This window comes from Oryza brachyantha, chromosome 5, assembly GCF_000231095.2.
Source record: "Oryza brachyantha chromosome 5, ObraRS2, whole genome shotgun sequence".
Classification (NCBI taxonomy): domain Eukaryota; kingdom Viridiplantae; phylum Streptophyta; class Magnoliopsida; order Poales; family Poaceae; genus Oryza; species Oryza brachyantha.
Genome location: NC_023167.2, coordinates 15,805,130 through 16,039,850, shown reverse-complemented (window position 1 = coordinate 16,039,850; position 234,721 = coordinate 15,805,130). Strand labels below are relative to the sequence as shown.

General features: G+C 40.1%; 34 protein-coding genes, 1 non-coding gene and 1 pseudogene across 53 annotated transcripts; 26 read left to right on the top strand and 10 right to left on the bottom strand.

The window, feature by feature from the left end:
* The first annotated feature begins 3,765 nt into the window (after positions 1–3,765).
* On the top strand, positions 3,766–4,791 carry LOC121054548 (alanine and glycine-rich protein-like). The gene has a single exon (XM_040524587.1). The coding sequence runs from the start codon at positions 3,905–3,907 to the stop codon at positions 4,496–4,498; it is 594 nt and encodes a 197-aa protein (XP_040380521.1). The 5' UTR covers positions 3,766–3,904; the 3' UTR covers positions 4,499–4,791.
* Positions 4,792–16,781: 11,990 nt separating this feature from the next.
* On the top strand, positions 16,782–21,000 carry LOC102710983 (myb family transcription factor PHL7-like). Its single transcript, XM_006654517.3, has 7 exons — positions 16,782–17,083; positions 18,734–18,945; positions 19,489–19,565; positions 19,649–19,691; positions 19,811–19,868; positions 19,989–20,058; positions 20,300–21,000. Exons 2-7 carry the CDS (start codon positions 18,741–18,743, stop codon positions 20,621–20,623), a joined length of 777 nt encoding a protein of 258 aa, XP_006654580.1. The 5' UTR covers positions 16,782–17,083; positions 18,734–18,740; the 3' UTR covers positions 20,624–21,000.
* A 1,649-nt stretch (positions 21,001–22,649) lies between these two features.
* On the top strand, positions 22,650–24,608 carry LOC102707877 (leucine-rich repeat protein 1-like). The gene is made up of 5 exons (XM_006655375.2): positions 22,650–22,892; positions 23,288–23,437; positions 23,567–23,638; positions 23,900–23,971; positions 24,185–24,608. Exons 1-5 carry the CDS (start codon positions 22,666–22,668, stop codon positions 24,249–24,251), a joined length of 588 nt encoding a protein of 195 aa, XP_006655438.2. The 5' UTR covers positions 22,650–22,665; the 3' UTR covers positions 24,252–24,608.
* Positions 24,609–31,761: 7,153 nt separating this feature from the next.
* Positions 31,762–34,925, top strand: LOC102707592 (SNF1-related protein kinase regulatory subunit beta-1-like). The gene is made up of 4 exons (XM_006655374.3): positions 31,762–32,195; positions 33,751–33,935; positions 34,033–34,195; positions 34,371–34,925. The coding sequence occupies exons 1-4, from the start codon at positions 32,022–32,024 to the stop codon at positions 34,686–34,688; spliced, it is 840 nt and encodes a 279-aa protein (XP_006655437.3). The 5' UTR covers positions 31,762–32,021; the 3' UTR covers positions 34,689–34,925.
* Positions 34,926–38,913: 3,988 nt separating this feature from the next.
* On the top strand, positions 38,914–41,492 carry LOC102710699 (calmodulin-2). The gene is made up of 2 exons (XM_006654516.2): positions 38,914–39,106; positions 40,834–41,492. The coding sequence occupies exons 1-2, from the start codon at positions 39,031–39,033 to the stop codon at positions 41,205–41,207; spliced, it is 450 nt and encodes a 149-aa protein (XP_006654579.1). The 5' UTR covers positions 38,914–39,030; the 3' UTR covers positions 41,208–41,492.
* A 696-nt stretch (positions 41,493–42,188) lies between these two features.
* Positions 42,189–44,347, top strand: LOC102707316 (probable calcium-binding protein CML9). Of its 3 annotated transcripts, XM_040524334.1 has the most exons (4): positions 42,189–42,238; positions 42,642–42,925; positions 43,012–43,399; positions 43,827–44,347. In XM_040524334.1, the coding sequence occupies exons 2-4, from the start codon at positions 42,850–42,852 to the stop codon at positions 43,831–43,833; spliced, it is 471 nt and encodes a 156-aa protein (XP_040380268.1). In that variant the 5' UTR covers positions 42,189–42,238; positions 42,642–42,849; the 3' UTR covers positions 43,834–44,347. The 3 variants fall into 3 exon arrangements, with proteins under 3 accessions (XP_040380268.1, XP_006655436.2, XP_040380269.1); XM_006655373.3 differs by lacking the exon at positions 42,189–42,238 and having other exon boundaries at positions 42,505–42,925; XM_040524335.1 differs by lacking the exons at positions 42,189–42,238; positions 43,827–44,347 and having other exon boundaries at positions 42,505–42,925; positions 43,012–43,809.
* Positions 44,348–45,321: 974 nt separating this feature from the next.
* On the top strand, positions 45,322–46,908 carry LOC121054430. The gene is made up of 4 exons (XM_040523947.1): positions 45,322–45,826; positions 45,921–46,037; positions 46,138–46,224; positions 46,502–46,908. The coding sequence occupies exons 1-3, from the start codon at positions 45,467–45,469 to the stop codon at positions 46,213–46,215; spliced, it is 555 nt and encodes a 184-aa protein (XP_040379881.1). The 5' UTR covers positions 45,322–45,466; the 3' UTR covers positions 46,216–46,224; positions 46,502–46,908.
* Positions 46,909–47,685: 777 nt separating this feature from the next.
* LOC102710407 (proteasome subunit alpha type-3-like) lies at positions 47,686–51,645 on the top strand. Its single transcript, XM_006654515.3, has 11 exons — positions 47,686–47,790; positions 48,566–48,716; positions 48,801–48,840; positions 48,929–49,012; positions 49,249–49,322; positions 49,394–49,480; positions 49,558–49,642; positions 49,866–49,912; positions 50,553–50,618; positions 51,094–51,184; positions 51,297–51,645. Exons 2-11 carry the CDS (start codon positions 48,613–48,615, stop codon positions 51,366–51,368), a joined length of 750 nt encoding a protein of 249 aa, XP_006654578.1. The 5' UTR covers positions 47,686–47,790; positions 48,566–48,612; the 3' UTR covers positions 51,369–51,645.
* Positions 51,646–53,784: 2,139 nt separating this feature from the next.
* On the top strand, positions 53,785–58,923 carry LOC102710125 (histone-lysine N-methyltransferase, H3 lysine-9 specific SUVH1-like). The gene is made up of 3 exons (XM_006654514.3): positions 53,785–54,004; positions 55,951–58,049; positions 58,490–58,923. The coding sequence occupies exon 2, from the start codon at positions 55,970–55,972 to the stop codon at positions 57,995–57,997; it is 2,028 nt and encodes a 675-aa protein (XP_006654577.1). The 5' UTR covers positions 53,785–54,004; positions 55,951–55,969; the 3' UTR covers positions 57,998–58,049; positions 58,490–58,923.
* Positions 58,924–59,608: 685 nt separating this feature from the next.
* On the top strand, positions 59,609–63,376 carry LOC102707037 (transcription factor GAMYB-like). Of its 4 annotated transcripts, none has more exons than XM_040524121.1 (6): positions 59,609–59,885; positions 60,474–60,852; positions 61,533–61,920; positions 62,024–62,493; positions 62,577–62,622; positions 62,881–63,376. In XM_040524121.1, exons 2-5 carry the CDS (start codon positions 60,475–60,477, stop codon positions 62,592–62,594), a joined length of 1,254 nt encoding a protein of 417 aa, XP_040380055.1. In that variant the 5' UTR covers positions 59,609–59,885; position 60,474; the 3' UTR covers positions 62,595–62,622; positions 62,881–63,376. The 4 variants fall into 4 exon arrangements, with proteins under 4 accessions (XP_040380055.1, XP_040380053.1, XP_040380052.1 ...); XM_040524119.1 differs by having other exon boundaries at positions 62,024–62,503; XM_040524118.1 differs by having other exon boundaries at positions 62,024–62,503; positions 62,577–62,766.
* A 1,485-nt stretch (positions 63,377–64,861) lies between these two features.
* LOC102709845 lies at positions 64,862–67,785 on the top strand. The gene is made up of 6 exons (XM_040524223.1): positions 64,862–65,020; positions 65,120–65,326; positions 65,439–65,601; positions 66,242–66,441; positions 66,801–67,037; positions 67,149–67,785. The coding sequence occupies exons 1-6, from the start codon at positions 64,877–64,879 to the stop codon at positions 67,260–67,262; spliced, it is 1,065 nt and encodes a 354-aa protein (XP_040380157.1). The 5' UTR covers positions 64,862–64,876; the 3' UTR covers positions 67,263–67,785.
* A 1,027-nt stretch (positions 67,786–68,812) lies between these two features.
* On the top strand, positions 68,813–71,837 carry LOC102709565. The gene is made up of 2 exons (XM_015837337.2): positions 68,813–69,350; positions 69,689–71,837. The coding sequence occupies exon 2, from the start codon at positions 69,721–69,723 to the stop codon at positions 71,353–71,355; it is 1,635 nt and encodes a 544-aa protein (XP_015692823.1). The 5' UTR covers positions 68,813–69,350; positions 69,689–69,720; the 3' UTR covers positions 71,356–71,837.
* A 9,069-nt stretch (positions 71,838–80,906) lies between these two features.
* Positions 80,907–82,858, top strand: LOC102709280 (F-box protein At4g18380-like). The gene is made up of 2 exons (XM_006654511.3): positions 80,907–81,255; positions 81,424–82,858. Exon 2 carries the CDS (start codon positions 81,615–81,617, stop codon positions 82,671–82,673), a length of 1,059 nt encoding a protein of 352 aa, XP_006654574.1. The 5' UTR covers positions 80,907–81,255; positions 81,424–81,614; the 3' UTR covers positions 82,674–82,858.
* A 3,170-nt stretch (positions 82,859–86,028) lies between these two features.
* On the top strand, positions 86,029–91,856 carry LOC107304247. The gene is made up of 6 exons (XM_015837476.2): positions 86,029–86,391; positions 86,489–86,661; positions 89,003–89,305; positions 89,385–89,490; positions 89,566–90,110; positions 91,321–91,856. Exons 1-6 carry the CDS (start codon positions 86,181–86,183, stop codon positions 91,378–91,380), a joined length of 1,398 nt encoding a protein of 465 aa, XP_015692962.2. The 5' UTR covers positions 86,029–86,180; the 3' UTR covers positions 91,381–91,856.
* Positions 91,857–92,686: 830 nt separating this feature from the next.
* Positions 92,687–97,775, bottom strand: LOC102708998 (endoplasmic reticulum-Golgi intermediate compartment protein 3-like). The gene is made up of 13 exons (XM_006654510.3): positions 97,433–97,775; positions 96,490–96,563; positions 96,240–96,323; positions 96,076–96,156; positions 95,678–95,758; positions 95,463–95,555; positions 94,808–94,984; positions 94,660–94,727; positions 94,487–94,538; positions 94,328–94,381; positions 94,159–94,248; positions 93,441–93,507; positions 92,687–93,201 (listed from the first exon to the last, which is right to left on the bottom strand). Exons 1-13 carry the CDS (start codon positions 97,572–97,574, stop codon positions 93,110–93,112), a joined length of 1,155 nt encoding a protein of 384 aa, XP_006654573.1. The 5' UTR covers positions 97,575–97,775; the 3' UTR covers positions 92,687–93,109.
* A 3,160-nt stretch (positions 97,776–100,935) lies between these two features.
* On the bottom strand, positions 100,936–103,176 carry LOC102708719 (60S ribosomal protein L30-like). Its single transcript, XM_006654509.1, has 5 exons — positions 103,076–103,176; positions 102,861–102,966; positions 101,464–101,565; positions 101,266–101,334; positions 100,936–101,188 (listed from the first exon to the last, which is right to left on the bottom strand). Exons 1-5 carry the CDS (start codon positions 103,097–103,099, stop codon positions 101,148–101,150), a joined length of 342 nt encoding a protein of 113 aa, XP_006654572.1. The 5' UTR covers positions 103,100–103,176; the 3' UTR covers positions 100,936–101,147.
* Positions 103,177–103,446: 270 nt separating this feature from the next.
* Positions 103,447–110,093, top strand: LOC102706759 (protein kri1). The gene is made up of 6 exons (XM_015837156.2): positions 103,447–105,126; positions 106,597–106,882; positions 107,238–107,292; positions 108,961–109,168; positions 109,340–109,399; positions 109,558–110,093. The coding sequence occupies exons 1-6, from the start codon at positions 103,447–103,449 to the stop codon at positions 109,741–109,743; spliced, it is 2,475 nt and encodes an 824-aa protein (XP_015692642.1). The 3' UTR covers positions 109,744–110,093.
* Positions 110,094–111,301: 1,208 nt separating this feature from the next.
* LOC102708156 (histone H3-5-like) lies at positions 111,302–114,293 on the top strand. Its single transcript, XM_015837342.2, has 7 exons — positions 111,302–111,488; positions 111,627–111,649; positions 111,744–111,780; positions 112,418–112,551; positions 112,647–112,721; positions 113,356–113,431; positions 113,877–114,293. The coding sequence occupies exons 1-7, from the start codon at positions 111,389–111,391 to the stop codon at positions 113,927–113,929; spliced, it is 498 nt and encodes a 165-aa protein (XP_015692828.1). The 5' UTR covers positions 111,302–111,388; the 3' UTR covers positions 113,930–114,293.
* Positions 114,294–117,293: 3,000 nt separating this feature from the next.
* Positions 117,294–120,507, bottom strand: LOC102707873 (ABSCISIC ACID-INSENSITIVE 5-like protein 2). The gene is made up of 4 exons (XM_006654506.3): positions 120,316–120,507; positions 119,114–120,107; positions 118,755–118,826; positions 117,294–117,662 (listed from the first exon to the last, which is right to left on the bottom strand). Exons 2-4 carry the CDS (start codon positions 119,957–119,959, stop codon positions 117,582–117,584), a joined length of 999 nt encoding a protein of 332 aa, XP_006654569.1. The 5' UTR covers positions 119,960–120,107; positions 120,316–120,507; the 3' UTR covers positions 117,294–117,581.
* Positions 120,508–124,270: 3,763 nt separating this feature from the next.
* LOC102707589 (ADP-ribosylation factor 2) lies at positions 124,271–127,587 on the top strand. 2 transcript variants are annotated; one of them, XM_006654505.2, is made up of 7 exons: positions 124,271–124,434; positions 124,944–125,104; positions 125,719–125,789; positions 126,112–126,231; positions 126,588–126,706; positions 127,048–127,129; positions 127,272–127,587. In XM_006654505.2, the coding sequence occupies exons 2-7, from the start codon at positions 124,957–124,959 to the stop codon at positions 127,275–127,277; spliced, it is 546 nt and encodes a 181-aa protein (XP_006654568.1). In that variant the 5' UTR covers positions 124,271–124,434; positions 124,944–124,956; the 3' UTR covers positions 127,278–127,587. The 2 variants fall into 2 exon arrangements, with proteins under 2 accessions (XP_006654568.1, XP_015692748.1); XM_015837262.1 differs by having other exon boundaries at positions 124,271–124,438.
* Positions 127,588–132,568: 4,981 nt separating this feature from the next.
* Positions 132,569–135,091, top strand: LOC102706479 (non-specific lipid transfer protein GPI-anchored 12-like). The gene is made up of 3 exons (XM_040524328.1): positions 132,569–133,201; positions 133,359–133,445; positions 134,737–135,091. Exons 1-3 carry the CDS (start codon positions 132,802–132,804, stop codon positions 134,865–134,867), a joined length of 618 nt encoding a protein of 205 aa, XP_040380262.1. The 5' UTR covers positions 132,569–132,801; the 3' UTR covers positions 134,868–135,091.
* An 883-nt stretch (positions 135,092–135,974) lies between these two features.
* LOC107304295 lies at positions 135,975–143,574 on the top strand. 4 transcript variants are annotated; one of them, XM_015837616.2, is made up of 5 exons: positions 135,975–136,119; positions 136,211–136,292; positions 142,311–142,385; positions 143,070–143,100; positions 143,210–143,574. In XM_015837616.2, the coding sequence occupies exons 1-5, from the start codon at positions 136,010–136,012 to the stop codon at positions 143,215–143,217; spliced, it is 306 nt and encodes a 101-aa protein (XP_015693102.1). In that variant the 5' UTR covers positions 135,975–136,009; the 3' UTR covers positions 143,218–143,574. The 4 variants fall into 4 exon arrangements, 3 of the variants coding, with proteins under 3 accessions (XP_015693102.1, XP_015693101.1, XP_015693100.1); XM_015837615.2 differs by lacking the exon at positions 143,070–143,100; XM_015837614.2 differs by having other exon boundaries at positions 143,070–143,574.
* LOC102707313 (probable prolyl 4-hydroxylase 4) lies at positions 136,426–139,185 on the bottom strand. The gene is made up of 7 exons (XM_006654504.3): positions 138,775–139,185; positions 138,593–138,650; positions 138,333–138,437; positions 137,953–138,010; positions 137,491–137,666; positions 137,253–137,322; positions 136,426–137,145 (listed from the first exon to the last, which is right to left on the bottom strand). Exons 1-7 carry the CDS (start codon positions 138,966–138,968, stop codon positions 136,850–136,852), a joined length of 957 nt encoding a protein of 318 aa, XP_006654567.2. The 5' UTR covers positions 138,969–139,185; the 3' UTR covers positions 136,426–136,849.
* A 700-nt stretch (positions 143,575–144,274) lies between the features above and the next one.
* On the bottom strand, positions 144,275–152,540 carry LOC102707033 (type I inositol polyphosphate 5-phosphatase 10-like). Of its 3 annotated transcripts, XM_040524349.1 has the most exons (13): positions 152,428–152,540; positions 152,293–152,341; positions 148,687–148,768; positions 148,401–148,476; positions 147,951–148,010; positions 147,771–147,840; positions 147,569–147,673; positions 146,687–147,314; positions 146,258–146,448; positions 146,063–146,171; positions 145,696–145,844; positions 144,848–145,074; positions 144,275–144,747 (listed from the first exon to the last, which is right to left on the bottom strand). In XM_040524349.1, the coding sequence occupies exons 3-13, from the start codon at positions 148,714–148,716 to the stop codon at positions 144,734–144,736; spliced, it is 1,659 nt and encodes a 552-aa protein (XP_040380283.1). In that variant the 5' UTR covers positions 148,717–148,768; positions 152,293–152,341; positions 152,428–152,540; the 3' UTR covers positions 144,275–144,733. The 3 variants fall into 3 exon arrangements, with proteins under 3 accessions (XP_040380283.1, XP_040380284.1, XP_006654566.1); XM_040524350.1 differs by having other exon boundaries at positions 147,771–147,837; positions 152,293–152,539; XM_006654503.3 differs by lacking the exons at positions 152,293–152,341; positions 152,428–152,540 and adding an exon at positions 149,211–149,856.
* A 36-nt stretch (positions 152,541–152,576) lies between these two features.
* On the bottom strand, positions 152,577–155,757 carry LOC102706199 (annotated as a pseudogene).
* A 1,473-nt stretch (positions 155,758–157,230) lies between these two features.
* LOC102706754 (E3 ubiquitin-protein ligase SIRP1) lies at positions 157,231–160,219 on the top strand. The gene is made up of 2 exons (XM_006654502.3): positions 157,231–157,512; positions 158,269–160,219. The coding sequence occupies exon 2, from the start codon at positions 158,313–158,315 to the stop codon at positions 159,297–159,299; it is 987 nt and encodes a 328-aa protein (XP_006654565.1). The 5' UTR covers positions 157,231–157,512; positions 158,269–158,312; the 3' UTR covers positions 159,300–160,219.
* A 5,289-nt stretch (positions 160,220–165,508) lies between these two features.
* On the top strand, positions 165,509–168,140 carry LOC102706285 (myb-related protein 2-like). Of its 2 annotated transcripts, none has more exons than XM_006654500.3 (7): positions 165,509–165,626; positions 165,699–165,906; positions 165,978–166,054; positions 166,136–166,193; positions 166,269–166,359; positions 166,439–166,508; positions 167,111–168,140. In XM_006654500.3, exons 2-7 carry the CDS (start codon positions 165,702–165,704, stop codon positions 167,849–167,851), a joined length of 1,242 nt encoding a protein of 413 aa, XP_006654563.1. In that variant the 5' UTR covers positions 165,509–165,626; positions 165,699–165,701; the 3' UTR covers positions 167,852–168,140. The 2 variants fall into 2 exon arrangements, with proteins under 2 accessions (XP_006654563.1, XP_006654564.1); XM_006654501.3 differs by having other exon boundaries at positions 165,702–165,906; positions 167,111–168,139.
* Positions 168,141–168,569: 429 nt separating this feature from the next.
* LOC121054400 (uncharacterized protein At5g19025-like) lies at positions 168,570–169,803 on the bottom strand. The gene has a single exon (XM_040523848.1). It carries the CDS (start codon positions 169,757–169,759, stop codon positions 169,064–169,066), a length of 696 nt encoding a protein of 231 aa, XP_040379782.1. The 5' UTR covers positions 169,760–169,803; the 3' UTR covers positions 168,570–169,063.
* An 8,346-nt stretch (positions 169,804–178,149) lies between these two features.
* Positions 178,150–179,495, bottom strand: LOC102706006. The gene is made up of 3 exons (XM_006654499.3): positions 179,296–179,495; positions 179,118–179,176; positions 178,150–178,483 (listed from the first exon to the last, which is right to left on the bottom strand). The coding sequence occupies exons 1-3, from the start codon at positions 179,405–179,407 to the stop codon at positions 178,358–178,360; spliced, it is 297 nt and encodes a 98-aa protein (XP_006654562.1). The 5' UTR covers positions 179,408–179,495; the 3' UTR covers positions 178,150–178,357.
* Positions 179,496–192,108: 12,613 nt separating this feature from the next.
* On the bottom strand, positions 192,109–192,728 carry LOC102705720. The gene is made up of 3 exons (XM_006654498.1): positions 192,626–192,728; positions 192,441–192,499; positions 192,109–192,237 (listed from the first exon to the last, which is right to left on the bottom strand). The coding sequence occupies exons 1-3, from the start codon at positions 192,726–192,728 to the stop codon at positions 192,109–192,111; spliced, it is 291 nt and encodes a 96-aa protein (XP_006654561.1).
* A 1,586-nt stretch (positions 192,729–194,314) lies between these two features.
* Positions 194,315–197,269, top strand: LOC102705254 (60S ribosomal protein L24-like). Of its 2 annotated transcripts, none has more exons than XM_006654496.2 (6): positions 194,315–194,384; positions 195,216–195,257; positions 195,416–195,491; positions 195,572–195,673; positions 196,370–196,518; positions 196,924–197,269. In XM_006654496.2, exons 2-6 carry the CDS (start codon positions 195,247–195,249, stop codon positions 197,069–197,071), a joined length of 486 nt encoding a protein of 161 aa, XP_006654559.1. In that variant the 5' UTR covers positions 194,315–194,384; positions 195,216–195,246; the 3' UTR covers positions 197,072–197,269. The 2 variants fall into 2 exon arrangements, with proteins under 2 accessions (XP_006654559.1, XP_006654560.1); XM_006654497.2 differs by having other exon boundaries at positions 194,320–194,384; positions 195,220–195,257.
* A 4,002-nt stretch (positions 197,270–201,271) lies between these two features.
* LOC102705916 (protein BREAST CANCER SUSCEPTIBILITY 1 homolog) lies at positions 201,272–205,035 on the top strand. The gene is made up of 11 exons (XM_015837154.1): positions 201,272–201,382; positions 201,645–201,902; positions 201,981–202,081; positions 202,479–202,665; positions 202,758–202,864; positions 202,977–203,069; positions 203,173–203,259; positions 203,370–203,502; positions 203,679–203,844; positions 204,032–204,156; positions 204,461–205,035. The coding sequence occupies exons 1-11, from the start codon at positions 201,272–201,274 to the stop codon at positions 204,824–204,826; spliced, it is 1,734 nt and encodes a 577-aa protein (XP_015692640.1). The 3' UTR covers positions 204,827–205,035.
* A 210-nt stretch (positions 205,036–205,245) lies between these two features.
* On the bottom strand, positions 205,246–214,777 carry LOC102704979 (probable NOT transcription complex subunit VIP2). 6 transcript variants are annotated; one of them, XM_015837636.2, is made up of 20 exons: positions 214,621–214,777; positions 214,037–214,285; positions 213,834–213,964; positions 210,821–210,917; positions 210,496–210,706; positions 209,220–209,325; positions 208,956–209,077; positions 208,803–208,872; positions 208,518–208,712; positions 207,647–207,841; positions 207,466–207,564; positions 207,301–207,368; positions 207,145–207,219; positions 206,478–206,909; positions 206,318–206,370; positions 206,214–206,255; positions 205,975–206,119; positions 205,796–205,890; positions 205,652–205,720; positions 205,246–205,554 (listed from the first exon to the last, which is right to left on the bottom strand). In XM_015837636.2, the coding sequence occupies exons 5-18, from the start codon at positions 210,529–210,531 to the stop codon at positions 205,807–205,809; spliced, it is 1,722 nt and encodes a 573-aa protein (XP_015693122.1). In that variant the 5' UTR covers positions 210,532–210,706; positions 210,821–210,917; positions 213,834–213,964; positions 214,037–214,285; positions 214,621–214,777; the 3' UTR covers positions 205,246–205,554; positions 205,652–205,720; positions 205,796–205,806. The 6 variants fall into 6 exon arrangements, with proteins under 6 accessions (XP_015693122.1, XP_015693121.1, XP_015693120.1 ...); XM_015837635.2 differs by having other exon boundaries at positions 213,834–213,977; positions 214,068–214,285; XM_015837634.2 differs by having other exon boundaries at positions 213,834–213,977; positions 214,074–214,285.
* Positions 209,220–209,297, top strand: LOC121054594. Its single transcript, XR_005811982.1, has one exon. It is a non-coding gene; the product is annotated as a small nucleolar RNA snoR35 (small nucleolar RNA).
* Positions 214,778–216,168: 1,391 nt separating the features above from the next.
* On the top strand, positions 216,169–218,869 carry LOC102704703 (protein KRTCAP2 homolog). Its single transcript, XM_006654495.3, has 5 exons — positions 216,169–216,328; positions 216,426–216,581; positions 217,501–217,552; positions 217,630–217,696; positions 218,569–218,869. The coding sequence occupies exons 2-5, from the start codon at positions 216,426–216,428 to the stop codon at positions 218,657–218,659; spliced, it is 366 nt and encodes a 121-aa protein (XP_006654558.1). The 5' UTR covers positions 216,169–216,328; the 3' UTR covers positions 218,660–218,869.
* A 4,649-nt stretch (positions 218,870–223,518) lies between these two features.
* Positions 223,519–229,795, top strand: LOC102705632 (leucine-rich repeat receptor protein kinase HPCA1-like). Its single transcript, XM_006655368.3, has 18 exons — positions 223,519–223,785; positions 223,963–224,080; positions 224,175–224,246; positions 224,902–224,976; positions 225,073–225,144; positions 225,229–225,390; positions 225,498–225,569; positions 225,649–225,720; positions 225,815–225,886; positions 225,961–226,029; positions 226,111–226,185; positions 226,274–226,345; positions 226,435–226,566; positions 226,672–227,153; positions 227,682–227,840; positions 228,007–228,366; positions 228,499–228,731; positions 229,114–229,795. Exons 1-18 carry the CDS (start codon positions 223,683–223,685, stop codon positions 229,639–229,641), a joined length of 2,928 nt encoding a protein of 975 aa, XP_006655431.2. The 5' UTR covers positions 223,519–223,682; the 3' UTR covers positions 229,642–229,795.
* The last annotated feature ends 4,926 nt before the right edge of the window (positions 229,796–234,721 follow it).

The following is a 234,721-nucleotide window of genomic DNA, read 5'->3' as shown; positions in this document are numbered from 1 at the left end:
GTGTATCTTTTGCAAAAATTTTCTATAGAAAAGTTGTTTTAAAAAATCATATTAATCTATTTTATATTTTTTAATAATTAATAATTAATTAATCATGTACTAATCTATTACTACGTTTTCCGCGTCAGGGTAAGTTAACTTACCGGGGCTCCGACGAACACGGTACTACTAAGGAACTGTAAAATTACTCAAACTTTATATATAAAGCAAATTTATCATCCTTGAGGAGGTATCATGAGATACCATTATTTTCTATTAAAAATTTGGTACCTCTAGATACATAAAGTACCAAATTTTATATAGAAAACAGTGATATCTTTTGGTAACTTCTTAAGGATGGTAAAATTATTGTTATATATATGAGCTTTTTTACCATCCTTCTAAAGTACCTCAAGATACCAAGATTTTTAATACAAATTTTTGGTACATCAAGGTATAATGCACCTCAAGATACCACACATTTTACTAAAAAATATGGTATATTGAGGTACTTTTTAAAGATGATAAAAAGCTATACATATATTTAAAAAACACAACAATATATATATATTAGAGAAGAATTTATAGTGATGTTTGGTGAAAGAAACAGTGAAAAAACAAATTTAAATGGAGGAACAAAGTGAAAATAAAAAATGGCCAAGAAAAAGAAAAATGCACCGTGCAAAGACGGCCCAACAAGGCCTAACCATGCTAATCGTTGTTTCTATGGCCAAAGCCACACGGTTTGACATGGTAACCGCTGTTTGTAGGAGCCAGCGTTGGCACCTTAATGGTGCAGTTACCGCCCCCTGAAGCGTGATAATCGCCCAATATTTGGTGTTTTTTTTCGTAAAGATGATGGTTTTGTAGTTTCTGCTTTATGTATTTAAAATGTATCTAAAGGCTTTAGGTATTTGAATGCTTTGAGTATGTAATTGATATGTTGACATTTTATAATAATTGTTTGTAGACAGATGGCTAATTTCTAGTCTAGCTATCATGGTATAATAGTGTTTGAATTATCAATTAATATATATGTCCAGATTCACCGGTGTTTATATAACTAAGAAAAACTAAAGCATTTTATAACCAAAGGGAATACTGATTTGTCTAACATCAACGTACCTTTTTGGGACGAAGAAAGTATACAGACGTAAGCAAAAAGAATATAGCATCATATTTCACGTGTGCCAGAGTGATTAATCTGATCTATTGCCTGGAACTCTGACGGTGAACGTTACCTACTAATTCCTTCCATCTAAAATATAATTATTTTCCTTATTTAACAGTCTCATCTTTTTACTTTTGTATGCTTATAAGTTAAAATTTAAATTTACAATCTTAAATTTAAAGTTAACTTTATAATTTTATTTATCATAGTTTATTTTTCAATCTTTACTTTTATATCGCTAAGAATATGTACATACAAATTTTACTCTTAAATTATTTTTCATTTACAGATATGATTTTTTTTCTTTTTCCTCAAAAAACCAAACAATGAGCAATAAATATTATACCAAAATATAAGTATTTCTAATATTATTCACGGTATTACTTATATGTCCCATCAATCACTTGTAATTAAAAATTCTTTTTATTTTACCCCCACCTGCCCTCGCACTCCCGGTTCATTATTTACCCATAATATTTTATTCTTAATTTTAGTTTATACTATAACCTATAAACGTAACATTGGATTACCTCTCATGCAGACGCCGTTTGCACCACTAATCTGCTTCCAGTTCCAGGCCATCTCACTCACCCAAAGGAGCAAGGTCCCCACCAGTCAGCCACTTGTTAAAGCGGGTGCGACCGTGCAGTCGCGTGGGAAAGCGGCAACACCAAAACGAGCCCCCGGCCCCGCCCCCGCGCAGGCTGCCACGTGGCATCATCCGACGGCCCCTCCGTGCCCACCTCTCACCATCGGACGGCCCAGGACGGCGTCCCCTCCACTCCACCCCCAACCCTTGGCAACCCCGCACGGGCCGCATCCGCGAGATCCCGAACGCGCGAGCGCGAGGCGGTGGGGCCCACCACCCTCCTCCAGCGAGGCGGCCCCACGCCGTCAGTCTCGCACGCGTGGACGCGGCGGCAGCGGGTAAGGGATGGTGGGCGGTGAGAAAAAGCCCCCGGGAGGGGGGGGGGTGGCGCCCAAATTGGTTGTACTTTGGGCGTCAGTGTGGGCCCCCAACGCTGACGGGAAGCGCGCCTATGGGGGCGAGCCACGTGTCACCTGATTTTTCGCGAACGAGATCGATTACGCCTGGGCCCTGATGCGCAACGCCTTTTAGGCCCCCTGCTGTGTGTTAACTTGCTGCCCGTATCGGATTCCAAAGGACGATTGTTGCCCCCTTGGCACAACCACAAACCCCCTCAAGTGCTAGATTCACCCGGCGATTTACTTATCGTTTTCTCCTCTCGACCGATTGAACGAGGGAGAAACGGTAAACGTGATGATCATAAAAAAATCGTATAAATTTGAGTTAAAATATTTTTAAAAGATCGTTGCGGTTTAGGCGGTCAAACTAGACGATATTGAGCAATATCTGTGCGATATTGTGGTGATTTTGGCGGTAACAATACTCGTAGCATCTGGAATGATAACCGTGACGTTTTTTGGGATATCAATAATCACAGTTTTGTATGTGTCACGGTTATCACCATATATCTCCATGAATTTTTTTCATGTTTTCTTTCCAAAATTTTGAATTCTCGCGATATTTGACGAACAAAACCGTATCATGTCCTTATGGGTTAGGAAATTATCATCATGATTATCGTGATATGTGAAACTCTAGATTCACCCGTGCATTGTGCACACCCTTGATGTAGTTTTTTTTTTTGCACAATGTTTTTTTTCTTTGCCTCTTATTCTAACCCCTGAAAGTTTGAAATATGAACATTTGATGTCATATTCTATGGTCGATGTAATCTTTCAGTAATTTAGTGAGAACATGTATTATTCTAGAGTGCTACCATCACGAATTTACCAACACAGTTTTTACATTGCCAACTTATATAACTCTAAATGCATCAGTAGTTGACATACGCTATAGAGCAACAAACAAGAAAAGGATGAAACAAGTACAACTTATGACATGTTATTTTGAAATTTAATTAATATATGGTTCAATAACCAACTTAAAATCACACCTACTAGTTAGTTGAAAGAAGGAAGGGAATTAATAACAACATGAAAATATTTGCATACATGGAGTAAAAATGCTCTATTAATTCGTACGATGACGTCTACAAAATTGCGAAATATCCACTAGTTACTAGTTACAAACTAAAGAAGATTACGGTACTATGGTTACGGAGAAAAGCTTTCGCGCAATTATATCATCACCGAGCTATCTATCACCACGCCGGCTTCAAATAATTAACCATGCGTTATAAACGATGTACCATGTTGGACTAATTTTCACCACTTTCTTGGGCTGACAATTGTTGGGTAGACCTAACAAATTGCCTCCACCACCCATTATCCATGGCAGTGGCACTCTTCCCCCAACATCATGTACACCAACCTTTTTTTTTCTTTTTTGATTACATTGATCGAGAGGGATACAGTTACAGATTCCACTTGCATTTGCCTCCTAATCTCTCATCCAGAGAAGCATAATTCCACAAAAAAAAAAAATCCACCGCAGTCGCTGTACGTACTGTAACTTTTGCTCTCCATGGTTTCGTTTTCTTGGGTGTACTAAAACTGGAAATGGTAGCCGGCCTTCTTATAGCCTCCTTTCCACAACTGTGACCCTCCGGCTTTCATTGGCCAGTGCACTCGCCTGAGCTCCCAATTAAGGCAATAGTTAGCTGGAGCTAGCAGCACACAGCTCCTCTCTCCTCCTCCATCGATCGATCGAGATCGATCTGTAGCGAGCGAGGTAGCTGCTAGGTGACGGTTTGCTGGAGGGCGGCCATGGACAAGAAGCAGTACGGTTCGAAGGGCGGCGGCGGCAATGCTCGCCGGAGCGCGACGGCCGGCGTCTCGGGGAAGCTGCGTCATAAGGGGAAGCTGCAGGGCGGAGGAGGAGGAGGAGGAAGCAATAATAGGAGGACTAGGAGGGAGATCAAGGTGGTGTACATCTCCAACCCGATGCGGGTGACCACCAGCGAGGAGGGCTTCCGCGCGCTCGTGCAGGAGCTCACCGGCCGCCACGCCGCCGACCCGTCCAAGTACCGCGGCGGTGGCGGCGGTGGCGCCAGCGGGGCGGACGCCGGGGCCGCGAGCGGGAGCGGCGGCGGCGGCGGCAGCCCGTGCGCCGAGATGCTCCTGCAGGACGCGGCGGCGATGGCGCCCAGCCCCGGTGCCAGCACGGTGGAGTCGTCGACGTCGACGGATCACGGCGACGCCTCCGCCGCCGGCGGCCAGGCCCAGGCGGCGGCGTGGGGCGAGGACGACGAGAACAGCTTCGCGCCGGAGCTGATCGACAACAGGTACTCCGTCTGCTTCTCGCCGCCGACGTTCCTCTACGGCTCGCACAGCTACGTCGACGACGACTACGGTGTGTAGAATTTCTGCAGCATTAATATACGGTGATTAATCCCAATAATTCGAGAAGAGATCGATTTTATATTAACTAACTAACGAGCTGGGCGTGTGCATGTATGTACTGCTCTTGTACGAGGATTATTTGTATAGTATGTGCATGTATATATATACGTGCTTGATGGATCGGAAAAAATCGAAATAATATGTAAATCGATCTAATTAAATGAAAATTATGTATGCCTCCAAAAATTAGTGGTGTATAGTACTATGACGGCAAATGCATGTTTGTCGTTCTTGTGTGAGTTGTCTGGTTGTGGGCTCCACATGATTAATTTGCACGAATGTTAAAGCTGTTAATTTCATGATTTGCATAGACCAAAAGTGCCCTGGCTTTGTGCTGAAAACCTTTGCAGTGCAGACGACAGGAGTTTTCTTCTGTTGTTGATTAAGAAGTGTTCGTGGATTTAGTTAGTGATTCATTTAATATTAATTAATCTTCATATTGAACCAACTAGAATCAGATTCTTTTTTTCTTTTTTTGTTCAGTACATGCATGTTTTTTATTAGTTTGTCAAGCTAGCTAGAACAATTAATTGATGTGAGTTCAGATATTAGACGGAGGTAGCGTATAAGAAGAACAATTATATAGAGTTTGGGGTGCTTTATGGCAAGGTACATACGGTTGTCCGTACAAAGAAATGCGCAGAGAACATATCAACGCGTAGCCCCTCTGATTCCATAATCGTTGACGTTTTAGACCAGATTAAAGTTAAAATATTGAAACTTTTAACTATCAATATATTTTAAAATTTAGTTTGAAGACACTAAAACATGATTCATAGATTAGTCTTAAAAAGTACCCCATCCATACAACAATATAAGGATAATTGGGATTTTCTTTGGAAAAATTAATGTTGATGAGCGTTGTGATGGGTGGAGATAGTAAAGTTGATAGTAAAATTAAATGATGCATGATTGTGATTGCTTGAGATAACATATGAAAATATGCTTACATTGTTGGACAAAATCAAAACACCAATTTTTTTTTGTTTGACGATGCGAGTACTTTCGGTGAATTTAATATTTACTTTTTACATAGCATAATAACAAATTATATTCAAATATGTTTTTAAAGACCGTATAGTCGTTCAAAATTATGAAACTATGAGAGTAGATATAAGGATACAACTAATTCAGAATTAGTGATGCACATACCATGTCCAAACATATTTCCCAAGTTCCCAAAACCATCCATTAACTGCTCATCGCGTTATTTTCTTCACTTCTCCTTCACATATACAAACATTTACAGGATCCAATTATCATTCCACAAATTAAAATTTCTAGTATTATCTATAGTCGCTTTTTTGTGTTCACTTCTCATTCAAATTTTATTTCATTCTATCTCCCCACCTAACATCTCATGTTCATTCATTCCACATTTATTAAGTGGCAAAAAGTTTAATTTCTTAATTTTTAATATCTACTAATCAACATAAAAAATACACATATTTTGGAACAAACGAATACAAATGTATTCACAATATATATGTGAGTGTTGTTCATATCTAAAGGAACAACTAAGCATATATTTAGTCTTTACAGATTTTAATATTTAACTAAATATATAGGTCAAGTTTGAGGGTAAACAAAAATTTAAAACCATGACAGTACTTACGTAATTTGGTCAATTATTGATTAGCCCTACCTATATGTAACTTCATGCCCCGTTTGAATCAAATGATTGATGATTCGTGAAGGGATTTAGTAGGATTCAAATCTTATATGAAACTTTCCTATATGACCATTTAAAACAAAGAATTGGAGTTTCCCATGCCCTATGAAATTCCTAAAAATTGGCTCAATGCATGTAGATTTTAGAGATCAAACCTATTGGAAATTTTCTTCGAGCCTCATTCTCTCATCCGATTAATGTATTTTTCATGTGGTCTATTTAAATGATCATTTGTGTATTTTTTTTGTGTTTGATAATACACTCTTTTGTTCTTGCATTTCTGTCGGAATCTTGTGGTTTTTCTATACCCTTGTTTTTTAATATTATATTTCAAAGTAGCCCTCAGTCTTCCATTCATTCCATATTTATTGAAAAAAACCAAAATATTTGTCTTCTTAACCATAGTATCTATTTAAGTAACGTATAAATGTTGGAATAGATGAAATACCAAAGAGACCGGTGGAACCCAATATTAATCAACAGCACTCATAAACATATAGATTCTGGTTTTCTTTAATCGTCAATAAAATAAAGCTGACCAAGGGTGAATTTGAGAGAGAGGAAAGAAGTAGAAGATCATGTAATGTATTAGCTATTGTAAAGTTGTAATTTAGATTAGTATGATTTTTAAAATAATTTTTAGATAAACAGTTTGCATGATAAACGTGCTTATGAGAAATAAGAGGAGTTTTTTTCTCTCTTTCACTTGCAAACGAACTCAGCCTAACATTTCAAATCAACCATCCATCGGCATAACTACAATAACCCAGCACAACATACTTGCCACATACAGTAGTCTCTCTATCCTAGATTTTAGCTACTTATAGCATTTAAATTTTATCCTATAATATATTGCTACTTCCCCACCTACATCCTCCTCTAAACCATTCATAACCATATCTCATTTCATTGTCTCACACGGTTTCTCATTTCAACCAATCACACACAAATCTCATTTAACATCACCCAATTTCTTAATTAATCTCTTGAAGAGGTGCTAAAACTGTGAGGAGCACAACGAAAGCTAGAGAAGGATGCGAACAACATTTTTGTCTGGAAGTTGAAAACAGTTATTAACGGATGCATCCTTAGTACTAGCCCACAAATGGTACCGGTACAAAAGGACAGCTCAACTTTCTCCTTTTGCCCTCCTAGATTTGTCGCCTATCCTAAAATCACACTCGCAGATCAAGGGGAAGTATATTTACAAACAAAATATATTTTATATACATATTGATCTAAAATTTAAGACTGAAAAATAAATTTCAATAAAAAATCTAAAATTAGTTTTAAATTTAAAATATTTATTTTAGCTTATAAGCCAAAACAAAAAGGTTGAGTGGAGTATGCAATCAGCAGCAGCATCGCATGGGACAGCGCGGGCCGGCCGGCAGAAGCCGCTATTTCTGGGCCATTTTTTTTCCATCTCGCTGGAACGGGCCGCGAAGTTGAGGTGACGCGAAACAAACGTAGCAACACGAGGAGCAGCCCACGAGGCCTGGCGCTCGCGCGCGGTAGATCTCCCCTTTTTGGAATAAGTTCGCTTTGACTCCCTAAAAAATGGTCCGAATCTAATATATGACCCTAAGCTATAAAATCGGATATTTCAACCCCCGGACTGTTAAAACCGGTGCAATTTGACTCCCTTGATGGTTTTAGAGGGTGGTTTCGCTGACATGGCGCTTATTGGCAAGTGGGGCCCACATGTCATACTCTATCTTCCTTCTTCTTCCTCCCTTATCTCTTTCTCCCCCTTCGGTGGAGGCGCAGCTCGCCATGCATGCCATTGCCGGCGAGCCCCAACAGACCGCAGCCTTCGGCGGTGGCAGCGGCGAGGAGTCGTCGGAGAGGGTACGTGTCAATGTGGCCATCGCAGACTCATCGGCATCGCATCGGTCCCAGGAGGTGAGCATTAGGGTGGTGGTGCGCGCCGAGTGCGACGTGTTGAAGCTCGTCGTCGCCGTGCTCTCGCGGCTAAGTCGGATGGGCTGCTTCGGCATGGTGCCCGTTGACGCGAGGCAAAGGAACAACTCGCTTGCACAAGCACAAGCCAATCTTACGCTGCGTGTCACAACCATCACATCTCGTCTCCTTTTGGAACACATGAAATTTTATATTCCGTACAATTTTTGTACTTGAAAAGGTTCTCTTTTAAATCTAAGGTGGGAGAAATAGAAAAAGGGAGAAGGGAGAAAAAAGAAATAGAGATTATGACATGTGGATCCCACTTGTCAGTAGGTCCTGTAATATATTTTTGTGTGTGAATGATAGATATGCCCCAATGATATTTTGTTAATTCTAATGCCTCGTAATCGCCACGTGGGATCAAGACTAGGCCAACACCGCCACGTCAGCAAAGCCACCTTTCAAAGCTGTCAAGGGAGTCAAATTACACTGGTTTTAATAGTTCGAGGGTTGAAATATCCGGTTTTACGGCTTAGGGTCATGTATTAGATTCAGACCACTTTTGAGGAAGTCAAAGTGGACTTATTCCCTCCTTTTTCTTTTTTCTCTCGGCGAATCCACGACGGCCAAGAGACGGTATAGGGTTTCACTTGCCGATATGCGATAACGGTTTAGGGTGGTTCCGTTTCAGAAATTAGTCCGAAAAAGTTTGTGATGACATACTGCACGGTTTTCAGACCAAATTCACAATTCACAATTATCAATATAACGAAAACTACCACGAGATGTCGTGATTATTGTTAATACCAAACATACCACGATGGTCATGTGATATCGTACTATAATTGCACAATATTACATAGTTTGACCCAGGGCCATCCAAGGCCATGAGCTACCGCTTAGGGTCCCTGAAGTTAGTCTATTTTTTTTACTTTTGTTTATGCCCTAATATAAATTTTAATTTTTAACTTTAAGAACATGTATATAAAGTTTGGGGTATAATGCAGTTTATTTTTTAGCCTACGATTTTAGATCGTTGAGAACACATATAAACTTTTTATTCATAAATTATTTTTCATTTGTAATTATGCCATGCCAAATGATAAGGACCAGTCCTACTAAGATTCAACCCATCCAATAGGTGACAACTGTAACGCCGCTTCTCAGCGGTTGATCCAACATCCACCCGTTCCATTGTACCGTTGTGTATCTCATCTCCATTTGTATTTTAGGGCCTTAATTCGTATTTTGCTCATGGGCCTCTAATTTCTAGAGACGGTTCTGGTTGAACCACACACCATGACAATTACAATGTAAATATTTTTAATTTAAATTTATGTGATCTCTTCACTATTATTGGTAATAATCGTCTCACCGTCGTCAGGTGGTTTCAGCAGCTTGAACAGCAAGTAAAACCATGGTACTAATTGTTCCCTCGGTTCATTTTTTTAATTTTAACTAGATTAATCTATATATGAATATACATGTATATAAATTTATTGATACATATACTAAATTTAGATAGGAATCAAAAGTATTCGGACCTGAAACGGATGGAATGTGGTAGCACTGTACGTGGCTGGAGCGGTTGCGAGCCTATGTTCATCTTTCCGGGGTTCTTGGACCCCGGATAACAAGGACCCCAGATAAATTATTCAATTCTTACTAAATTATATTATATTGATTAGTATATAAATAAAAAATTAAATAATTAATACAAATTAAACTCCGGTAATTAGTGTTCCGCGTTCGCCGCTGGCGGGCAGGACGGGCGCAGCAGCACCGCACCGTCCGTCCCTGGCTGCCGCAAGCCCGCGACTTGTCCTCGTGACCGGTTTTCGCTTTCCCCTGGGAGTGCTTGGCTGTGGCGTTTGCGTCGCGTGCTGGCATCATTTCATACCAGCGCGGTGCCTGCCTCAACCTCAACATCAACCTGAACCGGGGACGGACGGACGCGACGGGCCTTCTGCGCTTCCTCGGGCGTAGCGCCACTGCCGCGGATGGGACGACTCGCACAATCGTAAAGCTGCCCATCCTCTGCCACGAGAAATAAACGAAACCACGAATACTCGCTCCGTTTTTAAAAATACAAACTTTGAGCGTCCGATTGTCTATCTTATTTAAATTTTTTTAAAAAATTAAATAAATTAGTCCTATACAAAGTACTAAATATGATTTATCATCTAATAAAAATAAAAATGTTAATCGTAAACTTTAAAATAAGACAGAGAGTCAAACGTTATAAATAAAAAGTAAAAGATTGATTTATTTTGGAACGGAGAGAGTATTTGATAACGAAAAACAATCTACAAATAAAAACTTTTATATTTTTGTTCTTAGCATCTAAAAATTAATAGTGAAAATATGGTAAAAAATCTTAAAATTAAATGTAAACTTAATATCGAAAATTTAAATTTTCACTTTTAAATATAAGTATTAAAAAAAACTAGCCGTGAAATACTACTACTGGGAAGTTTTCAACGGGACGACGCATCCGGACTACATAAACAGCAAAGCAGCTGCAGCGCACGCGGTTCACCTCCTGGCATCCGAGACCGAGAGGAGAGCGCACGCACTTTAGATCGAAAAAATTTTTGGCAGAAGTGACACGTTAAATATTTGATCGGATGTCGGAGGGGGTTTTCGAAAACAAATGAAAAAACAAATTTCACGGCTAAACTAGAAACCACGAGACGAATCTTTTGATCCTAATTAATCCGTTATTAGCATATGTTGGTTACTGTAGCACTTATGGCTTATGGCTGATCATGGGCTAATTAGACTTAAAAGATTCGTCTCAAGATTTCTTTCATAACTGTGCAATTAGTTTTTTTAATCTATACTTAATGCTTTATTTAGGTATCAAAAAATTCGATATAATATTTTTAAAAGAAAAAATTAGAAACTAAACGAGGCCAAAGCAACAGAAGTGGGTGGCTAGAAGCAACACCGACCTGATTCGATGCTCCCCCTTCGTAACGAACGTCGAACAAGAGACAAACGTGCGACCCTTTTCTTCTCTTCCTTCTTCGTTTTATGCGTTTGAGAATTGAGACGGCGTACACAACAAAACTTGCCAGGCCCAGACGTTCCACTTCCATTTGTTTTTTTTTTTTACTTTTTTACGTCAAGTGTGCACTATTTTACCCCTGCAAAGTGGTGATTAGCCCTGCAAGTGTCCATTTGTTATTCTTATTATCTTATAGCAAACAAAATGCCGAGATGAGCTGGGCAAATCTGTTGCTATCTGTCACTAACACTACTCGCTGCCTCACTAACATCGTGCATGTCCAGTGGCCTTGGAAGCTCCAAAATGATCGTAAGCTTTATTATCGCGCACATGCATACGAGTTACTTCCTCTGTTCTAAAACAATCTTATTTTCGTCCGCATATATCTCTATTAATTAATTACAGAGTTGTCCGTCCTCTTCCACACTACACGCCACGTAAAAATCATCGCTCGATCTGTATCCCACGTCACCTAAAAACAACTGTTTCCATAAAAACCAAAGAATTAAGTGCTTTCTAAAAAAATATTTTTTGTCTATGTATTTTTGCACTTCTAAAGTTCATCATCAATTATATAGTTATGTTGTAATACTAGTTGATGAAAATATTTTTAACATCCTGCGCTTGTTAAATTCCAATACAATTATTTTTTTGCTTTATCTAGTTCCAATATATTTGCTACTAGTTTACATAAACTTTAATTAATAAAATAAATTTATTTTAGAACAGATAAACAATCTTATTTGAGGACAAATGGATGACTAAGGGTGTGCTCTTTTGATGATGAAATATGAAGGATTATTTAATTTTTCATAAGTATTTAATAATTAAATTAACTACTCTACTATTAAAAACATGAGACGATAAACTCTCATATATATATATATATATATATATATATATATATATATACACACATATTAGTATTTTATAAAAATTATAAAAACGTACGCATAAAAATCAATGAAAAACTTGAAATAATCTAATGATAAGAAGGCAGCATAACTGCCACGGTGCCACCCACATGCGTGGTCTCTTTGTGCTCGCCTGCGCCTCGTCGTTTATCATAACCTCGTTTTGCTCATTTCATTAGCAAGTTGGAACAAGCGTTCGGTTCGGCGAGTCGGCGCTACACGGATGAAGACATTCTCTTTTGTCTGCAGCGCCAGCCTTGCACGAGGTGGTGAACTCCGATCAAAACAAAACGAGGATGATGAGGAGAGGATCCTCCTGGTACGCTCTCGCATACTGGTTGGCCACGTAATATACCTGAGGGTTCCATTGGAATGCATGGAGGAATTCCAAAGGAAAAAGGATGGGCTGTTGTGCAGAAAAAAATAAAGTCGGCATTTCCCCACCTGTTCTCTCTTTAAGAAATGATGAAATGTGTGTCTTGAGCTTCAGTCCAAAGGATCTAGTATTGCTACTTTTGATTTTTGTTTATCTAACACAGTCGAACGCTCGGTAATTTATCTTATCAAAAAAATTATATACTGTCCCCGTCTTAAAAAGAGTTCAGTTTTGGATCACATTCTTTGTCTCACATAGATTTGTTTTTGAAGAATCGTTATATTGAGATTTTAAAAGTTATGGGACAAATACATTAAGAGTTAAAAAAAGTAATGGGTACTATAATCTTTATATAGGTATATATACGAGAACCGCTAAAAACAAGTCTTTTGGAACGGAAGGATTAATTGTTTATTATTTTATCATCATATTTTATTGTTATAAAGTCTCGCGGCATGCCGATGTGAATAGTCACATATTGGTTGTGAAGGTACAATAGACCTAGGATATAAGCGGGGGAGCCCCCTCACCTCAATGACTAGCTTTTGAGGTGAGAAAGTCACTTTACGATCCTATAAGTGGTATCAGAGCCTGGCTAGTTTAACATCTCTGGCCCGATGGACACAGTATGTGAAGGCCTGATGGATCAGGGGGTATGTGAGACCTGTATACCTGATGGACCGTGGGCTGGTGATCGCCTAGATACGGTGAAGGACCGAGAGACACCAATGTGTGAAGGGAGAGATTGTTGAATAGTCTCACATTAATTGTGGAGGGGCAATGGACCTACGATATAAGTGGAGATACCCGCTCACCTCAATAACGCTTTTGAGATGGAAAAGTCATTTTATGATCCTACAGCCGGGCCAATCCAGTGTCAACCAGTTTGCGATCGCATTGGCGAGTCCAGGTGCTTGCGTTGCATCCTCTTCGCTGCATCGGACGAGTTACCAGCCAGTACGCACGCGCACGCCCTCTCGTTTGGCCGTTGCGTTTGCCCCTGCGGAGTGCGACGCCAAAAAGAAGCAGGTGTGGGCGCTGCTGCGTGCAGACGGGAGAATCCACGGTTTTTCTCTCGCTTTGCGCTGCTCTTTCGCAACCGGTAGCGTCGCCGTCGCGTCCGGACCGGTCGGGATCCCCAGCGCGCCCGGGGCCCCCACCCCTCCCCTCCCCTCGCATGATGAGCTCCTACTACTACCACGTTAGTACGAAAACTCTGACGCCAACGCAGCAGCACACTGCACACACGGACACGGGCAGTGTACTCTGCTTTGCAGCACAGAAAAAAATCAACACGGTTTAGGTAAAAACAAAATCCAACTGCAAATCTCATGTCAAGTAGGCCGTGTTCAGCTAATGGTTGTTTACAAAATTACAAAATTATTTTATAAAAAACATTATTTAACGGTTCGAAAAACGCGCGTGCGAAAAAACATAAAATTAGGTTGATAACAGAGGAGAGCGAACAGGGGCCGTTTGGATCGTAGGATTGGAAAAAAAATAGCAACAGAAACTTTTCGTAAAAATATCACATTGAATTTTTGGACACTTGAATAAAACATTAAATATACAGGAACATTAAAACTAATTACATAGTTATGTGAAAAATCATGAGACGAATCTTTTAAGCCTAATTAGGATGTGATTAGTTATAAGTACTACAATAACTAACATGTACTAATGACGGATTAATTAGACTCAAAAGATTCGTCTCATGGTTTCAGACGAAATCTGAAATTTATTTTGTAATTATAGTACGTTTAATACTTTGAATGATTGTCAAAAACTTAATTTGATGTTTATACAAAAGCTTTTTGTAAACTAAACAAGCCCGTAGGTTCTTGATATGAACGTAGGTATATAAAAGGGGTTTGAGAAATATATCAGCAGTTGTTCCATCAAATTATAAGAAAACATATGAGTTTAAGAAGTGACATAGACTCGAAAGGAATGGGTCCTACAACTCCCGTGAGCTTAGGTCTCACGCTAAAATTAAAGTTTTCCATAGTAAATTTATAGGATTCAATCATTTGTTTCAAGTCAAATGAATATATCAAGATCAAGAAAAAAGCCATATAGGATTGAAATCATATAAAATTTATATGATTTTTTGTCGAATCAAACGCGGCCTAAAATTGCTCTCTTCCGATAGCCTCGACATTTTCGACAGGAGGACACAGAGCGAAGGGGGATCATTGTCGAGCGAGCTTTTTCTGCAGCTTTGTGTGTGTGTTCGTGGGCTCTGCTCTGCCTCGCTGCCGCCTCCAAATTCCAAATCCTTGTGCCCCCTTTGATCATGGCACTTCCGCTTTGTGAGATAACGGAATCTCATGGGCCTGCATGGCTGCACTGCACCCCTTGCTTTCTTTCTCTTTCGATCCTTTTCTTCTCCCCCAGAGTCGCAGTCCATGATTGTCGCGAGATAGCTTGCGTTGCTCACACTTCTTATGGTTAGGCATGCTCACTTTTATCATGCCTAAAATCCGTATACCAGTAGTATAAATTGTAGACTTTTCACCGTGATCATGAGCAGAGACAGTAGTTACACTCCACAACGAGAGTCGATCTATGTACCAAATTCGCAAGTTAGTGTGTACAGAGAGAGAGAGTGTGTACAGAGAAAGAGAGAGAGAGAGATGAGAGATTTTAGACTTTAGTGATGAAAAGCAGTGTAATTAAATGGAGAGAGGTCGTGACGGGTTAAGAAGGAAAAGCGGGCGAAAAATTTAGTGATGGAAATTAATGAAAAGAAAATATTGATATAAATATTGATATATTTTGAGATATATCTGAACATCCTCACTCTATGGTTTAATAATAAGGATTTTGATTATGCGTTTTGGGATGGAAATAATACTTATATTTCAAAAGATACCTATTTTCAACTGCTCATTACGTTCTAAAAGATTTTATTTTTAGTTTGTTACAAATATATACTACCTCACCCTTAAAATGAGATCATTTGTATCATTCTAGTTTGTCCAAAAATAAATTCATTCTTAAGCAATAATTTAATTTGATTCAATCAAATCAAAGAATAAATGTATTGAAATTAGATAAGGTGATATATTGAAACACTAAAATGTTCATTTTCAAACCCCAATAGCTTTCTTTCATACTTTCAAATCCCAATAAATTTATCTTCAATTTGTGAAAATCTAATACAATAATTATTTAGAGATGAAGTCTTATTAGAAAGGATAAGAGAAGTTAAAAAAAATGAATTTCGCTAGTAATATGAACTTAGTACTCCTACATCGCAATATAATTATTTTTTAGATTTGTGCCATCGTAATGTAAACATTTATAACCTGATTCTTACCATTTCAATCATTGCAGTGATTACAGAACTAGTCAGATGCTTTGAAAGAGAATCTCATCAATTCAAAATACGACAACTGAATTAGTTAAGTTTTATTTATTACTCCATCCGTTTCATAATGAAAGATTTTTTAGCTTTATCTAAATTTATATATACATATATAATATATATATATATAATATACCTTTATTAATTGATGAATTTAGACTATTACAATATAAAACAGAGGTGGTATATCTTTTTTATTTTATACTAAATAAATTAAAAATACGTATATTTTGAAACAGCCGTATCAGAAGATCAGCATTTTAGAACAGCATGGCTATTTTTTGGTTAAAAGGAAGATGAAACCGACCTTGCGAACAAATTTGCAGGGGAACCTCTGCCCCCTCTGGCCCTCCGTGCCTCTGTGTCACCTGCTCCTTCAGACTTTCAGGGGTGTTTATTTGGTGAAATAAAAAATTTTGTATATCACATCAGACGTTTGATCGGATATCGGAAGGTGTTTTTGGACATAAATGAAAAAACGAATTTCACGGCTGGTGTGGAAACCGCGAGACGAATCTTTTAAGCATAATTAGTCCGTCATTAGCATATGTTGGTTACTGTAGCACTTATGGCTAATCATACACTAATTAGGCTCAAAAGATTCGTCTCACGATTTCTCACGTAACTGTGTAATTAATTTTTTATTTTATCCATATTTAATACTTTATTTAGATGTCAAAAATTTGATGTGACGTTTTCCAGCGAAAATTTTTGAGAACTAAAAGCCCTCAGTTCACTTCCCCCAGTCAGCAGTCAGCTCTCCACCTCACCCTCTGCACTGCTCCATTGCACATTCACACCACCACCACCACCACCACCACGCCACTCGCTGACAGGATCCGGGCCCACCACCTGACGCCCCTCCTCCCCACATCGCCACGCTGGGCCCCACACCAGCCGGTGGACCCGGTCCACCGTGCACTCCCTCCCCCTCCCCCTCCCGCGCGAAACCCTAACCACCCGAGACGAGACGACTCGTCGAGAGTGTGTGAAGCGAGGCGAGGAAAAGGGAGAAGGAAAAAAAGAAAATCCCCCAAATCCCAAGGCCTCTCTCGCTCGCTCGCCGCGGGTCGCTTTCGCCGGACACCACCGCCCCCGCCGCTTTCCCCTCCACCCCACTGCGCTCCTCCGCTCCTTTGGCACGCCCCCACCCCGCCCCAATTCCCCACCGGGAATCGCACAACCGGTGGCGGCGGCGGAAGCAGAGCATCTGCCATCTGCTTCCCCCCCTGCCGTGTCCCCGCGCGGGGGGAGGCGGGCCCGCTTGCGGCGGCGGATCGCTGCCTCGCCTCGCCGGTAAACCCTCTCGCCATCGACCCGTGCTTGCGTGCTTGTTTCGTTTGTTTGTTCTGGCTCGCCTCTGGTCGGTGGCGTGCGGCCGGGGGTGGCGTTTGTGGCGGTGAGATCCTGGGAGGCGGAATTCGGAGTGGTCGGAGTGGGATTTCGGGTGCCTGGGCATGGCACGAGCTTGGTGCTTTTTGCTTGTTGCAACTTTTGTGGTGCTGTGCTTTGTAGTTAGGATGCGACCTTTTACTTTGAGCTTAGGCGAGCTTCTGAATTGGATTTTCTTTTGTTTGGTGCGTGCGTGTGTGTGCGGGAATCATGGTGCTTGGAAGCTGAACTAGGTGTGGATTGGTGAAAGGATTGCGTTTTGTCTGCGGCCGAGACGCGATCTGTTTGCTCTGCGTGTGAACTTGAGGGCGATTAGATTTTTGTACTGATCATGGTATTTGCTTGAGGCTAGTGCACCATGGTTCGGTCCAGTTTGTGTTTGATGAAGAACACTTCAGTGATAGTTGCTTGTTTGGAACGATGGATGGGCTTTGGCATCCTCTGATGTTTAGATGGTGCTCTTGGCTTCTCCGGTGGTCAACATGATTTGTTTACATAGCTGGAGAATCTCCGATGCTGTTGTTCACTTGTTTGTTTACTTGGTCAAATTTACAGAGTTTCTGCTTCTGGATAGTAGCAGATTCTGACTGTTCTTTTCTGCTATCTCCGCTCATGAATGGTAGCTGAGCATGTTTGCCTGCAGTCGTTGATTGCAAAAATTGTGTGTGCCTACCATGTGGGAATTCAGATGATTTTTCTTTTGATACAGAGGTTTTCAATGTTTATGTACACAGTAATGACCTTTGAGTTAAACCACTGGCTATTGAGATTAACATTAATAGTGTTGTTTGATAACACGCAACAGTTCTTCGATTATATGTGTCAACATCGTCTTTCTTGCATGATTTTTCCTCATATAGTTTTCTTTTAATTAGCGTTGATTTTTTTCTTAATGCAAACAGCATTGTTTTTGTATTTTCTTAGGCCAGTAATTAGACAAAATATGCGCTTCAGTAATGGTTTTAGTGTTTGGGTTTAGTTTTTCCTATGTTAATATATTTTATATGTTTTATTTTTTAATCATTTTAGAAAAAATAAGGAGTGGAGACCCCTGTTGAGCAACTCTACTAGTATCATTCTCTTATGCTAGATTGCTAGTTATAGAACAGATTGTGTGTGTTCGTTATGTACACATACTTTATATAATGAAAGACATAAATCTGGAGTATGTTTTGACACTTAACTATTAGCTCGATATGCCATGTTATGCACATTTTAGGCACTTGACTCTGCACTTTCCCCATGATAAAATTTGGTATTACCTCCGTCCCATAATAACCTCAATTTTCGTTTTTCCGTGTCCAACGTTTGATCATTCGTCTTATTTGAAAAATTTATAAAAAACTTAAAAAAATTAGTCACGTATAAAGTACTATTCATATTTTATCATCTAGTAACAATAAAAATATTAATCGCAAAAAAATTTCAAATAAGATGAATGATCAAACGTTGGACACAAAAAAACGAAAAATGAGGTTATTATGAGAGAGAGGTAGTATCTACTTAGCTCTATTCATATTTATGTGTCTCCTTACAAAATTACAATTGTTGCAGCATTCTCATGATGTACCATGCAAACAAGTTCTCTGTACCCTTTGGACCGCAGAGTGTGCAGAGTGATCATATGAGCGATATTGGAGCTTTCGGTGGGTCAAACATGAGAGGCGCTGCTAATCCTGCAGGGAATGGGAAACAACGTCTACGTTGGACCTCAGATCTCCATAACCGCTTTGTGGATGCCATCGCTCAGCTTGGCGGACCTGATAGTGGGTATTCTCTGTTGAGTGTTAGTCATTGTGGTTGAACTTAATACAATGTTTAAGATGCAATCTTTCATTCACTTATCAATTTCCTTTCTTAACGTCTCACGAACCTTCCATCAACAAACGCTTGCAAATTAATATTATGCTTAGCAAGCTGGAAATCTGAAATTTTTAGTATCAGATTACAACACATATATGGGATTATTAACAAATTTGTCAGATTAAAACTGGAAAGCGTGAGAGGATAGCATACACATATGTCAGATAATTCATGTTATTTTTTATATATATCTTGCTTTAGGAGTAGCCGTGTTTCTTCAATCACATCGGGAAATGTTCATGCCTTGAAACTTCAAACCATGTCAATAATTGGAAACCGCATTGAGTATTGCGTGGCACACATGTGTCTGGCTCTATTACATGCTAACTTGTCTAGTGGTAAGCTAGCATGGTAGCACTATGCAATTGATCAGTTTATTTTTTTAAAGTACCCCAAGTACAATGTATCTAACACGCCTTTCTGCATTGCTATTATCATTGCTTCAGGAGCAACACCTAAAGGGGTTCTCACTGTAATGGGTGTGCCTGGGATCACAATTTATCATGTGAAGAGCCATTTGCAGGTGAATTCTCTTTAATGAAACAGATTTCAAAAGTTCCTTTGTAGGCTTGTAGCTCATATGGTATTTCTTTTGTGCTTGTGTAGAAATATCGCCTTGCAAAGTACATACCAGAATCTCCTGCTGAAGGTACACATCTTCTATGCTTTACTTATCTCTAACGTACCTACTTCCACCTTGCCACACGCCCACACCTGGAATTAGATGACTATTTTGGTTTTGAATGTTACTGTTGATATCTCATACAGGATCGAAGGACGAAAAGAAGGACTCTAGTGATTCACTCTCTAACACAGATTCTGCACCGTAAGTGATATTTCTCAGTGGCTTGTACGCAAACTCGTATCCAGCATAATCGTGTATGTTGGTTGGTATAAAGCTCTTGGGTTTACAGAGTTGACATAAATATTATTGCTTGTTTTTCAGAGGAATGCAAATCAATGAAGCTCTGAAGATGCAGATGGAGGTCCAGAAGCGACTCCATGAACAACTTGAGGTATGCTGTTATAAGATGTTAACTCGTGTCGCCGTGGGTTTCTTTCTTATATCATTTAGTTTACCTACGAATCCAAAATTTTAATTTACAAGTTACATCTTTTGGCTATTTTTTTTATTCTATCATCTAGCAAAGCTACATCTTCAGTGTATTAACATACAAATGTTCTCTTTCTGGTTTTCTGTTTCTTTTCCCTGTCAAGATTAAGTTAAGATGAGAACCATTGTATTTTCATTTTAAGGTGCAAAGGCAGCTGCAGCTGAGAATTGAAGCACAAGGGAAGTACTTGCAGATGATAATAGAGGAGCAGCAAAAGCTTGGTGGATCACTTAAAGCTTGTGACCAGAATCTATCTCATTCACCACCAAGATTAGATGACTACCCAGATAGCTTGCAGCCATCTCCAAAGAAACCCAAGATGGACAGCCTGTCGCCAGATTCAGTACGAGATGTGGCACAATCAGATTTTGAATCCCATTTGATCGGTCCATGGGATCAAAACATATGCGATGCCACGCTCCAAGTGGATGAATTCAAAGCTGACCCTGGTCTGAACAAGTCATAAAACAAAGCCTCCCTAGTTGGAAGTTCTTCCAAGATGTTAACCTCTACTGCGGGCCGATCGCATGTGAATATATATCCTCTTTAACAACAGAGCCAACACTGTAAGGGTCTTTGGATCCACATCTGATCCCATCATCGCCACGGCCAGGTGGTGTTGTCACTGTAGTATTCATCATCATCATACAGCTCTTGTAATTATCAGGATGTCCCTAAAGCCCTAGCAAGCATTTCCTTCTTTTGAAGGAAACTGCCCTGAGTTGAATCATGTAGCCAGAAAGAGTACACGTTTACACGCAATACATTTGCTGTGAAGAGGGTGCCTCCCTGAGGTTTATATGTGAATGATTTGTGCTAGATTCATAACTAGGATTTGGCTTTTCTTTTCTACTGCCAAGTGCTGCTCAGAATCGGGAAACAACAGTAAATAATAAAATAAATGGGAGGTTTATTTTTTTGTGTTACATTTGGCATCTGGGGATCACCCCAAGGAATTAAGGGTTTGTTCGGTTTACGTCCAGTTTAGAGCTTATCAAAATGTGCGTAATCTGGGGCATTGCCAAAATTATGGTGACAGGTGAAGTAGAGTTAATAGTTTGCTGCCAAAAATTTGCCAGTGTTGTTTGGACTATCGTTCGGTTTGAAGACCACAACCAAAATTTCGTAGCAAACTAAATGGTAGTCAAATTTGTTGGTGCTATCAAAATTTTAGTGTGGCTGATTTGGGCATCAAGCCATCAATGCAAACAAACCCCCAAAAAACCATCAATTCACTGTACATCAAGCGTCGTGGACGTGGTCATTGCAGTACCATTTCTTGACTTCGTTTGGGGTAAATTTTGTGGTACATGGAACAATGTCATAGCAATGGGTTTGTCTTTATCGACTCAGTCGAAAGAGTTGCTGCAATTGGTTTTTCGACAAAGATAGTGTTACTACCAGCATCTACATTGCTTAAGTGATGGTTAAGAAAGTATAATGTAACAAAAAGTGCATGGGGCCTACAGCTGTGAATTGGACTTTGGAGTGCCAATTTGCAGAAAAAACTTGCTTACTAACAATCACATTAACGGGTCATTGAGCAATTTGCATCCCCTTTATAAGCATATGCTTTATATTCTAAAATTCCAACAATCTAGCACCGTAGTAGGAATATTAAGATGTATCATAAGTGTTTATTTTTGAGACGATAAATTTAAATGAGTCTCTAACATTTAAATATTTTTAAGAGGTGTCAAAAATCACAAAGATGTGGTTCATAACATTTAAATATTTTTTAGAGACGTGTTACTCTACATACATCCTTTGTAACTGAAAATAACTTTTATTTACAGCGATTCTAATTCTAATCAAACCAACACATATTTTTAGCCATAATCAATCGTAATCAATCGTCATGGATGACGACTAAAATATACTGTAACCCGGTTATAGCCATGGTTAGGTTTGCCATTTCCACTTTGAGCTGAGACTCATAGAGTCATAGTCCCAATAGGCCAACACCCCTTGGTATTCAAGATTAGCAGACAAAAACACAATGCATGTACCAAAAAAAATCCATAAGGCCAACACCCTTGGTAATGTAGTGGAACTATTGAGGGGCATGAGGCGTTTCATACAATCAAATACTGTCTACATGCAATTAAACTTTCAACAATAATTAAATACTTTATTTAGCTTTGAAAATGATACAATAAAATATTGCACTGTGAGTAGTGGTGTTTCATACATCGTTTCATGAAGTTAGGTGTTTTAAAAACTGCATAGCAAAATTAGGCATTGAGACTGACCTAACAATACCACGGTCACCGGAAGTCCCAGCTCCACCAAAGCAAGAACCTCTAGGGAGTGGCCCACTGTCAGTGACTCAGGTAAAAAAACCATATGACTTCAGTAATTCTCCCGGGTACGCGTAGCGTTTCTGCTTAGCGGTAACCGAAGCCCACTGGTATAAAAGCGCGCCAAAACCTCACGCTCCAGCAGAGCACACGCACTCCACGTCTCCACCGCACTACCGCAGCGAGGAAGCGGTTTGCGCCGACGACCATGGCGCCCATGGCGGCCGGGAACCTAGTAGCCGTAGCCATGTCCGCCGCCGTGCTGCTGCTGCTGGCGGCGGCAGCGGCGGCGAACCAGGAGGGCGAAGCGCTGACGGCGTTCAGGAAAGGGCTGCGCGACCCCAACGGCGCGCTGGCGAGCTGGGACCCCAACCTGGTGAACCCCTGCACCTGGGGGCGCCTCACCTGCGACGACGACAACCGCGTCACCGGCATGTGAGCCGCTCGCTCCTCTTCCTCCTCCTCCTGGTTGCACCCCATTGCAGCCTCGCTTGCAGCAGCAAGCTAGCTCGCCGTCGCCGGCCTGGCGGCCTCGCATCGCATCGCATTGCTGCAGTGCTGGGGTGTTGCCTCCACGGCGGGACCGGGACCCCGACCTCCCATGGCGGTGAGCGCGAGGAATCGAGAGGAGGAAGACGAAAGAGCGCGCGGGTATTGACTGGCGTGAATCTCGGAGCAGATCCATCGGCCAGAAAATCGTGGGCCCGTTGGCTGGGCCCTTCTGGGCCCAGTCCTATAACTCTCTTGGGCTGGGCCTTGTCGGCCCAAATGGCTCTTGTGGTTGAATTGGATTTAAATCTCATCTGGTTTTCTTAATTTTTCGGAGGCAGAATAAGCTTGGACCTGTACAACAACATTGAAGGATCAATCCCCCCAGAGTTTGGTAATCTGGAGAATTTGATTAGCTTGGACCTGTACAACAACAACATTTCTGGGCCGATACCTCCATCGCTTGGGAAGCTGAAGTCCTTGGGATACATGTAAGTTCTTGGTCTTCCAATCTTACCCATCACCATAACCTTCTCCACACAAGTAATTACTGCTCAGATTATTAATTAAATGCGGTTTATATTTATCTCTTGTACTTTTTTTTCTTTTTGCTTTGGCAGGCGAATGGATCACAATCGTTTAACTGGGCAAATCCCTAACGAACTGGTTGGACTGTCCAACTTGATGGTTCTGTAAGCACAACTGAGCTCGATCCAACTTTGATGCCATCATTTACATGAGTTTTTTTCTTATCCTTAAAAAGTAGCTCAAGGTACCAAAAATTTTAAATTTTTGGTACCTCAAAGCATGACATCTTAAAATACTTTTTTTAAGGATAAAAAAAAAGCTCTATTTATATTTACATCTACATTATTTACATTCTCCTTCCTTCCTGCACTCTCTCTCCCTGATCATGATACTAGCATTCTTCTCATTGCTGCTACTCTTTCCAGAAATCTCTCCAACAATGATCTGTGTGGAACAATTCCGACGTCTGGGCCGTTCGAGCGCTTCCTTCCCAGCAGGTAGGTGTCATCGCCGTTAGGGTTTGAAATTTCGGTATACACTTTTATAACCGGGGACCGAAATTCCTGTTATCGCTAATCTCAGAGTTTCTTATGAAAATTTTCAAATTCAAATGCTAATAACAATCGTTTTCTCACCAAATTACACGAATTTTGAAATTTGTGCTCATCTTCGCTAAATAAGCGGATGCTGATCATGTTTGCCTCCTGAAGCTTTGCAAACAACCCGCGGCTGAGGGTTCCCCAGATGGGCTTGCACGACGGCGACGACGGCTGCTAGATCATGCAAGGCGCTGGTAGCATCAATAAGAACGAGCAGGGCGGCGGCGGCAGGGTTTCTTCTTCGCCGGAAGCAACTTGGTCGTCGGCGTCGGCGGCGGCGGCGGCGGCGTCGGTCGGTGCAGATCGTGTGTGTGTGTCCAGGAGCTGCGCATTGCTACAAGTTTGGCCTGTGTTTGTGTCGTTGCGTCGGGGAATTAATTAATACCGCGGAATGGTTTTTTCTCTGTTGCAAGTGCTACAAAAAAAATTAAGCCGGTGTCATGAATAGTGTTAGTGTAATGAAAGCGATCGTCTCGGTTGATCAGTGTTCTGCCTAGCCTGATTGCATGGTTATCGTAAATCCGGTGTTTTTTCTCGTTCCCGTGTCTTAATTGTCTTTTAAATCTAAATATGTATTTTCATAGTATATTAAAAATTATTTAAAATTTGGGTAAGATATATTTACCAATTCATCTATTTTAACATGATATATGACATATATTTATCACAATATTATATGTTCTAGTTTCAGTTTAATCTCTATAAAATTTTTATTACACATGTAACCGATCAGATCCGTTAGATCTAAAGCAACAGATTACTTGTGATTATTCGATACATCTATACTCCTTTAAAGGTAAGTAACTATGGTAAATCTATCACCTATGTCACCACCAACTCACTCATATACTTTTTAGAAAAAAAATAACTAAAACCATAGTCCATATATCTAATCATTTTTATTAGCTCTATTTTAATAACATGTTAATGATATTCTTTGGTAAAATCTTCTTATAACGGATGGTCAATATGCTAATATGCTAATACGCTAGTCTTAAATAACAACCTTTATGATGAGACTGATAAGGAAATTGTTATGCGCACGACTAAACCATCCGACTTACGTACGATTCAATTGATCCACGGCTACAGTATCACTCATTTGATTCTTTTATCTAATCCATAGTCATAATACTTTAATCATACGTATATAATATAATTGGGTCGTTCCTATGGCAGCGGGACTGAGTGATAATTCGCCGTTTATCGCCTCTCGACGAGTGAGAGAGAGAGAGAGAGAGAGAGAGAGAGAGAGGAGGATAAGCACGGCATGAACGAGAGAGAGCCGTAGGTGGGTGCCTGGGTGGTGGTGTGTCATCAACTCGTCATGACTCCAACCCTCTGCTCGTCTCTATCAACAGCTCGTCGCCCTCATCGGAAGTCCACCTTATCCACGCACACACTGTTCCGTTGCATCGTAATATCGCATGCCTCGTCTTCCCGTGCTCCTGCCTAAAGTAGAAAGAAAGGCGTCTACCTTATTATTGGAAGTACGTATAAGCGAGACGAATTATTAATATTTTATAAATATTTTATTAGTAATTTTTTTATATGTGCTTTTAGGGATTAAAAAAGATTAAAAAATAAACAATGATGAGAAAAAAATTAAAATTAACTCAAAATTTAAAATTAGGCTTGCAAGTATAAGCTTAATAAAAAAATTGGGGATGATATTTATTATGGGACAAAGCGCATGGTATATGAGAAAATAAAACACCTGCGGGCATATACACAGCTACACACTCAACCTTGTCAAAGGAAAATAAAACAAACAAACGTTCAACAGGAAAATCTACCCATCTAATTAATCTAGGACAGCAGTGCCTTTCTTCCATAAATACGGTGGTGTTTGTTTACGGGAACTAAACTTTAGTCTCTTGTCACATCGGATATTTCGATATTTATTATAAATAGTAAACACAACGCAGATCATTAATAAAATTCATCCATAATTTTGAACTAATTTCCAAGACGAATCTAATGGTCTAATTAATTTATGATTAGCCTATATGATGCTACGGTAAACATACGCTAATTAAAGATTAATTAGGCTCAAAAAATTTATCACACGAATTAGCTCTTATTTTTTAAATAGTTTTATAATTGATCTATATTTAATATTTATAATAAATATCGCACAGTCGGTATGACTTAGGCTTAAAAAAAATTTAGCCCATCTAAAGCACCGGCAATACTATGCACTTTATAACGTGTGCAGCAGTACTGCTTGTCAAGGGAAAGCGTCACAGACTCACAGGCCATATATGATCATTATTTATTGATCTCTGGCGACGTGGTACAGTACCACTGACCATCCTGTGGCTGCTTGCTAGTAGTAGTATTTCCAACGGAAAATGTCGCTTCCGATGCAAGTTAATACCTCCGTTTTATATTACATAAGATGTTTAATTTTTTATTATGATATTAGATTATTTGTCTTATTTAAATATTTAGTATAAATATAAAAAATAATTAGATCGTGCTTAAAGTTCTTTTGATAATAAAGTAAGTCACAAGCAAACTAAATAATATTTTTATAATTTTTTAAATAAGACAAATAGTCAAACATTACAAGTAAAAAAATTAAACATGGTACGTTACTATTACGAAGTACTACTTAACAATAAAACAAATGATTTTCTAGTCCTCTCGTCCGTCATGCGGATCATAACGCAAAGGAGAAGCTTTTCGGCCTTTTTTTTTTTTCAAAAACTGTCTCTCAGCCGTGGTTATTGTCATAACCGTTATTATCTCGGCGACAACCCATCCAAAAACATAATAATTACTTCGTCTGTTTCGTAACGTAAGAATATAATTTTAATCATTCGTCTTATTTAAATATTATAAAAATATTATTTATTTTATGCGTGGTTTACTTTATTATAAAAAAACTTTAAACACAACTTGATATTTTTTATATTTGTATTAAATTTTTAAATAAAATGAATAATCAAACGTTGAAAAAAATTAAGCATATTATATTATGAAACAGAGGTCAGTACGTGAGCCCTACTTTTCACCAACTTATGGGTTGCGCTCACATATTTGACGTGGTCAGATTTTGATCATCAAAATTGTTTGAGCATGATCAACATTCGCCCAAAAAGTTTAAACATAAAATTCTCTAATCGGGTTATTACTTGTGGGACGTGTTTCTTTTTTCCAAGTGATAACTAAAAATTAACTCTCAACAAAAAAAAAGTGGAGAGGGAGAATAGCTGGAATACGGTTCTAACTTTTTGGCAGCTTTCTAGGGAAAATGGAGCCTAATCTTCATAAAACCTAAATATTTAGAACTGAAAGTCATGTTAGGTTTATGTTGGTGATGCTATGAGGGGTCCAAATGTAATTATGGCTCTCAAACCAAAATGGTTAGAATAAAAAAAACAGTCACAGCCCTAAAAAAAATATTCCAACCAGACTCGTACCCCTCCGTAATGAGAGCAAATTTATTGATGGTAGCTTTCTATTCCATCTTTAACCCAAATTTACAAATCAAGCCAGATAATATGATCGTACTCATTTTAACGACGCCAGCTATTTAGGGGTTGATTTCCATTGTAATTTTGGCCTTCGAACAAGGAGCAACGCTATTCTGGCCGGTTTTCTATTTCATTTTTAAAGCAGATTGGTAAAAAAAAAAAGCCAATTCCTTATTCCGATGACACGAGCACCACATCTTTTCTGCTTAATTTAGGAGTCGATTTTGGTTTTTTTTCGTCAAATTTTATTTTTCGATATATATATATATATATAAACTTTCACTTCCAATTAATACGGTGATAAGGCCATTCCTACTCTGAATTGTGACCCATGTTTGAAATAATATAAAATTTCGTTGTTCCTAAGAAAGTTAAACTGTTTACTGCATAATTTTTCTAGGTTCTAAGGACTGCTCTGAATGGTGGTGCGTGTCCTTTTTTAAGAGTAAATTCCCTATATAGTTCTAATAATTTATTCAATCTCTTCGGTACCCTAAATTTCACCTCACCCTTCTATATGCTCATTCCTTTAGTTGATAACCAGTTGACCTTCCTTTTGAAATGGCTAATTGACCCCCTCTCGTATTTATATGATGCATACCCCCATAAATCTCAATGTGAAAAAAAATTAACCTATAATAAAATAAACGTGATACAATTGACAAACTATATATTTGAGGTTACCAGATTTATTGCAAAATGGTAGATTTAAGGTGGAGTATTAAAAATTTACATACTTTGTAAGAAAGTTATCACAAAACTATATGTTTTAAGTTTTGTAGTTTCATGTCAAAATCAATGTTAAATATCGTAGTATGGCTTAAATAAGTAATTTCATGATAAATTGATGCCAGCTATGTTGTTTTAAGGTAAACCAAAATTTATAGTTTTACGATAGTTTAGTCAAATCATAAATATTGCTCTATTTGTCCCAAGATATTATGATTTATGTGTTGTCTAACAAAGATTAAGTTTTAAAATAAAATATTACGATACCCTTAAAAAACGAGGGATACATGAGTGTAAGTTGGCAGTAAGACATAAGATGAGATTTGTTTAATAAGATATGGCCGATGAGATAAGTAGGATGGTAAATAATGCCAAAACTCTTTATGCTTTCAAATAAAATTCAAATTCTAAAATGTTCTTTATAATATGGAAGTAAGAAAGTAGTTTTATAAAAATTATTGGAAGGCGAATATTAATCATTTCAAAATCTATAAATCTAGTACCATCAATCTATAAAATCGATAAACATTGTTCATACAATATATCTTATCACCCTATCCACCAACACTATTCTTCTGTTAATGAGAAGCACTTTTGACTTCTGTCAGGACTTCTCCAGACGGTACGAGTTAGGTGATGTTTGGGACAAGTACAGTGTCCTATTTCATGTTTGGACGTTTATTATAAATATTAAATACTGTCCCATTAAATGTTTGGACGCTTATTATAAATATTAAATGTAGATTATTAATAAAATCTTTTTATAATTTTGTACTAATTGCGAGACGAATCTATTGAGCCTAATTAATCTATGATTAGCATGCTATAGTAAACATGCTCTAATTATGGATTAATAGGCTTAAAAATTCGTCTTGCGGATTACCACTCACTTATGAAATTAGTTTTTTTATTAGTTTATATTTAATACTTTAAATTAGTGTCCAAATATCTGATATGACATGGGAAAAAAATTTAGCCCCATCTAAATAACCCCTTAATAATTTAATTTTAAGATAGGGGAGGATAGGCACAGCACACACGCTGAACAGCACAGAGAATCCGGTGTCACTGTGTCAGCCAGCGCGAAGAGAGCAGCAGTGCAAAAGGTGGATAAGCATGGGCCTACCCTACCCTATCCAATCCGTCCTCCTCCTGTCCCCTCCGCTTATTATCATCGTCGTCCTTTCTTACCGCTAAGAAAAAGTATAATAGCTGGCTAAATATTTAGAAGGAGAAGAACGTGGATGAAAACGATGTAAACGGGTTGTAAGGTCATAGCCTGCTGGGGCAGGAGAACTAAAAAAAGTCTACGAGGGTGATATGTGGGTTCTGTATTAATAATAATGAAGAACTAACTAGTAAGTGAGCTCATAGAAGTCTATAAGAAGTCTTATAGACAGCTTGTTGCCTACTCACTCCGTTTTATAATGTAAGATATTTTAGTTATGCTTAGATTCATCTATTAACCAATGTATATTGTTTATATATATTTATTGATATCTATATGAGTTTAAGATATGCTAAAACGTCTTATATTATTATTAAACGGAGGAGGTAGTATATTATTAGCCTCTCTCTAATATTGGTCTCCAAACTGCCCCAATTTTTTATTTCTCTCCCCCTCTGGTTCGCCCGCCTTTTTTTCTGCTTCTGACTATATATTTAACTAAAATTCAATTTTTAAATTTAAAGCTTGATTTTAGGATTATTTTGCATCGTGATTTATTTTTTAATGTTTGATTTTAAATCGCTAAGAATACATATATAAAAATTTAATTTATAAATTATTTTTTATTTATAAATATATTATTTGACTTAATGTCAGATAATCACCCCCTCGTTTTCCGGCCCAAAGCACAAGGTTTTCAAATCTTAGTTTGGGTTAATGTTTGATGTTGATGTCCTCTCCAGGATATGGAGATTACTGTTATGCCCTTGTTTGTGAGAAACTGTGGCCTGTGGGAGCTTTCTGGCACTTCCCTTGCTCATGAAGTTTCCATTATGGGTGAATCATTATCTTGGTAGATCCGCTGTCTTCAAAGGATTAGTAGCTTGGTAATTTATGGAGTAGTAATTGATACAAACTATGGTGATTTATTTTATTTTTTAGCGTCAAGGCATGTAATTTTTTATCAGATACACAATTTAAATATTATTTTTGAAATATGCATGCTGGTTTTATTGAGATAGCAATGGTTTTACCAAAATGGTTAAAAACACTTTCAACAGACTATGGTGGGACAATATTGTCACACCAGCCAGGGGATGATACGGCCGAATAGCGCATATTTTGAAAAATAAGATTTAAGATGATTTATTCTTAACAATAAATACTAGAATTGTACATCTGATAAAAAAGTTCCAAGAGATGGCCTCAAGTGCTCATTTTCGCAGTGAACGAGAAGTTGCGAGCCTAGTAATTTAGCACACAGTTTTCAGTAGGTGACACCATCACATAAGCACACAACAAATTCTCATAAAATTTAGAGGAACTGAACCAATTTATATATAAATCTAGTAAATTTTCCATGTTCTAACTAAATCCAAGAAATAAACCACCAAACTGACCACGCCATATAACTGTCTAATTAGTAATAAAATTCTCCTCTATAATATTTCCCTTGTTCAGCTCCACGTAATTTTGAAAATCTCTTTCATCTTCGTCTTTAGGTCAATCAATATTCATTTTGGTCATGTCATCCATTTTTAAGAATATTATTTTAGTTATATTAAAATTCACATCTCTAAGTGCACCATGTCCCGCAACCTAAGGACGGAACCAAGTTTTTTTTTCAAGCCTAATACACAACTAGTGTTTTTTTTTTATGATTTTGTGTTTATCATGATATCATCTATGTTTTGAGTTGGTTCAGCGGATATGTAGGCTTGGCAGAGGTTGCAGTGTTTCTTTTTCACATTTTAAATATTTATTTTTTAAAATAAACTGTCTTAAAACTTATCTTTAAATCTATTTCATCTTACCTCATTTTTTTGTTTCTTAAGAAAAAAAATCCCCTTTTCCGACCAACAATAAAGAACATTCACACTTGTGCTACGTTTCTACACGATCTCTCTACGGAGAAAAAAAAAAGGCAAACGCTATCTAGAAGCAAAATCTAAATTAATGCAAAATTCCAATATCTATAAGTTACTATTATTTTCTCGTCGTCGCTATCCAAATCTTCAAGAAGAAGAAAAAAAGAAATTCTCACCACAAGCCAAAAATTTGACTTATTATTCGATGCTCTAATAACCCTACACTAACCCCAAACACACCAACCAAACGCAGCATCCTAATCCCATCATTCGCCACGGCGGACACGTGGACGGCCAAGATCGTCCGGCCGGGTCGATCCGACGGCGGGAGAAATTCGCGGGAAATGGAGAGCGGGGGGCGGGGTGAGGCGCGCGCGCGCGTGCGTGGCACGTGACTCACGTGCCTAACTGCCCCCCGCTTATATCGTGCGCCTCTCTCTCTCCTCTGCCTCCGGCGAAGGGGCCGCCGGCTTCGGCTTTGGTTAGTTGGCTGCGAGAGATTTCGTGGCGGTGGCGGCTTCCCCGGGGCGGCGCCGCGGTGGCATTCTGGCTTGCTGGGTTGAGCAGAGCTGAGCCGCGGGCGCGCGCGCGCTGGTTCCTCTTGCTTGAGCTGCGGTTGGGAGCTGGGGGGAGGTGGATGCACCGCGGCTTGGTCGATTGGCGGAGGAGGGAGGCGTAGCTGTGGGGTCTAGCCGGCGGGCATGGGGAACGCGGCCGGCAAGGAGGGGGAGAACGGCCACGTGGCGGCGGGGGAGACGCCACCCGCCGCCGGAGTGGCCAGCTCGGCGGGGGCAGCAGCGCCCCGGCCGCCGCCGCCGCCGGACGCCGTGATGCGGGAGCTTCCTCCCCCCGTCCCCTACATCTTCACGCCGCAGGTGATTAATTTCCATCGATAATGGGGAAAAAAGGGATAACTTTTTTTTTTGGGGTGTCCGTGTGTTCTTGGTGGTTTTGGCGTGGTAAAAATGTCTCCTTGATTGTCTCTTGCTCCAGTCTTTTGGTTGAGGTTTCTTGATTAGATTAACATCTGCTGTGATTTTTCTGTTAATCCTCTTCACTTAGCTTTCACTAATCAGAATTCAGAAAGATCCATCCAGTGTTCTGTGTTCATAAATATGAAATGGCAGCCTAGTTTGCTTCAACTGTAGGGGAAGTGGGTAGCAGAAAGCTGAAGCTTACAGATCTAAAACTAATCTGCAACTTGTAGGCCTTTCCGATATTCTCAAAGAGTGTGTTCTTGACTCCTTCAGGATATAGCTATAAAAATTTCACTGCAATAAAAAGCCTTGTCACGAACTGTTGATAGATTTGGTGGCACCTGGATTCTCTGCAAACGGATTGGGCAGCTCTGAATCTTGGATTAGTTCCAGACAGTGTAGTGGGCAGGTTGCCCCCCTTTTCACCAGAGGGCACATATACTTTTTAATCCATATGATAGATATTGAAATGTGGCGGCTATAAATTACTACATAATTTTGGTGCTGTTTATTCTTTCATTTCCCTTTGTTAATTACACAGCATGGAGACCATGATCTAGTTTTGAAGGCTTTTCTTACTGATAAGATTTTACTGTGTGCTAAGGCCTACAAGTTTTTAATGCTTCCATGTAGAGCGCGTTGTTTACTCCGGTTCCGGGACAGCCCACGAAATTAGCAGAGGTGGCATTGTAATCAGTTGGTTCCTGGTTGTCCTGTTAACCTACAATTCACAAAGGTCAAATGGTTGGCTGTTGAAGCATGTGTATGCGGGTTAGCTACCCCTGGCAGGATCTTAAATTGGTTAATAAATAGCTTCCATGAGTTGATAAAGTAGATGAAACAACAAACAAGATAAAATTGATTTCTTATGCAGCATAGATAAACATGAACATTATATCTGATGAAGCGGTAGTTTGTAATCCTAAAAGTTTTGTTGTTGCTCATTGATCTATTTCTTATTTGGCACTGAAATATGTTTGCCACTAATATCGCACTGACTATTTGCCCTGGATTCACATGTAGAGAGACAATGAGTTGAAAGTAAGTTAACAGGGAATATTTGTAGAAATTTATAGTAACCTTTTGGTCTCACTAATTACAAATATTGTAGAACTTCAGTTATTGTATGTTGCTATAAGTGCCGGTTAAAATTGCTTTGTTCTCCCTGTCAAATGAAGTCACAGTCCAGTCTCCACACACTCATCACCTGTTTCGTTTTGACCACACGCCATTAACCCTTTCAGATCTTGTAATACTGGGAGATGTGTGCATGGGTGCTCATGCTTCAATTACTCGAAGGCTCTGTGCCATGACAAGTTGAAAACTATTACCTTTGGTCATCTTTCATAAGAAGGATGTTGCTCAATTGTTAATTTGGGAGTGAGGACAGCTCACATATGTTTCAGTATTATTGCTGGTCCTGGTTGAACTGACAGGCAAGTGCACATTGCAGGTTCCAGTAGTCCCACTACATAGACCTACTGAATTTTCTCCTGTTTTCAACAAAACATGGATAAATGAATCGGATGAATCCACAAACAACCACCCCCAGGAGAAGGGAATTCCAATATTGATTACGTGGAGTCAAGGGGGAAAAGAGGTGTTTGTCCAAGGATCATGGGATAATTGGACATCAAGGTAATATGCTATTTAATAACAAAATTTTCAGGTTCAGATTTTTTCCATGTTTCAGAAGCAAGATGTTAGAATATGAAACTTGGGATTTTATTATCAGGAGGGTTTTGGAGAAGTCCGGGAAAGACCATACCATCTTGTTGGTTCTGCCATCCGGACTATACCATTACAGAATCATCGTTGATGGGGAACCGAAGTACGTCCCTGAGCTACCTCATGTGGCTGATGAGGGAGGGCAGGTTGCCAATCTCCTCGATGTCCATGTCAGTAAGGATATACCAATTATTAATTTATCAATCAAATTTGCATAAACCTAAAATAATAAAGGCAAAACATATAATTGTGGGCAATTTGCTCTATGCTGATGTCAAAAGGTGCTCCAGACTTTCTGGAAACTATTGCCTTTGGTTTATCTGAAGACATTTTTGTTTTGAATAGGATTATATCCCAGAAAGCCTCGATAGTGTGGCAGAATTCAATGCGCCCCCGTCGCCTGAGCACAGCTATGAACTCCAGCTCCCAGGCGATGAGGAATTCGCCAAGGAGCCACCCACATTGCCACCTCAGCTGATCATGTCTGTACTTGGTGGCACTGATAACTCTGAAGAACACAAGCCAAAGCCAAAGCATGTTGTCCTCAACCATCTGTACATTGAGAAAGGATGGGGATCACAGTCACTGCTCGCTCTCGGAGTCACTCACCGGTTTCAATCCAAGTATGTAAGCTTCGTGCTCTACAAACCGCTGCGAAGTTGAGCCATGGTGAACTAAACAAGGAATGGTGGCTACTGGCTAGACTCCATGATAACTGACAATGTACAGAAGGGAAATGCAGGAGCTCTTGTTCTTTGATGCTGCTCAAAAAGCACTCATCTTTTTTTTTTCTTGAACTCTTTCTTCTTTCTTTCTCTAATAAGCTGTCGTTGTAGCATGATGTTTTTAGCAGACTGAACCCTTTGAGAAGATGAGTGAAGAGAGGGTTGGAAAAGAATATCCCTCCATGCTTGCCCAATGTTAGTTAGTGTGCAAATTTTTATGTTCTGACTGAAAGTAGTGATGCATGGAAAAGCCATTGAGTTTGTGCAAAATATATCTATTCTCTTTTTCCTGTGATGCGGAGAAAATGCTGAGGCAAGAAGTCAGATATTTCCTCTGGATAAAGTTGGAGAATTGTTTGGATAACCAAGACAAGAAAGTAAGGAAAGGAGAAAGGAAGGATGATCCATGCATCTGATGTGGATGTTGACACCTTGACAGAAAAAGGAGAGCAGATTTAACATCTTGCTATCACAAGCTACCTGCATTTGTCAAAAGGCTCAACAGCGACATAGGGAACAATGGTCGGGCTATATCTAACGCAAAAGCCATGGCGATGAATGATTGATCGGATGAACAGCACTTTGCTTGTCTTTTGTGCTCACAGGATCAGCTGGAGCTACAAGTGTAGCTGAACAAAACCAAATCAAAATCACAAGTTCTGCCGTAATTTGCATTCGAGCGTATCTCGTTGAAATCCGAAATACGGGATGTCAAAAATACCTGGTTACTCCAGTTGACGACGCGGTTGACGTAGACGTGCCGCCGGCGGCGGCAAGGACGCCAACGGGAAAGATATATTTTTTATATGTTTTAAACTTTTTAATAAATAATTTTAACATTAAATCTCTTATATAAATATTTTTATCATTTAAACCTTTTACCCATGTCGTCTCATTTGGTGTGGTAAGACAACGCTATTAGTTTACGTGACACGAGGACTTTATGTCACGTAGGTGATGGTGGTGTGCTAACCAGACAGAAATAAAAAAAGATTCAGACGATAAAAATATTGCTAGGTTTAGTAATAAAAATATTTGTTAGCAAAGTTTTTTAAAAAATGTGGCAACCGTTTCCCCAGCGTCATCTCCCCGGACTCCGGCCGGCTCGCAGTGGCGAGCTCGCCGTCAGACCACTGAGCACAATGAGGGCAGCAACTGCCGAGCACCGGATTCTGCCATGGATCTCAGCCCCCATGGGCTCCCCGACCACCGACTCAGGCAGTCCGGAGCCTGCCTGGTACAGCCCAGCCCAGCAGATGAGGCGACGCCAGAAATCGGCAGATCGCTGACGCCGGGGTGGATCATGGATGGCCTCGGGCGTCCCGAGCTTTCGATCGATCCCACCCGATCTCCTTGCCGTCGTCGCCGCCGCCGCCGCCGCGTTCGAGGATGTACACGTAGAGCTACTCCGATCACACGCGTGCGGCGGCGGGAGGAGCAGCGCCGTCGCGCGTACGCAGCCGTGGCGTATGCCGGCGGCTTCACCTTACTTAACCTGAGACTTATCGGGGTGATTATTTGACAAACGACATATTTAAAATAAAAAATCTATAAATAAAAAATTTATATATGAGTGTTTTTTATCTAGAAGTTAAAGGATACAAAATAAATTACGATAAAAAACCTCTAAATTTAGGATTTAAAATTTGGCTTATAAACATAAATAGAAATAAAAAGATGTGATTTATCGTTTCCCTGCTGCTTATACTTATAGACCAAAATTTAAATTTTTAATATTAAATTTTAAGCTTATTTATGATTTTCTTTAGTAGACATTTCAATCTCATTTCAAACGAGACTCACCAAGATATATGTACATGTTTGTGGTTGGGTTTTAGTCGGAAACAAAGCTTAGACTTGGCTGTTACTGTTGTGGAAGACCAGCAATGTCGGAGTGGTCACTGGTGAATAATTTACTAATTGCATTGATTCAGCAACTAGGGCTGCTAACTGGGAGAGTTGTTTTGTTTTTTTTTCTAAATAAGTCACAAATACAACCCACACGCACATGCATCTTACCGTTAACTAATACGTTGTATTGAATAATTAATTAGTCGTAAGCATGGGTAGTATTGTGTTTAACTGAAAAAAAAAGTGTTTCACCATTCAACAATACACCTAACTAGGCTTACTTTATAGTGTGAGAGTTGCTATTACTTAGTATTATTAAAGATCAGTTATAAACAGTGGCTGTGCTTCATAGGACCAATCATAAGTGGTAGGTAAGTATCGCTTATGAATAGTTTAGCAGGGGTTATTATTCACTGTTAATAATGTTCCGACCAATATATACGGATCATGATTAATTTAACAATGTTAACACAAGTTTTCTTTTCTTCCCCTCCTAATAGTTGCCCTAAAACAATGACAGCTATTAACAGTTTACCCAGATCCGCTTCTTCTTTCCACTGCTATAGAACTGGAGAGTGAGAAACTAAAAACACACATATGTTTTTTTTCCCATAGTAATCACACCGTAGAGACAAAGAGATAAAGTTAAAATATCTCGAGCTCTATGATTCTTGACGTTTTGGATAAGAGGGTGATCAAAATTTTAAAACTTTAATTATTAATAATTTTTAAAATATTTAGCTTGAAAACACTAAAAAAATATGTATAGATAAGTCATAAAGAGTGCTTTAATAAAAATAAATATTTATTATATATATGTTAAGTGAAAATTACAATCAAAATTTATTATATAAATTACAATCAAAGATGACCTTTTTATTTGAAGACTTTAAGTGCATGAAATCTAAATAATCCCTGATTTAGACCCTAACAATTATTGTCGGGTGGAATAAACATTAAGTGTACAATCGAAACATATAGATTTCACATGTGTGAGAAAAAAATTATGGTCCCATACATCTATTGAGTGACATGAGCAGAATTAGCGCACAATCATTTTTTCTTTCGAATTCATGTGATCGCATGTGATTTACTTACCGCATATATTGCAATGATAATTCATGCCATAACCCTAGGTCACAATAATAAATACATTTTCCATAGTCCTGACCTAGGTTGATTTGGCCATTTTCATGAACCCTCTTTACAAAAGCTGGGGCATGCATTTCATTCCTCGACGTCAAGTACTGTTTATGTATGACATGTGTACTCTTCTTTACTTAAAACTATACATGAGTTAAAAAAAGGCAATAATAAACACATCTTGCCAACTATCTCATCCATTATTGCTATATATCTTCATATCTTAACATTGCTTGGCACATGTAGCATTCTTGCTCTGCAGAGGCACAGAACATTTCGTTGTACATTTGTTCAGATTTTTAGCCCTTATCTTTTGTACTCTCCGTAATTCCTCCTAGGATGAAAACCGTTAGAAACGGTACCATTTTATTGTTCTTATGGAAATGATTGAAAAAGAAAATCATATTTATGAATTTAAGTATTTAGGGACACTTCAATAAGGCGTTGACGATTAAAAAATAAAATAAAAATGGAAATAGTTACAAAATATTGTTTTCATATTAGTTTTTTTACAAATGTTTAATATTAGTTTTTGGAAACCATATCGATGCGATTGAAACTTTTTCATACCATTTACACCCCTAGTTCACCTGTATTGTCTCTGGGAATATCGAATAATCATAACCTTCTCAGTAAACTAAAATTACAGTGCTTAAACCAGAGTTATACCATGCCTTGTAATCCGTGCGCCAAAACAAAAAGGACCGTTAGAATATAATTAATTATGTATTATCTTCATAAAAAAGATTTTATTTCTAATTTCTCATGTTTGTCACACAAATACTATATTTTAAGCAATTATTGTATGAGAATTTGGTAAAACATAGAACAAACATATTGAGATTGAAAAGATAAAGTATGAGACAAATGTACTCGGGTTTGAAAAATTAAGTGTATTCTAATAGATGAGTTAAATTAAAGATAAAGACCTTTTAAGATACTTTGCATTACCAAAGAAAAAAGAATAAACTATTACTACCACTCTGCACTCAACCTAAAAGCTCAAAAAGAGCACAGAACAGAACATGGATAAAGATTGCCAAAAGGCAAAGTAATTAAAAGAGTGAGGGAAAGAAAATATCAATCAATCTCAAAAGAGAAAAAAAAAAGGTCAAGAGAATGGGATACATTAACCCGTCCACCCAGCGATCCCCCCCTCTCGTCGTGGGGTCGCCCCCTATAAAATCCCGACCACGCTCATCTTCCACCCCCCAACACCTCGCCCCGTCGATCCCCTCTCGCGGAACCTTCTCGAAGCATCCCCACACCTCCACCTCCCCCCATCCATGGCGGACCAGCTCACCGACGAGCAGATCGCCGAGTTCAAGGAGGCCTTCAGCCTCTTCGACAAGGACGGCGACGGTAACGCGCCACTCCCTCTCTCTCTCTCTCTCTCTCTCTCTCTCTCTCTCTCTCTCTCTCTCTCTCTCTCTCTCTCCTTCCGTTCCCACGTTGGGGGGGGGGGGGGGCATGTGGCGGGCGGATCGAGATCCCGCGCGCCCCGATCCGGCCGAATTGTGGTGTTGCGGGAGGGTTCCGCGTGGCTAGGGCTCTAGATCCGGCTGTTCCTGTGGTGGGATGGGGTTGGGATTTGTGGCTGGCGGGAGTGTATCGGTGGTGGTGTTTTTTTTTTGCTCGTGGGGCGGGATCGCTCGCCTCGTTTAGCTGTTTTCTGCACAGGGGATGTGTTCCGTAGACGTGATTTTTAGTGAAATCTGTGTTTCGGTGTATGATCTGTTTAGGATATTGCTATGCTTTCGAGGAAGGAGCGTTTTGGGATCAGCAATTATGTGCTTGAGCTAGGGGCTTGGAGCGGCGACGGGTTGTTGATTTGAAAAAGGAAGATCCACATAAATAAAAGTTTGTGAATCAGGCATTTTTTAAAATTTAGCTTGGTCTAGACGGTTTACGTGATCTACAGCGGAGTACTGGGAAAATCTCTATGTGCAGTTGGTGGAGTTGGGTCAATGATTGTGTGGTTTTGAAATTAGTGTGTGGAATATGCCAAACTATATGTAGAGTTGAGGTGTGAATCTGGTATTGCAATGGCAGTATGATGTCAACAGGTAGTTTTTTCTAGGGAAAAATTCTAGCGTTTCGGTTGAATTTTGTCTTTGTACAACTGTAGTGTTGAAAGAACTGTGTCTGTACAACAGTAGTGTTGAAAGAAGTGATGGATGGCTTTTAGTTTTGTGTCGTTGTGTGCCATCATTAGGAGGAAAATGGAGACATCAATGCAGTTATTAGACCAACACTTCAGATGTAAAGTGCACTTTTCTGACCATACTTTATTAAAACCTATATCTTGAATTCGTCAGTGGCCTATTGAATAGTATTTGTTTCTGTGGCGTATGAGAAGTTCAATTTAGCAAGTCTTAGATGCAAGCTGGGCAGGCCTGTGATTTGTGCCATATCTAGTATACGTAATTATTGTTGATGTAGGTTTATAAGTTGATCATATTTTATTGCAGTGGCGGGATGCTACCTAAGTGGCTGTTAAACCTAGGCATCACCTTGATCTTATAAGTTGATTTATGATGTCTCTTATAGCATGTAGCATATGGCGCTGTGTGATTTTATTCTATGTTCAATTATTCTACCCAGTGCTCATGATCATTCTGTAAATTAGTTTTATAAATTGACTGCCAAACTTAGATACTATGGTGGTAACACTAAGAAATCAACTGTTGTTTCTTTGTCATGCTGATTATCTTCATATTAGTATTTTAGCTGGTCTGCCTATGATTTTTATCCATATTCCCATGCTGAATGCTGTGATTGTTTAGGTAAATTTCAGTCAATCATTTTTTACCTATTTGCCCATCACTTAAGTTCTTATAATCCCAATTCCCATAGTCCCAAAGTGCATGAAAGTTCAGGATATTTTGTGATGTGTACTCTGTTGTCAGTACTCTGGTCAACAATGATTGCTTGGTCTTAAAATGGTAATTTTGTGGGCATAAAACAATATTACAATATTACACCACTAATAGACCAGGCTGTTTTAATTTTATGAGCCCTAGATGAGATAATCACATGCTCCATATACTCCCTATTCCCTAATGCTGATCTTTGAGTTCATTTTGCAGGTTGCATCACTACTAAGGAGCTTGGAACTGTGATGCGATCCCTTGGTCAGAACCCAACTGAGGCGGAGCTCCAGGACATGATCAACGAGGTTGATGCTGATGGCAATGGGACCATTGACTTCCCGGAGTTCCTGAACCTGATGGCGAAGAAGATGAAGGATACTGACTCTGAGGAGGAGCTCAAGGAAGCCTTCCGTGTGTTTGACAAGGACCAGAACGGTTTCATCTCAGCTGCTGAGCTCCGCCATGTCATGACCAACCTTGGGGAGAAGCTGACTGACGAGGAAGTTGATGAGATGATCCGTGAGGCTGATGTTGATGGTGATGGCCAGATCAACTACGAGGAGTTTGTTAAGGTCATGATGGCCAAGTGAGGAGGGGCTCCCATTAAATAAGTTTTATCTGAAGTGAACTAAAACTGTCGGTCGTACAAACTGTACTTTGTGATGTTCCTTTAAGTACCTATCTTGATGGTGTTAATGTTCAGTAGCGATCGGGTTAGGTGGTCTAGTCATGCGAAACAACATCAGATACCTGGTTTCTTTGATTGTGATGTTTATTATCTTGCGCCTGCTGGAGCATAGGATTTGTTGGGGTTCATCATTATTCTGGATTTTGGATCTTTGTGCAGATATGCATTACCTGGTTCCTTTCTATTATCATCCGTGCATTGTGCAGTGAATTGAATGGTTGCAAATTGGTTTTGTTGTGCATTGTGCAGTGAATTTGATGGTAGCAGATTGGTTTTATTGAGCCCCATTACATGCTGAGTTTAGCCAAGTGTCCTTTTTTTCATGACACTGATTGAATTTTGGGTGAATTTTGATTGATTTGTGGTCCTGTTTTTTGAGGCGTGATTCTCACATATGGAAACCCAGGGGATGTCGAGGTGCATAAACGAACGCCTGAATACATGATGCATGCAGCTCCGATGCACGAGCTGGAATTTTTTTAATTTTATTTTTTTTAATAAATAATTTTATTATTAAACCTCAAAAGAAAGTATTTTTTTACTGTATTAACTTTTTGTTCATGTCACCGGCAAGACAATGTAACACTGGTCGATAAAAATATCTTTGTAAGAGATTTAGTAATTGTATTATTTACTAAAAAGTTTTAAAAAGTTAAACGAAAAAATCTGTACGAGCAGAATGTGTCGGCCTCTCCTTCGATGATCAGGACAAGTTCAGTAATGCAAGCAACTCTTTGATCAAGCCTTGTCTAGGCTGGAACCGAACGAGGCACTGAAAAGTACACCGTGACAGCGAACACCTTTCATTGCTGGAATCTCATCGATCACGGACACAAACAACACACTGGTATCGGTCCAGGCTGTTGAGCCAAGCTGGATCAGGATCCAGGATTAGTTTGCTGGTTTGGTCTGTTGGCTTTGCTACCACTTCAGGTGATGAGCATCAGGCTAGGAGATTTTATGTCACACCGTTTAGTTTGATGTCAATTTTCTTAATTCGATCCTGTTTTCAAAAGTGAATTGTAGGCACGGAGTCCTATCTTTTTCTCATTATTTCTTGAAGTGAGTGTACCGAAATAAGATAGGACAACAACAAAACGGTGTGACGAATCATTTAGACCTACCTATCTATCTTTACAGCTAAACTGAATCGAACCAAAGTTGGACGAAACGTCGCTGTATGCCAATTGAAGCACTATAATATGACCATGAGGTCCATGACAACTAACTAGATGACCCCCTCGTTGGATTCTTTTTTTTTTTTCTCTCTTTTGCATTGTTCAACCTGTCCAAGTCCCTTGTTTCAATCATAGCTCACTGATTTGTTATTTTTCAGACCAAGAAATTAGAAGTGGTTTGCAAACTAGGAAATTAAAGTAAGTTTGTTGCGCTCTTTTGACCTGTCAAAAGAAAAGGTTTTTAATCTGCTAAAATTCCATTTCCTCCAGAAATCTTCCATTGCAGTTTGCTTTGCTATTAGTTGGCACTTGCAAGAGAGCAATTAGGCAAAGTCATTAGAATCTCTCCCTCTCTCTACCTCATCCATGGCGGCCAAGCTAACCCAAGAACAGGTCGACGAGTGCAGAGAAATCTTCGACCTGTTCGACGGCGACGAGGACGGTAAGAAAGACGCCACCAAGATCGCACCTTTCCCCCGCCGGCGAGCTGGCCACCGATCGATGTTTGATTAATTTCCTCCTCCGCAGGTCGCATCGCCACCGGCGAGCTCGTGACGGTGCTCCGCTCGCTGGGCCAGAACGTCGACGAGGCCGAGGCGCGGCGGTTCCTGGCCGACGCGGGCGTCGCCGACGCCGAGGACGGCGCGGGGGGAGTCGACTTCGCGGCGTTCCTGGCCGTCGCGGCGCGCAAGATGGTGGGGGGCGGCGTGTCGGAGGAGGAGCTCGCGGCGTGCCTCGACGTGTTCGACGACGCGCGGAGCGGGGTGATCCCGGGGGAGCAGCTCCGGCAGGCGATGGTGTCCCACGGCGACAGGCTGACGGAGGAGGAGGCCCACGAGATGATGCGCAAGGCCGACCCCCGCGGCGAGGGCCGTGTCGACTGCAAGGAGTTCGTCAAGGTTTTGATGAACAAGAAGTAAGAGAGTGCTAGTTTTTTTTTTTTTTTGGCTCTCGTCTTAATTTGTTTGCTAAAAAAAGTCCAATGGTTAATCAAGTTTGGTAATGGATGTGAAGTATACGTGAATTACTAATCACTGTCAGCGCATACTTCTGGTCATTATGCACGCGATAAATGTTCATATGAAAAGTTTTAAAATGAAAGTTGTTTTAGATCAAAATTTCCCGATGAAAGTTTTTAGTTGAAGGCTTTCGTACGAAAGTTTTACCTATAAAAGTTAATGTGAGTCTACGACTTAGGGTTTGAAATTTTATTTTGGGTTAAAAATAGTCCAGCAAGATGACCTGCTCCTTAGGCGCGACATTAATTTCCACTCTGTTTGCCCCTTATACACCCACGATTCTAAGAGAACGACTGTGTGTTTGCTAAACAGCTCTAGTTTCAGGTCCTGACAGTCGCAGGATGGGCTTTCATATCTCCCCCTAGGGGCGTCTATCTTCAAGACTGGTGACCTTCATCGAGAGCTCTCCTTCCGAAGCATCTGAAGGCCAGCTTTGACTCCCTTATCCTCCTCATCTCTTGGCAGCTCTGGTTGAAACGCAATCGTCGGGTTTTTGATCATGAGCTTTCTTCCCTCCAGGATGTGCTCAAAGCCATCCGTTCAGAGGGCCTGATGTGGTCCTCCGCTGGGGTATCACCCCTTGGCGCCATGTTAGGAGATTAGCGTAGCGTGCTAGCGTGTGTGTTTTTCCTCTCTTTTTTTGGTTTTTCTGTTGGAAGATTAGCTCTTAGCGCCTGGACTCTCTCCCTTGGGTTGTTTCTCTTGGGGTCTCTGCTGGAGGCCGGTCTGACCGTATATGTTGTGTGTCAACTCTTCTTTTCTTCTAATATATTGACGTGCAATTCTTTTGCGCGTTCGAGAAAAAAAGTCTAGCAAGATGACATGTTTTATAAACTTTTGTGAAATTCGACGTAAAACAAGGGTATTTACTTTTACTTATAAGCTTCTGGATTATGCGGACTAATTTCTTCAAAGGAAACTCGTAGTAAATTAGATAACATGGTCTAGGTTATTAATTATGTTTATAATGTAAAATATTGTAAATACTTAACTCCTAAATGCATATCATAATCTACGCTAAGTTCTTTGGGATATCTGAATTTAGGGCGACAAAATCTGACGAAATTCAAATGATATTCGAGCGTAGTTGACAACACAGCAACACTCCCGTTGCAATTTGGAAAGTACTAATTCATTGCAACAGAGAATGGAATTCGGAATTCCGGTGTGCATAACTAACGCTGCTGAATTCGGCCCAGCCCAAAAAAAAGCCCAACAAAGAACCAACGCGAGGTGGAATAAATTCACTTAGGATCCCTCGACTTATCGTCTAGTCTGTTTTTCATCCTTAAATCGCAAAATCTGATACAACCGATCCCTAAACTATCAAATCAACGTAAAAGAGATCCCTTGGCGGTTTTAAAGGCGGGTTTAGCTGACTTGACGCCTACATGGCTAGTTTGATTAGGCTCCGTCCCACGTGGCATGCTTACGTGACAATTATATATCAGAAAAATAGTAGGTCCACCTGTCAGCTGGGAGGCGAGAAGGAATGACACGTGGGCCCACCATATTTATTTGTTTTGGTTAGCTGACTATGGGCCCACGCAGGCCTGCTATTTTTAAAGTATTTTTTGTGTGCAGCTGATAGGTGGGTCCACCGTTTTTCTGATATATAATTGCCACGTAAGCACCATGTCAGTGTCACGTGGGACGAAGACCGAGTCAAAATAGCCATGTAGGCGCCAAGTCAGCCAAAACCGTCTTTAAACCCGCCGAGGGACCTCTTTTACACCGGTTTTGATAGTTAGGGACCAGTTTTATTCGGTTTTACGGTGTAAGGATGAAAAACAGACTGGACATGAGTCGAGGACCTCAAGTGGACTTATTCCACGCGAGGTGTGGTGGTGGTGGTGGCGGCCTGGTGGGAACCCCCGCGCCGGGCGCACGCCACCCGCGCCCTATCCATTTCCACCGCGCAGCAGCACGACGAGCTCGCGTCGCGCGGCCACTGCCAACCAGCCATGCCGGCGGCGGCGGCGGCGGCGAGCGTCTCGCGGTGCGTCTGCCTGGGGCGTCCTCCTCGAGCGCGCGTCGGCTCGGCTGTCGAGGTCCTCTGGGATCGGAGGAGGAGGACGACGACGGCGGCCTGTACTAGACGGCGGCGGGGACTGGTGGCCGTGGCGGCGACGGAGGGGTCGGCCAAGCCGTCGGGCGAGGCGGACGAGCAGGTGCCCTCGTGGGCGCGCCCGGGCTCCGACGAGCCGCCGCCCTGGGCCCGCGGCGAAGGCGGCGGCAGCGGCGGCGCGCAGCAGGAGCCCGGCGCCGTCCAGGTCCCCTTCTACGCCTACCTGCTCGCCTCCGCCATCACCGCCATCGCCGCCGTACGCTCCTCAACCCCCCCCCCCCCCCCCACCGACCTCTCCTCTCCTCTTCTCTTCCTCCTCATTCTGACGCCCACGCGACGCGCTCGTGCAGATCGGCTCCATCTTCGAGTACGCCAACCAGCGGCCGGTGTTCGGCGTGTTGAGCTCCGACAGCGCCCTGTACGCGCCGCTCCTCGGGTTCTTCGTCTTCACCGGGATACCCACCTCCGTGCGCCACGCTCACCCACCCACCCACCCCCACCTGCATGCATTGCCAAGAACTCAAATTTCCATGGATTCGATTGCGTCTTTTTTTGTTTTGTTTGCAGGGATTCCTGTGGTTCAAGGCCGTGCAGACGGCCAACAGGGAGGCGGAGGAGCAGGACCGCAAGGACGGCTTCTCGTGACCTCTCCAGGTGCTTATTTTCTAGTCTTGCCTATATTTATATGAACAATAATAAATCTATATATATATAAATATATTTATCAATTGATGAATTTAGACAATACTATAAAGTTTTATAATATGAAATGGAGGTAGTATAGTGTAGCTGCGCGTGTGTTCGAATTGGTGAAAATGTGTTTAAGTTCTTGTGAATCACTTGTGATTTTTTTTGAATTGGTGATGAAGCCGAGAAAGATGCATGCCAATGATATCGCAGTCATTGATACGTGAGTCTCGTTCTTTTGTAGGTTTATATGTCAGGGAGTATAATGTCACTCTTGTAAAGACAAGATATGAATCCACCTGGATATTGACACCTTGAGAAGATGAACCGGCGAGGATTAATCGAGGGGAGCCAAGCTAATACGAGTGGAGTGGATGCGCGAATTGTAGACTCTGCCTTAAGTTTCTTTTTTTTTCGTTTTCTTGACTGAATATAGTGATTATTGAGTGTTGCAATGGAGTGCAATTGCGAATGGACAATGCTTTACGCTCGCGTCGATGTTTAGTGATTTCGTCGATATTTTAGTAATTTCATTATTTAGCTTTAGTTTAACGGTGAAATCAATCCGATTTCAAGATGCCTAACATCAAATCAATCCATGGTGAGAGCCAACGACGCATGTGGCAGCAACAGACCTAGCACTACCCTTTTTCTGATCTGGATTTACGAAAAAACGCTCCTAGGGAATAACATAGAAAGAAAAAAAAACACCATTTGAAATTTTATAATGTGATCTAACTACGTTCAAAGTTGAACCAGTTTACAAATTGGATCGTTTGTACGGGCAGTATATGTTGCTGGAATATTGTACCGTAAAAAGTTCTTTTTTAGTTATATAGACAATTGTAAATTTACTACTTGTTTAAATCATAATGGTAAAATTACCCCACCATAAGACTACAAAAATACTACCACAACTATCATTCATTTGTCATCCTTACAAAATAGAAAAACTAATGAAAAATTTACAAATGTCCCTTTATTTTATATATATCATGATTTGACCTTACACCTGGCCATTTCCCCCATTTTCATTATGATATATATGCTAGTACAACACCATTGATGTGGATGCGGCGTATAATTCCACCTATTATGGTTCAAATAATAAAAACGATTTTGCGTGCCCCTAGTTTGTGCAAAGGATAAAAGTTATATTTCCATTGCCAAAAAAAAAATCGCCAGACCAAAATTTGCAAAATTCCTTTGACCTTGAAACTAGGCACTCTCCTACTCCTAATCCAGCCCAGTAGAAAAGCCCATCGTTCCCTCTTCCGGCCCAAACAAAAACACCTCAGCCCACCAGCGCACTCGACCGGCCACTGGTTCGAGCCCGGCCCACCTACCCGGCCCCACCCGGTTCGACCCGGTTCGAGGTCGACACGGGCCGCCTCCTCCCGCTTAACCGCAGCACGACTCGTCTCCTCCAAACACACAAACACTTCCCTCACCTTCTTGCGCCACAAGGCGAAGCCGGAAATCCCCGACGAGACGGCCGCGCCCGCCGCCGGCGACGTCGCCTCGCCGGTATCAGTAAGCTTCTCCGCCTCCTCTCCCCAGACTTGTACTCCCTACCGTGTTGTTGCACTCCCCCCTCTGGCTCCCTCAGTGGTTTTCCTTCCGTCAACTCGAGGGGAAGTTGTGCCGGGGGGATCTAGGTAAGCGCCGGCGGCCTCGCATTGCTGTCTCGCGCGCGGGGCGGCGCTGCCTGGATGGGGGGAAACCGAGCACTTGTTGCCGGTATATTCGCTGCTAGTTAGTTAGCGCGCGAGGGTTCCTGGCGTTGAGGGCGGGATCGGGCCGGGCGGTCCGCCGCCACCGTCTCCTTCTGATTTGGTTTGGGTTGCTGAGCGGCTGTTACCTGCTCACAGCTCACCTTCGGTGGATTGCTTGCTTCCCGAATGTCTCGGCTCACAGCGGTCTTGTTCTGGTTGGTTCCTGTTGGATCTTACAATTCGGAGGTGCCAGTACTAGTGTGCAGCTCAATTTCTGAATTAGCATCGAAACAATCCCTTTTTGCAATTTTTTAGGACCCATCCGTGTTTCGTGCCATTAACATTTGCACCTCATTACCAAGCATCATAGAATTTATGAAAGGAAATATCATTGGGGTAGGCAGCTCCAGTTGTAAATCAACAGCTCAAATCTGCACGCAAGATGTTATGTTAGACGTTTAGTAAACTGATTATTACGTGATTCGTCTATATCGGTTACTCAGTGTATCTGGAAGAGGAATTTATGTAACTGCATGTTCCATGGAATTATACTAATTATTCTGAGAAAAGGTTTCTTCCATCCTTATTTTCAGGAGAAAACATCTGTTAAAAACAGCTAGGAGGTTGAAACAACTTCACAATGAGTAGCATTGGGACTGGTTATGATCTCTCTGTCACCACCTTCTCCCCAGATGGCCGTGTTTTCCAGGTTGAGTATGCTGGAAAGGCCGTCGACAACAGCGGGTTCGACTTAGATTCACCCTCCCCTCCATTTTGGTACCTTTTTGCGCTGTTCAACTTATGTGAAATTCTGATGTTTCTTTGCAGGACTGTTGTTGGTATCAAATGCAAAGATGGGATTGTCCTTGTAAGTGGTTATTGCTGGATTTACTTGTTCTCGAAAGTAGTGATACTTTGTGAGTTTTCTTGATAACCTTTATGGCTTTGGTTTGTAGGGTGTGGAGAAGCTGGTGACATCGAAGATGATATTGAAGGGATCGAATCGGAGACTCCACTCTGTACACCGACACTCTGGCTTGGTAATTTGTTTTGCACCTCATTGTTTCTTCAGATGAGCAACCAATCATAACCAATGATTTATCTCCAGGATTGTACAGGGACATAGAACCTTTAATGGAATGTTTTTGGTATTGTCACTTAGTAATGGATTTATGTGATAAAGCTTGGATTTTGTAAAGTCATCCTTTTCTTTTGTTTTGTTCCTTTTTGCCATCACTGTTCAATTTTTTTTGGCTTCTTATGTCTTCATTTTCAGGCTGTTGCTGGTTTAGCAGCAGACGGTAGGCAGATAGTCTCTAGAGCAAAGTCAGAGGCAGCCAGTTATGAAAAGTGAGAATTCTTGAAATTTTCCCCAGAGATACTTTCTTTTAGGTGTTTTGTCTAATACTGTACTGCACCAGGGTGTATGGAGAACCCATGCCTGTAAAGGAATTGGCTGATCGTGTAGCTAGCTATGTACATTTATGTACCCTCTACTGGTGGCTCAGGTAAGACAGTCAGCATTTTCTTCAATTCAACCCCTCCTTTAAGATGTTTAATGCAATTTGTACTCCTCGAATGTCAGGCCTTTTGGCTGTGGAGTTATTCTTGGAGGTTATGATAGGGATGGTCCACAACTCTACATGATCGAACCTTCAGGGCTCTCTTATGTGAGTTTTTACCCTACGACACACTTCCATCATACCTTTATTTGTTGACCATGTGTACATACTTGTATCTCATGATAGTGGCTTGGCTCATCCACTCATGTAATGAATTAATTTGCATTTTTCATGGTAGATACTGTGTATCTTGCTTAGTGTCACGTGCATTGTTAGTTTGAGAAGCACTTGTTAATGTGGAATAGTGACTTTGTGAATCGATTTTTGACAGAAATACTTCGGTGCTGCACTAGGGAAAGGAAGACAGGCTGCAAAAACGTAAGCTATTGGAGTTTTGATACTTTTTATTGTATGATTTCTGCAATAGTGCTTAGCTAGTTAGCTTCATGTGTGTTGCAAATAACAAGGATACAGATAGCATTGGCACATTCATCACATGTTAAATTTGATTACAATCATCTTTAGGTCTTAGCATATTGTTTGTATTTTTACCGTATACTGGTATACATAAAGATATCTCTTCACATCTTTCATATATAGTTCTTATGTAGTATACCATGTTTAATTGTGGAAAGTGTTCTTGTAATCTTTGTTTCTTATTGCTAATTTTGGCAGCAGGACTACTAGCAAATGCCTTAGTTCAACCTATGTACGAGTTTTAGTCTGCAGTTCGTGCACTCCTGTCACCTCTTGGATATATTAACTAGACAATAGCCTCATAATATCCTACACAGGTATTCTAGAATTGGTGTTGGTTTTTGAACGACTGCAAGGGAAAAACTGACCCTAACTCTGTAGATTATAAGGAATGGTTGGCAATCATCAGATGTCTTTATCATAGTTTATGGAAAGATCTTTCAGCTTTTGAATATGTTGGCTGTCTTGCCTGTCTATTTGCCATGATTCAATGAACGATGGTTCTGAATTCCGATTCATCTATTTGAATGTTGGTTTACAGGGAGATAGAGAAGCTGAAGCTCTCTGAGCTAACATGCAGGGAAGGCATTGTTGAGGTTGCAAAGATGTATGTCCTGAATCTTTTACTATAACCTGCAAAGTCTCTCTTAGAGCTCCCACCTTAAAATTTGTGTAAGAATGCCTAGAAAATTTGCTTGCCAATGTCATTCTTATGATGGATTCCCCCCTCTAAAACAAACAAAAATATATTTGATAATTTAATCATAGAAGGTATTTCTTGTTCACACGAATAATCATTCGTATCATGATCTTACTGCTATGTATGAGCACTAGTTGTGGTAGCATTCTACTACAGCTTGACAATAATATATAGCTTTGAGGGTTCCTTTTTTCAGTATTGTATGTTAAGGTGTATAGAATTGTCTTGTGAGGGGGGCTGTTGATAGTCATGACTCAGGATAGACCCACCTGCCATGTAAATTGATAAACTAACATATTAAGCTCAATAAGGAAATTGTCCAACAATATAATGAAGATTTGCATTCTTCTGCTCTCCTGTGACCTTTATTTGTACAATGCAGAATCTATGGAGTACATGACGAAGCGAAAGACAAGGACTTTGAACTGGAGCTGAGCTGGGTATGTGATGAATCAAACCGCCAGCACGAGAAGGTAATAGATTATCATACAAGGGATAAACGAGCCCTCACCCTCAAAATTTCCTCAACGAAATAGATCCTCATATTCTGTGAAATATGAACTCAGTTGCTGGTGTGCCATACAGGTTCCAGACGACCTCGTGGAGCAGGCGAAGGCAGCCGCCCAGGCAGCGCTGGAGGAGATGGACGCAGACTAGCAACCGTAGATCATCACCAATTCACCATTGCTCTAGAATCATATCTACATTATTTGATGCTAGAACGATTATCTATACCATATGGCAACATTGCGTAGTAGACTCCGGCAGCTCGTCAGTTTCATTTCGACGAGAAAGCACCTTAAGAAGAAAATGTTGTACTATACAGCTCGATCGCTGTCGCATATTGTTTGCTCCTGATTTCTGACAAACCACAAGCTCGCTGTTTGCTCAACCGTTGAAACTTGATATAGATGATTAGATGATTACCACCGTTCTTCAAATTGTTTGTGGGCGTTGATTATTACCTTATCGTATTTAGTTACCAGTTCTTTTACTGGTTAAATTATGATGAATGAAATTCAACTATAAATCTTATTAGAGCAAGTTTTATCATAAAGGTGGTCACAACCTTTAATTTTATCTATATAAAGGGTCATCTATTGGTTCTGGGTTTGGGCTATGATCCAAATTTTAAATTTTTAGCCGTAAATTTAGAATTGATTTTGAGATTTTTTTACCGAAGTTTATTTTTTAGTTTTGACTATTAGGTCTCTATGAATACGCATACGAAAGTTTTATTTATAAATTATTTTTCGTTTATGAATATGTCGTTTGTCTTTTTTATAAATACCCTAAAGATGACCGTGATAATCTCTACATCAATTATAAAAGATGGCATGTACCCTCTTCTTCCAAAATACAAGGCGTAGTTACTCTTTTCTTTGTAATGTAATATGAGGTGTGCATGTAAGTATGCATTAAGCTAGCACATCACTCCTATAAATTTGATTGTGTTATATTTTTCACCATCAAAACACTTAACCATATTGCGTGCATATATGCATCGCACCAAGAGAATCTAAACCTAATTGTTTGGTTTTTATGTTAGCAGTAGTTGTGTGTTTTGAACAAAGAGAGTACAGTATATTTGTCAACACCATTATATTTGTGTTCTCTCTTACTAATCATTGTATTGTATTTTTCTTGGAGTTTGTGCAAGAGTTGCCTCTTGCTAGAGTGGTTTATACTCTCTAATCACTTCTCTTCTTCACCTCATCACCAAACCCTACGAGTGGCACTTTTAGAGGCAACATATATGGATTTATAATACTTGTTCTTAGTTCTTAGGTGATTAGATCTAAGGGACTACCGTCGTCACCCTCATCTTTTTATTTCTGCTCATATTTATAAGCCAAAATTTGTATTTTCTCCAAATCTAACGAGTCTTTACTTTTATACTTTGTAGCAATGACTAGTAACATTGAAGTGTATTTACACTTCCATCATATATATAATCACCTTTTTTGGAGTGGACTATGCCACAATTTTATTTATTGTGAGTTTTAAGAGAGCATGTAGAAAAACAAATAAAAAATATATATGTCTAAATATATATGTCGCATGCACCTTCCCACGGTCCACTACGTATATACTCCCCGTTTTTTATTTGACGTGTTGATTTTGAAATCTACGTTTGACTAATCGTTTTATTTAAATTTTTTATCTAAATATATAAATTATAATTCATGCTTAAATTTATTGTAATAATAAATCAAATAAAAAATAATTATAAATTATTTAATAAGAAGATCAAACACAATAGATATAAAAGTCAATTGCAACAAATAAAAAATTCTAAAGGAACATACAATTAATACTACCTCCGTCCTATAATAATTTTATTTTTCGATTTATGTGTCCAATATTTGACCATTCGTCTTAATTAAAATATTTATTAAAAAACTTAAAAAATTAGTCACTCATAAAGTAATATTCATGTTTTATTTATGTTTGATCATCTCGTAACAATAAAAATATTAATTATAAAAAAATTTCAAATAAGATGAAGAGTTAAAATATTGTATCTAAAAACTGAAAAATAAACGTATCTTAGGATGAAGACAGTAGTAAGCATAGTTTGAGGAAAATCACCGAGGAAGCACCGAAGACTCCTACTATCTCCGTCCCGAAATAAGATTATTTTTTGTTTTTCCGTGTCCAATGTTTGACCATTCGTATTATTTGAAAAAATTGTATAAAAATTTAAAAAAATTAGTCACGCATAAAATACTATTTATGTTTTATCATCTAGTAAGAACAAAAATATTAATCACAAAATTTTTTTCAAATAAGACGAATGGTCAAACATTAGATACGGAAAAACGAAAAATAATCCTATCTATTTCGGAATGGAGGTAATACAGATTTAACCAATCTCGAGGTGTGTTTGATCGGAGCGACGAAATGGACCGGGTTGGGTCGAACCTGACCCGATATTCGGGATGGACTTGTCCAAAAGAAAGAAAATGAAGAAGAACAGTGACGGACGGCCGTCACGGGCCCCGCCTCGTTTCGCGCACGCGGTCTCAAGCGGCTCGAGCGCGACTCCATTTCTCTTCACCGAGCGTCTCGTTTCGTCTCGTCGCCTCTCCGTCCGTTCGCCAGGCGACCTCCCCCATCCTCTCTCTCTCTCTCTCTCTCTGTCGCTCCCCTCTCGCCGTCGCATCCGCGAGGCAGCATCAGGAGCAGCAGCAGCAGCAGCAGGAGGTCGCCAGTGCCGGGATCTCTTCCCCGTTCCATTATCTCCCGTCGGACAGCTGCACCTCGTCCTTGCATCATCCTCCGTCGCCAAGGTCAGGGAAACCCGAAACCCTAGCCCTGGGTTTTTCTTTCTGTTTGCCAGATCTGTTCGATTTTACGATTTAATATGTGATGAAGTAGTAATAGATATGAGCAAGAGCTTATTTGTGATGTGGGAAAGTTATTTCTGACGAGATGATTTGTTCAAGCCTATGACGTGGCAACGATTAATTTTTTTTTTCTTCTGGAATTTGTATGAACCCTAGGTTCTCTTCTGGATCTCGCTTCATTTGCCTTAGTAATATTAAGGGAGATTAATACTTCCTTAACTTTTTTTATTTGACTTTTTTATTTGACGCAGTTGACTTTTGTAACTAAGTTCGTCTTATTGAAAAACCCGTAGAGAATAAAGATTTTTTTTGTTCCCAAAAAGTTTGGGGGTTCAAGTGAACCCGCATGTCCCATATTTGATCCGTCCCTGGTTCTGTGTTAGATCCGTTTATCTGCTGTAATACTATTTCGATGTTTAAGCATCAGCTTCATGTCAAATGTGATCCTGCAGCGAATGAAAAATGTTTATTACGAGTTTATGATCCTGCATGTGTGCTACATACCTTGCATTGCCGCTACCATTTGTGAGGTGAATATTTCCGGTGGAGCTGCATCAAAATGCAGTCCATTATGAGAGGTTCGGAACTTCCCTGGTCTGCCCTCCTTGTTGTCTGTTGCAATTGGTGGAATGTTGTCTGTTGCAATTGGTGAAATGAGCAGGATGGCTTTGGATGGTGGAATGAATGCATGCATGATAGAGCAATCAGCGACAAGGGATTTATCTTCCATCCTATGTTTGCGTATCAATCTGGTTTTCATGGTTGTCTCGGTATTGACCATATAGTGGATAATGAATAAGTAGCATATATAGCTGAAACCGTTATACCAATTCAGACAGTTTTGGTGTGAAAGGCTGATTCATGTGAAGTTTTGCTACTCCATCCATTGAATTAGTTGCCGTTTTGGGGCCAAACACACATGCCATGGTGATGTTTAATTCCAATTACTTGATACTACCCTTAATTAATATACACTATTTCTGGTTAATGAGCTGTCCACATTACTTGCCAGTTTGCCCCTTGTTCAATTTTATCACAGGGGTGCATGATGCGTGCAGAACAGGATTGTGCTAGTGGTTCGAATAGAGATGTTACAGCCAAGCTCTTGATGAAATATGCAGTGTGGATGGATATAAATGTGTTGATTGGAGCATATCATCAATATCTACTTTTAATAGGGGTAATTTTGGGAATATAGTACCTACAAAATGTGAAATGATGGCTAGTTTAAAACAGAACCAATACCCAAAAATGGCATCTAAAGAGAATGGAGGAATACTTCTTTTATGAATCTTGCCTCGGTAATCAAGGAACTTGATATTTATTTATTTTACGCGAGAAACAAATTTTTTAGTCTGACTGTATGATTTATATGGCCCCCATTGCCAATAATGATAAGATGGTACCGTCACATGCATCTGCTATACCTGGTACCGATGAACCTTTTTTAGTTGCCATGTTTTTCGTTGCATGGCAGCAAGCGATTTACTGACCCCCCCACCCCCCCACCTCCACCCCCCCCAAAAAAAGTAAAACGTCTAGCCTGACTTTGGTAATAGAAAGGAGCTGCAGGTTTTTAATATAATTGTGGTAACCACGATTTGAAATTGTGGCCTTATTCAGTGCAGCCCAATGGGGGCAGTACATATGGTATACACAGTAAGCCAACTATGTTGAATGCAATTCAGGTGTCATAGAAATTAGAGAATGATAGTTCACTTTATCTCTTGGTAGGATTATGCTACTTTTGATTTATTTTGTTTGTGGAAAGAGTAAAAATGAACTAATCTTGCATTCCATCCCTCTCTGTTCTTAAGGTTTTACCAAGCTTTGCTTTCTCTAGGTTTTCCTCTACCAAGTACACACTAAGACTCTGCTTTCTTCTGCAGGAATTTGAATACATTTGAGATGGATAGGGCATCAAATTTCACTCCTGGTCCTTATCAAGAACTCCTAGATGCCAAACCACTAAGATCGTTAGCTCCTATGTTCCCTGCACCCATGGGAGTCAATGTTAATCAGTCAAGCACCCCGCCGTTGGTATGTGTCACTCCGGTTGGCCAATTTCCTCTCGGTTTTGGTGCTGGAAACCTTCCTGCCTTTGGATCAACTGTCACCTTCACTACCATTGCAAATGGGGTTTCTCGTGCAGGCACCAGTGCTAATGGACCCATTGATGCCACCCCTATCTCGGCATATAAGACCAGAGCAGGCATTGTATCACTTGACGATGAAGACGATTACTCGGGTAACCCTGGTTCAGGATCGGGACGGAAGTCCAAGAGATCATCTGGTTCGGCTGCTGATGGTTCAAATGGAGTTAAGATCAAGCGCCCTAAGCCAGTCTACAAAAATTTTGTTGCTGGCAAGGAGCTTGCCTTTTTACCGCCTTCATCCAGTGATCCCAGGGAGGTTGTGGAAGCAGTCCACATGACCTTTGAAGCACTTAGGCGTAGACATCTGCAATTGGATGAAATACAAGAGACTAGCAAACGTGCAGACCTGAAGGCTGGTGCCATCATGATGGCAAGTAGTATTAGGGCTAATGTGGGAAAGAGGGTAGGAGTTGTTCCTGGAGTTGAAATAGGTGATATTTTCTATTTCAGGATGGAACTTTGTATCATTGGGTTGCATGCTCCTAGCATGGGTGGCATTGATTATATGAGTGCTAAATTTGGAATCGATGAGGATTCTGTGGCAATATGTATTGTTGCAGCAGGCGGCTATGAGAATGAGGATGATGACACAGATACGCTGGTATACAGTGGTTCAGGGGGTAATAGTAGGAACACTGAGGAGAGGCATGACCAAAAGCTTGAGAGGGGTAACCTTGCTCTGGAGAGGAGCCTGCACAGGAAGAACGAGATAAGGGTTGTGCGGGGCTTCAGGGATCCATTTTGCCTGACTGGAAAAATCTACATATATGATGGCCTCTATAAGATTCAGGAGTCCTGGAAGGAGAGAACAAAGTCTGGTATCAATTGCTTTAAGTACAAGCTGCTGCGTGAGCCTGGACAGCGTGATGGGGCTGCATTATGGAAGCTGACTCAAGGATGGATAGACAATCCAACAAGCAGAGGCAGGGTTATACTACCTGACCTATCATCTGGTGCTGAAGCTCTCCCAGTTTGTCTTGTCAATGAGGTAGACCATGAGAAAGGACCTGGACATTTCACCTATGCCAGCCAAATCAAATACTTGAGGCCCCTGAGCTCTATGAAACCCTTACAGGGTTGCGGATGCCAGAGTGTTTGCCTGCCTGGTGATCCTGGTTGTGCTTGTGGACAACATAACGGAGGTGACTTACCTTACAGCTCATCGGGACTTTTGGTGTGCCGCAAGCCGATAATTTATGAATGCAGTGAAGCTTGCCATTGCTCTTTAAATTGCCGGAACAGAGTGACCCAAAAAGGGGTCAGATTCCACTTTGAGGTCTTCCGGACTGCAAGTCGAGGCTGGGGTCTTCGCTGCTGGGATCCCATTCGTGCTGGTGCATTTATTTGTGAGTATACTGGTGAGGTCATTGATGAGCTCAAAGTTAATTTGGATGACAGTGAAGATGATTACATTTTTCAGACTGTATGTCCTGGTGAGAAGACATTAAAATGGAACTTTGGTGCTGAATTGATTGGTGAGGAGAGCACATATATATCGGCGGATGAATTTGAGCCACTGCCAATCAAGATTAGTGCAAAAAAGATGGGAAATGTTTCGCGTTTCATGAACCATAGTTGTTCTCCAAATGTTTTCTGGCAGCCAGTTCAGTATGATCATGGAGATGACAGCCATCCACATATTATGTTCTTCGCACTGAAGCATATTCCTCCCATGACAGAGCTGACTTATGACTATGGTGTTGCTGGATCTGAATCCTCAGGTTCTCGTAGAACTAAGAACTGCTTCTGTGGATCATCAAACTGTCGGGGAGTATTTTAATTGACAGATGTATCTCTGTTGTGTTGGATCAACACACAAACCTACCTGCTAGGTAAATTTATTTGAAAAAATGGTTCTCTCTATATGGTCAAACTGCACTATTTTAGGTGACTAATGACAACTTATATCCATTACACTTTTATGGGTTTATATCATAGAATTGTGCACGTACATCTCCTAGTATCAGCATGCCTTTCGTAATGTACTTCTGGACCACAAATGTTGTGCAATGACAAGTTTATGAGCAAGTGTTGTGGGATGACAAGGTTAAGTGCAGTACTTTTGTTAATCTAGTGGAAAGGAGCAAATATGTTCATCTCCCAGCACCATAATGCAGTTATGTAGCCAGAAAGGCTTCACTTTCTGCATACGCAGTAGTGCACATATATGCTGTTAGAATCTGCGTCATAGCATCATGGTTTTTTTGAACTCTTTGTTTTGTGTTCTTGGGATATCTGCTTGACATATTTATTTGTGTTGCTATATCTGCAGAACTTCCTGCCTGTGCCCAGATTTGAGCTCTGGCATTATTCCCTAAGAATGACAAGAGACGAAGATGGGTTTCAACATGAACTGTGAAGACAGTAAATTACCATCGATTTGAACTGCATAGACAGTAAATTATGGCCAATGTTTCTTTCTTGTATTGATGTCGCACTTGGTAGCTTGGTGGTCTCTGCACCACCTTTTGTCTGATATTTTGTGGGGGGCATGTATTGATGTTGCTGCTGCAAATCTTCTGTATCGATTTGCACTCATCCTGTGTAGACTAGCGTCAGTTTTAACTGGAACTCTAGCAATTAGGTTGTGACCTGTCAGATGCAGTCATGTACAATGCGTTGGTTTAGGATCATCTTGCATCTTCCGCTCGACTTCATTTCCTCTTATGGTAGAATGCTGTTCGTTGATCTATGGGCTGTTTAGATCATAGATGGATCAATCTCTTCTGATAAAGGTAGATCATGGATTCAATCTATTCAGGTACAGATAAGTTTCTCTCTTCACATCAGGAAAGGTCTAGTTTTGGCCGAGATGTGAAGCTAATGAGTGCATGAGTCTGACGTGTGGGTTCTTTTAATTGGATCTAGGGGTTTAGAATTTTAGAATTTGAGCTTTAATTTGTGAAAAAAAAAGTTGAAATCATGCTCAACAATTTAGGAATATTTTCCAAGGCAACCATAGGCAGAACTCGTGGGGTGATGGAACGAACAAAGTATCTAATCGATATCTGCATATATCTAACCTTGAGAAGTCTCGTAACAAGTAGAGATCCTGGAATACATTTTTTTAAATAATCTTTTAACTTTGTAATATTTAATTTGTTTGTTAGTAACCTTAAGTAGTATCCCACCCTAGCTTCTAGAAGGCGAGCATATACGTAGGATTTATTTGCAGCGAATGAACCAATCAAATCGTTCTACAAATTACACTTATTTTAATATAAAAACAAACCCTCTCAACCGTTACTAATACATATATAAAAGTTTTCTCCATAAACTACGTTTAATTACTTTGCTCGTTTGCTACACGTCATTAGCCATAGCTCATTCAATCTGAGAGTATTTACCGTACGATCCACACAATTATTTACATAGAAAAGACAAAAGAAAACCAAAAAAAAAAGAATAAAGAAAAAAAGGAAAAAGAAAAATATTTTTGGACTAAGATGGACTGAGATACGAGTCGTCTTCTCTCTCCGCTCCACGCATATAGCTGCCTCCTCGCGCGGCGATTCACCGGCTCCCGCTCCACGCTTCCGCCATTGCCGGGGTGGGGGGAGGCGGCGGCGGCGGTCTCCACCTCGCGCCATCTTCGCGATTCCCATCGCCCTCGGCAGCCAGGCCAGGCGCTTTGGTGAACTCCCAGCACCTTTGCTTTGGGTGATCAGGTATTAGCTTTTTAGGTCGCCGAGATGCGATTCGATGCGTTGCTTTTCTTGTTTTGTTTTTTTTTTATCGCACCTGTTTAGCTGTTTTGATCTGTGAATTGCTGGGGACCTATGGATGAGATCGAGCGGCTTATTCTGCGATATATTTTGTGATCTGAGCTCGTTTCAATCTGTGAACTCTCCGATGCCTCGGTTGAGATTGGAGTTATGTAAAAAGTATATCTTGTTGATTAGTGGATCGCTGGTGATCTATGGACTGAGCAGATTCTTTCTGCGATATATTATGTGATCTGGGCCAGTTTCAATCTACTTTCTCAACTTGCCGATACCTCGGTTGAGATCGGAATTGTGTGCGTGTATCTCCCCTATTTTACAAAAGAAAACGCCACCCCATTTCTTAATTTCAGATGATTTCTATCTCCGTGGTCAATGACTTCATAATTTTCATGCACATGCCTCTAATTTTCATGCACATGCCTATCTTTTTTTGGTTTTCGATAATTCTACGGATGACATAAAAAACAAGAGGACATCTTCTGAAGAAGTAAAAGAAAGACTTTCATATAGTTCAGCTTCTGATTGTAACAGGATGCAGGGGAGCGAGAGCGATGGCGTTTCCGACAAGATGAACCAGTTCAAAAGTGACAGCGACGACGAGTCATTTGTGGATAAAGATAGCAGCATGGGCATCGCTCCTACTAGAGCAGTAGCAACGTTCAAGAAAGGTCCCTGGACACCATCGGAGGATGCCATCTTAGAGGCATATGTCAAGAAGAATGGCCAGAGAAACTGGAAGAAATTGCAGAATGATACCGGCCTTTTGCGGTGCGGCAAGAGCTGCCGCCTCCGGTGGATGAACCATCTCAGGCCCACTCTGAAGAAGGGGGCTTTCACCAAGGAAGAGGAGAATAAAATCATTAGGCTCCATTACAAACTGGGGAATAAGTGGGCTCAGATGGCTACTTGTGTAAGTTCATATTATGGTTCAAATTTCTCTTATGCACTACTAAATATTTGTCTCTTGAAACTATTATTTTTCAAATAAAGTATTGTTCTTGGACAGTCATGGACAATCTTTGCATTAAAAGTATGTCTGTGACATAAGAGTCCATAGGGATTATTAATATTTGGAAGTACAACCATAGCCCAAATTATTTGATTTAAATCGAATAGTTCTTTCTTTGAATTAAACGAATGCTGTCCATTTCATTACGTTGAAAGAGTTATCTTTGTCCTAAAATATGGTTATTACAATAAATAATATCAACACTTGATTACAATAAATAATGCCGCTCTGAATATAGCGCTGAAGCTGCTCCTCGGGGATAGCCACCAATCCATCAGGTTGAGCTGGCCATCTTCCGGCAGAGCTGAAGTATATGTATCATATTTCCTTGTAAACATTAGGAATTGCTATTTAAAAGTAATCTGCCAGCATCTTTGCAAATTGCAATTGCAATCATCGGTTTATCATAATTCTATTGAACACCATGAGCCATGGGCTAGTCTTATAGTCTGAATTTTTAAAGTGAAACTTAGTTCTAGCTTCATGCATCTTAGTAGTTGTCCCAAAACATTGTCAATTTGTCACTTTTATAGCCGTCACTATCCATTATCATTGCTGTTGACTTGACCACTTGCTCTCAGTTGCCAGGGCGTACTGATAATGAAATAAAGAACTACTGGAATACTCGAAGAAAGAAATGCAAGAATGTCCATTCCCTTCTGTATCCAGATGATGTATGCCAAGAGGACTTGAATGAAGATCAAAATGAGTCTACTGACTTCAGTTTTGGGGAGAAGCTGTCCAATGATCCGTTATATGTTCCTGGTTTTACTGATCGCCTAGAAGATACTAGTATATATCATGCACCCCAGCTTTCAGATGCATCCATCAATAATATACTTGGTCAGAAATTTGTATCAAAAGATTATGACTCCACAGAAGATCAAAGAAACCGAATAGAGGTTGCTACAGGATTTGAGATCCCACTTCCTATGCTGAATTCAACCAAAAACCATACATTTGCACCAGGTCAGCCATTTGGCCATTCCTGAACTATGCAGAGAATTTCTTTTCGTATTAACTATCACTGCATGACTAACTCTAGTGACAAGACTAATGTCATCTTCCACAGCTGCTTTGTTTGCCAGCCATGGGTTTTCAAGTGGCCACTTCTCTGCTTCTAGATCCATAGCAGCTCCTTCGAAGTTGGAGCTCCCTTCAATCCAATTTGACGAATTTCATCCAAACAACCAGTCCATGTACTCGAGGACTTCTGCGGTGCAACCTACCAACCTTGCTAATGACTACATGAATTCCACAATGTTGCCAACAACATCTGAGCACATGGCATCAAGGAACAATGATCAATCTGAAGAGCTACTTCATAAATCTCATGCATCAAACTGTGTGGTGAAAGAAGAGCTTTCTGCTATGAGTTTGAGTTCCACTGTTAGCATGCCATGTGATGCTATGACAGAATCTAGAGAGCTTGATCTATGTGAGGAATATCAGGAACAAGATCCTGATTACTCTCCTCTTGGTGATAGTTTTTGCGACTCATCTCTTTTTCCAGCATCGCTAGAAGAGCTCCAGAATTCTGAAGTATATTCCGGTTGGTTTAGTTTATTTATTTCATCTTTTTCTTATATTTGTTTAGATATTGACTTGTTAACATTCATTTGCAGCACATACCTCCTCTATGACTGGCTACAATGAACAAGTAGTTCCATGGTATGAACGGGATGTTTCACCAATCCAAGAAGGTTTCATGCTAGATACACAGTTCTATTTGGATGATATCAATCCATCCATCGTTGACTACCCTCCCCCAAGTGAATATATGATACATGAAACTAGAGCCTCCATCTTCCCCAAGTGATACATTTGGCTCCTTATACTTAAGTTTCATAGAACATTAATTAGCTGCTTATGTTTCATATTGTCCTTCTCAATCTCATTCTTGCTAAAATTTCTGTTGACGATTTTCAGGTGACATCATGATCGGCCTATTGTATGAACATTCCATGATAAAGCTCATGGCCATCAGTTCTGTCGTTCTCGACATGAAAACTTTGCCATCTCTCATATTGGGATTTCTAGTTTGGATATCGAGGGTGCTTGTTCTTCATATCAAATTTACCGGCCTGTTGATTAATGATTATTTGAGCGTGCTACGTTGAGTTTCCTCCGTTGTTATCCGTTCCCCTATCGAATTCAAGGAGTTTAAAAGAGTTTGTATCACTGCAATGTTCTACGAGCGAATTCAGAGGCAATCTCGCTTCATGTTTAGGCATGGTTGGTTCATGGTTGTATTGCAGTCACTTGGGTGACAGTTGTGTTGTGTGACGTGTGTCTCTGGTATTGATAAAAGTACTTCCTCGTTTTTTTATATGTTTGACGTAGTTGATTTTTAGATTTACGTTTAATTATTCGATGTATTCGAAAAAATTAATTAATATTAATTTTGCTGTGATATATTTTATTATTAAAGGAACTATAAGCATGACTTTGTAAAAAGTTACGTAAGACGAGTAATCAAATGTGGAACATGAAAATTAGACGAAGTAATGTAAATTAGTAACAGACAACGCATATTCTCCATTCTAAAAAAAAGGGGGGGGGAGGAAGGGATCGGGCCCGAAGGCGAGTCGGTTGGACGAGCGCTGGGAAGGTCGGGGCACCCTTGACCCCCTCGGCGTCCTAGGCGGGACCCACCGTAACAGGGTGATTTTGGGACCCAACCACCGTATTTAAAGCGATGGAAGGGTGCCTGGTGCACCGCGCCGCTCTCATGATGGGTGTCGGCGTACGACCCTGTTTGCTTTCCCCCGCATAAAAAGATGGGGGAAGACAGGTCGTCCTGATATCACTGTGACATCTTTGTTATGGCGTAGGGATGGCATGTCCCCCTCCATCGCCGTCGCATTGAATGCGACAGACAACTGCCAGGAGGCGAGGCGGTGCCACTGTTTGGACCATTGAGTTTCGAGGAGCGCCGCCCACGTCACCTACCCATTGACCGATGGGATCGGGACAATTTAGCTGAATGATGACCTGTGCAAGAGCTGTTGGTAGGGGTCATGGTCGTTGTTGTATCTCCTTGCTAGTATAAAAGGAGGTCCTGGTCAACGGCAAAAAGGAGGGACATTCAGACATGAGCTTGTAACACATTTGCTCACATAGTGCTTAAGCAATAGAAGTAGAGTATTATGCCTCACATCGATCTGAACCTGTCTATATTTTCTCTGTTCATCGGGGAGCCCGACCCCTGAATCTACTTCGCATTTACTCTTCGCTCTCAACAAGGCTTTTGAGCCCCGACGTTGCACCCCTGGGTCGAATCCAAAAGGAGGGTCTCACCGACTTCCGCTTGAGGAGCCCACGCTCCGATAATAACTGTCTTGCTACGTGACCAAAAGTTTCATACGGTGATACTCCCTCTATATTTTTATATGATGCCGTTGACTTTTAGGCCCACGTTTGACCATTCGTTTTATTAAAAAAATTATACAATTATTAATTATTTTGTTATAATATGATTTATTATTATAGGAACTTTAAGTATGCATTATAATTTTGCATATTTGGATATAAATTTTGAATAAGACGAATGATCAAACGTAATCCTAAAAGTCAACGGTGTCATACATAAAAATATGGAGGGAGTAATATTTTTATTTCAGATTCAGTAATAAATAATTATTAAAAATGTTTGAAAAATAAAAAAAATTCCGGCGGTGCTGCCACGCCGGAGTTATTGTCCTGGATTGCGGTCGCTCCACCTGGCGCCGTCGTGGACTGAAGCCGACCAAACTGACAGCAACGCCGTCGACGGGAGGGAGACAAAACCGCGCACCACCCACCCCAACCGGCTTGCTTGCTTCCGCGCCCCGCAACGTAGATTCGATTCGATCGCTCCCTCGCCGCCGCCGCCGCCGCCGCCGGGTGGGCTTATGGAGGCCGCGGCTCGCCTGCGGCCGCCGCGATGAGTCCCGACGCGGTCGGGGCCGTGGGGGCGTCGCCGGAGCTCCGGGGCCAGCTCGCCCGCGTCGGGTGCCTCGGCGAGAGGCTGGTGACCGCGGACGAGGCCCGCGCGGCCCTCGCCCGCCGCCTCCACGCCGCCCTCCAGGTGCGTGCGTGCGTGCTCGCCCGCCCCTCCCCCACACCTATGGTCGTGGATTGATCTGAACCGATCGCCACTCGGTGCGGTTGGGGCTTCCGCTTTCAGGGGAGGGAGGAGTCACGGCGGCAGGGCGCGGCGCTGGACGAGATGAGGCGCCGGGTGGAGCTCCGGCGGGCGCGGGTGGAGGAGGTGCTGGTCTCCAGGAGGGTCGCGCTCCAGGGCGCCGAGCACCGGAAGGAGCAGCTCCAGGTGCAGATCGACCGTGCGATGCAGCTCTCCCGTGCAGTCGGTGCCGCCAGCCGGCAATTGCAGGTAATCTTCGAACAAGCGATCCGTCTGCGCGCTCGCGAAATGCCACCACGAGATTGGATTGGAGTAGAACTGATTTCCTACGTTTACAAGGAGAGGTGTGTGTTCATTGCAGGAAGCAAAGGAAGTGCTATCTGTAGAGAAGGCACGGCTTGGGGATTTGCAGAGGTTGCTCAGGATGAGGCAACAGAGTATGATTGGCCAGGTTGCTGCACTGTACCCTGTGAAGGTCTTCCATGGTCTGCCACATGAGCAAAATCTCGATGCTGATGCTAATGGTGAGAAGCCAGTACTCATTGCTTATATCTCTTGAACAATAACATTTGAAGGATATGTATTGGTTCTAATAGATATATTTGTGCTCTAGGAATATAGGATAGGTTGGATTGCCATATCCTGTTTCTTTAATGGCTTCATTTGTAGCAGTTTGGTAAAGACTATAAGAGAGCAAGTAGTGAGTGTGTGTGGTTATTTTTTGTGTTTAGATATATGACATTGTTTTATATGTTTACTCAAGCTAATGTTGGATCTACCCATCTCTGTACTTATTGCTCAGCACTCATCCTTATGGCCTGCATTATCTATCTCTAATGTGGAGAAGTATTCCAAATGTTAGTCTGTTTGGAAACACAACTTTCTGCAAACAGGGAGAGTTTGGAGTCTACTGATTGAAAGTCTTTTGAGCATAGAAATAGTACATTGCATACAGCATATCAGTGAATTAAGAATCACTGGTTAACCCGTCAGATAATGCATATTTTCTGCTACTTAAAATCTTTCAGCATTAGAAATAGTACGCATACATACCAGTGACTTGAATATCTGGTTAACCTGTCAGATAGTGCACATTTCTCTAATGAGGAACATTGGCACAATTTCGTTCCTGATTCATTTCCTCAAACTACAAAACACTTTCAGGGGCGCATGAGACACTTTACGAAGAAAATGGAACACTTCCAGAAGAGAATGGAATACATGTACTCAATGTTCTCAAATTTCCACAACTACACGCTTTGACATTTTTTGGTTGGCAAATCGGTAAGCATAGAAGAAAGCAGAAGGATTTCAGTGAGAGGGATCTTCAGCGATCTGCGACTGTCCTCGGATATGCAGCACATGTAAGTCCCAGCACCTGTACTATACAAAAACATCAATACTTATGTAGCATCGACCTTTAAAAAATTACTTATGGAATGAATGATGCAGGCATGCAGCCTTGCTGTGCTCATTTTCATTCTCAAAGTAGGCAATTAACATTTTAGATGGCCTTAAGATGCATCTTTCTATTATGTTAGGAACACAAAAATAATAAGCCAAAAAGCACACTTTTTTAAAAAAAATGGTTATTACGCTGTTGAACATTTGTAAGGCATTAATGATGGCAGAAGTTCAAATTCATCTCCCTGCATGCACATACTGGATTTTTTTTTCACAAGGGTTAGAGTTACTAGTTGCCTATTTTTATCTTTTTTTGTAGGCAGTTTTGCTCATAGCCTCCTATCTTCATGTTCCCCTCCGATATCCTGTGCACTTTGGAGGATCACGATCTTATGCAAGTGATTGTTTGCCTTCAGCTGAAACAGTATCAATTGCTTCAGCAGAGCGCAGTTGTATCAACATGACCAACCCAAGACTGACAGCATACCCCCTTTTCGTGGAATGTCAAGAAGACGACTCCACTAAGGCATCCTATGCAATTTACTTATTGCGCAAGGTGTGTGTTCCCCCACTTAATAACTGCCATTTGCTGTTGCAATGTTTGTTTGATCTATTTACCTGCATAAAACTAAGGTCCTTGTGATCATTTCCTTGCTGGGTGGGTTAGGATACTGAGCAGCTTTTGAACTATATTGGAGCTGAGAGCTCTGGAAGGCGCGTATTTGATAATCTGCAAGAGCTTATTAGGATTATACAATCGGATGAGTATGTATACATGTGACGTATTCTGCGACAACCTGGTTCTTGGAGTGTTTATGATATAGAGATGGTGTTCATACAGATGTATATAGGTGTTTTTTTCTGTTCTTTTGTTGTGATTCTTACCTTCTTTCGGTGTGCAAGTTTTTGTATGCACAGGAAAGAGGTGCATTGGGTTTTTCTTTGGCTAGTTGAAAATGAATGAAATGATATTTACATCTGTGATATGAAGTTTCTTCTTGGTGCCACCCTTTGAAGTTAATCAGATCCCAGATGTGTTGATGGAAAAAAAAATCCATCTCTCCCCCAAGCAAATGTGTCACCTGCAGGGTTTTACTTACCGTGCAAGTCACGAAAACCACGGTGCCGCGCACCATTGGATCCCACGTGGATACCGCAAAAACCACGACAAATTTGAATATTAAAATCTTCGGTTACCGTACAGTTTCGGGTCAAAACTGCGTGGTTTCAACCGAAAACTGCGGCGAGTGTAATTCGACAATTAGGTGTAAATTAATTTTGAAAAAACTATATAAAAAAAGAAAACTAGTACGTAGCTATATTCGTGACATTTACGGCATGCTATATGGGAAAAAGAAAAATTTTAACATGACTTTTTCTAAATTCTTGATAAGTTTTGGTATCACAAGTATACTTACAATTAAATATTACGTATAAAACTAACACATGTTTACAAACATGTGAGTATGTGACTACATCACTACATATATAATTTACCTTAGTTTGAGTACTAGAAATTAATTAAAAAACATACAACAAAATATTACCAGCTATCTACATCACAAATAGCTAACACAGTAAAAAAATATGTCTCATGTATCAACTAAGGGATGCAAACATTTAAATATGTGTTTTATGTATCAAATACATACTTAACTAGGTGCTATGAAGTGTGAACAATACCGTTTTTTATTTTAACCAACCATTTTTCAGTATTGGATTTTTATTCATTCGTAAATTTAGTTTTCTCATCAATTTTTTTCGCCAAACATCATTACAAATCAATCTCCACGTCATATATTTTTTCCACAAATTTTCTTACTTTTGAAATTTATCTTAAATTTGCGGATGGTTACCGTGCGTAACCGAAATTGAGCCCCGCGGAGAGGCCGGTAACTGCGGTTCCGTCGCGGTTTTCGTTGGGATCGTGAACCGTGGTCACCTGTGACAAATGAATTAAATTCTCATCTGCTAGTAGATTTAGGTCTTGTTTGTCGTAACTCCAAATCTAACGTAGATCCAGGTCCCATATATATGTCGGATTTGGAGTTTGAAACTTAAGTGGTTTTTATTTTATTTTATAAAAAATATATAAAAAAATTCATATTTTATCTATAATCATGGATCTAGGAATAATCAGCTCCATACAGAATTCTCCATCCAAACCTGTATCACTGTCACATAGAGGGTCTTACTTCCTTGACTGATCTATTACCAATCTTGTTATCATCGTGTGAAAAATGTGAACTATCTCCTAAGAAAAGAAAAACATCAATTTTTGGAGTTACTAAACTCGGTTGCCCCTTTAGCATCTCTGATCTGTATTAACCATCATCATCAGCAGCAGCACTGCATTGACGGAGAACCGCACAGAAAGCGAGAAAAAGCCAGCCTTTTTCGGCACCGTCCATGATCCATCCCGCATTCCTGCCCCCCCAAAACAAAATCAAAAGAGATCAGAAAGAAAGAAAGAAAGAAAGAAAGAGAGAGAGAGAGAGATCCCACCAACCCACGAGACGAGAGACCAAACACGCGGGAAAACGCGCCGCGGCGCGCCAACCTGTCCTCGCGCCCGGCGGCGGCACGTGCCACCGGCGTCCAGCCGGACCGACGACGACGCTGACCGCCCGGGCCCCACCCCCACCACCACCATCGTGCTCGCCTCCTTCCTTGTCTCGCTTTACTGAGCGAGCTGATCTTGATCTGGTGGTCCTGCCTCGCTGTGTGTGAATCTTTCTCCCTGCTGCGACCTTGCCCTTGGTCATCTCGGCGGCGGCGACGGCGACGACGGCCGCCATTGCCCGCGGCGGCTGAAGAAAGAAGCCTCCAAGAGCTCGATCGCCTTCAGATCGCCGGCTGCTGCCTAAAGGTACGATCTTTTGTGCTGCCATCAATCAATTAAGCAATAATCACAGCTTTAATGTCGTAACAAATGGCAGATGAAGTAGTACTAGCTTACGCGAGATTTGCTAACATTCTCTGAATCACATCTTTGATTCTTTGTGTTCTTGATGTTTTGAGCTACTGAAGTGCTACTACTGCCTGAATTAGTTAAGCTTCGTATAGCCTGCAGTTCCTCCAGCAATATATATGGCCTGGAATTATTCGTCAGAAATTTATGGAACCGAACATTCTTTCGCTTGGCTTCATTTATTGCTAGCTCCTTATTTGCTGAACTGTTGGTGTTTTTTCTCTGTTCTCTGCCAGATTTGTGTTGGCAAATTGATATAGGATACACCATGGGCGCTGAGGAGAATAGTGACACGCCATGCATAAAGACGATCTTGAGGTGTTCAATCAGAATGAGCTACAGATATGCTGCTGAACACTGGATTCTCCTCTTTCCAATCCTACTGCTCTACCTGCTATTTAGATCTTCGCCGGGTTTCTTCACTTTCCTTCTGTCCCATTCTCCTGTAATTATATGTGCTGCTCTTATCCTTGGTGTACTGATAAGTCATGGGAACACAAACTTTCCGGAGACCGATGAAGAGCGGAAAACTGTCACTGATATTTCAGCTCCCAAGTTTGCAGATTTTTCCAGAGATATTCATTTTGAAGCAAACAAGAGACCTTCAGTGCCTTCATTTAAAGAGAAGGCAGTAAGCTTAAAGGATGGTGAAAGTGAAACCAAAGATGCTCTTCTGAAGGGAGTTAATCAAGAAAATGAGAAAGCTGATGCATTTGATAGAGCTGATGAGAATCAGACGTCATTTGGCTTGTATTCTTCCAGAGAAAATGCTATGGAAAATATTGAGATGTTGGGAAAGACAAATCATGATAGAGGATCAACGGATTCACAAAGTGATGAGGTAAGAGTAGTTTCAGAAGATAAACCAGCAGGTACATGTAAATGGGGACGTGCCTTTTCTGTTCGTCGCAGGAAGAAGCTTTCTGATATAAAGGTAGAGCCTATCAATGCTTCTGTGGACAGCCCATTAAACTCATCTTTAGATTCATCATTTGGTAGAGTTGGCAGCAATGATGGTTCACCAGATTTTGATCCTGATCAGGCGGAGAGTACCACTCCTGATACTCCTACAAATCACATTGCTCGTGCCCTTAACGAGATTGGCCCTCTTTTGAGTGCTGACTCCCGCCATCTTGATCCCATCCAAAATGTTGATTCATACAACCATTTCGGCATGTTCTTTCAGAATTCTAAAACTGACAGTGAAAATAATGATGAAGCTAACAAGATCAAGGCCAACGAAAACGATGACAAGAATGTTGGTACTAATCCTGCCTTTCTTAGAACAGTAGATGACGATAACAATGCCATGGATCTTGGATATTCTGAGATGGAAAGGCATCGTAGGTTAGAGATCTTGATGGTTAAGAGAAGGTCAAGGAAGAACATAATATTTGATCCTGACAGTAACTTGATAGACAATGATAAAGATCAGGTTTGCAATAGAAACCCATTTGATATTCTTTCTTGTTCTGATCAGTCAGAATTTCCTGGCTCAGCTCCATCCATTCTGCATCCACGAGGGAATCCGTTTGATCACCCTTTTGATCAATCAGACGAAAGTCATCTACATGAAAGTGTGCCAGTACCCCACCAGGACATGTTCTTCACAAGGCATGAAAGCTTCAGCGTTGGCAGCCAGGGGAGACATCCCTCTATATTTAAACCATCTTTTGTCCTTGACGTGATGGACATTGAGGAGCCAAGTGCAAGCGATTTCGAGAGACAGTTCAGTTACAAAAGTGTGTCTACACTGGGTACTGTTACTGAATCTGATATCATTTCTTCAGTTGCAGATCAAGAGGACATAAGTGACAGCATACAAAATGATTCTAGTAGACAGTATGAATCACCAGAGTTACCTACAAGGGGATCTGATATTATATGTGTTGGAGGCACATAATCAGATGGGATCAATTTTTTGAACAATGAAACTCTGAATGCTATCACCAATGGAGCTATTACAGAATCATGTAACACTAAGTCTGTTTTGGCAAGTCCGTGATGCATCCATGAAGCATTCAAGAATCTCTCTGATGCCACTGCCAAGAATGTATGATGTCGCGGATAGCAGTCATACTGAAGCCTCTGTCAATTTGGGATAGCGAAGAGTTTGCCATGAAAGAGCAGAGGAACCTGTAAAACCTTTGCTCGTGATGCAAACGTTTTCTTTCTTCTAGCTTTTATCTGATGAAGGATTTGCATTCTTCAGATAAATTTGCATAGTTCAAAACACAGGTTTTGCTATGCGTTATTGTGTATGTAACATGTAACACTATTACAGTGTGTACAATTCTTGAATATAAATCTTCAATGTAAGTATGAAAGACGTATTCCATTTCCATCCAGAGGTTTAGAATTTGAGCACTTGGGAAACATCTGAATTCCAGCAATTGATTCCTCATTGTTTGTATCTCATTTTCTCAACTCTGTTGCAATCTGAACTCTGAAGTCACAAATCTGGAACTGTGACCAGCTACGACAAGGGAGTTGGGACTTGAGAATCATTGTCCTGTGCCAAGATTCTTCTCCTCAGCTGGAAGCGTAGCATATACTATCATGGAGTATCAACAAAAACACTAGCCTTCCAGCCCCTACTGCCATGTGATCTGCCACAGTATACTGTACACTACACTTGCTTCAACAATGGCATCACATCTCCCCTCTCTGGGTCACACAATTCAAGGAGAAACAGAACAAAGTCCCCCCACAATCATGCATATGCATGCAGAATTTCAGATAAATGTTGCTTGTGCAATCTGCTACCACTAGGTCCAAATGAACTCCATGCTTGTATGCCTGATTGATCAGATTCTTCTGAACTTTCTTCCATCAGAAGCTCACCGTCCATAAAATGTGTGTCTTCTCACGTCTTATCAGGTTGTTGATGCCACATCCTCCCAAAGACATATTCTTGATTTCTCTACAAGCAACTTTGTACAAAAGTGGCCTGATTGGATGATCACGAAATAAGGTTGCAGAAAAATATTCTATAGTGCACCGATTACTGTTTGAGATTGATCATCTTTCTGGTCCAATCGCTAACACAGATCTGACTTCTCAAGAGCCCATAAGGTATGTCTCGTTTAGTCGGAATCATTGGGTTCTATGCATCAACCAAATCATTAGAGCTTAACTACTATACACTTTAAAATGGATATGGAGATGGAGGGTACCTGCTACCAACATTAGCTTTTTCTCTGGAAAGAAAAACATTGGCTTTCCGAGACTACATTGTCAAAATTCCTTTTAGTTAGGATGGTAAGAGTTATGTAGTTGTCCTACAATTTATGCCATCAAATTTTGAATATCAATATGTTTAAACCTACATAGGTTGGTTGTATGGAAAATTATTTCATTAGATTTATCGTTGAAACTTTCATTATATTGTAGTTTTGCTGAAATATCTTGACGCGAATTATAAAATGTAAATGTCGAATCTGTATATCGGACAAAATGAAAAAACAGACGTAAAATGAGAAATGAAAAAAAAGAACAGAGCAAGAATTTTATCCTTTCATTTAAGACTTAAATTCCTTTAAATCCAGGCAATATATCCTTTTTTTTTCTTCCTTCTGCTATTATCTCATTCAAGAAAGTTGCTGGCAATTCTGACCTAGTTCTCTATATATCTGATAAGAACAAAGCATGATGTGCAGATGTGTGCTTGGGTTAGGACAGGGTCGGCGTCAGGGCTTGTCCATACTTACGAAGAAACGAACGAAACTGCACATTGATGGACGATTGGATCTATCATCTATATGCCTACGCGTGATTGGTTATACAGTTTATGAAATCCATACGAATATTAATGGCCCTCATAATCTCATGCTTATAATAATTTGGTGTTCAGATAGCCATCGTTAGTAAAAAAAAGCGTCATGTGAATATGTTATCTCTCCACTGATAAATTGGAGGTCTTAAAAGGAAAAAAAGAAGGGGGGATAAATTGGAGAGAGAGAGAGATGTATCCGTTGATCCAATAGTCAATTTTGTTTACTACAAGTGAGCAAACTTTAGAAAGCCTCACCTTTTATGGTCAGAGTTATATGAAACTAGGTATAATGACCTCTGGTATATAATCATAAACATTATGGTTTTGGTATATAGTTCTAATGTTTTACCTAACCATGCTTCTGTTTTAGAGTTTGCATAAATATGAAGCATATATGAAACCTTTAACTATCGATTTGTTGATTAAGGTGACAGGTTAAACTCTTTGCTCCTTTAAACAATATTGTTCTAGTCATGCTAACATTTTTTTTTTCAAAGTTCTTGGGAAACCATCAAGCATCAAACTATGTGCAATTGCCAGATGGGTAGGGATCACTGTGCCAGGAATTAGATAAGACTGGATCATTCAGTCAAGGCTCAATGTCAGTATTCAGAAACTGACACAGCACATAAACCATCACATCCCTGATATGTCTCTGGCCAAATGTGCAGATGCTTAAGGGCATTGCTAACGAGAATCTTATGAGCAAAACACACATGCTGTCACCTTTGGTCCAAGAAACATGCCCACTGGGTAGAGCAGAGAGGATGATGGTAGCATGTGACAGCAGTCAGGTCCTGTCTCTGTAATGGCTGCATCATGTGAATCATGGTGTCGTTGTACAAGAATTATTTACCATTTACCAATAGTCTCAAACTAGTAGAATACGTGTAGTCACACCTCAAAATATATAATGATTATTAGATTAAAATATTAGGATTTAATATGTGAAAACCATATTAGTAAATCTGTCATAAAAATAATTTTATATAGTTATTGTCATCGACTAGTTAATCAATAATAGTTTTGAATATATCAAGGGTTATTTGTGTAAAGGCAAGAATTAGTAGATTCTCATACGTGCACAGAGATTTTATACAGGATCTCTCTTAGCATAAAAACTTTATATCATACTCCCTCGTTCAAGGAATGTCCTTAAATGTAAGAGATTCAAGAATCTGGATTGACACTTGTCCAGATTCATCTATAGGAAACTTCATAGACAGAGGGAGTATTAAGTTTTGTACAAGATCGTTCTTACAAGTAATATACTCCCTCCCGTCATTATTATTTGATGTTTCGGACAATAAAATTACACTAAATCATTCACTAGTTTGATGTCCTAAACGTCATTTAAAAGTGACCGGAGGAAGTATTAAGTTGTAACTATCAATATGTTTTATTACATCTAAGGTTTTTTTTTCTTTGAGCTACTTAGCTGATATTTTTCCTCTTTCTCACGAGTATAATTTTCAAACTACTAAATAGTATATTTCGCGCAAAAGTTTTCTCTATATTAGTTTCTTTTAAGAAATAAGATAAATTCGTATTCAAGTTTATAATAATTTATACTTGATTAATCATGTTATCATGGCTTACCTTGTTTTACATGCCATAAAAAATCTCAACCCAACCCGTGTTCCGGGTGTAGCCTAAGGTTGATATCAATGACTCCTCTAGGAACAAGGTTTGATCAACAAGAGCAACTATGGTTTGCATATTGCTAGGGCTTTTTTTTAAGACAATATAATTTGTTATGGCATTTACTTCAAACGAACTATAGCCAATGGTTACATAGGTTGCATAACAAATGACTGTGACTTACAAAACAATAGCTTGACTAAAAACAATAAATTACTTAGAAAACCACTGTAAAGATAGAGATAAAACTTATATATATGATTTGCGAGAATCTGTTTAACTGTTATCTCTTCTCAATGGCTTAAAATATACCCCTTGTATTCCTCAAACCAAAAGGCAGAATACCCAAAATCTATGACCATTCATTTTGTCGATTGAATTCACTTACATCACCATTGGTGACTAACTTTTGACCAAAGCGGAAGATAACATCAAAGAGTAACTGAGTTATTAATCAATCATGCGCCTAGATGTTGCCACCATCAAAGCCAATTTGGTAGAGACACGACCACCAAGGAACTTGTCAATGGCCCATTCTAAGGATAGGAACTTCAAAATAAGGTGTCCACAGAGAAAATGACATCCAAGATGCAACCACTGTCCGATCTATTAGATCTAGGTTTTCACCCTGAAGTCTTGTTGATGAAGCACCTTCATGACGCCTTCTAGAAAAGGAACAATGCTAGATAGCATTGTCGTTGTATAGCTTTCACCCAAATCCCTACATCCTGCTACAAGTGCCAGCACAATCATTGACAACGAGAATCACTAGGCAAACCAGATTTAGCCATCGTCGTGCCACCACCAAACTACGTTAGGACTAGGCACTGAGGGAGGCCAAATTTGCGCCGGTGCCATTTGTTCTATGTTGTGCATCATCACCTCCCCATAGCAATGATATGGCTTGCTACATAAGAGAGGTGATTGTTGTGCCGCCCTTGTTGGCCTCACGTCGTCTTGGTCATGTCGAATCTAGGTTCTTGACCCAACCTTAGCCCCACTGTCACCATCCTAGGTCACCGCATGGCTTCTGGAAGCTCACTTTGATGGCACCGAGGTGGAGGAGGGAAGATCACCATCCTAGGTCACCGCATGGCTTCTGGAAGCTCACTTTGATGGCACCGAGGTGGAGGAGGGAAGAGTGACAGTGGCACCTAGGGTTCGATGACACCCTACCAAGAGAAATGGAATTTCTCATGTTGCCAGGGCTTATCAATTTGAACGTTATTGTTGGGTTTGAGTTGTCTTGATGTGGCCTTGAGGCCTATGTATTTATCGAGAGATTTGAGATTTTTGTTGTGAGATATCTCAAGCCTCATGATGACTTACAATCTCATATTTTCTCTTTTACTTATACTTATAAGCTAAAATTTAAATTTTTAACCTTAAATTTGGAGTTGATTTTGAGGTTTTTTATTATAGTTTATTTTTCAGCCTCAACTTTTATATCGCTGAGAACATGTATATAAAAGTTTTATTCACAGATAATTTTTCGTTTGTAATATGGAAAAAGACAAATGATCACTCCCTTAGGCTCTGTTCTTTCTCCAAATTATTCTAAGTTTGTTATCTTAGTTTTTCACGCACATTTCTCAAACCGATAAAAATGGTGCATTTTAAAAAAAAGTTTCTATACAGAAATTCACTACCTTATCTTTTTAAGTAGAATTTCAATTTTATAGCAGTTAATTTTATCGTTTACACTATTAAAATGGTTATCATAAAAATCAAATATTTTTTATCTTTCGTCTTCGACCAGAAACGAATAAAACCTTAGAGATTTGATGGTATTGGTGTACCTGAGATTTTTTTAACTTCCAAGTTCATAGTAAAAGCCCGTTCTTTTTTAACTTGACAGATCGGGCAAATGACTTCCATCAATGCCACATCAAATACACAACAACTACCCCATGGTGGGCCCTCAATGTCAGCTACAATGCGCACAAATATCTACTACAACCAAAGGGCCCACATTCCAGAGCAAAGCCTGCACACCCCATGTACAAATTGCTGCCACAGGCCCTACTGTGGCAGCCATTTCCATGTAAAAATATCCATGTGACCTCTCATCTTCTCACCAGACTTTCACTGCAACAGTGAAATCTTCAGCCATCCAGGCTCCAGAAAAGACACATATGCTGCTCATCTCTGCATGGCAAAAATTGAAGCTGCATAATTGCGCTGCATATTTGCAGGCACCAAACATGGTAACATGCACAAGATGAGCTCAGCTCAGTGACACAAGTCACATGCTCACATAAACCCAGAATCTATAAGCATTTCTAGAGTTTTTTTATAAAGATTAATTCGATATTTAGATATGTGAAGTTAAATAAGAGATGGTTATAACTGATTTAGGTAGAGAAGTTAAATAATAAATTAGGTATTTGTATGTTTCGCCCTACGGGTAATCATTGACCGAATCTAGCTCAACTTAAATAAACTAAATTTAACTTTTAACACCAACTTAGTTCATTAAGTTAATTTAGACTGTATCTATCCCTAATTGTAATTGGTTAAAATAATAGAGTAGAAAGAGAAGTGAGTAAACAAAATTTAAACACTAAAGTAACTATATACCCGGGGACCAAGAGAGTACATAGATACTTGTAGTATAAACACACACGCTCTCTCTGAATTCTGAACCACAGTACTACCTGTTTGAGTTTGATGCAGCTCACAAAAACTGTGCCGACATTGAAAATTCCCCACAAACTCCCCAATTCTGTACGAAGGGTGACGCCAGGCAATGCAGTTTATTCTTTGGTTATCACTCATGCAAGCGTGTCTTAATCTTCCAAGATTAGATTAGCCTAACTGCAGATTACTACTTGTCCCACACACACACACTTAGTAGCTGTGATGCATTAGCTAGGTTTGGTGGTACTACTAAGCTGCAGAAAAAACAGTAACCAGTTGTTGTGGGCACACTAGAGGTTCAGAAAAAAGTCTGCGTCAGGTGGCCGTTTCTTGGCAGATTCTGATATGGCCATTTGCAGCGTGGGGAAAAATCCGTGTGCTCTGCTCTGCTCATCCTCAATTCTGCAGCAGGTTTTGCAGCTTGATGGTTAGTTAGTGGGTGAGACATGTGTTTTGTCATGGTTTTAACTGAATTTTGTTGGTGAAAGTTGAGACCTTTCGCAATCGTTTTTTTAAAAAAATTTAAGAACTTAGCCTAGGTAGAGAATTTAGGTCTCATCAAATAACCAAATCTAAAATCCATGCTCCTATGAAGATTTAAACCTAGTATCTTGGGTGTTACCCAGATCATTGTAGCCACTGGTAGGCTACATGCCCTTTCATTAGGGGCGTGCTCATACTATATTGTGTCGTCAAACTTGCTATTTATTCTCATTTGCGTGTCCATTTCAATCCTACAGTATAATGTGCCACTTGAGCGGATTCTCCATTTTTCAGTACACATCACAAGATTCACATTCTGATATGGTTAAGTGCATAAGTGAAAAGGTTACCCAAATAATCTTATCCATGATGCTATTGGGGGTGGGGCGGGGCTATTCAATCCAGAATCTACATATAAAATAGGTGAATTGACGAGTACGTACAGTTCGTAATCCTATGGCCATATATTTTCTATGAATACATACAAGATTTGCGTATCTTTATATTAAGATTGATGGGTAAACTTTATAGCGACACAAGAAAAGCAAAACAAAGGGACAAAGAGCGAAAGAAAGGAACAGTTGTGATATGTTTAAGGCTGCGTTCGAAGCAGAACGTTGCAAAAGCTGATTAGCAACACATAAAACAATAAACGTAATTAGTATATGATTAATTAAGTATTACTTATTAAAAATTTAAAAATAAATTTATTTAATCTTCTAAAATAATTTTTATATAAAAATTTTTGCATAAAATATGTAGTTTGAAAAGTGTGTTAACGGAAACCGAGAAAAAATTTAGCTGGCTAGGCCGAAAAGGAACGCAGCCTTAAACAAGTTTTTTTTTAATATGGTTTCTCTGTTTTGCCAATGGGCTTATATCCGTAGTATTGTTTTCATTGCCCAATTACTTATATTGCAAATAAGCTTGTAGTTCATATTAGATGTCCACAAGAAATAAATCGACGAGTGACGGGTGATCCTCATTGAGACACGGATGGTTTAAATCAGATGGCACTTTTAAGGCTCTTTCGAACAAAGGAGCTTTAGATGAATTTTGAAGTACTAGATTCCTGTGAAAAAATTACTATATGGTCTTTTGGATTGCATCTTCCAAACTACATTGAAATTCCTTAAAGGATATCTCAAAACATTGGAATTCTGGACGATTTTTTTAACATGAGGTTTAAACTCTTGAAAAAACTCCTTTGTCTATTCCTCTTCTAATTTCCGTATTTTTCCCGTACTCGATTTAAATGGTTATTTCTATAATCTTTCTATGTTTCTCTAATCCATATTTATTATATGTTTCGAGAATCCTTACGTTCCAAAATAATCGTTGAAGTTTATATCCCTTTCTCTCTTTTATTTTTCTTTTTTTCCTTTTTGCAAGGTAGATATCTCTAGTTCTCCACGCTAGATTTGTTGATGGGCGCGAAAAAAAAAAGCCCCAATGGAAAATGACGCGATTGAGACGACACGTCGGTTAGTGTACGTAGCCGTTCACGTCGGCCTCAATCAGTATGAACACACAATTATGCCACGTACTAAATAGTAATTAAGATCCTAATCCATCTCGCAATTGTCATTATCATTAACAAAACAATTACGTACTAAAAGCAGTACACCTACCTCTTGTTTCTTTCAATCTCGTGCCAGAATTGTCTAGTGCTGATCCATTCATCTCTCGCCATTTTTGACCAGAGGCCATGGATTTTTTTTTCTCATTGGTATTATTTGGTGAGGACTTGACGTCAGCGTGAATTGCTGTGTTCATGTTCGTGTTGTCCAGAGTAGTTATTTAACTTCTTTTTGTTATCGATGGTGGTATATTTGTAAATAAAAAAATATAAATAAAACTTTTATATACATATTTTTGATAATATAAAAGTCAAGATTGAAAAATAAACTTTAATAAAAAAATCTTAAAATCATCTCTAAATTTAAGGTTGAAAATTTAAATTTTGACTAATAAACATAAACAGAAATGGAAAAATAATTGTAACTATTACCTTCCCCTCCAATGAATTTGGTGTGCAAAATCAAATTTGTGTAAGAGATAATAAGATAATTTGTTAGTACAATTCAATGTGACCTGTTAATTTGTTTCATTGGTAAGATGTTTAATTGTTACTAAAACATTTTTTTAGATGCAAACTCAAGGAAATGGTATCTATTTTTGACCAGTGGCGATGGTTCCTATCTCATCCAATGCGATAGATTAATTGCATTAATAATTAGCAACAGCATGTCACTTTAATAGCTATTTAGCTGACGTGGCCACCATGTCACCCTCCTTTTGCCACATCACCCAAATTCATTACTAAAATCTTGTCCCTTTTCTCATTAGTACTAACACATAAGTGATGTCCGGATTAGGTCGCATAAGTCGGAGTACAACCCAGTTTAAAATATATTACTGAGTGGATTGTTGCTGTAGATTATGTACTTCATTATAGTGATATGCTAAAGAAGTGGACTAATTAATACAGTAGAATATTTTTTTAAAAAACATATTTTTACATGCATGAAGTAAATAATCCGGTACTATAATCTGACTAATTAGTTGAAGAAAAAGCATAACATAAATTGTAACCATGTTGCTCCAGGATTAAAACACAGAAGTAGAGAAAAATACGCATTAATTTTCAGTAGTAAAAATACTCTGTTTCATATTTGGAAAATCCTAATAACCTAAGCGCATCAATCGCACGGTACTACTTGTTCATTAATACTACATGCGTTAATCGCAAAAATCCCAAAAAGGACAGAATTTTTTTACCATCCATTTCTACTGCTGACGTGGAATACACGGCGTGGAGCCGTTATACCTAACGGCGGCAGCGTCAGCACCGTCAGGGAGGGAGACGATATTAAAGGCGAGCCGCGTCGTGTGGTGTGAGGCGAAGGAAGAGAGAAAAAACTGTTTCTTTGCGAAGGAGGAGGAGGAAGAGGGGGGAGAGGAGGAGTAAGAACACCCCCAATTTCTCTCGCCCTAAACCCTAATCCAGTTCGATTCGCTCCCGCGGCCTCCAAGATCGACGCTTCCGGGCGCTCCGCCGGTCGGAGGAGCTGCGCGGGGCTCGATTCCGTGGCGAAAGCCACGGGCTTTTTTTTGGGGAGGCTAGGAAACAGCCTGTCCGGTTGCTCGCCGGCGTCGGATCCGGCCGTGCGGCGGCGAAAGGTTGGCTCTCGGGGAGGGTTTGGTTCGGCCTCCTCGCGGCCGGTTTTGTTCTGCTTGAGTTGGGTGGCGGTGACTGAGCCGGTGCGTGCCTGCCTCTCTTTCTCGCTTCTTGATTTGAGCTCCCCCTGTTGTTCGCAATTTTTGCCGGTGATTTTAAATGCATGGTGTTCGTCATTCAATTTCTCCCGTATTTTCGCCTGATTTGTGCTCTTATTTCTCACTGCCGTGGTGGTTCTTGTTCTGTTTCAGTCAGACGGTTGCGTCGGGCTGCTTCTGCTGCTGCCATTTGCGTGAGCCATTCGGAGAGGCTGAGGAGGAGGAGGAGCAGCAGCAGCTTGGCATTTTCTGTTGCGAGGTAGCGCCCCATTTGCCCGGGCAATCTTGCGGGGCGTTCGATCCGCTGGGGGTGGCGCAAAGGGCGTGACATTTCGGTTTGTTCGATGCATCCCAAGGCCCGAATCCACGCCGACCCGCTGCTGGAGGTCGACCAGTTCGACCGGCTGCCGGATTCGCTCGTCCTGGTGATCCTCAACAATGTCGAGGACGTGCGGTCGCTTGGTCGGTGCTCCGCCGTGTCGAAGCGGTTCTACGGGCTGGTCCCCCTCGTCCATGATGTGTATGTCAAGATCGACCGCGTCGTCACGGTCGATGGAGACGCCGAGGACATGCTCAACCTGTCGGCGCCGAAGCCCCGGAACATCCTCTCGCACTTCCTGAAGATGATGCTGTTCACGATCATCAAGCCGTTCCACGGCATGCGCGGCCCCAACGGCGCCGGGCGGCCGCTCTTCCCGCAGCTCGCGCAGCACTCGCCGGCGCAGGTGCTGCACAACTTCACGCACATCCGGAGCCTTCGGATCGAGCTACCCTCGGGGGATGTGGGGACGGAGGACGGTGTTCTGCTGAAATGGCGCGCGGAGTATGGGAGTACGCTTCAGAATTGTGTGATTCTTGGGGGTACTCAGGTCGACCGCAAGCCTGTTGGTGCAGAGCATGAGCTATATTCAGAAGACAATGGAAGCATGCCAGAATCCTTCTATACCAATGGTGGTTTGAAACTCCGTGTCGTGTGGACAATCAGCTCTCTGATTGCGGCATCGACGAGACATTACCTTCTCCGGTCAATTATCAAGGATCACCCTACTCTTACAAGCTTGGTACTGACAGATGCTGATGGCCAGGGCACATTGAGCATGGGAGCAGAGCAGCTTAAGGAATTTAGAGAAAACCAGTTGTCCGCCTCGGCATGTTCTAACAGGACTCAGGTCCCAGCATGCAACATGAAGCTCAAATACGCTCCGTATCTCGAACTTCCTGGCGGCATTGCATTGCAAGGTGCCACATTGGTTGCTATCAAGCCCTCAACCAGCAACGGCACTCATACTAGCCGTAAGGAATCAGACGCATTCATCTCTGGAGCATTTGATGGACCGTTCAAGTTCGCTGTGAAGGCGCTGATGAAGAGGCGAACTTACCTTTTGGAGATGAACGGCTTCTAGATATCTTGTGTTATTACTGGGCACCTAGTTTGTTGGTTCAGGCAGTCATCTAGTTACTTAAACCTGTGGTCTGTGTAATAGGTTGTGCTTGCTGTCTGTTGTGTTAGCTCTTTGTACAGTGGTGACATTCTGTTGGTTATATGGAAATCATATCAAGTTAGTGCATCTTTCTCATTGTTCTCCCAGTCCCATGTGATAATGTTATGGAACTATCATCATGCAAACTGATTGTTTAGTATTCTTTTTGTCCCTCTACCACTGGTCTTTATTTTACTTCTACAGAGGATGATGTCTGAAATGGCAATGCTTAACTATTACAATAAAACCTATACATATCATTTCTATTTTTCTGTTGGTGTCCTCTTGCCATTGAGATAAAGTTGGTGTTTCCTTGCATCTGCATGTTGAGACTGAGAGTCGTATTGCATTCAAACTGTTGCGCGCGTATGTTCCTACCACTCTAATGCGTGTATGTTCCTACCACTCTAATCATGGATAAGATAAATTAATTCATGTACAACTTATTCTTGCTTTGCCAGGGAAATGGTTGGAAGAAGTTCCATACACAGAGGTTGCTGTTAGCCTTGAAAAAGAGATGGCCAGATTCTCCTTCTAGGTACATGACATTCATTTTGGGATTGTGAAATGAAAACGACCAATCTGATGCTGACAATTTGTGCAGGATAACAGCTGCCATTTTATTTTGATTAGCGTAATCATTTTGCTCGTTTTAATATATGCTGATTCCTGTTACAGATGTGAGGTTGCTTTTCTGAAGTTGACTTTGCTAGTTGATTAGCACTCCACTTAGTTCTACACTTATCTCTTTAGGCTTCTCTCATACATTTATCTTTCTGCCTTGTCAAATATACTACAGTTCAGTATAATCCTTGATGTTAATGGCAAGATACAGATTCAGTCCTACCTCCATGAGATTTGGGCTGTGATCAGGTTCTTGTAAACTTGAAACACAGAAAAAAAAAAACTGGTTCTTGCAAGAATGCTTCAGAAGATGTCAACTTGGGACATCCATTATTAGGCACAGCATCAACAGCTTGATCATTGTTGCTATTAATAATTAAGATGTTTTAAAGACTCAGATCTTTCATGGGTCACTCATAAGGTGGGGCTCTAAAGTAATTCCTTGGACATTTATTGCACTTGAACTTAGCTGGCATTAGTACTTCCGATTACTAAGCTAAAAACGATTGGGAGTATGGAGAATCTTTGGATAATGTACATGTTTGCTGTCTCAACTCTAGAGCGTGTATTCCTTTAATTAAATTGCACATTTGCGCGTTAACATCTTATACAATTAGTGCAGATCAAGTTGCAAATATTTTGTCTCATGGGTTATTAAATTGGTAATAGTGATTTCCATGTCTAGGTCAATGGATTGAGAGGTCCTTCGAAAATAAAACAGATAGCTGGTATATGATCGTTCTTCTATGCTCAGTTTGATTTAGTTTATGCAGATCAACGGTGAAGTATACGTCAACTTGAGCTTTGGAAAAGGAGAGAACTTTTCCATGTAATTCCTCACTGCTGAGTGCTGACCATAGAGAACTTGGGAGGTGCATGTATTGCCCATCTTTGACCTGCAATGGTTAGTTCAATTATAAAGTAAATCTGAAGTTCATAATAATTTAAGAATAAACAAACTATCTACCTCATTGCCATTACATTTCTTACTAAAACAACCGAGATGCACACGCAGAAGTTAGTGCTGTTATGCTGAAAGTTCCTAAATTTCAGTTTTCAGAGAAATCCCCATCTAGTTATAGCTGAAAGTTCTTGAATCAAATCAAAGAATGGTGTCCTTTTAGGTTGTAGTTCACCATTTTCCCTCTTGTTCCTTACATGATTTTCCTTTAATTGAAGTTGGGCATAAAAGAAGCAAATTATTGAATTACTTTTTGTGTAAGTATCATTTGAAACAAATAGTACATGTAAAAGGCAGAAGGCATGAACTTCTAGAAAAGAAAATCTTAAACAATGTTCTTTATGCAAATCTATGAGCTTCCAGAAGCTGCTTACCAGCATAAAACAGCAGAAGGTTGGTTCAAACAGCCTAGAATGGTGCCATTTTGTAGGGTAACCCACCCCAGGAAAGGGCTCCCAAAACAATAAAGGTTCATCTTAGGACTGAACTGGTGAGTGGTGACTTCCTGAAGAACTAACCTAAAAAACAAAACTCACATCACTCTACAATTGTTCTGTTGCCCCTGTTTGATTATGAGACTCTTCTTATTAACACAGTGATGATTTTTTTTTAACAGGCACTTGTTCTTGGTAGATTAAGTTGGTTTTACTCTCCTGTGTATCAGCAGCAAGCTGCAGTTCCATGAAGAAAGCTGGAGATTATAGGAGAAGCTTCTCCTATGGATAAAAACTGTTAAAGGTTCACCACTTGCAGTGAAATCTTTATATATGATACTATGCTGTTATCTCGTTGCCACGCAATCTCCATTGACCATATCTCTGATGAAGGTTCATGTGCAGATCAGTCGATGCAAGCTCTACACATCTGACAGATGGGAGAGCGGAACTGCACGTTGACGTGCTCCGTTTCTGAAGCTCTGATTCGTTCTTAGCCATCCAGCTCCAGAAATTTAGAGTATGTGTATGACCTGATCAGAGTACAAGATGAGTCAGATTAATGATAATTTAATCGTAACATACTCTTTTAATTTTTTTTTTCTTCTTGCTTAAACTAAGAACATGATGCTTAAACTAATCGTGATGTATCTGATTAAGACTGTACTTTAACAGGAACTTAGTCAACTCCCTCGCTCATTAGAGAAACAAATCCTCTTCTTATATTAAACAATTTGGTAAATAGCAATAGTTTCTTCTGTGTAAAATTGTTTTATGTATACTAATGCCCACAGAGAAACAAAACTAATATTTCTAGTTCTTCCGAATAAACTTGAGGCATGATAAAATTGACAGTGAACCTGGCCGGCACCACGCATCTGAAAACGAAAGGAATTTTTTTTATTAAATAAACCTTTTTAGCAATCGGGCAAAATTTTTCTAAAACAGAACCTTTTGGCCACGCCAGCGTTGGTCACGTGGCAAGCCACGCAGCTTAGTCGGCGTAGCATGTCGTGGCAAGCTATTTCATCACGCTAATGTTGATGGCGTGGCCAAAAGGTTTATACGGTGAAAATATTTTAAAAAATTATTTATTAAAAAAGTTTAAAAAATAAAAAAAATCAAACGAAAGTGGCAGACACGTGGACCTGCTTGGCGCTCGGCCTGGAGGCTTGGCGCGGCCGGCCCACTCACTCGGGCAAGCGCGGGCTGGAGACGCGCGCGTGCAGCCTGCGGACGTGGGTGCGGCTAGATTTATTTGTAGTAGAGATTAGATTTTGAACTGCGCCCCAAGAAATCCCGGCCGAGCCGAAGGACGCGTGTGCCCTAGCTAGGTCAGCGACGGAGAACTACTTACTGCGAAGAGGAATTCGAGGAAGAAGAAGAAGAAGAAGCTCTCCGACGACCACCATGTCCTTCCGGGCCGCCATCGGTTCCCTTCTCGCCCGTGGGATGAGGTTCTCGCCACGCCGGATCCTCCGCCTCCGCGCGCAGGCGGATCCGTCGTTGACGCGGAGGGATCTCGCCATTGTCGGCGGTGCTGCATCCGTAGCCACGGCCGCGCTGCTCGGATTCGCCACGTTCGTGTGTTCCAACAAGAAGTACACGCTGGGTCCACTAGGTATGAATTATTGGGAGAATCCGCTTCAGATCGATCCTTCCTCCTTGTTCGATCTGGACCTAACCTAATTAACCCATGCCATGCCCTATACCTGCAGCTCCCTTCGAGGTGGAGGAATTTGGTAAGGAGGCCAGGTTTGAGGGCTGGGCGCAGCGGAGACCTGGAATTCCGTGCATCCGTAATGGAGAGATTGAGATTCTGGAACCTCGTCACCTCGACACTTCGCCTGGTACATACATTTTCAATGGAGGTGTCACTGACGACGAGGCTGTAATATAATTTTCCCTAACTCGATCGATCTCTGCCAAAAGTATTGATGGTCCTTGAATCGCTGACTGGAAACCTAATCTTGTTTCGGACACTGGTAGATCAGATTGTGTTATACTGTTTTAATTTATTCCATCGTTCTACTTTAGAAATTGCTGATTACTCAATTCAATTTTCGATTGATGATAGATGCTGAATACCCAAACTAGTAGCAGTTGCACCATAGAGGCACTGAACGCAGAACTGCTGATTAGTGATTAATGTTAAGAACAATATGCGTGTTTCTTCAGTCTAACTTTCAAGCAAGTGCAGCCAAATAAATAAATAGTCATTCAATTTCCACCAAGTGATTAGCTGCTGTATTGGTCATTGATGATGCAGCTAATACGTCATTGCTCTTTGCAATTTGTAGATAGCTATATCGGTAATTGTTCCGCACAATAACTTTTTGTTATATATGCACTGACTGGATAGTTGTGTTAGAACATAATGTCTCTATCACATGATGTGCTTTTTTTGGCAACAAAATAACCTTTGGTCAGTTCATCTTACATGCATTTTTTCCTGTTCTGAATGTTTTGTATCTTTTAGCATCTTTGGATGAGAACACTGTAGGCAGTGAGCTCAGAACAGATGATTAATTGCTGTTAACTCGAACAAAAATTGCTTGTTTCTGCAAACGTAGCCAAAAGTCATTCAATTTCCACCAAGTGCTTTGCTGGTGTGTCGGTCATTCATGAAGCAGCTAATATTTCCACCATGTAATTTGTATCTTGCTATCTCGATGATTGGTTCGCGCACTAATTAGTGCTCTTTAATTTCATGAAATATGCACTAATTGGAGAATTGTGTTAGAACACAATGCCTGTCACATATTGTGTGTGTGTGTTTTGCAACAAAATAAGCTTGGTCGTTTCCTCTTATGTCGTTTTCTGGTTTTAGCTGCACATGCATTTTTCTTTTCTCTTTCGAAAGTGTTGTAACTTTTAGCATCTTTGGATGAGAACAGAAGAACAGGGAGCTAGCTGCGAAGCGTGCAGGAGGAAAGCCTTGAAGCAGCCAGCAGCTAGACGGTGAAGATGAGACGAGGAGGCAGGCGCTGGATCTGATGCCCGGCCTACTATGGTCTAAAAAATAATATTTATTAGTATTATGGACTTATTAGTATTAGTTTAGTACTATAATGTTTTTATATTGTGGCCATATAATAATAGATATATTGGTTTATTTATACATATTTTATCAATTTATGATGATCTATATTAAAAAAAATAAATGTTATGTGTATCGCATCTCTTAAAAAAATTTAAATGTTATGAGCATACATCTTTGTGATTTTTGACACCTTAGAGACTCATTTAACTTTATCTATACTCCTATAAAGAACTTTATCTATACTCCTATAAAGATGAGTAGTTGCGATGCTGGGTCGTGGTGAATCTATCATCTGCCCCGCCACCAACCCTCCTATTTTTAATAAATAACTAATATATATATATATATATATATATTATTTTTATTAACTCTAATTTAATAACATGTTGATGATATTTTTTAAATAAAATTTTATTGCAACGCATGGTCGATATGCTTTCCTATGAAAAATAAGCGCTTATTATACATTTGTTGATGTAAAATTCGCATAACACGCAAAGGTCTAGGAGATAGGCTTAAATCCAGTGCAAATCCTAAACAATCGGATTCAGGCTTGCTAGTTGATTTGACATCGAAAGACAAAAAGAATTAAATCAAACAACCGATCAACAAGCTGATTATCCTATGAGCAATCGACAATGAGTGCGAACTTGTAAGGTCATCTATTACAACCAACTAATAATCAATTGAGATATATAAAATATCTAACATAGCTCACCATGAGTAATCTTGATAGGTCGCGTTGTCCAAACCAATGAAGCATCAGATTACAATATATAAAATATCTAACCTAGCTCACCATGAGTAATCTTAAGGCTAGTCTTAATGTTTGGTTTCACTATATGGTTTCTAAAACAGCTAACTTGATGAAATGATGCATGAAACAACTACTCACAGTGCAACGTTTTATTGTACTATTTATAAATCTAAATAAAGCATTTAATTACTGCTAAAAGTTTGATTGCATGCAGAGAGTGTCTGATTAATATGAAATGCGTTACCGATGACTTGGTAACTGTGCCTAAAGATTTTATGGCCATAAAACTAATTCACTCTCTCTTTATAATTTCATGCAAATATTCTCTTTTGTATTGATGTATCACTTAATTAACGTGCATGGCCTAACAGCCATAGGTCGGCCCGAACCGCAGAATTGATGACCAATGAGGAACCGATTAGTGGCCCACAGCCACATGGACCTAATTATTTGCAAGCTGCGCCTGGGACGTCGAGCAAAAACAAGCTTCAACCCCCAGCTCTGTTCGGCCGTGAGATATTGGCGAACCCTAGAATCGAATCGGTCGGCGGCGGAGAAATTGCTCGCCAAGAGGAAACCGAGGAGGCGGACGAAGAAGAAGAAGAAGGAGCTCTCCGGTGGCGACCATGTCCTTCCGGGCCATCGGTTCCCTTCTCACACGGAGGGGGGGGGGGGGGGGGGTTCTCGCCACGCGCGATCGTCTCCCGGGCAGCGCCGCCCGCTTTCCACTCCCCGGTGGGGTGAATCTCCCTTCGTCTCACCCGATCGATTCTCTTCCGTGCACTCGCGGCTCATGTTTCTTGTCTCGATACAGAGGGACGGCGCCGTTGGTGGTGCTGCTGCATCTGCTGCTGCGGCTGCGTTGGCTGGACTGGCCACACTTCTGTATTTCAACAAGAACACAGAGATTAATCCAGCAGGTATGAACTGGAATCTACCTCACATTCTTTCTCGTTGCTTGCTCCGGCTATTCCTCGATCGAACTCTGTCCGCAGCAGCAGCAGCGGCAGCAGCTGGCGACTCAGGCAGAGAGGCCGTGAAGAAGAAGCCCTACCTCAGCAAAGAAGCGGCCATGGAGGCAGGGTTCGTCGACGAAGACGGCAAGGTCATGTGGGGAGCCTACCTCGAGTACGTCGACCACGGGACGACTCTCCGCGAGCAGGAGGAGTCCGCCAGGAAGGTGAGGGAGTGGGAAGAGGCCGTGGAGGTCGACGAGGCCGCCATGAGGGCCAGGTTCGAGCGCTGGATGGAGGAGCACGGCCGCTCGTACGCCACCGAGGAGGAGAAGGCTCGCCGCTACAGGGTATTCAGGGAGAACACCATCTACGCGGACAAGGCCAACGCGGTGGAGCCGAGGAGAATCCGGTACGGACCTAACGGATACTCGGACTGGACCCATAAAGAGGTCACTGAGCTTCTGGATCCCCATCCTGATCATGCCTTCGACTGGGAGAGCTACATCGATGAACTCAACACCATGCCTGCCTGTGGTACCTACTTTTTCAATGGAGGTTTCTCTACGAATGAGGCCGTCATGAAGGTATATTTCCCTAACTCGATCGATGTCCGACAAAGTATTGCTGACAAGTAATTTTACCGTTCGAAAAGATACTAAGAGGTACCACTGTTTTTCTATGTAAAAATTGGTAAGATATTAAGAGGTATCAAATTTTACATACAAAACAGTGGTACCTCATGGTACCTACTCAAGGATGGAAAAAAAAAATACTCATTGCTGTTCTTAACCAACAAAATGTGCATCGCTGACGGAAGCAGTTTTTAAGCACACAGGTGTATGTACACCCGTTGTTTGCATGTCATCTAAATAGTCACAAAAAATTATAAAAAATTTAACAAGATAGTTTAATATGTGTTATATCACTCCACCAACATGCAAGTTTAAATTTAACTTCTACAAATTGTAGAAAAATAACAAAAACAATTATAAATATGCGTATACTTAGTTTTAGTTTTTTTTTTTGCTACAACTCATATAAGTTGAATTTAAACTTGCATGTTTGTGGAGTAATATAAATCATATTAATCTATTTTGTCAATTTTTTAATATTTTTTATGACTATTTAGATGACATGCGAGCACACGCACACATACACACGGGTGTACCGTGTGCTAAAAACTATTTCCCCGTCGCTGACTGGAAAATCTGATCCTATTTCGGACACTGGTAGATTAATCAGATCGTGTTATACTGTTATTCTCATCGTTCTACTTTAGAATTGGCCAATTAATTACCCAATTCGATTTTCAGTTGGTAATAGATGCTGAGTACCCAAACTAGTCATCGTGCGGCATAACCAAAGTAGCAGTTGCACCATAGATCGAAGCACTGAACGCAGAACTGCTGATTACTGTTAACATGAACAGAAATGCGTGTCTCTTCAGTCTAACTTTCAAGCAAGTGCAGCCAAATAGTAGTTATTCAATTTCCACAGTGTGATTAGCTGCTGTATTGGTCATTCATGATGCGGCTAATACGTCATTGCTCTTTGCAATTTATATCTAGCTATCTCGGTAATCGTTCCGCACAATATATATATATATTTTGGTAATATATGCGCTGACTGGAGAATTTGTGTTAGAACACAATGCCTATCACATATTGTGTTTTCCTTTTTGCAACAAAATAAGCTTGGCCGTTTCCTCTTAACGTTTTCTGGATTTAACTGCACATGCATTTTATTTTTTGTTTCGAAAATGCTGTAACTTTTGGCATCTTTGTATGAGTACAGAAGAACAGGGAGCTTGCTGCGAAGCGTGCAGGAAGAAAGCCTGAAGCAGCCAGCAGCTAGACGGTGAAGATGAGACGAGGAGGCAGCGGTGGATCTGATGCCCGGCCTACCATGGTCTAGAAAATAATATTTATTAGTATTATGAACTTATAAGTTTATTAGTTTAGTACTCTAAAAGAAAGAAAGAAATTAACCAGCTACACATCCCTCGTCTTACTTAAATTCCCGTTTAAAAGGCACTTGTTCTTGGTAGATTTAAGTTTCGTTGTACTCTCTAAATCTGCAGCCAGCTGCAGTACCATGAAGAAAGCTGGAGACTATAGGAGAAACTTCTCCTATGGATCAAAACTGTTAAAATTCACCACTTGCAGTGAAAACTTTATATGATATTATACTGCATTGACCATATCTATGATGAAGGTTCATATGCTGATCAGTCGATGCAAGTTCCAGAAATCTGATAGATGGGAGAGCGAACCTACATGTTGACGTGCTTGAAACTACATGTTGACATGCTCAGTCTATTGTTTGTTCTTAGGGCCTTTTATCTTTTTCACTCGTACTTATGCTTATAAGTTAAAATTTAATTATCTTTTTTAACCTTAAATTTATGATTGATTTTAAGTTTTTTATTATAGTTTATTTTTCAGTCTTTGCTTTGCTTATAGATCACTAAGAACAAGTTTCATTCATACATTATTTTTTGTCCGTAAATATGGCATTTGGTTTTTTCTTGAAAAAATTAAATGATCACCCACTTATCCATCCAGCTCCAGAAATTCCTACCCCCATATTTTTCCTTTTATTTAGGCTTGTAAGCCAAAATATATAATCTTAAATTTAAAGTTGATTTTACAGATGATTCATTATAATTTATTTTCTAGTCAAAACTTTTAGATTACTAAGAAAACGTATATACAAGTTTTATTCATAAATTATTTTTCACTTGTAAATATATTGATAAAGTCAATCAATCCCTCGTAGTGTGAATCAATCCCTCATATGTTGAATGACCTGATGAAAGTACAAGGTGAGTCAGATTAATGATAATTTAGTCGTATCATACACTGATTTCATTTCTTGCTTAAACTAAGAACATGATGCTTAAACCAACCGCGTGATATATCTGGTTAAGACTGTAGCTTAATAGGAGCTTACTCAACTCCCCCGCTGATTAGAGAAACAAATTTACTTTGTATATTAAACAATTTGGTATATAGCCACAATTTCTTTAGCGTAAAATTTGGTTTATGTCTTACTAATGCGCACAGAGAAACAAAACTAATATTCTAGTTCTTCCGGATAGATAAACTTGAGACATGATAAAATTGACAGTGATGAAATTGCCTGCTTGACTCTTCGAGGCTATAAAAACAATGGGTTATATATCTCTTTTAGTGCACCTCACATGAAGCAAAAGAAGAGAGCGAGTTCTAGCTCTTCCTGAAATGAAACTCTGAGTACTGGAAAAACGTCAAACAATGCTAGACGACGGCACAAGCAGTGGTGAAGTTGTTTTAATCTATCCATCCCATTTCGCCAATTTTTTTTTTGCCACTAAAAATAGTCATCAAAGCACTCCCCCAGGCCATGATATTGTCTTTTTACATGTAACGAGTTCTTGAACAAACTAATGTGCAATATCGTCAATTCTGATGGCCGGCCTTAGCAACCTTCCGGCGAAGCTGCTGTCTTCAGGTCTCGAGCACGCATGCACTGGATCCACCTCCTTACAAGCCACAAAACTTGGGGAACATGAGGGCCAGTCCATGCTTCAGTTCCAGGTAAATTATCTGTACTTGCCTAGCTCCATTTTTTTCTTGAGTGCCTTCTGTCCGTGGTATATGAACGAGTCAATGATGCCGGAAACAGTGAAAACCCCTGGGGATAAACCGCAGACAAAAGTTAATTGATTACTTGTTCAGACAGCTAATTCCTCAAATTGTTCACCATTAAACAATCTTATTAAACCTGGTAGAATAAGAATACTCAGTGAATTGTTCAAGAGTTAGAAGAATGTGTTAGTGAAGACTGAAGAGATAGCACTGTTTATTGCAATAGAGAGAAAAAACACAGGATTAATTTAACTTGTTCAAAAAAAATAGAGGTCATGTTCGTACCTCCCACTATAGCACATAGGTTCGTAAGATAGTGGAGTAGGGATCTATTTTCTTCTGTGAATATTACCTGTACAAACATAAGGTGGACAACTGAGTTATAATTCATTCTTTGTGGATCACGAACTTAAAGAGCTAAAAAAGAGTACCTTTCAATTTGATAAAAATCAGATTGGATTACAGTTATATTGTTAAAATATTAATCTGCATAGAGTTATACATACGAATTCTTTTCGAGTATATGCACTGTCCATTTTTTTCAAGTGTTGTGCACATGCACAGATTTTTGGGAGCCATTCAGCCAAAAAATAAGATACAAGGATAAAACCAAATTTTATGATAGGATGCTCCTAGCAGATCAACGAACTGATTCTTTTAACAATAGACCAGTAAAACTAGTTTTAGAAACTTTCCATGACCTAAAGCCTACAAAACCCAGTTTGAGCCTGCAATTCCACATGCATTCAGTTTCAGAATAGATAAGAGAGAAAAATAAAGTTATTCTAGAATTCTCCCGTGTCCAAAGTAATTAAATGGTACTGAATGATAACAGATGGTGAATTTTGGGGCATTCTGCATGTGCAGTAAGAATGGACACTCCAACACAACCAGCCACTCAACAGATAAGCATTCCAACGCATATCCACAGGTTGGGTCATAAAAATAAAAATGAACATGATTATATAGAAATTGTACATGCATCATTTAACTCCGTCGTTACCTTTATAGGTGAGAAATCATAGAAGAAAAATACTCCAGGCTGGGGTTTGGGGCGAACATTCCCATCTCTAAAATGCTCAGTCACTGAGAACTGTGAATGCAAGTAACAATAAGATCACTAAGCTTGCCAAAAAAGAAAGTATAAATGTGATTCAATAAACTCCACCGACTTGGTTTGAATGAATCTTGCGCCCTCTTAAATCAGTGTAAATTGTAGGGACAACCTGGATAAGCAAAACACAGTAAGTTTTTCACGGAGTAATGGTTTGTGGCAGAAACAACTCATATATAGAAATATAAATATGTAAACATGGATAAAAAGAACTAACTTTTATGAAGTATTGGTATGTCCCATCTGATGCCGGTTGTGTCCATTGAGCACTGCATTCATGGAATTCATTAGGACTTGAGGGTACGAAGACAAATTGAAAAAATATATATAGCTACAAGAACAAGTGTGAGACTAGACTTTGTGCTCAATAACCTATAGCTATGGACTTACCCATTAAGGGGGTTAACAACTCCAGGGAATTCTGTCCCAAAGGACAGTTTGTTTATTTTGTGTGTGATCTGATATAATTATACAGACATATCAGAAATACTGAATACAAACACTTTAAGGAAAAGGATCGTTTATTTGAATTACTTACATTGAAGCCTTGCTCAAGTACTGACAGCTCAGGCACATTTATATTTGACTGATAAAATCCTTTGCCTGGAGCAAAGTGGAAGTTCCCTGCAACTTTGCTGACATCTAAAAAGCCATGTACATTACAACCTTCACCTTGTTGAGTTTTAACTCTTTCAACAAAATCCTCTCTGGTGCACTGTCAGACCCAAGGAAACAAATCAGGAGGAAGCAAATTCCAGCAGATAGTCAGCACTTTTCACTTTTTTCACTCATATAAAATAGCCACAACAGTTCATCGCTAGTATAGAAAGGGCAGAATATATGCACGAGGTGTCCAAGTGTATGTCAAGTCAATATGTCAAAAAATAGCCACACTTGTTGCTAGTATAGAAAGGGCAGAATATATGTACAAGTGACATCCAAGTATATGGCAGAGGCCATTTCTGTTGCTCTAACTGGTTAGGGCAGAGAAGGAAGGCAGATATGGGGCTGAGGAATAAAATCATTTCTCACAGACTTCCAGTAATAGTGGTTTCTTGAGAGATATATTAATTGAGTACCGAGTATGTTGCTATCTTCAACATTATTTTCCATGTAAATATTTTCCAAACTTAAACTTGGAAAACTAAAAGATGAATATATCTAGGAAAAACATACCAAAATAAGTAATATACCTGGTCAATTAGATCAGGATTTGTAAGGGCCCATCCTTTCTTTTTATATGCTTCCCTAACTTCATCACAAGAATTACAGCATTGTTCATCCGACTGAAGTCCAAATGGGTGGAAGTAGTCCAAAGTTAGAAAGTAACAAAGAATGAGGTAAGTTCAGAAAGCTGAAATCAGAGGTATAAACTAAATAAGTTCCCATGAGAAAAGGTTGTGCATACCTCCTCAGCACCATAACATGTGCCACAGTATTCTTCGCCTTTGCTAAGCCTTCCTCCATGTTTTTGCAATGGACTCTCTATCTATTAAAGGTAGCAACAAGGTAATGTTTTAAATGGATACTAGAGTACGTTTTCAGCATATTCTTAGTCCACAAATGCTTACATTGGTTATACACGATATGCTCACATTATATCCTCATGTAAAAAATAAGAAGGTATTTACAAATTAAATATTTAAGTGTTGAATTTCCACTTGTCTTTCAACAACTACAATGCTATCATTGTTGGAGAAGTACTAGATCACCAAGAATAATTTGCAATGACTCTCTAGTTCTATATTTTATTTTTATTTTTAATAAACTCGACCTCAAAGTGTAACTAAAGCAGTAATCACCAACCTTTGCTCCACCAATGCCTTCTTTTCTAGCCTCAATGACATTACCATGTGCGTCTAATCGTTTCTTTTCAATATCATGCCTCTACAAGAAACAATGGAAATGATAAGATGGACAAATTAAAACACAAGCTAAGAATTGGAAGAGGAGATAACATATGTGCGTACAATGTCATGATGCTGCTCTCCACTAATATCCACGGTATCAACACTGAGAAGGGTGCAGGGAACACTTGGAAAGGTTATATCGAACTGCAGAACAGTTTTAGTGTTAAATGTTAACAGCAAATATTCACACATAATAACCTAATTCAACAGATTGTAAGACAATAGCACGCAGAGTCCACATTTTAGACTTTAAACAATAGAAGTACAGCAAATGACTTGAATCTAGTTTAAGATTCAAATAAATACTAACATTGACCCGTAGCCTTTCTCCTCTTGATGTGTCAACGACCAGCTTAGTCTCTGTTGCTGAATAAAAATATGACCCTGCAAAAACATTTTATGAAAGAACCTTTTCACTACCACAATTTACTGAAAATAAACACTAACAAACTGGAACAAACAAAATGAGCATAAAAAAAATCGACAACAACTTTGAACCTCTCGTTCAGTCCATGCTGGCCCAATAATTTAACTAACAATAGAGCCTTTTGAACAAAAGACTTTACTCAACAAACAACTTGAAGATGAGATAATCCTTATCACGACCTAATTTCGCACGCATGATCCAAAATGCAAAGCCAACATCAGCACACACACAAAAAAGAGTCACGGATAAATCATGACAGCAGAATAAAAATCCTAATAACAGAAAAAAATTGATTCCTATCTCCCACATAACTGTCAGATGCAGGAACTAAACCAAAAGCTTTTTGAAACTTATCAGACATCTCACACAATCACACCCGAAAAGGAAAAAGAAAAAAAAAAAGCACCGAACATATATTACCCCTCGCAGCAATGTCCATCCTATGTCCACTAAATCTCGCATCTTTTAGTTCGTTACCCTCGACTCACTGCAAAACCAACATGTCTACTACCAAAAACAGGTCTACGCAAAAGGACATCTTCTTTTTTCTGGAAATTACCAAGCGTGCACGCACCGCCCCTCGAAATCCTCCGAGAATTCAAGCGGGCAGCAGCACGCGCACCGCGCCATTGAAATCGAAAACCTTACGCGTAATCCCCCATCAGCTACAAGGCACCGATCCCAAACAAACAGCTTCGAAATCCGACCTCCTTGAGAACCAGCGCCACGAAATTTCCAAGCCGCGGCGAGCCATTACAGCCGTGCATGCAGCGAGAGAGTAAAGCACGCGGAACAACGGGCGGTGGCTCGGCGGCCGGGCACTTACTGGTCTCGGAGACGAACAGCAGCAGCATGACGACGGAGGCGACGAGCGTGACGACGCCGCCGGAGAGCGTCCTCTTGTAGAAGTCCTCGTTCACCTTGGGGTACGCATCCAGCCCCTTGAGCTTCTGCAGGAACCCGTCCATCTCCCCTCCCCCTCCCCTCGACCACCACCAGCACCACCTCCGCCGCCGCCACCGCCACCGCCGCCGCCAAGCCCAAGCCCAAGCCCACCACACCACCTCCTCTCAGCCTCCAAGCGAGTCAAACCCTAGGCCACCGCTGCCCGGCCCGATCCGAGCTCCCGGGGGAGAGCTCACCCGCCGGCGCGGAGCCGAATCGGGGGTGGTTTGACCGGCGTGCGAGGAGGGGAGGGGGGGAGAGAAGATGATTACGAGGAGGAGGAGATGCGAAAGCGGCCGCGGTAATGGTGGGATTTAGGACAAATTTCTCGCGCACGCGAGCCACGTGGCGGCGCAGGATTGGCTGGGGGAGGCGGAGACGCGTCGGACCTCCGCCTACGTGGCAGGTCGGGTTCGGGTGGGAAGCTGTTGGGGTCGAACCGAACCAATTAACTCCGCACCCTTCACGAGGGCACGGCGATCATTAAAATGTAGTATATAAATAAATTAGCCGCTAAACATGTTGCAAACATAATACCAACTCCTATGAATACATTATTTGCTATCGACGTTAAAATAGAATCAAATTATTTGCTAAAATTGGGATAAATTAACACCTTCGTGTTTTCGCTTATGCTCGTGAAGCATAAGTTAAAATTTAAATTTTAGCTTTAAAATTAGAGTTATTTTGGGGATTTCGTATCGTGGTTTAATTTTTAGGCTTCGTATCGTAGTTTTATTCATAAATAATTTTTTAGTTACAAATATGTTATTTGGTTTTTTTGCAACAATGACCTCAAACTTGTTTCAATTTTTCCGAATTGTTACCGGTATCTAGTAATTGGCAAATTTAATTGTTTTGGCAATATTTTGTTAGGATCGAAATATTAAGTGTTGCAGGTGACAGGTTTGATTTTGGGAGTGCGAATTGTTGGTGACCAAACCATGTTAATGCAATATCATAATGTGCCAGGTGCGGACTCTGCTGGATGCTAGTAGAAGCCTAGAACCTTCCGTGACGGTCAATATTTCTTTCCGCTCTGGTCCACAATGATGCTACTACCAGTACTAATCTGTGTGCCCAATTAAATGGTGTTGACCTGCTCACATCAATGATAAGTAAAACATCCGCCTTGTCATTGCCTCAAAAGATGTCTTCTAAAAAAAAGCTCAAAAATATGCAAAGAAAATGTTTTGAAAAAAATTAGCTCCATAACAACTTCAAAATTCTAATTTTGTCTCAATATAATAACACAGTACTAACTGCTCCCTCAACCTTAAAATGACTTCACATTTCAAGTTTAAGGGTCTGTTTAGGAGCACTCCAACTCTATAATCAGTAAATTTAGAATTTGCAACTCCATAATTAGCAAATCCAGGGTCCCGGATACATGTTTGACAAATTCATGTATCTAGCTCTAGAAAAAATAGAATTTGGTGAGATATGCCCGGTTTGTCCTTTTACGGTAGCGAGTACTTCAGTGTTTGAGTACTGTAGCTCCCTTGTAAAAATTGACACGAGATTAAATAAAAAATAGTGACATACTTATATTGAAGGGATCACGAAGATTGGAGAGATCCATTCCGCCATCTATGGAGGGCCGCCGACAACGGAAGGGGCGGCGGCGTCCTAGGGTTTGGCAGTCACGGACGGGTGGTGGCATTACTGTTCATGATGAACAGTGACGGCGGGGAGGGGAGTCGGGCCTTTCGTTTTTAGCACAAGGGGGTATGTGTGTAATGGGTGGTATTGGTGGATAATTATCCCTCAACTCTATATTTAGGTCGATAAGATTGGTTTTTGGAGCACTCCTTGAGAAGCTCCAGGAAAAACAAGAGTTGGCCTCTAACTCCAGAATTTTTTTTGGATCCGGAGTTTCTAGAGTTGGACGTGTTTGGCAGAAAAAAAGTTAGAGCAGAGTTAAAACTGTTGGAGTGGATTTGTGCCAAACAGACCCTAAAATCAAAGCAGTTGGATTCCTAACTATTGGATTTATTGCCCCTTCTTTTTCCCTTTAAAACTTAATTTGAAGTTTTTTAGAGTTATTTATTTTTGTTTATTTCTTAGTCTTCACTTCTAGACAGCTAAGAATACACATATAAAAGTTTTACTCATAAATTATTTTTAAATTATTGATAAATCATTCAGCTTGTTTAATTCGCGTGAAACCATGACTGGTAATCACCACCTCACCAATCTCAAGGAATATCGAGGGAAGGGCCTTATTTTGAAAATTTGCTCTACTTTAGAATGTGCAAATATTACCGTATTGAATGTAATTGTATTCATATAACAGTATTTACTCCCTCCGTATTCATAATTCTTGTTATTTTAGATAAAGCGTGTGGTTAACCACTTCGCCGCTTTAACTGTTAATAGCTTTAATATATTTAGTTTGAAACACTATGACAATATATATATACATATATATATATATATATATATATATATATATATATATATATGGAGATAATGAAGTCTCATGGGATTTCAATCAAATTAAATGACGTGTAACGTGAAAAAAACGGTAACGCCTCAACTCTCACGAAGATAAAACTTAGTGTACACTAAGGCCGTTCATAACCCATAACACTAGATATAGTTTTCATAAACTCTCCATATCAAGAAACTAGTATTAGACATAAAAAAATGTCTAATGCAAGATATGGTTTATTCTCTTTGCCCATTTATTCGCTTATTTATTCACTTGTCACATCATTTTTTATCCTAGATGACAACTTATTTAATGCTAATGGACATCATCCTAGTCATTGGATTAGGACTTGGGAATAACCTAAAGAAGAATCATTTTATTTTCACCCATTTAATCAACTTTTATTAATCAATTAGATACAACATTTAAATAATATACGTGTGCAGTGCAATTTTTGAGAACTGGTTTCATTAATCCAATTAAATATATTTTAATAACATGAGTAAAATAAAATATTGCACTGAGAGGACTAAACAATACTTTGATAAAAGTAAACGTTTGTATACCTTTTTACGCATGTCAAACATAGATTTATAGGGAGCAAGTTCTTTCCCAGGCTCCCAGCATATAGCTATCACAATCCATCATCACCGCCACAAGTGCTTATATTATTTTGGAAGTACAAGTATCAAAACTCACGAATCATAGCAAACCATGGGGCATTAGGGTTAAACAAACCAATAACAGCTGCTTCACGTCGATAGGCAAACCGAGAAGCAATCGTGGAAGCCACATTTAAAGATTCCAGATTCTTTCCAGGTTATGCAAACCCAAAGCAGCAATGAACGAATCATGCCATGAATACCAACAAAGCAAGCACGGATTCGAAGCTTCGACACAATTTAACAACCACAATCTCAGCTATCGAAACATAAATGTATGCACAGATAAGAATGAGAATTTAACAGGCTCAAAATATAAATAAAGGAGATCTCATAAACAAAACCATAGGAATGCCTTGACAACAATATGGAAGATTATCTGTATAGCAGATCCCAACTCAGCATAGCAAAATTACATGACTAAAGATAACCAAGAAACGGCAATTGGCCATGTAAGCACGTCTGAACCCTACATCTCAACTAAATAGGAAAACTTCTCTTCACTGGGTGGCAGGGGTGCTGTTGATGATGTCCGAGTCACCTGGAGAAGAAAAGTGATTCAGTAATTGTGAGGATGCCAACGAAAATATATGGTAAGTAATGTCAGTAGCCACGAACCAGGATCGATGATGCTCAGGCAGCACACCCGGTAGTACTTGCCACAGGCAGTACCAAGATCAACATTGTCTGCAAGTGCAAGGCCACATTAATACATGCATATGCATCACCAAATTATATCATGGAAAATCATTCATGTTATAGATGAAATAAAGTTGAGAAAACACAAATGGTTCTGAAGGACGAAAAAATACTTACTTCCATGGAAATGATGAACACTAATTTTTCCCAACATGGCATAGTACTCAATCTCAGATCTCCTGAGCGGAGGACAGTTGTTTGCCAGGATTATCAGCTTACCTGCATAAGACGTGCTTGATGTGACGATCAGATAACACGAGACATGAAATCAACAGAGACAATCTATCTGAAATCCTCCTATATGTTGCAACTAAAAATTCATTCAACTCAAGAAATTTGACTAACAAATTAAATTTAAGGGAGGTTGACTGACTAGCAGAAAAGATTTTAACTTGTTTTGATGCCAAATTTACATTTAATACCTACTTGCACAAGTAACTTTATTACCAATATCCACAGGCAACAAACGCAATCATAGGCACACGAACCAACATAATAATACAGTTTTTGTACGTGCATACAACAAAAACTGAATACATAACGTATAAGCATATAACTGAGTCCATACAAAACTACGAAGGCCCCGTTTAGTTCCCAAAAATTTTCACCCAAAAACATCACATCAAATCTTTGAATAACTAAATAGAGTATTAAACATAGATAAATCGAAAAACTAATTATACAGTTATGTGAGAAATTGTGAGACGAATCTTTTGAGCCTAATTAGTACATGATTAGCCATAAGTGCTACAGTAACCCACATGTGCTAATGACGTGTTAATTAGGCTCAAAGATTCGTCTCGCAGTTTCCACGCCAGCTGTGAAATTCGTTTTTTCATTCGTGTCCGAAAACCCCTTCCAACATCCAGTCAAACGTCTGATGTCAAGTCTCGCAGTTTCCACGCCAGCTGTGAAATTCGTTTTTTCATTCGTGTCCGAAAACCCCTTCCAACATCCAGTCAAACGTCTGATGTGACATGCAAAAATTTTCATTCACCAACTAAACACCCCCGAAATCATTGCATAGAGAACACTGTATAATATCTGTGTTCCACAAACAACAAATGTTTCAACCTCCAGTTGTCCCCCGGATATAAAAGGAAGACCAAGGAGAACTCTTAACCAAGAGGATGGTATTGTTCTAGGGTACTGCATTCATCTCTAAGGCACCGCAAATGCAAGCCAAAGAGGCAAACTTCAGTCCCATTCATTCAAGACAACAGCAATGTGATTTAATTAAATCAACAGCATATACAAATGACTTGGCACTACTAATCCATCAATACTTTAATTAACATCCCATCATTTCCAAAGGATTTACATAAACAGGACACTCCAATCAGACCATAAACTAACACGCGGATCTATAATGAGACTCCGATTAGCTAGCAACGCATCTACGAATCGGCGAGCTCCCAGCTACTCCACAATTCGGGCGCGGCGAGTAAACTAATCGATCAAAACTCCATCCTACGTAACGAGCGCAACCGAAAAAAAGGGAGGGAGTCGATTACCCTTGGAGTTGCGCAGCGTCTTGAGGACGGTCTTGTAGCCGAGCGTGTACTTGCCGCTCTTCATCACAAGCTGCAGCTTGTTGTTGATGTTGTCCGTGCTCTTCTTCTGCATCCATGGCAACGATCGAAACGCGTGAGAAACCCCCGAAAACGTCAGGACGAAATGGGGACGGGAAAGCGGACGAGGGGGGGGGGAGATGGATCGGGGACCTTACCGCCTTCTTGGTGGTGGGAGCCATCGGATTGGAGCGGCCGCGGCGGCGACGACGACGACGAGCACTGGAGCTTCTGCGGCGGCAGCGGCGGCGCGAATGGGCGGCTCTCGCTAGGGTTTAGCTCGGCACGAACTATATAGGTGCCGCCCTGAGGCCATAATTACGCTTTTGCCCCTGGGCCGACTTTCTCTTGGGCCCAATCGAGGCCAGAATTACCACGTTGGCCTTCTCCAAAGGGTGGGCCCCACATGTCAGGAGGCCCTCCTGATATTGGTGACCTACCGGCGCGGCTCTCCTCTATTCGGTGAAACCCTAACCTGAGCTGCGCCGCCGCCGCCGCCGTCGTCACCGTCGTAACCGCAGCGGCGGCCATGAAGCCGTCGAGGGAGGAGAAGAAGAAAGACATCCTCGCGGGCTCCGATGACGAGTCCGACGGGGGCGGCGAGGAGGACCTCTCGAAGATCCAGATCAACGAGGAGTACGCCCGCCGCTTCGAGCACAACAAGCGGCGGGAGGCGCTGCAGCGGCTCGAGGAGCGCAAGAAGCAGGGCCTCGTCCCGGGATCCGACGGCGAGGACAGCGACGGCGAGTCCTCCTCGTCGGATGACGGCGATGACGACGCCGCCGCCATCGCGTCCCGCCGCCTCGACCGCCGCGTGTTCGAGGTCATCCGCCGCATCCGCAGCGGCGATGCCGCCATCCTCGACAAGCAGGCGAAGATGTATTCCTCCTCGTCGGAGAGTGAGGCCGAGGTGGAGGGGGAGAAGCCCAAGAAGAAGGAGCGCCCTCTGTACCTCAAGGACGTCAACGCACGCCACCTGCTCGAGGAGGGCCCCGAGTTCGCGGCGCAGGCTAGCCATGGCAGCCGCAGCAGCAGCAAGTACGACAAGATCGTCTACGACGAGCAGCAGAGGAAGGGGTTGGAGGCTTTCCTTGAGGCGGAGAAGGTGGCGTTAGGCAATGGCGACGGTGGCGGCGAGGATGATGATTTGTTCCAGACAAAGCCGAAGGGTGGAGATGATGGCGACAAAGAGGATGAAGAGGAGAAGAAGAAGGCGGCACAAATACTGGATGAGATTTTTGGCAACGACGATGAGCTGGACGAGGACGACAAGTTCCTGAAGACATTCTTCCTCAATAGGCCATATCTTCAGTCTGGCAATAACAATAAATTATCTCCTGCTGATATCGATAATGTGTCGGAAGATGAGGAAGATCTCATAGTGCAGGAGGAGTATGAGAGCCAGTATAACTTCCGGCACGAGGAGGCAGCAGCATCGGGCGCGATGGTAATGGACCGGGTGATGGGACATTCCCGGTTTGTTGAGGGGTCTGTCAGGAAGAAGGAGAGCAGCAGGAAGCAGCAGCGCAAGAGCAAGGAGGAGCGGATAGCACGGGCCAAGCAGGAGCAGGCAGAGGAGTTGAAGCATTTGAAGAACTTGAAGAAGAAGGAGATCGCGGAGAAGCTTGAGAGAATCCGGATGATTGCTGGAATTGATAGCGATGGAGCTTGTAAGCTTGGAGCTGATGACTTGGAGGAGGACTTTGACCCTGAGGAGTATGACAAGAAAATGAAGGCGACGTTCAATGACAGTTACTATGAAGCTGATGATGTCGATCCTGGCTTTGGAAGTGGTGAGGAAGATGATTTGGAAAAGCCAGATTTTGACAAGGAAGATGAACTGCTCGGTCTACCAAAGGACTGGGTTGTTGATGTGTTGGAAGAAGGATCAGCCGCCGTTGCCGCTGAGGGAGCTTCTCAAAAGAAGAAGGGTGGGAAGGATATTACAAATGGCAAGGCGATAAGTCAAAAAATGAAAGGAAAAATATCTCTTAAGGACAAGGTGGAGCTTGAGAAGGAGATGGAAGAATATTACAAGTTAGACTATGAGGACACCATTGGTGATCTGAAGACTAGGTTCAAGTACAAACAAGTTAAGCCGAACACTTTTGGTCTTAGCACCTATGAGATATTGGCGTCAGATGACAAGGATTTGAACCAGTATGTATCCATGAAGAAGATAGCTCCTTATAGGGAGAAAGAATGGAAGGTGACGCATCATAAGAAACTTAGCAAGGATTCGATCCTTGGAGGACAGAACAAAGAATCCAAGAAGGCCAAAACTAAGAAGAAGTCTAAGCCTGAGGAGGGTCCTGCTTCATCAGAGCCAGAGAAAGAGGAGCTGCCGAATGAACAGGATGAACAAGATAATGCAGATGGCAACACAAAATCAACTAGGAGCGAACGAAGGAAGCGGAGGAAGAAGGAGTTGAAAATGACCACTGAAAGGCAAGCGGCCTATGGAAAGATAAACCCTAAGCGTCACAAGAGCCATTGAGCTTTTGATATTCAGCATAGTTCATCTAGAAATGTTTTGTTTTGTCTGGGTGTTGTCCTTGTGGAAGCATCTGTTTAGGGGCATTCATGATATATCTGGTGCTGTGAACCCTTTTTCGTCATTGTGGAGACATATGGTTGTATGAAGTTTTGCTTACAATTTTGTAACTTCATGAGCCGTATAATCCTTTTGTTCTTACATTTGCCTGTGCAATTTTGGTTCCTTTGTTGATTGCTATGAATCTATGATGAATGGTTTAGTTGGGAAGAGGACAAACGCATGCCGGAATGAAAATTTGTCAACTTTGTAAGGCACAAAGGTCTCATATGTATCAAATCTGATTCATTTGTGCCACAACCTCTCCAGTTGCTCAACCAGGCCATACTTGGGAAATTTTCATCTTGTGTTGATTTGCATGTGCAGAGCTCACCCTCCATTTTTTTATGATGGTGTCAGCTACACTGGAATTATGCTTACTACTGTGTAAGACAAAGCAGTAAACTAAAGTTTAGGCCTCACCGAGTGAAGACCATTTCAAAGCAGTGGCAACCAGGTCAACAAAAACTATTTAGGCCTGTCATCTTCTTCCAATCATATCATTTTCTCTCCTCTTGTCACCTTGTTCTCTGCACAAAGAAAACCTTGATAGGGTTTATTCCCTTGTTGGTTGTTGCACATGTCCCTTTCTTCCATTGCTACAATCTTCAGTACCCACATTACTCCAGTCTAAAAAAATGCTCTCTCAGTCTCTGCTGGTTTTGTTAAATGATCAAGAGAAGGCACTTGCTTTGTACTCAACTGCTCCTTCCAGTTTGTGCTCTCCTGTTCCCCAAACTTTCTTTCTTCTACTTCCTGCAGACAACCCATGATCCATTTGTTCTTCCTGTGCTACTGATTACTTCTTGCAGGACACAGCTTTGCTACTGGATTGTTGCCAATTGAATCTTCTTTTGAGTTCTTATACTATTATCAAGTTCTTTGAGGGTAAGCAGCTGAAGTTGATAGTCCTGTTGAATAATGTCCAAGACTGAGAGCAGAAGGCTGTCCGATGACTATGAAGTTGTGGATGTTCTTGGCCGAGGTGGGTTCTCGATAGTGAGAAGGGGAGTGAGCAAGTCTGCAGAGAAGACCCAGGTTGCCATCAAGACACTGCGAAGGCTCGGCCCGGCGATGATGCAGCAGGGGACGACGACAAGGCCGCCCGCGCCCAGCTCCTCCGGCCTGCCGATGTGGAAGCAGGCGTCGATCTCCGACGCGCTGCTGACGAACGAGATCCTTGTCATGAGGAGGATAGTGGAGAATGTTGCACCACATCCTAATGTCATCAGCCTCCATGATGTGTATGAAGATGTGCATGGTGTGCACCTTGTTCTTGAGCTGTGCTCAGGTGGTGAGCTGTTTGATAGGATTGTGGGGCGCGACCGGTATTCAGAGTTCGACGCAGCGTGCGTCATTCGTCAGATTGCCAGTGGGCTGGAGGCTCTCCATAGGGCGAGCATCGTGCACAGGGATCTGAAGCCAGAGAATTGCCTGTTCTCCGACAAGGATGAGAAGTCCACGCTGAAGATCATGGATTTTGGTCTGAGCTCTGTTGAGGATTTCAGTGACCCGATCATCGCGCTGTTTGGTTCGATTGATTACGTTTCGCCGGAGGCTCTGTCCAGGCAGGAGGTTTCAGCTGCAAGTGATATGTGGTCTGTTGGGGTAATTTTGTACATTCTGTTATCTGGGTATGTTTGTTGGCCGTCCTTTTCTTGTTTTATGGCTCCCTTGGTTAGGTTTAACTTTTGTGGTTTAAGGCCTGATAATTTGTGTTATCTCAGATGCCCACCGTTTCATGCTGCAACCAATCGAGAAAAGCAGCAGAGGATCCTTCAAGTAAGTTTTCTGAGCAGTCTGTTTAAAAAAAAATAGTGTTCAAAATGGTTTGAAATTTCTTGTTTATTCATATTTGACGATAATGATTGAACAATTGGTATAGAAGTAGGGATTAAGTTTATTTCTTTATGATGATCTTTGCATTTTGTAATGAATCACAGAATCAGAATCATTATTATTGTGGTTTCTGAATGTGAGGGTTACATCTTGCAAGGAAAAAAAATGCAATGTTGGTGAGGCTTACAAGTACTGCTGGCCTCAATTCTGTCTGCCTATGATTTCCCAGTGCAAAACTATTTGTGGGGCATTTGATTTACTCTGTAATTTCAGCATGAATGTTAAGTTTTAGCCTTTTGTCAGTGGTTTGCAGCAAATGAAATTGCACAGTTTGGAGATCTGACCGCCAATCATTGCTGAAATGTCGTCTCTTGGTAGTTGTTGCACTTCAATTTATACCTGTGTTGTCCTATCTTTTGTCCAATTCTGGTGGGAAAGTTCACTTGAGATGTCAAATCAATAGCGGTTAACCTTCCATTTTACTTGAAAAGTGCAAAGAAGGCGTTCTTCCACACAAGACACAGGAATTGGATATGGGGCTAGTCTTGAATTTTCCCAGAAAAACACAAACTGAGTGACTAGCTCCATATCCATACGACTATTATAGCGTCTCACTGAATTACATGACTATATGAGAATAGTCCTTAGTGTTTACTTTCCTTTATACTTTCTTCATAAAACAAGGTACTAAGGTACCAAATATTTGAAACTGCTTTCATCAGTCAGGATCTTGCTCTAATGGTATATAATTTGTTTGCTTATTTCAGGGTGAATTCAGTTTTCAGGACCATACATGGAAAACAATATCTTCATCAGCCAAAGATTTGATTTCGCGCCTTCTTTCTGTTCAACCTTATAAAAGGCCAACAGCAATGGATGTATGCCTCATGCTCCCATTTTTGCCTATTGCCCTGATTCCATGTTAACCAAGATATTATTATAACTGTTCTTAACTTGAGGACTATATATCATTTGAAACCAGCTCTTGAGGCATCCTTGGGTGATAGGAGATTGCGCCAAGCAGGATCTCATGGATGCAGAGGTCGTCTCAAAACTGCAGAGGTTCAATGCTAGAAGGAAACTGAGGGCAGCGGCAATAGCCAGCGTTTTGAGTTGCAAAGTGGCATTGAGGACAAAAAGGCTGAGGAATCTTTTAGGAACCCATGACCTTAGCTCAGAGGAGCTGGATAATCTGCGGTTCCATTTTGGAAGAATGTGAGTATCATGACTTTATCATATCAGCCTATAATATTTTGCTTTATTACTTGAAGTTTGAGACTAGCATTCCTCACTTAGTAATCGAAGGAACATTACAGTTGTTTCAAATGGGAGCCATTGTCTTCTCTGAAAACAAAAAACCAATTTACCAACATTGAAGAAAACCCAATTTTGCCGGTAAAAGATATGTCCTACCATGAACGGAGATGAAATTGACACCGAATGGATTGATAAGCAGAATAGGGTATCAGTTTCTTTTCTTTGCCGTAGAAGCTTAAGAAACATAAAATTTCTCATAGAACACTCATAGGTCCAAGATAGTACACACAACACATGATGTTCCAATCGAGAACAACTGAACAACATGGCACTAAGCAAGTGCTCTGGGTGCAGATGTGCAGACGGAGAAAATGCCACTCTGTCAGAGTTTGAGCAGGTCCTGAGAGCAATGAAAATGGACTCGCTGATCCCCCTAGCTCCACGCGTATTTGATCTTTTCGACAACAACCGTGATGGAACCGTTGACATGAGAGAGATCCTCTGTGGGTTCTCCAGCCTCAGGAATTCTCGAGGTGACGATGCTCTTCGCCTGTGCTTCCAGGTGAATTTCCACACACTCAACTCAAGTATCAGTCCTTCCATTGCAACACTACCACCAATCAGAAACATCAAGCGTTGCGTGATATGATATGATCTCAAATTTCATTAAATCTATCACTAAGAGTGGTCTTTCAGCACCTGATCATGAGCACAAAACCTGCAATTTTTCCAGATGTACGACACAGATCGGTCAGGCTGCATCAGCAAGGAAGAGCTGGCATCGATGCTCCGAGTAAGAACTCCCCAAAGAACAACAACAACAAATAAAAAGATCAGATCTTTTGCTTTTCTTGATACGGCACCCTGTTCATGTCTCTCCAAGTTTTTCGAGTTGAAAATCTAACAAAAGCTGCTGTTCTTCTGAACTTTGTGATCGGTCTCATCCCCAAGGCGTTGCCGGAGGATTGCCTGCCAGGCGACATCACGGAGCCCGGGAAGCTGGACGAGGTGTTCGACCAGATGGACGCCGACAGCGACGGCAAGGTGACCTTCGACGAGTTCAAGGCCGCCATGCAGAAGGACAGCGCCCTGCAAGACGTCGTCCTCTCTTCCCTCCGCCCGGGAGCGCAGCAGTAGCAAACCTCAGATCGAGATCCACTCGGTTTGTTTCTTCAGGAAATGCACGAGAGTGTCTTGTACACTGTACTGCTATTTGACTGGCATTCTTGCCTGAATTTTTCCTCTCATTCAGCTGCTGAAAGGGCAGAAAAAAAAAACTGTAGTTGCTCGGCTGCACCACAAATGGTGCTAACATATTTGTCACTGCACCCACATGTCATAAACAACGGGTGATAAATATATTATGTGCCATTTGTAAAAGTGGCGAGAAGTAAAATGCCCTGAGATTGGCTAGCCGTTGCATGGAATTTGCTAGATGGTGAAAATTGCATGGTAATAGGATGGCGCGGGCCACGGGTTACCCTATGGATGACTGTTAGACTATTCTTGCATATGAGATTTAGTTTATTCACTTAAAAAAAGTGGGCTAAGGTCCACCGATGTGTTAGCCTGTGTATATTCCTATATTGCAACTAGGAGAACTTGTCGTGCATTCTAATGTATGTGATTAAATAAAAATATTCTATTTTATTGTTTGTTACCATCTTTTAAATCCCAATACTATTAGCCCTATCTTTTAGTTGGGGTTATAACCTAAATTTTAATTTTTTAACCATAAATTTAAAGTTGATTTTAAAGTTTTCTACCGAAGTTTTTTTTTTTAATTTTGGCTTTTAGATCGATACAAACACATATATAAAAGTCCTACTAGTAAATTATTTTTCATTTATAAATATATCATTTTTTTAATATGCACAAAGATGACCCGTATATTGCCCTAAGGAGACACCTCTCATGGGGGCAATGGAAAGCTGGCTGCCTCACTACAGGGTCAATGAACTGCAATCTACTTCTTAAAATAAATCATTTTTTCAGTTTTCGGAAAGAATTTTTAACTCTTCGTCTTATTTCAAAAAATTTATAATTAATATTGTTATTGTTATTACATGATAAAATATAAATAGTGCTTTATGTGCGACTATTTTTTTAATTTTTTAATAAATTTTTCAAATAAGACGAATGGTCAAACGCTCAACACAAAGCTCGGAAATTTCGTTTATTTTGAGACATAGTTGTATGAAAACCAATACAATAGCCCACGTTGCGTTCTATTGTTAGATGAAGGTCAAAGATATACCATTATCTGATTTTTAGGATAGCTCAACATAATATATAAAATGAAATAACTACTACAAAATTACAAAATAAAAGATGAAAATGGCTATACATACATGCGATCATCGTACGACGCCAAGCGGTGGCGTCAAACGCGATGCCAGGCGATGAAAACGGACATGCCCACCATCGCTTCCAAACAAGACAGAGAGGGCGCCGTTTCGTCGTACGAAAATCGTACGATAAAATCGTACTCATAGCACTGCTGATTAAAATTATACTTATAAATATAAAATGATTAACTTATATAAGCATTATAAAAAAAATAACCAGATAACTATTTAAAAAGAACACGCGTAAAAGCCGAGGTCCGAATCATTTCGACCGTTGCGTCCACCCCCCCAGCGTCGTGGACTGAGCAGCGAAAAATAGAGGGGAGACGAGGGGCCTATCTGCAAAAAGGGGAACGTACCGTTTCTCCCACAGAAATCAATCCCCTCCTCCTTTTTGCCCATCGCTGCTTCGGTTTGAACCCGCCGCCGCCGCCATGGCTCGCACCAAGCACCCGGCGGTGAGGAAGTCGAAGCCGGAGCCCAAGAAGAAGCTCCAGTTCGAGCGCTCCCCGCGGAGGCCGTCGGCGCAGCGCGGTAAGCCCGCCCTAGACTAGACTAGACTAGGGCTCACCGACCACACGCTGTGCCGAGAGCAACTGCGGTGCTGCTGCCTATGTCTCTCTCTTTTCTTGGGGACGCTCAAGGATATGTCTGCTTGTCTCTCGGTTGCAGGTGGCGCGGATACCTCGGCCACGGTGCGTGCTGGCGGGCGCGGGCCTTCGTTTTGGTGGTTTGTTTTTTTGTTGTTGATTTGACTGGCTTACTCACCACCTGTTTGATGAAATGCAGAGGAGCGCGCGGACTGCGGCCGGAACGTCGGCCGAAGGTGCGGTTTCTTCGGATTTGGGTGTTTGTTTTCACGTGCTTAGGCTGATTACAGGGATATTCTTGAGTTTGTTGGAGCTTTTCCTTTTCTTCTCTGAGATTCTGGGGATCTAACGGCTTAACGTTGTCCTTTTTGCTTGCTCTGTAGTCTGTAGTCTGTCCTACCGTTTGCTGTACCTTCACATCGTTGTTTTCGGAATAAGTTGAGAAGAGTATTTGTGGCTGATGTCACATTCATGATTCACCCCTCGTCACCAAATGTATGCCCTGACTGTCTTTGCCAATTGCTTCCTCCATTGCTGATCCAGTTTGGTCCATGGAGGGCCTGTATGAACTATTATGACCATAAACATGGTATTGAGTGTTGCTAGCCAAGAAATATGTTTGTGTGTTTTTGTGTTTTGCACTTACGACTGTGAGAAATATTGTCTAGTCTCTTATAGAAATGATGTTCGGGGGGATGATTGTTATGCTCCTCTGCTATTGTTCTTTGCAACGTGGGAACTGATTTGGTGCCATGGTGAAAATAACATATTTTTGTGCCTAGACGATGGGCATGCACCATACAGAAGTCTTGTCTTTGAAATTGCTCTCTTTTTTCACCTGAGATTAACTTTAGCGTGCGTGTGATTGAGAAGAAGGGACGCCTGGACAGCAGTCGAGGCAGAGGAAGCCACACCGATTCCGTCCAGGCACAGTAGCTCTGCGGGAGATCAGGAGATTCCAGAAATCGACCGAACTGCTTATCCCATTTGCGCCATTTTCCCGTCTGGTGGGTACATCCTGAACCCCTGAATTCTCTCTATATCTAATATTTGTAGTGCAAACCGTGTGATGAATGCATTTTGTGCTGATAAAAATTTGCAGGTGAGGGAGATCACTGATTTCTATTCCAAGGATGTGACGCGCTGGACTCTTGGAGCTCTCCTTGCACTGCAAGAGGTCAGTAGTGAAACATGTTTATTATAAGTTGACGGCATGTTTAGGACAACTCATTGTTCATTAATTCAAGATTAAAAACCATCAATTATTGGATAGATAACTTTGCCATTATGGGTTGTAATTTTCTATTGTGTTTGTATGTTGAGATCAGCACAATGAAAAAGGGAGATAATTCTCAGGTGTAACTTTTATTTCTAATTTTCTAGTAACACGCATGCTACTGATGGTGATTGTAATGTGGTTACCAAGAAAGAGGACCAATTGTTCCTAGTGTAGTTTGCAACATGGTAATGTCATACTGTCACGCTAAACTAGCTGTTTAAATTCCATTCTGCTTCTAGAGTGAAGGGTCAAGAGTGTAACCGAGTATAAGGAAATCTTCCGTGATCAAGAAAGTGAATATTTCTGTATGATGGCTTATGAACTACAAGTATGCAACCATTCTATTTAAATTTTATTGTGTCCGTTCAAGATTGCTACCATAAACTATACTAATTTTATTGTGCCAGCAACACATGTTTCTGCATAACCAGTAAAAGGCACAAAGTTATCTGACTAATACTATCACAAAATAAATTCGTCTTTTATTTACTCCCTGTCCTGCCAATTTCTCATGGTTTTCCCTTTCCTGCAGGCAGCAGAATACCACTTAGTGGATTTATTTGAAGTAGCAAATCTCTGCGCCATCCATGCTAAGCGTGTTACCATCAGTAAGTTGTCATGCTGAATGGACTTTTCTCTTTCTCTTTCTCCCTTTATATTTTTATGCTAAATGGATATATGCCACAACCTACACTTCCAAGTGTCTATTTTTCTAGGAGAGAAAGCATTCTAATTACAGGATTCTCCTTAATACATGTGTTTATATTTAATGTTATATCTAGTCCATGTACTCTTAAATTTATCATGAATATTGATTAACATTAGGAGAACTAGTTGGTCTGTCAGTTTTGAGATGTGAAATATGTTGCTTATTGTTGCCTTTAAAGCTTATCAGCATTTAGGAGGCATTGGAAGCATTCTAAATGTTTTTTTAACATTTGTTGATGATTCTAAAGCGATGTTCCTCCTCCTGAAATAATTATTATCATTTTATAAGGAAATAACTACTATCATTGAATTTGTTATAACTCCCCTGCTACCCTGTTTCCGCAGTGCAAAAGGACATACAACTTGCCAGGCGTATCGGTGGACGGAGGCCATGGTAGTAATGAAGGGATCAACTTGCCGGCCAGCAAATTTGTTTTTAGTCTTGCAGCATGATGGACAAGGAGCGATCTGTACCGCTTGTTAACGTCTTAGGTAGTGTAGATGTATCTTCACATAGGGATCAACCTACCCTTTGTTACGTTCTAATTCGGCTGATGTTAGGATTTAGCTTTGCTTCATTCCGACTGGTCCAATTTAGAATTTCAGCAAACAGTCGATTGTGAAATTTTAACCTGTAATTGTTGTGTTGATTGCACTGAGTTCCTCTCGCATGCTTCTTCCATGAGTTACACCAGATATTGCAACGGCTGTTTTAAGAACCCTGTGCTCAAGGACCTGCAGTTGACCCAGATAGCTGTTGAGTTCAGGACCTGAAATATTGCATTCATGATCTGTTGTTATTCAGACATTTGTCACAAGTTACCGGATCTAACCCATCGGATCAGTAGAGAGGAGGCAAGATGGATAAATGGCCGGATCTGCATCGAAGCCAAACTAAACTACAGGGATAATGAGCAAATCCAAACTAATCATCAGGTTTAGCTTCATCTCATGGCCTTCAGGAGCTAGAAGCTATCAAGAGTATCCAGAGGTGGCAGAAACAATCAAGACGGCAAAAAGAAAGAAGGGAGCTTCCCCTATTCAGATGATCAGATCCTCTGAGTTGCAAGCAACTACACTGTTAGTGGTAATGATGATTATGATGATGAATCTACTTGCAAATAGAAAGAGGAGGAAGAAACTAAAAATTTTCACACCAAAAATTCTGTCTACATTCTACAGCCATCTCGGAAGAACTTCCATGCTAATTCTGCCTGGGGTTCGACTTGCTCGGCGGCGTCTGCTTCCCCAGGCTCGCACTGACCTCGACCTCCACGGCGGCGCCGGCGCCGGCCACGGCGGAGTGCAACGGCCGTGACCTCGCCGGCGCATTCTGCAGCAACCCCAGCCTCCTTGGGTGGACCAAGCCCTGACCTCTTGCAGCTAATGCTGCTGCATCTGCATCATCATCGCCGAGATCCACTGCAGTACTGATGCTGGCAAGGCACTGCAGGATCACCACAATGCAGAGGGCAAAGATGGTGGCAGATCTCATGGCCTGCATCACAGATGGCTGGCTGGCACTCTGGTGAGGCTGCTCACAGATGCTGGACAGTAATGACATGCATCTATCCTTCTGTGAGTGTAAGGTGTTGCAGTGGAGTGTTCTGCTTATATGTGGCCTTTTAAGCTCACACAGAGGGTGATTGCGTGGCTCGACATATTTACAAACGAAAAATAATATAAGATTAAAATTTTTATATATATGTTTGTATTGATTTAAAAGCCAAAACTGAAAAATAAACTATGGTGAAAGAATTTTGAAATCAACTCTAAATTTTAAGGATAAAAATTTAAATTTTATCTTATAAACATCAGCAGAAACCAAAAGCAGAAACGCAAAGAACATAGTACCATCCATGTGAGCAGTGAAAGTGGTGATTATCCCTGGGGTGATGAGATGAGGAGTGCTGCATGCGTCCGCAGTGATGGGCGTGATGATAATGGCATGTGCTGCGAGTTGGATTAGTCCATTTGACAGCCAGCCTGCATGCGCTTGCCATGCCATGGCTCGTCGTCAGATCGATGAGATTCATAGCGTGCCTGCCTGCGCGCCACATGCGAAGCGTCCAGCCTGCTGCTTTCGGCTCTCCTTCCTTCTCGTACTATCGCCAGCACCCTTGACGCATGAGTCATCATGATTCCGACTAGACTTGGCAGACCCACCCCGAGAGCAAGGCCAATAATATGATTAATTTGTTGGGTATAAGACTGTAGATCTTTTATAGGGGCTGTTAGATGGGCTAAACTTTTAGCCCCATGTCACATTGGATGTTTGGACACTAATTTAAAGTATTAAATATATACTAATAAAAAAACTAATTTTATAAATGAGAGCTAATCCACGAGACGAATTTTTTGAGCCTAATTAATCCATAATTAGCAAATGTTTACTATAGCATCACATGCGCTAATCATGGATTAATTAGGCTCATTAGATTAGTCTCACGAATTAGTTCAAAATTATGAATGGGTTTTATTTATAGACTACGTTTACTATTTATAATAAGTGTCAAAACATCTGGTGACTAGGGGCTAAACTTTAGCCCCTAAAAACAAACACCCCCATAGTTTATCCATTAGTTCTTCATTGTTAATATAGAACCTACTTGTCTCACTCACAGAGTTTATTAGTTTTTGTGTCCAAGCGGGCTATAAGCTTACAGTCTGCTTCTCCTCTCTCCTCCATCTCAGCATTTAGCCGGTTTATAGCTTACTATTATACTTGCTCTAAGGGGTCGAGGTTAGGGTTCATTTTACCCTACGGGGCTTTAGGGTTAGGGCTTCGGAATTTTCAGAGATGAGGGCAGGGAGGGAGAACAACCGAAAAGAATCCGTTGGATCCGATTTTAAAGTAAATATGTGAAAATAATTAATTAGTGATGTTGTATAGCTAAAATTTATAATTTAAGAATTATAGTTATGTTTTAGTGTATTATTATTTATTATTATGGGTTGATTGGAGAAAGTGTTTGCTAAATTTTAGGGTCCGTTTGGGTAGAGGATCGTATTCCCCCATTGTCATTTTAGGGCCAGGGCTAGGGTGGAATCTAGGACTAAGGTCATTCTCGTCCAATCTAATCTTAGAGCCGTTCCGTTGCTAAGCCTTGTTCCGACTGAATCGTCCGAATGATGAATTTTTTAATTAAATAAACATTTTTAGCAAGTAATTTTATTACTAAACTATCGGGCAATTTTTTTCAAAACCGAACATTTTGGCCACACCAGTGGTGACATGGCAAGACAATGCTGCCATGCAGCCTAGTCGGCTTGACGTGATAGTCTTGCCACACCATTGTTGGTGGCGTAGCCAAAAGGTTTATCCGGAGGAAATATTTTTCTCGAAGGTTTAGTAATAAAATTATTTATTAAAAAAGTTTAAAAAATAAAAAAAATCCTGAATGATTGGGCACGCAGGAAAAGCACCATGGAACTAGTTCAAAATTCGACACACGGAATAATCTCACGAAATTCAGATCGATCGCTGGATTTCATCCAGAATTCGACGCAGACCGCATGGTTTGGGGGAGGTCCGGATCTTGGATGCCGAAACTCAAACGAATTTATGAAAACCTGGTGCTGCCTCGCGAGGATGCGAGACGGCGGTTGCATGGGTGAGCCGTCAACTTCTCACCCGTCACAATCTTAGCCGGAACAGGGGCATTGATGCTCACCTGGGCATAACAAAAGTCTCCAGTATACTGATCACTATCGAGTATCAACCAACACAAGAACAGGCAAAGGCATGGCCCGTCATGTATAAAACAAGAAAGCTCTGATAACTTAACAGCGACATGTGCCAGGGAAATTTACATACGGACAAGTGACAAAGCCTCCGAAGAGATCAGCAGCTGGGGCGACATGGCTAGGGCTCTGCTGGTGCTGGTGTGTACAAGCTCTGAACCACCACCGGGCTTTGGGGGGGGGGGGGGGGGGGGGGGGACGCAAGATGAAACCTCAAGCTATTGACTGCTTCCTACCGCCAAATGAAGCGAAATATATAGGCAGACCCCATATAATCTACAAAATTTACTATGGATATTCGTCACATCAGAAGCCGGCCGAGCTTGTTCTCCTGAGTTGATACTTGGGTTCTGGGGGCGGTGCAGAGTTCAATATCTCATCCAACTCCTGGAGACAGCGTACACAAAAAAAGATCTCATAAGGGGCATGAATATGAATGAAATGTAACAGGATGTTATAAGCTACCCAGTAAATGGTACTGTTAGTCTTGTTTACCCAGTCTCAAGATCAACAGATTAAATTTGTTTCTAAACTTTAGGGAAAACTATAATGGAATTTAGTAAAAACCATTTGTCAAATATCAACGGCTAATTCAATTGTGCTAATAGTACAGAGAGATGTTTGTGGATTACTATGGAATTGCAGCACCAAGTTTCTGTTCAAGGGAAAAAGGACCAAAGTCAAAGGCATGGGAATAACATCTAACTATGGAATTGCAGCACATGGATGGCCCATAAAGCTCCACAGATATATACAGTAGTTTCATATGCAAACAGCTTGTTAGAGAAGGCATGTTTGGCTGAGAAATCATTACCATGATTGATAAAAAGACGGGCAGCCAACAAAAGTAGGCCCACATGTGTTCAGTGATTAAATTTATGCAACATTGCACCATAGAAAATTTACCCTTTAAAAGATTGAAATGATACGAAAAAATGGCAATGACAATACTAGTGTTTTGCATATGTAAATATGTAATGCTGTTAAATATAATGTAGCATGATAAGTTGATTAAAACCCTCAAGAAAATCATATTAAGTCCCTTAACAATTCAAAAGGCCATTGCATCTTTCCAATGATTGGTTCTTTATTCAATGTAACACAATACGTAAACTGATTGTTTCATAGTTCAAATATAGTAGTAACTACATTTGGTACATTTGCCATTTAAAAGGACACAGCATAATCCTCAAGTAAACAGATCAGATGGAAGTTAGTAACACTACTACAAATGTATATATGGCAGTAAATTATTACCACTTTGGACTTAGTGTAACAATTGTGGCAAGTAGATAGTAAGGGAATGGATAGCTAGCCAAAATAAAACAGGAATTGTTGACTGTGCAACTGTTCCAAATGCATATGGCTCAATATCAACACAGTAACACAGAGAGTAGTTCTTTAGTTGAATGCCCTTTGTCCAAAATAAGGGGGAAATAGAAACAGTATAATGGTAAATGGTAACAGCAGAGAAAGTACCTTCTGCTTCTTTAGCCTTTCATTCTCCTCTTCTAGACGCAATACTTTGTTTTCGAGCTCGTTAGTGTAAGCCTGCCAATTGGAATGTACACAGCTATGAAATCAACAGGCATGGTCCATGGAAGAAGGGAGAATAGCATTTCAATGCTATTGCCAATGATATACTCTACAGTTTTGGAAAGAAATAGCATATCCTTATATAATAAACCAAATAATGTAAGAGACATACCAACTTAATACATTCAGAGATTTTAAAAAATCCATGAGGCATTAATGTTGAAAACAGGAGGTTATAATAAGCAAAGCAAGAGCATGTGATGTGCAGAAAATTCAAAATAGGCAGGGCAATGGATCAATACCTGCTTCCTCGCTCTTGACCTAGCAGCTGATTCCCTGTTCTTTATCATTCTCTTCTGCCTTCGTTCTACTATCTTATCTGCAATCTCCCCTGAGGCACCACGTTTGCGCCCAGGCGTCTGAGGATCAGAAAGTGCCCCAAGCATTGGCGAAGTGATTTGACCATCGGAGTAAATCGGATCCAAAACAGAACCTGTAGCAACGGCCAATGGCTGAGGTGCCAAGTGACTTGCCATGTAAGGAGCAGCTATGCTTGAATGCTGGGGCTCGAAGGCCTGCTGCTGATACTGCTGTACCCACTGTGCTCCGGCATTCAAATCAGACGTACTAGCTGCGGCTGCAGTGCCCCCTACCACATCCATGTTAACTGGCAAATCATTTGGATCCTTCAGATATCCATCTGTGACAACCCCAGCTTTGACCAGGAAATCCTCAAGCGTCATCTCCCCCAGGGTCGGCTGCCTCTCTCGCCTCCGCCGGCCACCCTCCTCAGCGCCCCTCTTCGGCACATCCTGGATGCCCTTCCACACCTCATCCACCGTCTTCTTGCTCAGCTCCGGAGGCATCGTGATGCTCCCCTGGCGCTGCAGGCCCATGGCCGGCTGGGACTGGCCCGCAACACTACCACCACCATCAGGATCCACTCCCTCAGGAAACACGCTTCTAAGCAGCTCGTCAAGATTCATGCTAAGCAAAGGCTCTCCCAACTGGCTCTGCACCTCATTGAGGGTAAGTCCATACAGCGAGCCCTGCCTCACCAAGCTCTGCATCGCCCCGCCCCGCGCCGCGCCGGCGTCTCGGCCACCACCGCTACTCCCTCCAGCATGCGAAGCCATTGCCTGAATCATGAATCGGCGCTCTCAATAACCAAATCAACTCCCCCCGAGGATCCCACCACTCCAGCAAAGCAACACCTCAGCAACAGTAGTACCCCAGGGGCTGACCTAACCCTGGGGGCATTAGAGTTCAGCTGAAACCCCACCAAATTCCCCTTCTCTGCAAACACAAGCTTCTATCAGTACCGCTACCGCACCACGCATCAGAGAAATCTAGAAGAAACTGGATTGCGCCGGGGGAGGGGGCGGGGTAACTGGAAGGGGAAGAAATCTATTCCAGCCACCGAACAGACTCCCAAATCCACCCGGCGCTGGCGCCGGCGCGGTGGAGGCGCGAGGGCTACGGGAGAGAGAGAGATGGAGATTACCTTCGATTCGACCCGAGATGGAGGCTCGCGCGCGGCGAGGCGAGGCCAGGCCAGGCCGCGTGAGGGAGCGGAGGACGGTAAGGGGAGGAGGAGGAGGAGGAGGTCCGCGCCGCCGTGGCTGGCTCGTCGCCGGTGGGCGGGGGCCGCGCGAGGGAGGGAGACCTACGGGACTGCAGATCGTAGGGGGGGAGGGGGAAGAGGAGAGAGAGTGATGGAGTCGAGATGCGTGAGGAGGGAGAGAAATAGGAACGGAACGGAACGGAGCGGGACGGGACGGGACGGGGGCACGGCGGTTAGTCATCGGACATTTTCTACGATTTTTATTTTGAAGCTTGGAAATTTTTATGGCACTGTTTCGAATCGTGTTTTCGTTCAAACCCTTCATTAATTGCTACAGAAAACTTCGCTGTTACTTTAGCGGTAGTATAATCAAACGGGTAATAAGGATGTGTTTGCTTCGTGGGCTAGGTGGGATGAGTTGATTATCCTTGTTTTATTGGATGGGTTGATTCTATTTTTTTTGTTTGGTTGGAGGGATGGTTAGACCATATTTTTTTTTGGTTGCTGGGATGAGATGGGATATAGTGAACCAATCACTTATTTGATTCGAGGGATTAATGTTGGATGGTTGAATGCGATTACCTCTCTATAATGAGTTAGTGAGATTACCTCTCATATTCAAAATGATATATTGAATATTAAGATTAATATATGAATAGTTTAAATTAATTAAATGTATAGTTATACATTTAAAATATTTTAATAAAATAAAATAGACATTTCACAATGAATACCACATATGCACATGTAGAACAACAAGTTTGATCTCAATTTGTGTTTCATCCCAAATAAATTCATTGTTTAAATAACATCAAATGATACATCAGCAAATAATATGAAAACTCTAGCATCGCCAAACCATCCTGAGATGGATCCGTCGTCTCACTGTTTTGGTGGGATGGGTTGGACCCCGATCTAAGAGGAACCTTTTTGGTGAGAGGAACATCTTAGATCCGGATTCAACCCATCCTACCCATCCACCAACAAAATAGGGTCCAGGATGGGTTGGCTATGTGCTAACCCATTCCATCTCTTGAACCAAACACATCCTAACCGTTGGACCAGAAATATTAACCATTTAAAGGATATCAGAATTTTCAAGGATTAGATTTCTATGGAATATGTTTCTTTGGAATGACTCTTTCAAATTCAACTGAACTTTCTTAGGAATGCCTCAAAGGAAATTAATTTTGGAGGATTTTTTAACTTATTGGAAAAATTGCTTTGTATGTATGTCTATTCTAATTTCTGCGTTTTTTCTATGCTTGGTCAAACAATTTTCAGGTAGTTCTTCAATCCATAGAATGTTGATGGTTACTCATTATTCCAATTTTATATTTTTCATATTTCTTTATTTTGATAAATCATTCATTAGGTGTCTGAACTATCTTTTGTTATGTTTCATTCCTACACGGTCAGTTGATCGAAGAGTGTAATTTTAGACTGAGAATTTATTATCCTACAAATATTGTATTTTACAACGAGTTTAAGAGCCTATTTGGAAAGCTTCAAATATTGTATTTTACAACGAGTTTAAGAGCCTATTTGGAAAACTTCTGGCAGCTGCAGCTTCTCATAGAATCGCTAGAAGTTAGAAACTCTCCTAAATAGTACTCAGTTTCTGAGAACTGATATTGTAGAATCTAGAAAATGAACTACAAGTTAAAAGCTGGGAAACTAGATTTTTCAGGATTCTGAGAAACCGGTTTATCACCATTACTTCTCAGAATCTTAAGCTCCCCAAACAGGCCCTAAGAGATAAGGAAAAGGAACAAGAATAGCATGCAAAACAATGTGAGCCATTACCCATGATTAACGGAGTATTAATTAAAGTAATATTTGTTATATATTTTTTAATCAAAAAATGTACTGTTTTATTGTTCAGAAAGCATGCATATAAGAAAATAAGAGAGGTTTTCTTACATTTTGTAAGATCAATGCGTTGATTTATAAATTTTGATGATGAATAATTGACGGTTTGTGGTTTGAATAAGTGTTTTTTGATGAGTTGATGGTTTCGGTTGATTACTGTTGTTATGCTAACATGAGTCAAATTGAGACGAACTTGCGCTCAGCGTATGGTATCTTTATTGTTGCATATGTAGGCACCGTTTGATGCTTTGGAAGAGTATTGTCGGTGATGGATCTGATGCTTTGGAAGAGTATTGTCGGTGATGGATCTGAGTTGATTAGGGAGTAGTCGACATCCAGGGATCACGAGATTAATTAGACTCAAAAATCAATTAGACTCAAAAGATTCGTCTCGGGATTTCCAAGCGGAATCTAAAATTTATTCTGTAATTAGACTACGTTTAATGCTTCACCGTACGAATCGATGTGACCTGTCTCCCAAAAATTTTTAGAAACTAAACACAGCTATAGTTTAGGTGCTTTGATGGACCCTAAGAGCTTCTCCAATAGCTCATCTAAATTTAGTCATCTATATCTTCATTTGGATGATCATCTAAAGTATTTTCATCATTCATATCTCTTTGTACTCCACTGGATCATCCATATATGACATCCTCTGTATCTCTTTGGAGGATGGAGAGAGATCGTCCAAATATGAAGATTCTCTCTTCTAATATGGATGACATCTAAAAATAGATGATAGGATGACCGTTCTGTTGGAGCTTAATTTATAGTCTTCATACTCTATTTTCAGGATAGATGATGTGATAGATGAGCTGTTGGAGTTGCTCTAATAGTAAATTGGTGCAGGTGGTGGGGATGGCTAGATGGATAGCTAAGGGGGTGTTTGTCTCTCTCTGCCTTTTTTAGTCTATGTCACATTGAATGTTTGGACACTAATTAGATGTATTAAATATAAACTATTAATAAAATTCACCCTATATTGTGGACTATTTCGCGAGACAAATGTATTGAGCCTAATTAGTTCATGATTAGTGAATGTGGTGCTACAATAAACATTTGCTAATCGTCGATTAATTAGGCTTAAAAAGTTTTGTCTAATGAAATAGCTTTTATTTATGCAATTAATTTTGTCATCAATCTATATTTAATACTCCTAACTAACAGCCAAACATCCGTTGTGACAAGAGACTTCAAAAATTCTATGATCCAAATAGCCACTAAACCTCCTAAACATCTACAGTAGTCTTTTAAAGTTTAAAGAGCTTTTTATATGCTAATCAAAATCTAGGTCTAAGGGGGAGAAACCTAATTTTGAGAAGCTGATCGGTGAGAATACAGAAAATATGGTTTCCTAGTACTAGTTTTTGGCTTAGTTCAATTTTTGGATTTTACGACTAGATATTCTCGTGACCTAAGCTCTACATTTGCTATCTTTACTTATAATCCCACCGTATTTTAAGAGACAATGTCGTTGATTTTTTTAGGACACGTTTAATAATTTATCTTGTTAAAAAACTTATCTAATCATAATCCATTTTGTTCTATTTGTATTTAAAACTAAATATGTTTTAACTATAATCTATAGTTTATATATTTATGTAAAATATTTAAATAGCAAATAGCCAAACATGTAAAAAAGTTAACGGGTAACGAAATACTTCCTCGAATTTTTTAAGGGTAATGGGTGACTCGTTTGGAAATTTTTTAAACAAAACGAAGATTCAAACTTAAATTCAAAATGTTAACGATTTCAATTACAAAAATCAAAGGGAGTATTTTCGACCTAGCGCCAATTTCGGGCCAATTATTATTCGAGACACACCAAGCCACCAACGAGGTTACAACTTACAACAGCGAACAAGTTCGTAGTGACCACCGACGCGTACCGCACACTTGGTGGGCCCCCACCTACCAGCAGGGCCCCAGCCCCGCCCCCACACACCACAAACCACGTGGGCCCACCTGCCGGTGACCCAGGCGCACCCCGTCTCCTATATAACCTCCTCCCTCGCGCGACCTCGATGACCCCCCCCCTCTCTCTCTCTCTCCCCTCCTCTCCTCCGCCCATTTCCTCCTCCTCTCGCCTGCGATCCGGCCGCGTCCCCCGCCGACGAGAGAGCCCCGCCACGCGAGGTCGTGAAGCAGGAGGAGGAGAAGAGAGAGAGGAGGAGATCGCCGATCTCGGTAGGTAACCACCGCCTCCCGCCCCCGCGAGTTCTCCGTGGTTGATCTCGATGGTTTTTGATCCGATCAGTTCCGCCTCTGGTTCGGTTTGATTGGTTTATTCGGGGGGTTCGTTTTTTTTCTCGATGCGATTTTGGGGGTGGATTTTGTACGGGTGGAGGTGATCCGAGGGGGGCTCGATCGGTTAGGTTTTCTCGGTAGATTCGATAGGTTGGGGGATTTGATTGAATCTGATTCGGGGGGAGTCTGGCCGGTTTGACCGGCTCCGCTCGATCTAGCTTCGTTCCCACGCTGGTGTTGGGGGAATCCGGGGGCGCGGGGAATCGCTTCGGTTGGCCGCGAATCTGATCCGATGCCGCGCTTTCTGCGTGCCTTCCTCGCAGATCTGTGGGCCGCGGGCGTCAGATCTCACGGATCTAGCTGCGGTTGCTTCGATTCCGCTGTTTTTTAAAAATCTGGCGAGACTCTCTGGATCTTGACTAGATAATTTCCTTTTCGTTTCGTTTCAGGGAAGGAGCGGAGATGGGGCTCACGTTCACTAAGCTGTTCAGCCGCCTCTTCGCCAAGAAGGAGATGAGGATCCTCATGGTCGGTCTCGATGCGGCCGGTAAAACCACCATCCTCTACAAGCTCAAGCTCGGCGAGATCGTCACCACTATCCCCACCATCGGTACGTTTCCAATCCACATCCTACGCATGTACGGGTACCATCGTGACGTCGTGTTTTGTAATTCAGTTCAGTGGTATTGGTAGCTCGCGCTCTCCATTTCTCCCACAGCATAGGTTTAGGCTGTGTGGGCATAATTAACATTCTATCTCGAGTTGCTCAGCAATAGATAAATGGTCAGAAGAGTTTTTTATAGTCAAGACTATTTTTTTAGGCTGGCTTCTTATAGATGATAAGAATAGAATTGTTTGATCATGGGATTTGTTCTAACTGATCTCAAGTGGACTGGCTTCTTATTAATGATAAGAATTGTTTCGATCGTGGGATTCATTCTAGCTGATCTCAAGTGCGTGTGTTTACATTCCACTTCATGTAAAATGTAGAATGTTTATATGCTAGGTGGACTTCCATAGGATGCATAGTTAAGACTTACAAGGCACAAACGAATTAACGAGGTGCCATCCTCAATGTGTTTCACCTCACTGTGTTTAACCTGAAAACACTCTTTTGAGTTTGCCAATGTAGTATTATAGTACGATTATCTGATTTTAGGAATTTAAAACTGAAAAATAATCTGCTAGCATTTACATTGATTGAAACTCTGTTATGAACTGCAGGTTTTAATGTTGAAACCGTCGAATACAAGAACATTAGCTTCACCGTTTGGGATGTCGGTGGCCAGGACAAGGTAAGAAAAAATGTCTATGATCCAACTACAAACTTTTGAAGATTTTTTGTTTCATATTATATAGTTTGGCATTGTCAATTACCTGTAATTAATATGCTTACATAATCAGAAACAGTGCATGCAAACTGCAGCATATTAACTTAACATCAGCTCTGATGAATTTGTTTTATTGAATCAAATTTGTGAAAAGTTTAGAATGTAGGCCTAAGTTTTTATGTTACATACATATTAATTTATTGTTTGAAATGTTTATAGCTTTGTTGTCTAATATAGTTTGTCTTGACATGTGCTTGTGGTTTGACACTGTATTTTGTTAATACAGATCAGGCCCCTGTGGAGGCACTATTTCCAGAACACCCAGGGCCTCATTTTTGTCGTGGACAGCAATGACAGAGAGCGTGTTGTTGAAGCCAGAGATGAGCTCCACCGTATGCTGAATGAGGTATTAACAATATCAGAGTTCAAAGAAATCTACCTGTACTCTTTTTAAGAAACATAATTAATAAATTCCATGTGGTTTGTCAGATTCTGTTGTTGAGAATTGAGCATAAATGAGCATAAATTTATTTTCTTTTCTAGTCAATATAGATGATTGCCATTGGTAATTTACATCATAAGATGCAGTTCCAAAGCTCTTTGAAATTTCTAAAGAGCACAACTTTGATGGAAGAATGTACATTCTATATTATACTATTTTGATTATTGTTGCTATCAGGCTTATCATGTGATGTTCAAGAAGTTATAATTTTAATGCCTTTTCCAGTGATGTGATGATTGATTGCCATGTTGTGGCTACAGGATGAGCTACGTGATGCTGTCCTGCTGGTGTTTGCCAACAAACAAGATCTTCCTAATGCCATGAACGCTGCTGAGATCACAGACAAGCTTGGCCTGCACTCCTTGCGCCAGCGGCACTGGTATGGTTTCCTTTGCGGTTAAAGTTTATGGCCTGCATGTAGTGTTTTTGCGATTGATCAGTAATAGCATTTTCTGTAAGGTGCTCTATATTAGTGTTGAAACAGAAATGCTTAGCAGTATTGTCTTTTAGTGGTAAGGTTACTATGTGCTGCCTGCATAATGGTGCTCATGTATTCTACTTAAGCGCTAAGTCCTTGTCCTATGCATTATCCAGCTTTTAACCAAGCAAAAGCGGTCGGTTCACATTGTCCAACTGTTGACAATAGCCAGTATTAGTGTTTGCCATTTGAACTATCTATGCAATCTGAACTATTCGTTTCCTATCTTATGACCTCATCAGGTACATCCAGAGCACATGTGCTACCTCTGGTGAGGGGTTGTACGAGGGACTTGACTGGCTTTCCAACAACATAGCCAACAAGGTGAGATAATTACATGTTGCTGACGTCGGATTATTCAATCAATTTAATGAGCATCTACGTAGTGCTTTAACCGTGCATTATTATATTTTACCCAAAATGTTTGTACGCAACTAACGACCTGCCCTTAATTTCCTGAAAATAGGCTTGAAGCATCTTGGCGGGGCTTTAATCAAAGGGAGATATGGCGGATATCCCGAGTGAACTCTGCCCTTTTTACGTATCAAACTATATAGTCATGACAGATAATGTGGATGTTTTGGAGCTCTTTTGGTCCCTAAGGAGCTAGCTATCAGATTGTTTTTCGTGGGGTGTTAAAAATCGTGCGTGTTTCAGTTTGGCTTTTCTCCAAAGGCTTACGGTGCCTGACCTCTGTACCTCTGTACTTGGCCACAGATGTTGTAGTATTGACCTTGTCTTTGGCATAGCGTATTGTTACCGTATCCATCCTGTTCTGTGCAGCCATCCTCCGTCCATGACCAGTTTATACCCCGTTGTCTTGTGACGACCGTTCTGCGGCTTTTCTGTTAAAGACGGCGCCTTTAGCTGCGATTTTGTTGCATTTTGGTCTCTAACCAATCATTTTCAGTGAAGCAAGCATTTTGGTCCAAGAGGCCTAAGCGCATCCCCTTACCACTGGGGACGGGGTTACCGTACCTTGGTCTTAACCATACAACATTTATTAAAACTTCGAATTGTTTTTTAAAATTTGTTTGAAGTTAGCGTGGTTATCACAGTATTATTGTGAGCAAATGAAAAATAATTTGTAAATAAAACTTCTTTATATGTGTTTATAAATATCTAAAAGGCAAGACTGAAAAATAAGTTATGATGTAGAATCTTAAAATCTAAGTTTAATTTTAAGATTAAAAATTTAATTTTGGCTTAAATCTATAAAAAAGCCAAAAAATGGGTTGGGTAACTAGCGGTTTGGAAAACTTTGATTGGGCCTGGTCTGCTGGCCAGGCGGATATCCTGGATGCAATTAGGATCCTACGTAGAACAATGCTTCTTGCTAACATATTAGTATCATGTCCGCTTAGATGACGTTTTGTCTTTTTTGGTGGCATCTCATGGCATCTGATATGTTTCTCTCATGGCATCTGATATGTTTCTCTCACCTTGTCGTCTCACCTTGTCGGAATATGTTTAAGAACAGGTAGAAGAAAAAAGATTTTCTATTTTTATAATATTTATTTACTACTCTTTTGGATCGAAAATATTTATCATTTATAACAAGATTTGGTTAAACTTTTATAATTTCTACGAGCAATTTTGCGTTGAAATAAAATTATAAAATCTAATAAATTTATAATATTATGATAGTAGCTTTCGAGGAGAATGTGTCTATCATTTGTTTTGTATTTAAACTAAACATTTAAAATTATTGATGGTCAGAATTTTAAAAATTTAACCAAATCTTATCCTATACGACAAATATTTTTGACCAGGAGAATATTATAAACGGTAGAATCAACTACTATGAAATTTAAAATATACTTTAGCAATATGATTTGATGATCTTCTGTATAAACTTTTCATTAAAAAATATATAACTCAGTCGTTCAGAAAGCGCATATGTAAAAACCAATTAAAAGGTGAGAAAAATCCCTAAGAGATGGTACAATTCTGTTGCTGTCTTTCGCATATGCAACCAAAGCTACACCATGGATTCCGTTGCTTTCTTTCCGGCGTGCAACCAAGCCAATAATATGTACTACTGCACGTTGCCTTGAGTCCAATGGAAACCGTGACAGCAGCGGCTGAGAGCTGCACGCTGGACGGCTGGAGAGGCACAGTAGCAGTAGCACTCCAGCACGGTGGGACGGACAGCAAATGAGATTCTCTAACATTCTATTGGGAAGCTAGAGAGCTATAGTGCTGTGACTTTGAATATATTTTTAGCCATTTGATCTGTAATTAACACAGTTCCGATTTGATCGCTACAGTAACAACACGTATACTACAGTACCTAACTGGTTTTTATCGTAGCCACGGTGTTTAAAGGTGGTATTTAGTTGCCAAAAATCTTTTGGCAAAAACATCATATCGAACGTTTGACCGGATATCGGAAGAGATTTTCGAACATAAATGAAAAAACAAATTTCACGGCTAGCCTAGAAACCGCGAGACAAATCTTTTAAGCCTAATTAATCCATCATCAGCACATGTTGGTTACTGTAGTACTTATGATTAATCATGGACTAATTAGACTCAAAAGATTCGTCTCTTAATTTCTTTCATAACTGTGTAATTAATTTTTTTTAATATTTTATTTAGTGTCTAAAAATTTGATGTGATATTTTTTTTAAAAAAAATAGTAACTAAACAAGAACAAAGTTGAGGTGCTATGCCGCAAGACCTTCGACGTGTGTTTTGGTGACTTTTCTGGAGAATCCGGATTGGACGGACAGACGGTGATCATGCCTGCACCATGAATGTAGAAGTATGCCAGCTAGTATATAGGAGTACTACACATCGCTGCCCCCAACCGTGTGCTAACATCCGACGTGACGTGACGTGACGGGCCAACTATTCACTCTGATTCTCTTGAGCCCAGTACTTGTTCATGGACTATTCTCTTGCACCCATAATATAACTATTTTTCTTTAAAACAAAATTGTAACATTTTCGTCTATTTTAAAATATAAATATTATCAAAATTTATATTTTGTACTATAATGTAATTATTTTTATACAGTTCACGATATTACTTGGTTTATCAATTACTTTTCAGCCAAAATTTTTTTCATTTTCATTTTATCCTCGCATATTTTTATCCTAATCCATTTCTTATTTATTGAGAAGTGCTAACGTATTTTTAACCTTAATCTATACTACGAAACAAAGAATGTTACACTTTTTTTAACAAAGACAACATATTTATGGTGGACGGACCTCCTAGTACTAACATTGGGCGTTACTGATGTAATCATGCAATCAACTAGGGAACGCCATGTATAGTTTCATGTGGACATAGATAATTCACGTAGAGTTAGATTAATATATATATTTTTGAAATTTTATTTATGTAGATACCATTATGTATAAGTATATTTTGGTTTCATAGATAACTCTAGAGAGAATTTCCTGTATGCCACTAAAATTATACCTAATTTCTTTTATGCCATGCAAAAAATCGAACTTCCCTCTATGCCATTCACTTAATTTTTTTCTTCCTTACGTGTCATTGCCGTTAACTTTTTCATCCATCTCTTTAACTTATTTTGCTTATGTTTCTTCTATGCCACTACATGCCAAATGACCCAAAACATATCATTGAAAATAGATATGTTCGAATAAAATTTGAAATTAAGACAGGAGAATTAAAAATTGATATTTACGAATAAAATTTGGAAATTGATATTTTCAGATAAATTTGAAATGACTCGTAACAAAGAATTGAAAATTTGAAAAATATCAATTCCCTACTTTGAAGAGTACTAAAGAACAATATTTGACCTCAGTCTCTGACTATCACAGCTTGGGTATCTTTTTTAAACCTTTTAAAAAATTTCAAAAGCTAAAATGGTTTTAAATCTCTGAAAAGAATTAAACAAGTAAACAAAGTGACATAAAATCTTTGAAAACTTCTAAGTAGGGAAATTGATATTTTTCAAATTTTCAATTCTAGGTTGCGGGTCATTTCAAATTTATCCCAAAATATCAATTTTCAAATTTTATTCGAAAATATCAATTTTCAATTATGATGTCTTAATTTCAAATTTTATTCAAAAATACCAATTTTTAATTCTATGTTTCGGGTCATTTGGCATGTAGTGGCATAGAAGGAACGTAAGCAAAATAAGTTAATGGAGTTAGATGGAAAACTTAACTGCAGTGGCACGTAAGAAAGAAAAAATTAAGTGAATGGCACATAGGAAAGTTCGATTTTTTGCATGGCATAGAAGGACATGGTATAATTTTAGTGGCATACAGAGAATTCCCTCATAACTCAAAGCTTCTATTATAAAGTTTGGATGTTACATGCACATCTTATATTCTATTTATAAGACGTGCGTATAACATCCACTATGGGGCTGGAGATAAGAAAGTTTTTCTCCGCGACGTTTCTAGCCGGATGCCGAAATGTATGAGCCTACTAAATTTATGTTTTCGAAGTCCACTAGATCCAACGGTCCAATTGATAAGAGTATTGTCGCCACCCCTCCCTCGCCCTCTCATCGCTGCCCCTCGCGCGCTCGTGACATTGTACGGAGTCTATACGTTACTGACCAATACTCTCTCTGTTTTATAATATATTATAAGATATTTTACCCTTATCTAGATTTATGTGGATGTTAGTAAATTTAAATATATATAAATTATATATATATATATATTAATTTAGACGAAGTCTTTTCTATGGGCCTACATGAAACAGTATGCATTGCTCATTAAATGCGAGCTAGCAAGCTAGGCACAACTCTCCTACCCCTCATGCGGCAAGCATGCATTCATATGATATCCTTGAATCGCGTTCTGTTTTTAAATGCGTTTTAGATATATACAGTGATGGCTCATGTCCTCATGAATCATGATACATCAGCCAAAAGCTATCTACATGACCCTTGCTTTGAGCGTTGAGCTTCTGATCAATGAATTACATGGATATATGCGTATATATATATATAACTAGTCCAAATTTACTATGTCATTCTTTACTATTGTATCTACAATACATTATAAAACTTTTTAATTTTGTCTAGATTTATTAAATAAATCTAGACACATATATAAAATATATATATTAATATATATAGTTAAATCTAGATAACATCAGAAAACCTTATAATATGATACAGAGGGAGTACATAATATACGTGCCCATACGTACCTCCACGAATGTGCTATCAGCTCTAAAGCATGCTCAAAGAAACAGTAACCAACAATACACCATTAAAATTACTAAATTCCGCTAAAAAGCTGTAACTTGGATTTGAACACTCTATGTAGAGTCGTGCACCCACAACTTCACCAGCACACTATCGACACTCCCCTAAATTTACAACGTCTTTTTAAATGAACAAACTTAATTCAGGCCCTATTTAGTTCATATAAACTTTTCCCAAAAACATCACATCGAATCTTTAGCCACCTAAATAAAACATTAAATATACATAAATATTGAAACTAATTACACGTTTATGGAGAAAATTGTAAGATGAATCTTTTAAACCTAATTAGTATATGATTAACTATAATTGCTGTAGTAACCAACATGTGCTAATAATGAATTAATTAGATTCAAAAATTCAACTCGCGGTTTCGATGCGAAATCTGAAATTTATTTTGTAATTAGACTATATTTAAAATTTCAAATATATGACCATATATCTTGATGTGACCTCTCTCCTAAAATTTGTTGTGAACCGAACGTGGCCTCAATACAAACTATACGACATACATGAATTGATTTACGACGTTTGTGTTGTTGAGAGTACGTTAAAGGAACACATTGCACATGCATTTATGAGGTGTATGCGGTGGGGGCGTGTGTGAGTTGTGCATTTTCGGTGCAACGAAGAAGGAAAAAAAAAATCAAAATCTCAGCTATATAATGTCGTCGTGCCGGCCAGGCCACCGAATTCATTCGACTCCTCTCCGAGCTGCCACCGCCCAACGAACCCCACAAGCTAGCCGGCCTTAGCCATCAAAGCCCAGGGACCACAGCCATGGCGGCGGCGGCGATGCAGCGGCGGTGCGCGGCGACGCTTGCGGCGGCGGCGGCGGTGCTACTACTGCTGCTAGCGCTGGCGCCGGCGGGGGCGCGGGCGCAGTCGCCGGCGGCGGCGCCGGGGCCGGCGGGGGGCGGCGGGCTGGACTCGGCGTGCCTGAACGCGCTGCTCAACATGTCGGACTGCCTGACGTACGTGCAGAACGGGAGCAGGGCGCGGCGGCCGGACAAGCCGTGCTGCCCGGAGCTGGCCGGGCTGGTGGAGTCCAACCCGGTGTGCCTCTGCGAGCTCCTCTCCGGCGCCGGCGACTCCTACGGCATCGCCGTCGACTACTCCCGCGCCCTCGCCCTCCCCGCCATCTGCCGCGTCACCACCCCTCCCGTCTCCACCTGCGCAGGTATATAATTAATTAGCCATGCACGCATATATAGCTTCGATCTCTCCACTAATCACTTCTTAATCTCCCCACTAATCACTTAATTTCTAGGAGGAGTAGTACTTTGGTTTTGATTAGTTTGTGTGCTAATTAATCTTGGAGATTAATTAATTTGCAGCTTTGGGATACAATGTTCCTATGGGCCCATCGCCGGCGCCGTCGCCGGCGGCCGTCTCGCCCTCCGGTGAGGGTCCACAGTTCCCTGGTAATCAACCGAGTACTCTCCCACTAATTATATTTGTTCGGTTGCTCTTTAAGAAAACTGAAGCTATTAATTATCAGTGTTTTTGATCGTGTGCTTTTTAGCGCTATTAATATGTGATTTTGGGTTGAGAGGAACGCATATATACAATAAATAACCTCTAGTTACTAAATCTGAATGAATATATCCTAGTATTTCATAGATTCATACGAATTCTGAATTTGAATATATATATATATACATACATACATACATATATATATATATATATATATATACACCATATTCATTAATTTATTAATAAATCTAGACAGGACAGGACTGAAACATGATATAATATGGAATAGAGAGTAGCTTAATGCCATTTTTGCCTTCTTGAAGTATTTAGACTTAGCTGGAACTACAAATTAATATGAATGATACTGCCTAGTTTAGTTTTGATCGTTTGCCGGTTATGGCTTTAACCAGAAGGTTCACAATTTTCAAACCAAAATATTAGAAATTTCGGATCTACTAATCGGCTGGCCTCTGTATGACGTATGACGAGCTAGCCTCTGGCTAAAAACTTTTGAGTTTGCTTCAATTTGGCAAACTGTGGCAAACTACTGTTCTAATTCAGCGAGAATCGACCGGCCCAAATTCCTAACTTCTGCGTTTCAAATTTCTCAAATCTCCTCTTTTTTTTAGCCAGCTAAGATTTATGGTAGCATCTAATTCTAGCCAAGATGATAAATTTTTGATCGTTTGCCGGCTGTTGGCCGTGTACTGCGTGTTGAGGCCAGATTTTAAATTGATCCATAAAACTAAAATTTAGGAATTTAGCAAGAAAATATATCTTCAACAGTTTCTAAAAACATTTGTAATATTTACACAAGTCTTAAAATTATTGCTCTAAATTTGGGACAAAAATACTTATTCTTAATATAAGTTAGTCATTTTTAGATTTCTGTTGGAGGAGGACATGATTTTTATGCCTAATATTTTTTTAGATTAACCCAATACAAATTTTTAAAAATCAAAATATTAACAATTTTTTTTGAAGATGCTCTACGACGGACCGTAGCACGGACGCGAAAAGGAGCGAATCGTTGCTGTTAATTGCTACTATTCATGATAATAGCATCACAAAGGAATACACATTTAAGCTGCTCCATGTACAAAAGGCATCCTATACAGTTTATGATGGCGATTAATTGCTCGACACCGCCGTGCCGTGCCGTTAGGTTCATGTGCCTGTCACGTACTTACACTCCTCACTACTGTGACCTAATAACTCAACTCCAATCTGCTGCAGGGACCTCGCCCTTCGCCTCGCCGCCGTCGACGGCGACGCCGTCGACAAACCACGCCGGCCGCCGCTCCGGCGACCACCACCACCACCTCGTCGCCGCCGCCGCCATTGCCGTCGTTGCCGGGATGTTTTAGGATCGATTGATTCATGCGCTCTCTCCTGTGCTTAGTTATCGTTTTCTGGGGTGATGTGGCCGTCTGTTTGTTTGTTGTATGATCTTTTGCTGATCGTAATTAATTCCTTTTTCTTTAAGGCATAACTAAATTCCTTTTGATGTATTAAACTTGCTGGATTCCATGACATTGTCCTTGCAAGGACGTATATACTTACTCTTATCTACCAGTAGTAGTACTTCATATGTTTGATGTGATGATTCACAAGCCATGGACATGTAACCACCTAGAGTGGCACGTCAAGAAATACTGGTACCTTTTTTCTGGTTTTATGTTGTCACAAGAACAGCATGAAGCTTCTTCTACTCGTCACTCTTTGCCAGAAAAGGGGGGAAAAAAAATCCTTGATGCATCTTATTTACGACTCTTTTTGTATTTATTTTCGTATTTAAATATATGATGATGTTGATTTCTTTCGATCTAACTTTTGAAATTTTCACCATTAGTAGCTCGTAAAATATATTTGATTTACAAACAGTAAATTCATACGGGCAGAATTTTCTTTATATGTATTTTATGATATTATACTATTATTAGTTATTATCGTTATATACTAATAGAAAAATACTGGTGAAATTTGTACACCAAAGAGTCAAAGACCGAATAAGATTTAACAGTTTCATATATCTAAAATACAGAGATGGTACTATTTATACCTACATATTATCTGTTCATAGTTGCAAAGTTAGAGGTGACACGATTCACCACAAAAATCTCGCAGTTGATGAGTACTACCTGCGTCCCATAATAACTTTATTTTTTAATTTTTATATCCAATATTTAAACATTCATTTTATTTAGAAAATTTATACAAAAATCTTTTAAAAAGTAGTTACACATAAAGTACTATTCATGTTTTATCATCTAGTAGCAATAAAAATATTAATTAAAAAAATTGAAATAAAATGATGAGTCAAAACATTATATCCCAACACTGAAAATAGATTTATTTTGGGACAAAACAATACTTGAAACAGAATGGCAAAAGCCAGTGCCAGTGCCAGCATGGTGCACATCGAAATGAATGGAGGCGGTTGCGGATGACTGTACGTGGACGCAACGCACCGACCGGCAAACACATCTTTGTTGCTCAGCAGCAATGAATGAAAGATGGCAAGCAACGCATCATCAAAATTCAATTCCCAACTGCCCATTTGCAAGTGTTCTGTTCCCATGTGAGCTTGGCTGCAAAAACTCTGCAAGCCTCATCTGGGTTGGTTTGGTTTTTCAGCTTCTGCACTTCTGCTACTGCTGCCACACATTATGGGCAAGCACCCAAAAGGATCTCTTGTGTGCTTGTGCAGGGCTCCACGCAGTTGGACGGCGCCATGGCATGAGAAAGGAGCAGCAGAATTCATGAATCATGAGATGGTTCAGAGTTTTCAGGTTCAGTTTCTGGCCCTTCTGCAGCCTTTTTTTTCATCATCATTGCCTCATTGGTCAGTGAAAAGCTCTTGTGTTGTACACAAATGTACTTGTCTGCTAATGTGGGTGAGGGGGGCAACTGAACATTGTAGAGACAGCATGCAGAAATTAGAGGAATGCAGAGGTTTGATTAATGAATTCCAGGAATCACTGAAGCTATTATATATCACAAGTGAGAAGGATTACAGATGAAAAGCAGGCCAGATTTTTGTAAATTCTGGCAGAATCTAACCATGAACAACTCTATGAAATAATAAAAAGAAAGCTTGTTCTCCAAAGAAATTGCACTGATAAAGTGCATTTCCATCTACCATAAATTATGGATACTAACTCTGAGTTTTCTAATTCCTGCCCAGTTACCATTGAAGACTGGTAACGAAAACCAAGTTGTCGTCAGGAAGTAACCAAAAGTGGTAGAATTTGTGCCAAAAACCTCATGAACCTATTTATTTTAACCAATCCTGTATAAATCAGACTGCCAACAAGGTAGTTACCGTCAATTATTCACAATCGGTATGCTAACATACGTTGCAACTTCTCCTGCAGTAACCTGGTAATGCTGCTGTTCCAACCATGTATTCTGGGTTCTTTCTGCACTCTCCCAGGGCAGCCCATTTTTCACAACTCTCATTGTTGTCAGTGCAATTGCCTTGTGTGTGATAAACCTTGTCAAATGATGCTACACGAATCCACTTTGTAGCAGACCATTTCTCGCCCTTTATGACTGGGCATCCAGCATGGAGACTCAATGAGTCTTTCGAAGAATCTGGGTTAAGGTTGAAGAACAGAAGAGCATCCCCTTTTCGTGGTTTCACTGAGGTAGAAGTTATATATCAATTGAGAATTATGTAAGACATCTTACAAAAAACATGGGAATCATAATTATCAAAACAAAAAAGGCACATGATATGAAATTTATACCTGCAACACCTTTTCTAGCACATTCTGACAAGGTTCCATCCTCAGTGTTTGTACCACTATCTGTAAACTCCTACTTGACAAATGTATACAGAAAACTGATGCGATAAGAGACCCCAACACAAACTTCAAATAATCGCAAAGTAAATGAGCCTGTGCTTATCTATGGTTGCAGGCTGACTCAGATATTTCTTTTTGAAAAATAAAAACACTGCATGAGACAAATGGAGTAAGAAATTACCTCAGCTAAAGGGAAAACTGTTTCTCCTCCTTCTGCTACATCTGTTAAGTACATAAGAACAGTAGCTATGCGATGACCACCACGGATAGTGTTAACACTGTCGGTGAAGTAATCATAGTGCTGTTCATACTTCTCCCCATGTTTATACCTTAACACTTGGATATCTTCACCATTCTCTGATTATTATTACAAACATGTATAAGAAAAGTAAAAAAACATAAAAATGTCAAAGGCTTAACTTTGTTTCTTTAAGAGATGAAATGCCAACTAGAGCAATTTGAAAGACTTTCACTTCAAGCCTGCACATATGTACAGGAATGAAAACAGAAGGCAAGTGCAAGGTCAATTATTAGGTGTAAAACAGAAAAATTTTCACATGTTCAAAATTATGAATTAGACAAAACCTCTAAAATTTTCATGAATAGAAGATTGCGCTGTTATTGTCTGAATGGGAGTTACAACCTTTTGGAAGAAATGTCCACGCAGCAATTTTTTCCTCTATACCAGCAACAATTGGATCCTACAATTTGGACATCATTGTTCATCAGAAATGAATCGTGTAAGCAGACGAACAATCATCTGAATTTAGCTAAGAAATATTGACGAAAACTGAGCGAATGGATCATGAAATCAGGGTTCAAATATTTCCCTTTTTTTTTCGAATAAGACAGTGGTTCAATCATATTCCATACCAACAACATCGGTACTGCACATCTATGATACACTAAAAGATACTTTTTTTCTTGGAAGGTACTCTTTAATGAAAAAAACTGCATTCACAACCCGGATCCGGATGAACAAATACTTTTTTTTAAAAAAAATAAAACTAACAAAAACCAAACCTTGCCCTTGCTGAGGAAGGTGCCGGAGCTGGTGCGGGCGTCGCTGAGGCCGCTCTTGCCCGACAGGTTATCAGCCACCGCCGACCTCTTCAGCTCCGCCCTCGCCTAAAATTAGCACACAAACCCTCTAACAAATCAAATCAATTCTGGAGCACGCGCAGCGGAAGCGCTCGCAAGAACTCCCAATTCTTGCAGAGAAAAGAGAAGGCATTGGGGGAGGGAGGGAGGGAGGGAGGTGGAGATCGAGTGGTGGTACTGACGAGGGAGACGAGGTGGTTGGCCTCGTCGTCGCTGAGGAAGTGCTGGTAGAGGAACACCCTGCCACGGATCACGCACGGATCAACCATCTCGGCTCCCGTTCCATGAACCGTCGAGATCGAGACGAAATCAAAGAAAGCGACGGCGGGAAACGGCCGGGAAGGAGCAGAGACGAGACGCCCACCTGGGTTTCCAGGAGATCTGGCGGGAGTGGTGCGGGTACACCACGGGGGCCGGGTACACCGAGCTCCCCCTCCCGCCCACACCGCCTCCTCCGGCAGCAACCCCGCCGCCGCCGCCGCCGCAGATGACGACGAGGAGGAAGAGGGCCAGCGCGAGGCCGGCAGGGGGAGCTCCTCCGCGCCACACCCGAGCCATGGCAGCCAGCCGAGGAGTCCCTGCCTCCCTCGCCCTCGCCCAGACCCAGGCGGCGCGGCGAGCTGGAGCGGAAGTGGTCGCCACTCGCCGCCACGGTTCGCGGCGGAGGAGAGAGAGAGAGCGGGAGGGAACGAGCCGCTCACGCTGATGAGGAAGGAGGAGGAGAGATCTGCGCCGTCGAAACCACGAGCCTCGTCGATCGGATGGCCGGGACGCGCCGGAGTGGGAAAACCAAACCGTGGGAGCAGCAAACAGGTTGGTGAGCAACACACACGGTATGATGACGAGCGGAAATTTAACCACCTTTACACGGTGAGTGGCAAGTGCCACTCCCTCCTCGCTGCAGCTGTGAGTGGATTAAGAGGGTACGACAAATAGTGATAAAAAATTAAAAGTCCGTGATAACAATGATCAACGTGCCAAGCAGCACAAGGAGTTGGGACCATTTATTATCATTGGGAATCGTAATGTTTCGCTATAAATTACTTCAACGGTTCTAAAATATTATTAGTATTTTATGGTTTAAATTTTATAAGTAATATAATATAAATGTTTTCTGTACTGATTGGGATGATTCTAATTATTTAAATAATTCCAAAGGTAATTAGACGCTTGGAAAGGGAGCATAATCAGTCCAAAATTTAAAATTTGATTGCTGAAATTACTGAAAGGTATCTTTGCATATCATCTTAGTGTTTACTAAATAATTTAAAAATACTTATATTTTAGGACAAATGATTTATTAGTCTTTTATAGTTTCATTCGGACTAAGCTGTCTTGAGAAAAAGAATCAGATGGTGAGTCTATTCCAAGTTAACGACAGTAGACAATGGTTTATCTGCAGTTGTTGCTTTTGTCTCTTGGACCACAGTTGCTACTTGGATTAAAACATGGCCACCAAGTTCATCGTTGATACATCATTCTCAGACATGTTTATCTTTCTCACGGAGCAATGAAAAATGTCAATAAAAACATAATTTACTTCAATTCCAAACATTTTGGATTGGTTTTATTCTTGAACACTCTAATTTTATTGGTTATGATGCAAGCGAGCTCTAAAAATTATCACATCGTATTTATGACTACAGGGAGAAGAGATGAAATGATAGAGAAGAAAAACATATTTATAGCCAGCTGTACCATATATGAATCAGATATGTGTCATGTATTAATGATATAGAATATATTTGTCTATAGCTATTGTATAAGTTAGCTTTATATTAGTTCCTTGGTGACACTTTATGGGTGGTTGTTCGTCGCAAGACACTTCAACCATTATTTAATATACCCTTTTTTCCATTATTTAATATACCCTCTTCTAAGGGAGGGATAAAACATCACAAGAGACAACTTTACCACGAAGCAATCTGTAAGATTTAAATCTAAACAAATTTTAGCTGAATTGAAACACATTTTGAAAACTTTATAACTTTTCCCAAGTTGCGGATATGAGAATTGCCAAAAATAACTTTTAAAAAGAACAAATATTAGCCAATTCAAACATTTTTTGTAAGATGTTTTTACTCCTACAAGTTGGGACTATTTTTGCAAAATATGTTTAAGTTCAACCAAAACGAGTTCAAATTTAAATCTTGCAAGATGGCCCAAGAGTAAAATTGTTTTTTACAAATTTATATCTCGCCATCTGAAGAAGATACATTAAAATAATGCTTGGAGTGTTTTTTGACTTTGACAAACAAACATAAAAGTAAAATTATAGTTTCCTATGACAAAGCCGCAAACTATAGTTCTGGATCAAATTCTGCACAACAAAAATAAAACAGTTAACGAAAGAAAGGCCAACGGTTCATCCTGTAGCTCGATGGAAAGAGCTTCATTTCCAGCTTACAAACCAGAAGGCTGAACTGAAGAAGATGACAGATGTACCAGCCATACCACCAACTAAACGTAATGCTACACAATGGGATTTTTTTAAGGTATTCTCCGGTGCAAATCCAATGGCTTGGATAGATTATCAGTGTGATAATTAAATTATGTGGTAGTGCAGTAAAAGGTAAAAATACTTGTGGCATTGCTGTAATTTGGGAGTACTGAAAGTGTAGAGTGCTAAGGGCTTCGAATGGGGATTAGGCTGGTCTTGTCCTAGACCTAGGGCAGCACAGGATGCCGTCGCCGCCGCCGTCGGGAGGGCATCCCACATCGACGCCCGCCGGTCCCGTCGCCGGTTGGGCAGTTAGCCGCCGGTCCGCAACCGCCATCGCAAGCCGCTCCCCCATCGACGCCGACGCCGTGGGATGGCACTCCCGCGCCGACTCCCATCGGTCTGGTAGCCCAACGGCGGCCGGTCCGTAGCGGCCGTCGCAAGCCGCTCCGGCCAACCGTGCATGTACATGGACGCCGGCCTCGCCGCCACCGTCACAGCGCTCCGCTACCTGCACCGACCTGGCACACCTGGCGCACGTCCTGCTCCAATTCCGCCTCACCTACATCTCCAGCGAGTCCCTCGTCGTCAGCTGCGTCAAGCTTGTCTGGGACTCCCGCGCCATCGCCGCGCACTACGCCCGCTCCCTCAAGGGTCTCTAGTTTGACATCTTCGTCATCCTGCCCATCCCACAGGTCAGCTTCATCTCTCATCACCATTTTCAATTCACCCCATTTTCACCATGGGGATCAAGGATCCTGAACACCTAGACCGGCATGATTCATGCACATCACGATCTAACCATGTAGATGGTTGATTAAACGCTCGTAATTAGTAGGCATTCATTATGTCTGTTTCTGAGACACATCGCAGCTTCTTTGTGAACATGTTACAGTAGGAATTGTAGGGCACACTACATTAGCAAGTACATTGCAGGTGCAGACAATCTCCAGTTGCGAGTGAGAGAGCCCATGTGTAACCGTAAACCTGCAAGTTTCTACTTCCCTACTTGTTTATTGAATGTGACAATGCATGTACGTAGTGACTAGTGACAACTAGTAAGGCTTCGACTACTGGAATTACCCTGGCCACAATGATGGATGGGTTAGCTAGAATTCTGGCCGAAACTCAGTAGTAGATAAGTGATAATAGAGTTCAATGAGCTTACTGAAGAAGTATGGATGGATGAAGGTGTAACGCCAATGATTGGCAGTGGTCGTAGACTAGTAGTCCACAGCCGCCATTGCAAGGTGTTCCCCCGTTGACGGTGTCGTCGTCGGATGCCACTCCCGCGGTCCCGCCCCTTCACTTGCGCTGGCTCTGCCGCCGGTGACCCACCCGTGCGGCCCTGTTCTCTCATGGTTTTCAAATAACTAAAGCCATCTTTTGAAATAATTCAGTTCTATCTTTTTTGTTGCCTATGTGAACCATAGTTATCTGACAAGAACATTTCTCGTAAGGTGTTTATACGACTTGGGCGTCTTCTATTGAACTGGCAGAACATATTCCGGTATGGTTCTCTGAGCACAAGAAAGGTAACATTTAAACATCAACATATTTCTGTATTGGAGAACTGCTTGATACATCTGAATGCAATTTTCAACATTTTGGGTTCTCTGTTTCAAATATAGTTAAAAATGTATTCAAGGAGTGCCTGCCATCTGCAGGATTTTCTTTTTTGCCTACTAGTATATCATGAAATTTTTTTATCCTGTATATTCATGTGATGCACTCAAACTACATTCAGTTATATTCATGTGATGCACTCAAACTACATTCAGTTACAACTAAATCAGTATGTTTTTCAGGTTCTGTTATGTTGCTTTTCATGGCTAAATTTACAATGTTATTTTACAGTGGAGATTACATCTCCTGCATTACTTTGAACATGGAAGCAATAAACCAGCGTTTGATTGTCTTCTTTTGCGTTGCCATTTCCTGTTGCACCTGTAAACTTAATCGATATTCTTCTAAAACAAAGGAAATACAACAACTTAAATCTAGCTGTCTAAAATTACTCGTGGGCTCGCCTGCATCTGACATCCTTATTAGTTGAAATGTTGCTTTGATCATTTTCTAGCTCTACCTTGTTAATTGATATAAGGCATCTAGATGTCACATATTTATTGAGATACCCTTATTAATTTATATACGGGACCTAGCTAAAATGTTTCTTTTTTCTAAACTGTGACTTATCCTCCCTTGTTTCCGAACACCAGATGTTGAAACCAGGAGGTTCAGCTGAAAGAGGTAGTAACACAGAAATTGGACGAGGCAACTGGGATTTCTGCATGCCCTGTTATGAAATGTTAGGATATTATCGTCCATTCTGTCTAAAAATATGTTTGTTGCAATGCAGGTTCCTAAGCTTAGAAAAGATTACATTGATGGGGTTTCTGTCTAGCTGATACTTATGACATGCTTTTGGAAGAGAAACGTGCTTTTGGAAGATTACATTGATGAGGTTTCTGCCTGTTCCAATGATTTAGGAGCTTAAGGAGACCGCACCTTGCATTTTGTAAACAAATTAGGTAAAGTAGCTGGCTGTATTTGTTGGCTTGTGTACATTTGGTTTCCGAATTGTATTTGTGTAACCAATCCATGTTGGTTGGAATTACTTTGTGATGTATATATGATGTTTGGCTCACAAACCAGATTGTACTGCTGCTGTAAATTATTTCTACAGATTGAGTGATGAAATGTGTGATAGCATGAAAGAATATAACATCGCTTTATATAGTGTTTATTGGGCGTCTCTGCTGGCTGCTCTGCTGTGGGCCTGTGGCCAATCTGTTATTGTTTGTTCAAAGTAGGGAAACGATACTGAATTCTATCGTAAATCCATAATCATGAAACACATGACCTCGTTCGTACAGCTTACTGAGCAAACTTTAATGGCATTCAACCAGAAGAAACATACATGGTCTACTCCCTTCCCTCCATTTCACATTGCAAGTTTTTTACCATCATACAGATGATAACCTCAGGAGATGTAAAATTTGCAGGATATCTCTATGGAACAACTAAACAAGGGGCATACTTGCATATTCGCTCCATCTTGTAGAGCATCATTACTTTGACTGCTCAAATGGTGCTCGCACAAATAGTTGTCTACCTAAAGTGTACTAAAAGAATTCAATTTATGACGGACGGAGAAGCTGCCGGAGACGGATGGGAGGCGAGGCCAACGGCTGAGGTCCGGCTTGTGGATGGAGACGGGGCTGGCGGGCGGCAGAGGGCCTACGGCCGAATAGAGCCGACGTAACGACGCCGTTTTACGGATGGGCCCACTCAGAAAATAAAACAAAAAGAATAATTTGCCCTCAATTTATTTAAGCAAATGACGAAAATACCAATTAAAATCAACGGTGATACATTCACCTACTCGCGCGTAAAAGCGCCCACACAATGAGGAAAATGTGCAGACATCACTCTGTTGAAGCAGCCATTACAATTATTCTAAACTTGTGTTCCATTCATAAATCACGAGCTAGTCAAATAACAATCGGCAAATCAAGACAGTGAGGACATAACATAATGTACATTTTGGAATTATGCCTCCTCCCAGTACAATTTTGTTACAGAGAAGTTCAAAAATAGACGGATACCCCCGGGGGGGGGGGGCGGTCAATGAATTCTGGATAAGCATACTTGTTCTAACAACAACAACAAAAAAGAATATGTGGAAAATTGCTCGAGTATATAGTATAATCGCTTTCCCTTTGGAAAGTATATATGCACTACATTTTCTGTACGGCTTGGTAATCACCTTCCTCCTGTCACAAAAATAATATACTTCAGAATAAATACTTAGAGGTGCCCGTATTCTTCAGTATCTTACTACAATTTGCATTATTGCAACCAATTTAATTTCCAGTGGGGTCTAGGTTCCAGAACCTGCAGTGAATTGCCCATACTAATTAGTTTTGCCAATGAATATACTGGAAATTATGTTGTTTTATGACAATCTTAAATCGGGAGTCAAGTAGCTGGATACCTTTATTGCCCTTATTTCTATTACCCTTACTTTTACTCGTTGGTAAAAGTTCTTCAGCACCTATTCTGATGTTGGTATTAGACGATCGCCTCTTTGATTTGCTTTCTTGTATTTCAACATCAACAATAAATGTTCCACAGACAGGACGGTGATCCGAAAATTTGGACTCCCCGCGGAAGTAGGACAGCTGCACAATACCATCTCCATGCCATAGTATTCTGTCACACCTGAAAAATTTGAAACTACTTAACATAACATAAATCCATTTTATTAAGATTTAATCATGTACAGTCAAGTGTCCTAACATACAATAGCATTTTTGAAATGCAAAATTTGTAGCAATGGTGCAATGCATGCAGCCAGTACACACTGTCATTTATCTGATTCATATATGTTAGAATTTGTTAACATGATTTGTTAGAATTTGTTAACATGATGCAATATGTGATTCTGTCAATGATTTCATAATTTTATTTCCACGACTTTAACCAACGTGCTTGTCCAAATGTGCACTGTTTCATCTCAAGAAACCCAAAAGATGTCCCCTCTTCTTCCGGTAAGAAAATAATGCTGGATTATTGAGGTTGCATACAGGTTTATGGCACCTTATGATCAAAATCTTGATTCTGGCATACAATTTAATAACTTTATGATCCTAATTAAGAGGCCCGATTCTACAATTTTACTAGGTAGAAATCTACAATTTTATGATTTTTATGTATATGTTTCTATGATTGCTACTACTAGAGACATAGCTAAATGGTACTAACTTACTATACAAAGGTTGGAACTTGACAAAGTAGGAATACTCTATATTGTAAACGTACTAATATGAACGTGGTACATACCAGGCGGGGGTTCGCCTCTTTTTCTTTGATGTTGCGGTCTCTCCAGCATAAGAATCTGAGTTACTAGAGTACTTGTATGTAGGAGCAAAATATATCTTCTCCTCACTCCAACCCCTAAACACCCTTCCAGACTTGCGCTCAATGTTAAGCTGATAACAAAAGCAACAATGCATGTTAACCAAAATTTCACAAGATATATTTAGATATAGCCTGGCTAGATATAATTAGAACATAGAACACACATACACAGTAAAAGTTCTCTAAAGTTTGGTTCTATCATTCATTACTTTAGTCCTTTCCTTCTGGGAGGAAGTTTAGTTGACTGCAACTAAACATAAAGACAGTGCCAGTCTTTTGAGGAGTTTACCTGATCCTTTTCAAAAAGGGCATCCCAGTTATTTTCAGTAAGAAGTTTCTTGGTATCTTCATAGCTCAATGAAATACGGTAGTTTAGATCTCCCAGCCATATCACTCGACTAACAAAATAATAGAAATCACAAAAGTTAATAAAAGAATGATCAACACAGAACATAGCTTTTGAAGCATCTGTATCATGACTTACTCATGGTCAAGAATTTTCTCAGGAATTCTTCGCCCAGCTCTACAAATCCTTTGAAATTGCGTGAGCCTCAGTATCTCTAAAACATCTAAATTCCGCCTCAGCTCATCACCCTCTTTCTCACCTGAAGCCAAATGGCTACAGATGAAGCAGAAGCTCGTTTGGTGCAGTGTCATGCTCACAGATATACATCCCTGAAGCCAAAAGCAGGTATGACATAAATGTGTAATCTATACATGAAAGCTGTGAAGAATCCACACTACTACATCAGATTAAAAAAGATGGAAGGATAACATCTTGCTATTAAAAATTATTAGACTAATCTATACTTCTTAATATAATTGTGATCATTGTAATGTTTTAATTAGCAGTGACATGACATCCCATTACTAGGTTCTGAAGAAAATACTTCTGCAACTTTTTATTTCTTACCTTGTTTCCCAGATAACCCATTATTCCACGACCTACACAAGACGTTCTCACATGGCCTATATGATGCACCAGTTCTTTCTTTGCCCACACTGTGATAAAAATCCCAACCATTCGTTTGCATGATATGAGATTGTATTTTAACTGATCCCTGGAGGCAGAGGCAGCAGAACTCATTCCATCAACTAAATAACCACAAGTATCATTTGATCTGTCATCTGTATCATCCTCTTCTGAAGAGTCCGTCTCATTAGCATATGCTTGTGGACATCCAAAGCAAGCATCTTTGTACGACTTCCTGGTCATCTCAACTGAACAGTTGCAGAGTTTGAGCAGTTTTCTCTGGGTTGGCATGTAAGGTTTCCTGATAGACTTCAAGGAGGACTTCTGAAAGATTGCAGAACTGCCATTAGGTGTTCTTGAGTGGCTGGAGAATGAAGCATCAAGGTTCGATGAAGACAGAGACGAGGTTGAATCAAGGGAAGAAGATGGCTTGTGCTGGAAGATATCAGCATTACTGTCAACTGGTATGTTTAGTGTTCGGTTTATAAGAGCAAGCCATCTTGAAGCTGGTTCGTTGTCTTCAACCACAAGCACATTACCAGCATTGAGAGGGACAATTTCTTGAAAACTGCATAATATTAAAAGATAATGTGTCAAGATGAAAATAATAATTATAAGACAGATGCGGCAGCATATTCAGTACACTGAATAAAATTAATAAACTCCAAGGAAATCAGCCCATTGTGGCAACAGCAAGCAAATCAGCAACATCCTTAAAGCACTGGGAATGCAAAAGGAGACATGTATCTTTTCTTATAACTCATTAACGTAAAATATGGAAAAAAAACATAAGATGAAGAATGGATTGGTAAAATAACCTACCCTAAAACATAAATATCTGAATTGTCATCAGCAGGAAGGAACTCATCCAGGTTCAGCTCAGCAGTAGGAGTGTTTCCTCCAACATTCCATGTAGATACAAATATCCTATATAATGAATTAAACAAGTACAATCAGAGGATGTAAAGTACAAGAGACCGAGGGGCATAAAGTATGAGTGAACATGCAAGTTTAGCTGTTTGACCTGAAAGGTTCAGTTTTAGTAGTATTTGAGGTGTGACCAAGTAAATGGCTGAGACGTATGCTCCTAACTTCTGCAAAAACTTCCATTTAGTCCAAATAACCAAAGAATAATCCAATTAAATCAATCCAGCATCATCAATAGGGTTAGGCAATGCAGCAAAACTGCCTAGAAGAAAGCCACCTGAAAGTGTTCTGAAGGGAGATGAAGATTGTGACTTTGAGGAACTGGGCCCAGACTTAACTGCAGTTAACAGTAAAACATGGAATATTTAGTTGCTATTATGTTAGTTGGACAAATCAATGAACTTTTATCGAACATATTCATGCAAAATGCAAAATTTCTGACATGAGGTTATCAAGTATGGAACTACAAAATAAATGAACCCAGAATCTTCAAACAAACATATTTGAACGGGCTGTCTCATCACATATTTCTTCTACACATGAATCAAGGTTTGGTTGACCTTGTGCATGTTGTTGGTTGATTGTCCAACTGACTCAAGCAATTCCCTTCTTCAATAAGACGAGCTGGAATTGGAAAAATTATGCCCATCTTCGTTTCTAGTTATCATTATCCAAAAAGACACCAATTCATCCTAGATGCAGCGTTTATAAAGAAAGAAGAACTAACCTGTTGAGCAGCTTTGGCCATCTGTCCTCTTCACAACTTTCTTATCTTTTGTTCCAAAAAGCTTTGGCCGGCAACCCTGGAGCACACAACCAATTACAACGGTCAAATAGTTGGTATAAGTGAAAGTATGACAAAAAAATTCTTTAGAGCCAAACCATGCAAGTAGATCAAGGTGAGTGAATCTGAGGAATAAGAAAGTAAGAAACAATATAACTATACTGTTATATTTTATTTTTGTGGGTGTACTATACTGTTATATGAATGAGGCAAAACAAAAGGCGCATACCTTCATCTTTTCATCATCTGGGAAGGCCATTCCCTTTCAAGTCAAAGCTAAAACGGAAGCCTCTCCTTTTCCAATACCAAGCCTGAACACAAAGCTACACAGAATTAATTTTGTCCAACCATTCATCATAATTATTCTGCAAGTGCGACAGCGTCATGGGGACCAATGGTATACGTACAAAATTCTTCCTACAGAAAACCACTGACCAAAAACAAAAAGGTCTTATGCAATTCATAAACGGGGCCTGAGATGAATTACATGTCTGTAAACATCTTAAGAAATCTCAACAAAGCCTACCATTTCCAATGCCATGGCACACACAAACAACAACAACAAAAACTCAAAACTTTTCACACGAAAAATCCCCTTTCACAACCCACATCCTTGTCAAACCCCAGAGCCCAATCCACCATACAAAACTGTGGCAGAAACAAGGAGAAATCGAGCACGAAAGCAGCACGAAGATTATACAGGCACCCCGAGACCCGAGACCACAACAGCAAGGCCATGAAGCAAGAACCCACCACGCACTCGTCGCCTCCGGCACCGGCGACAAATCCGGCGAGGCCCCCCGCCGAAGAAACCCTCCCGCTCGATCTTCCTCAGCTCCTCCCCGCCCCAAGAGCGAGCGAGACACCCACCCACGCTGCAAACCCCAGAGGATCCTAAAAGGCTAAAACCCCAGCCAGGAACCCAAGTCCAACGGCTCCCCAACCACTCCCCCAACCCGGCGGCGAGAAGGCCGGAGCCAGCAAGCGCGGCTGCGCGGGCGCGGCGCGGGCGTCCCCCCCTCAAACCCGGGGCGCGGTCTGCACTGCGAGCCAGACGAGGAGGACCCGGCCATTAGCCACGCCCCACCCCCCCTCACCTCCCCCTCCCCCTCCTCCTCCTCCTCGCCACGAACGGGATTAAACTAATCCGCCGTGACAGCTGCGCGCGGATTTTTCTATTGCCCTCGCATTCCTCCTCCTCCCCCGCGACTCCGCCAATTTTGTTCAGCGCGGTGGCAATGGAGAGGAGGTGGAGGTGGAGGCGCACGTGCGGCGGCCGGCGGCGGCGAGAGAGGCGGAATTTGGCGCGGGGAGAAGGAAGTGGAGACGGTTGGGTGGTTGGCGACTTGGCGCCTTTTTGCCGTCTGTATTGTCTCCTCTTCTGCTTCCGCTTCCGCTTCTGGTTTGGTCAACTCAACTAATCCATCGCTTGAACCAAGGTTTGAAGCACCATCTTTCTCGAGAGTTTTTTAATTTCTTTCTTTGATGGCAGACAGGTAGACAGAATTATGCAAGGACGAAAATGAGGGAGATTTATTGTGCTGATTGAACTGCTTTTTCTAGGGAAAAAAGTCATGCTTGTCTTTTCGCTGAAATTAAGCATAAGAGAAAGGATTTATTAATGAATAAAAGGTAATATATAGATAAAATTTTTATATACGTGTTTATATTGATATAAAAATAAATGTCAAAAAAATAAACTATGATAAAAACTCTAAAATTAACTTCACCTTCAATTAAGATTTTAAAATTTAAAGTTTGGGTTATAAGTACAGCTGTAAGAAAAAAAAGATAGATAGGAGGGTTATATGATTTAAATGTGTGAGATAGTGCTCTCTCCGTTTTTAAATATCTGTCAACGAAACTATACTTCAAACATTAACCACTCGTTAACTTACAAAACGATTACTTAAAACGCGATATTATTTTGCGTGCATCACATGCCTAACAATTTAACAGCAACGGGTGTTCACCAAAACAGTACTACCTCCGTTCCAATTTATATAATGTTTTTCAGTTTTTTATACAATGTATTCGTCTTATTTGAATTTTTTTACGATTAATATTTTTATTCTTACTAGATGATAAAACATGAATAGTACTTTATGCGCGACTATTTTTTTAAGTATTTTATAATTTTTTTAAATAAACGAATGGTCAAACGTTGGACACAGAAAAACGAAAAATAAAATTATTATGGTACGGAGGTAGTAATAATTAAATTGTGACAGTTATTTAAAAACGGAAGAGTACGTAGTAAAATTCTAACCAAGACAAAATTTAGAAAACTTTACATGTAACCAGACACGTCTGTGTTTGATACCATTACAATTAAGTTATATCGGGGGATTGTAACGGTAGATTTGTAAACAAAACATAGCTTGTGAATACAACTTTTATACGTATTCTTAGCAATAGCTGGAAAATGAGCTTCCGTGAAAAAAAGAAAATCTTAAAATCAGCTCTAAGTTTAAAATTAAAATTTTAAATTTTAACCGTAAAAATAAGCATAAATGAAAAGATAATATGATGTGTGTATATATATATATAGATAGAGTAATCAGTTCATTGGAAGCAAGCCAGTTTGAACTAACGAAGGGAAAAAAAGAAAAGAAAGACGACGAACAATTCATTTATAGTTTGACACGTAAATCTGAGTAAGAAATGACGTGGTCCATAGGGAGATATGATTTGGTTACTCATGAGGCCACGAACTCGTGGGATCGTCGTCTCCATCATTAAAAACTAGACCTCTCAAGAATTAGTGGGGGGCCATGATGGCCATTTAATAAAACTGATCATGACAGCGATTTTCGCCCTTCCATGAGAGATCTAGAGAATGAAGGGCAATCAAGAGAAAGGCAATATATATATGCATTATTACTTATTATGCATATGCAACCCAAAGAATTAAGTAGAGAATTAGGGAGACCAAGCTTTTGAGGTTCACATCAAGCTTGGTCTTATCTGAAAAAAAAAATGTGTGTAACCCCTTCTACTTTTAGCTACATTTAGTTTTAGATAACTTAACCTCGAAGCTTGTAATTATAGCACCAGCTCGGTGCTTCTCCCGGGTTACAGCTGTGTGTTGATTAATTACTGCCATGATTTGTTTATGAGATAGGAGTCTAGGACAATGTTTTGACAAAAGCATTACTCCGGCCCCCCAAAATGACCAATTTATAAGAGAGGAGAGGAGATAAAGGCAAATTACAAGAAAAAAAATGACCTAGCTTAACAATATTTTTTAATCTTTAACATATAAGCAGTACTTCTGTACCGTAGAGGCCTAATTAACAACATTTTTAATCTTTAACATATGCACGCCAGAAGCGCTTAAACATGTTAGACAAATAAATTAACCAAACCTTTCTGCATGTCACTACTGTTTCAATTATTCGAAATACCTAGCTAAAATTACAAGCAATATGAAATATTTAAGAAATAGTTATACTTTATGAAATTTAATTAAATAGCACTGAATGCTTGTAGTGCCAAGCAGGGAGAACGTAATCTCCTCGCTGATGTCTCCTAGGAAGCCAGCACAGACGTACAGCAACGTACATGACATAATGCATTTTTGTACGTATGTATACCCAATAAATTGGAGCTGCTGAAAAGAAAAAGGCGACTGCTTTGCTGTCAATCTTTGTGTGCATAAACAAGCGGATGAATTGATGCACTGTTTTGGCTGTACAGGACAGGAGCTGGAAAGAACAGACAACAGCTTCGCTGTCACAGGTTTTTGCATCTATGGACAGACAGAAATGACAAGTGCAGTAGTTGTTTTTCTTCTCATAATCAAATGGGAACAAGTTGGTCATTCTTTAATCACCTGAGCAGCTTTGCTGGGCCGATGAACATTGCAGCCTTGTTCCAAAATTCTGGTTGAAAAAAACTAGTTTCCTTGTGTTAGTCTGGAATTGAACGGCATTGGCACAAAAATGACGCGCTACAGAAATTTCTGAACCTCGTCTTGGGTAGGTATTGTTCTTGCTAATATGCTGACATTCTTCTTTTATGAGGTTTGAAGTTCACCTACATATGTTCAAATGGCACTAGGGTCAGACAGTTTCCACCGAAAGTGCAAAAAGATGTTGTCCACTGTTATTTTGGTAAACTTCCACTGTGGAGGCTTAGAACTGGAACTGCATTTCCTTCGTGTAGTCAAGATTCTCCAGGTGTAGAGCCATGGGTTTGTTCATGGGAGGAAGCCCACATCTCAATATCTGAAAGGAGCAACCACACAATGTCACACAAATGTCCTGATTACAACTGTGAGTTCCAAGTTCCAGCAGGCACATAGTTACTACCAGAGACATTAAAATATTGGGATGGCTAGAAGGAGCTAGCCATCCAATGGAATTAAGAAAGGAGGAGCCACATATTTATTCCAACCCTTCATTTAATCCAGGCGGAAGATGAGGGGTTTAGGATTCGAACCCTAGCTGCAGGGTTCACCAACGAACCCCTTTGCCAACTGTGCTAGAAGTGCATATCTACCGGAGACATTATAATTTGATACTTGCCTGAATGTCAGCAGCAGGTGCCGGGTAATGGGTTTGGATCATTTCCATGGACACAAACCCAACACCACCATTCCAGACTTCTGGAGGCTGCTCATGAAAACAAAGCCTATGATGTAAAGTGCACAGTAGGAACCTTAACATAATACTATGATGCATGCCATAGTATAGGGGCCCTAACTAGCATAACAGGCAGTTCAGGCATGGAATTTTTGTAGAGAACAGGACAAAGTACTAAAGCTCAGAAGAAAACAAACCTGATTCAATACGTAGTATATCTTGAAGTGATCGGGGTAGGTTTCAGCCATACTCTCCAGTTTTTCCTGCAAATCGAAGCCGCAAGTAAATGAGCAGCAGTGATTAGCGAACATCAGAAACTTTGCATTAGCCCTAATCAGTTACTGAAAAAAGTATTACTTCAACAGTGAATCTTACTTTTCTCCAACAGGTCTAAAGGGAAAGGAATTGTACATCGTAAGGCCATCGAGAAATATCATATATGAATTTCAGTTAAAAAGTGGACTATCTTCTTTTTTTTATTTTTTTCAAACGTGCAAAAGATTTGCACGTCAATATATTAGCAGGAAAGGTACATGTAAGGCATATATAAAAAGTGGACTATCATGGAAGGCATATATAAAATTCCAGTAACAAGCACAAAGTACATGTATTGTACGATATTTTTACGGAATTCTAGTAAAAGTACATGTATGAAACGGCCCTAAGTCAGACCCGTTTACTTACCTCCACATCAAACTGCCAATGTGGCCTTTCAGCCAGTCTAGCGGAAAAAAAATTGGCCAATGTGAACTTTGCATCTCTCCAGAAAAATAATGCACAATGACATCTTTATATTTCAGAGAATGTACGGGCACAATAAAAATTTAACCAACAACACCTCGTAAGCAAGGGCAAATACACATGGAAATTTTATGTGTTCCTCACAACAAAAATATAGCCATTCCTTAGGTCCCCTCACAGACATGTAGTCGCCAATTTTCATCTCGCGAAAATGATGAGACATATCCTCCCTTGGGGATACATCTTCAACATGAGAATTGAGAAGGAAAATTAAGGGAAAGGGGATGAATTCACAAAGTGGAATTTCTAACAGATTATAGCTTTGCATGATGCATAAAGTTAGAGAGATAAGACTAACAAGCTCAAAAAAAGAACATATTTGTGAAACTTTTACCTTTATAACAAGTTCAAAGTATCCAAGATCAGAATCCAGTGTAGTTGGAGTATAAGGCTTAATTGCTTCCTCGCCAGCAGCATCTTGCCCTCTAGAGTAGGAGATAACATCAAATACGACTTTTTTTTGGTAAAAGAATAACAAAAGACTTGAGAGGATATGTCAGTCAGGCAAGGGTTGCACAACAGGGCATGGATTAGAACGATCGCGGGGGGACTGTCGGCAGCCACGACGGCAGAATATCTGAGGCTCTGGGTGGAGTTGGAGCCGATCCAGCTCACGGCAGGCACTGAGGATCAATTCACATGGAGTCCGGGACCCTCCGGGCATTTTACGGCTGCTTCGGCTTACAACTTGTTCTTCACTGCAGCGGAACAAACGACATGGGGAGCTCGGCTGTGGAAAACCAAGGCGCCATCCAAAGTACGCTTTTTCGGATGGTTGGCAATCAAGAACAGATGCCTCACTGCAGATAACCTTCAGAAACGAGGCTGGCCTAATCAGAGTGTTTGCCCCCTCTGCCAGTCAGACGGAGAACACTGCCAACATCTTTTTGTCTCTTGCAGCTACACGAATCAAGTGTGGGCGCGGTGGCGGAGCTGGGTCGCCGTTCCATTTCAGACGCCGGGCGAGATGGGGCAGCCGCTTGAGGTCTGGTGGCAAAGGGCACGGTTGTGCTTCAGGCGCAATTACAGGCGATCCTTCGACACCGGCTGTCTGTTGATATGCTGGCTGCTCTGGAAAGAGCGCAATGCGCGCATTTTTGATAGCAAGGCAAGATCTCCGAACCAGCTCTTCAATGAGATTAGAGACGAGATTGTAACTTGGGGCGGAAGCAGGGTATTTTAGAGAACGTGAGGAATAGCTCTTCTGTTTACACCGGACTCAGCAACCTCCGCTGAGTTTGTAAACTCAATTTGTCACTCTTTTTGTACATTCTCCCCTCTTAATGAAATTGGCTGGCCCGGTCTGAGCCTTCCCAGCCAAAAAAAGACTTGAGAGAATGAGGAAGGCATAGCCCAAACCTGCAACTGATATGCTGGCCAATTGGAAGGCCCAGTACAGAAGTAGGGGTTGGGAGAGCAAATCTGAACTTGGCCACATCGTGACTGATCTGCCTCTTCTCCACAAGTTTGAACTCCTTGTAGTTCTCAGGATCCAAGCAGCCTGATGGAACAAACAATTAACAGCACTCCCATTTAGGATGAGGTATCAACAGAACCAAAGATGAAAGCTTTGCTTCAAGAAGTCGAGCACACTAAGAAACAAACTAACAATCACAGACAGTCACTGCATGCTGCATAAGCAAGCAACTGTATCACTAAGAAACAAACTAACAATCACAAAAATCAGTCTCTACATAAATGCTGCATAAGCACGAAGATATCACTAGGTGAATGGCCCCTAAACCAGTGTCAGCATCACAGTGGCAGTGGCAGTGTCGTCAAGCGAAGAGAGATCTCACGCATGCCCTTGGGCTTCTTGCTGCGGAGGATGAGGAGGAATGTCGGCGCCGGCGACGACGGCCACCGCCACCGGCCACGGTGGCCTCCGTGCTCTGCCCCTCCAGGAACTCCATCCCCCAGTCCCACCACCACGTGCCACAGGAGTCCCTCTTCCCTTCACCTCCCGGCATCCCCGGTCACGGGCTCGCGTCGCGCCTGCGGATTCCCCGCGAGGCTGCCTCCCGCCGGCGAGATTGGTCGGCGACGGCGAGGTGGAGAAGGACGGGTTTGTCCCCCCGTCATCACCGGTGCATTTAATTATTTGTTACCGCTGCTGCGACATCTCATTTAATAATTTGTTATTTTTAGTGTTTATGACATATGGATTAGGTATGTATAAATATGTTTATTACTTGATTTTTGTTAAACGTATGTAAATTTACTAACATGTACAAAGAGAATAAAATGTCGTTCTTATGCCTGATAACAGCTAAGGATCGACTCTTTAGTATTCATTAAAGAAAATTTTGTTATATATGGTGGATAAAAAAGTGGTGTAATAAAAAATTATAATAAAAAATCATTTAATATTATATCGAAACCATATCTAACTCTATTTTATACCTATCATTTAAAAAGTTTCCTGTCAATATAAATACAGTGGGTTCGAACATGTAAGTAAGGCCTGGTTTGGTAGGGATGGATTCTCCTGGTTGATTCTCAGCAGAATTGATGAAATCACATCCAAATTGATGAAATATGCCGCCTCCAAGAATGACAGATTCTTAAATATCCCGTCGTCACCATTAGATCCTGGACCGGGCCCGGGCCGTCTCCTCTGGATGGGCTCGGGGCCTTTCTGGGCCAGGCCGTATTCCGGCCCATGTATGGCCCATCTCAAGCCCAAGCTGCCGGTGGCACGTTGACATCGGCGAGTAGAGAGAGAGACCGTCGGTCCGGCTCGCCGTCGCCATGAACAACATTTCTTTATCTTCTAGAAGTACCAGCTTGCGAATATTCTACGAGACAAAAAAAATCAGATCTTTCTGAAGAGAAAACTTGGTTCTTCAGACTATAATTAGGTAGGCCCAGTTCCAAAACAATCAGGTGTAAGTATGACACTGACAGCCGCAGAGAACGTCGTGGTTAAGTTACCTAATTACGGCGTAATACGGTAGATTGAACCTCTTGCAAGCTGGTCTTGGTTGACCAAGCAAATCATGGTTTACCCCCCTTAATTTTTCTTGTATTTGGAAACGCTGAAATTAGGTTTAAAGCAATGACTTTTATGGGTCAGATCAATTAACTGCGCCTGAACAGAGCCATGGAATGTTGTTAGGTCAATGCCATCGTTGGCAATTTCGCTGAAAAATTTGGCATATAAAATATTTTGGCAGAATCCTTTATATGATTTGGCATCTGCTGTCTTTTTTATGTGAAAAAAAAGAGAATGATAAGGTTTTTTTAATAGTAAATTGGTGATGATTTATACTAGTAGTTAACACGCTAATAATTCACAAACTGGTAGTCAGGTTAGGTAGTTTTGCTTTTGGATGAAAAAGAGGTCTTATCAGCCAAACTCCAATTTACAGATATTAAAAATCCCCCAAGATGATCAGCGGATTTGCGTGATTCGTATGCTTAGTCGTAACAAAACTTTATTGGTTGGAGATTTGCGCCAGTATCATTAAAAAAACTATTTATCTTATTTATTTATGAGCGAGAGGAAAAAAAAATTGGTACGATAACATCTAGGGATGGAGTAAAGTATCCAGCTTTGCAGCCACCTGCCCTCTGAACTTCTTGTTCTTGGTCTCACACTTCCATCCGAGGCAAGAACAAGAACAAGAAGGCCGCCTCTATCCAATCCAATCCAATCCAATCGAAAGGTTAGTCACTTCTTGACTTGAATTTCCTTCTGCTTAGTTTCATACAAAAGAGGAATTTTTTTCGGGGCCCAGCTTGTTCATGTGTTCTAAATCGTGAAGACGGTTTCTATCTTTCCCCCTTTGATCGCTTGCTTGTTAATCTAGATATTTTCTTGCAAAAAAAGAGGAAATCTTGGTGGGGGAAGATGAGTTCTGTGTCTAAATTATACGGAGTGCAATGGTGTGAATCTTGAGCAGTGCCGGAATCCGGTTTCTTGTTCTTCTAACCCAAAGACTTCTGCTGCGTTTTTATTCCTCTTTTGGGGGATAGCATCTTGTTCTCTGAGAGAATGGAATGGGCACCTGATTCTCGAAGAGAGAATCTTGGCTCTTGATCTCTGCGTTCCCCTTCGCAAAGATCTGTCAGTGCTGCCTCATCCCCAAGTGGGTCTTTTCTTTGGGACAGCTTGCCACTCCTGTTGATGAAGAACCCCAAAAAGGCTAAATTTCTTTGTGTTAGATGCAAAGCCACCCTTGTTCTTTGTGCTTGATGCTGATTTATCGTAAGATCTGTATGCCAGCAATTGTCTTTGTGAACTCCAGTCACAGTTTGTGAAATCCAGTCACAGATGGATACCATAGTGTTCATCCTGTTACAATTCTTCTTGGTAAAACTGTTTGCGAGGTGTTGGGTTTTCTCATAGATGATAAAATGTATGTCGTGGTTGTTTGATTGAGAATCTGGTATATTATTAACTCATAGTGCCCGGTTCACAGATTTTCATTTTGATCGTGGTGCCATCAACTGAAGGAATTGCAAGATGGCAGAAGCTGCAACCACAAGGACAAGGTACTGGTGCCATGAATGTGAGCAGGTCATTCAAGAGGCCATGGTGGATGAGATCAAGTGCCCATTCTGTGATAGTGGATTCGTTGAAGAGGTGACTGGTGAGGAGCTTGAGAGATTGACTAGCAGGCAGCCAGAGGTGTTCTCACAGTGGGGAGTGCTGGAAAACCCTATTGAGCAACCAGGAGAAGCGAGGGACAGTGATGATGAAGATAACGATATAGGTCGTGAGTTTGAGGGTTTTATCAGGAGGCATCAACGGGCATCAGCTCTACGACGAGTGCTTGACAGCATCCATGATGACCTCGCAGATGACCAAGAAAGGGACAGTTCCATTCTGATCAACGCATTCAACCAAGCCCTCGCTCTGCAAGGCTCAGTGATTGATCCCGATGAGGGCCAAGGTGACCAAGGCGGTTCAACAAATGATGATGGCTTACTGGAGGAGTATGTCCTTGGGGCAGGTCTGAGCCTGCTGCTTCAGCATTTGGCTGAGAGTGACCCAAGCCGGAATGGTACTCCTCCTGCGAAGAAAGAGGTGGTCGAAGCGCTGCCCACTGTGAAAATCGAAGAGGTTGTGAGCTGTTCAGTCTGCCTTGATGATCTTGAGCTGGGGTCCCAAGCTAGACAGATGCCATGTGAACATAAGTTTCATTCTCCTTGTATCCTGCCATGGCTTGAATTACATAGTTCCTGCCCAGTATGCCGGTTTGAGCTGCCATCTGAGGATACAAAAGACATGAATGAGTCTAGCAACATTGATAGAGTGGATGACAGCCACGAGGAAGTCAGAGCCGATGGCCCTGGAAATGTCAGCGAAAGCAGTAACAGACCGTGGGCTATTGTTCCTTGGTTGAATGAGCTATTCTCAACTCGTGAGTCGCAAAATGTTGGAGGTGTTTCTACCAATCAACAACCACCGCATGCTTCTGGAACCAGCCCAAATGCAGGGCAGAGTTGATTTCTGCTGCTGTTGTGAATAATGATAGTACATCTGAGAATAGCGAAGTAACACACTGGTAGGACTGTTGTTTCCTGTACCGATCATCTCCCTTGGATGAATCACACTGCACAAAGCTTGCTATGGCGTTGCCATATGATCCTTGCTCATTTGCTTTGCTTCAGCTTGCTGCAGCTAAATCGGTTCTACGTGTCGCGACACTGATTTCGTTCTTGGCTCTGAGAATGGTACACCACTCATGAGTCATGATTGGCAAACACCAGCCGTAAATCAACTTCACTATTTACCAATAAGGCATTACACATTCGTGTAAAAAAAAAACCATGGGTGGGCAAGTGCAGCTAACACTGGCTTTTGGAAGAAGCTGAGGTGTTGCCAAAACTTAAAATTTCTGGTAAAGTCTAGCTCTGGTATTTCACAGTGTTGCTTTGGTGGAAGTTCTTTTATATGGAGCATACTTAATTGGAAAATTATGTAAATTGTGATGCATGCCTAATAGTACTTATCCTTTCTTCAGAAGTGATTAAATTTTTCCTGAGGTTTTTATTCGCTGCTCTGTTCAGCAGGGTTGAGATAAACCTTTATGGACCAGAACTTAGATTTAATTGTTCTCTATTTCACGAGATGTTCTGTTTGTCTGCTTACTTGTAGCAACGGCCGCAAGTTTATTACTAATTTATCATCTAGCCAGTGGGTCACTAGGTGATTTATCTAAATGATACGACATCTTAGGAGATCGCATCTAAATCTGGTTCAGCTTTTACCATGCAGCAATCCTTAATTGAACTCTGGACTTTGCAATGGTCCGTGGTGGTGATCAAAAGAACACATTAGTGGCTCTGGGATCTATACTGGCTTTGCATTATGCATCCTATTATTATTCGTTACGAATGTACGAGGTGCTCAGGCATAGTTTGACATAAAATTAATTGGTATTGGTACTGATTTGTGATAATCTAAATTATTTTGATTCTTTGACGATTGGCCGAGCTCGCCCTAGCTTTCTTAAGTTTGTTCAAGTTGAGAGCTTGGGGGGTTTTCATGCTAGAAAAATGTGAGCCACGTTTGAACTCTTTCCATCTTTTAGTAGAAAATTGTGGCATGCGAACTGAATTTTTCGTTTCTATTTGAAATACACGAGTTTGAACTGAAAGTTGAGTGTATTTTGAGAAGCGATCGTTTGTGTGTTGAAAGTTCATCCATATGGAGTTGAAAGCGAGAAATTTGAGTTTTAAATAATCTATGGCGAGTGAAATGGACACGAATACAAGTTGAAAATTAGAAGTGAATTTTCTGTAGGCAAAAAATGCACCGGAACATCGAATCGTTTGCATGAACAGTCCGCAACTCAGCATACCTGAGATTAAAAGATATTTCATCTGTTCTATTCTATACTATAAGATTTTTTAGATTTGTTTAGATTTATCTATATATCAATATATATTTTTATATATTAGATTTGATAAGACCAGAAAGTCTTATAACATAGAATGGAAGAATACCCTATAATATAAGCCCTATGATCGAAAGATAATCACGTAGTCTTGATATAAGTCATGGGATTAAAAAATATTCCAGTAGTCTCGATATAAGTCCATATTCTAGCACTATAAAAACAAATTAGTTGTATTAAAAAATGGCTCAAATGCCCATTATTAAATATAAGAGATTATATAGCGTGATAGGTATGTATCCGTAGATAGAAGAGTGGTTATTTTAATATCAGTTAATTGATTGGACAACTAGTGCTCTACAAATACACTATTTGTGAGAAATTTGAAGTCTATATTTATTATGAGATAGAGGCAGCAGAAAACTGGAAAACGATATACGCTAGTCTCGCAAGCGAGGCTAGGATTCGTTGTCTTACCTCAACAAAGCATTTTTTGGGGGGTAAGATTACAGGCAAGACACGAGCGATTACAAAGCTAGGTCAGGCTAGTTAACCCTGGCCGTTGTTAATTACTACAGAACTCATTCTATCATTCACAATAACAACAAACTACTACTCCCTGCAAAATAATAAATAAATTAAAAATGACATCAGGATTTGCCCCAGAACGTATGGGACTATGGGGTCTTCACTCTTCACTTCTTCAGGTCCACGTAACGTATCCAAGGGCACATGCAGCGGCTTCGCTTCTGGCCAGAGCTCAGAGTCAGTCAAACCAAAAGGCACTGCACTGCACTGCAAGTCTGCAACCGATCGTGTGGAGAAAAAAGACTGAAGGAGAGAACGCGAGACAAGGCACCAGCACGTCGCCAGCTCGCCATCCGCGACTGCGGCGACCTGACGATGCTGCCATCCGCTTTCACTCGTCCAGCCATTGCTTGCGACTTTCGGTAGCCAGCCAGCCAGCCAGCTTATCAGCTTCACACGGATGCTCGATTCGGCCGCCGCCGCCGCCCCAGCAAGGACGTCCGGTTGATCGCTCTGGGCGCCGTCGCTTTCCACCCGTATCCCGAGCCGGGGGGGGGGGGGGGGGGGGATTGCACATTTGCACCACTGTCAGTAAGGTCGGCGGCGGCGAAGATTCGGCTGCCCGCTCGCCGGCCGCTTGTTTGTGCCGGCATTTTGCATCACCGGCGAGGTTTGCTTTGAAAATTTTGGAGCTGACAAGTAAGAGAAATGCCCTGCAACAAACAGGTTTTCTCAGTTGCATCAGATCATGATCGGAGATGGAATGGGAAGGCAAAAAGCAGATACCTCATTGAGAGCTGATCTTGCCCATCCATAGGCTACCTGGAAACTGGAATCCTGGATGGATGGCAGGCTGAGTCCATTTTCAGAATATGAGAAGGGCTGCAAAAAGGTTGTCCAGAAACCACAAGCAATGTCATTAATAGAATTGCAGTGCAACAAACGGGCAGAACGACCAGCATGCTACAGAAGCACAGAAAACAAAACAAGGGCCATTCCCATTACGACCGTGACTGATGAAATCTGTCCCATCCGTACTAAGTGATTGCACATTTACAACGAGGAGAAATAAGCACAAAAGAAGTTTTCAGCAGGTGGAACGTAACCTGGAGAGCGCACCTCCAATCCTGCGATAAACCAGGAAGCGAAATGTGGCACAACTGCTCACATTCTAAGAGGAATATTTCTCATGACAACGACTAATGCTAATCTGATCATTGGAATATGAAAAAGAGAGGAAACCCAAAAGCACTGACCACCAGTAGAAATGCCATATGCTCCAACGATACTCCCAAGGAAGAAATATCAAAGATGCCCCCTCTCATTGCCTCAGCATAATCTTATATAGCCTTATATTTCGTTCAAACAAATCTAGCCATTACCACATGGCATCAGAGAACATTACCGCACCCGCAGTCATAAACAAGGTAAAACATATAGAGTGCAAATTTGGCATTAGATACCATATCAGGAATGAATCCTTCAGGTGCTTCCCAATCCCCAGTGCCCATGAACTACAAGAGCATCACATAACCACTAGACCAGACTAGTTGCTCAAAAAAGCATCCCTGAACAGTAACTATCACTAAGCGCAAGATAGTCGTCGCTACGATAGTTTATTTGCACGCTCAGGCAGCATATATTCTGTGAAAGCTACGGAAAGCTTCTGTGCTGCGCAAGGAATATTGAGATTAGGATGCCGGCAAGGCGCATCAGAAAAAAGACGAGAACTACGCATCTAAGAGAATTGATGAGAAAGAAAATGTATTGTGCAGGGGTGCACGGCAACTTGAAGATGACCATAGATGCCAAGGACAGCAAGAAAGAATTGATGCTGAGGAGATTGCTTGAGCTCAAGAATCTCTTCGTTCACCAAGCTCATGGTGCCTGGACAAAGAACCTATATTTGCGAGATAAGTAACTCGTGCAACTGGGACGGCTGGTTCCAATCAGATTTGTACTTTACTTTGTGTGGCACCACCAATGACCAATATACAAAGGATGATCAAGAAGATTGGAAAGGAACTCTTCTAAGCAAAAAAGGGTGAGAAACTTGAAAGGTTTTAGTGTTATTGACAATGGAAAGATTCTAACACTAAAACTGTTTACTTATTTACCACAAAAAATAAAAAGGGCAAAGCATTCATCTTCCAGGACAAAATAAAAATAAAAAGAAAAGAAAAAGAAACTTAAGCCCTTCTTTCCATTTATTTACCTGATAATAGTAACAACTATGATGTACTGACTATGCCTTGTTAGCTCATGCAAACAACTCACTGCAATCCTAACATTGAACAGGCAAGTCATGCTTGCAGATGCAGAGGCAACTCAATAGACGAAGTTGAAAGATGATAGATCAGAAAGCTTCAGATCATATGCAACTTACAATTCTAGAACTGCTACAAGGACCAGTCTTTTCAACTGCCTGCGCTCCCAACCTCCCACAAGTGGTGCCACTTTGGAAAAGATGAAGAGCATGGGATGATGCTTTGGATTCTCTATTGATAACTTCTTTATGTTTTGAAAGCAAGACAGCCCACCCTCCAGTACAAACAGCAACACATGCAATATCTTAGGTAGATACGCTAGGAAAAATATACTTTGGTAAGTACAAATTGAAATATAACCTGACGTATCACGCTCCGTAGTCGTCAGCACTAACACAGGAGTAGATACAGCAGCTTTATGAATGGTAAAATGAGTGCCATAACGATCATAAAGAGAAAATAATCTCAAATTATTCATCTCCCCTAAAACGTCATGAGGTTTTTACTTCCAAAAAAGGAACATAGCACTGTAGCATGTAATGGTAACTAATAACAGTGGCCAGTAATCAAAGATCTTAACAGGAGTTGAGTGCAACATCATCTGTGATAGTGAAACAAAAAGCGAGATATATTCCTGATAGTTCATTTCATTGATTAAAGAACAACATTAAATCGTGACAGGTGAAAGTTCTTACTAGTGGTCCCAGATGTCGACATATCCCATTGGCACACTTCTAATGAGGCACCTCTTCAATCAACTCGCAGTAAAGAGAAATGGTACAAACACCATAGACAAATTGCATATGGGAAAAACTTACTTGTTCCATCAAAGCATCAGACAGTAAATTAATAGGAAGGCAAAATGACAGCGTGCAAAGTACTCTGATAAATTTGGCTACAGAAGCACAACAAAACTAAAGATCAGTGTATCTACAGTGCAGGTATTGTTAAGAGCCAGGCAAGAATAGATATAATTGGTATCGACATTGCTGTTTTAGAAACAAAAGGAAGGGGAGAAAGGAGGGGCTAGACCGCATACATTTCCAAACAACTCACATCTAGCTTTTCATGCCGAACTTAGATAAGAAGCACGATGGAACAAACAATCTGCCTCTACCGGCAAAAGTACTGACATGATGATAGTTGTGTAACATATACAGAAACATAGTACCTAAGTACTGTTTGTTTGACTGGTGATGATTACAATCAAAGAGATCTGGTTCAAAAGGAGCTTATCTCACATAAAAAGCATAAGCCTCTTGGTCCACAGTTTTCTGGACTGAAATGTGAATATGTACCAATCTTAGGAAAGGACACTGATGGAACTTATGCTTGTTCATATTCCATATGCTTTAAAGCAGTAAAGGACAGAATAAAATTGACAGAATTTATGTTTCTGTATGTAGGATGTCCTTACCCACAAAGAATCTACAATTGTAACAATGTGTCATTTTTTTTTCATTTAAACAGAGTGCACACATATGATGCACCACCCAACTATAAATAATTAAACATTAATCATGAAAACAAAACAAAATGCAACAGTTTCAAAATAAAACTAAATAACAATCCATCAACCATGATAATAGAGAAGTACTCAAAAGATTTCATCTGGTGATTCATGATGCATGGTTTAAAAATGCATCTTTCACACTCCACATAGATCAGATAGCAGAATAGGCAGAAAGCAATATTCAAAACAATAATTTACTCCATTGTGGGTCCTTATCACTATTATTCACACTTTCAGTGCTTTGTTCATGAGAACAGGAAGATGAAGAGAAAAGGTTAATGCATTTTTTGTAGTTGCAAGGCTGATGTTATCTAAGTAATCACAGACTCACGGTCCAAAAATAAGGACCGACTCTTTGGGGGTTTGGTTTCAGAACTATAAGGACTGCACCTTATGTTAGTTGGCATAAAAATTGTTCGATCGGTGTTTCCAAGATGCTAGATTCCATGTTGCCCCATATAAGGAACCCCTCACAACACACTGCTTATCAACCTGAGAAGACCAAAAGAGTATCAACAAACCTAGACTTGGAAGGAAGAAGAGCGCTGGCTTTGGGATAGGCAAAAGAGAAGCACCCATAACAGTTTCGACGTGTGATAGCAAAGAGAAGGGTCTGGATAACACAAGTAAGAAAGGATAGTGCAAATGCTCTTCTCTTTACTTTTGCACTCGTCTAAAAATGTGTATTTATTCTACAGCAGATGTATCACCAGCATCAAGGTCGGAGTGACCTCTTCACTACTAGGACATCTTTCCCAATGGAGCGGCATTTGTTTCTGCATGGGGGCAATACACAAGGAGACTCTGGACTGGTTCTCTCAACTGACGCTAAACCTAGGTTGAAATGGACACCCGAGTTGCATCAGCGGTTTGTAGATGCAGTCAATCAATTAGGTGGAGCAGAGAGTAAGTATAAATTTCTTATCTTCTCCATGCACTGAAATAGCTGAGTTCTTACAGTCATTTTAATCAATCAGAAGCTACTCCAAAAACAGTCATGAGGCTCATGGGCATTCCAGGACTCACCTTATACCATCTGAAAAGCCATCTCCAGGTAACCGACAACAAGGAAGTCTCCTGTTAAAAATGGTACTAAAAAATTTCAGCACAATTCATAATTTATTGTATGTTTCAGAAATACAGGCTCAGTAAGAATCTCCAAGGTCAAACTAATGTTGGGACAACAAAGAACGGTAAAACCAAGTTTAATTTCCATTGTTACCACTGCAATAATCATATAGCAACTCATGGATGATGATGATTTGCAGCCCTTGGAGGATGTACAGATGTAGCTGATAGGATTCCTGGAACAAGTGCATTAGCAATGGCCAGTGCAAATGCCATTCCACAGGCAGAGAAGTAAGAAAATTTCCCATGTACTTTATAATTGTATAACCCATTTGAATAGTGAAGTAATAGTCCCTTTTACCGATGCAAGAACTATTCAAATTGGTGAAGCGCTACAGATGCAAATTGAGGTGCAGAGGCAGCTAAACGAACAACTTGAGGTGAGGTACTGACCCAGTTCGCATAATAAGATCTTAACCCAGGAAATAATTAGGCACATGGAGTAGATGGACATGAGACAAAAAATTCAAGCATCCAGTTAGCACACCCACATGACAACTGAGTGCATAAGAAAACCACTATGAATGCAGTACCATCTTCTTTTACATCCCTGACCACAGTAATTCCCACCAGGAATGATCATAAGATAAATTTCTACCTCTAGTAAAAATTAAACAATGTTCAGAATGTGTGTGGCCAAATCATGTTCAGAATGCGTGTGGCCAAATCTTTTAGAATTCAGTTACCGGGTATCTTTATGAATAAGATTAGGTAAATTTACCTCAATAAATCATTCAGCAACACTGTTTTACCTATATTTTCAAATTATTGTACAATAGAAAGTGGTGCTCCAAGTTGTACTACCAAGTCAATGAGTGTCCAAATTAACACAATATGTGAATAGACAAGTAGATAAAACTTAGATACTTTCCTCCAGTTTGGCAGAAAACTATTTAAAACAAAGCTAAGACTAGTATAATGCATATAGTATCAATGATATGAATTGGCTCAATGGTTCTAACCTGAAGTTAAATGTTATCAGGTACAACGGCATCTACAGCTACGGATAGAAGCCCAAGGGAAGTATCTACAGGCAGTTCTTGAGCAAGCTCAAGAGACCCTTGGGAAGCAGAACTTGGGCCCTGCAAGCTTGGAAGATGCAAAAGTAAAAATATCAGAACTGGTCTCACAAGTCTCAAATGAATGTCTCAGCAACGCAGTTACAGAAATAAGAGAAAGTTCAGGCATACACGGACTAGAGCCAAGGCAAATCCAGTTTGTTGAAAGTTCAGCCAATAATTGTTTGTCTGCAGCTGAAGGGTTCATCAAGGAACATAGGCTACAAAGCCATGGGGTACTCAAAGCATATGATGACAGCACTTTATTTTGCCAAAAACGCTCACAAGATCAAGACTCTCAATATTCCCTTAATAGAAGCTTAAGCGAGCGTAGAACGGGTCAATTGTACGGTGGTACAGAGTATCATAAAGCAGAGGGAAATGAAAGTGATACAGAGGTTCTACATGAGTATATCGCAACTCAAAAGAATGGTGGAGGCAGCACAACCAGTTCGACATCTGGAAGCAAAGAAGTAAATGTAGAGAAGCTATATCTTGATGAACCAAGCTGCAAAAGACAAGCAGTTGAGTACCGAAGAGAAAGCAAACTACTAGATTTTGAACAACAAAGTTCTGGGAAGAAACTTGATCTAAATACTCACAACATAGATGATAATGATCAAGGTTATAGACATTTTGACTTGAATGGCTTCAGCTGGAGTTGACTAGCTGACAATATGTAATATGATCAAAGAGAAGAAATGAACTTACAAATAAATTCTTCTAACATAAAAACTGTTTTCATTCTGTAAATACATTATGTAGGTCAGGAAAAATGGTGATCCATATAGTTGTATGAAATGGTGATCCATATAGTTGTATGATAGGCTATCCACCTAAATAATTCAATGATGTATGAACAAACTATTGCAAATGTAACAGGATAACTATAGGAAGAGAGCAAATTAATTATGGTCCCCTCCATATGAATAGAATTAAAAACATGGACACATTAGCAAACAGAAATGTAACAAGACAAGCATAGTTTGCACAGAAAAGTAACATTAACAAACTAAGAAATGCACATCCACACAAAGAATACCATCTAACCTGAAGCTAAGTAGTCAGGGGGAAAAACACCAGAACCTTGCCGTCTGAATAACAACATTTCACCAATTTAACAACATAAAGGCAGAAGTTTTTTGTGCCACCGTGGAACTGACATTTCAGTTTTAGAGCTCAGCGTTGCTTGAAACAAAAAAAAAAAAAAGGAAAGAAAAGAAAAGGAAAAGGGGGGGAAGAGATCATATATTAAACTGTTGCAAAAACTGATAGTAAACATTGGGATTGCTTCTTCCAGAGAACCATCCATGTTACTCAATGCTCCATAGCACAGAGCAGAAAGCGCAACCAGAGTATAAATTGAAAGATCTGGTCATCCACATGACATAGAGTTATCGGATAGGAGTCTATCAACTGCGCTTATTTATATGGGAAAATTATAAGCATGCCATTATAATTTTGCAAAATTAGAGAAATGTCATCTTAACCTACATGTCATTGACTCATGTGGACCCCATAATAACTCATGTGGACCCCATGTGTCATTGAGATACCAATGGCATATCTTCAACTTTGCAAAATTATAATGGAACGTTTACAAAATATATAAGCAGGAGGAAATGAGCACTTTGCATAATCCAATTAAAGTAACAACTGCCAACGAAGGATCAGGCGCTATGTATATGATTCAGCGGACCCAACATGAGTTCATAGACATGTATCTACCCCTTTTATTTCTCTCCTTATATCAAATTATACTAGCTACAAGAGCAGAGCACTGTAATATCACTACGTATGTGACAAGCAAAGTTCATAGCCGCCTATGGGCTATGGCCCATGGGGGTAAGAGCAGTTCGGGGGGTGGGTGTGTCTGCCTACTTCTTGATCCGGCGCACCTTCTTAGCGCCCCAGACCTCCATCCTCCCCTTGGGGCACCCGCACGGCGAGCGGAAGATGAGCACGGTGCGGCCGTTGGGCGGCGCCATCTTCCTGAGCTCCGCCTCGAGCTCGCGGTGCGCGTCGCCGAGCTGGACGGGGCGCGCCCCGGCGGCCTCCAGCAGCGCGGCGCGGCCCCCGGGGATCGGCAGCAGCTGCTCCTGGCCGCGCACGCACTCCTCCGTCTCGAGCTGGATGTCGAACTCCACCGCCTTGCGCAGGCCCCGGCACCGCGGCTTCCCGCAGCGGCGGGCCCGGTGGCCCGCGCAGTCCCACGCCACCACCCCGGCCACGGCCGCGATCGCCGCCCCGGCCCCGGCCGCGAACGGCGCGTAGCACGCCGCCGCGGGGCCGGACACCAGCTCCCCGACCTCCGCCGCCGCCATCCTCACGTAGGGCGTCACGAGGAACGCCAGCGCGGAGACGACGGCCAGCAGCGCCACCGCGTCGACCGCCGCCATCGGGGCGTGGTCGCAGAGGGAGGCGAACAGCCGCCGCCTCCCCCGCCGCGGCCCCGACCCGCGGCGGGGCCGGCCCGCCGCGCACGCGACGGCGTCTGAGGAGGAGGGGGCCGGGGCGCGGCGGCGGTGCTCGAAGGCGCGGAGGAACTCGATGAGGCTGCGGCAATCCGCCATGGCGAGGGAGGGGGAGGCGAGGGCGGGTGGTGGTGGTGGTATCGGAATGGGAATGGGAATGGGAATGGGAATGGGAATCGATGGGGATCTCTGGGTGGTGGGTCGGTGGGTGGTGCGGCGCGGTGTCCGTCACCGCCGTGCCGTGGGGAGGGCGGTGCGGGTCGCGTGGGTTTCAGCTTTGGGGGAGGGGTGGTGGGTGGGTGGGGGTGGCTGCCTCGTCTCGGTCTCGGCGCTTCGTGACGTGTGGTCGGGGAAGACGGGAGGATGCTTCCGTATTTTTTCTTCTTTGGATTATCTCTTAATTTCTTTAAAATATACTAACTATTTATATAATTTAAATTTATGTCACAATTATATGCACTTATTCACTGATTCATATTGTTCAATGATATAAATTATTTTAAAATCAATCCGATCAGTTGAAAGGGAATTTAATCAATTCAAAATTTAAATATTGATTATAAAATGACTAAATGAGAATATTTTGACTTCTTAGCTTATGCTAGATAACTAAAATATATTTATATTTGGAAAGGATGTAGTGGTTTATTTGCAATTTTCTGTTTTATCTTTTTTTCTCCTTTGGGGGTGCAAGCATTAAGCTTAGGCCTTGTTCAGTTTATAATTTTTTTTCAAAAACATCATATCAGATATACGAATATATATATTTAAAGTATTAAATATAGTCTAATTATAAAATAAATTACAGATTTCGCCAAGAAACTACCAGACAAATCTTTTAAGCCTAATTAATTTGTTATAGCACATGTATGTTACTGTAGCATTTATGTCTAATCACATACTAATTAGGCTCAAAAGATTCGTCTCACGATTCCCCCATAACTGTTAATGTTTATGTATATTTAATGTTCTATTTAGTTGTTAGTTGTTCAGAAATTCAAGATATTTTTGAGAAAACTTTTTGGGAACTAAACATGGCCTTATAGAGAAGTCAAGCTTCGTGGATGCAATTGTCACGACAATGTCATATGCTCTATTGATCTCATGCATTACTGATGTCCTCTTATATTTGCATTGTTCAGTTAGTTTCTTTTTCCTTTCAAAAAGAATGGTTCTTTTTATCTAAGATCTTCGGTTATAGATAATGTACAAAGGATCTCTTACCTCTAAATATGATATTTCTTTTTAAACAAATACACTCAAAGTGTAAACTGGAAGGCACCTATAAAGCACACTCACCCCTACAAACACACGCATGCACGCAAACTGACAAACCATGTCCCTATGAGCATGTTTGAATATTGGTTTGGTCACATACATAACAAAGTCACCGTAGACGTGTCGACAGGTATATCACTTACCACCGAAAAATAATTAGTCGTATGTTTAGATTGATGCTAATTTTTGCGCTAGTAAAATATTGGCAGTGCCATCACTTTGATAACATTTTGCACTATCAAATTGGATAGTGTGAAATTTGTTCTGGTATGGACAAAAATTGGTGGCTACCTAAACATACCTGTGCTACTATTGATGTTGCCAAAATTTTGGGTCATAAAAGTTTGGTGTCAATCCAAAGAAACCTACGTTTTATGATTATTAATAAATGTATATATTGAGTTTTTAAAAAGAGTGCACAATGGATTATTCTTTCTCCGTCTTGCACCTAAATTCCTATTAAATTGCATGTTCTTTTACTTTTGTTGATGTGAGTCATACTTAATTAGATTGCACATTGTGACAATCCGAAAAAATGTGTCGAGTCAAGCATACAATTCAATGAAATACGTCCATATATGTGTGACGCACTACCTTTCAAAAGATATAGGTTAGATGTCTTTATAACCTTACTAAAAGATATTTAATTTGTGGTTATAGAATCCAGTATTGATAGTTGTGGGAGGCTTCGTATCCAGTTTTGCGGTTGGAGGATGACAACCTGATTCAGCCAACCGTGAGAGAGTGAAACTAGACTTTTTGCAATAGAACGCAGCTTCACTTACACAGTATCTTTCGATGGTCCAAAACATATGAGATGACCTTTAGCTGATTAGAAGCCACACAGACAATCCATCGATGATCATTAGCCTCTTCTCATCCTAAGCTCAAGCTTATGTGAAAAAAAAACCTAGAAATTAAGTACTCCTTCCGTCACTAAATGTTTAACGTCGTTGATTTTTTACGTACGTTTGACTATTCATCTTATTAAAAAAATATCAAATATGTAAAGCTATATATATACATAAAAGTATTTAACAATAAATAAAATGATATAAAAATAATTAAATATTATGTAATTTTTTTAGAGACGAATAGTCAAACGTATATAAAAAAGTTAACGGCGTCAAATATTTAAGAATGGGGGAGTAACTTTTTATATCCAGCCGCCAAAAAGAACCACTTCTAAATATACTGCTCCCGGTGTCCATAAATATAAGAGATTTGATCTCTCTTTACCTACAAATGTAAATATAAAACATTTTATACGACTATTTATTTATCAATGGCTTCTTATTCCAATGTTTGTCTAATTAACTCCAATCATATCATTTCAGCTCCAACTATTCATCGTTTAATAAGAGTCACCAAAGCATTTTACATTCTTACCTTAATCTTGCTAAAAAATACCATTTTCTTTATATATTTATGGACCAAGAGATTAGTAGGAAATGATAATATAAAAGATGATACGTCACATCCACAGAGATCCAAAAGGCTTGAATAGTGGTTAACAGTTATTACTTCATGCATTGATGGTACACACCCTACCCATGCCCTGCCCGTACAGTAGTCAACCATTTAGGCTGCCCGTACAGTAGTCAACTATTTAGGGGCTGTTTAGTTTCTAAAAATTTTCACCAAAAACATCACATCAAATATCTGGACACTTAAATAGAGTATTAAACATATATAAAACGGAAAACTAATTGCGTAGTTATGTGGTAAACCACGAGACGAATCTTTTAAGCCTAATTAGTACGTGATTAGCCACAAGTGCTACAGTAACCCATATGCGCTAATGACGGATTAATTAGGCTCAAAAGATTCGTCGCGCGGTTTATAGGCCAGCCGTGAAATTCGTTTAAATTTGTTTTTTCATTCGTATCCGAAAACCACATCTAACATCCGATCCCACGTCCAATATGACATACAAATGTTTTCATTTCACCAACTAAAAATCTCTCCCCTTAGTTTCTAGTTTCTGCTAAGCATAAGCATAATAAATGATCGAGAGATACCGCTGCAGACCTTATATTCCCAGCCCTAAAATAAACAAACTTATATATAAATATATTGTACTGGTTCGATCATTGTAAAACAGAAGAAGTACTGTACTTTTCTATTTTTTATATAACGTCGTTAACTTATTAGATTCAAGTAAGATCATTTGTCTTATTTTAAATAAATATAATTATTAATTATATTGTTATAATACGGTTTATTATTATGATTTATAATTTTAAATATTTAAATTAAAATTTTAAATAAGAAAAACGATTAAATATAGATTTAAAAATAAATAGAGGGAGTGCTTGGACTTTTAACTTTCTACTAAAGAGTTTACCCTCTCTCGCACCTTCGAGATAGCGACTAAAAGTTAAATTTCTCGTATAACACTTGCACACTTTACGGTTTGTGGGCCTTGGCCCAACCCAACAACAGGAAGAAGAAGAAGAAGCGCTACCGGGCCGAGCATACACAGGTTTGGGCCCACAAAACTCTACAGGATGAACACCGACAGCGAGCGAGCGAGCAACCCAATCGCCGTCGCCGTTGTCGCGCTGAGAAGTCAAGAGACGGTGTGAGGTTTCAACCGAGGAGAGCGAGCTCCACGAACCACGACGCCTTTACCCGCCACGTCGCCCGCCGCCGACGATCCATCCACCGGCGTCGCGTCGACCTGGAATCCGGTCCGCCACGCCAGATCGATCCATCACGGAGGTGTATGTCCTCGTCTTATCGCTAGTACCCTTTAAATTTTCAATTTTAAGATTTTTTTCACTAAAATCTATTTTTCAACATTAACTTTTAAATTGCTATATATATATAATTTTTATTTATAAATTATTTTTTGGCAAATATACTACAGTATTTATTTTTTCTTAAAACACCGAACAATCCTCTCATGAATTACTGGCTAAGGACGCATAAAGCACTAGACTGATCTGACCATGTGCATGGTGCAAGCAACGGCACGATCGAATCTTCGCACCGTCCTCCGTGGCGCACGTGGCCATTAATTCTCACGATTAAACAACTCACTAACGGCCGCGTGTAAACTTTTATTCGTAGTAGTAGTATAATAGGAGTATCTGTGGATAACAAGCTAGATAACGTTGCATATATTATCCACGGCTCTATGAACATTTTTGCATATATCCACTCCAGGAGTCAGAGGATTATTAACTGAAAAATTAAAGGGAGAAAACGGAAAAATCGTGCAGAAATTGAGATTGGTATGCGTGCTTGCTAGCAAGCCTAGCCAGTGGTATAGGTAAATAGGAGGAGGAAGACGTCGTTTCTACGGCCTCGTCTTGTTTTCTACCGCTACGAACAAAACGTCTAACGATTAAAAATAATTTATAGTTAAAAAATTTGTATATATGTTTGTAGTATCTTTAAAAAACAGTTACGAAAAAATAAACTTAATAAACATTCTAAAGTTAATTTTAGTTTTAAATTTTGATTTATAAACATTTGTGAAAAAATGGCTTTCTGCTCGTGATGGTGAAGTCGCAGCCGGCAGCGCCCGGCAATGCGTGAAAGTCAGGCGCCCACGGACAAGCACGAGGGGGTGATGAAAAAAAAAAAAGCCAAACGACATATTTTTTAACGAAAAATAATTTATAAATAATTTTTATATACGTATTATTAGTGATCAAAATAAATATTAGCAAAATAAATCTAATTAACTCTAAATTAAAATTTTAAAATTTAAATTTTAGCTTATAAGCATAAACAAATAGATTAAATCGCGAACACGCGAAACAGCGCCGGTTTTGTACTCACGCGTGCACGAGCGGGCCGGTGAGCGACGATCCGTGACACACGTTGCACTGTACCTAGCGTGACACAATAATGATATTGTTTGCAATAGTGGATACCAGTAGGACCAGTAGTTTTACGGGTTTTAGTCATATTCAATAAACATATAAAAAAAAAAAGGTAACATACATCGACATCTTATTTTTTTCGCTTCTATTTATGCTTATAAAATTTCAACCTTAAATTTAATTTTTTTCACTATAATTTATTTTCTAGCATTTTCTAGCAATGACTTTTATATCATAATATATATATATAAGTTTTATTTATAAATTATTTTCCGTCCACAACCAAGTCAATCGTCCCTAAACTTATGGTACGAGAGGGCAATTAAGGCCTTGTTTAGTTTCTAAATTTTTTTTTCTAAAAACATCGCATCGAATTTTTGGACACCTAAATAAAGCATTAAAATAGATGAACCAAAAAACTAATTGCACAGTTATGGAAGAAATCTTGAGACGAATTTTTTTAGCCTAATTAGCCCATAATTAGCCATAAGTGCTACAATAACCAATATGTGCTAATGATGGATTAATTAGGCTCAAAAAATTCGTCTCGCGGTTTCTAGGTTAGCCGTAAAATTTGTTTTTATTCATATCCAAAAACCCCTTCCGATATCCGATTAAACATTTGACGTGACATTTCTTCTAAAAATTTTCTCAATCTAAATACACCTAGGTTTGATAAGAATGAAACTCGACCCACTTGCCGCGTCACTTTCGACGCAGCCATCGCTGTCAGCTAGTGTACATCGGGGGGGGGGGGGGGCAAAACTGCGTAATGCGTGCCCCGTAAGCGGTTCGTGCTACTACCGCTAGCAATTGTTTAGTTAGAGAAAAAAATTTACGGTGTCATAGATATTTGACATTAGAATGGATTTTTGATACTAATGAAAAAACAAATTTTATGGCTCGACTAGACACTACGAGACGAATCTTTTGAGTCTAATTAATCTGCTATTAGCGCATGTGGGTTACTGTAGCACTTATGGTTAATCATAGACTAATCAGGCTCAAAAGATTCGTCTCACGATTTCTCACATAAGTGTGTAATTAGTTTTAAGTTTCATCTATTTTTAGTGCTCTATTTAGATAACCAAAGATTCGATGTTTTGAAGAAAAATTTTAAGAACTAAACAGGACCTTACTCATCCATCCAAGATAATGCATCAGCTAGCTCACGATGACATACCGCTCAACAATCAATTCAACCGCCCAATGAATAACATGCACTCGCTCCGTTAAAAAAAAAACCTTTATTTTTTACACGAATTTGAACACTATTTGGTCATGGTAAGTATATAAATAGATCTAAGTAATTAATATTTTGATTCTGCAGTAGATACTACAGTTATATAAGTACTGCGTCATGTATTTTGTTAATCAATAGATGACTATCTTCTCTCCCTCCTCCTTTCCCCTCCACGCCATACAAAGGCGTCGGCCATTTTAAGGGGAAAAAATAATCAAATATCATGTTTATAAATAGAAAATAATTTATAAATAAATCTTTTATATACATGTCCTTATTGATCTAATAAGAGTATAGGCCGAAAAATAAACTACGATAAAAAACCTTAAAATCAATTCCAAATTTAAAGTTAAAAATTTAAATTATGATTTATAAGTATAAACAGAAGAAAAAAACTAGGCTGAAAATCCTATGTGGCATGTTCTTTTAGCCACTTATATCACGTCACTATTCATGTCGTAATAAAATGTTAAATCTCAGTTATCTTTCAACGGATATGTATATTTTAGAATAGATAGATATAAAAAATTATAGTATCATATAAAATTCATGAAAAGTTTCTACGTTCAAAGGTAGTGTCTTTTAGAGATCAAGCAGTAACTTTGATCTCGTCTTTGCTAATTCTGCTACTCTTAATCTTGTTGTCTCATCAACTTTGGAAGGTGTTAAAACCATGTCTATGTTTAGATCTTCCTCAAAATATGACACACATTATAAATATATAATTGTCATGTAAAAGCATTTATTTTTATGATGAATCAATGTTTTATTAGTTTATATTACTGTTTTCTCCCCCAAAAGAATTAGTCTTCCTCAAAGCCCCACCCTTCTCTCCATTCCTCCCTCCACCATAGAGAGGGGCATTGGATTGAGATCCAATGGCTATGAATAGATTTATACCCATATGTACCCTGTTTTGGAGCCTACAATTGGTGGTGGAACCAGCTTAGGTGTTACTGTGGGTCATGAACCACCCCAGAATTTGGCCCATAGTTGGAACTATAGCAGATAAATTGTCTAACATCATAAAAATTAAATAGTGGACCATCCTTTTGATTTGTCCATTACATCTCGGAGAACAATCTTTAAATCCTACCAACATCACTGCCTACGATCCCTTGCAGCCTCGCTCAAGTACGTGGCTCCCCCGGAATTTTCACCCTTCATCTTAAAATCTAAAATTTCGAGTTGATTTTAAGATTTTTTTATTATAGTTTATTTTCTAACTTTGATTTTTAGATTTACTAACAACATATATAAAAATTTTATTTATAAAATATTTTTCATTTGTAAATACACCGTTTCTCTTTTTCATATAATAAGCCAAAAGATAGACACATTTGGCTTTTAAAACAATCATATACGAAGTGGAGCATCCAAGAAGAACCTATCAAGCCGGTTATGTTCAGAGATTATCCGCTCGGATCCAAAAATATATTTATGGGTATAGACATGGATTCATAAATACTGTATCTCCATTCCATAATAAAAATTTTAGTTTTATATATAAACCTAGACGTGTACCGTCGATTCCATAATAAATAGAGAGTATTTCATCCCCATCCTTTAGCTTTTGCTTATGCATATAAACCAAAATTTGAATTTTCAACCTCTGATTTGTAGTTGATTTTGATGTTTTTTCGTTGTATAGATTTGGCTTTAAATCACTATAAATATGTATATAAAAATTTTATTTATAAATTATTTTCTGTTTACAAATACATCGTTTGGTTTCTTTTAAAAACTTAAAAGATGATCCCTTATAATTTTTGAACGAAGCGAGTGGGCTCAGTTCGAGACAGCCTACAGGTTGAGTCAGCGGGTGCAATGATTACAGTACACCAATGACGCTGGATTAATCAGTGTGCTAACTGATTGGAGTGGCGGCAGTCGCAGTAGCACTGATCAGCTGGGGATCGCGACGAGATTATTTCCCTTAACTAATCACTCACTTGATTGAATCGATCGACACGATTGGTCTTGACAGGGAGAGGAGGAGGAAGAAGAAGCTTCCATCTGATCAAACCAATCAGTAAATTAATCCTGTATTATATTGACATCCCCAGCGTGATGTGCACATGTATGTAGACAAAAATCACCGATCCAATTACTAAAGCTAGCGAAAGCTGCGATTTTTAACCCTGAATTCTTTCATTCGAGCTGCGGTCGATCGTAGCCCTCGCTACGAGCTAATTAACTATCTGCTCTCTACTAATTACAACCCCCCAAATTACACATACATCCGCTGATTATGTAATTATACACTGCATTAAATTCTTTGGGAGTTGCTAAATAGCTAGCTAGATGATGGAGTCATGGAGAGCATCAGCTTGGTTGATTTCATGCTCTTCCTGGACCTTTGGGAGGGTCATGGCGGTTGTTGGGGCCTGAACCTGGGTAGTCGTTCACCTCAACGTCCATCCTCGCCGCCGGCCTCCTGCTGAGCCCTCGCGCCGCCGCCGTCTCCTGCATGGACGGTCACAAGTTAAGACCTTATTTAGTTCCTAAATTTTTTTTCCAAAAACATCACATCAAATTTTTAGACACCTAAATAAAACATTAAATATAGATAAACCAAAAAACTAATTGCACAGTTACGAAAGAAATCTTGAGACGAATCTTTTGAGCCTAATTAGTCTATGATTAGCCATAAGTGCTACAGTAACCAACATGTGTAAATGATGAATTAATTTGGCTCAAAAGATTCGTCTCGTGGTTTCTAGGCTAGCCGTGAAATTCGTTTTTTCTTTCGTGTCCGAAAACCCCTTCCGACATCAGATCAAACATTTGATGTGACACTCTCTCAAAAATTTTCTCAATCTAAACACCATATAAGTCATGGCCGGTCAAGAACTCAAGATATATCGCTCGCTGTCACCACCAACATTAATTGCTGGGTGTTTCAGAATCTGGCTTCTGAATTTACAGGCTCATTTCACAGCTGGTTTGTGCAGGTAGCTACTACTATTTATTAACTGCAATTGCGATTTTTTTTTGGGGCAGTAAAAGGACGACGAACTTAAAACCGCGAGATTGATGGCATCAGGGCACGGTAGAGATCGAAGGAGCTATAATAATGGAGGAGAAAAGATGAACTTACATCTGCAGAAAAGTTCAGAGACGGCGGGTGCTGGTGCAGGCTGCTCATGCGCAGGCTTCCTGCAAGAGGAGAAGGGCGAAATCACAGTCAGCAACAATTCAGCGAACGGCTCAAGAACTTGATCGGGCGGGGGAGGGAATCATTCAAGGAGACGACGAACGAACGCCGAGAGGCTTACTCGACAAGGGCGCCGAGGAGACGAGCACGGGGAGGAGGAGGCAGGACAGAGCCAGGACGACGGCGACGAGGCGGCGGCCACCACCCGGCCGTCTCTCCATTGCCCGGCGCATCCAGGAGCTAGCTGTTTCTTGATGCGTGTGATCTTGGGAGGAGGAGACGACGGATGGATGGATGGCGAAATGGTGGGTGGTTGGGGTGGTGGTGGACTGGTGATGCTGCTGTGCTGGCCTGGGGGGTTTTATAGTTGGTCCATGTCCATCCGATCCATGTGCTGCTATGCTAGGCAGTGGATGCAGTGGCTGGCTCTTTCATTTTTTTTTATTTTTTATTTTTGCTCTTCTCTACTCTTTAAAAGGTCAACTTCGCATCGCTACACTTGCATGGCTTTATTTAGGAGGCGGACTCCCGTGGATGGATGCAGTACGAAGCACTGCCTTTGTGGACACCCGTGGTGCTTCCGGTTCGGTTTGGTGCGACGTGTGTATTCGGGATGTCTTCACCATGATATATTTATTGGATCTAATCAATTAGCCAATTTTTTTATGTTCCTATAATTTTATCCGATCTCTTATATATTCCTAAGATTTACTTGATCTCTTATATACTCCTAAGTTTTTATTTAGATCTCTTACATGTCCATCCGTTAGTTGACCATCAAACTTGATAGTTTGTTATTGTATAAATTACTTCAGTTTCTGTAAAAAGATTAAAATGTTTAATATATAAATTGTCTGGGTTATGAAAAACTAAGGGGATGAAATTATTTTTTCACAAATTAAAAAACATATAAAATTTTTATATAAATTTCAAATCGAATTTGATGAATTTCGTACATATTTCCAAAAATTTTAGCCTACATAACATATAGTTTTAGTTCTGAATTTTTTTGGTGAAACTAATGTTTGGATTTAATCACAATTTCTAAAAAACAATCAAAAATTTAAAATTTGTTTTTCAGGTTTGGGATACATGAAAATTTATGGAGTAGATAGCGCATAAGTATGAGAGAGATATAATATAATTATTTTAGAAATATTTAATGGATAACTGATGGATAACTAACGAAAATATATATAGAGAGGGTTGAGATGAAAAGTTAGAGGCATGTAAGGGATGAAGTAAAATTTAGGAATATAAAAGGGATTAAACAAATTATTAGAGGTAGGTAGGAAATTTAAGTTATGTATGAGTATATATAAACATATATAGTACTTTGAATATTTTTTAGATGATTATGGGCTCATGTTGTTAGGCGTACAACAATAAATTTTTATGTTTTGATTTAGGATATTATATATTTCTCTTATCTCTATATGTTCCTAGGTTTATTTTAGCTGTTTTTTAGGTAGCTGTTTGCAATAGCCTAATTAAAATACTATTGCAGGCAGGCAAAGAGATAGAGTTGTTAGATGTACATGTGATCTAACTTCGATTGGTTTTATTCTCTTCTTTGCTGTCCCAGCTTCATGTATCATGATGAGGTTCTGCAATACAATGGATTTTCATTGTCATAAGAGCGGGTACAATAGCAGGCTATAAGCCAGCTATAAACATATTTTAAAGAGATAAGAGAAGAGATAGAAGAGAGGTGGGCTACAAGCAGGTACAATAGCAGGCTATAAGCCAGCTATAAGCATATTTTTAAGAGATAAGAGGGGAGAGAGAAGAGAGGTGAGCTATTAATTTGTAGTCAGCTGCACACGGGCTCCAAGACAAAATATGTGTATGATATGTGGGACCATGTATTGATGTTTTGTAGATAACTATTGTATAGATTAGCTATTAGATTGACTATAGATGAATTGAAGCTACTAGTTGGCTATACTATTGAACTTGCTCTTTTGTAGCCAGCTACTCACGGGCTCTAAGATAAAATGTGCATATGACATGTGGGACCATGTATTAATGTTTTGTAGCTAACTATTGTATGCATTGGCTATTAGATTAGCTATAGATAAATATGAGCCAGTAGTTGGACTTGCTCTAACGCTTGCACACGAATTAATGACTGTTTGAAGCAATCAATGATTGGTTTTCTCGAGTACTAGGGGATTATACAGACATTGTTTGTTAATTAGGTACAATTGTCTGTGAAGCAACATTCTCCCATTGAAGTCATGATTGTGATTGACATATTCCGTTTGGCTTAATTATGGATTAACCATTGCATGACGACTCTGGGAAATATTGTACTTGATGCCAACCAATTAAATCTCTGTTAACCTTACTATACCATTAACTTTTTATTATATGTCTGACCATTCATTCTATTTTAGAAACTTGTATAGTTATCATTTATCTTGTCGTGATTGTATTTATTAATAAGTATATTTTAATTATAGAAATTATAAACTAAAATTTCGTATTTGCATAATTTTTTAATAAAATGAATGGTCAAAACTTATATACAAAGTCAATGCCGTTATCTGTTATAATCACATAAACGACGCCACTAATTTTTAAACCTGGATGTAGAATCTTTTTTAAAAAGTCGTTGAGCATCATCCTGTTTAATAAAAGAGTAATTACATTTTGAGCCATCTTTTGTTACCCAAGTCATACTTCGGACCATTCATAATATATATATATATATATATATATATATATAAATATAATTTGGATTATATAAAAATATCGTTTTGCCCGACACTTTTTTCTAGCCATGTCTACCATTTCCTTGAGCAAACATATGGACTGAATATAGATAGGGAGTTCATGTGTATATCAAAGCCGATGCGTTTGAGATTGTAAATGTGTACTGAAAAAGTTATTTAGGGTGGTTTAAATTACAACAAAGATAAATTTGCGTATCCTAAAGTAAAAGAAAGAAAATTTTATGAGCGATTTAAAGCGTAACTCTGGGTAATAAAAGGTGGCATAAATTCTAATTTATTCTTAATAAGAAACTTAGCAGAGACAAGGAAGACCGGACAATTCGTATATGTATACTTTAACATATATAGGTATATTATCCAACTTGCTGGCCATGTCACTCTTGTTGTTATGGTCTTGGCTGGATGCTCCCAAGTCAAAGGAATGCAGCTTAGAGAATTTGCAGATATAGCCTCTTATTATCTGTTCGCTAGCTCATCAGTCTTTACCAAATTTAAATATAATAATTAATCTTGGGATTTTTCTCCTAACAGTAATCCGTTTTGCAGCAGTGGTTTTTAAAAGCACTAATAAAACAAATATGATATTTTGCCCATAATTATTTTTATTATTTCATTCATTTTCTACACTTCCACACTTTAAGCAATCTGAAAAGAAAATGCATCACTTTGCTCATCATCTTCCGGACCATCTTGGAGAGATACACATTAGGATCAGGGGTGGAAAAAAATGCTCCAAGTTCCTAGCTCAAATCAACTTGAATTTATAGTCATAACTAGTCAAACCGAGCTAGGATTGTAGCTCATGAGTTTAATGAGATAGCTCACAAGCTCCTTGTTTAGCTCGATACTGCAAATGACACCATAGTTTAATATACTTAATCCGTCTTAACCAGTGTTTAGTATTTTAATTATATCTAAACAATTTGTATTTGGTGGGGTTATTTATCAGTTACTATTTTATAATTATATTAAAACATAATAAAATGAGAGATTTACAATTATATCGGATGACATAAATAAAGTAAATCTAACTAACGAGCCAGCTCACCGAGTCGAGACAAGCCAAGCCAACATTTTTGCTCGTTAAGGTTCAAGAGTTGAGCTGACTTGTTATTCTCTCCTAACCATGAAGTCAATCACATCACAAGCTGCTCGGTGACCACTGCCAAGTAGCTTAATTCCAAGCGAGAGAAACCATTGGCAAGCTAGAGCTCTGATAATTCAAAGTTTTCTGATAGTCTGCTGACGGAGGAGTCATGAATGATGAACCATGTCACTGTCTGAGCTGTCATCGATCTGCTGTTGGACCGTCCTGTGAGAGCAATTGGATTCCATTCAGATGCAGATAATCTCGAGCTGATCCAGCGATTTCGACCTGTTGGTCACGAGTGGTCGACTGATAGTTGCTGCCACTGTTCATGGACAGAACAACCACATACTACTGATGATTTCTATGTTGTTTTTTTCTTCTGAAATTAATTCAGTGTGCTGCTGCCGCCAATATCTGAGATTAATTCAGTTGACGCTTAAGAAAAAACCATGTTTGGCCAATCACCACTACAGTTCAAGTCAAACACAAAAAAAAACTAAGCTCTCAGTAATGGGCATGGATGCACTAACAGCAGTCATGTCAATAATCTCCAAGCAATCAAATCCAGTTTAAATTGACTACGCCGGCTAGATATTTTGTCAAGAATGGAGATCATCTTAAACAAACATTCATGCTGTAAAATTAATGCCGTACAGCTAGTGCAGTGTGAGTTGGGCGTCACAAGCAAGAAGAAGTGAAGAAGAAGCAAGTTCAGTCCATCACTCTCTGCATTCCCAAAAGCAGTTCAGACTTCAGAAGCGTATGCGTTTATAATAGCAGCAATGCTGACTTTGTTGTTTGTTCTGAAGTGATGTAAACTAAGCACAAAGAAAACTTTTACGATCCATGTGATGATTCAACAAGATTTGACATGCATAAAGTTAGGCAATTACTGGCGCAGATGCATGCATGTTGCTGCTAATAATGTACCCCCAGAAAGGTTAATTAGTAGTACATGCCTTTTTTTATCATGATCTGGTGTTGTCACTTAGAGTTAAGAAATTTTCTTCTCTTAATTTGAGTTAGTGGATGCAGTCATGGAGCTGATAGATGACTGCATGCATGTCTGCATATTGCTGTACTAGTACAATTTTCAGATTAATCTTTTCTGCAGTGGCCGTCGACCAACCGGGCGGCGACAAGTGGCATGGCTAAACTACACACTCGAAAAAAATAAATAAAATCGTTGTCAGCCTCATGACAACGCGTTGGGTCGCACGTGTTGCTATTTAAAAAAAGCTAAAATGGTCGCACGTGTGAATGGAAAGTTTGTGGACCAACAGTGTCACGCACAATGGAAAGGGAGGGGCAAGGAAAATGGAGGGAGTGTCCATTGGCAAACCATTTTAGACATTTCTAACCTAATAACACTAGGACGACGTCCATAACATTAAATAAGTTATTATCTAGGATAAAAAATGATGTGACAAGTGAATAAATGGGGAAATAGAATGATGAGACATGGTTTCTACACAACATCATGTGAGATAAGTAGTATTAAATTGAAGTGTGAAATAATGATGTTTGCATTGAAAAAGTAGTGTATAGTACTAGTTTCTTGATAATGGGGAGTTTATGAAAACTATATCTAGTGTTGTGGATTGGGAATGTCCTTAGAGTGGAAGCAAGCAAACATATGCGTTTTGAGTCGTATTCATGGACCATCGATCTCGGCGTGTACCGTGGCTCTGTTTATCAATTTAAACCCTTTTTTTGTGATTGGAAAGAGATGTGCACTTAAATTGATATGTCTCATCTGACTCAACCTATCAATTCTAGACAGAGATCAATAATTATATCCTAGTTCAAAATACATATTAGGTCAACTATAACATGCTCAATAGCACGTAAAAGCTACGAGATAGTGTCTTGTCATCTTGTCTTTCTTGTTGATAGTGGCGAAACATAGTGTGACTTTTTTCACCACGATTACCGATAAACCCACTATATATAGTACGAGACAGGTATTGAGCCCAAGCAACAACCGAGGAGGCTCCACCCAGTTGATAACTTATACATGGGACCCATTTATAAAGAAATTCATTAACTCATAAATTTTACAACATTTTTGTAGTAAACGATTCTATTCTTATGTTTTTCTTTGAAAATTCTCTAAACCAAAAGAGCCAATTTGAAAGAGACATGAATCATTTGGATCCCTAAGGATGGATTCTTGTGAGTGCCATGCGAATTGTAGAAATAAAATATAGAAAACCAGGGAAAAAATTCTTTGCATAGAAATTTTGCATCCACTCAAATGTCTTAGAAAAATCCATGGTAGGTGCATAGTACATTCATATTCCTTTATTTTTACATAGGTTAAAATTCCTAACCGAACGAACCATTATATACTCCCTATGTATGTTTCTTTTTTCTACTACTGTTCGTCTTATTTAAAAATTTTATATAATTATTAATTATTTTTATATCATTTTATTTATTGTTAAATATACTTTTATGTATGTATATAGCTTTACATATTTGAGAAAAAAGTTGAATAAGACAAACAGCTAAACGTTTATAACGGTGTTAAACATTTAGTGAAGGAGGGAGTATTTCTTTTTCAGAAGAAGATAAACGTCGACATGGCTATGTCACTGCCAAAAGAAAAGAACTTTCAGATGGTACATTGGAACCCAACCAAATGGGTGGATAATGTGTGGATATAGTGAGCAAAATGGCACCGGAGAGATCGATGGTTGCGTATATATTCTTCCTTTTTTCGCAGAGAGAATGTAGCAACACTTGTCGTACGTGGCATGTCTACGTATCTAGCTTGCTTCTTCTCTATACTAATTAAAGTTGTGTATGTGCTCATCACTTGGACTAGTACGAATGAGCGTGATGAGTCTCTCGCTCTTCTTCGTGGAGGTCGGCCACACACACTCATCGTACATTGCTTAGGCATGCGCATCGATCCATGCCAAATTGCTATCTTTGTTGAGAAAAAACACATAGATTTATGGTATGTTCTTCTCCGAAGAGATTTTAAGATTTTTGACAGGTATTTAGTGATATAAATAACTTAAGTAATTATTATAAAAATAGAAAGTAATTTTGAAGTATAGATAAGGAACTTATGTATAAGCGTTTTGCATGAAACATGTAATCTAGAAGCTTGGAAGTACACAAGTGTACAAGTGCACTGGCCAGTGATGACGGGGTACATGTTGACCAAGAGGACACTTCATGATAGTCTTTTTAGGCCCACTTCATAAAAGTTACTGATTTGATCAGTACACTTTTCTACTTATTAATATACTTTTCTACTGCTTTAAAATAGAATCGTCCGTTCTCCCTCCATGAACTTCCATTCTGAGAAAACCAAAATAACCCCTCCACACTAGGGCTCCCACCCAAAGAAAACAAAAAAAGAGAGGAAATTTTATAAGATGACATGTATTCAGGTCTAAGTTAGAGAAAACCATGGCACATGACACATAATGGTTGTTATGGTCGAAGAGTTTCACAAAACTACAATATTACTGATTTAACTTGATACTATAGCAAAAATAAAATGATTAATGTCAGGGTGCTTCAACTTGTAGATGATTTATGAATAAAACTTATAAATATAACATAGTTTTACATGTAATATTATACCTCATATTTAATTAAAATTGTGGTTTTATGAACCTATATGACCATAATACCTATGGTTATTTTCTACATACAAAAAAACACTATGATTTTCTAAAATTTGATCTATAATACCCGTGGTTTTGTGAAATTTACTCAAAAAAAATAAAATAATGACCTAATCACACACCCAAAATTAGGTGGTGTATAGATTGAGAAAATTTTTGGGAGAAGTATCACGTCAAATGTTTGACCGGATGTTAGAAGGGGTTTTCGGACACAAATGAAAAAACGAATTTTACGGCTAGCCTAGAAACCGCGAGACGAATCTTTTGAGTCTAATTAATCCAGCATTAGCACATGTTGATTACTGTAGCACTTATGGCTAATCATGAGCTAATTAGGCTCAAAAGATTATGTCTCAAGATTTATTCTATAACTGTGCAATTAGTTTTTTGGTTCATCTATGTTTAATGCTTTATTTAAGTGTCAAAAATTCGATATGATATTTTTAGAATCAGCTATTGGCTGCAGTGGTTACCACCAAATTGACCATAAATTCTACCAGCACACGAAGTCAACCATTTTGCCTCAAATTAAGCGGGTGTCCCCTATGACTCGGATGAACAAGAGCTGCCACGACGCCGCTTGCAATTTGTAGTGCAACAACAAGAAACACTACCGCCTGTTCCGAACATATGCAAATTTGGGGTAAAGCTAGCAATGGAGACCTATTACTCGAAACCCAATGGATATAAAATTTTTCAATTAGAGTGGATAAATGGTTTGAATTTTTATATCTATTGGTATACTAATGAAAAAAAAACTGTACTCAATTTGAGGTACAAAAGCGCGACGCCTTTAATTTGCTGGCCTTTATCCGATTTCACCGGCGTCGATCGAGCTGGAAAGCGAGGGGGAGGGGACTGAAGGAATCATCGATCGATCGATCGACTTGGCTGCGGAAACTGCGGCCGGATCGAATCCGGTGCCCGCCACAACGATCCAACACGTACGTACGTGGTTTAATTATGTTACTGGCTAAGTACGCACGCTTAAATCAGACAGGAGCTTGGCCGGACTGATCGATCGGAATCGGATCATGTGCAGTGCGTGCGTGGGTAGAGACGAATCTTGCACCGTCCGTGTACATACGTGGCAGCCGCAGCACATGCCCATTAATATATAACTCACGATTAAACAAAGTACTACAATTGCGTGTAAACGTTGCATATACTGTAGAATTATTTACGTACGTGGATTGCATATATATATATATATATATATATATATATCCACTACTGAACTGATGAAGTCAAGAGGATGGATGAACTGAAAAAAAGGGTGAGAAATTAAACGAGAGAATCAATCGTGCAGAAAACGAGATGGATATATATGCGTGCTAGCTATCTATAGCCGGACTGATGATCGACAATGGTACAATATATGGTATAGCCGCGGTGTGCTTGTGATGGTGAAGTCGCACCGCCTGCTAGCGAAATCTGTGTGTCAAAGTCGATCGGCGCCCATGGACAAAGCCAGACAGCGTCGGAGATTTTTCCTACTGCACTGTACTGTTACCTTATATGAGTTTTACGACACTCATTTGTGGTACCAACTAATCTATACCGTTTATTTTTAATTTGTAATATAATGGATCGGATCTGTTTCACCTGTTTCACTAACACGTACATCGTGAACTTTATACAGTAAAAATCTAAAACAACGGTATGGATCTTTCACCGATAATAATTACGGTAGTGGAACACTACAGGTAGAGAGCAATGACTTTTAAACTGATAATAATACAAATATAATTTATTTTACCTATATTTCTTTCTTTCTTTGCTTTGCTCATTTTTCCACGGTCTATCACCCACACTTAAGCAATCTGAAAAGAAAAACATAAGGACTAGGGGTAGAAAACAAGCTCAAAGATCATGACTCAGATCAGATCCAATTTGTAGTCACAATGAGTAAAGACGAACTAGAATTTTTAGTTCATGAGCTTAATGGGCCAAGTTGCAATCCACTCGTTTGGCTCGATGTACAAAAGACACCATATCTTTTCATATAGTTAGTGCATCTTAATTACATCCAACCCTTTTGTATTTGATAAGTTGTTTATTAGTTCATATTTATTATTATGTTAATATATGATAAAATAGTAAGTTTAAAACTACATTACTTGATAAAATAAAATGGTAAGAATGTTTATCTTAGTATTTTATTGGTCATAATGTCTATATATATACTTAAAAGCGGAGTCGTATTTCTTCCACACCTTCTGCGTGGGAAGCGTGTCCCGCGTCGTCATTAAAAAACGAACGACAAAAAAAAAAACTGCACACGTCCAAAGAAAAAGACACACTCGCCGAGAAAAGAAAATGAAAAAGGAAAACTGAAAAAAAAACAACCCACGCACGCACAGAACTTAAAAAAAAAAGGAAAAACGAAAAAAAAAACACCCCATGCATGCCAGGCTTGGCTCGCCCTCACCGCACGCCCCCGCATCTCACCCATCCTAGCCCTAGATCTAGACGTTGGTGGTGTTTGGTTTAGCTAACTAATCTATTAGTCTCTCCATTTAATCTTTTTTAATTTCTAAAAACTTAAATAAGAGGGACACATGTGACGTGTTCGACGTAACGCCGTAGAGAGGGGTGGACTGTGAGATCAGTGCAGGTTCTCTCTGCTGCACCCATCAGTTTCAGCATGATCTATAATCTTCTGTGTTGTCTTCTTTGCAGTGGTTGCAAGATCTGTTTTGGTATTAGTTTCTCAGAGTCCAGTCTGGCATTTCGTGAGGAAATTCCACACCGAAACAACCTGGTAGATTAGATGAATTCACCTCCAAACCTTGGCGTAGTAATGGGATCCCTACTCATCGCATTGGATATCCTGATCTTGTTGGTTAAGTTCGTAGGCAAGAAATAAAATTTATGCTTTAAGATAAATATTTTATTGTTAAATATAGTTTCATTGTAATGTACGGATATGTAACTAGTTCGGAGAAACACGGCTCTAATATCATTTATTAGAAAAGTTAGCCGATAAAATGAAATACCGATTAACGTTCCTGATTTTGCCATTGAGAGGTCAGAGCCATCACAAAATCCTAGCATCCATTGTTTTGTGTTTTTAATCCTAATAAAAACTCTTATCTCCTATATTTACTAAACACGGAAAACACTACTTATCCTTATGAACTTAATAATAGCGTGCATGCAAGCATGGTTGCATGCCTTGCATGTCACAAATTTTTTAGACAATTTAAATAAAAAATTCTGAAAATTCTGTAATATTCATAATATATACAATATGTGAAATATTATTGGCATTTTAATTCAAAATTGCTTGTACTTTTGAGTATGGATTAATTATATTTAAAATATATTGGAGGAAAATGTTTTACAAAATGTACAAATTTATTTGATTCATGTCCCCCTATGAATTTGAAAGTGAAAAAACAACAAGTAGCAACTAGCAACTATTTGATCTCAAACCAATAGCCAAATGCAAAATATTATTTGACCAAACTAGTAATAAGATTATGGCTCAAAATCTGAATATTGTAGAATATACATTCAAGGTATGAATTAATATTTTAAAATCAAGGAAATATAGCTTATTTCCTTAATTCATCAGCCTTTAATATAATGAATGGCATATTACCCTTGAAGAGGTAAGAGGAATATCAGACCCTGAATGAATATATAATGGATGGCTCGCAAAGTTTTGGTGTACCATAAAAATCTCCAATTAATAATAATATGTTGGGGTCAGCCAAAAGTTTTGACCACTAGATAATTTGGATTGACCACTACAAATTATTAATTAGTAATCCTATTCCGTGTGTCCTTTCAGCCTTTCGAATATCCACGAAAGTACTTTCCATTCTCATTATACATACATTGTTCAGTATGCATGCAGTGGCTTTTAAACCGCTAATAACATAAATTTAATTATTTTACCTGCAAACTGCTCTTGATTGTTTCGTTCAGTTTTCTATAGTTTATCAGTCGCACTTAAGCAATCTGAAAAGAAAAACTTTAATTTGGCAATTTGTTTCAACACTTCGATGCAAAAGTTGTGTTATTTTGCTCATCAAATTCCCATCTTGGATAGATATACATCAGGACTAGGGATGGAAAACAAGATCGTATATCCAGGCTGTGATCAGCTCAAATTCATAGTTATAACGAGTTGAGCCGAGGTAGAATTTTAGCTCGTGAGCTTAATGAGCCAGTTTACAAGTTGTTCGTTTAGCTTGATAGTACAAAAGACACTATATCCTGATAAATTTAGTGCTTGTTAATGTCATCCAAGTCATTTGTATTTGGTGTTATTTGTTAGGTAATGTTTATTTTTACATTAATGTATGATAAATAGTAAATTCAAAACTATATAGGTTGAAATAATTGAGATAAAGTTAACTACAAGTAGACATTTTTGCTGTCAAGGATAATGGGCCGAACCAAGCTGGCTCATTTAAGTAACGAGCTTAAACAAGCAAGCCTTTCACCTGCCCTCCCACCTCTGTTGGAGTTAGATTTGGTGATGGGGCTTCGGGGATGGCATGAGACGATGCCAATATGAAGCCACATCATGTTGTCGTCCTATGTACTGATAGGACAGCGGTTAGGGCTGTCAAAAAAGCTCGAGTCTCGTGAGCTACTCAATCTTGGCTCGTGCTAGGTTCGTCTCGAGTTCCAGACGAGTTGAACCTAAGCTTGTGTTGAAGTTAGTGAGCTTTGTCAAGCTGAGCTCAAGTTTCAACCGAGCTTTAATGGCATTGGCGTTTTATTTTTATTTAATAAACCAGTTGGTGAAATATGCCATTTTATATATTCGCATGATGAATTAGCATATATTGGCATGATATATTTATCTTACTCCTTTTACACTATCCCATTAATATTTTTAAATATAAATTAATTATTTTATCTAGAGATTGTCCTTAAAATATGTTGTATTACTTATAAACCGAGCTTGGTAAATGATCTCTAGCTTGATCGAGCTGAGCCCGCTCGAAGTTTACATAGGCTTAGCTCGACCTTGTGTCGACCTCGAGCCTCGACAAGTAGGGTCGCTCGAGCTCTCCTTGTTGGCAGCCCTAACGGTGATGTCATGATTCCCGGTATGAGGTGGAGCGAGCGAGGAGCTTGGGATCCATCACCATGGCTATTTTTTTTAATCCCTGTGAGGATGTGCTCTTGTTTCTTGAGTGTGGTGCAACGGTCCATCCTCGCTCACAAAGTTCAATCAGGCTGGGCAGAGTGAGAGCATACCATGCGGGGGACGGGGGATGGGATAGAATTCCATGCCCTAGCAGCCCTCATTTTCGATATCCATGGTTGTAGCTCGGTAGCTGTCTACTCTAGTACTACTTGCAACCCAAATTACACATACATCCGCTCAACTTATGTGATTAGACATTGCATTATTTCTTGGGAGTTCCAAATAGCTAACAACAGATGGAGAGATCAAACTATACAAGCTTGCTCAAGCAACTGCTTGATTGATTTCATGCTCTTCCTGGACCTCTCGGAGGGTTATGGCGGCGGTTGGCGCCTGGACTTGGATAGTCGTTCACCTCCACGTCCATCCTCGCCGCCTGCCTCCCAGTGAAGCCTCGCGCCACTGCCACCGTCTCCTGCATGAACGGTCACAAGCCATGTTCAAAACTGCTGTCACCAAAATTATTAGTTTATTTTAGACCTCTAAATATATGGACTCATTTCCGAATTGGCTCAAGCTGGTAGCTATGATCAGCATATATTTGCAATTTTGCAAGAACAACAATATAAATTGAATCACAAGGGGCATTAAATAATGCAGTAGATGAGAAAGATTTACATCTGCAGAGAGGTTCAAAGACGACGGGTGTTGCTGTTGACTACTCAAGTGCAGGCTTCCTTCAAGAACGAATCAACCCACAAAAAATCACAATCAGATATGATAAACCAACACACATTAAGAACTCACGGAGAGGAAATCACTAGCCATGAAGGAAAGAGATCCATGGTGTGGAGGAAGCTTACTCGACGTGGGCACCGAGGAGACCAGGACAGGAAAGAGGAGGATGAAGGCGAGAGCTAGGAGGGCAATGATGTCACCCAGCCGCCTCCCCATTCTGCGGCCCATGCAGGAGCTTGGTGCTACCCGGTTCTTGCTGTGTGATCAGGAGAAGATGGATGGATGCCAGTGGTGAGTGGCAGGTGGTGGACTAGCTTGGGGTTTTATAGTTGGACTACATGCTAGGAAACGGTCGGCTCTTTCCATTTTGCTATTCTCTCTCTTAAAAGGTCAATTTTCACATCACTAGTACAGAGAAAGAAAACAGGGATGAATCTGGACACCATGATATCCGCATTTATCCTCATAAGTTGTTTCTTTTTTTGACGGAGGGTATTATCCATATTCATCCTCATAAGTTGTTTCTTTTTTTGACGAAGGGTATTATCCATCTTCATCCTCATAAATTGTTTCTTATTTAAATAGAAGACATTATCCACGCTTATCCTCGTAAAGTGTTTTTTTAGATGGAGGATATTATCCACATTCATCCTCATAAGTTATTTCCTTTTCAGCCGAAGGTGTACATGGATTTATTTGGAAGATTTATTTGCAAGGTGGCAGTGGATGGATGCAATGTGCAGTACTGCCTTTTTGGACTCTTTGTAGGGCTTAGCTATATCGGTATGTTCCTCTGATCTAATTAAGTTGTGCGTCGAGTGTATATTAGCATGTATGGTAATTTGTATGATTTTTTTTGAGATAATGAAGATGGTTCTAGGTTCTGTTGTTAGGCATACTGTCATTTTTTATCTAGGAATTTATATATTTCTCTTATCACCATTATGTTCTAGTTTATTTTGGCAGTTATTTAGGCAGCTCTAAAACTGTCATTTAAATAGTAGTTTGCATTTTTGCAGCCTGTGTATTAATGGAAGAGTAAAATGAATAACAATTTTAGAGTCCTTTTAGAGTACTCCAATATGTCTCGTTGCCTTCAGCATCGTCTTGTGGTATTGCCGCGACCTAGCCATGTCCTTTTTGTCACCGACAATTAGTCACCATGACCGACAATATCTATCGATGCACGATCGCACCTTGTGTTTGTTCTTTCGAATGTCAACTTGATCCAATGCTAAAACAGGGCTATAATACCACTTGTTGTAAAACTTAGTCGATAAAAAGAAATGTTGATTAACATTCTTGATTTTGCCAGCCATTTAGAGGTAAGAACCACCATAAAACACTGGGCATCAATTGTTTGTTGTTTTTTATACTAATAAAAATATTATCTCCTATTTATTAAACAAGATAAGCACTAATTATCTTTTGGAACCGTTTAATGCTATTGCTACCGGGCAGGGGCTGATCTGCACCATTGAAGCCCCTTTAGCCTTCGCAACAACATTTCTAATATTACTGAAGAGAAAGAAGGGCTAAAAGCAGATCTCTTTTGTCTGGCCCCTCCTAATATTTTTTTCTGGATCCGCCAGCCAGGTAGCACACTAGCACGCGCATATTTTATACTGGTAAAAGAAAAGGAAAAAGTGGCTGAGCAGATGTGAGAATAATGGGCCATGGCCTGCTATGCATAGGGTTTGATCGCACGGCCCATGTGCCGATGGATTTCGGCCCACGTTTACTCGTTACCATTTTTTCGAGGCCCGGCCCACTCGTCATCTTCCTCGTCTCATAAGAAACCCTCGCGGAGCCAGCGCCGCACGCTGCTCCCTCCGTTCCCCCCTCCCGCGCCGCCGCCGCCTCGCTGCCGGCTGAGCTCCGGAGGTATCACGTCGAAATGCTACTCCTCTCCTCTCCTCCCCATCACCGAGCCGCTAGTTTCTCTCCGTTTCTCTACGCTCTATCGCAATGCTGTTGTTCCATTTCTCTCGAGAAACTAGCATCAGGACGACCTTGTAGATGGAGATGGTTTCTTGTTTCTTGCACTTTGTAGTTGATCTTGACGCAGTGTAGTGCGACGCATGCTGCATACGTCCGTAGCTAACTTCTGTGAAGGATTCCGGTTTTCTTGCGTATGTAGTGATCCCGTTTGATCTGATTTACGACAACTAGCTGCGGTTCGTCAGTGGAATCTAGATTTCCTAGACGGCAGGGAAAGCACCGGAACTGAGGCGCTATAGCTGTTGTGATGGCGTAGCTACCTATTCCATTTGTGTGCAACATGGACCAGGGAACCCGCTTTGCAGGGGAGATTTGTCAAGTCTCTTCTGCCAGTAGTCGCCCGACAGTTTACCCCTTCCTGGGGTTTTGGATTGCATAGTTGTGTATGGCAATTCGATGCGCATTCGGATCGGTGTGGTATTTTGGGGTCTCTTGGGTGATTTGATCATTTGAAAGAGCCTTGTGTGTGTTGCACACTTGCACTCAGGCGCGATGGCTTTTGCGGTTATATTAGAGTACCCTTGCAGCAGGAGCTAGCTCATTTGTGTTTCTGTTGCCTGTTTAGTCCCTATATTTTTAGCAGCTAAATTTGATTTGATTACCATGTCTTTTCACTGTTGGTAACTTGATGTGGACTCTAATGTTCTGTGCTTACCTCTGTATGATTTTGTTTTCTCGATGCTCATTCCTTTTTCTCCGGTTCTTTGAAATTAGGCAGGACTTTGTGAAGGTTTAAGCTGAGAAGATGGTCCTCAAGTAAGTTTGCTGTGTATATTTGTGTTGTTTCAAAATGTGCATGTTTAGGCTATGTTGTTTCGTTAATGGTAGTATAAGATTAGTGTCAAATATTAGTCCAATGACTTGTCTTCTATATCTAGAAGATATTTCAAGTAATCCTTTTTTTCGTCTCTCAGGACAGAGCTTTGCCGTTTTAGTGGTCAGAAGATTTATCCAGGGAAGGGCATTCGGTTTATTCGTGCTGATTCACAGGTTAGATGGTTAATGCATTCAATGCCAGGATATCTGCATGCTTAGAAGGTTGTTTAACAAGTGTTGGGTATATTCCACAGGTCTTCCTTTTTGCAAACTCAAAATGCAAGCGCTACTTCCACAACCGCCTGAAGCCTGCAAAGCTTACCTGGACAGCCATGTACAGGAAGCAGCACAAGAAGGTAGTGTTACAGGATTTCGGCTGGCATTTTCCTTTTTATATGTACATGCTCACTAACTGCATGAACTTAACTTCTCTTTTGCTGATTGTTACTTCTTAAATTTGCTGGGTTCAGCTGAGATGAGCATTGAATTTTGTAACATTGTGTTGTAATTTAAATGCTAAGCTATTTTGTCCTTAAGCTATTGAATCTGGGTTCAAGTAAACTTCTGTTTCGTGATTGAGTGTAAATATCAGCATTCAGGAGTGTGATTAGTTTTTACCATGCAACTGCAAACGTCATTTTTTTCTTCCAATAAGCATCTTGCAGTGTTTGCATCATTGCATGCACATGTAAAGATTGTACATCTGGACACTTCTATAGTTATGTCTGTGTTAGGGCCTCATCTTTTCGCTTCTGCTTATGCCTATAAGCCAAATTTTGAATTTTCGATCTTAAATTTAGAGTTGATTTTGCATTAGCTTTTAGATCGCTAAGAACATGTATATAAAACTTTCATTCACAAATTATTTTTCGTTTGCAAATGTTGTTTTGCTTTTTCCTTGGAAAAGCCAAATGATGAGTCCCTTAGTGCATTATATTGTCCTCTTTGTAGGTCCATCCCTAATTCCTTATTACATGCAGTCATGTATGTTATACATGGCATCCAATCAGAATTGATCTCCTGTTTACATCTTTTCCCAATTTTGTGTTTAGGATATCCATGCTGAAGCTGTCAAGAAGAGGCGTCGCACTACCAAGAAGCCATACTCTAGGTCAATTGTTGGTGCTTCATTGGAAGCCATCCAAAAGAAGAGAGCTGAAAAGCCTGAAGTTCGTGATGCTGCTAGGGAAGCTGCTCTTCGGTATGCTCTTTGGTTATATAATTATATGCACAAGTTGCAAGCATAGTGTTCTGGTAATATTTACTTGTTTTTCTAAGTGATGGCAGTTTAAATGATGTCTGATACCAACAAGTCTCCACCCTTGGAATAAGCATTGCAACTCTATACCTGTTACAATTTGATTTGTTCACTGCAGTAGTTGTTATGTCAATCAGTTTTCTCTTCTTTTGCTACCTATACTCTGGTCCACTGCATAGTGCAATGCAACAGATGCTACCTATCCTTCTTGGCATTCTGCTGTCGCTGCGTTTTCTGTTCGTAGTCATGCGCAATCCCCTATTTCATTTTGCATTAGAGCGGGGCTCTCGAAACATATACTCTAATGATGCTAAAGGACACAATCATCTGACCTTGTGCATTGTGCAGTGAGATCAAGGAGCGCATCAAGAAGACCAAGGATGAAAAGAAGGCCAAGAAGGCTGAGGTAGCCAAGTCCCAGAAGTCGCAGTCGAAGGGCGCTGCTCCAAGGGGTTCCAAAGGCCCAAAGATTGGTGGTGGTGGTGGAAAGCGCTGAACGTTTCATGCATCCTAGGAGAGGGTCGTGCGGTTCTCTTAAGTTGTCTAAAATGGCATCTCGTCAAAATCAAAAAGCTACTTTGTAGAACATCTGTTTAAATTAGCATGGCTGCTGAATGTTTTATCATCGCCACAGGAGAAAATATCATGAAGCTGAATTGCTATGTGGGGCATGGTTGTTGTTTTATGTTGTGTTCCTGTTTCCTGAGAAGTTTTGATGCTGCTGGACATTTTCCACGTTCTCATCTATGTTTCAACTAATTCCGAATTCTCACTCTGAATGGATGGTACCGTTGTACGATAAATCCTGTTAGTGGCTTCGAAGTGATTTTGACTGGTAACTTATGTTTAGTGAAAATAATTTAGAATAGTTTTGTATTAGTCTCTTAGGCAATCCAAAACCCTAGCAATCAATCCTGTGGGTTCTTTTAGAACATATAGTTTAAGAAAATCATAGGAATACAGGTGTTCATCTTTCCATTTTTTTGAGGGAAAGATAAACAGTATAATTACAAGCGGAAAATAATTTGCGAATGATTATATATATATATATATATATATATATATATATATATATATATATATATATATATATATATGTTCAAAGTGATCTAAAAGCTAAGGTTGAAAAATAAACTGTGATATTTTTTTAAAAAAATTAACTTCAAATTTAAAGTTAAGATTTTAAATTTTAGTATATAAACGTAAGCAACTTTCAATCGATAGAGGTGATAAAAAGCATTGCGTCATCAGATGTCTGCGATGCGACGACCGTAAGCGACGCGCAGGTACCAAAGTCCCCTCCTGAGCCAACAGCACACGTAAAAGGTCGCAGGAAAGACCAGGTTTCTCAGCATTGTTAGAGGAAAAAAAATCCATTTTTCTTTCCTAAACTAACTTAGATCACTTAACCCCTTAAAAATATTTTTTGGCTCATTTTATTCTTGCGCACTACTGAAAATAGAGCAGTTCACAGCTCAGTACCATTTCCTTTTTTTTTTGTTACTGCTAATACAAATTGTATTTTAAGTTAATTTTTAAGAGCCATAGGTGACACCAATATCAAAGTTTTAAAAGTATTTCTAATTTTTTTTATAACTATTTGCTTGAACTTTGAAATAATGATGTTTAAATTAGTGCTTCCAATCTATATAAATAATTTGAATAATTCTTAAGAATTGGTGAGACGTAAGTTATAATGCATGACTTATATAGAGAAAAAAATAGAATAGTGTTGGAGAGTAAATTAATCCGTTTTCAACATTTCGTAATGTAAAATGAACCCAGAAAATGGTCTAGGAAACTAATTGCCCATTAAAATAGTTGGGAGTAGAATGGACTTTTTTCCTCATAACTTGCTTTTTTATTCACCACTACTACTGTCTTCCTCCATGAAACTGAGATTGTAATGTGAGAGGAACTTAGTGATTAATTCCACCGTCCTAAAATATTTAGTATTTATAAGATTTAAATTTTATAACATAATATAAATATTTTTATACTGATTTTTATGATTTTAATTATCTTAATGATTTTAGAGCCAATAAAACGCCTAGAAAGAAAATTTAATTGATTTAAAATTTAAAAATGAGTAAAGTGTATCAGCGGTTCTTAGACTTGTGTGCATGTGTCATCTAGGTCCCTGAACTCTCAAAATATATTTTTGGGTCACCGAATTTGTCTGGAGTGTCATATAGATCCAAACCGGCTCCGACCCGCTCCATCCGCCGACGCGGCATGCCACGGTGGCGCCTACGTGTTGATGGGGACGTGGGGCCACGTGGGTCCCACATGCTAGATACAACTTACACTGAAGTATTGTATGGGTTATTGTTCTTTTCCACGGTATTTCGTTTGATGTCCCGCTGTCATGCAATTTGACTTAGAAATAAGTACCCTAAATTAACTAAAGATTTACATATTTTGATTTTTAAAATGTATTACGTGGTTCCTGCTATCGCTTGCATTTTTCTTCTGCAGTACCTACATATATGACTGCAAAATTATTTCTCTATCATTGGTTGCAAAAGTCGAGAATTTGGTTGGATCAATGGCAGCAACAAGAGTGTGTATTGGGTACGTTAATTCGCAACAGCCCATATTGTTTGACTAATTAGCGCACGTAAAATGATAAAATATAGCACACATAAAGTTTATATTTGTCCCCATAAACATGAACTTTAGGTAAAATATAACCGAATAATATTCAAAAATGAAACGCTGAATATAACCAGCTAGTACTTTGTATATAATTCATCTTAATAGATTAAAATATAACAGAATAATATTAAAAAATAAAACACTCATATGGCCCCACCAACACATAGGCGCCACCGTGGCATGACACGTCAGCGGTTGGAGCGGGTCGGAGCCGGTTTGGACCTGTATGACACCTCAGACAAGTTCGGAGACCAAAAATACATTTTGAGAGTTTAGGGACTTAGATGACACATACACACAAGTTTAGAGATCGCTGGTGCACTTCACTCTTTAAAAATTAATCACTCAAGTGGCTAAAAAATCTTTTAACATCTTATGTAGTCTATATTAAATAATCTATAAGTAATTATTACTCCCTCATTTTTCTATATGATATCTGTGACTTTTAGGTCCATATTTGACCATTTATTTTATTTAAGAATATATAATTATTAATTATTTTGTTATAATATAATTTGTTATTATAAGAACTTTAAGTATGATTATAAATTTTGTATATAAAAATTTAAATAAAACAAACAATCCAACTTAGTGTAACATGCTGCCTCAAGAACCATGTAGCCTAGCCCAACCGACGGGTGACCTACTTACACATACCACTCTACTTACACTTTCGTCATTGCTTAGTGTAAAAGAGTCATCCCGAGAGTGATATGGTTAGAGGGGTGAGACCTTATAAGTTGGTTTTACTATTGCTAAATGATACTAAACATGCGCACCCAGCTCGCATGTGCCACGTAGGCTATATTGAGTCAGGATGTCACATGTAGATTTAAAAGTTAACGACATAGGAAAAAAAAGAGCCTTTCAGTAGGATGAAAGTGTTCTCTTCTCTTTCCTAATTAAATTCTTGCCATGTCATCAAAAAATTTTTATATGACACCTAATTAATATCAAATAAAAGGATATTAAGAATAACATAAAAACATAAATAAAAATGTTTTAATCATAAACTATTGCAATTCACCTGTTGCCCTGTATATGGGGTGACTGGTGGGTTTGGGCAAAAGGATCGCTTCTTCGTCTTCTTCCTCCTGCGACTCCAACCGCCTCGTCTCTCGCGCTCTACCCCCTCATCGCCACTGCACCACAGTCGCTGCCGTGGATCCCCTCATCCCCCTCGTCTCACTGCCGCCACTGCCATTTACTGCCAGCCCAGCCCGGCTCACGCGGTGATGCTGCCTGAGGCGTCGACGAGGCCGTAGCCGCCGCGGAGGGAGGGAGAGGTATCGCGGCCACCTCGCCGACCAGGTGAGCGCTGCCCTCCTCCACCCCCCCCCCCCCTCCCCTCCATTCTGACCCAGCGAGCCGTTTCATTCGTTTCTCCCTCCGTCCCGTCTCCGGCGGCGGCGGCGGCTCGGTTTTCCTCACCCCTGTCGCTACTGTTCTACTTTGAATACTAGTACTCCACTACATCACTCTGCAGCGCTGCTTGCTGCATCGAGTCTCCACTCGACAAGCTGCATTCAGCTCATCTGGAGTACATGCACGGACGATTGTCAGATTTTGTTGTGTTGTTGTCACTCTTTTGCTGCGATCAACTGAAGTAGGAGGAGATAATCAAATGCCCCGCACGAACGTAGAGCCTTCTCCTGTCGCTCATTTAACTTTTCTTTGCCTTATTACTGCTCTTCAAGCACATGCTGCAGCTAAATCTGTTGTGAATATGGTGACAGTTCATTACCCATCCTACCCGTAAATCGGGGCTGCATTGTATCAGCGCCGGAGCTATAAACGCAACCTGATTTGTTCAACAATTTTCTTTGCAAATGGCCTCTAGATGGATTTCATTATTCCAACTTGAACTCATCTTCTTTTATTCCTGAAACAAGATTATTCATGATTAGATGAATCAATTAATCTGGAGAAGCTATTTAGTTTATGTTAAGACTAACTGTTGCTATCAGCTTCACCCTATAAATCTCATGCTGCCTAGCTTGTAGATTACGGCCACAATGGCCAGCGCCGTCCAGTGTATATGGAGAAAGTAGCAGCAGTAACTAATCTTGAGATTCTTCAAAGAATTCATATGGACAGCAATTCGTTGACTAGGGAAAGTAGGTCTCTGAGTAAATCATGTCTTCTTAGGGTATTTCATATGTCTTTCCCATGATTTCAATTATTTTTTTCCCCCTGTCCTGCAGATTTGCATGCATAGTTCCATGCTTAAGGATAGGTATGTGCACATCATAATGGTAGTTCATGCAAAAAAAAAAAGAAAAGAAAAGAAAGAATCAATACATATCTAGAATAAGTGTTTTATTTGTTCCTGAATTGCATAGAATGCAAAAAGGTCCATGCTATTTGGATGCATACTCAACAGTCTGAGTATATGCCTTTTTATATTATAGAACAAGGGAGCATTGCCTGCAAAGGGTTCAAATGAGAAAAATATGGCAGATCCAAATGAAGTTTCATCGCCTTCTGTTAGTCTAAACAACAGTGGACTGCATGAGCATTCTGATAGACACACCAACACACCTAGAAAACATGGCAATGCTGGCATGTCAAAAGACAACAGAAGTGCTACTGGATTCAAGAGACTACAAACACCCATCAACTTATTTGAAGATGAATGCATTTTCTGCCATTCATTTAGAACAAGTCAGGTGAACTATTATTTACATTATCTTTTCAGGGCTTCTTAACCCTTGCTGACATTAAAAGACCTCACTTTTCCCTTTCAGTTTCATGGTCCAATGGTGCATTATCGAAAGGGAAAGCTTGTGTCCAGTGACAATGACAGCCCATCAGATATCATCTATGTCCATAAGAAATGCATGGAGTGGTAAGTCTCGTTATAGTTTTAACTCTTTATGTCTATTCAATGTGATTTAGATTTATCATCATGCTGTTCCATTTCAGATTTAATATACTAGGATGTTGGACCCTTTTATTTATTTTTGGAATCTGGGCCCTTGTATAATTATTAGCTTAATATCTTCTCAGGTTGTTATGTAAGACTAGCATGCATTTTGTATGTAGATGCTTGATTGATCTCATGTGATAGTTTATACAGTTCTTTAGATTTGAGGACTATTTGTTTTTTTTGGTATATGTAGCTTTATACATTATATACTATATTTATACAATCCTGTGCAACAGTACACAGTAGTTAGTTCTCTCAAAAAATGGTCTATTTATTGGAAAAAAATATTTATCTTTCCTTATTTTGTTTTGTGAAGGGCCCCAAGAGTATATTACAAAGGTGACACTGTTGTGAACATGGAGATGGAAATAAGTCGTGCCTCAAAGTTGAAGTGCACCAGATGCAGGCATCCAGGAGCAGCTCTTGGGTGTTATTATAAGCATTGCAATAGGAGCTATCATGTTCCATGTGCAGTGATGACATTGGATTGCCGCTGGGATGTTGTAAGCTCTTCAGGAAATCATGTGATTGATCCTTCCATTGTCACTACTCTGATGTTCTAAGTTCTAAGGGGGCCTATTTTTTCATATTTCAGGATAATTGTTTTGTTATGTGCCCAGAACATGCATCCGAGGCACTACCATGTGATAAGGTAAGCTCACCAACAAAGGAGAATGGCAATTCTTCTTCCATCTCACAGAGGTTAGTGAATATGGGATTTCTATTCAAGCTTCTTGCTTTCTTGGAAGGTTATATAAAAGTTGTGGTATCATTGATCCTTCATTTGCATTTGTGCCTCATTTCTGTATTCAAGTCAATCATCAATCGAACAAAGAAATTCCACTGGTTGTGAAAGGAAAGATTGTATAATAGATCAACGGAACATATCAAGTTCTTTGCCTCAAAGGTATATGACCTTTCTTCCACTGCCTTTGGGAGACACTTTCTAGTAATTTTATGAAATAACTAACAGTTACTGTAAAATTATCTTCTGTTTTTTGTTGTTCCAGACAAAGTTCAGCCAAAGAGGGAATTTCTGCTGTTCATAAAAGGGAAATAGATCAACCGGACACTTCATGTGCTTCCTTTCCTCAGGGGTATGCGATCTGTCCTGAACTTTCTTGTGAGGTGCCTTTAAGGTTCCTGAATCTTGGACCAATTGTAAGTCTTCCATTCCATATGTCTGTGTTTTACTTGATCATTCCAGCCAATATTTGGACAAGGAAGTAATTTACACTGAAGACTGGAGGAAACAAAAGCAAAATCACCTTTACACAGAAAGAAACTGCCCTTCGGATCTGTGGGTTTTGCTTGGTTCAGCTTTAAGTCCATCCGAGAAGGTAACATAAGTGTGAAGTAACAACCGTCATTTTTTGTGTGATGAACACGTTTATGGACAAATAATGCTCTAGTCCTGCTTCATGGAGAAATTCAGCATAGTGAATGGTCTGCTACATTTATAAGTTTCTTCTTCCGTTCCAGCTTGTGTTAAATGCAATTTATGTTATTCAAGCAGGATTCCTTGAAGGAGTTTGCATCTTGGACCAATGCAACCGTTGCCAACGAATGGACTGAAAATGTGACCCATGTTATTGTTGGCAAAAGTGGTGATAGTGCATGTAGCCGATCATATGAGGTCCTGATGGCTCTACTGTTTGGAAAATGGGTTCTCACGATTGGGTGTCAGTATTGAGCTATCTTCCCTACAGTTCTCTATTTCTATTAGCGCTCTAATTTGAACATTTATTCCTGTATGTTTAATTTGTTTGATATGGCTAAGTATCCTTAAGGTCATTCAAGGTTTACTTATCATAAATCTGAATAGCATTATCTATTCCTAAGGTGAATTCCTTCGCATTGCTCTTTTAGGGATTATGAATTCAATGGAAGAGTTGATTCCAAGTCCAGAAAGTTCCTTTGAGTTGAGATTTAGCCATGACTCACGCACATCAATTGGTGGAAACAAGAAAGGAAGAAATCAAGCTTCTGAAGGGGTATGTATACATGTCTGGCTATAAGATTAAACTTATGCAGTGAAAACTATCGTAGGCTGTCAGTTTTATGAGTTTAAGAATTTGATTTGCAAATCTATTATCAGTAATATTCACTTACAAGTCCACAACTTGGTACAGTAATGCATTAGAATACTTTTTACATATCACTGTTCAATGTCAAGGTGTATATCTGGATGCTTCCTGGACCATAACTCCATATGTTCCACAAACTTTGCGACATTTTGTTCTTTCGAAAAGATTTTCTACCGCCACACTCCATGACGATAATGTGATGCTATAGCAGGCACAGAAGCTGTTCTCGGGACTGAATTTTTGCCTCAGCGCCTACATAAACCCTGACGACAGAAAACACATACAGAACCTGATCGCAGCTGCAGGGGGGCAGGTACTGAAGATAAGCGGCTCACATTCGGTGCGTGAAAATCTGGAGAAAGCTCCTGCAGAGCCGCTATACTTCGTCTTTGACGGGGGCGCTCCAAGGGAGTTCACCCCAAGCTTGCTTGATGATCTCCCCAAGGAGATGGAAGAGGGCATAGAGCATGCTGCCTGTGGAGCTCAGGTGATCAGCCATTTGAAATTGTTCGACACCATAGCTGCTTCTGATGCCCATATTCTCAACCACAAGGATCACTTCACCCCTTATGTGTAATGTAATGTAATGCCTTATGTGTAATGTAATGCTGCGTTTGTACAAGGTAACCATGTCCGTAGTTACCTGTTGTCAATCTTGTAGGTGTTTTTGGCAGTGCCTGCATCAAATCTTTGGCACTGTAGGTCGAAAATTTTGTATAAACAGTAGCTGAATTCCTACATTGACTTCTGCCACATATGGTTAGCCTGATATGCAGGATACGAGAATTCTAGCTCTATTAGTATCATAGTTTATTTTTCAACCTTTGCTTCCGATATAACTCACCGTAAGGTACACGACCATGCTTGTTCTAAGCGAAAAGTCACAAACTCACATTCCACTTCACCACGAGCAAGTCATGGTTCTTTTTTTAGATAATGACGAGCAAGCAAGTCATGATGATCACTCGTCTCTCGAACGCCAAACTAAACCAGTTGTCTGTTGCTTGGATCACAACAGAGCAAAATTTTACCAAACCAAATTACCGAAGGAACAAACAGAGCTGATTCAAGATCCAAAATATCGGTACCTGATAATTTAAACAACTGATCTGGTACAGGTAAAACAGGTTTAAACATCCAACATTTCGGCCATCACAAGATCGGAACAGAACTAAAACGGGTTCAACTTTGCTTCGAAACTTAAAATGGGTTCAACTGATTGCAGCCAACGGTGCAGTATTTTGCAGCTACCACAAATGCCGGCCAAAGCAGGAGCTCCGTTTCCCAGAACAGCATGCAAATACCCTGTTCAGAGGACAGAGTTTAGGTCAACAAGTTAATCTGAATTTATTGTAGTACTAAATAAGTGCTTACAGAATCGTTCTCCGAGAGTTAGCTGTACCTTAGTAATAACAGTAATTGATCAAAGCCATGAAACTTAGCCTTCAACACGAAGAACCTAGTGCATTGGCTGCAATGCAAACTTGCATAAGAAAAGGGGAGGAAAATTTGCAGAGAAAATGCATATTCGGACTGCAATTCTGACCTTGTATATTCTCACTGCCAATGTCGGACAGCAGGAAGAAGAGGAGGAAGGGCAGGTATCTTCTCTATATCGTCATAACGGAGAATAAAGTTGTCCTGCAACCAACTTCTGGTCAGATATACTATTTCTGCCATGGGAAAAGGCTGAAAAATCTATCCAAATTTCGTTCGGACATTTACCTTAGAAGTTGCATCCCAAATGTTTGGATTGAAAAAAATGTAAGGTCCTTGTTCATAAGTTGTAGTTTGCACCAGAGGGGTCACATCAGGAACTCTTTTAAGCCACTGACGTAACTCTTTGTGGAAAAGCCACCCGTATTTGTATCTGAAAAAAAATTGAAGCAACAATTTGAGCTATCTGGCATACCAGGGGAAAGTTTTAATAAAAAGAACAGACAAAAAGTGCAGTTTGTACTAACAGTTGATTCGCTGCATATAACTGAGCTGCATCTTGTGGCATACTGCACAGAAGACAATGTCAAATGATGCATAGCATAGTAATACAAAATTCACTGTTAACTACCTGTAGAAGATGTACAATAGCGTCACGATGTGAAACTTCTGAAAGAGCAATGACTACAGAGGAAGAAAATTGAATATCAGATATCACGAGATTAATGGTAGCCCAAACATTTCCTGGCAAGAGAAACAAAAAAGGGAAACATAAACATTGAGAGTCTTACCATAAGGGGTGGAGGCTGCTTAGCAGAGTAGCAATTCGGAGTTTCATAGTAATACTCTTCTTTAACTGGCGGCTCACTTGACCATGGAGAGGTAAATGTCTTGTAAAGAGGATCTGAAGAGTTCATATCCAACCCTAGTGTTGTCAAATCAATCCCTAAAGCGAGAGATGCTGGTCCCTCCTCTTTCAACTTCATTATACTCAATAACCCATGTAAGCCATATGGATCCTGTGCAGCATCAGTTCCATGAGAAGACTTGGGACTCTGAGCATGGTGAGGCTCTGGGCCTGAAGATGACTGCAGCCTAACTGAATTCTGAGCCTGTGGTTCATGGTTTTGCTGGATAACTTGTTCATGAGGCCTCGGATTTAAAGATGAACTTGGAGAATTTACTGGCCTTGGTCCAGTATTTTCAAGCCCAGTATTTTGAACCTAATAAATACAATCAATATGGTCAGTTCACAAATTCCACATTGGAAAAGGTTAGCAGGCACCTAGTATCAATTACTTCGTAGGGTTCTCACTTACTGTTCACCATAAATAAAAGGTACATGAGAACAGTGGTGTAAAATGAAATCCGACAAAATAATTGTAATCCTAATACAGGTCTTTCAATCTTGACTATCTGCTGATGATGTAAAAGGAAGTCCTAACACAGGTTGCCTACCGAATTAGCCGTCTGCTTAGGTTGTTGACGGGGTGGGTAACTGCTGCCTGAGTTAAAGTCAGATGATCTGCCCATCTGTAAATCACATGCTTGGAATTTTAAGGAAAAGGAGATATAACTGTTGTCGGAGTCAAATTATTAAAAAAAAAAACTCACAGGATAATGCTGTGCTTGCATAATATTTGCATTCTTAGGAAGATGATCCTTGCGATGCAAATCCATACCTTACATTCCAAAGAAACATAACATGAGGTAATGTTAGCAAGGAACTATATGAACATGCAGAAATAAACGATGAAATGAAAAGTAGGGTAAGGGTACCTTCCAATCTTGGTAACTCTGGGAAATCCTCATTATGAATTCTAAATCCCTGATTTTGCTGAACAGGACTAATACCAATCGCTTGATGTTGTAGTGATCCTTCAATTTGTTTTAAAAGAGAGAAGTTAGTTAGTTGATATTATCAGTACAAAATATTCAGCATTACCGTACAAACACTGACCATTTCCAGCAGAATTAGGCCGCCCAACTAATTGAGGAAAATCATTGATGTCAAATGGAGAATTTTCACCAAAGTTAGCATCATGTCCCATTCCTGGGGAACCAGACGAACTGCTTCCTGCCTGCAATTGGTTCTTAGATAGTGCTCCTCCAGATGCTGAACTAGAGCTTCCAAGCATATTCATAGCTGGTGATTCTGGTAGATAAACAAAATTGGCTAAATTAGAAGTCCACTTCTGTTTATATACATGAAAAGAGAACTTCCTCTAGTTGCTTTGTTTCATTGATAAATGTAATAGGGTAAGCACATTAACAAGTTGGATGACCTGTAAGTACAGAAAAAAATAATAGCTAGGAGAACCATAGCAAATTGCCTCAACAGAGTGGTATTTACTTAGGCCGCATTTTTTTACCCTCACTTCCCAACCTATATTCTCTCGTTTTCCGCAAGCACGTTTCCCTAACTACTAACAGGTATGTTTTTTGCAAAAAGAATTACAATAAAGTTGCTTTGAGATATCATATGAATACATTTTTGAATTTTTATAGCTAGTAATTAATTAATTAATCATATGCTAATCAGCTGCTATGTTTTCCGCGTCGGTTTCTAACCCAACAAAGAACACAGCCTTAGTAATGGACCCAGTTAACTCTTCAATTCTCAGATCAGCTCAGTTGAATTGAGTCCACCAATAACAAATATGTACTTATTCATTTTGCATTTCCATATGACTGTAATGCACTTTGAAGGGCTTAAATGTGACTATTATTACTTATTGTTCTAGACCACTTCATTATAAAGTCAGAAAGAAAGAGAAATTGAGAACATAAGCACATGCATTCATCAAAGGGTTTACATGTTTAGCATATACCTTGTTGATGAATACCACCCATTTGGTTTGATCCCCGGATGTTAAGAGCCCTACTTCCAGAGAAATTCACAGGGGATGCAACAGTAGGCATAGACAGCCCAGCAGAGCTTATTGTTCTCCCAGTGTTGCCTCGACCAGCAATATTACCCACATAAGTTGTTATTCGCGGGCCAAAATTCCCCCAAACTGGAGTAGCTGCCAATCCAAGATCAGAATTGCAGTTACCAACATTTTTCAATTATAAGAAGGAAGATTGTATTGAACCATTAATTGCACTCATGTTACCGATAAAAACAGGACTTCCCCCAACATGCATACCTCCTCGGTTGCTGAGAGCAGAATACCCATGAGAAATCTACAAAAAAAGGGCAAAAATAAAAATGTGAGCTGGATTAGAAGAACTTTATAAACAGACACAAACTGAGGAGAGAAAAAAACCTGATAAATGGATGCTGGAATACTATTTGAAGGAAACCAAGCACCAGAAATACTACCCCTAGGTTGTTGAACACCTAAGGTTGGACTGCCAGTCATTGAAGAACCCCTTGGTGCTAGTGAACCTGACATGTTTGTAAGATTGAGGTTCCAGTAATGTTGTAGAACAACCCTTTCAAGCTTTTCATGAGAGTTAGCTTTAGAAAAAGGTGACTCTCTAACATGCATAAATGGACTAGAAAAATAAATTACTGTAATGTCACTAACCAGCATGGCGAAAACCTGAAAGTGATCCAGATTGACCAGAGAAGATTGGTGTCAATGGCCTTCCTGTTGAGACTGGAAGGTTTGATCTGGCACCATGATTGTTTGACTGAAAAAGTAGTAAGAGATAAGTTTCAAACCTATAATTGTGACATTTTAGTACGCATGCGTCAAAATAAAATAAATATGGATCAAATTTTAATGATAAGACATACAATTTTAACATAAATCATAGCTAGTATAGAAAGCTGCTATAGCACTATCACTACTCTAAAGAGAACTAAGCTTCCTTCAAGAATAAGAGAAAAGTATCCTTCAGTGTCATGATTCATAACCTTTTGCTTTGAATTCAACCATAGGTTAAGGTCCTTCTAGTGAAAAGAGGAACTAAACAAAGAGAAGCCAAGTTACAAAACTACAGTATCCAGAAGGGTAAATTACACAACACATGCTGTCTTTTTGAATCATCCAAGATTTTTAAAACTAGCAACAGTAGGATCTACTTCACCTGAATACCACCAAAATATTATGCCACACCACTTTGTCACTTTTAGAATAAACTTTGTCCGCATTTGACAGCTCAAGTCCCCAACAAAACCTCCCTCATTTTCTGCATGCATGCTTCCTGAATTGCTAAAGTTACTTTAAAAATCATATTAATTCATTTTTCAAGTTTTTTAGCTAATACTTAAATTAATCATGCGCTAATCTACATCTCCATTTTGCGTGCACAAAAAATTAGTTCCCAACACTGGGAACAAACATAGCCTTTGTGTGGGATGACCTTATACTCGTTCGCCTTTTTCATCCCCATCAAGCCTAAAGGCCCTATTTGGCATAGCTCCGGATCGATTTGGAGTTTAAGTCAAATTAAAGTGGTTGAAAGTTTTATATTTCTTTTCAAATAAGAACAAAATGAAATCATACATCAAATCCATGAATTTCTAGAGCTAAAAAGCTCCAAGAAATCTTGGATCTGGCGTTGTGCCAAAAAAAGCCCTAATACCTAAACCTCCCATTGTGTTGCATCACCGAACCCTAACCCTAGATCTACGCCTCTTCTTGCGAGATTCCTCTTCAATTCTTTTCCACGGCGAATCCTAAAATCTCACCAACAACTCTTGAATAAATACAAAATTGATGCCTTGCCTACTCTGCGCATACTTGTCAACTATCTCTAGCTACCAAATCTCATGCGTACCAACCAAATCGCAACAAGAATTACCAAAATCAGTTGTGGAGGTAGTGGAAAGGGAGGATGGTGGAAAGGGAGGATTACCTGTGTCAACTCCGATGAAGATCTACTGCCGCCCATCCTATGAGTGTTTACTTCAGCAAGAAGGTTGAGAGGTGCAAAGACCAAGAATTGTGGCTAGGAATAGGGGTCCAACCCCTTTTATGGAACAAAAACACCTCAATTCCTTATTTGCCCCAGGCAAATAAGTTCAATCCCATATTTGCCCCTGATACCTCCCTGACCTAAGGGCAGCCTTGAGCCCACGTGCCATTGCGAGAATTAAGGGCAAATAAAAGAATAAGAAACTTTTAATGGCAAAAAAGGAATTTATCTTAGGGTATTGAGCATACAAAATTGAGTGAATTACCTATTTTCCCCTAGAAGTTGATCGCATCAGTTTTTGGCCTTGCAAAACTTTGCTTCAACCCATTGCCCTTCTTTCTCCACTTCCCTTCCTTATTTATCTAATGATGCATCAAAAGACATTTTTGCTCTTGTAAATGTCCTTATTCCTCACCTTTGCTATTCTTTTACACCACGGAAATACCCAACCTTCTATTTTATTTACCAGTCCACTAGCATTATCTTATCTCTCACCTCCTCTTGGTTAGCTCTTCCCCATCTACTCTTTTGTTCCTAGGGCACATAGTCCTAACCTAGTACTCCACTATTGGCGGCATGTTTATACATTGTCGCCCAATTACACCGCTTATCTCCTTGTTGGCTTGAACCACTGCGACCTAGGATTAGTTTTAGGACAAACTAACACACTCATCTGCTACCAGGACAGATTGCCCTATTCCTTATCTCCTCCTCTATTGGGGCTTGTAGCCTCACCCACTTATCCTTCTCCATAGCATAATTGGCTAATACCTAAAGCGGTTGGTGATGTAGAGTAATCTTATGAGCTCAAGCGTGAAGGGCATGCCATTTGTGGAGGAAATGGTATGATGTGTATATTTGGAAAAAACAATAAGTGAAAAGACAATAGGAGAAACAAATAAGGGAGAAAAGTTGAGGTTGGACAATAGAAGAAGAAGCAATTTCCTAAGGGTAAATGAGAAATGTGGTCAACTTCTAGTGAAAATAAAGAATTTTATCAAAATAAATTACAAACTAGAAACCTTTTGATTCAATAATACTCCATTCATCCCAAAATATAAGAATTTCTAGAGTTATCCACGGGTATTAAGGAAGTAGGTGGAATTATGAGGGTGGGTGGTTGTGATTGATTGAAATGTGGAAGTAGATGGAGAAATTAAATGAGATGTCCGTGAACAATAAAAGTTGCCATATTCTAGGATAAATTTTGAACATTACAAGCTCCTACCATTTTTTTGTAGTTTTTAGTTTTTAAAACGAGGAGTCTAGGTGGTGTTGTCCACTCCACACCAGTGTAGTGAAAAATGACCGGTATGGGCAATAAATTGTTCGATTATGCGGATACGGTTACAAACCGTCCTGACTCGGTGAATAGAGAGTTGTGTATGTCTATGAATGCTTAATCAACGAATAGCTGATTAATTAGTCGTATTATTGGCAAATCAGCCATACCAAGACCGACCTTTAGCTCACATGTCTTCAGTTAGTAAGCATATATAGCAACCGAAGTAATACCAGATGTTCTCTAGATTAATATCTTTGGTTGCTTTATTTAAGAACATACCTTTAGACGATCTTTACATTTCTATATATATGTAGCAAAAATTCTAGGAAAAAATAATAGGAAAACTAATGAACCATTACACAAACCAAGCTATAAACCCAAATGAGAGTGTGTGCAAACTGCGAGTTTAAAACATGTATTTTAGAATATGTGACTAAAATTCAATACCTAATTTGATATTCCAAAATTATACTAAGGATAAATCTTGATTGCCTCCAACTTTACACCTCCCTAAAAAGATTGGTGGTTGATCTTTACAAGGCAAAACAAAAGTTTTAATGCTTACAGAAGAATTTCAGATGAAGGGTAAAAAAATGAAATAAAATAAACAAAATAATTACCAATGTTGAACAAACATAGACCTACTGTAACTAGAGACTAGAACGTACGACCCACAAAAGTCTAGGATTAACATTCCGTGAAGAGCTTTATCATTTCTGGTGTTCCAAGTGGCCTCAAGAGCTCATGTATTTATGGACCTTCCATGTATAATCCTGAACACCAAAATTAACTATAATACTAAACCAATAACATGTTTAGATTAGCTTGAGATGCACACTCGAAATTTCCAAAACTTGCTCCTAAAATTAGATGATGGGCAAGAAAGAAACAAAGAAGTTTCATCAGAACAACACATGGACTTTTTCACTCAGAGGTATAAGCCTTGTGCTTTTCAATAGCATATTTCAACATGCTGAACGACAAAAAAACAGAAATGACCTAGAAATTATCATATTAAATAAAAGTATTCAAACATTATTCCGGTTGATCAAATTTCATCAACAGTAAGCCACTTGCAATTTGTAATACTCTTAGATACACAAAAATTTACAATATATTTAGAATGTGCATTCCAAATCCTAGTGGTAATGATTTGTTTCATGTGAAATTCCTACATGACTTAATACCTTACAGGAACGAGATATCTGTCTGTAAGCTATGAACAGGATAAAATCCTCTTTGATTTGAACAAATCCTACCCTATACTTGCACTAAGAACTAAAAAGCAGAATTCCAACCTATAAAAATATGTTAGAGGTGCTTATCCCTCGTTTGACTATACAATATCTGCACGCAACCTCATCCACACCTACAATCTCTCCCACAAATTTCTGGATCAGGCGCATATTGACCAAATCTGAATGCTAGTTGAGGAAACAAATCTATGGTATGTCACTATTCTTTTGCAACAATTTCTACACCTCACAAATACATCACCTTGGTTGTTGTGTATTTGGTTCATCTCCCACATACACCAATTTAGAGCAGTACGAACAAAAGCATGACCACCCATGTGCTAATAGATGTTTAGCATTCATTAATGAGTACAGTCACATAGTACAAACTATGGGATCAGTTAGACTAACCTTCATTCCAAAAGGAGTAAAAACAATGCAGACTTCATGCTTGGTTTCAATCCTAAATTGCATATTAATTGGCAAAAAATATATGCATTACTCATTACAAACAGGAATATTACTATATCAATTATTCCATATTTGGGTTCCATAATAGACTCATTCTGGCCAGGCTCTAGGGGAGTTCTTGAAAGGTAAAATGATCTTGAATCCATAAGATGACAGTCACTTAAGGCATACGAGTTAAAACTTTTTGTACATTGCTCTCTGCTATGGTAATTTTCTATCATGAGATTATGTTAATGGAACAAAAGAAAATTAGAGGGAAAAAAGTTTACTTAAGAAAGGAAACTCACATTGTTTATCTGGTTTATGGTCAGTTCTAACTTCCCCTAGAAGGTAAAAAGTCTGCACCATTGTGTCAACTCCAATGCCTTTTCTCCAAGGATCTTATAGTCTACTGCATACGACTTCTGAATCTCAATTTCTACAAGATAAATCTGCATGGTTAACACAATATATAAGCAGACGCCAAAGAGGTGTTGAGTAGCTAACATACACGAACAATACAGAGGATGTAACGTCAGCACCATTACTTCTCTGCAGATATATAATACAGATTGAGACGAGGCAACTGTGATCATATTTCCTCGCGCTCTCGAGGTAGCTACTTCCAGGAAACTCAGGCTAATTTCAGGCTCCATCAGTGAATCCCATGAACTGAAAAGATCGGTGATGTCGAGGGGAACAGAATATATATTCAGCTTCTCCAAAGATCAAGTTCACCAGCTCAGATCAAATATAGAACCTACCAATTTACAAGAAAAAATTATATCAAACGGAGCCTAAATAACTGGAATTGCACATAGCATCAAACGCTAAAACACAGACAGGTAAAACAATTCGAGCTCTGTAGAACATTCTGTAGCCTGAGCTCATTCAGAATGTTCAGAACAAACCCTACATCCATTACCCCATCGCGGCACCCGGGGCAACCAAAGATGGATAAAGCGTTCTTCAGATTAAGCTCGTTCAGAATGAGCGTCGCCTAGGCCCAAGCAAGGCCACCGGAAAATCGAACCCCGGATTTAAAAAGAACAAAAAAAAATTCAAACTAGTCCGCCGGACGAGACACGCTAGTACCGGCGCCGCAGACGGAGACGACACGGATCCATCCGCCGGTGAGCATCACGCCGCACCGTACGTCCTTCCACTTGTGGTAAGTTTCGGCGAGGCGGCGGGACGATGGCGAGACGGAGGGAGGGAAGGAGGGATGGTGAACTGGCCGAGACGGTGAGGCGGGAGGCGCGGATCTCTCCGTCGCGGTGGAGACGGGAATGGCCGAATGATTGAATAAAGGCAAAATTTGATACAAACGAGTGATAATCGTTTGGCTGGAAAAATCGAAAGGTTATATGTGCAAACAAAAATAAGTTAGCGAATGGAACTTTATATATTTCTCTTGTATTATATTATAACACTTTATCTATATTCATATGTATACTAATAAATCTAAACACATCTATATTGATTATGATAAATCTACGTAAACCCAGAAAATAGATAGAATAAATATTTTTAATGATCTAAAAATAAAAGCTACAAAATAAATCTCAAAAACGGCACCGCTCGACCAGGATCCGCTATGCTAAATGGGATCATTGTAAATACTTCTCTATCTACTCTTCTACTTAATAATCACAATTAGTTGATCACCTAATTTCTCGAATTAATCAATCACATAACTGCACCATTTAATTTCACATCTTTTTCTTAATCTCTACGTAAAAACTTTAGAAGCACGTATATTCAGACGAGCGAAAGTATTTGTTAATTAATGATGTGGATCGGATGGTTTTGTCCTTCCGAAGTCTAAAACAGGTTCGTCAATCACACGGTCACACATACGGGTGATGGTTTGATTTATTTAAAAAACCAAACGAAAATTTATAATAAAAAATAATTTTTAAATAAAGATTTTATATACGAGTTCTTAGTGATCTAAAAACTAAGGCTAAAAAATAAATTACGATAACAACCCAAAATCTAAATTCTGTTTTATATGCCACATAATCACCATGTCAACGCTTACAAGGGATGAACACAAAGTCAAAACAAGCTAGGTTCACATTAGCTAAAACCGCTCGTAATGACAACTTGGTTTACACTGGTTTCAAAAGTATAATGATATACTATTTCGGTTTCGATGTTAAGAGCATCCCAGCATCCATATTTTTATTTTTTATATCTCTTTACAATTCAGCAAATCATTCATATATAACATCTTCTATATCTGTAGAGAGGACATCTAAATATATAGTTTCTCTTCTAATATAAATGACATCCAAAAATAAATGATATAGATATTCCGTTGGAGCTTAATCTTTATCCTTCATTCCCTATTTTAACGATAGAGAATTGAATGGATATCCCGCTGGCTGGGAATGCTCTAGGGGACCCAAATGTAACTCAACAGATAGTTGATAGACTCAATGTGGTCTTTAATGTTGCGGGCCATAAGTTATTCTTACTCTTTTAGATGGCCCAGCCCAGGTGGGCTGGCCTTACTACGCGCCACCTCGATGTGATATGGGCCGGAAGAACGGGCCCGTCAAGCCCATACTCTCGGCCCAAACCCACCCCCACGTCTGACTTGACCATCTTCCACCCGTCGCTGCGCCCTCGCCTTCACCTTCACCTTCACCTCGGGGCGGCGGTAGATCTCGCGGCCGCGTCGCGGGATCGGTGAGGAGGGCGGGACAGCAGCTGCAGCAGGGGGGAGCGGCAAAACCCTACTCGCTCTCTCCCTCTCTCTCCCGCGCCGCCGCATAGATCTCCGGTGCGATCCAAGGTGAGGGGGGCCAGCCACCGTCTCGTCTCTCGTCACGCTTCGTCTTCGTCGGGGAGGAGGAGGTTTCTTTCTCTCTTTTTTGACGGCGTGTTTGCAGATGGCGAGCACGGGGCGGTCGATGTCGCTGTCGCTGCTGCTGTTCGCGGTGACGCTGTCGCTGCTCGAGATGTACCGGGGGAAGTTCGCCTCGTCGGAGCTCATGACCATCGCCGGCGGATTCGTCAGCTCCCTCCTCTTCCTCCTCCTGCTCACCGTGCGTCCAGTCGCCCCTTCCATCTTCTCCTAGCTCTTTAACTTTTTCTCTGTTTCACTAATTTGAAGTGATGGAATCATCAGTGGTAAAATTTTGGGGTTTTTTCCCCGTTTAAACAAACCCCATATTGCAATGATGCTGTCTCCTGTAGCTTTGGGTACATTTGAATGATTCAGTCTGTGGCGGATATCCAAACATCATGAGGAAAATATTGATTTGGTGTGTGCAGAAGTGGGCAGTAATTAGCATTGTGCTTTGCTCGATTATTTATCTGACTAGGCAGTAGACGCATGAGCGAATATTTTGGTTTAGAGGACCTGGAAAACTAGTTTCTTCGTGTTCAATTTTCCTGATATCCACACAAGAATTGCTTCTTAAATAGAATAGACCATTTAATTTTAAGTTCACTCTCCACATAAGAATAGCTTCTCAAACAGAATAGAACATTTAATTTTAAGCTCACTGCGTATTATACAGGCTAAGTATATGCAATTTTCTACAATGCTTTGGGTAATCATAATTCTGGGTTAAGGCCATGCTAAGTATGGAAACTGGAGCTGTGAACATTTCCTTTTCTGAGCCTAGATAATAGAACTAAATGGGGTTTTGTCCAAAAGCCTGCTAAGTCTCAAGAGTTTTCCTAGCGGAAGTAGCCTCTCCAATATCCATACTAATAAATTATCCAATACTCAAGGCAATTATCCTTGAAATGCTGTACGTATCCCAGTTTTCCACTCTGTAACAAGAAAACAGTGCAAACAGACCTTACCAACGGAACAAAATATAGCAAAACAAGGACATAAGACATACTAGTAAGCAGGTGGTATCCACATTTGATAGTCACCCTTTATGGTTGTATTAATAGATCAGTGAGTTTTGCACTTGTGAAGCTGTCTTTTGATTTGGTACACTTTTGCAGTTTATTGGCAATTATCAGGAAGCTAATGGAGTTAGAACTGGGTGGGGTGCAGGTATATAGCATATGATCTTTCTTTCTGCTCCCCATAATTTTTCTTTTTAATTTATTTAATTGTCTGTTTGTTTGCAGTCGTTGTCGCGGAACTTGTTGCACTTATTATTGCCGGTACTGTCCATCGTGTTTGTATCACAACATGGTATGTCACCTTAAAGACACTTAACAGTTCTTTTTACTGACCATCAGCATTTTTCTGTATGAATGTTTCATGTTTGGCAAATAAGATTCCTGGGATTATCTAGAGATGGTAATCTACTAATCTCAGACATATGGTGGAGTAAAAATTCCTGGGATTATCTAGAGATGACAATCTACTAATCTCAGACATACTAGCAGAGAATTTTCTTATGAATTGATGCTCTGTTTAGATTGGGGGAAATGAAAATAACGTATTAGGCAAAACAAAATACTGCACTTGTTTGCATGGAAAAGAGATGTGGTCGTGCACATTAAAAGCATTTTTACCTGGTTGATTATAATATTATTGAAACAGGCTGAATTCAACACTATATTATCTTTAGTTGATGGATGTTACTAAAACTAGTGTTGTTGGTAAAAATATTGATTTATCACATGTTGCAAAAGCTTTATTTATGCAACAATTTCACTAAAAGCAAAGTGCAATCTGCGGTTTACATCATGATTAATCCTAAGAGATGCCTCATGTTGATGTAATAAGACATCATTCATAATTATGGCATATAGAATGGATTAAGCGTAGGTGTTAAACCTATCTAGAGAAAACATAAAATAGGAAATTAATAGCCCTTCTATAGTATGTTATACTTGTAGTGTAAATTGCTCAGCTGCTTGGCATTTTGTTAAAGTAACTTGGCAAATTGTATCCACCTAATTATCACGACTTTAGAGAGTTATCTGACAGTCTGAAGTTGATACTTTGGAGAGTTCTTTGACAGTGATAAATTCATATTATTTTGCTTTGCTCTGTCTGTGCACTATTGCTGCCGTCCTTACAGATGTATTGATCAATTTTATCAATCTTGGCTGCAGCTTCCTGTTTTCTGCTGGGTTCCTCTACGAGGTTGATAAGCTCTCGGGAATGATTCTTGCAAGGAGCGAGTCAAAAGTGAGGCGGCACTAAGCTTTTGTACCATGTCATATTTGTAGATCAAATCAAAAACTAAAGTTCACACCCTCCATCGAACTTTCAACCCAGCTAGCTTTTCCCACGAGGCATACGTATACCGTTTGAATTATCAATGCTGCTAGTGTGATTGCGCTGATGTCACAGTTCGACTGTTATGAGTTTTATGATCTAATGAGACTGTTGTTGACTAGGTAATTTGATGACTTTTGACAGTCTCCCAGTGACATGAGTTTACCATATTTTTGCAAACCAATGGCGTATTTTTGCATTTTAGAGTTTGACCAGCCCTGTTGCAAACTTTGAAAATGTGGCCAGCTGAGGAACTGGCTATGATATGATTTTGTCAAGCAACATTGCTTAATAGTTTATCTCTGTCGGTGGCCAACTGACTGGTTATGATATGATTTTGTCAAGCAATATTTCTTAATAGTTTGTCTCCATCGACTCCGGGGTTCTCTCGAGGTTGCAAAGCACTGCACAACACTGGAAATGTCAACGTGGAAAATTTATATGGGAGGGGGCCGCAAAGATTTCTTTGGGATTGGTGTTCACATCCTTCCAGTTGCAAGTAAGGATGGGGTTGGTCGGCTTTAGTTTAACCAAATGAATTGTTTAACCAAATGAATTAAGATGAATTAAGTTTTATTAAGAATTATTTCATTTAGATGAACTAAAACTTGTTCGTTTAATTCATTTAGTTGAACTAAGAATGTTTTGCTGACTGTGTGACCTAACCTACGCTCAGCCCTACTTGCAAAGAGAAAACTCGTCGTTAATGTGGATATTTGGATAATGAAGAATGGCTTGATTTTAGATTAACCTGCGGTTCTTCGAGCTCAACTTTGTATAAAGTTGATTTTAAAATTTTAAGTACGATATAAACTCTTAGTTTCTATTTTTATAGATATAATTTTTGTTTATGACATAATTTAAAACTTAAACTAGATTTCATATATATTCTTTGCTTATGTTTCCATATATATGATTGTATTTTGAATATAATAGTTTTAAAAAATAAAACTATAACTCTTGGCTGGCATGCATTCAAATGTTATTTTATACTCCCTTCGATTTTAGAGAGATTAAAGTTGATGAAAACAAGTACTGTGATTGATTAAGATGGATAAGTACGTGGGAAGATTATATAAGAGATGGTTATGGTTGGAGGAGATAAGAGTTAGGTGGAGATATTCTTGTAACATTTGATACAACCATTAGATACTCTTGTATCTTCTTATATCTCTGGACAGAGTGAATAGACAACTGTATCGATCTATGTACGTTGTAACTTGTAATCAGGATAGGCTAAGAGCAAGGCTAATATAAGAGCTAACTCCTGCTTCAAAATTTTTCTGCGTCACTAAGAGCTAAAAAAGAGTCAACTTATATAACAGCTACACATAAAACATATGTTATATCATATGGTCCATCTCTTATACACACGTAGCTTTTTAGAGCTTGTACTGTAGTGAGCTGTAAATCTGTAGTCCGTTTTTCTTCAATCTCCTCCATGTAAGCATAAATATAACGTGACAATTTTTTAAACTTGTTTACGTCATGATACAACTGTCTATACTTTTTTCTTTCGTCAATGTAAGAATGTCTAGAATTTAATATAATAGTGAACATAATATAATAGTGAACATAGTGACTGTTTTTCTCTTTTCGTGCTCTTAGCTAGTAATAAGAAGATTAAAATTGTTGCCCAATTACTCTTTAAAAAGTTGTTGCCCGACCTTTATTTTTCAAGATTTATCGTAGGTCAACCTAGATTATTGTCTTAATATCAATTATTATAATTTATAATTATCGTTAGTACGCACGCGTATGAAGCTTTTTTTTTTTTTGCATGAATCTAGTGAGCAGTGATTGCGATTGACACGAACTTTGTGGCATTTTGACCAGGGCTGAGGGCACCTTCCCAGCATCTCTCTCTATCAGGCCCACAGCCACAGCACAATGCAAAAAAGAAAGTCCTCGATCAAATCAGAGAGGGAGAGAGACGTAGGTTAGCAACGCGATGTTCGGCCGTGTTCTTTAACCAAGCTGACTAAGGCCGCGTTTGATGTGGGTACGTAAGTTAACTGCGTTTGACGTGGATACGTAAGTTAAGCTTATACCCTGACACAGAAAAAGTAGTAATAGATTAGTACATAATTAATTAATTATTAATTATTAAAAAATATAAAATATATTAATATGATTTTTTAAAACAACTTTCCTATAGAAAATTTTTATAAAAAATACGCTGTTTAGCAGTTCGTAAAATATGCGCGTGGAAAATGATTGAGACTTAGTTAATTTATGGAGGTGGCCGAAGGGCCTTATAAGTCAGACCTTTTCTTTATGTATGTTTCGTGAACTGCTAAATAATGTATTTTTTAAAATAATATATATAAGTTGATTTAAAAAATTATATCAATCTATTTTTTAATTTTTTTATAACTAATAAGTAAGTAATCATATATTAATCCACGGCTACCAACGTGCCTGTTACTGCAACGTACAAGAACACCTATGGGGCCATTCATGACCGTGAAACTCTGGAATAATTAGCTTTTGCCACTCTTAGAAATGATACTAATATATTTGTCACTGGGCCCACATGTCATAGACACATGAGGCCCCACGTATCATAGACAGCGGATGACAAATATATTAGGTATCATTTCTAAAAGTGACAAAAAGTTAAATGCCCGTAAACTCTCCGAATCCAATCCAATCACTAGGAAATTAAAGTCTACTTAGATCACGCATGGGTCATGACGGCCCCAACTGCCAACTTGCCATTTCTTGCAAAGATGGTTACCTTTTTCCTTTTCATAATAAGGCAAACAGCATATTAGCAAACGAATATTAATTTATAAATATTTTTTATAAACATGATATTAGAGATCTAAAGACAAAGGCTTAAAAATAGACTATGATAAAAAAATTATCTTTCAATTTAAAATTAAAAGTTAAAAATTTGCGTATAAGCATGTACCGAAGAAAAAGACGAGAACGTCAGTTTTTGTCACGCGAACATGACGCGGTTAGAAGCAGCATTTATTATGTCCGGCCGACCTATGAGCACATGTGGAGATTAGTTTTTTAATACTCGCTCCGGTTTTTGATAATAAGTGTTGTTTTGATAAGATATGGTCTTATTTATCTTTGACTATGTTTTTAATTAAAATATATAATTAAATAATTTTTTATTAAAATACTGTTTTATTCATCTATACATGTCGTTAGTGTTTCCAAACTAAATATTTTAAATCTATTAATAGTCAAAGTTTTAAAAGTTTAACCACACCATTATCCAAAACGACGAGAATTATAAATATAGAGGGGTATATTTTTGTATGCTTTTATTTCGATTGGATATTTGCCTATTAATGAAGGTGCTTTTGTATGTCCCTGTCAGGGAGTTATTTGTGCTAATGTTAAGATGATGATCGTTACTAGCAATTTGTTAGGAAAACTCTAGCCGGAGGGCGATGGCGTGAGCAATTACCACAAAAAGTTCTCGCCGCAATCCACAAGACAAATGAGACCTTACTCCTAGGATTATTCTTTAATTAGAACGAGTTTTTATTCAGGTAAAATTGGATTCATAGCATCAAAAATTCCCGTAATTTTGCCTATCTAGGTATGCTCCTTTTTGCTGTTTTTTTTGTTTTATTTTGTACTCGCTGCAATTTATCTCGACCGTCGATTACATGGACAGATAAGACAAAGGGAATCCACAACGTCGATTCCAATCCTGCATTGTCAACTGCACAGTTACGATACAGAACGGCGACTAGCCTGCACTTATTCTTAATATGATACTAGTCGCAGTATATTAATACTGCTCTAATGAAGTCACAGGCCAAAATGCTGGTTGGATTAAGCCATTTCTCGCGCCCAACGGCCAACACAAAATAATGTAGAAATCATGCCGCGACAGCTACCTGCCACCAATAGCCAGCCTGACTGAGAGATTAATTAAGAAGCTTAAGAAGAGGTTAATTAATCAGGTCGACGCTGCTATTTTCAATTGTATCCTTTTTCTCACGAGATTTTTCTATTTTCAATCTTACGAGAACTGAGAAAGTAGCTTAGGATGGAGAGAGGTTTCCAAGATTTACATATTTTAGCTCGGAGGATATAAATGACTGACTTAAAATAAATTTTACTTTGTAAGAAATTCTATATAAATATTTTTACATGAAATTATTTAGGAACTCAAGAAGTCTCATTGATACTCCCTTGGTTTCATAATATAAACTTCCTATTGTCTAAATTCATATACCCTTTCATTTCAAAATATATGATGTATTTTATTGTTACGATAAAAGTTTAACTAATTTTTTTACTCTATTGCTATATCACTTACGTGGCACAAAGGTAAAATCATAAGAAACTGATTTCAAATATAAATATAATAATATCAATTTTATGTCATAAAAATTATCTTAATTAAATATTTTTTTGTCAAGTTGTTGTGATAACTAAATAAAATAGGCCCTATATCTTCAAAATACAAGAGTAGATATTAATAAATTTAGACATTCATACGAAATATATAAGATAAATATCATAAATAAGACTAACAGAACATTGATAAATCCATATAAGAGTAGGAATTATCAGGATAACAACATAGCCAGTGGTAATCGGGGTCGGCTGTTTGACCAAGCGGCGCCGTTTGGCGCGGCGCGAGGAAGCTGTCTGAACGCGTGAGGTGCTCACTCTCAACCTCTTTCCCCGCGGGTGGGCGCGGGCGCTGGCGCGCGGGTTGACCTCTTCCCCGGCGGCGCGCGCGAGGTTGGTTGCCGCCTCGGCCCCCGCTCCTTCCTTCCAGCCACCAATATACACCGAGGCGTGCTGTCCTCCCGCACGTTGCCCGCCCGCGGACTTTCTCCCTCCCTCTTTGGCTCCCTCTCCACCATCTCCGGCCTCGCTCTGCTCTGCTGCCGGTCTCGTTCTGCTCCGGGTGGCTCTTCCCCGCCGCCGGCGGAGACGACGAAAGGTGGCGGCGCGGTGGACGATGGAGCAGCCGCCGGTGTTCTTGGTGGCGGCGCTGCTGGTGCTGCTGCTGGCGGGCGCGCCGGCGGTGCGGTGCCAGGGCCAGACCACCAACGCCCAGGACGGTGAGTGGTAACTGGTAGTCTCTGTCTCCCTCTCGCCGCCGCCGGCGATCGCCTCCGGTTCTTGGGGCGCAGCAGCTGGATCAGGACAGGCTGAATCTTTCTCTGTCTTGCCCGGAGGAAGAATTGTTTTGCTGATGTTGATGTTCTTCTTCCATGGGATTTCTTTTCCTTGGGCAGTTGACGCGCTCCAGTCGGTGAAGAGCCAGTGGACGAACTACCCGCCGAGCTGGAACTCCGGCGACCCCTGCGGCAGTTGGGACGGCGTCATGTGCACCAACGGGAGGGTGACATCGCTGTAAGTTACAGCCAGCTCCTTCTTCTTGCTGCTGCCAATCATGGCGGAGCCTGTCTGACGTCATGGCGCGCCATGCGTCGTCTTGGTTTTGCAGGAGGCTTTCTAGCGTCAGTCTGCAAGGAACGCTGAGCGGCAGCATCGGCCAGCTCAGCCAGCTCGTCTATCTGTAAGCATTTTTTTTTTTTGTCTATCATCACCCAGCTTAGCAAACTGCCATGATATTGCAGCCCATGAGTTTGGATTTTGGGAAAAAGATTGTCCATGATTCTGTAGCATTTTAGATTGTTCAGGCTGGGAACTTCAGATTGAACTAGTCAAGGGGCAGATTGTCAGAACAGTTTGCTTCTAGTTTATGGACTCTGCTTTCTTGCTGCTTAGTTCAGCTGACCAGTTCAAGTTTACTACCAATCTTATGCTTTTGACTATTATGGCAATGTGACATGCATTAGGTTCATTTGTTACCAAATGAAAGAAACAAGATGTGCTTAAAAGTTAAACTATCAATAGCAAATGGACCTGGATGAAATAATCTGAAGCTTTGACTATTCTGGCAATGTGACAGATTAGGTTTGTTACCAAAAGAAAGGCACAAAGTACACTTGAAGTTAAATTAAAAATAGTAAACAAACCTGGATATGATCAGAAACTTTGACTATTCTGGCAATGTGACATGGATTAGGTTCATTTGTTACCAAATGAAAGAAACAAGATGCACTTGCAGTTATACTATCAATAGCAAACAGACCAGGATGAAATGATTTGTGAAGCCCAACTAATTTGTCTGAGAATAATATAGTAGCTGACAACACAAACACTTGCAGGGATCTTTCCTTCAACATTAATCTCGGCGGTCAGCTGCCAGCTGAGATCGGGAACCTTGGGCAGCTTACAACACTGTATGCGCTGCACTGCTAATTGTTGTCAACACTACCTTTCCTATCAGGAATCCTAAACTTGCTTAATGATGTGCACAAATGTTCTATAATTGTCAGGATCTTAGCTGGTTGCAGCTTCAATGGAAAAATTCCAACAGAAATAGGCAACCTGCGGGAACTCTGGTTCTTGTGAGTGGATAGCTAGTTCACAATTCAGATGATTCTTTTTCCTTTGGGTGGATTGGCATACTGAATGTGTTGTGCTCTCTATAGGGCCTTGAATTCAAACAAGTTTACAGGTGGAATACCGCCTTCGATTGGCGTACTCACAAAGCTCTTCTGGCTAGACCTGGCCGATAATCAGCTCACTGGACCTGTCCCTGTCTCAACATCAACATCACCAGGCCTTGACCAACTTGTCAACACGAAGCACTTGTATGTAATTATAATCTTACTTTATGATATTGATCAATTGAGAAATATGATAATGTCTAAGTACTTACAATTGATTGTTTTGCTCCTAAACTCAAAATGATGACCAGCCATTTCAATAAGAACCAATTAACTGGAACGCTTAATGGACTCTTCAACTCCAAAATGACTCTCATACACATGTAAGGGATTGACAAATTTTCATGTCTAATATGAATAAATATATATATATCTTGCTAACATCTCTCCTCATCTTGTCAGTTTGTTTGATAGCAACCAGTTCACAGGCTCAATCCCAGCTGACGTTGGGGGCATTACTACACTTGAAGTTCTGTAAGTATCTTGAAAGTTAACATAGGTGGAACTCATCTTTTTATTCTGTAAATATGTTTGGTCATATCTTTGACTTGCTTTGCATCTTTGGCAGCCGATTGGACAGGAATGGTTTTGTGGGAGCAATACCTGCTACCATTGGCAACTTGGTCAAACTCAATGAGCTGTAAGTGACATTTGATCTTAAAGGAATAATTATGACACTTGAGGTGCCTCTCTTGAAAATGTTGTCCTCTCTAGGAACTTGGCAAGCAACAAGCTAACTGGATCAGTGCCAGATCTTAGCAACATCACCAACTTGAATGTTGTGTAAGAAACTAAATCCCATGCCTCATCACCTGACCATATAAACTGTCCGCATAATTAAAGATTCCATCCTTAAATTCCCAGGGATTTGAGCAACAACACATTTGATGCTTCAGTTGCCCCCAGCTGGTTCACAACTTTAACATCTCTTGCTTCTGTGTGAGCTATCTAAAACATTTGGTATTTTAAATTTTGTGTCGTCTTGAGATGAAAATTTCATACTCATCTCTATGTTTCAATCACTCAGATCAATAGCTTCTGGAAGTCTTTCTGGCCAGGTCCCTAAGGGGCTCTTCACATTGCCTCAGCTGCAGCAAGTGTAATGTTCTGATGACTTATACTCAAATATACGAGTTAGGAGTAACAAATAGTGTCTTATATCTGCCTATTTTGTGGCTAATCAGACAGTGTCCTAAGCAACAACCAATTCAACGGGACACTTGAAATGACTGGCAGCATCAGCACCCAACTGCAGACTGTAAATCTCATGGACAACCAAATAGTTTCTACCAATACCCCAAGTTACAAGAAAGCTCTGCTGTAAGAACCCCGCAAACTTGATAAACTCCCATTCAATTTGCTTATTCTCCCCTCCTACCTTTTCACCAACATTTCTTTGGTTCTCTTGTCAAATACTATCCGCAGGCTGGCCGGAAATCCGTTTTGTGCAGAGCAAGATCCCAACAACAAACCCTTCTGCAGCAGGCAGCAACAGAACGCGAACGCATACTTTACCAACACTGCACAATGCAGCTCAGCACCTCAGTGCCGTGATGGTCAGAACCTGAACCCTACAAACTGTGGCTGTGCCTTCTCATACAATGGCAAGATGGTCTTCAGGGCGCCCTTATTTGTCGACGTGTCAAACAGTGCGCCGTTCCAGGAGCTGGAGTCAACCATGTCAGTACAGCTGAAACTGCTTCCTGGCTCGGTCGCTCTCTCCGACATCCACTTCAACAGTGACAACTACCTCCAAGTACAAGTGAAGCTGTTCCCAACATCTGGGACGACCTTCAGCGTGTTGGATTTGTCAAGGATTGGCTTTAATCTCAGTAACCAGACTTACAAACCACCACCAAAATTTGGACCTTATTTCTTCATTGCAGACCCATATGCCCCATTAGCAGGTACTTGGATTTCACTATGCCAATTCTACCACTGTATTTAAGTAGTTCTATTTTGGTTTGCCCTCCAAGAACACATACAAGGAATTTTTTTTAGAAATAACATTATTTTAATGAAAAATCGTAAGATTAAAGGCCATGCATAAAAAATCGCAATTTTAGGGGTCTGTCAAACTGCCATAGTTCGATAGGCCCCCTATCGAACAGGGGCAGTTCGACAGGCCCTCCGCAGGTGCTTGTCGAACACCACATCGCTCGACTGAGGCAGTAGGGGGGCCTGTCAACCTTTGACAGTTCGACATGCCCCCTCAACGCCAAGTGGTGGGCCCTGTCGAACGATGGGTGTTCGATAGGGTTCCCTCTCAAACAGCAGCAGTTCGACAGGACCTAAATCGAACATCCACTGTTCAACAGGGTGTTAAAATTGCGATTTTTCACAGATAGCCTCTAATCTTACGATTTTTCATTAAAATAATGTTATTTCTCAAAAAAATTCTACATACAAGTCTCTTACTATTTTGGGTGTGCCAGGTGCTCGTGGTGACAAAAAATCCAAGATGGGCATAGGCGCTATAGCTGGAATTGCAGTAGCCGGTGGGCTCCTTGTTATCGCTCTCATTTTCATGTCAATGTTTGCTCTGCGACAGAAGAGAAGGGCTAAGGAACTCAAGGAACGAGCAGACCCTTTTGGTAAGGATATAAATGCTCATGTGCATCATGTCATTGGCAATGCCATTAAGCAATTCCTCAGGGACACAGCAACCTACTGCATGCTAGATGCTACTATTAAAACGAGCCATGCCAAGGTCAAGAAGCTCTGAGTTAACTGAACCACTTTCTGATCCAAAATTTTCAGCTTCATGGGCTGCTGGCCAGAAGGACAGTGGAGGAGCTCCACAGCTGAAGGGAGCAAGGTTCTTCTCCTTTGACGAGCTCAAGATCTGCACCAACAACTTCTCAGACAGCCACGAGATCGGATCAGGGGGCTACGGGAAGGTGTACAGGGGGATTCTCGGCGACGGCACCCGCGTCGCCATAAAGCGTGCAGAGCCAGGCTCAATGCAGGGCGCCGTGGAGTTTAAGAACGAGATCGAGCTGCTGTCCAGGGTTCACCACCGCAATCTGGTCGGCCTCATCGGCTTCTGCTATGAACAAGGCGAGCAGATGCTTGTTTACGAGTACATCTCCAATGGCACACTCAGAGAGAACTTGATGGGTAAATTTTTCAATCACATCGTTAGCATTGTCATGAACCTGATCTGACTGAATTTTTTTTGCACCATTTCGTTTGAATTGCTTAAAAATATTCTTTTATAAGAAGTAAAAGAAAGATGTTTCTGATTTGCAGGAAAGGGAACATACATGGACTGGAATAAGAGGCTGAGGATCGCGCTCGGCTCAGCAAGAGGTCTTGCCTACCTGCACGAGCTCGCCGACCCACCGATCATCCACCGTGACGTCAAGTCCACCAACATCCTCCTCGACGACAACCTCAAGGCCAAGGTGGCCGATTTTGGCCTCTCCAAGCTCGTTGCCGACACTGAGAAGGGCCATGTCTCCACACAAGTCAAGGGAACTCTGGTAAATTCACCTACTGACCACTTCTGCCACTCTCCTGACAAAATTTATAGACAGCAAAACCAGAACAAATATGCTTAATTAGATGTTAAAACCCAACCAAACTTGAAGTAATTGTGTTAAATTTGATGGAATATGGTAATTAAGCATGTCCCATTTGCAGTTCAACTTACTAACCACCTCTGCCAATCTCATGACAAAATTCACCTCACTAGCCAACTTCTTACCAATCCCCTGATATAACTGAACTTTGAGCTTTGATTCAGTACTCTTCAATTTTTTTATAAAAAAATTATGAACGACTTTAGAACGAATTGAATTAGCTATGCTCAATTTGAAATCAAACTTGAAGTATAAACATGGTGAAATTGATGGGATGTGGTAGGGTTACCTGGACCCGGAGTACTACATGACGCAGCAGCTGTCGGAGAAGAGCGACGTGTACAGCTTCGGGGTGGTGATGCTGGAGCTGGTGAGCGGGCGGCAGCCGATCGAGAAGGGGCGGTACGTCGTGCGGGAGGTGCGGCTGGCCATCGACCCGGCCGACCGCGACCACCACTACGGCCTCCGGGGCATCGTCGACCCGGCCATCCGCGACGCCGCGCGCACGCCCGTGTTCCGGCGGTTCGTGCAGCTGGCGATGCGGTGCGTCGACGAGTCGGCGGCGGCGCGCCCGGCCATGGGCGCCGTCGTGAAGGAGATCGAGGCCATGCTGCAGAACGAGCCCGACGCCGCCGCCAGCGGCGGGGACAGCTCGGCCGACCCGTCCGCCAACGAGTTCGACCACTCCCGGGGCGGCGGCGGCGGCGGCCCGCCGGAGCACCCCTACAGCGACGTGGAGATCAGCCGGGGGTCGTACGCCGGCGACGGCGCGTCGGATTACATGCCCTATTTCGAGGTCAAGCCCAAGTAGTTCTACACTGTAATTAAATCGAGGCGTTTTGTTTAAAAAAAAAGAAAGAAAAGAATTTTCCTCTTCTTTTTTCAGTTTGCATGAAATGTATATTTGTAATTTTGCACGTGCTTGTGATTAATCATACTGCCACGTCAGATTTTTTTTTCTTGTGAAATGCATCAAATTCTTTGTTTTTTGGTTCTTCAGATTTTCAGTGTTACGTTCTAGCTATTTCCGAAAAATATATTCAAAGATATCACTCGATTCATCGAGAGTTTATTATTAAGACGACGAAAGTTAAAATAATACATTAACAGCCAGATCATCACAACGGTTATATGGCTAACTAGCTGTACGGGCATAGTTATGTCATCTTATGCAACTCCATAGGCCATGTTTTGGCGAATTTTTTGAAATTCTAATTTATTTATTAAATATTTTATACGCTTAAGTTTATATTTTAAAAATTCACAAAACTAACATTCTACCGCTCTCTAGGAGAGCGAAATGCTGACGTGGCAAACAGCCACCCGGCCGAGAAGGATGGCCAGCAACGGTACATCAAGTCATTTTGCATTTAGCCACTTTTCATCCTCTATAAGGGTGGCACGGGGTGAATGCAAAATAGTCATGCACGCCTAGGAACTTTTTATAATTGAGCCGCGGTTTGATATATATATATATAGTATATATATATATATACATATATACATATATATATATATATAAAACATATGTAATAATATTTAATCATAAGCGTTTTCTTGGCCCAGTGGTCACCATCCCCTCTTCTATCTAAAAGACTAGAGGCACCGTTAAGCCAAGAGAGTACTTATGATTAAGCAATTACATATATTATCCACATATGTATCAAATTGCGGTTCGATCGTCAAAAGTTTCCAGGACACGCGTGGGCCATTTTGCATCTGGCCTTTTTTTCATCCTCTATGGTCATTTTGCATTTAACCCCTTTCCGCCCTATAGAGGACGAAAAGAGGCTAAATGCAAAATAGCCCAATGCGCCGTTGCCGGCCGTCCCTCCTGGGCGGATGGCTGTTTGTCACGTCAGCATTCCGTCTTCTAGAGGACGGTGGGAGGTTAGTTATGTGAATTTTTAAAATACAAAATTAAATTTATAAAATATTTAATAAATAAAATTCAAAAAATTTATGTCTCGGCACTATCGTATGGGTTCATAGGAGCGTGGAAATATTTGGCTACCTCCTCCTATTGGATTAGACACGGGCAGTATGGTCTGTTTAGGTGATTGTTTGCGTTATTAGAAATTGCAGATTTAGAGGACTGATCGTAGAAATTAATATTTTCCTAAGGCGCGGTGTGTGCTTGCTTGTTTTTTTTAGAAAGAAGGGCAACAACCCCTTTCATTTCTATTAATAGAAAAGATAACAATATGTCCAAAACAGTACTCACGTAACACGGACCAAACCCAGCCTCTCTCTAGTGAGCTAACTTCACAAAACCACTTAAACTAACATCATCAGGTGACAAACACAACCACTTGGCTAAAAGGATCCTCAGTCACAACACTCCAGAAGGAACTAACATCAAAAGGAAATAAAAAAAGATCCAGCCCATCCTTTGAGACGCTTTGTCTTCAGACCCCAGCCATGCTTCACATCATAAATTTCCATTGCCACTTGTTTGAGTAATCTTGCTCCATTTTCAAGTTTTCCTGCTCTGTCCCCCTTGATCTGCATAAGAGACCACAATGACATACAATTAGCAATCTGAAAAATTACCTCTACAGGATCGTTTGGAAACTTATCCTGGAAACAAGCATTGTTTCTTATTTTCCAAATAGACCACAAGACTGCTGAAACTCCTATAGCTACCAGATTTTTCGTAGCTTTATTAAATCCTCTCATCCAATTATCAAACAAATCATTTCTATTGTTCATCATGTTAACAGCAAAAGTCCATTTAATCACACTCCAGACCAATCTAGCTAAATTGCACTGAAAGAAAAGATAATCAATTGTCTCGTCTTTTTCACAAAACTGACATTTTTTACTCTTCTTCTTCCAACCCCTCTTATACAGATTATCTTTAGTTAAGATACTATTTCTGAGAATCAGCCAAATGAATACTTTAACTCTGAGAGGGACTTTAAATTTCCAGATTTTTTTAAAAGGATAACAAGCCCCCTGCATCATCATTGCTTGATAAAAAGACTTAACCGAAAATCTGCCATCTTTTGTCAAATTCCAAACCAAGACATCTTTATCCTCAGACAAATTAATTCCTTCACATTTTTCTTTCAATCTTTCCCAACTTTCCGCTTTACTTCCAATCAAAGCTCTTCTAAATCTCATAGCAATCCAATCATTGGTTAACACTTTCTCAACTGTGACATGTTTAGTAAAAGTTATATTATAAAGATAAGAGAATTGTTCAGCTAGAGTTCTTTTATCCAACCAAATATCTTCCCAAAACAAAATGTCTTTTCCATTACCTAAACGCCACCTACAAAAATTCATGAAAGAATCCTTATTCTCCATCAAACCTGACCAAAAAAGCGAGTCTCCATTTTTATGTTTAATTTGAGATAAGGTTTTATCCTTCAAATATTTATTTCTTATTAATTCCTGCCACATTCCTTCTTCATTAATCAGCTTCCATAACCACTTCCCTAACAAAGCGATATTCATGATTTTCAAATTTAAGATCCCCAAACCTCCTTGATTTTTGGGTTTAGCTTAAACTAGAATTAATCAAAGTTATTCGCCCCCCAATTGACAGGAGCTTCCCTTGCCAACAACTCAGTTTCTCTTCCACCTTATTTTCAGTATTTTTCCATTCTTTATTTAAAATTATTTTTTTATCTATTGGAATACCCAAATATTTCATTGGTAAGAAACCAATTTGACAAGTCATTATGGCACTATACATCTCTTCTTTTTTTTTCTAATCCCAATCCCATAAATTTCGCTTTTATGAAAATTTATCTTAAGACCTGACATTTGTTCAAAAAGACATAGAATAAATTTCAAGTTCTTCACATTCTCAACTGATTCCTCCATCAAAAAGATAGTATCATCGGCATACTGCAAAACTGTATTACCTCCCTCTATCATATTTTCTTCTAATCCTTTAATCAAGCCACTGTTTTGAGCTTTCTCCATCAGAATAGCCAGAGCATCAGCAGCTATATCAAACATTATTGGTGATAAAGGATCGCCTTGTCTCAAACCTTTGTGAGTCGGGAAAAATCTCCCTTCTTGATTATTCACTTTAATACTAACTTTTCCCCCTCTTATTACACTCATAATCCAATCATTCCATTTGTGTGGGAATCCTTTTCCCTCTAACATCTGATGCACAAATGGCCACTTAATTTTGTCATATGCTTTTTCGAAGTCAACCTTGAAAATCACCCCCTTTCCTTTTCTATCGTGTAAGGAATTAAGAATTTCATGCAGCACTACCACACCTTCCATGATGAATCTCCCTTTCAAAAAAGCTGTTTGATTTTTTGCAATCAAGTAATTCATAATATGGGTCATTATATTCATCAACACTTTTGTAATGATTTTGAAACTCACGTTTAACAGACAAATCGGCCTATACTTCTGAATTTGAACTGCTTGCTTGCATTTTGGTATCAAGGTGATCACCCCATAATTTAGCCTTTCAACCTCTAGTTTTCCTTCATAAAAATCATCAAACAGTTTTTTCAGAAGATCTTTGATCAAATCCCAATATCTCTTGTAAAATTCTATAGGAAAACCATCTGGGCCAGGGGCCTTATTATTCTCCATCTCAAACACTGCTTTTTTATTTCCTCCAAAGTAAAAGGCTTAATTAACTCCTCTTTATCATTTTCCCGAACTCTGATCATACCCTCCTGCATTCTTATCTGAATACTATCAGGTTGACTAAACAAATTTTTGTAGAAATTAGTTATATACACCATCAAATTTTCTTGCCCATGTATAACTCCTTCTTCTTGTTCCAGATACTCAATCGAATCTTTCCTTTTGCTCCCATTTGCCTTGGCATTATAATATTTTGTATTATTATCTCCTTCAATAATTTCTTTCTCCTTACTCCTTTGAAACCATTTAATTTCATCCTCTCTCATCATTATTTTTAATTGTTTTTCCAACTGATCTCTTTTTTCCTTCTGGATATAAGTCATCCCATTCACTTCACACAATTTATCAATTTCTTCCATTTCATCCAAGATTCTCTTTTTTTGTCTCTTGTATTCTCCTTCCCAATTCATATTCCATCCTTTTAATTTTTTCCTCAAATTTTTAATTTTCAGCTGCCACTCATCCAGATGGGACCTATGTCTTTTTTATTCATTCCAACATTTTGATACTACTTCATCCATATCCTCCCTTATAAACCAACTATTCTCCAATTTGAAACTATACCCTTTCTTAGCTGTTTTGCCAATATCTATCATTAAAGGTACATGATCTGAAAAGACTCTCTCCAAAGCTGTCACCCGAGTTAAAGGGTTTTTTAATTCCCAATCTATATTATCCCGTGTGAAATGGTATGTTTCCGTAAGTGTTTTTGTTAGAACCAGTGGGTTTACAAATAGATTTTTCTTTTGCCAACTACCGATAATTTGTACATCTATAGTTGGATCCGGGTGGTTACTTGAGAGACCTCGCTAGCGAAGGACGCTACCAAGAAAGGGAACACAAAATGTCGAATGCTCCTATGAACGACATGTATGCATGATAAAATTAAGACTCCTTTTAATTATTGGCAACGTTCAACCATAGCTAAACCAGCCATTTTCTGATAGACAGAAGTACTGCCACTAGCCCATGACGAAGGCTGACGACCTAATTAATTAACACTGATTCCCAGCGTCTTAATTTCACACGAGAACAACACACATGGAGAAGGAAATGGTTACATGCAGCAACGCGTAGAATTCAAACACGATCGCCACATTATTGCACCAGCAACCCGTCGGATCGACATTAATAATAAGCAACTAATTATTTGCCCCCGAAAGGACGAGGTTTGGCTAGTATACGGGATTAGAAAGCGGTTAGTGCGAAATGTGGGTACCTGCCATATTTTTTATGACAAACCTAAGGGCATTTGCAAAGGC

Coding starts and splice junctions, on each gene's coding strand:
- LOC102705720 (XM_006654498.1), bottom strand. CDS start 192,728: ATGGGCCGCAGAATGGGGAGGCGGCTGGGTGACATCATTGCCCTCCTA. Junction 192,500..192,625: donor CTCCTCGGTGCCCACGTCGA/GTAAGCTTCCTC, acceptor TCGTTCTTGAAG/GAAGCCTGCACTTGAGTAGT. Junction 192,238..192,440: donor CTTTGAACCTCTCTGCAGAT/GTAAATCTTTCT, acceptor CCGTTCATGCAG/GAGACGGTGGCAGTGGCGCG.
- LOC102704979 (XM_015837636.2), bottom strand. CDS start 210,531: ATGGGCGGCAGTAGATCTTCATCGGAGTTGACACAG. Junction 207,842..208,517: donor GGGTGGTATTCATCAACAAG/GTATATGCTAAA, acceptor TTTATCTACCAG/AATCACCAGCTATGAATATG. Junction 205,891..205,974: donor TTTGGGATGCAACTTCTAAG/GTAAATGTCCGA, acceptor AGTTGGTTGCAG/GACAACTTTATTCTCCGTTA.
- LOC102705632 (XM_006655368.3), top strand. CDS start 223,683: ATGGAGCAGCCGCCGGTGTTCTTGGTGGCGGCGCTGCTGGTGCTGCTG. Junction 225,391..225,497: donor CTTGTCAACACGAAGCACTT/GTATGTAATTAT, acceptor AATGATGACCAG/CCATTTCAATAAGAACCAAT. Junction 227,841..228,006: donor GGAACGAGCAGACCCTTTTG/GTAAGGATATAA, acceptor CAAAATTTTCAG/CTTCATGGGCTGCTGGCCAG.
- LOC102707873 (XM_006654506.3), bottom strand. CDS start 119,959: ATGATTCAGGCAATGGCTTCGCATGCTGGAGGGAGTAGCGGTGGTGGC. Junction 118,827..119,113: donor GGTCAAGAGCGAGGAAGCAG/GTATTGATCCAT, acceptor TCCAATTGGCAG/GCTTACACTAACGAGCTCGA. Junction 117,663..118,754: donor AAAGGCTAAAGAAGCAGAAG/GTACTTTCTCTG, acceptor CGCTGTCTCCAG/GAGTTGGATGAGATATTGAA.
- LOC102710125 (XM_006654514.3), top strand. CDS start 55,970: ATGGATAGGGCATCAAATTTCACTCCTGGTCCTTATCAAGAACTCCTA.
- LOC102704703 (XM_006654495.3), top strand. CDS start 216,426: ATGGCGAGCACGGGGCGGTCGATGTCGCTGTCGCTGCTGCTGTTCGCG. Junction 216,582..217,500: donor TCTTCCTCCTCCTGCTCACC/GTGCGTCCAGTC, acceptor ACACTTTTGCAG/TTTATTGGCAATTATCAGGA. Junction 217,553..217,629: donor TAGAACTGGGTGGGGTGCAG/GTATATAGCATA, acceptor GTTTGTTTGCAG/TCGTTGTCGCGGAACTTGTT.
- LOC102707033 (XM_040524349.1), bottom strand. CDS start 148,716: ATGGCCTTCCCAGATGATGAAAAGATGAAG. Junction 148,011..148,400: donor TGGCCAAAGCTGCTCAACAG/GTTAGTTCTTCT, acceptor TGTTAACTGCAG/TTAAGTCTGGGCCCAGTTCC. Junction 147,841..147,950: donor TCCCTTCAGAACACTTTCAG/GTGGCTTTCTTC, acceptor AAGTTTTTGCAG/AAGTTAGGAGCATACGTCTC.
- LOC102707589 (XM_015837262.1), top strand. CDS start 124,272: ATGACCCCCCCCCTCTCTCTCTCTCTCCCCTCCTCTCCTCCGCCCATT. Junction 124,439..124,943: donor GAGATCGCCGATCTCGGTAG/GTAACCACCGCC, acceptor GTTTCGTTTCAG/GGAAGGAGCGGAGATGGGGC. Junction 125,105..125,718: donor CACCACTATCCCCACCATCG/GTACGTTTCCAA, acceptor TATGAACTGCAG/GTTTTAATGTTGAAACCGTC.
- LOC102707313 (XM_006654504.3), bottom strand. CDS start 138,968: ATGGCTCGGGTGTGGCGCGGAGGAGCTCCCCCTGCCGGCCTCGCGCTG. Junction 138,438..138,592: donor CCAACCACCTCGTCTCCCTC/GTCAGTACCACC, acceptor TGCTAATTTTAG/GCGAGGGCGGAGCTGAAGAG. Junction 138,011..138,332: donor CCTTCCTCAGCAAGGGCAAG/GTTTGGTTTTTG, acceptor TCCAAATTGTAG/GATCCAATTGTTGCTGGTAT.
- LOC121054548 (XM_040524587.1), top strand. CDS start 3,905: ATGGACAAGAAGCAGTACGGTTCGAAGGGCGGCGGCGGCAATGCTCGC.
- LOC107304295 (XM_015837614.2), top strand. CDS start 136,010: ATGAAAGATGGCAAGCAACGCATCATCAAAATTCAATTCCCAACTGCC. Junction 136,293..142,310: donor AGATGGTTCAGAGTTTTCAG/GTTCAGTTTCTG, acceptor ATTTCTCGTAAG/GTGTTTATACGACTTGGGCG. Junction 142,386..143,069: donor GTTCTCTGAGCACAAGAAAG/GTAACATTTAAA, acceptor TCCGAACACCAG/ATGTTGAAACCAGGAGGTTC.
- LOC102706759 (XM_015837156.2), top strand. CDS start 103,447: ATGAAGCCGTCGAGGGAGGAGAAGAAGAAAGACATCCTCGCGGGCTCC. Junction 106,883..107,237: donor CGTCATTCGTCAGATTGCCA/GTGGGCTGGAGG, acceptor GTGTTATCTCAG/ATGCCCACCGTTTCATGCTG. Junction 107,293..108,960: donor AGCAGCAGAGGATCCTTCAA/GTAAGTTTTCTG, acceptor CTCTGGGTGCAG/ATGTGCAGACGGAGAAAATG.
- LOC102708719 (XM_006654509.1), bottom strand. CDS start 103,099: ATGGCTCCCACCACCAAGAAGGCG. Junction 101,335..101,463: donor TGTTCATCATTTCCATGGAA/GTAAGTATTTTT, acceptor TTGCACTTGCAG/ACAATGTTGATCTTGGTACT. Junction 101,189..101,265: donor CCTGAGCATCATCGATCCTG/GTTCGTGGCTAC, acceptor TTTCTTCTCCAG/GTGACTCGGACATCATCAAC.
- LOC102710699 (XM_006654516.2), top strand. CDS start 39,031: ATGGCGGACCAGCTCACCGACGAGCAGATCGCCGAGTTCAAGGAGGCC. Junction 39,107..40,833: donor CTTCGACAAGGACGGCGACG/GTAACGCGCCAC, acceptor TTCATTTTGCAG/GTTGCATCACTACTAAGGAG.
- LOC102709565 (XM_015837337.2), top strand. CDS start 69,721: ATGGGCGCTGAGGAGAATAGTGACACGCCATGCATAAAGACGATCTTG.
- LOC102706479 (XM_040524328.1), top strand. CDS start 132,802: ATGGCGGCGGCGGCGATGCAGCGGCGGTGCGCGGCGACGCTTGCGGCG. Junction 133,202..133,358: donor TCCCGTCTCCACCTGCGCAG/GTATATAATTAA, acceptor ATTAATTTGCAG/CTTTGGGATACAATGTTCCT. Junction 133,446..134,736: donor TGAGGGTCCACAGTTCCCTG/GTAATCAACCGA, acceptor AATCTGCTGCAG/GGACCTCGCCCTTCGCCTCG.
- LOC102710983 (XM_006654517.3), top strand. CDS start 18,741: ATGATGTACCATGCAAACAAGTTCTCTGTACCCTTTGGACCGCAGAGT. Junction 19,869..19,988: donor TCTAACACAGATTCTGCACC/GTAAGTGATATT, acceptor CTTGTTTTTCAG/AGGAATGCAAATCAATGAAG. Junction 20,059..20,299: donor GACTCCATGAACAACTTGAG/GTATGCTGTTAT, acceptor TTTCATTTTAAG/GTGCAAAGGCAGCTGCAGCT.
- LOC121054400 (XM_040523848.1), bottom strand. CDS start 169,759: ATGGCGGATTGCCGCAGCCTCATCGAGTTCCTCCGCGCCTTCGAGCAC.
- LOC102709280 (XM_006654511.3), top strand. CDS start 81,615: ATGCATCCCAAGGCCCGAATCCACGCCGACCCGCTGCTGGAGGTCGAC.
- LOC102705254 (XM_006654496.2), top strand. Junction 195,492..195,571: donor TTATTCGTGCTGATTCACAG/GTTAGATGGTTA, acceptor TATATTCCACAG/GTCTTCCTTTTTGCAAACTC. Junction 196,519..196,923: donor GCTAGGGAAGCTGCTCTTCG/GTATGCTCTTTG, acceptor TGCATTGTGCAG/TGAGATCAAGGAGCGCATCA.
- LOC102706006 (XM_006654499.3), bottom strand. CDS start 179,407: ATGCGCCGGGCAATGGAGAGACGGCCGGGTGGTGGCCGCCGCCTCGTC. Junction 179,177..179,295: donor CTCCTCGGCGCCCTTGTCGA/GTAAGCCTCTCG, acceptor CTCCTCTTGCAG/GAAGCCTGCGCATGAGCAGC. Junction 178,484..179,117: donor CTCTGAACTTTTCTGCAGAT/GTAAGTTCATCT, acceptor CCGTCCATGCAG/GAGACGGCGGCGGCGCGAGG.
- LOC102707592 (XM_006655374.3), top strand. CDS start 32,022: ATGGGGAACGCGGCCGGCAAGGAGGGGGAGAACGGCCACGTGGCGGCG. Junction 33,936..34,032: donor TGGGATAATTGGACATCAAG/GTAATATGCTAT, acceptor TTTTATTATCAG/GAGGGTTTTGGAGAAGTCCG. Junction 34,196..34,370: donor CCAATCTCCTCGATGTCCAT/GTCAGTAAGGAT, acceptor TGTTTTGAATAG/GATTATATCCCAGAAAGCCT.
- LOC102707316 (XM_040524334.1), top strand. CDS start 42,850: ATGGCGGCCAAGCTAACCCAAGAACAGGTCGACGAGTGCAGAGAAATC. Junction 42,926..43,011: donor GTTCGACGGCGACGAGGACG/GTAAGAAAGACG, acceptor CCTCCTCCGCAG/GTCGCATCGCCACCGGCGAG.
- LOC102707037 (XM_040524118.1), top strand. CDS start 60,475: ATGCAGGGGAGCGAGAGCGATGGCGTTTCCGACAAGATGAACCAGTTC. Junction 60,853..61,532: donor GGGCTCAGATGGCTACTTGT/GTAAGTTCATAT, acceptor ACTTGCTCTCAG/TTGCCAGGGCGTACTGATAA. Junction 61,921..62,023: donor AAACCATACATTTGCACCAG/GTCAGCCATTTG, acceptor CATCTTCCACAG/CTGCTTTGTTTGCCAGCCAT.
- LOC102705916 (XM_015837154.1), top strand. CDS start 201,272: ATGGAGAAAGTAGCAGCAGTAACTAATCTTGAGATTCTTCAAAGAATT. Junction 203,845..204,031: donor ATGGGTTCTCACGATTGGGT/GTCAGTATTGAG, acceptor TTGCTCTTTTAG/GGATTATGAATTCAATGGAA. Junction 204,157..204,460: donor GAAATCAAGCTTCTGAAGGG/GTATGTATACAT, acceptor ATGCTATAGCAG/GCACAGAAGCTGTTCTCGGG.
- LOC107304247 (XM_015837476.2), top strand. CDS start 86,181: ATGTCCTTCCGGGCCGCCATCGGTTCCCTTCTCGCCCGTGGGATGAGG. Junction 89,306..89,384: donor CGCCCGCTTTCCACTCCCCG/GTGGGGTGAATC, acceptor GTCTCGATACAG/AGGGACGGCGCCGTTGGTGG. Junction 90,111..91,320: donor CGAATGAGGCCGTCATGAAG/GTATATTTCCCT, acceptor GTATGAGTACAG/AAGAACAGGGAGCTTGCTGC.
- LOC121054430 (XM_040523947.1), top strand. CDS start 45,467: ATGCCGGCGGCGGCGGCGGCGGCGAGCGTCTCGCGGTGCGTCTGCCTG. Junction 45,827..45,920: donor CCATCACCGCCATCGCCGCC/GTACGCTCCTCA, acceptor GCGCTCGTGCAG/ATCGGCTCCATCTTCGAGTA. Junction 46,038..46,137: donor TCACCGGGATACCCACCTCC/GTGCGCCACGCT, acceptor TTTTGTTTGCAG/GGATTCCTGTGGTTCAAGGC.
- LOC102708998 (XM_006654510.3), bottom strand. CDS start 97,574: ATGGACGGGTTCCTGCAGAAGCTCAAGGGGCTGGATGCGTACCCCAAG. Junction 96,564..97,432: donor GCTGTTCGTCTCCGAGACCA/GTAAGTGCCCGG, acceptor ATGTTTTTGCAG/GGTCATATTTTTATTCAGCA. Junction 96,324..96,489: donor GAGAAAGGCTACGGGTCAAT/GTTAGTATTTAT, acceptor ACTGTTCTGCAG/TTCGATATAACCTTTCCAAG.
- LOC102706754 (XM_006654502.3), top strand. CDS start 158,313: ATGGCAGAAGCTGCAACCACAAGGACAAGGTACTGGTGCCATGAATGT.
- LOC102709845 (XM_040524223.1), top strand. CDS start 64,877: ATGAGTCCCGACGCGGTCGGGGCCGTGGGGGCGTCGCCGGAGCTCCGG. Junction 65,021..65,119: donor GCCTCCACGCCGCCCTCCAG/GTGCGTGCGTGC, acceptor TTCCGCTTTCAG/GGGAGGGAGGAGTCACGGCG. Junction 65,602..66,241: donor TCTCGATGCTGATGCTAATG/GTGAGAAGCCAG, acceptor AAACACTTTCAG/GGGCGCATGAGACACTTTAC.
- LOC102706285 (XM_006654500.3), top strand. CDS start 165,702: ATGTATCACCAGCATCAAGGTCGGAGTGACCTCTTCACTACTAGGACA. Junction 166,194..166,268: donor TGTTGGGACAACAAAGAACG/GTAAAACCAAGT, acceptor GATGATTTGCAG/CCCTTGGAGGATGTACAGAT. Junction 166,360..166,438: donor GCCATTCCACAGGCAGAGAA/GTAAGAAAATTT, acceptor TACCGATGCAAG/AACTATTCAAATTGGTGAAG.
- LOC102708156 (XM_015837342.2), top strand. CDS start 111,389: ATGGCTCGCACCAAGCACCCGGCGGTGAGGAAGTCGAAGCCGGAGCCC. Junction 111,489..111,626: donor GAGGCCGTCGGCGCAGCGCG/GTAAGCCCGCCC, acceptor TCTCGGTTGCAG/GTGGCGCGGATACCTCGGCC. Junction 111,781..112,417: donor GGCCGGAACGTCGGCCGAAG/GTGCGGTTTCTT, acceptor GTGATTGAGAAG/AAGGGACGCCTGGACAGCAG.
- LOC102710407 (XM_006654515.3), top strand. CDS start 48,613: ATGAGTAGCATTGGGACTGGTTATGATCTCTCTGTCACCACCTTCTCC. Junction 48,717..48,800: donor AAGGCCGTCGACAACAGCGG/GTTCGACTTAGA, acceptor GTTTCTTTGCAG/GACTGTTGTTGGTATCAAAT. Junction 51,185..51,296: donor CAAACCGCCAGCACGAGAAG/GTAATAGATTAT, acceptor TGTGCCATACAG/GTTCCAGACGACCTCGTGGA.
- LOC102707877 (XM_006655375.2), top strand. CDS start 22,666: ATGGCGCCCATGGCGGCCGGGAACCTAGTAGCCGTAGCCATGTCCGCC. Junction 23,438..23,566: donor CTGAAGTCCTTGGGATACAT/GTAAGTTCTTGG, acceptor TTGCTTTGGCAG/GCGAATGGATCACAATCGTT. Junction 23,639..23,899: donor CTGTCCAACTTGATGGTTCT/GTAAGCACAACT, acceptor TACTCTTTCCAG/AAATCTCTCCAACAATGATC.